The sequence below is a fragment of the Anser brachyrhynchus genome (assembly GCF_964034855.1).
Source record: "Anser brachyrhynchus genome assembly, chromosome: 1".
Classification (NCBI taxonomy): Eukaryota; Metazoa; Chordata; class Aves; order Anseriformes; family Anatidae; genus Anser; species Anser brachyrhynchus.
The window spans coordinates 183,059,657-183,348,014 of NC_137694.1; the positions used below are offsets into that span (position 1 = coordinate 183,059,657).

General features: G+C 43.3%; 5 protein-coding genes and 2 long non-coding RNA genes across 28 annotated transcripts; 3 read left to right on the plus strand and 4 right to left on the minus strand.

Moving 5' to 3' along the window:
* Window positions 1–8,808: 8,808 nt before the first annotated feature.
* Window positions 8,809–61,410, minus strand: KPNA3 (karyopherin subunit alpha 3). Its single transcript, XM_080608039.1, has 17 exons — window positions 61,227–61,410; window positions 43,398–43,442; window positions 29,849–29,938; window positions 29,606–29,635; window positions 29,469–29,521; window positions 29,288–29,383; window positions 26,840–26,925; window positions 23,766–23,852; window positions 23,204–23,373; window positions 22,022–22,066; window positions 18,825–18,956; window positions 17,532–17,660; window positions 15,627–15,731; window positions 15,420–15,491; window positions 15,137–15,299; window positions 13,970–14,064; window positions 8,809–11,385 (listed from the first exon to the last, which is right to left on the minus strand). Exons 1-17 carry the CDS (start codon window positions 61,302–61,304, stop codon window positions 11,287–11,289), a joined length of 1,575 nt encoding a protein of 524 aa, XP_080464165.1. The 5' UTR covers window positions 61,305–61,410; the 3' UTR covers window positions 8,809–11,286.
* Window positions 61,411–71,136: 9,726 nt separating this feature from the next.
* LOC308189228 (uncharacterized protein) lies at window positions 71,137–82,152 on the minus strand. Its single transcript, XM_080579022.1, has 4 exons — window positions 76,209–82,152; window positions 74,403–74,542; window positions 72,378–72,541; window positions 71,137–72,024 (listed from the first exon to the last, which is right to left on the minus strand). The coding sequence occupies exons 1-3, from the start codon at window positions 76,410–76,412 to the stop codon at window positions 72,472–72,474; spliced, it is 414 nt and encodes a 137-aa protein (XP_080435148.1). The 5' UTR covers window positions 76,413–82,152; the 3' UTR covers window positions 71,137–72,024; window positions 72,378–72,471.
* A 2,492-nt stretch (window positions 82,153–84,644) lies between these two features.
* SPRYD7 (SPRY domain containing 7) lies at window positions 84,645–94,423 on the minus strand. 2 transcript variants are annotated; one of them, XM_080579012.1, is made up of 5 exons: window positions 94,231–94,423; window positions 92,974–93,090; window positions 90,339–90,505; window positions 88,660–88,762; window positions 84,645–85,818 (listed from the first exon to the last, which is right to left on the minus strand). In XM_080579012.1, the coding sequence occupies exons 1-5, from the start codon at window positions 94,334–94,336 to the stop codon at window positions 85,781–85,783; spliced, it is 531 nt and encodes a 176-aa protein (XP_080435138.1). In that variant the 5' UTR covers window positions 94,337–94,423; the 3' UTR covers window positions 84,645–85,780. The 2 variants fall into 2 exon arrangements, with proteins under 2 accessions (XP_080435138.1, XP_080435137.1); XM_080579011.1 differs by having other exon boundaries at window positions 84,645–85,878; window positions 94,231–94,420.
* Window positions 94,424–101,377: 6,954 nt separating this feature from the next.
* On the plus strand, window positions 101,378–106,698 carry TRIM13 (tripartite motif containing 13). 3 transcript variants are annotated; one of them, XM_080578974.1, is made up of 4 exons: window positions 101,378–101,515; window positions 101,949–102,134; window positions 103,730–103,868; window positions 105,399–106,698. In XM_080578974.1, the coding sequence occupies exons 3-4, from the start codon at window positions 103,851–103,853 to the stop codon at window positions 106,629–106,631; spliced, it is 1,251 nt and encodes a 416-aa protein (XP_080435100.1). In that variant the 5' UTR covers window positions 101,378–101,515; window positions 101,949–102,134; window positions 103,730–103,850; the 3' UTR covers window positions 106,632–106,698. The 3 variants fall into 3 exon arrangements, with proteins under 3 accessions (XP_080435100.1, XP_080435101.1, XP_080435102.1); XM_080578975.1 differs by having other exon boundaries at window positions 101,477–101,700; XM_080578976.1 differs by lacking the exon at window positions 101,378–101,515 and adding an exon at window positions 101,729–101,872.
* Window positions 106,699–108,325: 1,627 nt separating this feature from the next.
* Window positions 108,326–113,277, plus strand: KCNRG (potassium channel regulator; the record flags this gene model as incomplete). The annotated part of the gene is made up of 2 exons (XM_080579009.1): window positions 108,326–108,891; window positions 110,753–113,277. The coding sequence occupies 2 exons, from the start codon at window positions 108,326–108,328 to the stop codon at window positions 111,003–111,005; spliced, it is 819 nt and encodes a 272-aa protein (XP_080435135.1). The 3' UTR covers window positions 111,006–113,277.
* LOC308189260 lies at window positions 110,051–154,400 on the minus strand. 9 transcript variants are annotated; one of them, XR_013946206.1, is made up of 5 exons: window positions 154,260–154,395; window positions 148,578–148,670; window positions 118,802–141,901; window positions 114,287–114,389; window positions 110,051–110,654 (listed from the first exon to the last, which is right to left on the minus strand). It is a non-coding gene; the product is annotated as an uncharacterized lncRNA (long non-coding RNA). The 9 variants fall into 9 exon arrangements; XR_013946205.1 differs by having other exon boundaries at window positions 114,287–141,901; window positions 154,260–154,396; XR_013946207.1 differs by lacking the exons at window positions 110,051–110,654; window positions 114,287–114,389 and having other exon boundaries at window positions 118,801–133,364; window positions 133,473–141,901; window positions 154,260–154,400.
* A 159-nt stretch (window positions 154,401–154,559) lies between these two features.
* On the plus strand, window positions 154,560–202,952 carry LOC308189235. Of its 11 annotated transcripts, none has more exons than XR_013946176.1 (11): window positions 154,560–154,896; window positions 155,729–156,242; window positions 159,523–159,597; window positions 162,189–162,259; window positions 164,679–165,102; window positions 168,334–171,269; window positions 180,600–180,686; window positions 182,464–184,482; window positions 187,763–187,880; window positions 190,992–199,411; window positions 202,315–202,952. It is a non-coding gene; the product is annotated as an uncharacterized lncRNA (long non-coding RNA). The 11 variants fall into 11 exon arrangements; XR_013946178.1 differs by having other exon boundaries at window positions 199,332–199,411; XR_013946175.1 differs by having other exon boundaries at window positions 190,992–202,952.
* Window positions 202,953–288,358: the final 85,406 nt, after the last annotated feature.

Genomic DNA, 288,358 nt, shown 5'->3' on the forward strand with positions numbered 1-288,358 from the left:
CAAAATTCTCTTAATCAAGGTTAAAGTTAAGAAGCTTAGTGGTAGACCCTACTCTACTATGAAATGAACGAAAGTGGTGGGGCAAGGAGAGCGAGAGAGGATACCATATTTTTAGGCAGCAGCAGTCAGCTGCTTTCAGGAAGGAACTTATTCAGCCCAGAATCACCAAAGAAAAATGCACAAAGAAGCCTTCTGCTGTTCATACCAGTGCATTTCATGGCTCTTAAGGAATTAACCATCCAGCTGCTTCTGGTGCTGTGATTAGCCTCACTTCGTAGGAGGCAGCAGCTGGAACACAGAGCTTATCTGAACTCATGAAGGAGCAGAACACAACGAACCACTTATAGGAAGGTCTTAATAAAAGATGTCCTTCCAAGTGAAAAAGTCACAATTTGTAGCTGTGTTAATATATAACATATAATAACTATTATATGCGGTAAAAGAGTGTTCCAGTGTTGGTCTGGCCTGAGTGATCATGCTTATGAGTACCCATAAGTTGCACTGAACTGTAAATGACCTCTATAGCAAACCTGTGTGCATGACAAGGAGAATAAATTCATGTCTTTAAATACTTTTGTATTTGTGGCTAACATAAGCAGACTGATCTGCCTTCGGCTTGGAGGTGGCCACTGTTGGCTTCTAACACGCGTTTCCCAAGCACGTGTCGTGTTCTTGACTGTCAGAACCAGATCAAGAGGTTTTTGTAAGGCAAAAACATGCACTTGTATTGAGATAGAGATGAACGAACCCAGGTTATCCGTGCAACCCAATCACCAGCGAATGGAGAGGACAAATCTTCCCAGGGGCCCATCCGGCCACGTGGAGCAGCAGGCCTGGAGGTGCAACACAAAAATTGAATTGCTGTGCCAAAAGTTACTCCTCATTCAATTTGCTGGTGTTTTGGTCATGCATCTCACATGATACCAAAGGTATTGATCATCAGGGTCTGGGATCTGCAATATATTAAACTCAGCACAGATTGAAGAGTTGTCGTGCTGCTGCTTTACTCTTAGCTGGCTCTTGGTGTGTGCATTTGACTCTCCAAAATTGTCTGCTGGTGATTAAAAAAAGGCACTGACGCCTTCCTATTCCCCCAGGACTGGTTTTTTTTTGGCCCTTTCAAGACACAAAATAGGCTGTTCTGGCAGCAAATAGAGGTAACCACGAGCCTTTGGTAGAGATTAGCAATTAAACATCAAACTAGCAAAGTGGGAAGTGGTGAAGAAGGAGTTCTCATGGCAGGGCCTGAAGCAGAAGAGGCAACATCCCAGTTACTGACAGCGTCCTCACATCCCTTGAAGGAGGAGTTTGGCACAATACTCCATCTCGTGGGGCAACATGTGACTTACTGCCCTTGCTTTCTGGAACTAGGCGTTGCTCGACTCTCAATCACATTACCCCGCTCACTCACACCCTAGTTAGAGACTGATGAAATGATGCTGGGCCATACTGTTCAAAACAGCAGCACAGATTCATTTCTAATTATCTTTTCTTCTACCCACTCTTGCCCTGTCCTAATCCAATGCTTGCACAATGGCAAGCATTAAATACTTCGAATCTGGTGGCTAAAAACCTATGGCCAGAAGAAGTGGCCAAGTAGTAGGATAGCAAGGGTTGGGAGGGACATCCACCCAAAACATGGCTTAAGGCAGGGTCAGCTCCAAAGCTAGATGTGGCTCCGAAGTTAAATCAGGTTGCTGAAGGCATGGTGAAGTGCTTTTGAGTATCTCCAAGGATGGAGGTTCAACAGACCAGCACCTTCAGAGACCTGGTACATACTGAAGTTTACAGCAACTTCAGTTAACCAAAATTCATAATTGTGCATTCATCTTCCCAATCGCCGCTCCAATGAGAAGAACCATACTGGCAAGTGTGGTGGTCAATGGCTGGTGGCCAATGGCTCCGTGTCCAGGTGGGGGCTGGTGACGAGTGGTGTCCCTCAGGGGTCTGTCCTGGGACCGGTGCTGTTTAATGTCTTTAGCAGTGACATAGACAGTGGGATCGAGTGTGCCCTCAGCAAGTCTGCAGATGACACCAAGCTGAGCGGTGCAGTCATACCCCAGCAGGAAGGGATGCCATCCAGAGGGACCTGGGCGGGCTGGAGAAGTGGGCCCACGTGAACCTGATGAGGTTCAACAAGGCCAAGTGCAAGGTGCTGAACCTGGGCAGGGGCAATCCCAGCCATGAGCACAGACTGGGAGAAGAACTCACTGAGAGCAGCCCTGAGGAGAGGGACTTGGGGTTCTGGTGGCCAAAAAGCTGGACAGGAGCCATCAGTGTGCCTGCAGCCCAGCAGGCCCATTTCACCGCAGTCTTGGTGGACATCCTGAGATCAGACAGAAAACAGGAGATTTTGTGGTGGCAGGGAGAGGGCTGGGGTCACTGCCGAGGGGCAACTTAAAGAGGGAGCAGGTAGCCCTGGGGCAAGTGAGGAGGAGCTGGAAGAAGGGAGCACAAAGGCAACAGCCCTGGGGATCGCCTTGGGGAGGAAAGGTCGATAAGAATGAAAACAGCTAAGGATAGCTGTTTTGTTTGTTTGTTTGTTTGTTTGTTTTTCTTTCCCAGATACACACAGAAGAAAAGAAGTGTGGTTTTTTTTGGAAAAGAAAAAAAAAGTTAGAAAACAGGTTGTATAATTCAGTGAAATGGCATTGATATCACTTCAATACACCGAGCAGTTGTATATTAATTTCCTCCTCTTAAATAAACCCTGAAATACTACCTATAAAGGTTCACTGCGTGTAACTCACTGAGACAAACAGGGAGCGAAACCACATGTGCCACCACCTCTTAAAAATGCTAACACCATTGCCAAGTGGTATTGAAAACCAGCCATGCAATTGCGATCACAACAAATGACAAACTACGGTTAAAAACACTTTGGCATTTACAAGGGCTAATTAATTGGCTCTCCTCTAATCTTCTTTCTGATGCTTGATCACGGCATTTAAACCATGATCGACCTCTTGTCTGATAATTGCTATGAGAAATAATTTCCCTGAAGTTCACACGACTGATGAACTATTCTTAAATTCACTTTTTTTATAACCAAACCACCGTCATGCCAGGGTCATGAAGCCACCAGTTTCCGCAGTGAGAGGACAAAGCCGTGCAGTCCCAAGCCAAGTTTCGTAATGGGGGGGAATGCCTTTGGAAAGACCCAAGGGGAGGTTTCCTCAGGAACAAAAACACCATCTCAGGGCAGGCTGGGATCCTCACGTCCCAAGCAGGAGCAGGTATAACAGTCACGGCATTGCTTTGATAGCATTTTTCTGTCATGTACCACTTTCTCCCAGCCAACAGACTGACTCAAGGGCTTGTTCTGCTCGTGGAGAAAGATACACACTTCGCAACTTGTTATTTTCATTGCCTTCAGGAGCAAACGTTGCCTATATCACAAGCTTTGTCCATGTATCAGACACTGCTGCTCTCCACGAGCTCTCTGCTTGAGCAGCACCAGGAGAAAGTAAGGGATGGATTTGCAGAGAAAACCAGGCTTGGGAAAGCAAAATGGACCTGAGGCAGAGAGCAGAAATAATGAGACCAAAGACCCTGAAAATGGAGGAGAAACCAGATGGCAAAAGCTGGTGAGAGGATGGACTTGGTCGTGGTGCTCCCCATCAGGCAATCTGCAGAAGGGGTCCCAGCACCCAGTGACTGGGAAACCCATCAGATCTCCCAAAAAGCCATTCAAGGGTGGAGGAGGAGCGCAGCACTGCGACTAGCTGGAAGTGTCCGCACAGCGTGATTCGGGGTTGAGCATTCACAAAAGCGGAGAAAGCATCGCTCCTTGGTTTGGGTGGGAGAAGGTTGGCAGGGAAGCAAAATGTGTCGGATGTTCCTGTTTCTGCAAGACAAGGTGGGACCCATCCCTGAATCAGGGAATGGATGAGGTCGGAGGACATCTGGACCAACCCTTGCTCGAGCAGCGTGCCGAGGACCATGCCAGGACCCCAGGACCATCACCAGCAAAGAGCAGGTTTGGGGCTGCCACCATGGGTCCTGAGCCTCCAGAGCTGCCCTGAAGGAGATGGGGACAACATCTGCGGTGCCACCAAGCTCTTCAAGACACCTCTGGGGGCAGTGGATGTGTCTGGGTGGCAGTGACTGTGAACATGCACCACGGCAGCAGCTATGGCAGGGCAGCTACAGCTGGTTCAGCCTCCAGTTTTCACCCTGGTGTTCTCCTTTAGAGACCTTTCTTCTCCTGTATTTTCTCCACAGGAAGAACTTGTGGTTTACCTCAATGAGATGTCGTTCTGTCTTCCATAAAGAAAACAGCCTCGATGTTTTTGTTGCTCTTTTCTGCACCCTACTGTAACCACATTAAAAAAATAAAAAAATAAAAATCGATCACTTCGCTATCTATTCCCCAAAAGCATGAGCAGAAGATAAAACCTTCTTGTTCCCTGCCATCGCAGATCTGAAGGCTCCATCAGCCACCTCCACCGCTGCACTCAGTTATTAACTCAGTTATTAACAGAAAGGCACAAATGCAGGAATATTGCAGAACAGGTCACGGCCACCAGCACTCAGACCACACCAGAGCCTTGAACGGTTGCCATCGTTTTCTTCATAGCAGATGCACGCTAATTAAATAATTGCTGTTTCATTTTCGTGGTGGAAATTCACGGAGCTCATTGCTGTCTCCTTGAAGGTGATGGGCCCCAGGAAAGAAAATACCCCCAAGGGAAGGGCATCCAAGAACATACCTGATGTGGGGTTCAGGACTGCATATATACCCACTAGTGCAAGTACTGCTATAAAAGCAACATCAACCTTTTAAAAATGAAAAAGAGATAAAGTAATAAAATAAATAATACATCCAGAAGAAAAAACGCACCCCAAAACCCTAAAACCCAAGGACAGTGCAGGAAATTTCAGCTGTGAAACAACAGCAATGAAAACAGGCTGCCTCATTGAAGTTACTGACTGAGTCAAGGAAATGAAGAAGTCCACGAGTGTTTGTTTTTGTCCCATCCTGCCTGGATTCCAGTTTATTTATACACAGTCTGTGATTTTGATTTCAATTTTTGATTTTTTGATTTTGATTTTAAGCTTTTTTTTAAAGCTTTTTTTATTTTAAGATTTTTGATTTTTTAATTCTTTTTATTTTTTTTTTCATTAGAAGCAGTGAAATAAAGCTGATTTTCAAAAGTTACAGTAATTTTTCTCTTTCCTTTGAATCGAAATGCTTGGGGCAGACAAGTCACAGACCAGCGCAGCAGGCTTTGTGTAAGAAAAATGTCTCGCTTTTCCAAATTAGCTGGAAGGAGAAGAAGGTGTTTTTCCCCTGCTGCCCTATCCCAGCTCCGTGGCAGCACCGCTCTCACCTGGGCAAATGCCCTAAACACGCAGCAGGGAACTGGGAATGAGGAGCTCACAAGCCAAGTTCAGACCACTGGTCTTATTCCCAGTGGGCATGGAGACTGATCTATTCCTTTCACCTCTGCAACCGCCTTTCATACCTTTAAAATGTAAGCCCACCTTAAGCATTATCTTCCATGGACTAAACCACTGCTTCTTTCCTAAGACGTTATACTTAAGGAGGGTTTCACAGAATCACAGAAGGGTTTGGGTTGGAAGGGACATTAAAGATCACCTGGTTCCAACCCCCTGCCATGGGCAGGGACACCTCCCACCAGACCAGGTTGCCCAAGGCCACATCCAACCCTTCCTTTCAGCTCCAAGTTTAAGAAGGCAATGGGGTAGGACATGGCTCTTGTGGGAGTTTGTTCTTTACCCAGCTGGTGAAAAAGATATTTTCCAGCAGAGCTGGCAGTGCTGTAAAGCTGGAGATGTTCCCCTGAATCTGCGCTGCTAAGCATGATGATCCCTGCAAAGTCGTAGTAAGGCTGATGAACCTTCAGGTAAGCTCCCGGGCTCTTTATAAGGTGGTGGCCCTTGGTGCTGGGGCCCTGCGTTGCACCACGGGGAGCTCCAGACCAAGGATATTATCAGCAAGTGTCCCAAGCAGGGGCTGTCCCATGGGGGAGCATGTGTCACGGACACAGGTGGCCCCCCAAATGTGCATGGAGATGCCACCAGGAGGCTTCCCTCGGTCAGGAGTCCCAGAGGAAGCTCCAAACTCTTGACTTGGCTTTTACCACCAGGCTTCTGCTGGTGGTGGTAGCCAAAGCTCAGCACCACCCTGTGCAGTGCCTCAAATGGGCAGCTTTTCACCTAAGTTACCAGTTGCCTGAGGGGAGACAAAAAAAAGCCTCCAGATCCTCAACCCTGACATTGTCACGCTTGCAGCAGTTGTCCTTGAGTAGGTGGATGGGTTTGGGGTAAGAGCAGCAAACGACAGAAACAAACCAAGGGGCTTGAGGGCTCTGAAAACACTTGGCGAGATTCCTGCACCTGTGAGCATGGGAAGCAATCCACAGGTTTATGCCAAGAAGAATCCCAGAGTTTAATAACCTTCAGTTTTGAAGCCTGTAGGATTCACATTTTCAGGTTTTTCTCTCCCATCATTAAGTGCCAAATAGCTTTCTTATTTTTCCTTTAAATTATCATCAAAAATGCAACTGGTTAAGTGAGTAGAACTCCTGGAGTATTTCAAGAGCTCAGAAGTTGACTAAAATACCAAACAGACCTAAAAGCGTGAAAACTGCAAGCAGATTTCTCCCCTTTCCATCAGTTTTTATAATACTAGCACAGACCTGGGGCTGAGTTCTCCTAAAAACTCCTTCCCAGGTACCGATACCCCTGCAAAGCTTAGCGCACGCGGACGTTTCGGTTCGTGCTGCTGTCAGTGAGGTACACCCTGAAACCACGTTGGTTTGGCAGCAGTTTCTCAGCAAGGGGTTAAGCATTTCAGCGGGGCCACGGCACGTGGAGATTACAGGTGCTGAGGGATGCAAGAACTGGAAGGCCACTTTTTTTTTTTTGGTGAAACTACACATTTTTGGGGAAACTTTGGAGATGCTTGACGTAAACTTGAGAATTTGACAAGCCCTCCAAGGACTCCCCCAAGGCACACTTCATGCCCTGAGATGTCCTGCGTGCTGCCATGCTCAAAACAACAAACCCAAGGGCGCAGAGGCTGTTCCCAGAGAACTAATTTCGAATACTCTGTTTCATGGTGACAGGGACGGGGCCAGACCTCACTGTGGTCATTCCTCCTGTAAGCTAGGGCCAGCCCTGGCAATGAGAACAGAAGGCCTTAACCCCTTATTTACAACACCGTCATATATGTAATATATATATTTACAACACCTCACTTCTCCTTCACACACAGGTAATTTATACGGGGATCATCTGGGCTGACAGATGAAGGCAGAGAGCTGTAAAGTCTAACTTTCCTTCAGTTCAAAACACAGGGATCCAAGAATCACGATATTCTTAGGAATGATATATAATGCTGTAACGTCCCTAACATTTTTTTTAAGCTCAAGTAGGAAAAAAACCCACCCTACGTTCCTCTATCAACCCGTACGCTGCTCAGGAAGGGTTTAGCATGAACCCATCTGAGAAGGAAGGTGCTGGAGATCTCCAGGCCCAGCCCAGCAGCACAGCCCAGAGCTGCCTGCTACCACTTCCGCGGACAGGACGGCATCAATGTTAAGCCAACATTGTGAAAATGGAAGCGTTTGGTCCCAGCTGCTCCAGTTCCTGACTTCTCATCTGAACAGGAGGCCACTTCCACGAGCAGTTTGCAGGGACAACGCTGAGGTGGATCTGAGCAGCTCCCATGGATGGCAACGCACACAGGGACAGCGGGGATGGACGGTGGCCATTGTGACAAAACCTTGCCTGTTGGAGCCCAGTTTTCTACTTTTTTTTCCCCCCTTTTCTTCTTGAAAAGTGCTTCCATATGGTTTGGAGTAATTTGTTGTCCTACATATGTATGAAATGAAGCATAATTGTGACACGAAAGGGAGCATTTTTTTATGCAACCAACCAGAAGGAACACAACACAACTAGGCTGCTTTGGTAGAAAAGAACAACTTGAATCACACTCAAAATCATTAACTATTAACTATCAGATTAGAATAACAAAATGGGTTGTATTTAGGGCCTGGATGGATTTTTTTTTTTTTTTAATTTGCCTGTCTGTGGATCTTCTCATTTCTGCTTTAGCAGATCAAGCGAACAAAATGAAAGTGCTTATATTTTAAAAAGTATGAGGGACATCAAGATATCCTCCAGGTTTTATTCTTTCCAAAACGTCTCCTAAAGTAAGGCATTCTTTATTCCAGTGTAGCATCTTCCAAGCCATCAAGGTAGGACCTGCTGGGACATTATCTGCTGGGCAATGCAGATCCAAATCTAACTCACCTCAGCGGAACCCCAAAGGGGTCCCCTGTCTGTCGGGGTCAGGGACGCTGCCATCCGTCCCGGCTGTGGAAAGCCATGGGGACGTCAGCCTCCTGCCTAAGGCTGGTCTTGGTGAAGACCAAGGAGCAGTGCCCACCTGATCATAAAACTCGTGTGGTATCAGCAGTTAGAGCCCAGCACTGGGACCTGGAAAACACGTTTCTGGAGCTCCCCGGTGCTGTGGTGCACCTCCACACCTTTAGCAGAAGTCACTCTTTCATACACAGTTGTGCAGAGTGGCTGCAGCCCACTTACCATGGCCTCCTGTACATGTTTGGGAAACAATTCCCTAAAATAAAACTCAGTAGTAGAACAGTACCCAACGTTTCAGAGATCACTGCGTTAGCTTACTTTATTCATTCTTGTAACATATGTCAAACTTTGATGCGGAGTTCTGCTAACTAATATCTAGTCAAAGACAAAAACCCCTAAGTCGAGATCTGTGAAGACTAAGCAGTTTCATAATTTTCAAAATAAGTTCTTGAATTTTTTATAGTATTTGATAGCAGCTTTTTATTGGTTACAAAACCTAAGCCCATATACAAAATTAGGAACACATTTAGATGCCTCTTTGAAAGAACGTTTTAGTCTATTTTAACTGATAGTTTAAAAAAATAATAAAAACAATGCAATTTTAAACACTGTTCTGAAAACGTAAAAGTGCAGCAATATACTTTGTTTCCTTTATTAACTATGAAATGGTGCAATCCCAATCAAAAGCTGATAAGGTCACAACAGAAGGAACTGAGCGAACGCTTTGTCTTGCTTTACCTCAGTTCTCCGATGTTCACTTTTAATGTAATGCATTGAGTGCAAGAAAAAGATCAAATCTTCACAGTAGTGGAAAACTGTTGTTTTAGTATCAATTTGTATATAACCTGTAGGATAGTAGTGAGTGCAGGCTGAACAGGGTAACCGTCATTCTATATGGCATATAGGGAAACTAAATTGAGTTAGAAGGGGAAATATTTGTTCACAATAACACCTGCTGGAACTCTAATTTCACAAGAACTTTGTGACCTTACCTAACTTTGACTTTTTATTGTTTAGTTTTTTAGCGAACACCACACAGTTTCAAGATCTTAGACTATAGTGTGTGAATAGGATGCAGTTACCATATGAAGCTTCAACTCAACTTTTGGGAAAAGAAAAAAGGCACAATGAACTTCAACTCAATTTTATGTGCACAAGAGTTGAAAAATCTGAGCCACCTTAAAGAGAAATTGATTCTAAAATTTATAAAACCTATAAATAATCAGAGGCCAAACCACTATATTAAAACAGATTATCTAGCAAGTAAAAATCTTGCAGTTTAAACATACGCTTGTATCAAGTTAAGATACAAGACAACTCGCTCTTTAAAGTGGCTCCACCTTGGCAGATATATATTTAATGAATGCACACCTGCTATGCGTTGTTCATCAGTGGAAAAACAGCTGATCCACAAAGCTCTGATGGCATCTGTCCTTATCTTCATCACAGTAAATACAACCCACATCCAATAACTAAATTAGTTTAGATTTTTCTATCCCTTCACATCAATGCATTGGGAAATTACACCCAGTAAACAACAGCAACAAAACCAGTTTGTGTGATAGCTTACAGAATTTCACAAGTATCGATCTTCGCTCCAGCAATACCAAAATCCCTTTGAAAATGACTGGGTCAGGCGATTTTCCAAAAGCAATGACCTCACATACCTTACGTAAAGTTATTTAATGTGCGCTGCACATCGGGTTTATGCTGAATCATGGCAGCTTCCATCCAGCCTCACACATCAACCAGTTTGCATCTTTTGTAATCACGTGAATAAGATTTGAGACTAATTTCTGAATTACTCTTCCAATACTCCAAGAATGAAGCTTTTATGACGCTTCTAAGTAGTTGCTGGTTTGTTGCCAACCACATCATCATAAGCACTGGTTACTAAGTAAAAAATAGTTTAAGACTAAATTACAGTAAACATGAAAGCTCCACAGTTTAAACCCAATATAAATCAACCATATCCAATTATCAATTTAAAACAAAATATATTGACTACTGAAAGTTGAAAGCAAGATTCTTTTTTAACTAATACATTTTTGGACAGATTTTTTTTTTTCTACAGTCTGGGATTCTTGCTTTCAGCTTAAACAGAAGTTCAAGTCCATAACAGGTTTGTAGCTCAGGTAAAATACCATGCACAGCATTTGATTACTTCAAAACAGCAGGAACACACAGGCTGAAGTGAGTGGTCAAATAGGGCTCGCTGTTCTCAAAAATTAGGTATAATGGCAAAGCTTTACCAGTCCAAATCTACAGTTCTTTCTCCAACCCTGGTTTCTGAGGCAGTTAATGAACACACATCAATTACTGATAGATGAAGTAGTTTTTTTGTTTGCTTTAAACTTAAGTGTTTAATCAATTGCCAAGTGTTTTTTTTTTTAAGTTACTTTTATTTCAGTTTCACCAATGAAATTCAATTGGCTTGCATTTTTTAATCTATTCTTCCACATAAAGTATATGAAAATATGTTTGTGGAGGAGGATGATGGAGGCTCAGAGCAAACTGGGCCCCTGTAAAGTCTTCCAAAATGTACGCATCATACCAAAGTGTCTTGATCCACAGCGCACCATTTTCCAAAGAAGCTACTTTTCCGTGGAAAGCCAATGTGCCACCACTATGGAATATTCTTAACAAAACTGCAGATTGCGGTTGTCAGCATGTGGCACCAGGAAAAAGGCAAAAAAAGGTAGTTGGGACTGTTAAAAAGAATTCTGAAACAGTTTAAGAGATCATGCATATGCATTTACAGTCCATGTGATAGTGATGTTTGGCAACTGCAAAGTGACCGATACATGGCTTGCTTTAGAAGCATCAAAACGAAGAGGCATGTGTGTCTTGGAGCCTTTTGTTTCTTCACTTGGTAGCCATCTGGTGGTGCTTCATACTGGTGTGGGACAGAGAAGCTGCACTTTTTTGAATTTAAAAATTAAATTCTTTTGTTTGAAGGTTGGCCGTTGGGTCGAAATTGTAAGTACCTCCTTGAGTGGCTTCAGGAATGAGACTGGGATCTTCATCGATCTGTGAAATAAAGCAACAAAAGTGCATCAGAGGCCAATTCCCAGCACAATCCAGCACACGTAAGCGAGATTCACAAACCTTCATCTATTTATTAAGCATTATTGCAATAAAATTAGATTAGTTTTTTCAATTCAATTCCTCAGCTTTGTTTAAAAAGATCAACACATCAGCTCTGTTCTAATACCATTGGGGGAACAGAAAATCAACATGGCTAGAGACTGCTCAGTCAAAGCTGTTGCTATTTTAGCAGTGCAATTTAATTTTCAATGCCAATTTCCAGCACTTCTTCAGTTGGCTGATCACTAGATGTAAATTCCAAAATTAGTTTTGTACTTTCTCCCATTTATTGCAACATGAAAATTTTTATTAGCAGCTGATAGAAAGACTTGTATAAAGCTTAAAAGAATAATTGGCATCTCCTATTAGGATCTGAAGGATTTAGACTAACTCATTTCAGAGCAGTTTTACGTAATTCCCGTAAGAGCAATCTGAAATATTTTTAAACCAAAAATACTTTATGAATATAGAATGCAAGGCATCTGCACCCAACTTTATCCAACTTCCTCAGGGCTGTGAGGATTTACGCGTTCACTGCCATAACTGCCTCTAGAAACCACAAGTACCAGTGGCAGTACCCTCAACCTGCACAACTTCAACCCCTACCCATCCTCCTCCAAATCACCAGCAGCACCCGTGCCCGGAACACACCGTCCCTACAATTCAGGCTGTAGCAGTCACACGCTGGTTCAAACTGTGTGTCATTTTGGAAGCACATATAAGAGCCCTTGTGGGGTCTAAAGAGGTTTCTGAGGTCTGTCATTGGAGTAGTGCAGACTTCTGAACTGACACACCTCAAGTCTTTATGTTTCTTTCTACTTTGGGCGACTTAAGGGCTAAATTGGAAGGAGGGATTAAGGCATCTGGGGACATCAACAATTCGCAGGAGGAAGACTAGGGCATGTCACTACCAAATGAAGATCTAATCTGGTTTCAGAATGCTTTGCAAATGTTTGTGAGTTGATAAATTAGCACTTCTGCCTTCTGGAGGGGTACTACAAAGTAATGTTAAAGAAGTTCTCCTATCTTTTATGAAATAAACAAGTCAGGAAGCTATCAGTGCTGGTCCTAAAGTACCTGCCAACTGCCTGTGCACTTTACAGGGCTGACTCAGCAAAGGAGCATTTGGGATTAACAATGAAGGGGTGAATATCTAGTGACCAGCAACATCTTATGAGAACACAGAAACTCAGAAGCTCCTGAAGTGACAGAAGGCAGGAATACTCCTGGGCAGTCAAGCTTAACACTACCAAGGAGGCAAACATAACCACTCTCTTCTCTCCTTCGGGCAATTTGGATTTCGTTTCAGTTTTTTTTTTTTCCTTGTTTGTTTGCATTGGTACTAAACTGACAAGGGTTCATTTTGCCACTTACAGTTACTGCCTCAAAATTTGTTTGTTGCTGTGTTTTAGTTCCAATCTGCCAATTATGGAATTTCTACAATTCCTAGTAAGTTTCAGAAACTCCAGAACACGTGCTACCAGTATAAGCAATAATTTGAAGTAAAGTCTCGCTCCCAAGTAAAGGAGGTAAATTCAGCCAATTAGGCACAGGCTAAATCACATCAGTTTATGTAAAAAGTAAATGCACAAAAGGGAGTACTAACCTCAACAGGGGTATTTTTCCACCCACACCAACCAGACTGTGCTCTTCAGTTAACTACGGAAGTCTCAGAGCCATTACGGAGATTATTAGACACTGCCCACAGAATCATTAAAAGCATAGGGAACTTTTCACAGATCTTAACTTTTGGTGACTAACCTCACAGCTGCACGATGGGACCATAAATGGAAAATTAGGAAGTCATAAAATTAGAGCTGATATCTGAAGAGTTCAATTTATGAGGCTTGTTAGCCAAAAGAACCGAAGACACAGTACTGCCAGGTTGCAGAAGTGCAAACACCCTACAAGGCCTAGAAAAGGCAACCATTATTCCTCCTCAAATTATTTGCTGAAGTGTTTCTGAGGCACTCACAAGCAGCCAGCAGCAGGAAGAGCTGGAAACCAAACTGTCAAAATGTCTACTCGGGATGCAAGAAAATATCTGATGGTCTAGCTCAATCAGCTGCAGAGAGTTTTCTGGTTTTAATGACTCTCTTCAATGCAGAATCCAGACTGAGCAATTACAGAGCTGAAATACAGTAATCTATCTGAAATTAAGGATCTGCTCCGCCACTCCTAAGACTGATGTATGAGAAAGCAAAGCAGGAGAGCCAGAGAACTGTTTTGACTCTAATCACAAGTAATTACATGTCAATGTACAGGTCAATATAACATTAGGTCAGCATCAATCAATTTGTTTAACTAAAACGAGATCACTCATCATAATGTTGCTACAGAAGTTCTTGATATTGAGAAACTCTTCAAAGACTTTCAATTAAGGGAAGGTGAACTGAAAAAGGAACAGGAAAACTGACCTCCCGGCCAACCTATTATCACAACTGGAACTGAGCAACAGTGACAACGTACATACTACGATAACAGTAACAGCACAGCACATATGCTTTTCAATCCTTAGCATACTTACATCATCACCAGAGAAATACTGATCTATGATTTCAAATGCTAGTTTATAAATGTCTTCATTCTCATGCTGTTGCAAGGCTTCAATTTTCTCTAACCCTGGATAAAAGAAAAAGGAGAAGAATTTTAAGTTTAATCTAAAGTGAGTTACTAACTACTTTGAAAAAAAAAAGAAAACAAGAAAAATCATGAGAGATTACTAAAGAAACATAATAAAAAAGATGCAGCTCAGTTTCCAAGTATTATCTACACAATAGCTATCTTTGTCTCCAAGATTTTAAAAAAAATAGTTTGTGAACCTTTGCATGCCATGGAATATCCCATTTTATGAACACAGGATAAGGGAATTTTCTCTCTTTTTAGATAAAATTCTCTGTACTTCTGTGTTTGTTTTTTCATTTTTAAATTATTTTTTAAGACTTCTGCTGTCTAACATGTAGCTTTTGTCCCAGTCATTGTGCCTTCTGCATATATGAATAAGGAAGTGGCATTATTTGTGAGTTGCATACAATTTTTAAACAATAAGGCAACAAAGTCTCATGCTAAGAGCAGCTTAAAACTATAGTCCCATTTTCAAACTGGATGTGGTATACACAAGGGAAAAGTTTTCAATACACTAAGTTCTTAAACATCCATTTAGTGCTACCTTACTCTACTATATCAACTAAAATTGTAGTCCCAAACTGGGAAAAAACAAGGAAGCCTTGAAGAAAATAGGGAGGCTTGTAGCTTGTTAATACTAAGTTTGCAATACTTTGTTAATACTGAGTAAATACTAAGACTGCAATATCCGAAAGCCTGACTCCTCATCCTGTTTCGGTCTTAATGGAATTATGATCCTCACATCTGCTTCCAAAGCAGTAATTAAAGCAAGAATTGTGTTTTACCACACAACCAACTATATGCAACAGCCAAATGAAAAGAAATACAATTCTCATTTAAGTCTAGAAATACCTAAGCTACAGAAAGCTCCTCCACTGACTGCCTCCAACATGACCATCCCCAAAACAAGCTAAACAGGAAAGTGTGTCATTTTCCTCATTGCAAAAGTCTCGATTGCTTATTTAAATAGCCCACGGTCACAAAAATGCTGTACTAAACATCAACAACGGCCAGAAGACAGAATAAAATTCAGTAAATTAATTTTTTAAAAAGCCTAAAAAGCACTTACCTCCACACTCTTCTATAATTTCAGCTATTGAGCTGGCCTCATCACCAGCCATTATCAGGATGTTTTTCAGACCATCCAGCACCACCTGTACCACTTGAGAATCCTTTACTGAGAGTAGATTGCAGAATGGCGGGATTACGTTTTGCTGTACAAGGTATTCAACCTAAATAATAGGAAAAAAATCCTTTGAACAAAGCATCCAAAATGCTTTGAACATTTTACTTCTTACAAATGGCTGCACGTACAATGTTTTCAGGACAATTTGAAATCCTACTACACATACCTGATCTTTTCTCCCACTTATTGTCAAATTGCTAATTGCCCAAGCAGCTTCCTTTTGTGTTCCAAAGTCCCCCTGAAGAATAAAATTAATAGCTCATTAAAATCCACATGGAAACATCTGTCAAGCTTATTATTAAAAATCACCGACTCCTCATGTCAGGTTTATAAAAAGACGATGACAAGTCACATAGCTGATAGTTTGACTGACCTTAGCCAGCTGGTGTATGATCATAGGGATTAGACCAGCATCTATTACAGCCTGAACTTGTTGTTGGTTTCCTGCTGTGATATTGGAAAGGAACCAAACTGCTTCCTAAAAATGGAAAAAATAAAAAAGCAAAGCACTTTTCAAAAACAGTCAACAGATAAAAAAAACAAACCGAACAAAACAACCTCAAATCCTCAACTCATACAATGACCAATCTCTAAACAGAGCCTCCGGGTTTCCTCCCCACTAGCACTTCCAGCACACAACCTTTATTGCACTGTGAAAGCCAAACATGCAGGGGATCAATACAAAACTGATATGATTAATTCACTGGGCCAGATTATTACTTACACAAGGAGTGTTTCCATTCGCTGGGAGTGATACTGACTTAAACCTTACATCCACTTTGCGCTGCTGGAATCACAGCCACATTTTAAACTTTTGATCAGTTTTGCAAAGAAAATCAGTAAAACCCCATATAAAAAGGGACTTCTGTAATATTTGACCTGACAGCTCAGCAGTAGCTTTCTGTGCTTCCAGCTCCCATTTTGTTCCTGAAACATGAAGTACAGCTTATAAAGCTCATTCGAGTTTTCCCATTAATTATCAGACAGGACAGGACTCTCAGTCCTCAGACCTTACTCAGCAGTTATCGCTTTCAGGTGGTTCCTCAGCATAGATAACATTTAATGGCAGCAACAAATTCATGGTTACAATGGGGGATACTTGTCAAGACAATTGAGAACATCTTAAAAAAGCTCTAATCTTTACTAAAACCAGACTTTAATAAGCCATCAAAGAGCCAATTACAAAGTACTGCAGAAAACAATGGGTTCCATTTTCCAGGGATGTATATCTGACTTTTATTTGCTCCTCACAACATTTATTAAAAAACTCGAAGGTGTTTATACACTCCCCTTATACAATAATAGTTCATTTCTTGGCATTCAAAAGCACTGAATCTTGGCATTTCTCGTTCTTTCCTGAGTGCTAGAAGGGCAGGCAGAAACAAATCATAGCTGTTTGAACTGTCAAAGATTAACTTCTTCAGTGCTCTTGGCAGTTGCCAGGCCCTGAAGACATAGATTCCTCACTAACAGATTTCCCCTCAGTGGTAAGCTAAAATAGGGAAATAAAGATAAACAAAGACAAAGATAAGTGTAAGATAAGTGTAAGATAAACAAAAGGCGAGAGAAACGAAAAAACTTCCTCCTCAACCAGTCCCATCTCCGCAGGGAAAGATGGCATGATGATTAACAAAAATTATTAACAAAAAACATCATCAAATACAGCTCTGGAAAAGAGGCCATTGATCACATTCTTTCCTCTAACTCTCCCTATACCACCCAGTCCTCTGCAGAAGCAAAGTTCCCTCTGCCAGAAGGAAGGAGAGGAAACCCAGGGATAGTTTTCAAAAAAGGGCAGTGGTATTCCCTACTCCCTTGAAAGCGAGGACTGACAACAGAAGAGAAAAAACTCCGCAATGAAAAAGGTGTTATTTCATCAAGCCTCTTTAATTTTGCTGAGTGGAAAAACTGGATCAATCTCACCCATCTTACTGGACTCAACCCAAAGTAACAATCCTTACATATGAAAAACCCTAATGCAAGTTCAGCAATTACTCACTGTGCAAGCAGACTGAAAAAAAGTATCACACTTAAAAGCAAAAACCATCAGTCCTCCCAAAAAGCACTGGGCATCAACACCAATGCACAGATCCCCAGTATGCCTGGTTGGCTTCAGCCCTAATTAAGCACCAGCCTCAAAGGCTGCTGCATCTTTATGCAGAATTGCTGACATCCCAGAGATAACAGCTATAAGAAATTCTTCTCTAACGTGCTACAGACTACTGTTCTACATTTTAAACAACAAGATTAAGTTAGGAAGAAGCAGATCATAATATACCTTGTTTATCTTCTCTTTTGGATGCGTCAGGAGGTTTGGGAAGTAAGACAAAACATCACAATTGAGAACAACTTGTGTCTGTTCATCAGTACCAGTTACTATGTTGCCTACTGCTCTCAGTGCTGCTGTCTGAATATCCGAAGTGGGAAGGAAAAAAAAAATTGCATGTTAAAGACGTTGCTGTTACTTATGCTAAAACAAAGATCATTTTAAAATGCCTCTACAAAAACACTTTGCGAAACACAATTTAGCACTTCAGCCTGCCAGCTACACTCTAAAAAGGGGTGCTGTTTCACCAGAACAGAAACACATACTACAGAATTTTACTCAATAGATGCACTGCAGCCCAACTCCAAAAGTGTAAAGACTAGAAAGTAAAAGGGTATTAAAACAATAAAATAATTCATTGTGTATCTGATCTGATTTACAATAAATGTATCTAGGTCTTGACTATGTCTGCCAATATTGCTTACTTTTCGATTCAGGTCTCCACTGCAGTATTAAAAAAAAAAAAGACTACTTTTATTCTTATTGACTCTTACTTGACTTTCAAAAATGTACGCTATACTCTTATGTATTAGTTATTTAGTGCTTTATAAGTGACAGAATACTGGAGGGACTTGTTTTCATCAAATGAACTGGCCTGACAAATTTCAAGACAGCCAAGTCTCATCCAAAGTCCAAACTAAACAAACATGATAAATGCGCAGACATAGAAAAAAAAACCCTTCCACATTCCAATGGTTAGTTTATAAAAATCAAGGACATATTAACTAACTTTAAGTTTCCCTTCGTTTTTGAAATTAATCAAACAAGGTCAGTTACCCTACCTTTTGTAGATAACCAGAAATTTACTCTACTAAAAGGACTAAGAATCTGCAAATATTTTAACATTCAGCAAGTCTCAAAATCATAGCTGATTTCCATGAGCTATTCAGATGCTGCAACCATACATGTGGCAACAGAAAAAAAGAGTATATATAATTTGGAAAATGTAAAACCTATTGTCATTAAGTATTCTAGGAGCACAAAAGGAATGCACCGCTGGTAATCACCCAATGGAAGTTAATGTTTAACCTGTCACTAACAAAATCAAAGAAATCTCAAAACAACTTCAATGTAATTTTAAATTACCTTTTTTCCTTAGTGTAGGTAACATTTTTGTTCAGTTTACCTACAACAAATGTAGCTATAAATGCTCGTCTCAGAACACCACTAATAAATACTTGGAAGCACATTTTTTAAAGCAAATAGGTTACAAAAGACTATTCAAAGACACTGAAGCAGACTTACTTGAACTTTAACCTCCTGATGACTCAGAAGGGGAACTAGGAAAGGTACAACTCCTGAATCAATCACCATTTGTATCTGTTCATTACCACCGTCTGTTAAGTAGGACAGAGCCCAAACGGTGTCCACAAGAATCTACAAGTTGGAAAGAACATGGTTTATAGATTGAATAGCAAGATCCGTATAGCCCAGTCTTAATTTAGCGATCAACATTCCACACATCTGGGTAAAAAAGAAGCATGCAACTCCGCTACAGGAAAAACACAAATACTATAATGCAAACTGATTTGTAGAATTTTAGATTATTAGGTACACCTATGATAACTGGGGTCATTTGTACCATGAAAATAATTTCTATGTCCTCTTTTTTTTTTTTTTTTTAACTAAACACCACGTTTTGGTGCATAAAATTACAGCACACATCACCTGACTAAAGTAAATTTTTTGGCTTGGTTTGCATTTCACAGATTGATGATCAGCTCAGGTAAGTAACTATGCTAGTAACTTTCTGAATACAATACTGAGCCAGCCTCCTGGCCCTGCCCTAATCTGTTAGATGTGCTATCTTCTGATTACAGAATACCTAAATTCCCATGGTATGTAATCCATCTATATACACTTTAACATTTCTGATCCATAGTGCGGTTTTGAAGTTAAACTGCAAACTATCCTCAACGTATCCTCTTTGGCCTTCATATCGAGATTAAAATCCACAGCAAAGAACTTCTTACACCAGCTAAAGGAGTAACAGCTATTGTAAGGTGGCAACTGTTCAAGCAAAGGGAAAAAACACAAAGGAATGATTATCATGCAGGGCACTCTTAGTATCTTAAAGAAAGTAATGACTACATCACTGACGACTCGATAAGGATGATTTGAGAGCCCTCAAAAAAAAAAAAAAAGGAAAGGTACAAAAGTTACTGTTATTTTAAAGGAAGTTTTTGAAGCAGAAACAAAGCTAGCAGAAAGAGTGGTAATATCCCATCACTTAGAGATGATGTTAGGAACTGCAGGAAAAGAAATCTGGACCCCACTGAGGGAGTCATCTGTTGAGGTATCTGGATCTCTGCATTTCTAAGTAGATGTCCACTGCAAACCAAAGCAAAGCAGTTGCTCTCTGTAATAGTAATGAAGACTAAGGCCTGAATTCATTGCACTTAAGTGAAGTGCCTAAATTAAGAGCAGAGTTAGCCTATTCTCCCTCTATATTCTGCATGCTAAGGCACCTTTTATATTCTGTGTACTAAAACACCTTTTGAATGTGGCTCTCATCCGGTTTACCACGATGAGCTTAGAGCAACAGGCTCCAAATCTAAGCATCTTAATTATATTCTGAGATCAGATGGTCTGAACTTGTGTTTGAAAGGCTTTGTAGGCAGAGCTTGTGCCCAGGCTGAGTGCTCCATGGTAAGCAAAAAGGAGCCAGTGGCCCAGCTCACTGAGACTTAAGGGAGCTTCAAATGGGAACGGCACAACTTGCACCCAAATAGCAACTTGGGAGCCAGCTTCCCCTCCCTGACAACTTAACCAAAAGAAACCTCATCTGCTATTTCCATAAAGGCACCTGCATTCTACTTTTAAAAGAGGTACCCATCCAAAATTTCCAGCTATTAGGACAGCTAAATAGTACTGAAGATGTGGGAAGGACTGTAAAGTCCTGTCCCATAGGCTGTCTCCACCCATTTCCAGGGACCAGACAGCACGGACCTAACGCTCTCCTGACACAGCCTGCTGCTGCCCTCACCCACTAACGCCACAGGGACAGCAGAACGTGCTGCAGTGGAGCCGGTATCGCAGCAGAAGCAGTGAGAGATGGTGCCTCACCAGTTTGCTGCCCCACAGCCCTGTTGGTGACGAGAGCAGCAGCCGCCAGAAGTGCTCACAGTACTGTTGGCTGACCTACCTGCATCACTGACTCATCTCCAAAGATAGGTTTGCTGCTCCAATACTCAGAGGCTGGGACCACAGTGGTACCTCCAAACTAGCACCTGACTCTCGGGATCAAAAAGATGGGCACCCTAATTGAGATCAGTCAAAACCTGGCATCACATAGTCTCATATCTAATTTAAGAAGCTCTCACATAATCATTGCTTGCAAAAAGCTTTCAAATTTGGCAGGAAAAAAGAAAAAGCCTATAGGTTAGATACATTTTGGTTTTACTACGAGTTTCCATTCAGGTTTGTCCAAATCACGAATTGCAAAGTCACCATGTGCTGTCTCCCACTCATATTACACTGGGAAAACTCTGGCAAAATCCCAAATTAAACTGTTGGCAAATATTTGTGGAGCCATGCCCACTACACCATTAAAAAAGCAGCAGAAACACCACCACCTCGTTGTGGAAACAGATAACCTAAGACATCTCCACCAACCTTATGTCCTACCCCTAGACACACCGCAAAGGTTCCATTTTTGCTTCCCTAATTTGGAGGTCACTACGGGGAGCAACAGTCCAAGACATTACAAAGTCCTGACAGGAGGAGGAGTAGAAAAGCAGCTCAGTAACCCTTAGTTATACAGATCTTGGTTCCTGAAGTCATGATGTAAGACCTCAGGAGGTAAGTCCAGATCTCTAGGACTTTACTTTGAGAATGTATGTAAAACCACGGTTCAGGAATGTGGGAAGTACTGAAGGTTTAGCATTAAAAATCTGAAGAGAAGTTGTTGAAGGTGCCACAGAACAATAGCTGATTGATATTTACTTAAATATATTTTTATATGTGATTTCTTTAGTTAAACAGGTTGCAAATTGAGGCACCCAACAGGTTGTAAAAATCCGAATTACCCACAAAATTACAGTATTTGATCCAACTAATATACAGAATTATACATATCTTTGCACACATGTATTATATATCAGCTATTCAAAATTACAAATTGGGGCAGAATTAAGTCAAGTCAATAGTAAAGATCACAATTCTAAATTTTCAGTGCTCAATTCTGCAAAATAGTATTTTTTAAAATGTAATTTCTAACGTAAATATAAGCCTTTTAGAAAAGATATTTTAGGAGTGGTGCTTGCACTTCATTTTTCATGGTCTGAATGGCTAGCTATAATAATCTTAGCATCTAATTGTCCATTTACTGCTTAAGTATATGTAAATTAACACACAAAAACAAATTAAGCACCAACAAAATCTTATAGCATTTTCTCTTAGAGAAAACAATCTAAATATTTAGAACTTTAGAAATTACTTACATTTATATCTGTATGGTAAATGAGAACACACAATGCTGGCAAAATCTGAAAAGAAGTTCATTAGTCATTAGAGTAGAATAAAATTTGCTGTGTAAACACGAATCCAAGTAGTGCAGTCACAAAACTTGAGACTCGAGACTAATGTTTGAGACTGCATTAGTACATTACTCATGTATTTCCCAGCAACTGCTCATTCCCTCCCCCAAAGTATGTATAAAAATATATTTTATTTAAAATTTGTAAAAATACAAGGAAGTAATTTATTTCAAAGACACACAGAGAGCAGACTAGACTTAGAGAAAACACAAAAACACCATAAATAAGACATCTCCCTGCTATTTATGAAAGCTTAAAGTTATTGAAAAACATAGTAAAAATTATTTACATAAAACCCTCTTTGGATTGAAATAAAATTATACATTTTTGTATTCATGTACAGAGAAAGTATATAACTGAGTAATGGCAAGACTGCTTATAACAGTGGTTTTTTTTTTTTTTAATTTGGTAAATTCTTACTTCTAAGAGTTTCTGCTTCATTTTGGAGAATACATTGGAGTTTACTCACTACCAATCTTACCCTTCCAATCTTCACACAGCTTCAAAAACCGCACCTGGGCTTTGGAATTTATCTTAAAATGAAGAGCTTTACTTACAACTGTAGTTCTAGTCAAATAACTTTACTAGATGCGCCTACTCTAAACACTGTATTTGTTCACCAGTTTAAAAAGATTTGCAGATGCTTCTCAAGTGAGGACTTGACAATGACTGCATGTTCACAACTAATCAAAACACAAACTACACTACATTCAATATATGTATTTCCTCTTACTGAAAATAATTGCGTTTGAATAATCCTATATACAGAATATATATAGAACCCTGTTTGTAGTCTTTTTTGATAAAAATATTAAATGCTGAGTACGTTAACACTTTCTAGAGTGTTAATTTTGTTGCATCCATTCTAATATATGAATAATCAATCTTCAGTTTCAGATGTTATGAGTAGTTTTGCTATAATCTCAGTAAGAAGCACCAAATTGGTCAAATTACTTCATTTAATAACTGGTAAGTGACAGAAGACAGTGGCAAAAGACATACATAAATTCATAGTATGACAATGTGAAATATCTAGCTTCTAGCCCAGAGTATAAAAAATTATCTCTCTTGTAATTCTTTATTTACCTCCTGAACTGTCTCCATAGGCGGTGGGGGGTCCTTATTCCTGCAGAGATTTACAATGACCCATGTGACGTTCCGAAGGAAGGTGATGGGAATGGAGGGATTGATGAAGGACAGAAGAGGTTTGACAACTCCCAGTGATATGACATAATCTCTACACTGAGGACCATCACCTACAGAAATGAAAATTGTTGTAAAAGAAATTACATTAAAAATGGAAAATCTTGAAATGTATGCAATGACATGTCGGGATACTGAAATTCTATGTTTCCTCACCAATAGTTTACTACTAAAAGTTTGTGTTCAATTAAATATACATACGTACGGATATGTATGTATATTTTAGGAGACACAGAATTCATCCTGTTAACATTTTGTGTAGCAAGTGGCACTACTCTTTAGAAAAAAATTGCATGTACAGATGTAATTCTTGCCACATGAAAAATTGTATTAAGCCACAGAATTCAGAGGAAACATAGTCTCACATGATAATGCCGATGTTCAAAAGTCAAATTCTAAAATGAAACACTCCCTGAATTCCAACCATTGTAAGAACAACAGTTACCTATAATATTTCCGAGAGCCCAGACAGCCTGCTCACAGACATTCTGGTGTGGTGAATGAAGTAGTCTCAAAAAGAGGGGTACTGCATCTATAGAACGAAAGGATTGGATTTGTTTTTATTGTAACATAATATGCATAATAAGTTCATTGATCCATATTAAACTTTCTCTACCACACCTTATACTAAGATACAGATTTCTCTTATGAACAGCATATAAAATTTCAGTTAAACATTTCTATAAAATCTGGAGAGGGGAAAAATAGACTCAATAACAAGCAACTATTAAACAACACTGCTCCCCACATTTAAACATTTCCCCATCTTTCTCAAAGTGCTATATAAGAGCCACAGATCTGTAGGTGCTAGGTTTAATGTCCTGGTGATTCAGATTTTCCACTTATCCAAGACAGCAATACATACCTAGCAGAAAGACATGCCTACTCATGCAAATGTGCTTCAAATCTTGACTTTAAGAAAAGAGCTTTCCTCCCAAGAGGTGGCTATAGTTAGTTTCCACATGCAGTGAAGACTTGCATCCATCTGCCATACAGTACTAAGACGAGTTTTTATTTGTTCTTATGTAACACAGGCAACATACCAGATTAAGGAAGTGCTACTGATTTTAGATTTCAGTCTTTGATGAAATAAATACATTTAAGAGATCTAAGCTACTCCCATGTGCTATTTCCCCTCAGAGAATCCGTATTCTTTGAAAGCTGGGAATTCTTACAACAGTTTTATAAATCTTTATATTATCATACTCATCCTATAGCCTTTCTAAGTAAAGTAAAATACATCAATTTGTATACTCTGGAAGAAAAGCGTATTTTTTCTTTAGATACCATAAGAACCAAAATAGCTTTAGAAATTTTACAGAATTGCAACACAATTTGTGAGCAGCTATGAATCAATATTCTGTTGATAATTTAAGATGCAATAAGGAGCCAAAACATGCTGTTATTTTTCTGGAAAAAAAAATAGAGAGAGTGATGAAGAATAAAGAGAACCTAAATTTCCTTCCCCAACCTGAATGAGTAATTCAGCAATAGCCTACAACTGACAAGTTGGGAGGGAAAGCAATATAACATTGCTTAAGAACACTTTCTTTTCTTGTCACAATTATCCTACTTCCGTTAGCTCAAGAGGAATATTCAAGCTTCCTTTTCCCAGTGATTACTGAGATCACATTTCAGCCATACATGTATTCAACATATTTCTGAGAGAGGAGGGTCAAGTATGCAGTTTATATTAGACTGCAATCCTGGTATGCTTTCAAAAGCAGGAACGAAACTATTTCATATCAGCTCTCAAGCAGGACAGTCTGAGAAAGCGTGAGTTGCACGTTATCTCATCTACTGCTCTCAAAAAATTAATTGCTTCTGCTCCAAATTGGCTCGTGCCAGACCTATTCTGTGAGTACAGGACTCTCCCTCTCTTGCTAGGCCCTCCAACTGCCATCTGTCCCTCTGGATTGCAGGAAGCCTTCTTCTTTTGGATTTAGGCTGGAGCAGCCTCCTCTGAAAGGGTCTATCACTTTGTTTCCTCAAACTGTCCCTTATCAAAAATAGAGCAGAGTTCAGAGGCGCTTAGTCACCTCCCAGTACAAGGCAGCCAGACTAAACTTCTGCCATTTTCTCTTCAGAAGCAAAACTTAGGAAATGTTTTTTGCTTCTGCAGATCATTTTATCACACTTGCTTCTTTTCAAGCATTAGCTGAACAGATTTTGGGCGGGACAAATCCCAGCCTGAACTTCGAGTAATTCTGCATCTAACAGCAAGGCTTTTAGCTGTGCACATGCATTTTTTTATTCTGATTTTAATTTTAATTTTCACATTAAGATCTTATTTCCACACTCTCTTTTCTGCAAAGCAAATACTATAAGTAGCCTTTTCATTTGGATTCATTCACCCAAAGATGATAACATTGCAACTTGAAAAAGGATGAAAAAAAATGCTTAACCGATTAACAAGCTGGGAAGGATGAAAACTTGGGAATACATTTTCAAAGACAGACATCTGTAAAGCAGAATTAGATTAAAGATGCATTTAGATTAAAGCAGAAGTGCCCAAATGATTTAATTATTTTTTTAAACAATTTCAAGATTTTTACAATTTTTAAAGGCTTTGGATTTTTACCCAAAGCTCATTTTGATAAGCGTTCTTATTCTATTGCTCCAATATAGTAACTATACAGAATCTAACTGTGAGATATTTTATAAGCCAAACATAAAAAACTGCATTTTGATTTGAAAGACAGGTTCAAATATTTACAAAAAAAAAATCAAATAACCAAGTCACCATTTTCCTACATAAGAACACTGACTATGAATAAACTAAGGCAATTTATTATATAATTACTTAGCTACAGCCTCCCATTTAATGACAAAACATTGCACTTAGCATAAAGGTGATTGTTGGAAGATAAGCATGTTGATACACAAAAGCTACATATAAAATCCAGAAAAATAAGAACAGATTGATTGAAATCAGCACACATAAATTATCTTCAATTAGCTCTAATTTTCTGTCTCTTCATAATGGAAGTGTCAGTGGCTGGTTAAATAAGAATCGAAGCCAGCACAACAAACACAGTGTGTACAGGAGAGATGAATCATATGGTCAAAGGAAAGGACGGTAATTTTCTTAACTGTGTATTTAAATGGGCAATCTTACATAACCGTGTATTTAACAACTTTAGTACGATTTACGAACATACCCTTGAGGTAGAAAGAATTACTTCCTAATGTAAGGTTTAGCTGAAGGGGAGTTAACGGTACATGATTTCAATAATCAACTCCAGAATTAGAAAGGACTAACGCTCTTGTCAAACTCATATCATCTGTCATTCTCTATCTTCTTTAAAGGGAGATTCAGTTCTGTGATCCTTAATATTAATTGTTACTGACAAACAGACCAACCTTTAAGAACAACTAGAAACTTTCGAGAAAGACCGATACATACAATTTTATAATTTTAATAGTTTTGATGACAAGTGGTATGTTATCCAAAAACCCCCTTTTTGCCTTTTACCCAAAATATCCACAACCCCCCAATAAACAAATTTTAATACTTACTAGACTGTACAACAGCTTGAGTTTGTGCAGAAGTGCCTGATGCTATGTTAGTCAATGCCCATGCAGCTTCAAATTGTAATGACGGGCTGTAATGAAATAATTTTACAGTAATAACTTGAAACAATCTTCAGATTATTTTATGGATGACTTCAGCATGAATAGCTGCGTGCACTCTCGGACTCTACATTTAAGCAGTGCCACCAAACTAAAAGTTTTTCCAAAATACTCTAAGGCTGGACATTTCAGAAGAACAGAGATGAGAGAAAAATATTAACTTTACATTCTATGTCCTTTTTTAAACTGCCAATCATTCCAACTTCGTATTAGTAAAAACTAAAAGAAATAAAAGAAAAACAAACAGTAATACTTGTTGAAGCACACACCAGCTAGTGAAGCTGACCGCTACTCTAATTAACTAATTATCTCCAGTATGAAAGATTTCAAGTACACATCATCATAAAATTTAATTATGCCTCTCTAATGTGTAACAGACACCTCTTCACATCCAACTGACCCAAAGGCATACTTAGTGAAGAAGTGCAACCGTCTTACTGCCATTAGCAGTTCTCAATAAATTAACCATGGCTGACCATAACTAATAATACACTTGTGGCCCTTCTAACATCACATCCGAGATGAAGTACAAGCAGGTACACTGGGACAAAGGCATTTTTCTGCTCCATCACAGACAGGGTAAAGATCTAGAATCAGTAATGAAAGACAGCATCATACCTGTACTACAATCAACTTACTAAATGCAGATAAAATTAGTTACAAATACTACAAAAGCTGGGGGAACGTCCAACCCAAGATGGTGTCTATCAGCTGCTGTTGTCTATGCCACCAGAAGTATAGTAAAACAGTTTGCATGAAAACTTGTTCAAACAAATGTTAAAGGTTAAAAGTTGTAAAAGCTATAAAAGACTTTACAGCTTACAGTGGTTGCAATAATAGCAAGGTGTCTAGCTTCAGGAGGAACAGAGAGTGTTTACTATTAGGTGACTCTTTTTCATTCCTGTGCTTTTTTGGTGTCTTCACCATTATGTTTTATATACAGCCATGCCACCTGTTTCCCTTAAGCTTTTCTTGTGCATTAGTTTCCAAGGCATTTTAAAGTATTACTGGGGATGGGATTGCGAAAGAAACGGAGATGAAGGCCCAAGAGGTGTAAATAAGGATTTGTAAAAACAAATAGTACCTGTAGGCAGCTATCTATAAGCCTTATGTTCTAGGATCAAACGCATTAACATTCTAGTTCTGTGTGGTCCTCAAGCACACAATGAATTTTTCTTCCCCTTGGGACCTGAGTGGCCTTGGGATAAGCTTCCAGTTACAACATGAACATCAGCTTTAATGATCTGTTACACAAAGCCTTTGCAGAATTTACCTCTACTAAATATTATATAGCAATCACTATTAAAAGGACTGCTTAAGAAAATGCTATGTTCAGTTTCAAAAGGCTTATTAAACATTTACAGAGATAAACCATACAAATACTACAAATAAAATTCAAATTAAATGAATTTTCACGGCACTGAACCGTCTACTTCTAGAGCAGATAGACATTTGTGACCCATTTTAAAATGCTACCCTGATATGAACGTTATTGCCAGCTGCCTTCTTAGTAATTGTTTTGTTAAAAAAACTAGAACGCTACTCACGCTTCATGTTTTGCAACCATCAAATTATACCCAAAATGTCAGTTTGCATTTTCTGAAGTTTCTAGCCCTTGCGGTTGCAGAAATAACCTTGAAAATGGAAATACTGTAAATACATTTATGGCTGCCCCAGACCAAAGATAGCCTAAAACATTTACTTCAGATGTATTAATCCCCGTCTATCTTAAGGGGCTCGTGGATTGCGGAATATAGCAATTTTCTGACATGACCTGAAATCCATGCAACTACACACTCAGCATTCTCATTTATTGAAACTCGTTTTCCAATGAATAATCAGAACCCAAAGCATGCTTACTGTTTTGTTCCATCACATAACGGAGCAGTGCAGAGCCAGAAAGAAGCCCACCTTGCAGTATGAATGAAAGGAGCTAGAAACTTAAGCTAATTACCTTAATGAAAGAGATGACAACTGTATTCTGGTATAGAGAACAGCCCTGTTCACAACCAAGCATATGCTCTGCCTTCACAAATATACACAGCAAGTCTGAGACACGTTTCTTAAAAACAGTTAACGGGAAAGTCTGAAATATTCAAAACCTATGAGAAATGTAGTAAAGTATCTTCCTTCACCTAGATATGCTCAAGCAAGCACTAAAAAAGAAAGTGACATTTCAGTGGCTCCTGGAGAATTAAGGATTTATTGTCATGGAATCTGATCCACGGTGTAAGATTTTGCGGTGCTGTGGATCCCTCAGTTCCACTTGCAATACCCAGAGTGTTTTGGTTTCAGTTTTTCAGTAAAGGTGAACATCTTTAAAGGTATACTTACTTATCATCTCTTTCTAGGCATTTTACCAGAATTGGTAAAATTCCTGATTTTATTAAGTCATCAATAGGTGGATTTCTGTCACTGGATAGGAGTTTTCTGTGAAATTAAATGCAAAAGTAAAATAAGTAACTCATCATGAAAAAAATGCGTAGGAAGTATATTTCTATGTCTTTATTTTTACCTTGCAGCTTGGACAGCACTCAGCTGGATCACTGGGTTGTCACTTGTGGCATTCTAAAAAAAAATGACAATAAAAACTAAAAAAAATCCACAGAACAATCAATTCTAATTAAAAATAAATAAGTAAATATAACATACCTGCAGTATAGCTTCTAGTGTTACATTTTGCTTGAAAAGAAAAATGAAATGTTTTAGTAATTTTGTTGTTGAATCATACTGTCTTTTTCAGCTTTTAATACAATCAAACTAATTTTAAAGGCTTATCAGTTTATAATTTTCCTTTCAAATAACTGCAAGACTTCCAGTGTTAAAGTAAAAACAGAATACATTGTTTTGAGACACCAAAGTTTTAAAAGTAATTTCCAGAATCAAGGTACTTACTGCTTTGAAGTCAGCATCAACATCAGAATCTTCTAAACTTTCTTCCTGGGGAACATTCCGTTTTTTCAAAAGATGTTCATCTCTTTTGTTCTATAAAGGAACAGCAAAAAATAATGACATTCAATGCTAATTAGTATAGGGTGACGATATAATGGCCCTTTTCAAAATAAAACTTCAGATAATAAAACTTTAGATAAGATCACTTTCATAAAGCCATTTATAGCTGCAACCAGAATTAACAGTATTTCAGGTGTAAGAACCTAGCAGCTTGCAAATCACAGACAGAACTACGACAATCCATGACATTTCAATGAACTAAAACTTGCAGTTTGGGTAGGAATTTTCTAACAAATTTACAATACACATAGATCTGGGTGACACTGACGTTTACACTCATAGAAGACAAATTATTTTCCAGTGAAAGATTAATTTTCAGCTAAATTCACTTTCAAGTTCCCTTGTTACATGAATTTACACCTTGTGTGTAAAGTAGCATGCGTCCTACACACTGACACCTGCACTATTTCCTGCTCACTCACATTGTTAGCCTAGTTCCTGAAGTAAAAAGCACCGTCTAGCCATAGCTCCCTTAAGGAATTAGTAGAGAAAACACTGCCTTTTCGGTGATAAAGTACCCATTTAACATTTCTACTTTGCTTAATTAGAATATCTGAGCACCTAAAACCCTAATTAAAAAAAGAAGGCAGTAAAATCAGGAGTTGTGACTGTATCCACACACACAACTTTACAAATTTAGAGTGTCTTAAAAGATTATATTTCCAAGGTGTGAAGTGCATTTTCCCAATTTTAGACTGTATTTCTTGTTTGCTATGTCTAGATGTACAATCACAGAAAGTGCAATGGAAGAAGGTGATGCAGCATGTATATCTGAACACTTTTGCTTATAAGCATATCAAGATTTCAATCTCCGATGAAGTAAAACCTTGAAAAGGTGTATTAAACAGCAATAATATCTAAAACAAATCTATTGTCTTCGCAATGAACAGCAGGCTTTTCAGTCTCCAAACAATTATCTGCTAAACAAACAGTAGTGACTATGGAGATTGTGTCATAACACGCCTTGCCTGTAAAGTATAAGAAACCCTCTAAACTGAGTCATGTTTGTTAAGAGTCTCCCCCCAGTGTTTCATTTCATCATGTGTTAGATAGACAAATAATTTCAGACCCCAAATTTCTGACTCTGTCACCGTTCAGACACTTCAAAATGAATTTAAAGCAACTTTACCAGCCTCAGTGTGAAGGGCTCCCAAGCAACATATTAAGATTTTTTCAGATACAGAACGCTAAAACAATAAACAAGCACCAAAATTAAACAGCTCTTTAATGCAGCAGAATGGATTTCACAGACTCAGCTTAGCTTCATTTTTTGTCAAGACTAAGAGCAGAAACTAAACCCTCGGGCAGCACGCAAGATCATCAAGATGAGCTACGGCAGCCTCTCCAGAGCTGTACAGCGATGCCAGAATACTCGAGCACACCCATACAGCCAAGCATTAGATGTTTGTTGTTGTCAAGTGCTTTTGGAGCGAAGGAAGATAGAAATGAGCAGGCATCGAATGCTGAGAAAAAAGCGTCACGCAGACGAGCTGTACCAGGCGGACACTGGAGGATGGATTCTCTGTGAAGACCTATGTCATATTCCTGCTGTTCTTCCACACCAACTACTTGGCACTGCCATTTTAAGCAAACACCATTCAACCCCAGTCAATCTGGCTTTGCTCAAGCTCAATTCCTTTTCCTCCTGTTTGTCTAAACCATGGCCTGTGCTTTGGCAACTGCAGGGACCAGATCCGATTTCCCCACGTGCAGCTCAGCGCTCCTGCCCAGCGCACGGCTCCTACGCTCACATCCCCCTCTGAGGAAGCAGTTCTTCCTGCCTCTGATGGACACGGCTCCTACACGAGCAGCTCTGCCTCTAGGGGAAAACAAACCAAAACTGGGAGAAGGATTGGTGCCTGATGTCTGACGTCCTGCTGTCTTCAGTCCTTCTCTTTCCACCCAGAGATAACACTGCAGATCACATCGGTCCACACTGGAGTTTGCACATGCACAAACAAATGTACAGGGAGAAAAATGTAATTATTAGGGTGCATGCGCTGGTCCAGCAGTCATTCCCTCTTTGCAGAAAAGGTGCAGCCTGAATAAATTGGGGTCTTAGTGCAGAACTGTTGCCAACTGTCTGCTGGAGCAAGCTAACTGACTCACAGTGAATCATTTACTGGGAAGGATTGAGTGTCACTAGCAGCAAACCACTGTGGTGCAAGGCAGGGTTTTCGGACCAAGTTCTCCTAAAGTATTTGGCTGGATTTTCATGCTCATAAAACTCAGGGAAAGAGCTTTACGGGGTTTTTGTAAAGTATGTTTGTTTCAAGAGCTGTTATCCATACCAATTCAACTGGTGATATTTACTGATTTCTCAGTGATTCGTTATCAGTGGCACTCAACTACGTGTTACAACACCCTGCAGTAAGACAGGTGGTCTCTACTTCTAAATTTCTGAAAAAATCCTCTTAGATGCAGCACTCTTGCAGATTCCTTGATTCAAATGATGATGAAATACCCAGAATAGCCAAGAATTTAGCAAATCTAAAATATTTTTATTGAACTTTTTGAGAAGAAAATTTCTAGTTAGGAAATGTTACATTGTCTCTTCTGTTATTTTCAAGTTTCTTATTCACAGAAGTCTCCCATCTGCTAAAAAAATAAAAGTTCAAGTCATGAATTCTCCCATATAGTGTTTTTTTTTTTTTTTTCCACACCATTGTGTTAGCAGATTCCCCCACCGTTGAATCCTCTGACCTTCAGGAAGTGAAGGTACTGTCCCCACATTTGGGGAGAGGAAAATGGCACACCGCCGTCCCACAGTGCTCCACACAAAGCATCTGTGCTGGCACAGAATGGAGGCAGCTCAGACAGCTTCAACTGAAATCCCTCCAGGATGTGGAAGGTATGAAAGAGACATTTAAAGTCAAGTTGCTTCGCTCTCATCCTAAGCACAAATTGAGAAGTAAGGGCAAAGTCTTGTCAATTGCGTTGATTTTAAACAGATCCCATCCATTTGCAACAAAGATGACCTTATTAAAATTGGTCAGAATATTATGATATCCACACACGTGTGGGCTGTATCTCCTGAGCATTACTTCCATCCTCTGTTTTTTCCTCCCAGAGCTACATTAGCTAGAAACAGTTGAAAGTGCATCGCGCGTTTTCTAGCTTGAAAGATCTAGAAGTTTTTGGATGCAAAAAGCAAAGCCATGCTGCAGCAACTGTGGCACTGATATTAATGTGTATCCCATTATAGATGCATGGGTCTCGTCGATTTATACAATTGCATTGTTCTGAGAGAGCAGTGTTCTTCATGGCTGTGCCTCTACAAGAGCGTAGCACAAAGGCTGCGGTAACCAGTTACTCCAGAAAACAAGACTGAAGGTGCATTTTGGTATCTCCTCTCTAACATCCTGAAAGATAATCCTGGAAAGTCATCCTCCACAACCACCAGGCAGTAAGTCCAGAGCATGCCAGTGGACAAAGCACTGGATTATTCCCTGTCTCTTCACTTGAAGAACTTCTGAAAGACAACCTGCCTGGAAGCGTTATTCTTTAAGATACACACTTCATGTTTATTCACAGTGAGCGAGCATCTGTGCAAATGCTGTTAGCTGACATAGTTTGCTTATAGCATCTCGAGAGACATGCACGAGTTCTCTCGAGAGACATGCACAAGTTCTGTCTGCTTGTGGCCATAAAATGGGTGGTGAACACATTTATTTTGAGTTCTTCCAATCCCCTAGATATCTTTCAGGGACTTGGACAAAGAGGGAAGAAGGGCAGGTTCTGAATGAACACATCGTTACAGAAGAACAGGAATAGAGAAGAAACTTCTCTCTCTCCTTCAAGCACCTGTCCATGCGGACGTTAATGCAGTGGGTATCTCCAGACAGTACTCCCCACCAAAATTTCATTTACCTTGAAGGGGACTCCCATGAATCCCTGAATAGCCCCTGCAGGACTGTTCTCCTAACAGCAGCAGCGTGCCTAGCTGTGAAAGACAATGGAGCTCCCCATGAACAGCTCCGCGGAGAGCAGGAATGAAAGCACCCCGCTGTGAGGTCACCAATGATGCAGACAGTCACAGAGGAATGCTATTTCGAACTCTGAACCCTCAAACACACACAATTCTAGGTTTAAATCTTTCCTATGAGGGTGGTGAGGCACTGGCACAGGTTGCCCAGAGAAGCTGTGGATGCCCCATCCCTGGAGGTGCTCAAGGCCAGGCTGGATGGGGCTTTGGGCAACCTGGTCTGGTGGCAGGTGTCCCTGCCCATGGGACTGGGGGATCTTTGAGGTCCCTTCCAACCTAAATCATTCTGTGATTCTATACAATCCTACTACGGGACCCCTGACAAAGGAAAATGGCATCAGACTAATAGGAAATCTGAACACGGTGAGACTGTAACACTGAAGAGGCTGAAAAGACTGTAAGACTGAAAAGGCTTCCATTTCTAGATGCATGATAAAGACAGCCAGAAGATACACCATAACTGAACTAACCAAGAGCCTGGTTCTCCCCTGTTCCAGCAAGTAGGTCAACAGGTCCCTAGAGAGCCTTTTATACCTGCATACACAACTACCCAATTCCTTTGGCAGCAAGAGCATGCCTAAGAGAACGATTCCTAATGTTGATGTTAACCAAAATAAGCAGGAACGAGCATGTAAGATATTCTTACCCTCCTTAACTGTCAGAGAGAACTGAACTTCCTGGGACATAACTGACCAAGTTTGATACTAGAATTTCTGTGAATGCAGGCAGCATCTTCAGGCTGTCAGTCATATGGTACGAGAGGCTCCAGAAACTATGACCTTAGCCAGGAAAAGTGAGAAAGAACAAGAATGTTCCTGTAGCTTCTCACTGTTTGCAGATGGTTGGGCTGAAAAACAACTGGCAGGAACATATATGCACTTACTGAGAAGCACTAAAAATTTCTTACTAAGGAAAGCTATTCTTACTAGCACTTCTTATAAATTCAAAGTGTCTGTGGAACCTTCCAGTCCTAAAAAGTAGCCCTTAGACTCTTTGAAACAGCTGTGTTCATTTTCAAAAATATTCGATTTCGGGCCACCTAAATCACCGAGCACTGTATACAGTAATTTCATAGACTGATCACTCCCCTGCATAAGGTGAAAGAACATGATTTGCACCTCAAAGTGATCGTAAAATGTTTGTATTTTGTCATATTGTAACAAATCTCCATTCTTTTATTGCCTATATCATATCATCAGCCTCTTCTGTAGGCTCCTATGGTGAAGCTGAAGGCAAACAAGCATATGTGGACACAGCCATTCCACTCAAGCACCGGTGAGAGATCTGTCAAAGGGAGAGGCGTCAGGCTGGAATCCCTGATGAAGGGTAAGTTCTCGCCACCAAGGAAACCAAGCAGGTCTTCTCCTTCAACGTGGAAGATTCTCAAAGGCTGCCTAAACCATGCATGTGATGTACAGTGGCGTCTGAAAGTTTATAAACAGCAGGTTAGTGCTTGTTATGAGCTTGTCAGTGTTCTGGTGGGGAACACACCACGACAGCCTACAGACGTTTCCATACAAACAAAAGGTTTGTGGACACACCTGGCCTGGCAAAATTGCCAAATAGGAACAACAGGAACTATACCATGAGTGCACTTTCTTGTCCACCATGATGATCTGTGCACAGTCCTTGATGACAGATACTCATCCTGTTCGTTTCACTGGCAGGGGGAAGGCTAAGCATCGTGACCAGTAAGTATGCAAATCCTGCAGATCCTGGTACTTCTTGTTTACCTTCTTGGATGATGGCTACAGGATTCAGAAAATGCCTATTGGCACAAATAAGTTTCTAAAGCAACATGACCTACAGAAGAAGAACCCTTCATGTCCGATGAAGAACTCCCGTTTGTTATATGGGAAAATCCTATGAAGGGTCTCACCTCTATTGAGAAGCTCCAAGGTCTAAATTGAGAAGTTACAATAAAATACTTGCCTTCAGGTAAAAAACATCTTTATCAAATGTTTATTCATGCCAGGGAAAGGCCCAGGAACTCAGCCTCTAGTAAGAAGAAACTCTTTCAGCACTGAAGTTAAGACTGCAGGGCTAGGCCAGTGGTGGAGATAGATCCAGCTTGTCTGGCCATCCCTTTTAAGTTACCCCCGCTGTGACAGAATGAGCTGGGCTACTTTTTAGGTTTCATTTAAACATAATTTCTATTTTATTTTATTTTATTTTTTAAATTTGGGGGGAGTGCCTGACAGCACCTGCCACAATAAAGGAAATTAAATGCCTACTGTCTAACTTCAGGGTGGTAAAGGGATAACCTAAAAACCTCAGTTGAATATCCTCTGAACGAGTTTTTTAGGTGGGCTATTCAGTCTGAATGGACTTCTAGTAACAGCTCTTGCATATGAGCCTGGGGAAAGACTTAATTTCTTTAATGGCTGGGAAAGGACCATTAGTTGGCTCTACTCATTGCCACAAAACTCTTTAACCCCTACGGGGATTTAAGAACATGACAAAGGAAATAAAAAAACAAACAAACAAAAAGCCTTGAGATGATGACACAGGAACACGTTCTCTGGCCATTTGGTTAGCATATAAGGAGGCTCTCCAGGAGAATACAACAAGCAGTTAGTGATCTGCTCCAGTAAAGAAAACTAGACCTACTTTTCTTCTAGCAGCTCAGTTAGGACCTTTACTACAATAAACAGGCCTTTATTAATAAACATCCTACACATCTGGATGTGCTAGTCCTAAAGGAGTCCCTCTGCAACATTTCCCTACTTAGTATCACATACAAGGCTTTTTGTCTTAAGGACAATTATCATAATGCTTCAAGATTAGGACATGAATTGGTAGTTCAGTAGACACCACTGGCAAGAAAGTCAACTTCACATCTCTTGAATTCACAATTTACATGGAAAACAGTGGACAGAGCCCCCTTCCAAAGACAGAAGATCAAGTCTGACAATAATCCAAGGATCACATCCCAGACATCTTTTCCTGGGACTTGCTTGCCTGGAGTGGTGAGTAAATCTATCCTAAAAATTCAGTTTGACCTCCCCACCCCACTCCTTTCCTGCAATAATTCCGTCTCCATCCAGACTGTGGCATAAACTATAACAAACTGTGAAAGAAACATTTATAACCAATTACAAGTTGCCTATCTGGAAAGACAGCGTGGTTTTTTTGGTCCCCAAATGACAACCAGATCTTAAGCTATAACAATAACAACAGCAGCCATGCATCCAAAACTTGACAACTTCCTACCAGAGATGATAAAGTAGAGTATCACAACAAAACTGTCTACTGCCAACAGTATTGTAAAGTTTTGAAACCCATACAAATGCTAAACAGGTCAATCTGATGGTGCTACAACCCACGGATATCAAAACAATATCCTAAATCCTTGAGGAACTAGGTCCCCTGCATCCGAAGATGGTCAGATTCCATGACTGCTTCAGATAGAATGAAGTTACAGTTCGAAGACAAAGGTTTGGTTTGAAGACAAAGGCAGTGGTTTGAAGACAAAGGCAACTTTTCTACATTTAACTTTTGCTAATTCACCTTTGTGACAACAAAGAGCAGCCACGATCTTTTTATTAGGCTAGTCCACATCTTGCTTAGAAATTATAACTAAAGACAAGCAGACACATACATGCACACCAGTGTGTGGCCCAACAGCTCCAAGCAGAGCTGCATCTTGGTAGATTCCCTGACTCGACAGGCCCCAATCTTTGCAACAGCTTGCTCTTTCTAAACTGGATTCAAGTCAGCCACCAAGGAATTTCTTCATAGCCCTTTTCAGCTGAGCATCCAGATGAACACATTGAGAATATTCTTCTCTGAGGGTGTTTTCTTTGAGGAATCACTCAAAGCAGGGTAGATGGGCAAGAATCTGCGTAACTCACACTGGCTAGAGAAGCCTCCAGAAGAACACACCGATTGTGCTTCAGTGTCCCTGCAGGGACTGTAGTTGTTCCTTGAACTGATGCCTGAAACGCGTACATTGCAATGAATGAAAAGGTATGTGTTCACACTGAACTGGACCTCATACACACCAACAACAAACAATTTGGGAACGTGGAGGTGAAAGGCAGCTTTGGCTGCAGCGACCATAAGATGGTGGAGTTCAGGGTCCTGAGGGCAGGGAGGAGGGTGAAAACCAAACTCACACCCTGGACTTCAGGAGAGCAGACTTTTGCCTCTTCGAGGATCTGCTTGGAAGAATACTGTGGGATAAAGGCCCGAAAAAGCTGGTTAATATTCAAGGATCACCTCCTCCAAGCTCAAGAGTTGTCCATCCCAACAAAGAGGAAATGCCAGGAGGCTTGCATGAATGAACAAGGAGCTCCCAGCAAAACTCAAATGCAAAAAGGAAGCATACAGAGGGTGGAAGCAAGGACGGATAACCTGGGAGGAATACAGAGACATTGTCCAAGCATCCAGGGATGGAGTTAGGAAAGCTAAAGCGCTAATGGAGCTGAATCTGGTCAGGGACGTCAAGGGCAACATGAAGGGCTTCTGTGTGCACAGCACTTCTGTGCTGTGCAGGTGACCGAGCAGTGGAAGAGGTTGCCCAGAGAGGTCACAGAGTTTCCCTCCTTGGAAATCTTCAAAAGCCACCTGGATGTGGCCTCGGGCAACCTGCTCTAAGCAGTTCTGCTTGAACACTGGGTTTGGCCCAGGTGACCTCCAGAGGTCGCTTCCAACCTCAGCTATTCTGAGGCAGGGGGGTTGAAGTAAATAGGCTCACTACTTTGCTTATGTCTACAGTAGCTCCTAAATTACCTTACAAAAGAAAGATCAGGGTGGGGACAAGTACAGCATGCCAGAGAACAGGCTAAAAAAAAAAAAGGGACATGGCCATGGCTTCTTAATCCACCCCTCATTTAGAAAATAATTGCTTTGTCATGCATCAATCTCAACTGGCTATTAGAGCCTTCATGAGCTCATGTCTATGAGCTCAGAGACAGCTGAATTTGCCAAGAAAGTAAAAAAAACCCAAATACCTTGTGAGGGACCTGGATCTTTATAGGATTCTAGTTAGCTGGCCTTAAAAGATGACAGCATCTTCTGTTTCTGCTGAGGTTAGGAGTATAACCCTTCAAATGAAGGGCAACATGAAACCCAGTGACCCTACTGACTACATTTCCCAAAACACACAAATGACCCAAGTTGAGTTTCCTCCTCACAGAAAGCCAAATGAACCAAAGAATCCCTTACAGCAGTAGACTTACTGCCTTCATTCAGGTATGCAACCTTAAACTGAATCCTAACCATTATTTCCCCACCACCACGGTTTAGATTGACACTCGACAGCTATTTAACCCGGTTAATTCCAGGGTCCCTGTTGCTAACAGAGCAGTCTTAGGGTGTTGCTGTAATGCTGACATGAAGCGATGAACTTTCTAACTCAGACTTTGCCAGGACACTACATTGAGCAGTGTCTGTACAATTCTGAATCCTGAGACAGTCTCCAGAACCAAAACTGACATCATTATCTCGTCTGCCTGGAAAGACGTGGCTACTTTTTAACTCTTAGGGCCATCGTTGTACTAACAGCACAGCCAGAGACCAAACCCATCCTTTCAAAAACGTAGTACCCCGCTGCCACAACGCACTGAGCGTTCAGCAAGGCCGATACGGAATCAGAGAAGGACACCTGACTAGGAGGAGTGTCATTTGACTGGCTCACTGTGCCAGCTCAGGCCCAGGCCAGGATTCTGCCAGACACTGCTACGTCAGAGATGGCTTCGTTTGCTCAATTCCTAAACGAATAACAAGTGCTTGGAAAAAAAAAATCTTAAAAAGGTAAAGTTGCTTTCTGAGTAAGAGCTGCAGTGTGGTATGGGAACAGTGAATAGAGCTGTGAATTATTTTTGATATGCCATGGGTTGTACGTGCACCCTGATGCCTATCATCTCAAGAAAATAAGCACCTCAGAGGAACACACACAGAAATTGTTTATTACTGTTCAAAGCGGTGATTTATTTATTCCATCTTACAAAACAGACATGTAAGCAACTCCATCAGATCCATTCATTTAATATTTATACACAAGTTGATTCAAAAGACAAGCCCGTTCCTATGCAGCCCTTCAACTGCACGGATCAAGAATACGCTCAATTTGCCTGTTTTCTTCAGAAGCCAGGTGCACACTCAACATCTGGATAGCTGGGAGTAAGAGAAGCTCTCTCTTTGTTTTGAAGAGAAGCTCTCTCTTTGTTTTGAAGAGAGACAGATGGATTGTTAAGGTCATGCCAACACAGCCATAACCCTCCCGCTGTGGTAGCAGTGTTAGTTGTATAGATGAAAACTGAAGCAGTAATACTACATATTACCCACTCTACTGCTGGAGCTCAATAAAATATATCCCCTTAAATTTCAGCCCCAGTTCTGCACCAGGAGCAATGGTCTCCTACCTGCCACAGAGTTCCCACAGCAAACCAGCTGCCCACCGGCAGCGGTTCACTTGCTGCAAATGAACGACTCGAATGCACACTGGATCTCTATTATTAACACAGACTTCTGGTGTACGCAGTGGAAGACGCTCAGCAAACACTCCAGAAGAACACAACTTCCCGCGTTTAAGAGTTCTGCAGCTGCTGTTCACTCTTGATTTACAGCCTGTCCTAAATCCAGTGCTTAGGCTTCTCTCTAAGCGTGTAACTGATCTGTGTATGTGCAGTTTTTAGTGAAAAGAAACTAGCAGCTCACGGGTTTCCTTTCTCATCTTCACTTACGTATTACTGGTACATCAACGATTCCTTCTACACAGAACAATCCACTGCCTTGTCTTCAGCACATCACCTGAATTTCATTTCGGTAACAAGTGGCTGATTTATTTTTTTTATTTTATTTATTTTACCAGGCCTACTGAAGCCACAAAATGCTACACAAGATTTTCAGACATGTTCAGCTAGTTTCTTTGATTAGGAAAATAGGAAACCATTAAAAAAATCTTTAGGTTATACATCATGCTCATGTAAGTATTTAAATATTTTCTCCAGTCATGTGGGTTCAATAATATTTCTTCAACTAATTCTTGTACTCTCAGGATGATATTGTAATGAGAGACAAGTGGTCCTGGGAGAACTCAAAAAAGCAAGTCTCTTCTTAAAAACGAGCAGAAGGCTCCCAGAAAATACTAGCAAAAGATTCTTGGTAGCTCCTACACAATCAAGTGAAAAGTAGGGACAAGATTTATCAAAAAAAAAGAAGTCAACAGAGCTTCTATCTATATAAGCTTCTATCTTCACCTTGCTTTTAGCAAGGCTTCTGGCTTCGCTTGGTTTGCAAATAATTTGGGTGGGTGTGCACTCTTAAGAAAGCCCCTGGTGATTCAACTGGCCAAATGGGAGATGCATCAAACGGAGACCCAAAACAACTTGGCCTGTATCTGGAACATTCAAAGCACACACTTCCATCAAGTCACTAAGGGAAATATTAGAAAAGACAGAGCATACAGAAAAAAATGAGGATGCCCTGAAGCATATTGGGGAACAGAACAGGAATTTAAGTCAAGAAACCGTCTGGAAAAAGCAGATGCAATTCACAAGACAAGAAGCAATCAGGTTTAAAACTTCTGCATTCACTTAGCTACACAAATAGAGCACAAACAACTACCCTTGTTCTGCAGTACTGTAGGAAGTGTCCAAAGGATGCAATGGATCACAGGCTGAGTTTGAGTCAACAACATATTCAATATAAATAGGAATACTGCGTTAAGAATCGCCTTTCACTGTCCTCAGTATCACATGAACCTCAGCTGAGGCCTGTTTTGGGCATCACACTTCCAGAAAGATCTCATTTGAACCTGATGAGTAGCAACAAGTCAGATCTAGGAAACAGAACATTCCAGGAACGAGCGAACAATTGAATTTGTCTCAACATGACAGAACTTAAGGGGACAGTGTCAGTCCTCAAATATACTGAAGGTACCCAAAGGTGAAGAAAGTTTACTTCTCTTTACATGTATAGTCCAAAAGTTGTTTAGCTTGTGGACGCTTCCCCCAGCCTTTAAGGTGCCCAGAAAGGCTGTTGGAAATGTCTTATAAATGACAAGGGTGCAACAAGTCCTGTATTGAGACACAGCGCTGAACTAGATGACTTATTGTCACAATCTTCCCAGCTGTATTAGAATTTACCCAATATAACCAAAGTCTGACCCTAAAATTAACTCCCTCTACAGTACAGAAGCAGTAATTTCCAGAAAGCAAAACACGGTAACTGTGGTGGTATCACAGTGAGAGGCAGCTAAACTACCACATCACTCTCTCACTCCCCCCCCTCAAAGGAACAGGGGGAGAAAACGCAATGAAAGTGGGCTCAAGGGTTGAGACAAGGACAGGGAGATCGTTCAACAATTATCGTCACAGGCAAAACAGAATCAGTACAGGGAGATTAATAAAATTTATTGCCTATTACTAACAGACTAGAACAGTGAGAAACTAAAAGCAAACTAAAAACAGCTTCCCCCCATCCACTCTCTTCTACCTCCAGTGGCACATGGCAACAGGGAATGGGGCTGCGGTCAGTCCCTGACGCTTCGTCTCCGCCACTCCTTCACAGTCACTCCCTGCCCCTGCTCCACGCGGGGTCCCTCCCACGGGATTCTGGCACCCCCAGGCCCCTGCTCCTGCGTGGGCTCCTCTCCACGGGCTGCAGCTCCGGCCCGGGGCCTGCTCCTGCGGGGGCTCTCCATGGGCCGCAGCCTCCTCCAGGCCACATCCACCTGCTCCACCGGGGGCTCCTCCACGGGCTGCAGCGTGGAGATCTGCTCCGTGTGGGACCCATGGGCTGCAGGGGGACAGCCTGCTCCACCAGGGGCCTCTCCACAGGCCGCAGGGGAACTGCTGCTGCGTGCCTGGGGCACCTCCTGCTGCACTGACCTGGGGGGCTGCAGGGCTGGGTCTCACTCCTCTCTCCTCCAACTGCCATTGCACAGCAGGGTCCCCCCCCACCCCCGTCTTAAATGTGCTCCCACAGAAGCACAAGCAGCATCACTCACTGGATCAGCTCTGGCCTGCAGCATGGCCCTTTTGGAGCCAGCTCTGATCTGACATGGGGCAGCTGCTGGGTTCTTCTCACAGAGGCCACCCCTGCAGCCCCTCCACTACCAACATCTTAGCACATAAGCCCAATATAAGAACTTCCACACCTTCTAAGTGCTAAAATTCTCCCCTTTCCCATTCATAAACCTTAAACATTCAAACAGCTAACAGCCTCACAATAAGATGAGAATTGGTACAGAAACTGAACGTGGTTTATTCCCAAGCCATACCCTGGAGTAAAGCGGTACTCTTGTTTTGCTGCGCTGAGCCTAATGAGTGACAGAGTAAACCTAACATTAGAAACCACAATTTGTAATCTACAAATATACAAATTCTCTATTTAAGTTTGGGGCTAGACAACAAACCTTATGGCAAATTATTTAGCAAAGACACCAGAGCATTTTAAGCAAAGAAAAGTAACATAGCTGACAAAGAAAAGCAGACTCACCTTCCGCAATTCAATCGTAACTTCATTTCTGTGTCTTCTCATAGTCTGTAAATAAAAAATAACAGATTTACATATAAAGAGTTTTGTTTTGGAATCAGTTGTTTCTAGGTCAAAAGTGCAGTTATTCACCAAAAGAGAAGTAAAACTGCGTGCATAATTTACAGCTCAATCTTTCCTAGCAAGATGCATGAGTTGTTTTAGGTTCTTTGTTTGTTTGTTTTTTTAAAAAAAAGATTCCATGCCTCACAGAAGGCTTTGTTACAAACCACAATCAGTATCCCAGAGGCAGAAAACATTTACTTCCCCACGGTTTCACTGGGATGACTCTCCTGAGGTTTGTGTGTGCACACCAAGAGACGCGCTAAGTACAGGTTTAGACAGCCCCATATTCGCATATGACCACATGCCCAACCCACACACAGAACCTATGCCGACTATCTGGCCACAATCAACCACGAAGAATGTCTAAGAAGATGGCTGAGCTCAATCCAAACAAGATAGATTAGGCTTGTAGCAAAAGGAGACAAAGCAGTACAATGGCGCGGTGTCCACTTTGAATCTATAGCTTAAACAGTGTAAAGGAAAACCAACCCATAAACATCTCAACTCCTCAAAGATATCGGGCACTCAGATGTATTCCCTTCAATACAGTTATCACCCCTCTTAGCTAAAAGAGATCAGAAGATTCAGAAAGAACAATTTTTGCCTACTGAAATCAATTTCCCTAGGTCCATTTTCAGTGGACATACCATCGGAATGCAATTCAGAAGAAAATCAGGACTGGGTGACTACTGGCAGCCTAGAAAGATCACCCACACTAACTAAAACTAGCCTTTTAAAAGGCTTTCTATGTTCCATCCTTGCCGCTGACCTTCACTGCTACTATCATTTGCTTTTGAGTTGGGGCAAATCACTTCCCAAAGTGAAGAAGTATCAGTGAAAAGAAGCAGTACAAAGAAACCACCACTACTCCCCCATCAGCCAGCTAAGAAAATACCAAAGATCCTAAAGCTCCGATTTGGGTAAATGAAACGAGCAGACTTCATTCACACCATGAATCTGTATGGGACGTGGATTCAGTGCATAGAATATAACCTTGGCTTCACTGTTCTTAGCCAGTTTGCATAGCAGGATCCATTTAATTAGCTTAGGCTGGCTAAACCAGAAGGAAGGCTTGTCTTCCCGTTTGGTGCTTGATTAACCAACCCACTCAGGTACACACAGACACTTTGCATTTTACATCCACAAAGAAGAGAGATGCTACTTTAAACAAGGCAGGTCCTCGTTACAGGAATAGGACACTAGCACTGCAACACCTACCAGAAGCACACCGTCCTCCCTCACTCATCATTTTGCTAAATCATTTGATCCTTGCGACCACCCGAGTGCTGCAGAAGCTCAGTATGCCAGGACCGGGTTGCTGAGGTACGGGAAGGAACTGGGCAGGTAAGAAATGGACAGAAGGTGAAGAACCTGTAAAGTCACTGCACACAACTAGCTTGGCCAGTCATTCAAGTTCTAAGTAGTATTAGAATTTTATATTTGAATTATCTTAATAACTAAGTCAAATGTAAGGGCACTGAATAGCCTAAAACAATTTTCAATACTTCTTCCCCGCAATAACTTAGCACTTCAATGACAAATGCAGTTAGACAAGTTTGTCTCAGATTTCTGCTATAAAAGCTCCTCTTCAGGATCGTTCTGAATGTGCTGGACACCAAAAATCCCCAGGAGACCTCCCACTAGCAAATCTTTTATTCCTACTTACCTTAAATTTTAAGGCATATCCCATCACAAGACAAATCCGTTAACCTGAGTGTTCTTTAGGATTCCCCCCCAGCCAGATCCAGTATTCTCAGTGCCAGATTATGAAATCTCAGAGATCTAATAGATGCAAAGCAAAACTTAAGTTTCAGATTTGCTCTCTGCAACTACCTGAAAGGAAGGTGTGGGGAGCTGGGGGTCGGCCTCTTCTCACAGGTAACCAGTGACAGGACTAGAGGGAATGGCCTCAAGCTGCCCCAGGGGAGGTTCAGGTTGGAAATGAGGAGACATTTCTTCCCAGAAAGAGCAGTCAGGCACTGGGACGGGTTGCCCAGGGAGGTGGTGGAGTCACCGTCCCTGGGGGTGTTCAAGGAAAGGTTGGACGTGGTGCTTAGGGACATGGTTTAGTGGGTGACACTGGTGGGGGGGGGGGTGGTTGGACCAGATGATCTTGGAGGTCTTTTCCAACCTTAGTGATTCTGTGATTCTGTGAATTTACTCCTCCATTAAATCTATGTGATAATACTCCAGAATATTTTCTATTGAGCAGAAAAAAATCAGACCAAATTTCAAACTCTGTTGGGGGACAACTATGACATTTGTCACCTACCATTCTAGAAGCAAAAGAAATTGAAGAAAAACTATATGCTGCGTTCAGCAGCTTAACATTTGTTTTAGAAAAGACAAACAGAGTGCAGTCCCAGGCAAGTATTACTATTCATTTCATGAATTTACTGTAAAACCTCTTCGAACAATACTTTGACTGAAGATGGTTACTCGGAGTCAACCCTCCACAAAAGCTCTACTGGGAATACCCTAAGCTTCTTTCTGAAGGCAAATAATTCACTCAGCTTTTCAGTCAGTGTTTTGCTTCATGCTCCCATTATTTCAGCCCCACTGATCCTATCCTATTACAATTCTGTCTCTATTTTTCTTTACTAGTTGTTTCTTTTATCAAACTGCTCTTCAAAACATTTGACTACTCCATTATGGTTTTACATTTGATGTGCAGGAAGCCTCCCATCTTCTCCTCGTTTAGAGCACCACCACTCTTTAGAAAGATTCTTCAAAGAGCCTCTCAACTTTGTGCACTTTTTCTTAGTAGCCGCATACATTTTCTGAGCTTTCATGTGTGTCTTAAATCAATGCCTGCACTACCTGAGTTTTATCCTTTTACCTGTTCTTTTGTATTTCCCTTTAAACTTCTTGTACGTAGTTTCTCTTTCAAAGCAGCTCTGCTACATTTTCTTTCTTTCCTTCCTTCCTCCTTTAAAAGGCAGCACACGCACCACTGGCTCCAGAGCTGCTTCTCCATTCACAGAGCAAGCAGGCTGATAACCGGCGATATCGCCCAGCCTCAGCTTCACGAATGGGCTCCCACTCTCGGAGGTTCCTGTTGACCCTGCATCTTTAAAAATTCAGCATGTTGGGGTCACCGGGACCATCCAAGACTCGTTAGTGCAGCATTAGGGCTACGGTCCATCCTACACGTATGTGGGACTGAAGTTCCCAAAGAGATTCCATTTCATTTGTTAGTTTTATGCCTGCTATTTAATTAGGATTTGTTTAAACTGTTCCCCATCTTGGTTTTTTCCCTCTTTTCCACAGGAGGTGACAACGATCCCAGTAGCGATGGGACTACCCCATTACAGGCCTCTGAACACCTGCTATTTGGCTACCCTTGCCTTGCAAGACCTTACTCTTAAGACCAAAAACGTGTTGCACCCTCATCTGATGACAGGGAATGCAGGTAACATATAGCACCATGCTATACAGCAGACTCTCCTGCTGGGCTTTTGCAAGCTTTGTTTTCCAATTTGCAGATTGATAAATGTACCTTGTAATCTTATCTATTTTTATTTTATTCCCCCAACACAGACTTAAGTGATCCAGCAATTTTTTTGGCATTTCTTAAAAAATAGGTATTTAAAGCTTGCGTTTCAGATGAATCATTTCAGAAACACAGCAGGTTATCAGCATCTTCCTACAGCCCCAGAAGGAAACACAGCATAACCCAACCGCACAAAGAAGCTGTCTTGGGAACTGGTGCTAGCCCTCCTTTAAGGAAGCACTAGCACCGTGAGCAGAACACCATGCTCTCATACCACCTGCAAGCCCCAGCACGCATGGAGGTAGTACGTGCTATCTGAAAGAGATTTATACTGTAATAGCTTAAACATTTTCCCCAGCTGAAACAGTGAGTAGAGACAAAATTATCCTGCATCCTAGCCCCGTGGATTCATTACCAGCTTTCAGGCTGGGAGGACAGCCATCTGCTAAAATCTCTCTAGGCGGTATTAGCTGAAGCCTAGCGAGATGTTGGATGTAATACCGCGTGTGACATCCACAGCATCCAGCTAGTCATTTCTGAGCTCAATGTGCTCAAACATGTAACTTCATGTCACGCTGAAGCGGCGTATCCCAAAACTACCCCAAGACAAACCTGAACCGTTCCACTGATTAAAAGCCAGGCTCTAAATCTCAGAAAGGGAAAACTCTGCATAAGCACAACCCTACAAAACACAAGCTGATGTAAGCTTATTCCTACAGAATCTAAACTAAATCTACCCCACTCCTAAGCACAGGGGTATTAACGCACCATTTTCAAGGTACAAAATGATTGAAAAAAATTAAGTCAAACGTAGATGGTTACCTGTATTTCTAATGTCAAGTTCCTTGATATTTTATCTTATAAAATAATCCAGAAAAACAAAAAGTCTACTAGATGCTGTTAGGTAAGTTACTGTTCTCACTTCCACCCTGTATTTCTGAATACTCTTCCAAAGGCAGATGCAAAGTGTTACATGCCAGCAGTCTCCCCCTGACATCTTCCACTTCAAAGAGAAATAACCTCCAGATCCAAAGGACCAAAACCGAAATTGATTTCAGATGGCAGCAAACAAAGTCACTGTGCACATTAGGGCTGCTGTGTTAAAGACTGCCACTGCACCTCCTCCTAACTGAATGCAAATATTTCAGAGCTGCTTTTTAGGCTCTTCCATCCTTGTCATAATGGTCAGAAAGAGATGAGAAGTCAAACCTAACAAACTGAGGAACCTTATTTCAGGCTGATACAGGACACAACAATGCTAAGCTGACAGAAGATCAAAATTTGTTAAGAGATCAAGCCTTGAAACTAAAGCAGTTTACAGAAATCCGTGCCCAAAAACAAGGCTTCAGAGAATGCTACTGTTCCTGCAAAACAGTTTGATACCCTTTAATGGGCAGAAGCTACAGAAAACAACTATTCTCACCAGATCAGTGTTTCAACTCCGGTATCTCTCCTCCAACAAGAGGATGACAAGCAACCTCAAAGCTTAACATCAGAGACACCTACGGGGAAGGAAAATTTCTCCCAATTCTTCAGCTGATAGATGGTCTATGACGACAAACCGAACGTGGAACTCCTGATACCAGGACGCAATGGCTGAAGATAATCCTACGAATTTCTGACTTGTCATCGTAATAGCAACCCTTGCCAACAACGCATTTAAGGAAGCATTTTTAAGTGACTGAACACTTGGGACCCTCTGGCTCAGCCATATGTACTAAACTAGCCCTGCTTGTGAAACGCTGTACAAAGGTGCACAGGATGCTCACTACACGTTAAAGAGCAAGTATCGCTGCTGCAACACCACCTCTTGATGCCTTTATGATGGCCCATCCACACTCATGTAGCAAAGAAACAAAAAAAGTACTTCAAAGTTTTGGACAGCATTTAGATTAAGCTTCTAAGGGGAGAATTAAGTCTCTTAAGTGTGCTTCTTTGGCCTCTTGGGCCTTTGCTCTAACTCAGTAAAAGTTAACTGCACAATAAATTAAACTACTTGAAAAGGCAACTCATGGCTTCTGTAAACCAAAGGAAAAAATCAAGAAATCCAGCAACTAATCATTTCTTTTAGTCTAATGTATATCAGAACAAATTAATAAGTTTTCCAAATCCCTATGTAGCAAATATGTAACGTGGTGTGTTTCTCCTGAAAATAATACACACATGTGACACTCCTACCAAAGTTATACGAGAAGAAAACTCCGGCTAATTCAAAAGGACAAAACCATCTGAGACACAGCAGTCATAAGTGGAAGGGCTATTAGGAGAGCAGTAGTGGACGTAAAACTTTGGTACTGTTTTATGCAAGTTAGATTTCAACACGCAATGACATACTGGGAATAGTCTTCGGGTTTCCATCAACAACATACATCCTCTTTACATTAAAAAAAATCAAACTGCCATGGTAAATGGTATAAACTTTAAACTTTTTAACCATTTTTAGCTATAACTATCATGTCAGAGGGGAGATTAAAGCGCAGCCATCATTTAGTGACTCAAAATCTCCCTACCAGTGTAACAACGAGATCTGGAGCTGTGTGGTACTCCCCCAGACCAGCCACCTCGTTAAGTGGGATACCTGAGGAGTGACATCTTTTAATCAGCGCACTTACACACCACGTGCATTGCAACAGGAGTGAGGCCAGAAAAACTCACAGATGGAGAGCAGGACACAGATGTTTTAGGCAAGCCAGAGCAGCAATCCTGCCAGCTAGCCCACTAGCAGCTAGCTGCCTGCTCCTGCTCTCCAGCAGGTTTCAGTATCCCTGCTAGTCCTGGAACAGAGGAGCCAGCTTCATCTGGACAAGACAAACACCACTCACCAATATCAATTTTGGCAATTCTGTGGACACAAAACATATTTTCAGGAACTTTGATAAGACGTGCATTTAGTTACTTTTGAACTTTCAGCCATTAAGTGGAGACGAGGGAAGAAATTCATTGACTGACTCTAATTTCTCAGGGTCTACAAACTTCATTAAAAGATAACTGTTCATTTAAATTCTTTACTTCTGCTCTTGCCTCTCACCATGAAAGGAACCAGTCTCAGAAAACCAGAATATAAATGCTGACGGGCAAGAGCTCCCCTGAATGCATAGCTGGGAGAGTAAGGTAGCTTGATTAAGCATACAGGGCACCAGAAAAGCTTAGTATTTGCAAGTCAATTCCAATCTGCTTCCACCTGCCTAACTGAAGAAAAACTGGCCCACTTCCAACAGCTGGACTGGATTTAACTAATACCTCCCCCCTTGCATACGAGCATACCCTAGAGCATAGTTTTAAATAGTTTACAAGGTAGCTATGGGTGCAGTACAGTGAGAGGAGGTGTTTGCACTGATGAAGTTAAACACTGTGCTTCCCCAGAATTTTTACTAGCCTTTTTTACCCCCTTATTCCTTCTCCGACACCTTTTAGCAAGCATGAAATACTGCGATGCACATGAAAATGCAAAAGCCCCACGGGCTGGGCTGGTTCTGGTCAGAAGACAAAAAAATTCAAATATTTGTTTGTATACAGCCTTTGAGATGACTAAGGTTGGCAGCTGCCTATCTTTGGTTAACATTAGAAGTTAAACGTTCTGTATTTGCATAGGAATATCATTTGTTGGTGCGTTCAAAGTTGAGGCTTAGCCTGATGATATTGTTTTACTCACTCTGTTAGAGCTGGCTTCAGCCAAACGAAATGTCACGCAAAGAGACACTGATAGAAGGTGATGCTGCTGTTCTCCTTGTTCACATTTTCAAAGCACACAGAGCCTACTCCAAGAACTGCAAGCAAAATTAATACCCTTAATCAAAGTTTTGGGATGATTAAGCCAAAATTTCGGGATAGCATCACGGTGGTGTGAATGCAAGTACTTCAAACTGGAAGAACTGAAACCAACGATGATGTGGACACTGATCCCCCTATTTCTTTCGGACACGTGAAAAGATTTGCTATCCATGCCAAACTAAACCAAACGTATAGTCAGAATTAAGCCTCCCTGCTAGGTTTATTCCTTTAGGTACGAGCAGCATGGATAATTGGCTAACCTCACGCTCCCACACCCAGTGCATAATGAAAGCAGACTTCTTCCTCACACCCAGTCGTGAGATTTAACTAATTACCGAGTACTCCTATAAACCTCCAAATTATTCTTTGAAGAAAAAGTGATTTTTTTCCGCAGTCAAATAGACTACAACATTAGCACATCGCCACCTCTGGCTTTGTTATCACAGCTCCTATTAAATTAAGGCCACCCAGCTGGTTAGAAATGCAGGCAGGGTGCGTAGATTCCACAACACGAGCACCAGCTCCACCAAAGCAACCAAATAAGACAACGTACCTGCACACTGACCTGAGACTCCAAGAGTTTTATTTCATTTGATGGCTGTTGTGCCCTAAAGGTATTTGTTCCTCTTAGGAAAACATTATATTACTTTGCTGAAAGTATTAGAACTTAGTTCAGATTCTCTGTGCACTGCAGAATCTTACAAGAATAAAGATTCCTTTTGGCTAGGAACTTTTAATGCAGTACTAGGGACATCAGGAGCAGAGTGCAGTGATTGTGCTACTCTATTTGATGCCACAGTCTGTTTTGTTTGGGACTCACAAAGGCCATTGAGGAGAAACTACTACTTTTTCAGTTGGAGCTACCACACTAGTTTATTTTATATTTTTACTCCCCACTTTGGGGCCTCTAAAATGAATACCAGCTGCTTTTTGTTAGCCAGTCTGGGGCAAGATAATTCACGTAGCTGAACCTGGACAGTCTCAGCAAACTGAATGCATCAGATACCCACTGACTCTTTCACTTAGCGATGGGCAATGACTCACTGAAGTCGGACACGCATGCCAATATGAAAAGCCACAAGCCTCCAATTATTGTTGCTCACGGTGTTGAGTCACCTGAAAGCCCTACGGAAGCAGACAAAGCTGCCCATCCATGTTATCTGCTTCTACTGCTCCAAGTGATCTTGGCAGAAAAGCGGTTGCCAAGTTTATTTTTTAACCACCTGTGTTATAAGGAAGCTCTTCAAGGTCCTGATACCCCCTCTTTGCATTTGTTTAAGCTGTGTACTGAGCTACGACCAAAGCAGTGAGCACTCCTGTTTTAATTTCCATACACCAATTACCTGGTTTACAAGTACAGATGTATCAGCGTTCTCAGGAGACCGGACCCAAAGCAATTTAGCTGGCTGCATTCAGCACAAATTGCACTGATATTGAAGGACACGAAGCAGCCTGGAATACAATCAACATTATCTGGTGTTTTAATACAGCGTAAAAGAAGAGCTGGAATTCTCTATCCAACATCACCACGCACGTATAGATTTCCAGTCTCTGCTGCGGTGTGAATCAGGCTCATTATACCTAGCAAAAAGTTTCACAGCATTTCCATTCAGATGGAAATCTTAACGCCGCTCATCACACCTCTTCTGACATCAGAGGAAGATTTAATGCAGCCACACGGGCTCCACCTAAGTCCAGCTGAAGTTTCCAGGTAACCCCAAGCTAACTCATCGCTGCACAATGGTTGTTTGCTCAGGCCAACAGGATCACCAGCTAATTCGCAGCAGTAATTTTGTCCTGCGGTCCTACCGGGAAAAGCAATCTGTCCACACAGCGTTCCAAGGGACTGGGGCAACGTCTCGCTTTGACAAGCCTCACTTCACAAAGGGCCAGCCTTGAGGAACATAACTGGAGTTCTGACGTTCATGTTACAGCCCAAAAGAAGCTGCTGATCTGCAGGATACCTGTAGCAAGCATTTTGTCTTTTCCTGTATTTTTTTTTTTTTTTGGAAACAGAAGGGCATGCTGAATGAAGTTTAACTCTGACAAGTTGTCCCTTCTCTCTTTGATTTTCACAATGGTGGCAGGTCTGCCTTATCCGGACACCTTATATACATACACCTGGAACACTGGGTGATCAAGATAGGCTAATTACAAGTGATTCCTATTCAAATTTTTTAAAAATTTAGAAGACTAAGGCTTCTGGACACACTAAATACATCCAAGGATTCAAAACATTGGTACAGGTTTAGGTTACAGGAATCTGCTCTTGCCAGCATACAAATTCCCATTCAGTTGTGCAAACACTGAAGATATTTATGATTTCCTTGTGTTGCAAGAACCATGTATCAGATGCCTTAGAGCCTCCCGGAACCAGAAGCACACCCTCTCCTTGAAGCAAAGCATCCGTGCTGCCCTGCTCTCTCCCCACACGACCCCAGCTCTGCCCTCCCCTGGAATTTCTAAGGAAGTCATCATTGTAGGTGACTACTTTCAATAACCAGTTACAAAATGAAGTATTTGGTCAGAAAGGCCTCACAGATTTCTGTGGCAACTGTCACAGAAGACAGGACATTCTTAAGCTTGTCCAATATTTATACTAGTTTCCCCTTTCCCCTCCTTTAAACGAAAAAAAAAAAAAACAAGCACACAGAATAACTCTCCCCAACTCCCTCCCTCTTTAAGCTAGAATGTGGCAGACGCCTTTCTGGGGCTGGTCTGTAACCCAGACACTGAATTTGCGACTTATTTTCTTACATCCCTTCCAGAAGCATCAGTTCAGGCTAAGGACAACAACCTAGATGTCTCGTAACAGAACGAACAGCTACCAGGCCAAATACCAGCCCGACACCTTCTTGTACAATCCATGTTTGAACAATGACACTCCCTCTCCAGACACTTAAACAGTCTTCAGCTGTGATATCAAAGTACCTCACACGATACATTTATAAGCATCCTCCCTGTGAAATGAGGGAAAAAAGTCCAATTATTCTCATCTATAAAATGGGAAACAATAATTGCAATTTGCATACATTTACAAGGTGCCATGAAAAAAAAAACAACAGGTCCCTAGAGAGCTAGACTGTATTCAACCATCCTAAGTTTTTTTGGTCTACTGTTACATGACTCAAATTAAATGTTTGTTTTTTTTCCCCCCCTATTTTTGAAAGACATAATCAAAAGGCACAAAAAAAAATTAAATGTGCAAGCTGCCTAATTAAATCTACGAAGAGATCATTCTGCTCAAGATGCAAGAGAAAACAGACCCAGCTGACAAGCCTGGAAGAAAATGGAGCACTGGGAGCCGGAAAATACACTCCAGCAACATCCCACGATCCTTTAGGAACCCTATCAGCAGCCCCTCCAAATGTAATCATTGCAGTGTCACGAACTCTAGATGCTTCTACCTCACTTTTTTCACGTGACATGAACCTGAATTCATGTTTCTCCTGCCTGAAGGTTCTCTCCTTGAGGTGCCTGCAGTTTACCCTTCCATAAAAAGGGCACCAGCTAGCCCTAAGAAGTCAGACCACCAGAAGTGGCCTGGTTCTGATGGACTTGTGTCAGAGCCCCTTAAACACCTCTGCTTGCCTGGAAGGGTGTTCTCCACAATTGCTCGTTCCATGTTATGAACTCTTCGCACTGACAGCCTATGTTCTCCTTGACTCCTGGCTGGGACCTTTCTCAGCCTTCTCCTTGACTCCTGGCTGGGACCTCACTTCAGGATTTGCTCTTGGTGTGGAGAGCAGTCTCTACCTGGCCACAAGTCAGATTTTCGATGCAGAGAAATCACCACCTCTGACTTTGCATCCATTTGGTTGCGAGCATGCAAAGAAGCAAGAGACTCTGATGCCAAAAACCCACATACAGTGACGGTGTTTGCTGGTTACGGTGACCTTGGCTCACCTGGGAGGGAACTACAACATCTCCACGTAATTCCATCGATACTGGGACTTAGATTGCAGCTGCCTAGGAGAAGGCAAGGACTAGATCATGCTGAGAACTGCAAACCTGCGATCTCACGCTACACCCAGCCAGGAATCCCTTACTGCATCCCCAAAAAACAGGCACAAGGTGCCCTAACACCTTGTCTGACCACCTTATCCTCATGCAAATGAGCTTTGACTGGGTTCTGCACCAGCAAGTTTGCAGTGGGGCTTGATTGCTCATTGAAATACACCTCCATCAAGGCTAACAAGTCAAACTATGAGGAAGCCATTTCTCCGAGCTGATTTTGCAAATCACCTCTTCCATCACTGCCTCCGAAGTCCATTTGTTACTGAACTTGACAATTACCAAGGTTAAAAACGCAGAAGAGACCCTGAGCTGTTCACAGGCACTACAGAGTATGAGGGAAATGAGTAATGCGGCAGTAGGTGGCTGAATGGGGAAGGATACTCATTTTGCCTCTAGTTCTGCAGCCATCCATGCAGCACACACTCCTATTTTGTGCTTGCTGTACTTTATTAAACACACACACCAAATCAAGCTCAAAACCGACGGTAACATTTGCTTAACCTGAGAGAGGAGACGAGTGCCAGTTGACCCAGAAGAAAGGGCACAGAACTTCCTCAGCAGATTCAATGGCATCAGCCTGACAGCGAAGGGATAAGCACCCGACATCAAGCACCACCCCACGCACACGGCGTGCTTTCTCCCTCCACGCCAACCACACTTTGAGCCGCCACTTGTCTTCTCCTGGACGTGACAGGCCAGCGCAGGAAGCTAAGGGAGCAGATCAGAAGAAACGTGAAGAGCTTTGCACCTAGCCCACCCCATTGCACTGCCGGTTCTGGGGCAGGACCAGCTTCTTGGAAGAAACTGGCTCTGACTACCAACGTCAGGGTCTGTGAAACAGAATGCAAAGCCCACAGCTTCTGCTCTTACAGAAGTATCTAGGAATAAATACCAGCCCAGCATCAGTATTACACAGTGCCAGGTATTTTAGAAGTAATAGCCTGTATTCTTGGAAAATACATAGGCTTTACAGTTTTTTGCATCTCAAGTCAGTTTACTTGGCAATTTCTTTACATGTCCCATCAGCTTCAGCCACCTTGTTGCCTCTTCAGGCCGTAATTTCATACACTAGGTGCCTAATTCCACTTCCAACCTCACAATAAATGCAAATCTGATCGCTCGGTTGTAGCTGGTACATCCTCCTAAACACTGCCTCTTCAAATAATGAAGTTTTAGATGAAAAAAAAAAGCCTGGATTTGTGCTAGAACTGCACAAACATTATGAAAATCTCAAACAACTTATGTAAGAATAGTTAGAGAGCTCTTAGAACTAGTATGACAGTTATGTTGCTCCTGACAGTTTACACGTTAATAACCTACCCTTTAATAGGAGAGGTTTTAGGGATAGTAGAACAACAGCTATAGTTGCTAGACATACTAAAGAATGAAAAAAAAAAGAAAACAACCTGTAATTACAGAAGATTACCTAAATCTTGGCATATTTCTACAGCAACTAACAATGTCATAGAATCACAACATATCCCAAGTTGGGAGGGACCCACAAGGATCATCAAGTCCGACTCCTGGGTCCCCACAAGATCACCCCAAAAAAAAATTAAAAAAATCAGACAATACAGCAAGCACAGATCCCAATCAGCTTACAAAGATTACGTTCATCAAAAGACGCCATCTCCAAATTGCTTTCTTCACAGGTTGAAATAAACAATGTCCTCCCAAGGTATCTGTGTCTTTGAACATTTTACAGCAATGCATACAGTTGATCTGGAATTTCACAAGGAAAACATAAGACAGTATACCTAAGTGAACTTAAGTGTTTTTTTCTGCCACGAGTGACAAACTTTTGACAGCACTGTACTTTTTACTTGCAGACTAACTAAAGTTTACAAAATTCTGCAGCAACAGCAAGCAAGGAGGCTTCTCACATGCACCTCTTATTTCCTACTCAAGTAATTCTTTCCAAGGTGCAGACATGGACACCTGCATTCTCCCAAGGGTATGCTGGCCTGAAAGGTTAATAAAGAAGCTGCAGGACAGCTCAGAAGCTCTGCACGAGAGTATTAGATCTTACCTTAAATGTGGTTCCCAGCAGGAAGCTACCTGATACCTGTGTTTTCACTTTGACTGCTGAGCTTCACTGAGCCAGCAAGGCTATTAAGACAGCAGGCCCACGGTCACCTAAACCAACCTAAATCAGCTGGTCCAGCCCTATTCCCTCCCAACCCTTCTTTTGCCAGCATTAGATCCTGTGCCAGCAGAGGGAAAAGCAGAAAGCTGACCAACCTGTAAAAGTGAGCTCCGGAAAGAACCCGGGTTGATGCAAAATAGCTGGGAGTAAATATACTGAAGATGCCCGAGCTGATGACAGAGATCCGGGCTAAGCCCAGTGTCTTCCTCTGCCTCATATAGGATCAGGAGGCTGAAGGTAAAGAGTAAGAATGGATGCTGCAAAGTCCCCAGGCCAAAGGTGATATAGACCAAAAGGTGATAGAGCTGGCCCCAAAAAACTGTAACTGGGGAGAAGACATCAGTGGTCATGACCTCAGTAATTTAAAATCAAATATAGCACTGGGAGGTGGAAGATGACAGGGTAGCTATGCCTCCTTTTGGTAAATAGCCTTTAACACATTTCAGGAGGTTCACGCTACAGATCAAACAACAAAAGTTCAAGATACCAAATGTCTGTATTATTTTGCCTTGCGATTAGAGGCATGACAAACATAGAAAAAGGAAATTTTAATCCCAGTCATTAAAAAGTTTTTACAAGTAGTTATTTAGGCTATAATGTACTAGCTCTTCAGTTGCTGCCTCTTTTTTACAGGAGTACAGGGAACTTTACTTTTGATCCAGTATGCATTTTGCTAATTACATGATCACAGTCTCACTGTACCACACAAAAAATAACAGTAAGTCATACAGACAGTCCTACAAATAAGAGCATCTCAGTTTATCTAGAATTTTTCCTCAGTTTTAGCCAACGATGCTGACTGATCCCGATAAAAAGAAATGTGCTGAATTGTTTATCTATCAACTTAAACACCATGACAGGGAGCCAACAGATTGGTGCCTGCTATTTGTCATACAGAACAAGTAACAAGTTTCTGGTCCAGGAAGTCAGAAGAGTAAAAAGCTGCAGGAAGGACGTTACCAGGTAAAGAATGAAGCTGAAGAACTGCAAACAAAAAAAAAAAATCAGAAGGCTGAAGTTTGGTTTTATAAAAGCTAGGTTATCTTGGATGTAATTATAAACAAATAAAGCCAGCAGTTACAAGGGGTATTACAAATTAAGCGATTGCAAACTGTTCAATCTTTTCCTGCAAAGCCTCAATTGTATTGGAATAATCAGCGCTGTACATTTAGAAAAACACCCACTGACACTTGAGGCTACATGCCTGTGATCAACGCAGGAAGGCTTTCTCACCATCCATGGGACAATTTTAAAAGCCCCTTCTTATCTCTGGAGAAAATAAAATTGAGAAGGCTGTAAGGAGAAACTGCTGTGACAGTCGTTGGTCCAAACGAAGCCGCTTGGCTCCTCAGCGCCCAGCTCTGCTGGTTCAGGTTAGCTCTGACTGCTGCTAATCACATCTCAGGGCCTATAAAAACAGAAGAGTCTCGCTAATAAAAGCGAGAACGCAAGCTAATATTAAGTGACTAATGCTTTGTTTCTGGCATTTGATTTTGCTTGGAGATAAACGCCTTTAGTATTAATGCTTCAAAACCAGAATTCCAGCTCTACATGCACAACTCTACCTCATTAACACAAGAAGGCAACTAAAAGGTGAGAAACTTCCACCCAAACCTCAAACTCAGAGAAGCAGAGTGGGCCTGTGCAGGTCAAGGAGTCTGCGCGCACCTGCCCAGCAGATCCTTCTCTTCGGTCCTAGAAAAGGAGCCCAGAGAGAAGTGGCACGGGGTACGAAGGTCTGTCTTAACGTGAAACCAGTGCTTACTAATCCTTTGTTTCCCTTACGGTTGCATTAACGAAACGCAAAGATGATCGTGGCCTAGCAAACCCAGTAATAAAATATGAGTTAACTACAAATTAAAGGAGTGTTTTGGTCTGCCATAATAGTCTGTACCCAGAGGGGATCAATAACAACTCATCAGTATTTATTAGAAGCCAAAGGAAGACTACTAAGGTACTCTTAAAACGCATTCAAGGCTGATGAGTTCAAAGGCAGGGACTGTCTCCAGGCAGAAGGTGACTCAAACAACACTTTTCAAACCGAACCGGAGAGCACACGGCCTTGAATATTTGAGATTTTCCGAAGGATATAATCTAGATACCAGACCATGATTTATTACTCCGTCGTTCTAACCACTTTTTTCCTCATTGGTGGAATCTGACAAAAAGCATAGATGCAGATCAGCAACAGCACTTCTCATCTTGGTTTTCAGAGTACAAGAAAATTGGAGGCAGGATCTTTATGTAACACTCCTTATTGAAGCACAGGCACTGAAACAAGCGTATTTTATTGCTGACAGTTGAGAATTATGTACAATACTTGATTTAGGAAAGAACTGTTTGGTGGAGAACTGATAATTTTCACTAAATACAGACACATTGTCAGACTGCGTAGTAGTACCTCAAGAGAAGCACAGCAAGTAATGGCAATTACGTGGTCCTGCTGGGCTCCTTCATTCTCTGCTATAAACTTAGCTTACCCGGTTTTACTTCTAGGTACCCAAGTTACATAAAGTTTACTTCGCAGAACACTCTGAACTTTTGAATAAGTACCATGATTAGAAAAAAAAAGCCAAAAAGGAGGTATGGTAAAAAATTTCACACGTGACTTGTGTTGGGAAACATGAAAGACACTGGTTCACTTAAAGGCCTGTGAAAGATGAGAAATGCACCTAAATTCAATTAGCATACCTGCACAAGTGTACAACTTTTACTCACTCCTGAGTTTCACCTGTTTGGTGCCCCCAGAAGACAGGTGCTTCTTTGATTTTAATGCTTTTTCAAAAGCATGGGTGAAAGCTTCGGTTCTGGCACCGTTAACGTGGTTATCTGGCAAAGTCTTAGGCTCAGCTACAAAAGGAAGTCAGTCAGCATACTGGAAGATAACCCTAGAGGATATACTTCTCCGTAACAGCAAATACCCTATTCCAAAATAATTACTCCACTTCAGGAGGAACTGTTCTCCTGAGAGCTAAGGTACCTTAGCCGGTCTGGTCTAACTAATTCCAGAGGAGCTTAGGCAGTCGATTCTCCTCCTCCCCCCCACAGAGGCGGATATTTAATTCCCCTAGTCTTGGGCATGCTATAACATAAGCAAGCACGGGTGACAGATCAGTTCACACTAGGCATGAGCATACCTAACCTTTCCCTGTTTAGAGCTCCGATGGATTCAGGCCAGTGGCTGGGAAAGCGGCAACAAAGCCAGCAAGCAACACGGGGAGATGAGACAAGGACAAAATGAATGAGGAGCAGCAGCAGGAAGAGCCTCGCTGGATAAGAAGGGGAAAAAGAAACCCACCACGCCTCCTCCTACCCTGAAAAGCAACCGCTTAAAGGAAAGATGGGTAATTTTTAGCGGCTTGCTAGCGTTTACTAATGTTAGCCAGGAGTGTTGAAGTTAACGCGCTCCTCGCAGACAATATTATCCGTGAGAAAGACCCGCTGTCACTAAGTTAAGCAAAAATTAAGAACAGTTTACATGGTGAATGTCATCTTAAAGGCACTGCCGCTGCCAAGGCTGACCCGCATAGAACCGTCTCCACCCAAACAATAGCAGCGGAGGTGTGAATTCTGCTCAGACACGAAATGTGCTTTCGGAGGGCTAAAGCCCCGGCCGGACCGATGACAGAGGTGCGTTTCGGCGATCGTGTCGCGGTGGGCTACCAGCAGCGAGGCGAGCACCCTGAGGAGAACCCGGCAGTTACCTGACACGCGTTTCGGCTCCCCGTTCCCGCGAACCCTCACCAGGCTTGGAGTGGGATTCCAGCACAACCCTTACACACCCCTTTTTTTTCCGTTTCTCACCCCCCCAAAAAAAAAAACAACCATAAGGTGAGGGGTTTTCCCCCTGGCTTCGATGGGGGCTGGCACCGAGGACGCCCCCCTTGGAGGCCGTTGGGGGCGAGGGGGGCCGGAGGGGGCCAGTGGGTGAGAGGGGACCCCCGTGGGCGAAGGGGGCCCCCCGATGCCCCCCCAGCCCGGCGTTTTGGGGCGAGGCAGCGCGTAACCCCCCCGAATATTGCCAGACGAAGCCCGAGGGCCGGCTGCAGGCGGCGCAGCGGCCCTCAGCGGGGCCCGGGGGCGGCCCCCCCCCGGCGGCGGCCCCATTGTGCTCCTCTCCAGCCCCCGGGGGCCGCCGCCCTCATGACGGAGGAGAACAAACCGCCGCCGGCCTTCCCACCCCCCCACCCCCCCTCACCCGGCCTTCCTCCTCCTCCTCCTCCTCCTCAGCCGCGGCGGGAAGGAGGAGGGCGAGGAGGAGGAGGGAGGCCAGGCCGCGGCCACCGCCGCTGCCGCCCACCTCCACGTCGCGGCCCTTGTTCTTGAAGCTCTTGATGCGGTGGTTCTCCAGCCCGGCGGCGGCGGCGTTGTCGGTCATGGCGGCGGCGGCGGCTCTGAGGCGGCTCCGGCAGCGGCGGCGGCGGCGGCGGCGGCTCCGGCTCGCGCGAGGGGCGGGGGACGCGCCGTGACGAGAACGCGCGCGCGGTGGTGGGAGGGGAGGGGACGGCACGGGAGCGGGGGGGGGGGGGGACGGCACGGGCGCGCGCGCCGTTGCCTAGCGACCGCGAGAGCGGCGGGCGCGGCTCGGCCAATGGCGGCGCGGCTCTGCCGCTTCGCCCCGCCCCGCCCAGCTCGGGCTGAGGAGAGGCTGCGCTACCCGCGGGGCGCGGGGCATGGTGGGAGGTGTAGTTCTTCGCCCCCCCTCCCCCCCCCCCCCTCCCCCGAGGGCGGCGGCCTCGCACGTGGAGCGGGAGGAGCCGTTGGTCCCGGCCTGTCAGGGAGCGGCCGTGGCGTTCGCCCTCTCCACGGGGGCTCCCCTGGTGTCTGAGGGGGGCCGCGCGCCCGCTGTGACCAAAAGATCCCCCCCCATAGCCGTCAAAATTACTTCAGCCCCCAGGCCGCCGTGAAACACTATTTCTGAGGAATAAAACCCAAAAAAACTGTCCCCCCCCAAAAAAAAATACCCCAAAATGTGTCATGTTCACACCTAGCCCGCCTGACACCACCTCACGGTCTGCGACATACCCTTACAGACCCCATTTTCAGAGAGTCCCCCTCTAATCACTCAGCTCCTTAATCCCCCAGCCCTTCTTCACATCACCGAAATGGCGGTGACCTGTAGCTGCCTGCTCTTCTATAGCGAGGCTTGCAGCCTGCTGCAGAGGAATAAAGTCTGAAAGACTCGTGCTTCGTCACCGTCTTTCAGCTGTGTGCCAAATGTGTGTATCTAAGGGACCGGTGTAGCATTTCCATCACTTCCATCCCTCCTGTATCCACGCAGTTTTGGCTCCCGACACACGTCCCTCTGTGCGTTTTCCTGACTTTTTTTTACCTGGGAGTGCTTCATCACCACTGCTAGCAATGGAAGAGAAGAAGGAGCCCAGAGCAGGCAAAGCCCATGCGGCACAAGCAGTGTGACGGCATTTGTCAAGACGGCTCATGTCAGAGGCGGCGTCTGGGCCCGACGCTTGCAGTTTTGAAGGGGAACTGGATCCAGCTGCCCAGCTGTCCTCGGCAGAGCTGCCGAAGCAGATTCAGTAGCTGAGAGCTTTGCTTTACCCGCCAAGAAAGGTGGCTGCAGCTGCCAGCTGTGGCTTACTCAGACCCGCTCGGACATCAGAGCAACGCCGGCTCGGTCGCTGCCAGACGGGGTGTTGCAGTTATCCTCTTCAGGAGTTGCTGGCCATTGCCACGAACAAAGGAGCTTTGTTCAGTATAACCTATGAGGTAACATGGAAAACTTACAAATAAGAAATGGAAAGCGCCCAGACTGCAACAACTCAATTTACCGATCCATAAATCTATAGCCGTTCCACCAGATAGATAAAATTTATAGATGCAATCGTGGCAATGTCTTTTCTATCCCATTTCTTCTTCCTCATGGTATAAGCCTATCAGAGTGTCTGTAGTGCGTTTGATTCCTCTTAGTAGACCCTCAGGTATTGAATGCCTCTTAGACAGAGCTACATGGTAGTTTGATCAGTTTTATTGCCTGAATAAAGTGGTGCTCATGACTATATAATTAAACTTGCATGTACTCAGAGAGAAAACATTTTGATGTAGTTAAGCAAGTACTACTTTTTGGCACTGTAATTAACAGATACTACCAGTACTTTGCTACTTGGGAAACTGAGTGAACCCTGTGGTTCAGGGTAGCCATGGGTAGCCAGGGTAGCCTCACCACATGAGCTTCATATTAACATGTTCCTGGCCACCAAGACCTGAAATGTACATGTCAAGCCCTCAAGCACACTCATAGGATTTACTGGCCTTGAGCTGCCCCCTCCCACTCCTTTTCAGCCCCCCGGGGCCATCAGTCCCTGCCCCAGCAGTGCTGCAGCAGGGCTGGTCTCCAGCTCCACCACAGCCCTGCCTGGCCACGGGCCCTGAGGTAGGCTGATGTCCAGGGCAGGGCTGAAATGGGGCTCCTGGGCCACTGGAAGAGGTGAAGGGGAAGAAGGGAGGCTGGTTGTGGCCAGCAAGGTCTGTGAGTACCTTCAGTGCCTCAACAATATAAATTTTGTCACTTAAGAGGCATGGGGAGGAAAAATCTTTCATAACAATTCAGAGATGAGGGACTGTAACAGCTCTTTGGGTATCCCATGGCTGAACAGAGTCGAGCTGTGTTTGTTTCTGGGACAATCTGTTGGTTTCAGCTAAACAAATTGACCCAGCTGGCAATACTGCCATATTTTGGAAATCACCTCAAGAACGCAGTGTCAAGAGGCTGCTTACTCCTGTGGTAGCTAGTCACTTGCTCTTTTGCTGTCTGTAATCTTGCCTATATCTGCCAGTCAATATAGTTGCAAGAAAACCAGCATGTGAAAGAAATGTGATGAACCTGAGTCACGCTCTTGCCGGCTGTCCCTGCAAGAAAGCTCGGGGAGATTTAGGTGCGGTGATTTAAGATGCGACCTGTTGCCAGTCCCACCCTGCTAGTGGCTGTCAGAAGGCAGGAGGGGTGAATAAAACATGTGTCAGCTCCCCATTCTCTCTATTCACAGTCACAGGTAGCTGAAGCCAAGACCCACAGCGTGAAGGAGGTGTGGGTGCCTCCTGTTGCTCCCAGCAGAAGAGGGGGGCAGCTGGCAAGGTGGTGTGGTCTCAAACTGCTGCTGCTGAATTGGCTGTCAAAAACAGTCCATAAAATCGTGCCACTTCTAATCACAGAAAGGTGCAAGGACTGTTAATTAAGTCTCCAAGATCACCTAAACCACTCATCAGTCTCATGTCCTGCTCACCCATCCCAAAATGGGATGCCTAAGCATCTCTGGCTTGGGTTTCAAGACTGCTGTGACAACATAAGACCATTGGCACAGTGGAGCAGGAGGGAGCTTTTCTCTATAAAATATGCTGCTTTTCAAGTGCTCCCTAATTCCCAGCAGATGTTAACTTTTGGGGCTTGCTTTCCCTTGTCTGATAGAGGGAGGCTATTAATGCATGTTTGCAGTACTTACTGTCACTGAAGTCAAATTTTGTCTTCATAGGGAAAGTTATGTTCTTACCTCATGGTGACTAAGGCTTAGTAATGAACATGAAGTAAATCCTGGTAAAGACTCAAGCTTTGTTAAAGGCTGCCATGAAACACTGTGGATGCTACGAGTCAACATGCCTGAAGGAGAGGCGAGAGATCCAACAAAGAGAAACCCATGGAAAGTGGCTGTGTACAAAGATACACGCCCAGGTCAGGAAACCCCTCATCTGAAAACGAACCTGGGGAAGTGTTGGGGGAAGCATCAACTTTTTTTCTTGTTCTAATGCTTTTCTGATGGACACGAGGAGGAAATCTGTGCCAGGACAGTCCCAGAGGGTTGGCTTTGCTGCTGGGAGAAGTTGCTTCTGGGGGCCATACGAAGAAATGGCAGAGGAGCTGGCATGAGGCTGGCTTTGGAAGAATCAGTGAGCAGCCCAGGGGTTGGGTTTATGCAGGCCTTGGTATCTGCAGATCAGGAACAGGAGCGCCGATGGGACAGCTGGCTTTTACACCAGCATTTCCAGAAGCTGGGGGACATTTCTAGTGGAGGAGGAACCGTAACACCCCCAGTTATTCACAGCCCCCCTGGGTTCAGTCTAAGAGCCAGATTGCTGCCTCAGCATCTTTGTCTACACTTTTGCAGGACAATTAGGGGAAGTTCCTCCTGGGACAGAGTATCACTTTCATCCTCCACTATTCTCACAAGAAACCCCAGAGTTTCCTCATTTTATGCTGTTTCCCACTGCCAGTGAGCAGCTCAGTAAGAGAAGGTGGACCAGGGCCAGGGGTGACAGCAAGGTGGACGTGGGGTGGGGGCTTTGTGGGCTTTGTGAACAAGGGCCCTCTCTCGTGGTACACAAACAAGAAGAGCTGGTCGGGTGACAGTAGCCAGGGCCAGCCAAAAGCCCAGATCACCAGACAAGACTGTAGTGGTGAGTCCCAACTCAAGTCAGGGTCCACACTGGTGAGTTATAGGGCCAGGTATGGCCGCAGCTGCATTGTAGCTCAGGCAGAGACCAAGGGCCAGAGCCCTGCTTAAAAGCAGCTCCAGAGAGAAGGGCAGCGAGTCCCCGCCAAGGCCCCTCACAGCTTGCTTTTTGATTCAAGGACAGCCAGCTGGGCTGCCAGAGCTGGCCCTGGGCCCAGCCAGCCCCAGGAGGAGGAGGACGTCCTTGGTGCCTGGGCACATACCTGGAGGTGAAGATGTCCCCTTCTCCTGACATCTGAGCTTCAGGCTGCTGCAGAACCAGAGGGGGCACTGAGGCTTATTCCAGGGCCTGGCCAGCCCTCCCAAATTTAAGGCAGTTAATAATCAGCAGCCTGTGCCATTCTACCCACAGCTTTGACGTGAGCAAAGCTTCTGAGATATAGCTTGCAGAGCCATGGGTCCATCACCCTCCTGGAGCATGGCATTAGGATGCAGGCAATAGGAGGCTGGGCTGTACCACGATGGGTTCGCTTTTTTTTTTCTGGTGGAAACAGCTCTGAGAGGTCTCCTCCAGGGCCCAAACCCTCCAGCACAGGCAGCCTGGGGATGCCAGGCCCCAGCACCAAAAAGAGCCAGGAAATTCCTGACAGGGACTGAACTGTGCCTGAAGGAGACGGCAAAGGGATTCTGTTTACAGGAAAGGTCCCTGAGGACCTGGGAGTGACTGTCTGCAGGATGGCTCTCTTAATTTATATTTCAAAGTGGATAATTTAATTGGCATAATTGGGAGTTTGCTTTCTTCTCTTCATTACAGATGTGCAGAATATGGCAGCACAGTCAGCGAGAGGGAAGTGTGTCTGGAAGGGAGATAACTGCAGAAGAGCTCTAAAACAAAGTAAATAATGTCGTCATATTTGGGAAACTTTATCTGCGGGGTACTGAAGACTTCCTTTAAATGCGCTGGTCGCGGGGTATGGGGCACCACATTCCTCACCCTCTGGAGCAGGAGAGGTTTGGTTCTGCTTCATGGCAAAGAGGAAGCCTGGCTGCCTCTGGAGCTCCTGGACTCCGAGTCAGCCAGCATGGGAAGACCCACAGCTTGCTCCCACCGGTGGCTGCTGCTCCCCTTGACCAAAAACCGCTGCTCGGTGACAAGGGGACCTGGATGGGTGGGGGAGAGCGGGTAGAGGTTAACATTTCAGCCCGTAAGCTCCGGCATGAAGAAGATCCACCTGCTACAAACCAGACAGCCTTGTCCTGAAGACTGAATGAGCTTGAGGCAATCCCCCACGGCTCTACCTCACCGTACAAACCATGATGCTCAGTTTCAGATTTTGGCACGTGTCAACAGTATACTTTTTCTCCTAAACACAGCCTCTGAGAGCTACAGGACTTGCTACCTGCACTGCAAGAAATAGGCTTTTTTTATTATTATTTTATTTTTAATCAGAAATATCTCAGAGTGGAATTGCAGTGACACCAAAGCAGTTTTCAGCGCTCACGTCATCGAAGGTTATCAAGAGCCTTCAAGTGGATTTGATGTGATTTCACTAAGTCAGATTAAGAACTTTTCCTATAAGCAAAGGCAATTTCAGGTGAATAATTACTGCAGACAAGACAAGGGTTTACTGGGGTGGCTCAGGAGGCTTCTGCTCCCCTTGGTGCCAGCAACACAACACGTATTTCCCTGTTGCATGCGCGTTGTGCAGGCCGTGCCTCCCGCGCCCTCCCAGATCAGGCTGTTCCTGTCCCTGGTTAATGCAGCTCTGATTACAGCATCCTAAGAAAGGCGGATTTTCTTTCGTGCTCTCATATCCAAGTATTAACCTGCCCTGACATCGCTTCATTTGTGAGAGCTGAGATCAGTTCCCTGCAGAGGTTACACCCAAGTGTACGACAGAAGTGGAGGCAGATTCCCGTAGCTTCTGTTCTGCAAAACAAGCCTTAGCTTCTGCTCAGATATATATTATATATATGTAAGCATATCTCACAGAGAATATCACAGATGCAGTGCTGTGGGATGCTGGAACAAGGCACACTTCCCTTTGTGTGCCTTAATGGGAGAAAATTGAAGCGTAGTTATATTTCTGCTATCAACACGTACCACTAGAGCTGGCTATTGCCACCATGTCCCATTCATTGGAGGAGAGGTTCTACATATTTAAAGCCTGCAAATAATTATACACTTGGTACTGTGCTGTTACAAACAACGTGTAATATTATTGTCTCAGTAACTTCCATTTGTAAGAAGTCAGCAGAGCAGCAAGCCCCCAAGCTTACACGTTGAAACGTTTTGCCGTTTTCACGTGATTATTGGCAGAAATGGCAAATTTATTTTAAAACCTCTCGTGATCTGCTCTCAAGATCTATTTGGATCTTCAGTCCCCATGGCAATAGCGTCCTAAGTTCTGAAAATAACAATGTGCACAGCTATTTTGACTGAAGGAACCAGACGACACACGCGCATAAGGCTAAGCAGATGGGTACGTGCTTTCAGCGAGAGAGTTTCGTTTCAGTCATGAAGGTAAACAGCTATTTTCCGGGCACACAGAGAGATCTGCTCTACTTGGCCAGACGTGTCAAGCGAGAGAGCTCTATTTTTACATTGTCACTTTTTAAAGTAGGCCGGCATTCATCCTTTTGAATGGCTTTCTAATGATATCAAATGTGTTTCATGCACTGTGAACCCATTTGGCATTGCTCTTCTCAGCAAAATACCACTGAGATGGTGACAGAGAAGGCGAGAGGCAGGGAAGTGGATCCTGGCCTCATTTTCTATGTTTACGTATTCCCCCTTTGGACTGAAGCCATTAATCACGACGGGAAGCCTTCTGGGTTGCTTTGGTTAGGGGCAGGAGTTTGTTTTCACCTTTGATGCTGCTGCCTCAAATGTTTGAAGATAATGGACGATGATGCAAAAATCACCTACACGGGACGTTTCTTTGCTCACAGCTCTCTCTGCCTTTCTGATGAACCTTGACTTCACCCCAAGAATGGATGGACCTTATCTGCAGGGCACCACATGGACCTCATCTCCTGGTCACCTGGAGCCCATCCCTGCGTGATCCCCAGTGCAGGAGCATCAGGGCTGCTGGGCACGTGGTCTCCTTGGAAGATGGACACCGTTTGCCGTCGGCACTCGCTGGCTGGCACTCAGCTGCTCCCGTCCTCCCCCAGGGAGATGTGAGGAGGGTGCTGAGACAGGTGGAGCTGCACAAAGATTGGGTCACAGGATCTGTAGCTGGTGGAAAGCTTTGACTCCAAAGGTCGCTTTTGGGGAAAGATAAAAAATAAAAATAGAGAAACAGAAGGGAAAGGAAAACTCTCCCCAGTGGTCAGCTGGGAAGAGAAGGGACAGGAGGTCCCCAGAGGAGCATCCTCTGCTGGGCATCCTCCACTGGTGCCCCAACCACAACAAATTTCCCATAGTAACCATAATTCTTTTTTCCATGTATGTATATCTTGAGCACATATATATACAGTTTGAGCATATCTATATGCTCAAATCCCTCTTGATAGTTCCTGCTCACAAGGCTGTTGGCACTGCTGGGAGCACACGTTGATGGGGGCAGGCGTGGCACGCTGGTTGCCTGCGAAGCTTTGTGCGTGCGTTTTGTGGGGTCCCCCACTGTGAGCCAAGAGCAGCAGCCAAGGAATAGGAAAAGAGGGGATAAAGAAAGGGTGATTCCCGCACCGGTGGTGATCACTTCTCGTGAGAGCCCGTTGTAACAGCACCGTCAGGGCTTGCAGGTGCACGGCTGCGAGAATAACGCAAGAATTACATGGAGCATCCATCTGCAGCCCAGAGGCACCGCTACAGCTGACCCTGTTCCTGTCCCCAGCATCATCGGATGGATAGCATCACCCCAGGCAAGGGGCAAGGCAAGAAAATAAAAGAAAGGAAAAAAAAAAGGGAGCGAAAAAAAGGGAAGGGAAGGGAAGGGAAGGGAAGGGAAGGGAAGGGAAGGGAAGGGAAGGGAAGGGAAGGGAAGGGAAGGGAAGGGAAGGGAAGGGAAGGGAAGGGAAGGGAAGGGAAGGGAAGGGAAGGGAAGGGAAGGGAAGGGAAGGGAAGGGAAGGGAAGGGAAGGGAAGGGAAGGGAAGGGAAGGGAAGGGAAGGGAAGGGAAGGGAAGGGAAGGGCAAAAGAAAATGAATAAGGAGGGTTGCAATTCCTACTTCACTTCGTGTCTCGAGCTGCAGTGGATTTAAAGTACAACCTCAAACAGCATGAGTGTTGGCAATGCTGTATCGAAGCTGACGCATGATGATGACAACACAACATGAATGAAAAATGTGGATGTGGAGTAACTGAGAGGGGAGGGAGCTTTCTCCAAATATTTGCTCACGGATCGTTTTGTGATGATTCAACATAGTTGATGTAAAATCTGGCTGAGTTGAACCAGGTGTGAGCCAGCCTGGTGTGGGTACACAATATAGCTGAAAGTGATATTTAATACCAATTTATTTGGTCAGGAGGGGCGGTGAGAGGCAGGAGGAATGGGCACAGACCAGTAACTTGTTTATCTTCCACGGCCACGAGCGGGACGCGGGAAGGCTGCAGGCAGGGCTCAATGCCTGGCCTTCCAGCATCGCCCCTCCAGCCACAAAGCCGGTGGTGAGCCAGGTCAGGGACCTGATCCAAGGTAAAAAGAGAAGGCTAGATGTCTATATTATTCCTCTTCCCAGGCTATTTTTCATGCTCTGAGCCAGCTAATAAACCAGAGGCCACCAGGACCTCCCAGAAGCCCTCCAGCAAAACTGCAGCAACGCGACTCGGTACTTCCTGCCCTGCCAAGGTAAATATAAGCAGGGAGGAAAACCAACAGCAGCGAAACCAAAAGCCCTGCGAAGCTTCTTCATCAGTTTGGAACAACCAAAAGTGGTAGGGGCGTGGTTTGGAGGCAGTCCCAGATGAGTGACCCTTAGAAAGACCCCGGGCTCCTCACTCTGCGCATCGCTGTGGCCACCGTCAGTGCTCTGGTGCCCCAGATGTTATATACATAATATACATAAATATACATAAACATATGTGTGTGTATGTATATCTGAAGTTGTACAGAGGATACTGAGTGAATCCTTGCTCCATCAGTGTAAAAGGAGTTAGAGCATCCCTGTGTTTGAAGAGATAGCGGTGCTCCAGGCTGCAAAAGATAACTGTGCTTTTCAATTTAAGCTCACAGCTATGACAGCAGCGCAGGGGGTCCCCCTGCTCTGAGCGCACCCAACCTGCGCTGACTGATGGCTGTTGTATTCAAAACCTCCTGGGCTGCTGTGGGGAAAGTGCCAGAATAAACATCTCCGCTCCCTCCAGAGATGCAAAAGACTGAGATGCATTTAGGTGCAAATACCTGGTTTGATAACTAACACGTCTGGGTTTTCGTTTGGGCTCTTGCTAGGTGCTGCTGGTGGTTTGATAATAATTGCGGTTACTGTTTTGGATGGTATCAAGCGCTGGGAACATATGTGGGGATGCTGAAGCCAGAGGGGAAATCCTTGCAGGTTGCGAGGGGTGAAGGAGCCACCCGCCGTCCGCCTTCCCTTCGCATTTAACTTCTTCATCTAGCAGTTAAGCCGGAGATGATAAGATTTCTATGCAGATCATTAGAAACCCATATGGGTAGGGAGTGAGTGAAATATGAACACATTTTGTAAATCTAGTAGAAACGCAATTCAGGAAGACAAATGGAGCTATTAAAACTTCATATCTTAGATATATCTGACCAATATACACATGTTATTCGGAGCTGTAGTTTTGGGAAGTTACTTATATAACATTAAAATAGCAATAAATCCCTCAGAGCGATCGTTATTTAGCACCCACGTTTCACTTTATTCCCCAAAAGGATGCTGAGAAGCGAAACAAAGAATTAGAGGGCAGATGCCTTTCACAAGCTCTCCTTAATTGCTGCCCAGGTCGCGTTTCTGGTGGCTCACTAGTAGGGGAGCTCTGCAAAGGCCACTCAGAGCCATGGAAGATATCATGGTGATGGGCGTGCGAAACACCAGCAGTCCCAGAACAGTGGTCCCAAATTTCAGTCCAAAGCAGCCTATCACAGTGGTGACATCCCAGGGTGCCAGCCCTGTCCATGGCACAAGGAATCGGCTTTGTAACCCACTTTGAGAAGCCAAAGAGCAGGGAAGGGACCTAGAGCAGATGCCTACTGCTAACAAAGCAGGACCACGAGCTGGATGGCCTCAGACCTAGGCGGGCCACCTTCCCTGGTGCCACCAACCCTTGCTGTCCTCTCAGCAGACCCCCCACACGCTTTCCATTCTCACCCACGGTATTTCGCTTGCAGCGTTCATGCCCTGACTGTACAAATCTCTCCTTGGGCAGCAGGAGAGTAGCAAAGGGGAGAACCAGCTGACTGAAGAACCCGGTAAAGGCTAGGTGATTAGTTTTCCAATCACCGTTTTCTGTCTTTAGATGTAGACACAAGTCCTGTAAAGTGCACTGGCGGCCGGTTCTGCTGCACTTGGGTTTCTTCACAACCAGTTTAGCTCGACTGCATTTTTTTGGGCCTCTCTGTTGGGCCCTGACAGCAGATTTCACCATGGCTTGTACTTCTTTGCTAGGCTCTCCGCAGGCGTAGCATGGGGCATTGCCGGTGCCGGCAGCGCCGTCCTTTCTGCCTTCACACGCGTTGTCCCCGCTTCCCGTGATGTGCAGGAGCTGCGTGCCGGCAGCCAGCAAGCCCTGGGGAGAAAGTAGGGAGATCAAAGATTAAATCGTCTCCCTTAGCCGTCGCACACCAGCCTGCCAGGCAGCGAGCGTGGGTGCGACACGCTGTGCCTATTACCTTCAGCCTCTCAGCACAGACACGCATAATCCGGGGACGACGACTGATTCCACATCCCAGACCCAACAGAGAAGCACATATAAACCATGAAATTACTTGCCATGAATCACGGATTCATTACTTTAAGGAGGCGACAGCGTCCTTGAGAAGTGCTGAGGGATGCTAGTCACCCTCTTAAAATCGTTCGTGGGTCTTGGTGCAACGCAGGAGGCAAAGGTGAAAGGAACAGCACGCAGCAACAGTTGCTGACCTGTATGCCAAGTGGTTTCACAACGCCGTGGCTGTTTTGGTGTCCTGGATGTCTCCTGGTGACTGACACAGTAAACTGCTGACAGCGTCGGAGTTTAGGCAAGCTTACAGGGAGCAAACTGGAGCATGATGGTGGTTTCTGGTGCACGGCAAAGACCAGTGGGTCTGGGAAAGAAGATGGGGGAAAAACACTGCGTTTTTGTGCCTCTTCTGGGTGAAAAAAAAAATCAGTTTTACCATATTTCGAGTTTTATCTCCCCAAACAAAGAATGAGATTGGCAACTTTATGCCATCTCAGAGAGGAGAGGAGAAGGAGAGAAGAGGGAGAGGGGATGGGACGGGACAGGTGGAAGAGAACAGAACAGTTTTGTTGGAAGAGCTTCAAAGGTCATCTACTGCAACTACTCGACCTCTTCAGAGCTAACTAAAAGTTAAAGCATATCAATGAGAGCATTGTCCAAATGCCTCTTGAGCACTGACAGACATCAAGCACCTCTGCATCCTACGCTGAGAACTGCCTTCAGCTGCCAGGGAGGAGGTTTTGGGGAAGCCCTGGCTTTTTGGGCACGCTCCTGATAACCCTGACACATGGTGTGGGCATCTAGCAGCATGCTGGGGACGTGGGACCGGCCACCTACGGGGTGTCCAAGGGTGATGGGGTGACTCGTGATGGCCAAAGGGCACTGTGGTGGCCTGCTGGAAAGAGAGATGATGCTCAGAGCCCGAGTCCAACAGGGAAATGTGGATACCCTGGGCTGATGTGCTGAGTCAGGTCAGCTACAGCACTGCACTTCATTGTTTTTTTTGCAGGTATCAGGAGCATCCCCAGGGTGTGCAGGGCTCTGGATTTCACACCCAGAGCCGTCCTTCCCTGCAGTGAGACACCGGGACAGACAGTGGCAGGTTCATCCCTTGCAGGAGCTGGGACTGCACAAATAGTTCAGGATGGTGAGAGCCGAAGGCAGACGGCACCACCCTTGCCAAAGAAACCATGCCGGGCCCCTGCTTCAGCAACGCCATGTGCAGCAAGGTGAGCCAAGGCATTTCATCCCAGGAAAAGCTTCTTGTCCAGCCTGGGTGATTTAGCATCAGTCAGCACCAGAGTGTTTGATTTAACACACATTTTCTATTTTACTTTGCATATTTTTGAAATAACCAGCTAGGAAGCTATTTGTATCCTTTTCACATCCTAATTGCAGGAACAATGCTTTTACACTGATATGTGTAATTTAACCTGTTAGCTCATTCCTTCCAAATACTGGCTTTCCATGAAGCGAAAGGAGTATCAAGACAAACAGCAAAAAGTCTGAGGGGCGAATATTTACACTGCCATTTGCCACGTGTTACTCACCATCGTGATGGCAATCTCATAAAGCTCTTATTCAAGCCTGTTTTCCTGCTTTTTAGCACCAGATTTGCCTGTTTTGTGACAGGACACCCCCCAGCCTGCAGACTTGTGGTGCAGATTACGGGGCTCAAGCGTGTAGAAGACCCTTGGCTCATTTTCCTGCCTGATGCTCTTGCCCAGGAGAATGTCAAGATCTTGCTCCTCTCAAATCTCCATCTTCCATCGAGGTGCTGGAGGTAACTGGGACTGGCTTTGGGGACAGGGCAAGAGAGGGAAGAGGTCTGGGAGGATCTGCCACAGGGCCGGGGCCGATGAGACGCAGGTAATGATGATCCTGAGGGTGCACGTCCTTCACAGAATCACAGAATCATCTAGGTTGGAAGAGACCTCCAAAATCACCAAGTCCAACCTCTGATCTAACACTGACAAGTCCTCCACTAAACCATATCACTGAGCTCTACATCTAAACGTCTTTTAAAGACCTCCGGGGATGGTGACTCAACCACTTCCCTGGGCAGCCCCTTCCAATGCCTAACAACCCTTTCAGTAAAGAAGTTCTTCCTAATATCCAACCTAAACCTCCCCTGGTGCAACTTTCGCCCATTCCCCCTCATCCTGTCACCAGGCACGTGGGAGAACAGACCAACCCCCACCTCGCTACAGCCTCCTTTAAGGTACCTGTAGAGAGCGATAAGGTCGCCCCTGAGCCTCCTCTTCTCCAGGCTGAACAATCCCAGCTCCCTCAGCTGCTCCTCGTAAGACTTGTTCTTCCTGCCATCCCTTCTTCTTCGTGTGGTGGCATCAGCAGGCTGCCACCGCTGTGTGAGTTAACGCCAGAGTTCGGGCTTTCCTTCCACAATTGTTGTGTACTGGGGGGTTAATGCTACAAAACTCAGCTACGAAATTGTTATGTACTGGGGAGTTAATGCTCTAAAACTCGGCTACGGATGGTGCATAGGAATTTCAGAAAATATGGAAATGAACTCAAAAATTCACAAGTTACAAAGACGAGAAAATTAGGAGGGGGTGAATCCGCATTCAGTGAAGATAAGACACTTGTTAGCATTTCATTATGACTTTCCTCTTCTGGAGGGCTTACAGACATAAGACACCCTTGTTAGTATAGCTGCATGCTTCAGAAAAAACAGAAATTGCAAAATGCAGCTATTTTGGTGCTGCCATTTTCCTCTCTCACTCTATTTAGGGGGCTCATTTGCCTGTATTAATGCTAGCAGCTTTAGGGCTGGGCCAGCACATCCAGCTGCACTTTCAAGGCTCAGACCGAGGATAAAAACCCTTCCTAGGTTCCTGAGCTTATTTTCGGGTCTCACAGCTCAGCATTTTTGCTGATTTAAAACAGGTCCCCAGGTGAACACTGCCAGGTGGCTGGCTGCCACGCCACACTTTGGACCAGGTCCCATAGGGATCCTGCAGCACCTGAGGTGGCTTCTCAGTGGAAAGCACCTTTTGGGATGCTCCTCACCAAGGTCCTGCTCCAGAGGGGGATTTAGTGGCTGCTGCGAGCTCAGCCAGCAGCTCCCAAGCCCCAGTCTGGAGCTGTGAGCCCCAAACCACGAGGTTTCCTTTCCATCCCTCCTCATGGCTTCAGCACATCCCCCTCGAGAAGGTGTGGGGAGCCCTTTAGGATCCCCTGGGTACGGGTTGGGTCATCCCGCATGTCCCATCCTGGGGCAGCCTCCAGGCACCAAAGAGTGGGGTGAAGAGAGGAGGCACCTTCTCCTCTCACATAAACTCTACAGTTGTATATAGAGATTTATATAATCAATATAAATTTTCTTTACACCTACGCATTGTAAATGTAAGATGTGTTTATCACAGATCGGATGAGGTTGGAAGGAACATCCGGAGGTCATCTCCAACCTCCTGCTCGAGCAGGGCCGCCTAGAGCAGGTTGCCCAGGACCACACCTTTTATATCACATTTTATATTTTACATTACATTTTATATTTTACACACCCAGCAGCTCTGAGACCCCACGATGACAGCACATTTCCTTGCTGTGCATTCCTCTCACTGTGGTGGAAAGGGTCCGGCCGTGTGAAGCACCCACCTGTGGAGTGCAGCACGCAGAGAGGCATAACGAGACCCAGCTCCTGTCGGTTCAACCCACCCCAGGGGAAGCTCCGAATTCCTCCTGGAAACCTAATTTGGAGGTTTCAATAGGAGCACTGAAGAGGATTTGTGGAAGGTGATGGGGCCAGACAGAAAAAGGGTGAGGGAGGCCCCGGGGGCAGTTTTCAGCACACCAGGGCTCGGGCAGGGATGGGATTTCTGATGGATGCAACTCATCAGCAGGAGGGTGCTTCAAGCGTGGAGGCACCATGGGAGAAAGGAGGAGATGCTGGGATGGAGGACGTGCAGGGTTTTGGGTCTACCTTTCACCCCCAGAACTGAAGAGGCTGCTTCCTGTGACATTCGGGAAGCCAGATTCCCATCCAGGTTTGTTCATAAGTTATTTCTTACCTGGCTCCGAGCCTGGATGATGATTTCAGGGCAGGAGGTAACTGTGTTGAAGTCCCCGTGTCCACCCCATCCTCTGGCCAGCAACGGCTGTGCTCTCAGCAGGAAAAGCTGATGGGGCCGAGCATCCCCTCTGCTGCCCACATCCGTGGGAGAGAGCCCTTGGCTGCCCGGCTGGTGCTGGTCCCGCTCCTGCGAGGTTTCCATCCGTCTGATGGAAATTTGTCCGTGCAGAGCTGCTCAGGAGGGCTTTGCCATGCTAGCAGGGAGCGAACAGTTGTTTCCCCTGCCAGCGAGTTCTCAGATGCCCACATATCCCCGCGCCTTCCCCTAAAACAAGCTTTTGCAAAGAAGCTGAAGCGGTGCTATGCAGTTACCAGAGACGGCTTCTCTCGTGTAGCTAACCTGAGAGAAAAGAGCCAGATGAAGTCACGCATCGCTAACGCGCTCCGGCTTAGTCACCGGGGAGGGCAACGAGCACGGCAGACTTATTCGGGATAAAACCAGCATCGGGTACAGCGGGATTATGAAACAATGGGGACTGATGGAGAGCCGCGCGGAGCAGAAGCCTCCCTGAATGGGCGTTTGAATGAGCCCTGATGATAATCGCTGCCTGCACGGCCCCGCAGCTCGCTTCAGTGCCGTGCCCGCACGTGCCAATCGCCCCGCTTAAAGAGAGCGCTCCCATCCGCACGGCAATATTTTCTGTCACTTTTGGCTGTTTGCTCTGCTCTTGAAGCCGCTTGCTGCCTACGAAGGCTGCTGGAGTTTTGCATTTACACCTTGCCTGGCATCTGCCGCTGCCCGACTTCCATCCCGTCTCTCCCGCTGGTTCTGCCCCGCTGCACTTCCCCGTGGTTAAACCGTCAGTGCTGCAAGTTGTGTCATGCCCTTGATGTCCAGAAAGGAGCGGGGAGCTCAATCCCAGCTGCTTTTGTGCAGGGTAGCTCCTAGGTGTGAATTAGCAACCGCAAGGCTGTATTCCCTCCGAGGTGGCCCTCGTTGCCATCTGACGGTGCGTGTGCCCTCTCCCCTGGGCTCTGTGTTGCAGAGGGCTTTAGAAAGGTTTTTGTGGGGCTCATCTAAAAAAGATGCTGTGAAGGCCTCTCTCTCCCAAAACAACACATTCCCCAGAACACTAGGTACTCATGCTTATCACTTAGTGTGGGTATTTCACATCCCACCAAAGCCTGCCGATATCAGTTCCACTGCCACGCTCCGGAGGTATTGACAAAGCAGTTACCAAGATTAGAAAAATTCATTAAAATATAGTGGAAAAAAACCAGGCATGCTTCTTGCAAACGCAAATAGCATTGCTAGCAGCTGTTTTGCCAGGTCTCAGGACCTACCTGACAGCAGACAGGCTTGCTATTTGTTTCCTGTGAATCAGTGGAGAAAGACTATTCCCTTTCCTGGACCCAGAAATCATTACCACGGTGAACTCCCCCCTGAGCGACTCTTCCTTGCTGCTGGACTAAAAATGCTCGACAAAGCTGAACTCTGTTATCCCGTGCAGCCTCAGCAGTCATACTGTACTGAAAGAAAAAACAAAACAAGACAAAACAAGGTTTTGGTTGCAAGTTTGACCAGCTTTCAGCTAGAACTCGTGAATGTCTTTAAAAGGATGTGATTGCACCCACATTTGAGTTCCTCTATTTTGCCTTCTTTTTGTTTTGTTTTCACTTGTGCACTGAAAAACAGAGGATATTTGTCAGTGAGGGAGAAATGTTTCTACATGGCTTAAGGACAGACGGATGCAGTAGGTGTCCTGCTGTGGTCACGGTGCAATGCTGCTTGCCCCCACCCCTTTTAAACATGAAAGATGTGGCCGTATCGCTGCCTGGAGCTGGAGCTGGAGGTAGGAACATTTTACTTTCTGAAAAGACTGAAAAGGAATAAAAAAAAAAACAAAGCTCTTCAATTGTAGGACCTTGCTCAAAATGCATTAGAAGAGGAGTTACCTAAACTAACAATAGCTCTCTGACACGAATGGGCAGCCTAGAATTATCCTGAACCACGCGGCTCAGCAAATGGCTCTGGGATTGTGCAGCTTCTCCTCTCAGGCACTGCAGCCCTGTCTGAACGCAGAAGTTATTTCCTTTCTGTTCCTCGCAGGCTGTACAACTCCTGTGCCTCCTTCTCTCCTCTCCAAGCGTGGAAGCAGATATTCTGGCCAAAAGGCATTAGCAGCGTAATTTATGTCCATCAAAAGGAGGGAAATAACCTATTATGCCAATGCACCTGTGCACACCACCCTGATTTACACCACAGCGTGTGTTTTGGAGGAAAACTCCATGCCTCTCCCAACCCCTTGAGTCTTCCCAGAAACCTTGAGCCTCCTGCACACATGCTACATGCCCTCCTCACCTGTTGTCCAGAAGTGGGGATCAAAACCTCAATTTACTGTGCCACACCAAGTAGCTTTTTTCCAAATACTCCCTTGGGAACGGGTCACAGACTGAGTTAATTCTTCCGGAAAGCTGCACGGGTCACAAGCTGACCGCTGCTGCTTTGGGGTGGAAGTGTGGTGAAGCCTCCTGTATGTTGCCTGCACTATTTAAGTATTTGTACGCTGGCTCTGCACTTGTGATTTTTGGCCACCAAACGGGTAACGAGGCTCTGCTTCACCTGGCAGAGACTCAGGCCACCTACCCGCAGGACAATCCGTTGACCACCAGGCTCCTGGCTGCTCCTGGATGGAAATGCTCTCCCTTCTCCTCAGCTTCAGTTTGGAAGCTTCAGAGTCCCTGGATAAAGAGGAACGTGGCTCTGTGCTCCTGAGAGTACTGTTCTTGTCTGGAGGTGACTTTGGTGTCGCAGGTTTCATGCTGAGAATTGTTTTGTGATTTACACTACACCCGTGTTGGATAATCACCAGGTATTACGCAGAATATAGTGCGCTGAGCTGAGCAGACTTCTGGCTTCACCTAACGTGGGCATTTTATTATTAAAGTGTCCTCTTCGTGGCATTTGAAACAACACGGGACAGCTACTGGTACTTAAAAGGAGGCTTAGAGCAATTCTGGATGCCCTGAGCCACCCTCAGGCATCGTGTCCCAAGGGAGAGCCGCCAGTGCTCTGGGTGAGAGGTACAGGAGTGACTTGGAGAAGCATATGCCAATCCTGCCCTGCTGGCAATCTGATACGAGGGCTGGGTTTTGCACGATTTATGTGCTGCCATCAAGGTGAACAAGCCAATGAGTGTGTTTGAAATTCTGTGCGCCATTCAACACTGCTAGGAGCAGCAGCCTGGGGAAGGGGGAAGGACCAAGCAGCGCCTCGTGGCACCGTCCGAGCCCCTTACGCAACGAACGCCGTTCTGCGATGCGTTTTAGGCTGCTTGCAAGTTAACAGCACTTGGGGCAGCTGTGCTGAGACATCGGGACTCCTCAGAGGATAGAGACCAGGACACCAGGTGAAAGCAGCGTGACAAAGGAAGGCATCGAGCTATCTAGAGAAACACATTGGCTGTAGTTTCTGGAGCACATGGGCTCAAAGAAGTGGAACCTGGCTGCAGGCCAGCGCGACTTGCGACTCTGCACGAGGACGAGATCACGCAGACCACGAGAGGAACTGGGCAGCCAGCAGGGCAGCGTAGCTCGCCCTAGTGCAAAATGTCTCCAGGCTCTGGGGAGTCAAAATCACCCAGTAATTTGCCAATCAGGCTAACGAGAGCAGCTGCAGATCCTTTCATGTCAACGCAACAGGGCTTGCACTGGTATAAATCATGCGTGTCGCTACGTCTAGAGGCAGGAAAATAAGGAAGGAAGAGAAACAAAGGGCAGAAACAGAGATGGCCCTAAAAGGGAACTTACTTTCTTACAGAGCAATCCTGAGGGCAACAACAAGGCACTAAACAATACAGCACGGCCGGGTATCTCGTTGCTGCGCTAGGTCGGGGTCTGCCTTCCCCCACAGCCCTGCGCTGGGACAGATACAGAACTGGACAGACTGGGGGGATCTGGCCTTTGCCCCAGGGTGAATCTGAAATCCACGTCTCTTTGGGCGAAGATGAAGAGTGAGAGAAAAGAAATACCTTGATCCCCATCCTACAGAGAAGGGACAGCAGCGGCAGTAAGGTGACCTGCACAACGGGACGGCTTTATCGGTACGGGCAGAGCAGCGTGCTGGCCTCTAAAGCTCGCCTGGTAAGGACAGAGCTATTTCTGTAACACCGGATTAATTTATTTATTTCAGCAGAGCGACACCCTCCTGAGGGCAGCGAGCAGCTACGAGCAGTGCTTCTGACAGTTCGAGACTCACCAGCCCAGAGCTCCTTCCCACCTGCGCTAGCTGGGGATGCCAGCCCACTCATGCGGCCCTGCGAGGAAAAGCTTCAGGAAAACGTGGGGCTACACCGGCAAAAACGTCCATCCATCCATCCATCGCTGCTGCTCGCGCTGGCCGAGGAAATGATTCACGTAGCATCAGCGGAGCTCTTGTGCTGCACGACACGCATCTCCCGCAGGGGCTTTAGCCGGCAGGATTATGTCCACCTTCGCTTTTTGAATAGGGACAAAGTTTCCCAGAATTTAGGAACTGACAACATGCGACAAAAAAAATGGCCGTCTTATTACTTGTGGGGAAAATGGGCCTTCGGAGCAGGTAGAAAAGATGATAAATTAGATGAGAAGCCAAGAAAAATCAGCCCAATCCTCTCCTAAAGCAATCTGTGGCAAAATAGACACTCAAAGATTATTAGACGGCCCTCCCTTCACCGTCACATCTGAAGGTGTGTTCACACCCCCTACTCCGTGAGCCTGATTTAGGAGTTCTAACTACTACATTCAGATGAGAGTGATTCAGACTGCTCCGACTCGATTTCTCAGACAATGGAGAGAGGGAGTTGTGGCAGGCGTTAGCATACAAGCAGCCTGAACGCGGCCCCAGCTGCCTCACGCTCCCCAGGTTTGTTCTCCTGACATCCTGCTGGAGGAGGAGGGGCTATTCCCATCCCACAGACAGGAGATGACTTTGTCCAGAGCATGCTACCATGAAACAAGCCCCTTCCACCAGCTTATCTCTATCGTGCCAGAGTTTACTTTGGCTGAAGACTACATTTTTCCAAGACAAAATCCTCACCAAACTACTGAAATCGTTATTCAGTGTAGTACCTTTTTACTTACGAAAAGGTCATAAGCCATCTTATGCCGAGTGCAGATATTTTAGGGCAGAAGGGAGTTTAGATTTCTCAACAATGGGGATTTTAACATGCACTGCTTGCCAATGAAATGAGCACATCCAAGAAAAATGACTCAAGTCTTCATGTTTCTTGAAGCTAGGGACTGTCTTGTCTCTTAAATTTGCCAGTTTTTTCCATGGATGTGACTTGGCTTCTATTTTTGCTCTCCTTGTATTATCTTGAATTAGATTGCATGCACAAGGCAAACTAAATACATACACAAAGATATTTTTTTTTCTTGACGGGTTCTGGAAGTAGGTAGAACTGGCATTAAGTTTATTTGTGCACATCTCTTCACACTGAATATCTTCCATTTTAGCAGATGTCTCCTCACAAGAACATTTTTTTTTCGATCTCATTTAATCCCCAGCCCACCTCTTGACTACAGCAAAGGAAATTCCAGTGCCTAAGCTATTCCTCTTCCCCAGAAGTGTCAGACGTTTGTTCCCTGTGGGGAGATAAAGAGCTCTTCTGCTGACTCATCTGTGCAGCCAGATCAGGTAGGCTTCCTTGGGTCCAACACAGGGCTAGAAAAGGGTCTAAGAAAAGCTAAAATGTCTGGATGGAAAAGAAAAAGGAAAAAAAAAAAAGCTCTCAAACAAGCCAGCTCAGGAAGGAACTGGTCCTACCAACTGTTTGTTCTTGCAAATACTCTATTTGTAAACATCCACCATCCAAGCAACCAAGATTTCTGCCACTGTACATCCGAGAGCTCTCCCGAACCCCTTCAGTTTTTGTGTGGAAATCCAGATCTAAGATGTCAGTAACTTGAAAAGCACTTTATTTGGGAATTAGGGACAAAACAGTGAAAGGATCATTTGGCACTGAGATTTGTTCAAAATCTTTAGCAGCAGTCCTGCAAATACTGTATAGTTTTGGACATATTTACATAACCAGGTCCCTCACTACAGCAAGAGGTGATAGTTAACCCAATTTCCAAAGCCTTCCGAAACGTCGTAGCTCGGGAGCCTTAGCCGTGGACCTTAAATCCTGGAGTGACAAAGACGCATAGGCACCCATTTCACTGATTCACCTTGGGAAACCTTATCTCAGCCACGAGCCTGAGCAGTTCTCAGTATACAAATCAACATCAGCACAACACAAACTGGTAACAGAGCTGAGCGAGTACTGCAAAAGCAATCAACGAGCTCACTCATATGTGGTTAAGGCGTTCTTGTTAATGACTAGGAGTCAATTCCTCTTATTTTTGCATACCTCTATATGCATGGCCTTCCATTCCCAAGAAAGCCTGCAGAAAGGAAAAAAAAACAAAACCACAGCATGAATACTCCTAGAAGTCTGTCTTCACATGAACGTTTGCACCTGCATGGATGTACAGCGACCTCCGAGCGCCCTTGGTAGGCCTGGGAGCAGAAAAGCTCTCCGTGAGATTTCAGAGACCCAACGCACATCACAAAGCTTCTCTCAGCAGTGTTTATGTTGCGGTATCCTGACACGACTCTTTTGTCTAAGCGTGCACAAGCTTAGTAAAAAACACTCCCCCACACCTCATTTATGTCTATTTACCACAGAATTAGGGGTTATACTAACCAAATGAATTACTCATTGCAAAGAGCTTTTTTTTTTTTCAGATCCAGTATTACCCAATACAATCTGACATGTCACTTTTGAACCCTCCTCTTTTCAGGCAATCCTGAAAAGGTATTTCTGGCTTTACAGTATCTAATTAGGATTTTAGGCTCCTTGGAATAGTATTACCAGGCTGCATCTATCCTGGAGCACCATAAACAGTTCCAGCGTTATCAGAGTAACAACTCTACTGATCTATATGCAACCCGTATCACGTGCCCTGTCAGTTCAATTTATTTATGGATACACAAAGTCTGGTTCAGACTTCCTATCTTGCTGCCACTGTACGATCTCAAGAGGACTCATAAAATCTACAGTATTAGTTAATACAAAGTTTTGCACTCTGATAGCGTGTCCAAATTGTAACATTCAGAGATTAAGAAAACATTTAGGTACAAACAATTAGTGGAAATACCTCGACAATTTCACTGGGAAGCATGATTCATTCTTATTAAAATGAATTTTGCTACTAGGAAATATATTGTTAAATCTTTAACTGAAAGTGACATCAGAGTGAAGCTTTCAGAAATATTTACTGCACCTCATTTCTCTGGGCAAAGCTGGGGCTGGGAACGCAGTACGCTGGTTTTGTTGCCAGACGTTTAAATGACACGCTGAGATACAGGTTAATTCATTTGCTCTTTCTGTAGCTTCTTACCTGTGCAATGGAGTTAACTGCACCCTTGCTTCTCTTATGGGCTATCTCCACAATATTTATTTCCAGGTGAAACCCGTGGTGTCTTTCCATTTCGATAAGTGGATGGTAATAATCTTTTATTCATCCCCCTTACCTTAGACAGTTTCCCTGCGACACCAATTATAGAACAAGAAGTTTTCCAGTGTTCAGACAAGAGGTGTACTTACACTGTGCAGTTTTACAAATGCGTCTGACTCTGTTTACGATGAGAAATGAGCAACTTGCAGCTGTAAAAACAGGCTCCTCTAATATTTTTGGTGATTTTAGCAACTATTTTGAATATTTTGTATTTATCAGAATGTTCTCCATTTCAAACCTTTGACTTTGAAGAAGACAGCCCTCTCTGCACCTTCAAGGAGAATGAGAATTCTCTCACCAAGTCTATGTTAAGCTCAAGATAGCAGCTTTTACTGTTAAATATTCTTAAACAGATCAGGCTTCAAAATAAGTTGTTTGCTGGATACACTTAGATGAAGTGATAAAAACTTCTTTAAATATTTCCTCCTTTCCCCAGGAACACAAGAAACTTAATTCCACATGAAGCACTTTCATCTCAGTAGTCTTTGATGGCAAAGAAACACTGTTGAAGGCATTGTTCAAAGATACCAAAAGGAAAAAGAGGGACACCTTCCCCCTCCTTTTATATTTAAAAAACAAAACCGCATAATAAGCATTCCAAGTTTGAAAAGCTGAAAAATTTGATTACAGAAACATTCCTATCAAATAGCAGAGCAAAATCACCTCAAGGACGAATGTTTTGTATAATCTTCAAATATAAGATGCACAGCAGAGCAGATTTCAAGGGGAACCAAAACTGCACCACTCCAAGTCTCCCTGGTTTATACCATGCTGAAAAGGGCATCCCGTCCTTTCAGGCTGAAAAGTTCCATGCTCTTACATGATAGAAAGGCGAAACCGAAGGAAAACGTGGTCCGCTCAGAATGCAAAGAAAGATGCAGAAAACCATACGTTGAAAGGCTTTGAGAAAGCTGTATTTGAAAATTTCAGAATCAGATCATTTCTAAAAAATATTTAAATAAATTATTCCTTTATGCAACTGCATCAACCCAGGAAAAGTCAAAAACAAAAACCAAACATCCAATACGAAGATTTTCTTTACAATAAAAGTTCTTCCAGGAAGTATATTAAATACATGACAACAGAGGAAAAAAAAAGCATCTCAATTTATACTTATGGGCATCACATTTTAGAACAATGTCTTAGCCATTAATCATTTATAAATGATTCACAGAGAAATTAAATAAGATATTCCGTAAAAGAATAATCTGATTTACAGTGTAGATGTAAGGCTTCACCGTAACATCTCATACCCTTCACCCGTCTCTCTGCATACCCAAGCTGAGCAATCTGTACTGAACTCTGCTACCAGAGCGACACAGAGCCATGGTCCTCAAAAAACACAGGTGGCGTTCAGGTTTGCTTTGTTAAGGTTCAACAAAATAGCGTCTGAAGTATTACTACACAGTAACCTATTATCCATCGCAGTCAAAGGAAATGAAAAGCTAGGAGAAATACACATTTGCCATTTTAAGACAGAGGGAATGGATTAAACGACACCTTGCGGAGGCAAGAGAAGCCTAGCTGCTAGTTATGCCATCGTATCGTTAGTCATCGTGCACAACCAGGACACCGCAACTCCTAATCACAGACTAGAAATACAGTACTTCCTTTTAACAAGGTATATAGCTTCCGTCTGAAAAAGCTGGGAAAAAGATCATGAGAACTATCAGTCTCCATAGCTATCATATTTATAAGAACTACCGGCTTTACAGAGCTCCAGTTCATCCAAAATACTGAATTGAATGCTGATGTCAATGATATTCCTTAGTTACTTTAGGCATCGAGTACAGATCAGAAAAAAACTGGCCCAAAACATTGATTTTTCAACCACAAAACATTGCCAGAAATCTAGTATTTGCAACACAATTATCTGGTGTTGCAGTTAACATATTAATTCCGCAGACAACAGTCACAAGTACTTACTAAAAATACGGATATGTTTCCTAAAGGTAACGTGAAGCTTTATTTAAGATGACAAAGCTTTTTCTTAACAGTGCAGGGTGCAAATTTTCAGTACGAAGACATTCAGAAGATTTGCTGCTCGAAGAGGATCTTCTCAAACCCTGGGGGAGGCGTATGATAAAATTCACTGAACTGACAATCCAGAATGGCACTGTCATCAACTGCAGGAAAGAATTAAACATAAGAAATTAGAGAAGAAACACTTGCAGCTTCATCCTCTATTACACCACCTTCCTAGATTATATTTGCCATGCTTATAACATGAGGAATATTCTACAACGTCCGTTACCTACACATAGGAGAATTAAATGAAACTTCTCCAACAAATTTGCTAAAGCCCTATACGCATACCCAAGGAGAGCAAGTCACCTCTCTGTGCTGGTATTTACTTTAGTCAGCAGCAGTCCTTGCTGAACCCAAAGAGTACGCTACCTCTGAGTTCACGTTAGCAGGGCTTCAGACAATTCCATTCAAATTTTCTACTCTATTTTTCTGTAAATCTGTAGACTAAGGACGCTACTCGATGCATACTGCAAGGCTGTCACCTCCACAGCTGCATATTTTTTCTGCCCGCTTCCTATTTTGCTGGAGTTTTACAGGGTTTCAGCTGCCTGCAATCACTTTTCTGGAGGTTACCAAGATCTCCAATGTCTGTAGTGGTTGGTGTCAGACCATCTGTTCTAAGATGTAATACGAAGAGAGCTTCCTTGACTGCCTCTTTAAGTTGGAAATTAATGCTTTTTACAACACCATTCTCAGTTTTGGACCTCTGCATAAACTGCAGGGCACATGTTATTAACCTTCAGCACAAAAAAAAGATACTACTGAGGATTGTCACAGAAAATCTTTCATGTACCATATAAGCAAACAGAAACGCCCAGCTGGACAGAAAAGCTCTCTTTCAAAGATAACTTTCTCCAAATAAACCAGGTATATTAGATCAAAATAGGGGAGATTCATCTCCATAGTTTGGTTTGAAATTTAAGTATCTCAGAACCAAGGTAGGAAAAAACTCTTATCAGTACATTTATACAGTCCTGTAGCATTTATGCAGAGTCTGCATCGCACTTATGCAAAGATGCCTCAAGTACAGCAGCTGTGGGGAGCAACCTTCAAGTTCACTTTCCTGTTTTACACACCTGATAGAGTAGGTGAACACAGTATCAAGTTTCTTTTAAAAAGATATCCATAGTTCTACTCTGAATTCTGGAAAGGGAAATGCTTAAGAAACTCTCTTCACTGTGTTCAGATCCTTTCCCATGACTAGAAGTGCACATTAAAAAAAGGACGTTTGTATTTAAAATGTGTACCAGTGTAAGTGCCACGCAAAATCAATTTGGAGGCTTCAGTTGTTACAGCAGTATGTAAGAAACACTATAGTTATTGTGAAATTTTGTCCACTTGTAGAAGAGGATAATAAGAACCTGGCAAAAAAAGGCTGCTGAATTCCCCTGGCACAGAACTCTAAGTCAGAAAAAAGATGATTTCTAATAGGCTAACAAGTTACCGAATGTTTTCTAAAAACAACCTGCTTTCTCTAACACCATTTCCAAAATAAAGGGAAGATGCAAGAATCAGCTATCACACCGTAACTCTTCTCCCACTGCCCGCCAAGCTTTTCACACGAGGAGAGCCGGCAGTGCTGCGGGGCAGCTACTGGCTGCCACAGCACTTCAGCAGCGCCATCATGTGGCTTACAAACACATCACAAAATGACTGCATTTCCACTCCTAATACCTCGGAAAGGTGGAAGTCTAAATTTATAGACTTCAAAGGCTCTGCAGCATATCTAAGAGTATTTGCTTCCTGCTCATAAAATGCAGTATTACGAATGTGTCAGGATATAAATGGGAACATGCCAACAGTTCGTTGGGAACCAACCGTGAAATGAAATAATTATCCACATCATATAGCTAATGATATCTCAAGAGCTAAATGAGCTTGGGGGAGGATACTACTTAGACAAGACTCTCACGTGGGAACAAAGATAAAGTGGAGAAGGCTGGAGGTGCAATGCTGGGAATCCAATGAGCAGTGATCGTTTGCTGTAAGTTATACGACAACCCAGAGTGCAGCACAGGTTATGTGCTGAACGAGGGGAAGCGCTGCCTTTCAGATGAGATGTTAAACAGCCTTCTGACTACTTGGGAACTACAAAAACACCACCAAGTTCTGGAAGGGTAAATTGTTAACACACGCCTTGGCCAAATTCCAGCTCCCGTAATTCATAAATTCTTTCTTAAACCGCCTATGAGGGGATTAACTGGACGTGGTATTGGTTTCTTGTTCAAAATCGCTCTGTTGTATTGATAGGTGATGGCAAGAGCAGCTACCACACCTCACCCACCAGTTGCTGCATTTCAGAAATGGCCATCACCTTGGTACTGCAGCAAAGAGTGGGCCCACCAGGCAGCAGGCAGCTGTACTGGCACGACAGGGGAGTTATTGCTTCCGTAAGAGAATACAAATGGCAATTCAGTATCTATTCATATTTAACACTGAATACATTTACAAAGTGTGAAATTAATGGGCATAAATGCCAAGCTGCAGAGATAAACTAGATTAGCCCACATGTCCATACTAGGTTGAATTTGTTGTTTTTCTTTCTTTCGTCTGCTTCATGTTTTTTTTTTTACCCAGCAGCTTTTAGACTAACTGCAGGAACTTCCCAGCTTGTTGGATGTGGATACTTTGCCAGCAGTCAGTAAGCAGTGCTGTTTTTTTCTAGCTATTAAACGGCATTAAAAAATTAAGTGAAAATATACCTTTGTATTTTCCTAGCTTTGTGTTTCCAAGCAGTTCTTCGTTGTAATTGCCAAAACAAATGATTGAGGTGTGACTGGAAAGATGTGTGCTCCATCCAAGTGAGAAGAATCCACAAGACAGACTTGGTGCAAAAATATTGTCCATACTATGAAACAGTTTGAAAATCTCCTACTTACCATAGACCACTGGATAGACAGTCCCTCGGATTCCTGACGCTGGACAATGCATGTTCTTCCCATTTAAATATACATTTAGTTCTACATGGTCATATGTAATGCCCTACAAAGCACAGAAAATTAAAAACAAAACAAAACAAAAAAACCACCATCAACAAGTTTATACACACAACATTGCTACTTAATTCAGCTTTTTCAGCCACAGGCAGATTTTAACACCATTATGCAAACCACAGCATTCTAGAAAACTTCACTTGAAATAGTTCAGCACAGGACTGGAAGTTAATAAATGATCAGAAACATTTGTATTTTCAAATACTTGGGATTCCTTAATGCTCATTCAATTTAGATGCAATCAGTACTGTACACGTCTTACTAAGGCCAGTTTACAAAAGACATTTCTAGACTATTCCTCACCATGGCACAGAATCACAAAATTTCCAATGAATATTAAGCAGTTCGCAGTCTTCGTTTTTGTACCTTCCCATGGAAATGAGTTTCCTAAATAACGACGCTATGAATTCAGTTTATTTGACCAGCACTTCACACACATCGTTACAAACATGCTGACCAGAGAGCAGAAAGCAAACACTCATGAGGTAATAAATCACTTATTTGTTAGACAAGGGATTTTTTTTCCTGACTGTTTTGGTATGGCTGAGCGTGGCACTTTGTGTTGTCGTTCACTGCCTCAGAATCTATTTTCATGACAGAACACAATAAACTGACATTTATGAAAACTGGGGAGTTACCAAAGTAACACATCAGCTACATTTTTGTGACTGAAGTCGTTTGAAACTACATTGCTTGACCAAACCCTGAAACAGACTGCAACCCTCCAATAAAACAACTTCAGAAGGGGATTAAAAGAATAACGTAGTGTCTGAGGTAAAGGGTGGAGGAGTCAGCTTTAGCTGTTTAGGGCTTCTAGGGATGAATTTTCTAACCATTGCTATACAGAAGCAAGGTTACCCAGCAAGAAAAGTAGCAGTGATAAATGGTCTAAATGTCATTGCTCCCATGAGTTTTCGAAAATAAATCTCTAACAGGAAATTGAGAAAACGACAGTAATGAACTGGAACCCTTTGAATGCCAAGCCATAAAGATATTTTGGAAACAGTGAGGTACAAAACCTTAGGATTCTCACTTTGCTCTCATTCTTCAATTGTCTTCCCACTTGGTATCTCTCCCCTTCCCTACAAAAGTTTGGCTAAAAATACAATCCACCAGTCAGCCAGGCCCTCTCTCTGCTCTCTTCTAATTATTAACCAGTCAGCTGTGGGATCTAGAGTTCAGCTGGGCACGGAGGCAGGCCACGTAACACATTCCAGCGCGTTATTTGTTCAGGAAAGTCCCATCTCAAACAGTGCAGGACCCTTCTGACGGAGTCATCAGCCAGCTGGATACAGCAGCCGGGCTGCGACACAGCAGGAGAGGCCACCTTTCAAACCCTGGTAAGACCTGTCCCCCACTCAGGATCACACGGATGCTCAGAACAAAGTCCACTTATCTCCAGGCTGCTGATCCATTCAAACACAACAGGAGTTTACATCAGCACTTTCCAAACTGGGAGACGACAATAATTTGATTGGAAACGGTCGGTCTGACCACACAGCAGCTGTAAATAAAGAGAAATCTGGGAACAGCTGGAAAAGATGCAGCAGCTTTACGAAACTCACCACCACATCGCCCTCCTGTGGCAAGTTGTTTGCTGGTAGCCTGTTTTTCTCCTCGTTGTTATAATAGAGAGCTCCATCATTCCTCATTACCAGACTATGGACGTCTCGACCCAGTGGAATTTGATTCAAGTTTGCTTTCTGGGTTGCAACTCCAATACCCCAAATCCCTAAAACATGACATTAACACGATAAGAAAAAAAAAAGAATATATATATATATATACACATAATTTTGACTACCTGACTGAAGCAGGATAGTATAAAGAATATAACATGTTCTTAACTAGTGCCATGGAGGTACTACCAGTAAATATCTATTGGAAATACCAACAGTCACAAAAGATTGAAGATCTATCAGTATGTATCTTGAAAATAAGGATCCAGAGAATTCTAACCACTTAGCTTAACTTTTCCTCCTAAAAAATACTAGAAAACAACTCGGAGAATCTAGGAAGATGTAAAAAATAAATCCAACTAGCATGGGTTTGTGAACAACAAATCTAGTTGAAACTATGCAATTTCCTTTTTCATCTGGTTAGACCAGCCCTAGGGAAAAAGGAGAAATGGTAAACACGATAGATATTGATTTGGTAACATTTCTGATCCTCATACGACATTCGAACACTCAAATGAGGAAAGCGTAGTCAAGGTGAAGTTACAGCAAGGCGAGTGCACAACTGGTTAGGAAACTGTATTCGGAGACTACTCATCAGTAGCCCTCTGTCAAATCAAAAAGATGACGTGAGTGGGGTTTCAGACTTTGCAGTGAATGCCCAAGGTCAGATGCTATTCCGTATGCACATTAATGACTTAAATAACATGACAATTTGCTTGTTAAACATGCTGCCAATATCAACCTGACAGGAGTGCAAGCTCTTCAGAGGCCAATTTTTAAATAATCCCAACAAATTGGTTAAGAGGTCTGAAATACGGAGCAAGCATTTCCTTTTTCTGAATTACAAAGAACAGCAGGTAAGCAGGAATAAGTAGCAAAAATATAGTAGTGTCTTGGCAGCCAGTTCAAAGAATATAATTTGAGGGTTATCATAGAACACATGCCGTATTTGAGTGTGTCGTACTGTCATGAAATACTTCTGGATGTATGGCATGTATAAATGAAACATATTGCATATAAAGTACACAAAGGACATCCACTGCTGCTGCAGCTGGAGCACGGCATCCATTTAAAGCATCACCCCTCACGACAAATCAGGTCAATTAGAGAAAGTCTAGAAGAAACAAGAAAACCAGTCAAAAAAATGTAAAAACATTGCCTATAAGTAGACAATGAAAAAAACTGGGGCTCTTTAATCTTCAGAAGACTAAAACAAAGCAAAAATATAACTAAATTAATTTCAGAAGACAAAATTGCAGAACAATTTATTCTCATATTTACAAATCCAGAGTGAAAACAAAATTCAGATTGGGCTTTGTAAAGCTTCCCAATAGTCAGGCTAAATGACCCCTGGTAGACTGCGCAGGGACACTTCTGTGAATTGAAGTTTTAAGCTAAGCTATCTATAACTCTCCTGCCCTGGGACACAGGACAAGATGAAGCCGGGCTCAGAGAAGAGTTTATTTCCTGTGTTTCTGAAGTGTAACAACGCAGATACTGTACTTGTGTGAATGATGACAATACGTGAACAACAGCTGCAGTTGAGTTGATACTCCCCCTCAACAGAAAGGATACTAAAACTGCCAGATTAAGAGTGAGCTGGGGTTTATATGTAGTTTAAAACCAAACTGGTTTAAAAACAAATGGTTTGAGTGTGAGGTGTTTTAGATAGATTCATGTTCACAGTGCCAGCACCCCAAACCAAGTGAGTGCAAACAATCCCTACCCAAAAAGCACTGGGTTCAAGCTCCAGTATTGTGAAGCCTGTCTCTGGACAAACACTTCTCTCCTTTCTTCTCTCTGCTCTTTGAGAAAGAACAGCCCCATCTTTAATATCTGATGTTTTTAAAAATACAGTCTGATTTTTAATATTATAATACTGGTAAGTCTGGAGTGCCCTCTGTACTAGTTGAAGCAGACTGTATTAGTAAAAGTACAATGTTTCCAAATTTCATTCACTTTCTGCTACCTTGCATTGCAAAACCGTACAAAACAAATGAACAGGGTGCTGAAAGGCTCCTCTTGATAAAGCAGTGTTGAAAAAGTGCTACACATTAGATTTGGAGTGCAAAGCATAGCACAAGGAATGTTACTATTGCTCAAGCACAGTACATCTTAATAGCAAATCAAGGTAGACAAATAGCCAGAAACATTGCTGGATAAACTGCACTATTAAAAAGCTAACACTTCATGGCCAGTGTTTTATGTGGTCATAAATGTGTATTTACCAAAACACATTTCTAAAATGTTAACAAAACACATGCATATAATAGCATACAAAATAATATGGTGTTTTAGGATTTGCACTTACCATTCTTTTCAATATTGCAGAGCCACAATTAAAGATAAGAATAAGAAAAAATTTCATTTTACAGAATGACAACCTATAAGAGCCTCCAATATTCACAAAGTTCAAGGATGCAATTTGAAAGATGCATGTGCTCGGCATTTGAGATACGACCGACAGCAAGCAATCTGACATACCTTCCACGTTTAAAGTTGTACATTTTTGCTGACTAACCTGTGGACTGGATTTTAAACTCAAAATAGCTCTTGTTCTGATGCAAAGGTGCATTGGCTAGGCAGCCTCCTGTGCCGCATATTCTCCTGCCGTTTTTAACAATGACAACATCTGTTCCTGCAAGAAGAAAACAAAACACAGAACTTCAAAACATTTTCAGAAGTCTGGAAGCAGCCCTTAAAAGCCCTAGACATGGAGAACAATTTTTGTTCTTTCAGCCCCAAGTAAGAGCTTCATTAGTCCAAGAGAATTACGATGACGGGTCACGCTTTGAAGTAAGAAACGGGAGGCTGTTTATAGGCTGGTTCATCTTTCAAGTAGGGTTTATTTATTTAAAACCTATACGCTGCTCTAATTTCATCTCTTGGGCTTTAAGGCACCATGCTGATTACAGCCTTTGCTCAGCCACATCAGAGGCATAACTTACAATTTAGTCAGAAGGGCTCGCTGTGAGGAGGACCTAAGCCCCGTACTCGGTCTCTATAGACTGGAGAAAAACATTCTGCAGTGAGAAGGAAAGGCACATCAAGTAGAAACATGTGATGGACTTGCGAGGCGTTCAGGTATTCTCAGGTGAAGTCCTTTTGTTAGAAACATGCCTGCCAGTATGGAGAGGGGAAAAAAAAGAAACGTAATCCTGCTAGGTTCTCTTTCTCTGGCAGAAGACTTCACCTATAGGTACCGTTGGCACAGCCATGAATATGGTAGACTCCCCAGGTCCAAAACAGGCCAGGAAATCGCGCTGGAAAGCAGCCAGGCTGCTTTCCTCCTCACTGAGCTGTGGATGAAGGGCTGCCTCCTCGATGGAGCCTGGGCACGGCTTGGTGTGAAGATCACCTCAAGAAGAGCTTCAGGCAAGGCTGCAAACGGTTCTGCTCCTTCCCTGAAGCCAAGGAAGGTGACCGCACACCCGCTCACATCATCTGCCTCAACTGAACCTAACTCAAACCTCTTTTTATTATTTTTATTTTTATTTTTTTCGGCTTCCTCTGCAAACTCTTTCGATGCGAATCCCTTCGCATCCCTTGGCGGTGGGCTGCATTCCCAGGCACCTGCTGCCAAGCGCCGACCCCTCCCCGCGCCCTTCCACCACAACCCACGCCACAAAGCAAGGCGAGAGCCCCCTGAGGCCTCCCCCTCACCGCCTCATGCACGGCGACCCCAAAACGACAGCTTTTCCCCCCAAAATAACTCTCGCGGTGACACCTCCCGGCCCCGGGAGCCGCCTCCCCGAGGCTGAGGGGCAGCCGCGCTCACCCATGCGCTGCGTGTCGAGCTGCACCGCCGGCATCTCCTTCAGCGGGATGTGGCCGGCGCCGCCATCCCGGCACCAGCGGAGGCAGCAGAAGGCGGAGGCGGCCATGGCTTGGCCGGGCCGGGCCGAGCCGAGCCGGGCCGGGCCGGGCCGAAGCGCGCAGCCGCCGCCGAGCCGCGAGATGGCGGCGGGTCGCGGCGCCCCCTGGCGGGCGGGAGGTGGCGGCGGGCGGGCGCGACATGGCGGGGCGCTGAGGGGAGCGCGGGGAGCCCGGCCCTCGGGGAGAGGCCTCGCAGCGGGCCGGGGGCTGGCAGCCGGGCAGGCTGGGCTCGGCTCTGCCTCCCCTGTGCCTCCCCTGCAGTGAGGGGTGATAATGCGACAGTGGGAGCCCGCCCGGACCCCGCTTTGCTCCCTTCACCCCGCTTCCCGCTCGGATTTTCTGTCAGAGAAACCTCCGGCAAATGTCGTGCCTGCTGGTCCACAACGCTCTGCCGACATCAAAATACATGTGTTTAAAGGCATATTTATCTCCAATTTGAGATGAAATTGGTCCCCGTGGTTTTCAGCTGCCATCTCATTTTGCTACATTTCACCTAGAAAGCTCCCTTAACGTTTTCCTGCAGTATGCACCTAATGTAACCCATGTGGTACAACATCATCCGTCTTGGGGGCTTACGCGGGTGTTCACATCCTTTGTTAAAGGAAAGCTTCACGGCAAGAAATATCTTATTGGTCTGGATGGGCTGTATCAGTCACACTTACCCCTTCGCTTGAAACATGAGGTGAAATGCTGCCTTCCTCAAAATTGTGCCTAAAACCAATCTGATTTTAAGAGCAGCTTTAAAATATGCTTCCTTTCTTTTATTGGACTTACTGTTACAGCCCATAAACATTTGGGGTCAAGAGCTGACTTCCTTAAAATATGCCAAATGGGATTATTCTTGGACTTCTAAGAAGTAAATATTAGGTGGAAACTGATGTTTATTCATTTCGTATGTAGGGCATCGTCATTCTCATTGGTAGCTCGTTGTTCACATAATTAGTCCCATTTAAGTCACTGCGGGATTTTTATTGTCTGTCGCACACTGCGGGTTTGTTACAGTAAATGCTAAATGACAAATGTTAATATATTATATATATAAAAAAAAGACTTAGGAAGAGACGCAACCTCCAGATGACTTCCTATCCTATTTCTTCTCTGTGCCCCAATAATCTCCTTTCTTCCCCAGAATGACCACTGGGGAAACAAGCACATCTTGCCAAAGCTGTCAGACTAAAGGGGAACAAGGCTTTTGGGGGGCGGTTGCTGGTACTTTCCCACTCCAATGCTTTCTTACTGGAGATCCTGGTTTCACCAGTCCCCAGACAGCAGCAGCTGTGGCGCTGGGTGTCCCCCAGAGCCAGCACCAAGCCCAGTGCTGGTGACAGCTCAGTGTCACGGCAGGGTGCATGGTAAAGCTGCCAAGCCCCACCTGGGAAAAGCAACAGGGGACAAGGCTGTTCAGGTGGAAAAAGGGAATGTCAGCTGGTAATAAATACAACTTTTTTGTATGCCTCTTGTGGAGGAGGAGGTGAGAAATGGCAGCAAGATAGTACCATATCTGTAATTTTTTCTTGACAGCCTGTTTAGAGCATATTTGAACAGCAAGATTTCACAAAATTTGTACAATGCCCAAGCAGCTGCCCCAAGGAAATGGAGATCTGGGCTCCAGCATTCACATGTATAACTGTGGTTGGCAATGAAGGGTTAATTCAGCGTCTGCTGAATTTCTTGAATGTGCATTTCTTTCGCTGGGGAGGCCAAGTATTTAGGGCCCTCCCACACTGGAAGCAAAATTATGCTCAGCATGCCTAAACATGCTTGTTGCTCACAGGGTTTTAGCTTTTTTTTTTTTCCCTTGAACAGTAGCAGCAGAGACATTTTGTCTGGGAACCATGTTAGAAGAACAGGAAAAAGAACAGAAAAGAAGACCAGGTCTCATCCATTTCACAAACATGGGAGCGCTGGAGATTGTGCTGGAAGAGAAGGGTGGTCATAGACTTGTTTTGTTCCCTTGCTCTGAGTTTCATTCACAAAACACAACTGTCTCTCATTAGCCCTGCAAAATAGATCCACAGGCTGCAAATACGTCTCGGTAAGGTTCCCTGATGTCACCAAATTCGCAGGAGAGAGGGGAACTATGTATCACCCGTTGTTACAGCATGTAATACAACATCACCAATTAGTCTCAGCACGATAATTCCTCTTCATCAGAGCCTTGCTAGGGAAAAACACTGGGAATTGCTCCTCCACTGCCACAAGCATTTTGGAGGCATTTCCACCTGTGAAAATGAATTAAAGAAGCAAAAAAAAAAAGTTATTAAATGTGCTGGAATAGATGTAGTAACATCTTCGTGGGGCTTGCACAGAAGTAAATGATGGCGCAGGACTGGAAAATCAAGGTTTGTTTACTGAAAGCAGTCCTTCCACTCACAGGGTCAGGCCTGTGGTTTGGAAGATGATACAGACAAGGTCTCAGATGAAAAACAGGTTGTGCTCTTACTCTTCAAATCTTCGTTATAACGTGTTCTGGGGAGGATTTACTTTCTGTAGGAAGTCTCCTACTTCATGCAGTTAATCTGACACTCGCCAAGTCATAGCAGAAATTGTGTATGAAAATTAATTTTGTTCCCAGTTGTTCTGTTTACTTTGGAGGTCACTTCCCCTTTCCTTTCTATGCCGTAGAAGCAGAACCGATCAGGGCAGGGCTTTGATCTATAGGCAATCACAAACCTCATTAAAACCGACAGGCAGGCTGGCCAGGCTTCATTCAGGAAGGAGCAATTAAGCGCTTTTATGGCGTAAGATAGCGACAAACTAGAAACCGCTGCCCAGGGCACCGGGCTGCACAGCCAGGCACTGAGATGAGCTAATTCGTATGAGCAAGCACTAATTTGGGGAAAGTCAGAGTTCTCCGGGGACCGCTTGCGAGCACGGCAGCAAGAGCGCAGATTGGTTGCAGCTGTGTTTGCCTGCATGCATGTCAGGGAGCGGAAACACCACGCGAGAGCCAGCAGACAGTGGGAGAAGCAGTGGTGCATGGCCCTGAGAAAAAGCCAAGGGACAGCTTCTTCTGGGCAAGCATCCTGGCGAGAGCAGCAGACTTGGACCGCCGCGCCGTATTCCCTCCCATTTGCTTCCTCTGCGTGCAAGGAAACGGGACGTGGCTGTACATTCTTTGTAAATAAATAGGATTACACCAAGGAGATAACTGAATTCACCACCACGTTTTCCTCCTAACGGGGAAATCTGGCGACAAGCTGAATATTAGTTAACCGTGCGGGTCAAAGTTCCGCATGGAAAACTAGGGAACTTTTTGGCACTGCTAAAATAGTCATCAGAGACCCTGCAGACACCGAGGCAGTCTCTGAAATTCAGACCTCAAAACTGCAGTCGATCATTTCAGCTGCTGATGATCCTTCACGGATTTTTAATGGCTACTATCTCTACAATGCATATGAAAAGTAGTTTTTATGGAATGATAACAAGAAACTGCTTTCTCTGATCTCTCCTTTGGAGTGTTTAATACAGCCCAGATGTATCTGTTGAAAAAGAAGTGTGGTCAGATGCAATGTAGTTGTGCGACGTTTATACACGGCTAAGGTGTTTGATACACAGCGCTGCTCTGAATAGTTTATTCATGTTGTCTCACAGTGTCTTCTTACTGAGCTGTATTGGCATCGCCTCTCTGGCAGGTTTATTTCCATATTTAGGTCCCGACAGCAGCCACACAGCACATCTCAGGTTGCCTCTCTCCATTTGAGGATATGCTCACATGAATACAGCAGCGTGCTTCGAGAAGTTATCATCCTAAAGCTGGACCTGATTCTGGGAGTGCTCCAGCACCTCTGCAACGGGCCGTGAAGCCTGAACCTCCTTCAGTGGGAAATAAAGGTAGACCTGGAGCCCAGGATAAGTCTGGGAAATACCCTCAGCTCTTTTCTTCACTGTTTCACCCTTGGAGACAAGTGCAATCGGACAAGTCTTTGGTAGCATGGCTTTGGAAAAGCTTTACTGATGGAGAAGACAAACCTGAGGAAAAAGAAAAAAAAAACCAAACAACTGCTACTTTTAACTCCTGCTGCTTTTATCCATCAGTTTTGTGATAGATATCTTCTCCAGCACAGCACAGAGGGTGGCTGAGGCCTGCAATAAGCAGCTGGTGTGGCCAAAGGGCAAGACTCTGTTACTTTTGGCAGCGATGCCAGCAAGAGCTGGCTGGAAGCATTTGGGAAATTATGGCTGGGGGGGAGGCACTTCTGTTTTATGTTGACACGTGTGCAGGCTGCCACTGGAACAGGCCCTCTCTCTAGCTCCCTTATGCTGGCATTAATGTTTGTTTGGCTGCGGGATCAGCTGGGTGAGGAGATTGATCCTGCTGAAAACCTTTTTTTTTTTAAACTGGATTAGCTTTCGGCTCCGTTGGCAAGCGGGCCTAACCTAACATGTGGCCGCATGGATGTCAGAGCCAGCAGAGAGAAGGCATCAGGAAAGCAAAACTAAGGGAAGGGAAAGGGATGGGGCTCTCTTTTGTCAGTAGCAAAGTTGGCTTAACTCTCTGTCAATCCGCCTCTCAGGGCGAAAGTACCTGTTACAGCTTGAGTCAGCTTAATGGCTTGCATCCGCAGAGAGGAAAAATCCTTATTCCTGTTTTCCTCCCTCCTCTTACGTTAGGTCTGGTGATTGTCTAATCGTGTTCTGAACTGGTTCAGCTCGTTGAATCAGCAGGAAACGAACCCAGGCACAGAAAAGGGAATAGCGTTCCGCTGGCATAGCGGGTTGAATCACCTCGGGAAAGTGTCTGTGAAGCGTGGTGGAGCTGGTACGAGCAAGGCGAGTAGCAGCAGGGAGCTGTCAGGCTGCTGGCTGAGCCACACCACACAGCTTCAGTCTCAGAAATCGCCCCTCACAATGCTTAACACAAGAACCGTGGTCTAGGTCCTCTCTGGAGCTGAAAGATGCCAATAGCTGCTGCTGCCCCTTTGCCTTACAACAAATAGGGATGTTTGTCTTGTGAAGCTGGTAGTTGTCACTATTTTATAATACCTCACAAATTAGGCTGGATATAAGGAAGAAATTCTTCACTCAGAGGGTGGTGATGCAGTGGAATGGGTTGCCCAGAGAAGCTGTGGTTGCCCCATCCCTGGAGGTGTTCAAAGTCACTTTGGATGGGACTTTGAGCAGCCAGATCTAGTGAAAGATGGGTTGGACTAGTTGTTCTTTAAGGGGCACTTCCAACCCAAACCATCCTCGGGCTCTATGATTTTGAATCCTCCCATTTATCCTAACACTTCCCTTCTAGCTGAAACTCTTCTTTAAACCTGGATTTCCCTTGGGTTTGTTTCCTTATTCGTTAAGAAAATACTGCTGCAGATCTATTAAAGCTCTTTTTCATCAGCTAGAACTTTCCTCTGAAACTTCAGCAAATGGCCTCTGATGCTGCTTCAGGAAAACACTCTGTGCTCTCAGCTGTGAGAATGCAGGCTCATAAGCAACCTGCCTTTGAAAAAAAGCTGCATTAACAATGAAGGGATTACAGAGTAGAGGAGGATGGACTACATTTGTGCAAAACAACTGGTTGTGTGCAGTTTCCTGACCTGTATTATATATTTTGCATATGTAATAGAAATAATCACTCAGACAGAAGTAATAAAGTGCCCCAAGTATGTTTGATGATGCTGAGGACAGCCATGGTACACTTGAACACAGAAATCCCGTGACTGCTTAGGAAATGATACTGTGGCTGCTGTGTTTGTCCTGAGGTTTAACCTTTCAGCTCTGAAAGAAGCCCAGGAAAGGAAGGACAAAAAATTTTTGGATGGTCCAGATGAAGAGGAGATACCTAGGCAAGCCGGTCTGCGCTCTTATGCCCATACAACTCTCTCCTTGTTTATAAGGAGACAGAGAAGGACAGGAAAATGAGCCAAAAGAATTAATAGAGAATAAAATATACTCTAAAAATACATCAGGAAAAAAAAAGTTGTACAACAATTTTACAATGATTAGGGAATCTAAAATGCCAAGAATGACATCTTGTTGTTAATATCTTTAATCAATATATTCAAAAGAAGATGAGTAAAAGTAGGATTTTTTTAGTATAAGGATGGCAGTTAGGAAAGCATAGACATGGGAAACTTGGAAAACGTAAATGCACAGGCATTGGGATATTACTTGAAATCAATCTGGGTAGCTGGGGAATGGATTTAAATATCAGTTTTCAGAAACTACCTGGAACTGCTTGCTTTTAAAAATCACAAAGAAGGTGCCAAACAATCAAGAAATAAATGGGCCATTCAAGTGCACCTAAAAGTCTTGGCTGCTGTTGTGTGGCACCTCTATCTTCTGGAACCATTCTCCAATAAATAATGGATGAAATGGCCAAGTGTGCGAGCACTCTGAAGAGGATGTTTGAAGATACCCACCACTGGTCAAACCATTCCCAACGAGTCTAGCTGAGAGGGCAGAGAAAGAGGTCTGGGAATCAGTGCAGGAGGAAAGATGCGAGCTCTTCCTCTTCTGGCCACGGTAAATAGGGGAATCACAGCTTCTGTGTGTTATTGAACAGCTTTTAAAATCCAGATTCCTAAAAAAAAAATGGAAAAGAGATGTCAGATCACTGGGGGAGCTTTGTTTGATAGAAGTATGGTCCAGCCTGCAAACTCCACCTGTGTGAGTAGTCCTGGACGCGAACAGGGCCATGTGCCCGACGAGTGATCTGACTGGGGTGGACAAATGATGTGTGAGGGAATGACACGAATGCAGGGAGCAGAATACCTCAGTCTGGGCACAGAGCTTCACGAAACCATTTGGGCTTCAATGGCGACTGACGGGACTGCAAAAGGATGCGGACCAGGGCGGTTCTCCCCGGCCCTGGAGCTTCGTGATGCTACACGTATGTGAGGGACCCTCCAGCTGGAAGGGTTGTGGAGCCCCAGGACATCCAGGACCGCGTCCCCACCGCGTTTTGGAGCGCATAAAGCCACCCGGCTGTGGTTTAGCACCCAGCAGGTGATTCAGCAGCATCCCCCCCCAGGCAGCACTCCCAGCCACGCCACCCCCCTCACACCCACGTTCCCATTTACCAACCCTAACAGCGGGGCCGCCTCTCCCACACCCCCTGACCCCTTTTCTCCTCACGGCCCTGCCTCGCCGAGCACACCCCGGGCCCTGCCCGCCCCTCGGCGTTGCGGGGAGAGGAGGGGCGTGCGGCGGCGGGGCCGGGGCATGGCGGCCGGGGGGCCGCTGAGGTGAGCCGGGAGCGGGGCTGGGGGCCGCGGTGCCCGCCCGTGAGGCGATGGCGACCGCCCGCTGCCCGCCTTTCCTTCCCCCCCCCCCCCCCCCCCCCTCCCCTCCCACCCCCGGGGCCGGCGGCTGGGAGGCGGCCCGCGACCATTTTCTGTGGCGCCGCTGCCATTTCGGGAGGGCCCCGAGGGTGAGGAGCGGCCGGGGGGCGGCCATTTGTGCCGCCCTGCGTGTGGGGCTGCGGGAGGGGGCGGCCCCCGTGGGGTTTCTCGGCTCTCCTCACACGGAGAGCTCCGCGGTCTGGGGACGGGACCCCCTGGGTGCTGGGGGGACTGGTGGGCTGCCCTTCCGTCGTGCCAGCGGTGGGTTTGTCAGGCCCTCCTGAGGAAACAGCGCTCGCCCTGACTAAAATTACCCATTTATTTATTTATTTTACAGGCCTTTCCAGCTTTCTGAAAGCTGAACGGCTTTGGATCTGCCTGGCGCTCCTGGGAAGAAGAAGAAGAAACGCTTTGGCTGTGAAATAATCGATATTCGAAGCGTGGCCGCTTGCTTCAGCTCCTTCTTGGCCGCCTGGACGCCGGGTGGACGTGGAGGTCGGCTGTGCCGCGTGTTTTAGCCCCGGTGCGTGGTCAGGTCGCGGTTCCTCTCCGTGGGGTGAGCGGGATTAAGATTATTGCTGCCCAAAGGAGGAGCTCCCACCTCCCTTCCTCCCGTCTTTATCTCGTGGGACCCTTGTTTGGGGTTGGTTGAACACGCTGACCTGACAGAAGGCTGGTGAAGTAGCTGATAGGAGGCCCTGACAAGGTCTGGGGCCCCTTGCGAAGGAAAGGGGACAAGACCCATCCTCACTACTTCAAATGCTTGTGGAAATACAGCCTGACTTGGTCACGTTTTACCTAGAGCACTTACATGTCACTGAAGGAAACTTGTAACTGAAGAAAGTTCTCTTTCTGTTTCTGTTTTCTTTAAAGTTTGGAGAAATTTTGGTTTTGCTTTCTGCCTGCTAGCTGGTAAACCCAACTGTGCTGAGACGTATGCTAGATGAATTTGTTTTTGGAGTGCAGTAAAAAGCTACACTGCTTGTTTTCGCAGTTATGGTTGGATTTGTTTTGCCGTTCGTCTGAATGGTAGAACCGTGGCAGTTGCTCTTTCTTTCAGGTGGGTGACATCTGCTGGGTTTGTACCCAGAGAGACCTTCTGTAGCTCAGGTGAAGAAAGAAACCATTGTGCCTTTTGGTCTGTGTGCTGCAGGTGGCGAACTCTAGTTCCTTATGCACCTGTGTGAGAAGTCACACAGAGCTTCCCAACAGAGAAGTGGTGGTGTTGCTGGGTTTTAAGCTGTACTTACTCGCGCAAATACCGGGTTGCTGATACAAAGGGATGTTTGGGTACAAAGGGACGTTTCAGTCCACAGGCAGTTTATTCTCTGAAATTAGCCTCCTAAAGAAGATGGAAGTTCAGCTCTCCAAACCAGTCCTACGAGTTTTCAGGGTTTTCAGTTTGCTCTCCTTACTGTTGCTGTAAGAGATTTTTTTTTTTTTTAAAGTAAGCTCGTAGCCTTGCCAATTTCCTTTTCTTTTTCATTATTATTTTTTTTAAATCCTAAGCTTTTAATGCTATCATACAGTGTTTTTGCAGTTCACTTGCATTTATAAAGTGTAATTATTTAATTGGATAAGCGGGCCTGGAATGCACCAAGACAGTTTTATTTGGATCAGGAAACCTTTTTGTATACGCTTTTGTATTTATAGGAGCTTGAAAGTCTTCAATGTTTGTCCTGCATTTTTGATGGGACACGTTGTAGTAAGCGTTTTCTGCAGTGGTTTGCAGTGCGTGCTGTCAGGCATACAAAGCTTCTTTTCCTGTTCCCTAACTAAGAAGCAAACTCCTCCCTGGTAAAGGAGGTGGACCGGGGCAAATGTTTTCTGCACTGTGGATTTCCAGTTACTAGAAGATAGAGAACTGTCATTTTCATTTGGCAATTATTATCCTTTTAATGCATGAGCAAAACTGATCTTTGTGCTGCTACCCTGGCTAAAAGCTACGAGTCCAAGTTGGAAAGACAGAACCGTTCATAAAGAGGATTCAGGCGTTTAGGGGCAAAATCAGCCGCTTCCCTTCATCCTATTGTTTTTACCATTAGGAAGAGGAGGCAAGAGAGAAACCTTGTGTATGCCAGCATTAAGAGGTGTTTCAAAATTACTTTCTTTTTACAGAAAATGAAGTTTCTGCGTGGGATCTGTGGCTTTAAAGGAAACCCTTGGCGGCACATGGAGTGATTAGACCTTTTTCTCCAGGGCTTTTTCCCTGGCTTTAACGGGTGCCTTCTTCTGCCTGATGACCTTAGTCCTCAGGGTGAGTAGAGAACCTGGCAAACTTTTCAAACTTTGCTTATCCAAACACAGGGAATCCCCCTCCTCCTCGGTGCTGGAGGAGCACGGGAGTTTGCTTACACCTCTCAGGAACGTGAGGTCTCACCGTGGCTGTATCTGTCCTCTCGTGGAGGAAACTCAGCGTTGACCTTGCCTTTCTTCCCTGTAGCTATCTGCGCTTTCCTAGGATCAGTGGTACGCTATTGCTCTTCTTGTCCTGTGCAGCATGGATCTACCTTTGCAGCTCTTCTCTTGGCTCCCTTTCTTTGCTGCTTTATATTTCGTAGAGGGGACAGGAACCTTAGTAATAACACCAAAACTACTTAAAAGAGCTCATTCATATTCTTTGCTTGTTACGGGACTACTTGGAAGCTCTTTTTTTGTGATAAATCTTCTAATTTATAAAAGGAATTTTATCATATATTTTAAAACATAGTATGGAATGACTACACAAGGGAAGCATCTTTTTAATTACAGTTCCAAACTAAGCATTTGAGAGTTTTGGCAAATACAAGCTGTCACCGTGTTTGGTCTTTATAAATTACGTGTTTTCTAGAGCACGCTGTAATTACAAGCTGCCTGCACCTGAGAACTTGGCTTTGGTTAGAGGCACTGGGAGAGCAGTGGGATGTGTCCTTTCATTGAGACTTCCCATTGCAAAGGAATGCATGGTTAAATCCTTTTTCAGTAAGTCCTGCCCACGAAAAGAAGTTGCTGAGGCATTAATGCTGTGAGAATGGAACTGGAAATAGAGATCGCGGATGAATAAAATAGTTAAGAGTTTCGTTTCGCTATGAGTTATCAAGGATTATGGGCAGCTGTTCTTTGAAGTACGCTAACTCTGTGCCGAATAGCTCAACGATAACATACTCGCCTCGTTACTTACAAATATTGCGGGAGAAAATTAAGTTTTTACATGATCAGTGACTCACCTTTGTCTTCACATGTAGAGAAAAGAGCCATGTGCTCTGTAGCTAAAGATCTTCTGAAGCTTTGCTTTCTCAGTCACCTTTAATATTGCCTTGAAGTAGCGGTGCACGGTGTTTGAAACTGAGCTTTGGGTGAGTTGAGCAAGTGGAGGTAATCAAATCTTAGCAGGGCATATCTGCTGTGGAAGTCCAGTTTCTGGGTATTGCAGTGAAGGGAGATGTAAGCCTCGAGTTACTAGGACATGAGTTATTTTCATTTGACGCGGAAAGCCCTCGCTGGGTTTGGCAAGCCTTCTTTTTCCAGCGTTTCTGTTTGTCAGAAAATGGTTCTGCCTGGAAACCAAGCCGTTCTTGTGCCTGCCATCTGGTGGCCAGATACCACGGCTAATTTAGTCTGCAGAGTATCTTGAGTCTGGGCCTGGGCTGGTTGTGAGAACCCAGCCGAGGGTCTGTCTAAATCACACCTGAGGAAAAAAAGTAGATCCTTTTCTCACCGAGCCACGCCTCAGATTATTTTTTGCCTGGTTCCAGGGAGGAGAAATGCATTCCAAAAGTTCTGTTACCATCTTTATTTTCTTTCCTAGGATACGATGGAGCTCCTAGAGGAAGATCTCACCTGTCCCATTTGCTGCAGCCTGTTTGATGATCCTCGTGTCCTGCCCTGTTCACACAACTTCTGCAGAAAGTGTCTGGAAGGCATACTCGAGGGAAACGTGCGGAACGTGCTGTGGAGGCCGTCCCCTTTCAAGTGCCCCACGTGCCGGAAGGAAACTCCTGTGACGGGGGTCAACAGCTTACAGGTCAACTATTCCCTGAAAGGCATCGTGGAGAAGTACAACAAAATCAAAGTCGCTCCCAAAATGCCCGTGTGCAAAGTGCACAGCGGGCAGCCCCTCAACATTTTTTGCCGGACGGACATGCAGCTGATCTGCGGGGTTTGCGCCACCCGCGGCGACCATACGAAGCACGCGTTCTGTTCCATCGAGGAAGCTTACTCCCAGGAGAAGCGGGCTTTCGAAACCCTCTTCCAGGGCTTTGAGACGTGGCGGTGCAGGGACGCGCTCTCCCGCCTGGATACTTTAGAAACCAGTAAGCGCAAAGCCCTGCAGATGCTGACCAAAGATTCCGACAAGGTGAAAGAGTTCTTCGAGAAGCTGCAGCACACGCTGGAGCAGAAGCGGAACGAGATTCTCTCCGACTTCGAGACCATGAAGCTCGCGGTGATGCAGGCCTATGACCCGGAGATCAATAAACTGAACACCATCCTGCAGGAGCAGCGGATGGCTTTCAACATCGCGGAGGCTTTCAAGGACGTGTCCGAGCCCATTATTTTTCTGCAGCAGATGCAGGAGTTCAGGGAAAAAATCAAGGTGCTCAAAGAAACCCCGTTACCGTGTTCCAACGTGGACGTCAGCCCTACGATGAAGAGCTTCGATACCAGCCAGTGGAACGGGATAAAACTGGTTGATGTGGACAAACTGTCCTTGCCTCAGGAAAACACCACCCTGAAACTGAAGATTCCCTCAGTCTTTTCGCGCAGGTTTATAGCAACCTCTCTTATTTGCTTGCTTCTTCTTGCTGTCACCAGAATGTCCTTTGTGGAGTCTGTCGTTGACAATCTCCAGTGCTGGAAGTCTCAGTTCTTTACGATTAGCTTATCTTATTTGGCAGATACAGTGGAGATAGCAGATCATGCCGTCTTTTACTGGGAACAGATGACAGATGGAGCTTCACTTCTGAGGGAAAAGTGTAAAAACTATACGTTGGTGGTACTGGATAACGTTGCGCAGTTTGTGTGCAAATATAAACTGTTGTGAAGCCCCTACTGAAATGTAAGAAGTAAAAGAGATCTGGTGAAGAAAACATAAAGCTTTGTAAAATTAATTGTGCTTTTTTTTAAAGACTTCCGATGAAAACACTCAAAACGTTTTGATTCAAAATGTTCGGTAGTGATTCAAAATGTTTCAGTAACGTTCGTGCAGTTTGAGCACTGCTGAGCTGGAAGGTGAAGGGGAGCTTTGGAAAACACATTGATTCAGGATTCTTGTTGCAGGTGATGAGGGGGATAATTCCTCGTTTTAAATCATTTTCCTTACCGAAACATAGGGCCGAGCTATGTGCTTAGTGTGATGGTAATGTGTTTGTAGAACCAGAGATTGTGTACCCTTTGATAAGAAGCGTTCCTCCCTGAAGGGCACAGTTAATTTTAACGTATTTTTTCCTGACGGGGAGGTGGTTTGGAAACAGGCAGAGCAGTTCTGATGGAGAAGCGGAGCGCTGTGCTGGGAGGCGCCCTGCAAAGCACAGGGCGCGTAGCTCCCACCCTGGAAACACTTTCTACCTGAGTATGTTTCTACTGGTACTCACTGAAATACGTACCCGTATATATGCGTACGGGTATGTATACATACAGGTCTATATATTTTTGTGTCTAACCAAAAGCTGAGTATCCTGCGTACTCAGATTACTGTAGGTAATGGCTGTTGTTTACATGTACTATACAAAAACCTATCTCCAGGGCAAGCATCTTGAATAAATTCTAGGGGTAAAGAGAAACCAGCCGAGGCTGCTGCGAGAAGAACAAGCTGCGTGCTCGCAGTTTACTTTTCCGGCGTGAAATTGTCGGGGGGGGCGGGGGGGCGAGCTGTCTTGGTAGATCCGTGTTTCTTTAAAGCCACAATTCCTTAAAAAGTGTCTTCAAAGCAAACAGCTCGGCGTGGTGAGAGGCAGGCCTGTGGTCGGCAGGCCTGTGTTCTAGCCCCGCAAAGGTGGCAGCAGATCCTCTGCTCTCCTCTCTGTCGATCCAGCTTGTAATTGCAAGAGCCAGGAAACTGTGTGTAACGCCATGGGAGCGTGGGTGTCGGTGCTTGGAAGGGCTTTAGCCCTGGAACGTGTTATAGGCTCTCCTACTGTTACTGGGTTGTCGTGCACCTTGTTTCAGGAATTAATTGAACTTTCTGAGTGCGTCGGCTTGGCTGTAGGATAACGCAGATTTCAAGTGAGCTGTAAGCTTGAGTTCCCCCAAGTGCCCTTCTCTAAGAGCATACGATACCGAAATATATTGCCTGAAGTACATCCAGCCTCTTTTTGCAGTGGTCCTCTGAACAGCAAGAGGTAGAACGAAAACATGTTGTCAATGTTTCCAGAAAACAAACGTAATGGGTGCCATACTGCGGGGGTATTCCTCGGCCTCCGTCAAGATTTAATCTGTTGCGACGGTCAATTCGCTGTCTTCCAGTAGTCCTTGCAAGCGGCTCATTTCAAAAATAAAACGCTAAATTCCAAGAATCAAAGTCTCCAAGCAACCGAGCCCTGCAAACAAAACTATTGTACACGGTATTTACAGCTTTGTTGCCTGGGAAGCCTGTCGCTGCTCCACACCTCGCTCCAAACACTCGCAGGAAGCGGCGAATGCTTCGTGCAGCTGCAGATGGCTCGCAGTTTAGGAAAGATCCAGCCACAGACGTGGAGAGCAGAGCGTCATAATAATTCTTGACGGGCTGAGACGGCAATGAGCAGTCGGGAGGTGGTCGCTCTGAGCGTGGGAGGTGTGAGATTTGTAACCCGGGCGTCCACCTTGCGGCAGTTCCCCGAGTCCAGGTTAGCACGGATGTTGAGCGAAGACGACCAGGAATTTAAGCTGGTGAACGGGGAGTTTTTTGTGGACAGGGACGGAACTTTGTTTAGTTACATCCTGGACTTTCTGAGGACTCTGCAGGTCTCTCTGCCTGCTGATTTTTCGGACTTCGAGAGGCTGCGCAGAGAAGCAGAGTTCTATGAGCTCTACCCTCTGGCTGACCTTCTGGGCCAGGAACACCTGCTGAAGCCAAGGCCGGAGATCCTGGAGGTGCGTTTCTTCCTCCAGGAGACGCAGGCTTTTTTCCGCGTCTTTGGTTCCTGCAGCACCACCGTGGAGAGGCTGGCTGACCAGATCACCGTGTTTTTGGGGCAGAGCTGGAGCAGCCCTTTTCCTTCTCAGAAACCACTCGTTCCACTTCCCTCAGAAAGACCTTCTCATCACGACCTGGTTTTTCAGTGTGGAACTGAATACGCCGCCAGTGACCAGTTTGTGGCCAGGTACTCTCCGTAGTGTGACTTCTCAGTGTGGAGATGTCTTCAGGACTTCTAGTCCACGAAGTACACGCTCTTTTAAAGAAACTATTGGACAAATGTCTGAGAGAAATGAAAAAAAAATCCATCTTTCTGTACTTTATATTTCTCCAGTTCTGAAGTGCCCAGTTGAATTTCTGTTACACTGATTTGCCTGTTCTTAAAAATGTTCCTGACTTTTAAAAATCCTGTTCTCGATGTATGTTTTTTCTGTTCTGTTGGGTCTTTCTCTCTCCTTTCCTCTGTGCTCTCGCTGCTAGGCTCTAGGATTTCGTGGCATCGGTGACCTCCTAGAAAACTTGAAAAACACAGAGCGAAATGAGAGAAAGGAAACAAAATCAGGAGCGAGGTGCAGGAGAAAGCTGAAATCCACTGGCTCATGGCCCCCTAGACTTTCATATCAAAAAAAGAATGGCTAAACAGGGTTGAAAACACCGGTGGAACTGCGATGGTAATTCAGGGGCTGGAAAGCTTTTGTAGAGCCTTTTAACCGCGGGGAGGGAGAAGGGGGAGATCATTAGCTGTGTGCTGCACAGTGGGTTTTCTTTGAAATCAGAGCCAGGTTCGGTTTTTATTAAGACTGCTCTAAATCAGCGAGTTTTGGGATAGCAGTACCGTATTCTAATGACAACTTATAGTTTTTAAACAAGCTCTTGCTGGATGTCTCCATCATATGGAGACACGTTCTTACTGTATAAGAAAACGTAACCTCATTTGTCCTCTGCGACTGTTAGAACATCTGGAACTTTATGGAAATTTCACTGAAATCGTTCCAAAAGGGTTATTCTCTCTGAATATCTGAATTAACACTGCAGTCCTTTGATTACTGAGTTTATCTTCCTTCCTTTTAGCTTTCTGTAGCTTTTCTGAGCGAGTGGAGGGAAGAGAGAGCTACTTTGCATTTGTGAAGCAACACGTCTTTATGTGCCAGACCTTAATTTTGTAATTTTTGAAATGATTTTGCTTGACTAACAGTTGGCTGAGTAGGTTCCGACAACTTGAAGAGTGGGAAAAATATTCCCGATTCTTTCCTTTATTTCTTCAGAGTTAGTGAAACTTTTCCTTTGCAGACTGGTGGACGAGCGTACCTTGATTAGTGAAACAAGAAAACTTTGATTACGCAGCCTGCTGAATTTCTGTTGACTTATTCTCTGTGGTGAAATGGATTCTTTTGCCCTTTTTTTTTTTTGTGCTTTCCATGCCTGTTTGGTGTAATTCCCTGTGGACTGTGGAACAGTTTCACCCGTCAGCTTACGTGTTTTGTAATAGTATTTTTACACGACTGCTGTTCCTTGAAGTGTCTGGGTAGGTTCTTAAGCTGTACTTTATATCAATTAAAGTTCTTTGAGGCGACGTGGATATGATTTTCGTACTTGTCACCACACGGCCTGCTGTACAAGGTAACTTTGCAATAAATGTCACTGTTTGTAAGAGAGATTCTGTGTGCTTTTGGGACGAGCGTGGCTTCGTTGTCCTTCCCGTCGCTTACTCCTACCTGAAAGCTGCTGCAGCTTTAGAGCACGGCACTCTCCTTTTCAAGGCAGTAAGTTGTGATGTGGGGGTGAGAGAGCAGTGCTTATTCCCTGGTATGGTACAAGCTGAGAAACACCGTTCTTACGATGAGGGAAAGAGTTGAATTGTCCTCAAAGGACGGAAAAGAGACCCGGAACCTTGCTGCTGGAGGTCTGTGTGACTGTGCTGAGCTGCACCACCTGAGGACCTGGTTTGTTCTTAAAAAAAAAAAAAAAAATTGATTAAATCCTTCAAGTGTTCAATCCTCTAAAGTGTTCTGTAACTGCTCTTTACAATTTATTTTTTCTTATTTTAGGTATGTTTCCATAAAGCCTGACAATAGGAAGCTGATTAATGGTGTTAATGTGCTGGGTCTGCTGGTTGACACCTTACTCAAAGACGGATTTCGCCTCGTAAGCACCAGGACAGTTTCCAGTGAGGAAAAAGTCGAATGTTACAGCTTTGAAAGGCTGAAGAGGCCAGCAGGCCTCGCCGTCACGGTGAGCCAAACCCCAGGGAGCTCTGGGACAGCGCAGGCAAAGAGAAGCCACACGCAGAAGGGGAAATAAAGCCTTTTCCTGTAATCTTTTGAAGGTGGAAGAGGGGTGTGTCAGCACCAGTGGCCTTTTTTGTTTGCTTGTTTGAAACTGCAGCTATTGAGGGAAGTAACAAACAAACAATTTTTTTTTTTTTTAAAAAGTATTTGGAAAAAAATTGTCTTCCTGCCTTTGACTGCTCCACCCTCTTCAATTCTAAATAAACGAGCCACAGATTCAATACTGTTTTTGTGGACCAGATTCCAGTATTTTCAAGGGCTGCTTTTGTTTTTCTCTGTGGCTAACATTTATGTTAGGACTCACAGAAAAATCAGCCCCTCCTTCTAGAAACTAATTTTTGTTCTGTGCTAAAATGTAAGTAGACTTCAGATGTGAGAATACACGGAGGAATAAACAACGTGACCCGACTCTCCTCTGAGCAGTTTGGAGAAGTGGCTGGAGGAGCAGTGCGAACCGGAACGGTCGGATGCTGCTTCTGCTTTCGGGAGAGGACCTCCACGGATTCTCCTGCGCTTAGCTGAAAGCAACAGCGTGGCAAGATCACAAGTTGTGTTGCTGTGTGACTCAAGACATGAGAACGTGGCTTTGTGAAGCCACCACTAGTGTTCATGGAGTAATAATGTGTTACTGTCTCTTGCAAAATACTCCTCTGTCCTCTTCCCCTCATCTGAAGCCACTGAGCTGCTCTTTGGCGCTGAGAATTAAGCGATAAAGGTCTGCAGAAAACACTTGGGAAGCAAACAAAGGGTCAGTTTTCAGAGCTTTAACTGTAAGAAGAATAAAAATATGATAACAGTCCTTCAGATGGAAGAGTTGGTAAAATTTTTAGCAAAATTAAAGCATCTTTTTAATGCTTGCTAAATACGAAATGTATTTAGGAGGAAGGCTGGGCAGAAGTTGCTTTAAAAGCCATGGGGATGTTAACCCTGGATGATGCTTTGTAAAGATGCCCAAATTATCTCAGGTTCCAGGCAAGTTAATGAAGCTTTGTAAATTAAGAAACTTTCATCCTGCCTCCTGCAGGAAAAAAATCATGGCAACATCAAGTATTCATTATTTGAAGCTGACTTTTGTTTTTGTTGATAAAACAGCATCTTTCCATCAGCCTCTTTGGCTGACTAATTAGATCTGGCTTACAATGAGCTTTAAAATGTGAATTTATTTGCAGCACTTAAGAATGAGAGTGGTGGGGATCACCCTCCTGTTCCTTGCCTGTAGGATTTTCAATGAAATGGATCATTCCAGACTGCTGATGCCACTATTGGACATCCGTTTTAGTTTGCTGCTACAATAAAGCATTTTAGCTCGACACAAATTCGAGAGTTTGCTGGCAACAATTAGGTTCTCTTTGCTTCTTTTAGAGCTTCCTAGCGGGGAAATAACGTGATTATGGTACTATGTCTCCTAAGCAGCTTACAGGTTATATACATTATGATGTTCCACATTATATAATGTGGAACAACAGCCTGGATGCCTTCAGTTCAAACTGGATTAATTTTTTTTGGTCAATGTGTTAAAGTGTTGAGCACAGCCCTTTTGTTAGGCCTCTGTTTATTGTATTTACTTCCTCCTAACTACAGTTGCGACAGTGGAACAAGGAACCAGCCCCTTCCAAACTTGCAGGACTGCTTCCACGTGATTTCGGCTTGCCCCGAGGCCCCAGGCCAGCTGGGTTTGCAGACTCTGGATGGTTCTGCCCTGCTGGGAAGGTCTGCGTCAGGAGCCACACAATGGTGGACTTTGTGGTTGGCCTATTGAAGGCAGATTTAGGGTGGCACAGCAGACAGGCGGTGTGGGACGACTGCCCCGGCAGGGTGCTGTACAAAAACAACACTCCTTGTTTTCGAAGCAGTTGGTTCGTTTTGAGGTACACGTACTGACTTTCCAGAAAAGTTCCCGTTCCTCAAATCGAAATAGAACCAAAACCAATAATTATGAGTATTGAATGAGTCACTAACTGTGAATATTAGTGAGGAGACTTACCAATAATAGCAAGAAGAAGACAAAAGTGACAACTTTGTATGGCAAAGAGAAAACTAATGGACTTGAAACTGTATTTAAGCATCATGATATAAATGATGGCTGACAGCAACACTGTAACTACATGAGAACTGTTTTAGAACCCTCTGTAGTAACAAAGTTAGGCTATTTCACCTACTGTAGAAGTAGAGTTTATTTTCACTGCTGTAGCAGCCATTTTGCAAACTGAGTTTGGACTCCTTTAAAATGAAGTGAAAGAAAATTTGAAATACTTACATTTGGATTAAAAAAAAGCTTTAACCTATGTCATTACTCATGCTCCATGGTTCTGCCTAAATGAATACTTAATACAAGCATTTCACAGAACCACAGCAGGGCAGAGGCTGTCAGGGAGCTCTGGAGGCCCCCGGCCCCAAGCCCCGCTCCAGCAGGGTGCCCAGGACCCTGTCCAGGCGCCTTGTGCCGCTCTCCCAGGAGGAGACCCCACAGCCTCTCTGGGCAGCCTGGGCCAGTGCTCAGCCGCCCGCCCAGCACACAAGTGCTGCCTGGTGCTCAGAGGGAGCCTCCTGCCTGCCCCTCGGTGCCCACTGCCCCTGGCCTGGCGCTGGGCACCCCTGAAAAGAGCCTGGCTGCGGCCTCTTTGCCCCCTGCCTGCGGGGATTCACAGCCCTGGGTGAGATCCCCCTGAGCCTCCTCTTCTCCAGGCTGGGCAGTCCCAGCTCTCCCGGCCTCTGCTCGCAGGAGAGGTGCTCCAGGCCCTTCCTCACCTGGGTGGCCCTATATGGACTGTCCCACCAACACTGAGCAGAGGGGAAGCATCACCTCTCTCGACCTCCTGGTGATGCTTTGCCAAATGCAGCCCAGGACAGCATCAGCCTCCTTGGCAGCAAGGGCTCTTTAGTGCAGGGCTCTGCACTTCTCCGTGTTGGCCTTCAGGAGGTCCCTGTCAGCCTGTTTCTCCAGCCTGTCAACGTCCCTCAGGATGGCAGCTGCGGCCCTCTGGTGAGTCTGCCACTCCCACCAGTTTTGTGTCACCTTCAGACCTGCTGAGGGCACGCTTGGCCCCATCAGCCAGGTTGTTAAGGAAGCTGCTAAACAGGGCTGGACCCAGTATTGACCCCTGGGGCTCACTGATACTTATTGGCCTCCAGTGAGACCGATCACCACCCCCGGGCTTGGTCATTTCAGTGACACAGCTTAAAATGGGTTAATTTTTATTGAGCAAAAACACCGTTCTTTGACCCTAATACTCTGACAGTGGAAAAATACACCAGTGAAAGTTCCCGTCCTGTAAGGAACCGTGCATACTTTACCTCGACCTGGTGTGAGCACGTGCGGTGGGACTGCGCGCATTTTTGAAGTGAAGCCCATGGCAGCCAGTAGGTTTGGATTCCCACGTTGTTCTGTCATTTTTTCCTGGAAATGAGCGGAGAAGTATCACCTCTGTCACTTGCGCTCCTTGTTTCTTTTTCTTTTTAAACCGGTACTTGCTTAAGTAAGTTTGAGAGCATGTGTGTGTATGTGAATAACCCAACAGAAATTTGGTGGAAGTGCCTGAGTGCATGTTGTCCTGCAGGATACCCACAGGACAACCAGGACTTTAATTGGAGACGGTTTGGTGTTAAGCTGGTTCCTCGAAGGAAAGCACCTGCCTGGACTTCTCTGCATAGAAAGTGGAGGCAGCAATGGCAGAGCTACAGGTGTAGCTTCAAGCTACAACCAAATGGGGGTTGTCACAGAGGAAGGGGTGAAAGTGTGTTTGTTTATAAAAATAACGATTTACTAGAAGGATCTTCAGCTGGTCTGGGCTACTGCCCGCCACCTTGCAGGATCACGTATGTTAGTGGCGCTGAACCAGAACGACAGTTCTCCTGCGCCCTTTTGGGAGGGGTATGCATCGTATCCCAAGGCACTGAGGCAGACAGAAGGAAGCAGTGGCTGAAGTTTCTCCTGTTCCTTTCTTTCGGAGGTCCCAAACAGGCGTTTATGAAGTGGAGAGCAGGCTGTAGAGTATGGTCAGTGGAGTAGTTCCCATCGGTGCATTCCCACAGAAGACACTGGCTGTACAAGAGGTGAATTTGGCTGATGGGCCTCCAGATGAGCTGTGAGTGATTTTAAAAGCCTTCCGGTCAGAACTAGTTAGGTATTAAACTGAAAGCTTTCACACAAATCTTCGCAGGCACGATACGATCTCTGCTGGACTAGGTGTGACTTGCAGGTGACTTGGTCATGCTTTTACAGACAGAATGAGGAGCTGTGATCACTAACATCTTGCTCTATTTCTGATTAAATAGGAATGGGATTTTGAAACATTTAGACATTTTTTCCAACAAAGTTGGAATTTGTAATCATTGGCTTGATTCACTTCTTCAAGTCATTGCCTGCTTTCTCAAGAGAATTCCTCTTCCCCAGGAGGGTACAAAATTTGCTGATTACAGTAAACTTAGTTCTGTATTTGCCTTTTTGTTATTTCTCAGATTCTGCAAAAATGTGCAAATTGCTCCAGTGCTGGAGATGCTGGAAGTTGACTGCGGTAGCGCTGGGGCACCACGAGCCAGTTGGTCCTCCAGCTCACTTCTGGACGTGCAAGGCACAGTGAGCTCTCCTCTGATTATAACACGCAAGCGTACTCCCACAACAGAAAGGCTGCTAGAGGGAAAGGAACTAAAAGGTACAATAATGCAGCCATTGTGTCCGTCAAGCACTTAAAGTTTATGTGACAGAAGTGGATTTTCTAAAACTAGGTGATTGCTTGCTGCTAGATTTGTTAAAGGCTGATGATTCAGAAAGACAGCACCTCATTTGTCTTATAGAATCATGGAGTCATTTGGGTTGGAGAAGACCTTCAAGATCATCAAGTCCAACCACCAACCTGATGGTAGCTACCGAGTCCCATCACTAAACCAAGTCCCTTAGTGCTATGTCCACACATCTCAAGTACCTCCAGGGCTGGGGACTCCACCACTTCCCTGGGCAGCCCGTTCCAATGCTTGGCTGCCCTCTCCATGAAGAAATTCTTCCTCATGTCCAATCTGAACATCCCTGGAATGACTTGAGACCATTGACGCAACTTGAGACTGTTTGGAACAACTTGAAACCGTCTTGTATTTTCTTTCTTATTTTAATAATTTTTCCTTCCTTTATAGTTGGATTTTATCCTGTATTTCTTTATTCAGTGTTGGAAAGTTCCCTCTTGTTCTCGTTATCTCTTCTGTGGACATGTCCTTTGTTTACCACCTGAACTGTTCATGGATCTATTGGTAGCAGCAAGAGGAGAGTCCAGCATGAAACACCTTCCTGTTCTTTGTGTCGTGTTGTCTCCCCTGTCCCATAGAGATTCTTTGGGTATTGATTTCAACATGGTAATTCTTGAGGGGCTACACTCCGTCAGGAAGTATAGTCGCTACACTACATTCTTGTACATCTGCTGTCAGTGCTCCTAATACTGTATAATCAATTAAGAATAGATGTCTAAGTAAACCTATTGTGATTGATACTGTGTTAAGACTTAAAAAAGAACAATCTTTCAGCTTGGGCTTTGTACTGTGAAGTGTTCTCCTTTACTAAATAATTCGAAAACATTTCTCATTTCCCTGTGTAGTTGAATCTCGTGACTTGAAGACTCCACCCAAAGATGCAGTATATGAGGAATTCGTAGCCATAGAGCAAAGAATGATGCCAGAATAATTGCATCCTGTCTTGTGTGCAAACAGGGGTTGTAAATTCTCTTCTGACTTTTCGGGAGCTTCTCTCCACAGTGGGCTGCTCCCCCTTTTTACCTACTTTGGCTAATATCCAGTTGTAATGTTCACAAATTACCCAGTTAACCTGAGCGGAGCAAGGCCAATGGGCTTTTTTCTGTCTCTGGAAGGGATAAGGCTAACGTATATCCAATGCATAATCTGGGTGATACTCGGTTTTGATCCATAGCTGAATTCAGTGCCAGAAAGCAGCCAAAGTGGATTAGAAGTCCTGTTTGAGATCACAACAGAGCGTTCGTAACTTTGAATAATTCAAAAAAAAAAAAGTTTGTTCCCAGATTGCTGGAAAGTGTTATTGAATATTCATTGGGAAACAAGCTGGGAACTATCCAAGAGGAGGAGGGAGACTCATTGCCTCTTGCTCCTTCCCTGTGATTTGTGCTGAACCCTTGCCAGGCTTTAACTTTACAAGGTTTATTTTTATTGATTTTCAACAATAAACAGTGGGAGTATCTACAATAAAAGATTTACAGTGCATCACGAGGAAATACAACTCCCTACCAAATATTATATTGATCTATTCCCAGATGCTACTGAAAAACATATAAAAGCCCAAATCAAGCCCAGTGATGGAGAACTTCCTCTCTCTAGTGACAGATGCATATGACTGTTATGTCTTCAGAAAACAATAAAAGGGAAGGGAGTGACTCTGCTTCTTTGACCGTATCTTCAACAGCCCAGTTAAATCTGTCAACTCAATGTAATCCACATAAATAAAGAATTGAGAACCAAGGGAACTGCTAGTGCGTCTGAAGATTCCCACTCTTTGAAGCTCCATCTCCTGCTGCAGTCAGGCCCTAATTAGTCACAGAAGGCCTCGTTGTGACGAGTAAATGGATGGACCAACAATGATTTGAATAGTCTGGAACTGGCTGGAGATATGCCTGGAGCCCAGAATACTCTCAGATGGGTGGGTGGGATATAAATCACCAGTCATCGCACAAAACACAAACAAATCTGACTTCTATTTGAAAAATGGGGGAATGGCAGCGTTCTAGACTGTAGTGTAGTTTCTGCTGAAATAACCCCCTGAAGTTTTATCTGCAAGTGTGATCTGACGTGTAAATTTCCCCAAGAATTCTTACTCCGTTTCTACTCCATTTCCCCTCTGACGCAACGGTTCAATAATTGGTGGCTTCTTTCTGGTCAGAAGGATGATGAATGTCGCCCTACAGGCTGGAAACAGTAATGTGTACAAATCTGCTTTGGAGAATGAATTTAGTGCTTTGCTTTCTAAGCAAGTTTCTGCTACAACAGTCAGCTGAGTGCTTGCTGAAACTGTTAAGAATTAAACATTGCAACATTGTTCCACCCTGATTCTAAGCAGGAAAAAAAGGCAATAGCTTGGAAACATCAAGTCTGGGGTTTTACTGGTAACTCTGGAGTTGGGAACTCAATTTTCTTTAAGTTTCAAAGGCAGTTTGCAGCTTTCATTGAGGGCCTTCTGAGAAGACTGGTCTATGCTTCCCCCCCAGTGATAACTAAACTGTAATAAAATTAATTGCAGACAAACCATTTCATTTACAACGCTGCATTCAATCATAAACAGCACACAACACATGTTGAGCCTTCCATCTTTAATCTTTGCATCTTTTTGCAATCGCTTCAGCTTGCTCCTAGGCCTGGCCAGTGGTGGAACAGAGGAACAGGTCATGTTCTAGAGGTGGGCTGAAACCCACAGAAGAAAGCAAGCCCACTTATTTTCCCCTTTGAGAGGAGTAAAGGGATAACATATGGCTGGAGAGGGTCAGTGCCTTTGTAGGACCAGACACAACTTGTTGAATCCAAGGGAGGACAGTTAACAGCTGTCAAATTTTAACAACATCAGATACAGAAGAGCAAAAGATGTGATGGGGTGAATAAATGGGTGGATGATAGCTGCTACAGGAACTTGGAAGAAGCACAGAATGACATCTATACATTATGATGACAATCTAGACATTAGTGAGACTTTAGGAACATTTTTTTTTTCCTCCCAGTTTGTTAGGTAGGTAGATCTGTAGAACATCTGACACCATATTTTGCATATCTGAAGAACAACATTTCTCTCTCAGGTCAGTTCTGTACCTGCACTAGGAGGCGAACCATTAGAGGATCCAAACATTAGGTGGGTTAATCATCTTGGTATCTCACATCTGGAAGCAGAAGCTGAGCTTTTGCTAGCTGCATAGACAAGTGCTGAAGATACCAGCGCTGCCTTGGCAGCACAGGGGTTGTAAGCCTCCACCGGACTGGACACCTCCTCTTGGTAGCCTTTACTTCAATTCCACTTGCAGCATAGAAAGCAGTAACACTGTCAGCAAATTCCTAAATGGGGAATTAATAGTGAATAAATCCTCTATCAATTTTCCATAAATTAGAAATGCATTCTCTTCCAGAGCAGACTTTTACTTTCCTTTTCCCCCCTTTGTGAATAGGTCCTTAAGCCATATAATCTTTGTTTGGTACCTGTGATTGTCCAAAACCATCTTCTGAAAATGGCTCAGTGTACTGTGGATCCCTGGGAGACACCGATGGCTTAATGATTAATATGGCCACATTGTCAAGACAAGAATGTAAATGAGAAGTCATAACTGTGTGACCCTGGATGTAACAGATCCTTCTCCCATCTTTGGTTAGGTAAAGCAAAACCTGCAAACTGTTGCCTGTCACTATTCAGTAAGAGCTTTCCTTGACAACTGAAATATGACAATGCAATCCAGAGCTAACTGCTTCTCATATGGAGTCCTGAAACCTGTACAGATAGATGTAGAAAAGGATGGACAGAAGATCGACTTTTCGCTAGACTCAGCTTTCATTTCAGAGACTTTCTGCAGAACCTTGACTGGGAATTGCACTTTCAGGTAGAGGGACACTTGTGCAACTTCTCCATTGGGTATAGCATATCCTGTATGCTGTACCACAGCACTCTGTTGTGTTCAGCTATTGAAAGCTTGACACACTCTCACTGAACTTCTGAGATATGCTTGAGTTTGAATAGGAAGGTCTAACATCACAGGAAGTTGCACAAGATAAAGCTATTGGAAAATAGTCTGCTATGGCTTCGATAATCTATATTCTGAGGAAGGATCAGTACTGACATCTGCTCACAGCACCAAGATATAACCACGAGTGGAAGACAGGCACAGGACTTCATACCCACAGCATTTAGGATGCAGAGATGTGGTTTTGTTCTGGAACAAGTGATGACAAGAGCACTGGTCTTGCACAGGAGGCTACAACTCTCACTACAAAGATCGCATAGCTCCTTCAAGCTGGGTGGATAGCAGTGTGGAAATAAGTGTTCTGAAAGCTCAAAGCAAGGCGTTTAACCTGGTTTTGAAAAACTACTAGCTGAAAATATTAGTCTGATCTTCCAGATGTACGTATTTGCATCTCATGAGATCCAGGACAGGCCAAAGTGAATGCTGTATTGGAACCGAATCATTAACTCAACACCTTTTTCCCCTCCCTTTTTAAAAGATCGAGGGATTTCTCTTCTCTTTCATAGGCAAAGGGATGCTACTAATTATCTATATTAAAATGCCCTGGAAGAGAATAGAGTCAATGAGTAACTAAAATAGACCATGCAAGCCCGTCTCTCTGATGCCTGGCACTAACCTGTTAACAAAACCACTTCAGTGGTTGAAAGGAAGAAGGTGGAACTTCAAAACTTCCAGATCAAAGAGTCAGACGCTCTGCCATGTTGATGAAAGATGCAGGTGAACCACTAAACACGAGGAAGAGGTTTTTTTTTTTCATTTTTTTTTTTCCTCTTGAAATCTTGTGTTGCTTTGCTGGAAGGCATGTAGGTCTGGGCAGTTAGAAAGCCTGTGCTGTGATGCCTGTTCTTGGGAACTGGTATTTACTCTCAGGGACCTAAGAATAGCGTGCAGGACCTAGTCTATACTAAACAGATCACAAAACATTTAATAGCTGCTTGTAATTCAAAAAGCCCATAAAGAAGTTGTCTTTTTATAAAGAGGTCTGTCTCTGGGAAAGTAATTGCTATAAACGGTCTCTACTGCACCAGATCTAAAATTCCTCCCCAGGTGCCTGTGGCAATTCTTAACCCCACTTTAAATTATTGATTGCACCTATTAATTAACAATACCCTATTGGGCTTGCATGCTTGGGTAGTTTGGTACCCTCTCTTATAGGAGGGTAGCTCTTTCTGCAGCAGATACAGAAGTTACAGAACTTCTTCCTTCACCCCATGTCACTTTTTGCTGTTATCGGACTGCCTTACTTCCAGTGAAGGCTGTCCCGAGACCATATTCTGGTCTGACCACACTTAGAGATGTTTCTGGTATTTGGTGAAACTCTTCTGCCAACTGGATCTTTGAAGACTCTGTAGGTAATGAGTCAGGAGCTGCCATGTGGTGAGAAACAGACAATGAAGTGTGGACACAGACAACTGAATCTGTCCATGTGGTATTTGGTGACACAGCAAGAACAGGCATTCTTTGAAGGCTAAAGTTAAATATCACAGAATGGCTTGAGTTGGAAGCAACCTCAAAAGATCATCTAGTTCCAACCCCCCTTGCCGCAGGCAGGGACGCCACCCACTAGATCAGATGGCCCAGGACCTAATCTAAATGTCCAGATGGTACCTCAAGGGCCTCTGCCATTTAATAACTCCTCATGAGCATACAGAGGTGCTGAAAAATGCAGTAAGTCCCTGTCTCTATCAGTAACCCTACTGTTACGGTTACAGAATGAACCACAGCTGATGACTTTATCTAGTGTAGAATGTGCAGCTAAAGAGAACCCTACAGAAGGATCCTCCTGTTCTCCTCTGATTCTTACTGAGCACAGGAATATTTCCTATAGAATTAGTCCTACAGGATGTTGGAGACTTACAGGAACTTATCTCTCAGTACCAGCAGATTAGAGAATGGTTCAGTCACTACTGAAAGCTGGACATCCGCAGAGGCTTGTAAGGGCCAATTCTAAGCCTGATTTGATAATGGACTGCTGAATTGCTCCATCAGCTTCCAGCTGAAGGATCCAAAGGTGACTCAACTTCATCAAAATTAATTCCATTATCACTGCCACTGGCGATTTCTACTTAAGCAACAAAACTGGTAAAGGATCCAGGGACTGCAGACCACATACGATGAAATACCTAAGGTAGCTCCAAGACTGCATCATAGAACAGCCCGCTGTTCCCAGGTTTGAGCTTTGTACAATGAGAAAATTAGGATCTGCTTTGCAAATGTTCTGCTCCTCGTCACCCTCTATTCAAGGTCTAGCTGTGTTAGGAGACACACTGACAGCCTAGGGCAAGAAGTGGAAGAAGCAAAAGGGTTCTGGTCTTTCTCAGTGTCTCTGCTCAAGCAAACTAGAACCAGAGACAAGGTGCCTCTATCACTTGTGACACTTTGGGGCAAGATGTTCTGCTTGCTCAGCCTTCTTAAGAGATTCAGGTAATGCTCATCAAACCAAGTAAATGGTATCTTACATGGACAGCCTGAACACATTACACAGGAACTTTCTGAATATTCTGAATGTACTCATTCACGGGTTACATCTTGATATGAAATTCCTCCTGGGCTAAAACAGTTCCTCCAACAGAAAAACAACAGAAATGCTACAATTTCCAAAACTAAAACCAATCTTAGCAGCTAAACATCAATAAATTAGTGAATAACAGATGACTACCTGATATATCACAGGCTAATGAAAAGCTCTATTGATAGTCACCGGCAGTCTGGAGAACTATGGGATGGAGGAATGAACACTGCTCTTCCACAGAGCTGTTGCTTCCACGTGTACTGTAGAACAACATGCTCCTGTACCTGTATAGGATGAAGAAAGGAACAACAAATATAATATGATTTGTTTTTAATATAGAGGGTGATGAAGAAATTCCCATCCCAAGGGCATGCTTTATGTGGAAATGAGAGTGGTTTCACTAGGCCTAGAAGTCTCAAAGGAAGAGTCTATTGGCAGCTTGAAAAACTCAAGCACTATAAATCACCAGGAACCGATGCTGTTCTCACAAGAACTCTGAAATCAATGTAAAAATTAGAGACACAGATAAGAATGTCGTTACCTTTAAAAATACCCACTGCTCTAGACTGGATATCTGCTCATACCTAAACACTTAGAGAAAAAGGTACAGCTTTAGAGGAAACTGACTGACAAATACTTCCATAGATTAAGGCAGCACCTTTCAAAAGCTACTTACTTTAAGCCTGAAGAAGCATAAAACATTGGGATCACACCACCACAGCTTTGACAAGTACACTGTATGTTTTAAGCTACTAGAATTGCTTGAAAGAAATACAAGTTACACAGATGCTCCAAGAGCCTTGAGGGATTCTTCAAGTTTAATCATAATTTGGAAATTAAATAACCAACACCACCTCAGAGGAGGAAAAATGTTGTAATTTTTCTGACCAGAATAAGCTGTTTAAATCTTCCACCCAGAACAGGCTCCTGTCAATCCCTAGTTTGGGAGGTTGTCAGAAATAAAAAAAAATTGATGGTAGAGTGAAGAGGCGAATCATTGCTGGCAGTTAAAGTAAGTCAAACTGGTAAGGTTCTTTACCTGTTATTTCCCCTCTTGAGCTGCTGTATAGAAACCAAGAACATAAAAGCTTAAGTACATCTTTACTGGTGCTCTCTCTAGCAATGTAAAAAACTTTGGCATAACAGATGTCTGTGATCCAATTCATAAATACTCAGCTATCTCAGTGTTCATCTTTGGAAACATAAGGTACTCCTTTAACATGGTTTAATGGGGACTATAATTTATTGTATGCTCTTTTTACTATTACTTCAGGAAACATCTTAGGAAGAGAATATGGAACTTGCAAAGAACTGCACAGTTAGTCCAATAAAAGCAAATTCAAGTACCCTTTGAAATCCTACCTGCAGCTTGCTTTCATCTGGTAATGGTAATAATTATCGCTGCCAACAACCTTTGAACAAAACTGTTTTGTGACTTCTATGCTTTTTTGCACATATCATCGATTTAACAAGAAAGATGGGGAACATCTGTGGACTTCTCCCAAGCACTTTTCCAGAAGCTAAAGGCATGAACATGAGTCTCCCCCCAGGCTTGTGAAGAACCCAAAACCCGCGTTCTCTGTTTCTCTGGTGAGTCCCTTGGCCTCGAAACCACTTCAACCAATTTCTTAGGAGTCTTCTGATGGATTTTAGCAGGTCACATCAATTTTTAAAGCAGCTCACTGGACTTAGTGACCTTTGGCCTGTCCCTGTCTTTCCCATTCCTCCTCTTCAATCACATCATGTATTACCACCCTCGGTTGTTTTTGTCAACTGTTTTATCTGATTACAGTTAATCTTTCAATGTGTACCAAAGAGGAGAGAGAGAGAGAGAGAGAGAGTCGTTGAACACTTCGGCTTTATCAGCATCATGTTAGTCTTCTGTCCTATGCTGTAGTAGACTAATTCTCACACGGGACTCTCTACTACTGTTACAGAAAATAATTTTTAGCCACAAATCCAATTCTTCAAGTGAAGACAATTTTTTTTTTTTAATAACATTAGCCACATCTGATACAGAAAGAAATCATCTGTGTTGTCTAACTTAGAGCAGAAGATTCTGTGCCTTTGAGACAGTTCTTCCTGGAAACTTTCCTCAGGTCACCCATTACCCTGGGAAATCTCCTCAGGTCACCCTGTTCTACCATAAACTGTGCCTTTTAAGCATGGATACACCATTAAATTCCAGACGGTCACTGCTTGCTTACAGACATATAATTCCTATTATCCCACTGTCACAGGGATGTACAGTGAGCATTACAAGGCAGGTTTTAGATTTCTTTCATGGGCAGTTGATACCTAGTACGGCACGTCCTTCAGCTTTCCCATATTTTAGGCACTTACTTCTTCTAAAGAACAAGGCTTTTTGGTGTTGTGACACAGGAAAACACAAATGGGAAGTAACCAGCTGGTTGCACAGGTAGCAGCTTAAGCCACATACAAAAGAAGAGACTGAAATAAAGCAAGCATGAATAACTAAAACACAAGCCTCCTGGTAAAACTGTACCTGGTTAAACTGCAGAAGCTCTCAGACAGATCTAAAAGAGTCGCAGTCATTAAATAAGGCTGGAGCCTCTATCTTATTAGTTCACCAACAGGTTTTTTAAAACCTAACTTTGCAAACCATTACCTGCATTCTTAATAGAAGTTAATCTAAATACTTTGCATCAGACAGGCTGTGAACATGATAAAGTATGCTAGTCTTAAGTTTTGATCACAAGGACAAAGTACCAGTCTACATTTTCACTGCAGCTCTCTAAAAATAGGTTTCTACAAAAACATCCAGAAACTAAACACAGATACTCTGATACTCTCTATAACCAAGCTTTAGCATTTATCTTATTCAGAAAAGGGATAAAGCTCAAAGTTGGTTTTTTTTTTTTAAAATACGCACTTTTTGTCTCTTCCCATTTTCATTATTTGAGATATGGGATTCAAAGAATAGCTTCAGTGCACTGAATTGTTGAATTTGATCACAATTCATTTCTGGAGCCTCCACAACAGAACACTACAGCCAACAGGGGGCTGTCTGGCTACATGATGTTGTTAAATCTTCCGCGAAATCCTTTTTCTGACCATACAACCTACCACTCAGGCAAGCCCACTTTCTAAATGACCTGTGATAGCTAGTTCTAACAGACTTTATGACTCCCAGACTGTAGCTCTTTTCCATCTTTGGATGACACTACTGGAAATTTCTTGCTCTTATGTCTGAAGTTTCATTATATATGCACATATATATAAATATATAGGGTTTTTTTTTTACTTATATGTCTGAAAATAACATCGTTTATAGGGGAAGTGGGAGACTCACATCGATAACAGGAAAGGTATCACAGCCATTTCCATGTACTAAGAAGCAAAGTCTACATGAGCACTCGTGTTAGTTTTTATGTGTAGAGTGTAGATATCAGTCTTCTGTTGAAGGAAACAAGTAGAAAAGGATATTGTTAGCCCCTTTGACATTGCTTCTGGGACTCGCCCCCCAAATATACTTCTCCTCATTCCCAGGTGAACCTACAGATAGTACAGATAGATCTAGGAAAGAGCTACTCTGCAGTGAAGACTTGCAAATACTTCCTAGAAGACTAAGGACAGTAAGTCAACAAGCAGAAGTATACTTAGCAAATTTTTCATTATCACTTGTACTGTGATAAGTAATAGCAATGTGTGCTAACAGATGATGTAGACCACTATGCTGGGCAATTTTTACTATATTAAGTGTTTTTTAGTTCTACAAGTTGAATATTTCTTCCATATCTAAATTTAAGGCTCATTAGGTAGTAAATCAAACTATTTTGTAGCAACACAGTTTCAAAGTCAACAGGTACAGCTTCAGGTAGTAAACCAGGAATGTTTTCAAATCCCATGTTTCTAAGTTAACAGAAGTACAGGAAAATAAAGTGGTAGTTGGCAAACAGAGATAGAGATGTTCTTTTCCCTGAAAGCATGTCAAAGGTACTGAAATACCACACTTGGATGTAACTTCCTCAAAAAAAAGAATTTGATTCTACTTTTCTGACAGTTGCTTTGGAACAGCTCTTCCTTTCTCAGCACTGTAACAGAGATGGCACCCTATGCACAAATTAAGATGACTCAGACTCCTATGGCCATTTTGCATGATCTACTTCTGGCATTTCTGTTATGGTACTAAGATCTTAACAGCCATTAAGTTCCACGAAGTTCTGCATTCAGTGTTGAAAGGCCTATAGAAGAATAACATCCTTGAAAAGCTCTCCTTGGCCTGTATAGCAGGGTTTCTTTAAAGAACATAAACTTGTGTTACTCAAGACAGAGCAGGAAGGAACAAGTTAATTCTGAAGGTTCGTTACTTTTCCAATAGATCATATGAATATTTGTTTTCTTTGTTCAAACAGTCTCCTCCCAGTTATTATTAAAGTACACAGTGAACATGGACACTCATACTAACACCTACGAGGACAAAAGACAAACTTCATTTTTTTCCCCAGATCCTGTCCTTTTGCATAACTCTGAAAGCAGTTATTCTTTTAATTTTTACACTGCATCTATTTATATTTATCTCTTGTACTGCACCTAGAAGACTCAGACCAGACTTTCTGTAAGCTCCTTTGAAGGATTTGAAGAGCAGATAGGCAAAGTCTGTAGAAGTGTCAAGAAAAGAAGATTACAGCCCTGAGTATTTTTTACATTGGTTGAAGTAATAGAAATGAACTTCTCCAGACTGTCGTTCTCAAGGGAGTGGGGGGAACTTCTCCTTGGTGCCAGCACTGCTGCTCACAGATGAGGCACACTCAGCTGGCTGAGCTTACCAAAATCTAACCCAAAGCTACTCGGTGAAACCACCATGGAAACATCAGAGCCAGGCTAATACTGAGGGAAACAGGAAGACTGTCAGCCCTGAACTTGTCTTGCTTCAGATTCAAAGAACTATAGTCATATTATTGTTGACTACTCTAGCTGGTCCAATAATGTAATTCCTGGAGCTGCTTCTTTGCCTGGTCCATCCCGTGATCCATCCATAGCTAAAAAAAAAGCAGAGAAAAGACATCATGGCTATATTATTCCTATCTCTTAACAGAAGCTAAGTCAGTCAGCATTTAGCTAGTCAGCACTGTATACTTAAGACTGAAACTGAACACATGCTACTATAATCAATCTTAATTTCAGAAATTCTGTATACAGGGATCAAATTTCATATTAAGAAACAGAAGCAATATTAGGTAAGTTTCATTTGGTTTATTAACACAGGACTATTACAAGCAAGTCAAATTTTGAAAAGTAGAGCCATACCCGAGAGCTATTTAATAACTTCCAATAGAAATAAGCTGTTTAGAGTGAAGAAAGTACTGACCAAGTGATACTAGCTCCTTCACAGAAAGAGATGAGCAACACCACTCGTGCCACTGCATTTTTTCCATTATTTTTTCCTCATTTCTAACTGTAGGTAAATGTTTTCTGATACAAACTTAAAACTGCCAGCTTCGAAACTCAGATCTTAACATGTACTCCAGACATTGATTTTTTTTCTCTAAATAAGTTTTAAACTTTGTTTGTTCATTTGTTTTAAAGAATCGCTGCTTTGAGTTAAACTGTGGTAAAATAGTAGCACACCACTTCAGATTTATTGCTATAAATCTTGTGACTTTTACGATAGGAGGTGGTAACGAGGAACATGAAGGGAGTCTAAACATTTCACTGATTATTGCTACTACTGCTACTCAACCGGGAGAGACTTCCCCAAACCACGGTATCTTGTTGAGTATTAAGGAAAAACAAAGATTTTCAGTTCTCTATATCTGAATATTAAATACAGAACCCTTCTCATCCACTCAAGTCTGCAGTACCAAGAAAACTGCTTTTGAAATTTGAAGAACAATGGTCTGTAGAAGTCCTGAATACACGAGTGTAAGTAACTTGGCATTTTTAATGAAGTGCTGTTTAATACTGTGCCTAAGAACTTAAGTGTTACAATTTAACTAGTTCATTCTTTCTGCAATACATATCTTTACAGGTAAATTTATTGTATAACATGCCAAAATTCAGACACGAACGTTACCCTCAATATATAAGGGATCTTGTAGAATACTGACAGCATTATTTGTGAAATTATATTCCAAAAACGGGATGAACAAATGTTCAGTTATACCTATACATGCAAAATGAACCAGTGACAAGATAGGACACAAATCAGAATACTCTGAAGTATACAGGAAGGGACAAACAGACCATGAACCAACATGGAAATTCTGTTTGTCAGCTTGAACTGGTAAGAAGGAAGTGTACATTACTCACCTCTTCAGATCAAAATTAATAAATGCCATAGAAAATTCTATGAGGAAATGCATCACTGTAGCATAGCCACTGAACGAAACTTTGTAGTAACAATAAAAAACACACAAAATCAGCCCTTCAAGTGCCTATTATCTCTATTTTAAATGTGATATGGAGATATAGAAACTATAATAGTACCCAACGGTTTGAGGTATCACAAGTAATATATTTAGGAGACTGCAAACAGACATAACATTACATGACATTTTAATTCAAGTTACAACTTTTAAACAGCTCAGCTGCAACATGAACAGCCAGTATCTCCATCAGACATAAGGAGCTTAAAGCCTCTTAAAGCTACCTCTGAAGTGAGGAAGACAAGTACTATGAAATCAGTGTCCTAGTAACTTGTTTAGCATCACACAGAAATAAAAGCAGAAAAATAAACATCACATCCAGTTCCTAGGATTTCTCATTTGACATAGCCATGAAGACACGATTTCCTCTACTTGCAGACATCGGTCCATTCCCCACAGAATTTTCTACCTATTTCTGCAGCACCTGTAGCAGCATCGAGCTTCTAACTTGCACAGCCCACAAGCTCCTTGCCCGACTCAGCACCATACCAGGCCAGTCCTTTCATTAGACTGGATATTCCCTATGATCATGAAGATTGCTTCACAGTAGACTAACACAAGGGGGCAAATTAAGATTGCAGAATCTTAAAATCAGGAATTACATAAATCCTCAGTGTTTCATTTTGCAATCCACATATTCTTTTTAGTTTTCACAGTTAAGTTATTAGTGGGTTTCTTTCCTTCTCAAAAGCATTTCCTCCTTTGAATTCCGTTTCCCCTATTAGTTGAAACATTTTATTTACGTCCACAAAGGGCCACAAGGATAGTCAAATAACTAAAGCATCTTTTATATGAGGTGGTGAGAGCTGGGACCCTTCAACCTAGAGAAGAAAAGGCTCAGGGTTTGTGTGTGGGGGGGTTGGTTATCAGTTTATAAATGCCTGCTGATGGGGTGAAGGAGAGAAGAATCAGGTTCTGCTAAGTAGTGCCCAGTGACAGGACAGGAGGCAACAGGCACAAAGCAAACTGCAGGAAATTAATCTGAACAGGATAGGTTGTAAAGTCTCCATCCTTGAAGATATTAAAAGCCTGACTGGATGCAGCCCTGAGAAACCTGCTCTACCTGACCCTGCTTAGACTAGATGACCTCCAGAGACCCGTCTAACCTCAACTACTCTCTGACTTCCGGGATTCTTGTTCAGGACCAAAGTTTGCAAAGTAGGCAAGAGCAGTAATAAAGTTGCCCTCTTCTGCATGGGACAGGATGAGAGGGAAATGAAGTTGGCAGCGATTTCACAGCAAAAGCTGCTACTTAAGTCAGAAGGCAGTGCAGACTTAAGTGCTAAGCATTCTAGTTAACGTTAGGAACAATCTGAGGTGCAAGCCCCTTTCCCCAAGCCCGACTTAACACTTTCTTTGCAGGATCAGGCAGGACCCCTTCTATCAGGCTGCTGCTTCTTCCACCTTCAAGAAGCAACCCCCATATCTTTACCCAACCTGTACCAATCTTCCCAATTTTCCAGTTATCAGATTATCTCCTTCTCCTACCAGTTCCCAGCTCCAGTCTTTCAATGCTGGATTTTCAGACACGCTCCTTTGACCAGTTGTCTACACTTACACAGCAACTAGTCTGTTTAATTTCAAGCAGGCCTATCTTTTATTGCCCTTATATACGAGTTAAGCATCTTTTCCCCCTAGAGATCCTAAGCCTCGCACAAAAATAAGCACTTGAACTGAAGACAGTGAGCCTTCTTTTCTTAAATCAGGTAAATCCATAGGACCCCAGAGCTGCAAATGCAGGAGAGTTCCAGTCTGCCATAGGCTACAGCATGCCCATACAGGTAATTCTCTGGAAAATATAATTGCAAATATTTAAAGCAACTATGAACTCTGCAAGAACTGTGACATTCTTTTCAAAGGTTTAGGAGCTGAATAATATCGGTAGGCCTTCACAAGCACTTGAAGTCATACACTTGATAGTAAATCCAAACTGGAACTTTCATTCCTCATTTGAGTATTTGCAGAACCAGAGCTCAAACTGCTTTTTCATCACCTCACTTAACTGTTACAAGCCACAACAGACACCAAACAAAGCAGTCCAACCTCTCATTGCTGCTGCTTCACTCTTCCATCCGCTGCCTTGTGCCAGTGCAGGGGTTTGCATGGTGAACAGAAGGAAGCAGTCCATTTCACCACATGACAATCCCATGCAAATAGACTTACTTGTTGCATGCTCCAAGATCTTTCTGATTGCCTTTTTAGATTTGCATCTACTCCCAGAAGCCCCAGAGAGAAAGCCCAGATACATTAAAATACTGGATCCACAGGAGCAACAGGATGGATGGCTCTCTGCAAGCAGCACAGTCTGCAGTGTGCTAACAGAATCAGCAACCTTTAAAGGGAAGGGAATACTGGAACAATATCATCTTTATTCTTTTATAACCCCAGAGTATGGCCTTTCCAAGAGTTTCTGAATTTACAGATGCTGAAATATACATGCAGGTCTTTAACACTGCAGTTAGAGATAAGCAAATATAGTGCTACTTAAAGAAGCCTCAGTGATGAAGCTACCAAACTTCAAGCCAGATAGCAGAATTTGAGTAGTCAACCTCATTTTGTCCACTTACCTCAAGAGACCTGTAGCAGGTAAATGGGCACGCAGAAGCATGGTTATTTTATGAAAAGATATGGGCTATGTAATACTGGATAGCTTCACTATTGAAAAACGCTCAGGGATCTGAATTAAATAGGGTATTTTAGTCAACAGTCATTTTACCATTTCAAATCTACAGCAAATGCAGGGGGAAAAAAATAACTGATTTTCAACTAGTACATACACCAGACTGAAATTCTGTATGGTAAAATAACGCAGATTTATGAATTATAGCTTGGATTCGCGTTCATCTACATCATGTCTGTACCTGCGCAACAGCACCAGCAGCAGGCCTCTGAAGCCTGAAGTCAAAACAAATCCCCAGTGCAGTTAATCTATTTTGTTCTCCATTTAAAACATCTATATGATGGATAAACTTAAAGTTGTAAGACATTTATTTCAAGAAGGCATATGTATTTCAATGCTAAAATATACCAGGGCTAATAAAATAAGATTTGCAAGTGATACTGAGTCATGATAGTGAAGAAAATAAAATCTTAAAAGGAAACACACTTTCAGATCTTGACTGTATCTAAAATTAGTGACATTTACATAACCATTAGTCTACGTTTGACTCACCACACAGTTCTTGCGTGCAGCTTTTAAAAGGAAAGGAACCCAAGTAATTTCCATTCTCACTGCAGCAATATCAATCATCTCAATTCATTGAGATTCCCCTACAAAAGAAACATGGTAGTGGAAGATGAGAAAAGGATTAGTAAATTCACAGCCTGTTATACAGCTTAAACTTCTAACCCTAAAACTGTTACCTGTATGTAGTTTAAGAAATAAATTTAGAAAAGAATGCCTGATTTAAGATATGAAATGAAGATCTGAATAAATTCTGTTAGTAATTTTGGAAGGCACTTCTGCTTTGTGTGCTCACTTTGCTGAAAACGTGACAAAACATTTCCCAGTTTCCATCCACTAAGAGAAAGTGGAAGGTTAATATAGCTTTGAGTTTTAATAAAGATATATTGACATTTAAAGTGACAGAGTTTATATAGTAATATATAAATATATACAAAAACACACTTACCAAAGCACTGCTAGACAGGTGTAGGTTGAGCTGACTCCTTTATTATATGCAGCTTTCATGTAAAGCAAAGCATTCAAGATTACATATGCACCTATTCTACATTTACCTTCAGATATTCTGAGTTCCTCTATACTGTTAGTGAACAGATGAAAATACAAACAGCCAAGAAAAAACAATCAACATATAAACAACAGCGCTTCAGAAAAAAATACGTCAAACATCCTCTCTCATGACTCACATGCAGAAGTGGCTAGCCTTACTTCAGCAGCACAGTTAATACTGGAGATATTTACAGTCTTAACACCAATATTTACGTGCTGCTAGAGTATGACAGACATCAGCATCACAAGATTGACTAATTCCTAAGTTATATTTCTGTTCGGGATGATGAAATCCTTGTATTTTTGAGGCAGCACAATATGGCCTGCACCTTTTCAAAACCCACAAACCATTATGTGCTGCTACGTTATGCCAAGGTGTCTACTGTACTTCAAGGAAATAGAAACACATGCTGAAACCTTAATGTAGAACTTACTGAACACCAGTTTTTGGGTATTGACATGAGTAGCATAAACTACAAAGTGTTTATAAAACATTTGTTAATTGCTAAGGTGTTTACTTACAGTGCAGCTCTAGACTTTATTGTCAAGTGTGCATAATACCTTAACAGGACACGAACCAGAAACAGGACAACTGCATCTGATTTGAGGGACTAAAGATTATGCAGATATTTACTTAAAAAAAACACAACAAAATTCCACCACCACACACTTGGTTATTTTCTCATCCGACTTTCGGTCATCTGGAAACCCCTGATGTGAAACACAGCTTTCATCTGTAAGGGAATAAGAGCCAATTTCAAAACAAGCTTCTGTCAAGTACTGTATCAGTCCCTCAAGCCGTTTGTTACCTTTTATAGGTTACCTTTTCCACTGTCTCTGAGCAGAGGGGTTTACAACTGTTTATTATGTCATTCTGGACGAAAAATCAGATTGTTAGCAGGAACAGTAGCTTGTAGCAGTCCATATGCCTCCAGCCTAAAACTGACCAGGCCCCTTCATTTGAAGATGTAGGTGAGAGACTTGGACTTCACATCTCCCGTGCATCTTTTTTCTTACACAAAAAATAGCAGTATTTTAAATGTGTACAGTACTTTTACTGGTTCCTTAGATAACACAACTGACATTTTTATAATGAATTATTAGGAGAAAAGCTACTTACATAGACCAGATCCAAGTGTCCCTTCCCAGAGTAAGGAGTTTTCTAGTCAGTTCAAAGAATAAAATAATTTTCTTAAATTAACAGGGCTATCTTGAAGAACAAAACAGTTTGGCAGACCACAAATGGGGAAAGTTTGTGGAGTTTTCCTCTTCTTCTTTCCTGTGTTTGCTCTTACAATAATACTGCAGGATGGTCTCTGCTAGAAGGGTCTGTTGGTAAAGAAGTGTCAATTAAAACAAGATTTAAAACAAGATTTGCCAGTGTAAGTATACAGGAACCTGCAGCAACACAAGTTTTTATACAGCTATCTAGCTACTAATACTTTAAAGACTGCATAAAGGAGTCACTTTCAGTACATTTTATATGTGCACAACTATATCTACACTTATTTTTCTCTTCTTAATACTTAACTTTTTGGTTTTATTTTTAAATTAGACAGCTATAACAGGCAAGCTAAATTATATAGGCCCAATTTACCCAGTACCTTGGTGAAATGAAACCTGAATACAAAGGCAAAACAAACCTAACTGCTAAGGTATGCTGTGACAGCCTTCCCCCCAAAGAAGCTATGCTGGGCATAATCCAAAGGGTAAAGAAAAACATCCAGTGTATGTATGTGTACACACACACACAGTATGGAAAATGAAGATAAGAAAAGCATGGATGCAAGCAAAAATGCTAGTCAGCAATAAGATTTGTTCACAGTTCTCTGGAAAAAGATTATGAAAGATGTTCTCCAACAAGAGCAAGTACTGCCTCTTACTTGTAGATTTACCTGAAAATATCAAAGAGAAATGATTTAAATAAGACAGCTGCAACACTTAATACCTTTGGAAGAATTCTCACTTATATGCCCAGACCAAATTCTTAATTTGTAAGCTATGTGTGCTTAACTAGACACTGTTGTTTCAATTTCCTAGTTGTTTTTAGTTTTCTAGCTTAAGCACGGAGGGTTTTGTTTTTTTTTTTTTCCCCTGCTTTATAAGCAATTCCTCTAAAATTAAACTACATGCACTATTAAAAAAAGACTTGGCAAAGTTATTAATGCTATCTTCCACAGTAAGTACATTAGTAGGAGAACTTGCAGGTAATTTCCCCTCCTCCCCAAACATGAACAGAAAACCTCACATGCATTACAGGACTGTATTTTTTTTGTTTTCTTTTAACTTATACTAGCAAAAATACCCCCAAACAAAAAGTAAATTAAAAAAAAAAAAAACATGACTATATTTTCTACTTTCCTATTAAAAATATGCTTCTGCTCCTTACAGAGAAAACAGATTAAAATTGAAGACCTCATATGTGAGAGAAAGGGTTGAAGAACAGGAAAAGGATGAAAGGAGGAAAACTAAGATAAAACACATACAGATAACTAAGCCAGATATCTAGTGAAATACGGGAGTGTCTGCACAAAGCTTTGAACCTCTGCGCTCTTGGTCATAAAGCTTACACAGCCATACCATCGAGTGTTTCTCCTATCTCTTTGTGTCCTAAGTTGCTGGGGGGTGGCAGGGAAATTACTGGGGAGACCCTCAATAACAGCCAGGAAATGTGCATACAGCCAGCTCCATTAGATCCCAAGTCCTTCAACGCGAGAGCTCCGCTGAGGAAGATGGAAGAGCTCTGAAGCAGAAGTTCATTTCCACAGAAGCAGGCTCTCTGCGCTGCATATACACAAAAGTCAGGAACGCTGATAGAAAAGCAATTAAACTGCTTCAAAATAAATAAAAAGGGGTGTAGGGGGGAAGGAGCTTTTCCTTGGTTTCACTGTTTCTTAGTTGATTTATTAAAGGACAGCCTAGTATAAAATACCACGTTGAGCTTTTATTAGTTTAACATTAAGAGTTTATGACAATATCAAGCCCAGCGCATTTTCTTTCTGATCTCATGAAAAACAATTACAAGTGAATTTCCAGCTACTATAACTACCAATACGCTCCTTTAATTCTATATAACATTATATTCAAAGCAATCTGACAGTTCGGTGATTTGGAATAAAACAAACCAAGGCCTTTCTCTTAAGTAGTGTATCATCTCACATGTCCAAGACTGTGACACAAGCTTAAACATTTACTTTGGGCATTGTGCTCATATACCACCACCACCCTCCTGATATTTCTTGGCCAACACACCTTCCACTTGGGTAGTGTTATACACCACTTACACACAACCATATTCCTTTGTTTGGGTTACTTGCTCATTAAAGCAAAGCAACACAGATCCACTCTGAAAGCGCAGCTATTGCTTCACCATGACCCTTTCCCAACCCCGTTTCAGTTTAAATCTAGAAATCTGAAGCTGAAAGAAACTGAAAGGCTCTTAAGAGTTCCTCAGCCTAAAGCATGACATTGTTTTTCCACCAGTGCTACCCCCCCAGCACAGTCATCACAACGTACACCTCCGTATCTGAGTTTTCTCCAGTTTAGCCTCTTTAGCTGAAACTGCAGTAAGGCAGGGTTTGCACTGGGAGGCAGGGATGGCACAGCATGAAGTGGGGCGGTTCTGACAAGCATCCTGTGCAACTTACTCTTCGAACAAGGCGTTTTGCAGTGATAGCTTTTTTTCCCCGAACTGCAGGCAAATTTGCAAAGCTCTCCTCCTTTCAGGGCTCACGATTCAGTGCCACTAATACCGCATTCTCTACAAACAAACACACTGACAGTTACTGTTTGCTGCAAATACATATTTTTTACTAAACTAAATCTGGGCTACCAGTGCTCCTTCCTCTCTTTCACTACTCTGTGAAAAGGACAAAATTCAGGAGATACTCTCACCACAGTATTAAGAAACCTAAACATTTCTATTCTTAAGCATCAAAACTGTAAAAACCTAAAAGCATATGTAGCTGAGCCTTGATAATGCACTGTTTACTTTTTTCCCCCCACCAGCTTAAACAATAGTAGTTTCACTTTTTGTCATATGCTTACTCAGTGCTGTAATATTTGTGCTGCAGACACACAGGATTTTCTAACTTTTGCTCATTCTTAAAACTTGCATTTTAAAATAAGTGTGGGTTAAATATTCTATTATCCTTCTCTTTTGGTTGCTTTTGCTAAGGAGCCCTCTTTACCCCTAATAATTAATGTCAGCAGCCTTTAAGTGACATGCATATTGTAAAAAGGAAAGATTCAATAGAAATATCACTTTGAAGTTTTAGCTTAAAGATAAGTGTACTTTTGGCTACTACTGCATTGTTATTTGGTTCATGTACTACATGATGTTCAGTCAGTACACTCAACTTAATTGAGGCTACTTTGTGGTCACAGAAAAAAAAAGAATGAAGAAAATAAGCTCTACACCTTGATTGCTTTTCTCCTGAAATAACACTAAGGTTTTGAACTCAAATTTAAGCATTGACCTAGCATTTTTTAAGGATTATTATTAAATGACTGTAATCAAGCAATAAATTAGCACCACTTCACCCCAAAGAGGGGCAGTCAGTCAGGATCAAGCTTACAAACACTCTCCATGTATAAATCTTCCCCTACCTTCTACCAAGCAGCTAAATATTTCTAAGACTATAATAAATTTGTATTAAAGAGTCACAACGCTTTGAGTAATCCTCTGAACAAAAGGCTGAATATTTGAACAGAGATAACAAGCACTGCTCCACAGTTTTGTTTGTAAATTATGGGTAAGGCCAAGCACACAAACTTTGACAAAAAAAAGGGGATTATCTGTTAACTGTTTCATGATCATGTCAACAATTTTCCCCCACAAAATTATAGTAAAAAACAGGCAACAGAAATCTTTCCAGTGTAAAATATTACTAGTGAAATTTAAGCAGATAACTGCTGATTACAGAAATTTACTGCTACTAAATTTGGAGAATCTACATCATGTGTCCAGCCATCTCTCCAAGGACCATGAACAAACACATTTAGACTATCTGGAGAACTACTGCATAAGATAAACATAAAATAACAAAGCCAGCTAAAAATAAAAACCAGTAACTAAAGCATTAAGAAAGTCTGAAGTTTAAAAATACATGGAAATTTGGAAATACAGTTATGGTCTATCAGCATCAAATTCAGTTCTACATCCTTTTTCCTTCATCTCAGTACTCCAAGCACAGCTTATACTAGCCTGACTTGCATGTTCTGTTGTATGAGGTGCACTCTTCCTTCATTGCAGTCATGAAAACAGAAAGGAAATAAAAAAAGTTATTTGGTAGCGCAATATTAAAGCTTCTATAGAAATAACGGATACAAGCAAAATGCAGTGGACTTATGTGGAAGGCAAGAAACCAAAAGGTAGTTAGATCTGACTTGAGAAATCAGTACAGGACTTCAAACAGTATAACCTGCTAGCTAAAAAAGGGAAGCTGACAGAAATATTATGAAAAGTATGCACTGATAACGTACAAACATATATTTTAGTATTGAGTAGCTTAAAACCAAAATTGAGTAAGACTAACTCCTCACACTTCTTTTCCCAGCTTCTAAAAAGTGTTTTGTCAGATGTTGATGCATTAAATGTACTACTATATGATACATTTTAAAGCAAACTGGTAAAGTCTGACAAACTTTGGGTCCTAGAGTTTGTAAAAGTTGTATTTCAGAAAAGCTTTCCAGACCCCTCTTTATTGTACTAGTATAGCTTGCACTCAACTTTTAAAAATCTGTCTTCCCTGCACCTTAGGCATGCACACTAGAAGAAAACTGTGTGAACACTTCCAATTTGTACCAGCACTCTTTCTGCTTCAAAGGACACATACAAAATTAAGACAATATTTTCTATGTTCTAGGAAGTAACCTTTATTTTATGACAGCAGTTTTTAAAAATCCCTTCCCCCCCCCCCCAACTTTAATCACAAAAATATCAATACTCAGTCTGGTGCATCTACCAAAAAAGAAAGGAGCTATCTTGAAATACAACTTCAATTCCTATGTGTCTTTTAAAAAGGTTTCATAACATCTTTTCAGATGAAAAATAAAATCAATATACTTATTTTTTTTCCAAATTCTCCAATAAAAATGTATTGTTAGATTATTGCTTAGGTCATTATACCGTTACCTCCAGAAAAGATTATCCTATTGTTACAGTTCAAGTTCATAAAACCTACTAAACAGAATTATTGCTGGTGAAGGAGAAAACAGAAGAATCCCTCCCTAAATAACAAAACACACAGAGCACAAACACACTTATAATGGAAAGTTACTAAGACAGGGAAACAGGTTCTCAAATATATTACATTCCTCCTAGCTCTTCCTAAAAAAAAGGAATAGGCTAAAAGGATAAAAATTCAGAACATCTAAGCAAGCTCTAAGGTTTCTGTACTTTTCATTCATTTCTAGCCTTCTTAAAGAATTAAGAAAATTAACTTTTCCTTTCTTCCTCCCAAATTCACAGAAGACTTGCTCTTTTAGCCCAAGAAAGCAGTCACAGGCCTAGAGTAAAATTTTATGCTCTTCTAAGCTGGCACCAAGTCTTTTATGAAAGAAAGGCAGGCGAGTATTGCTTTTTAAGTATTCTAACTCCAAAACGTACATCAAAGCTTTTCTTGTCCTCAACAGAATGCTTAATGCTCAAGGAGCATTTTGCAGGAACCCTGGTGGTAAGGGCACAGGATCAGTTTCCAAAGTACTGCTGGGAAAGTGGAAAATGCATTAGTCGGTATTAGCCAGGCTGCCCTCCTACCTGCTATCCTATCTGAAATTGGTAAATAACAATAAATCATAAGATGGCAATATAGCGTTATGCACGTAAATATATTTAAAATATGCCTTGATATGCAAGTAATATTACTTGCAGTAGACAGAATTACACATATTTTTAATTCTGTTGCATCTTAGGATTGCATGGAACTATAATAATATAACTAAAGACCAAAAAGAGGCCTATAGTTCCGAATGCAACCCCACTTGTAGAGGGCTAAATTTGCCGTACGTCTGCTTCAGAAGATTTAGGGTCAGAGTGACAATGCTGTAAAATAAGGGTCAAAGCACAAAAAAAACCCAAGGCCACAGAACAAAGAGCTTTTCGTGTCCTGAAAGAAGTTGCTTTTTGTGCGCCTGCCTTTTGGCTCAGACAGTAAATTTGTCTTTTCTTCTGTATCTTGACATCATCACTACATGACTTCTATGAAATGCCAGACAACTGTATGACTTATGAAAGGTAACACTGAACTGTTAGAAGAAATTGACTCAACGGTTAATGGAATCCTTTAGTTAACGGCAGAGGAACACCTCCTGGTAACTGCTATAATTTTTCCAATCCTTAGCTGTATTTCTACAACTTCGTTATTTAGGCAGTTACTTGAGCAGAACTTTTAGGGGTCCCCTTAATGCCTTTGGGGTGCAGACTCCTGGTCATACTATCTACTTAGATTGTTTAGTCAATGGTAGCTGAAGAAACAAGCAGAAGCAGCAGCTCAGATAGAAGACTTTCATTCCCCACTCCCTCATCCCTATTCATAGGGAAGATATCCATCTACACACACACACACGTGTATATATACTCCCATCTAAAAGACATTTAGATGTTACCCACTCCCCCACTAGGGAGACAACTCACAGAACTGAGCTAACGCACAGGAACACGGTGCTTTCTAAGGCTGACACACTGTTAAACATGAAATTGATTTTTACAGGTAGGAGAATGAGATTCACTTAGGATACACCTTTTCAAAGCAACAAGTTTTTGCTAAATAAAAGGAACTTTATCCACTACAAAAAAAAAAAGAGGATGCTGGGTGCCTCTTAAGGCTTTATATTAAGCTAGATTTTCAATATTTCACTAACAAGCTTAAAGTAAAACCATGCTGAATTAACCAGAAGTTAATATATCAAGAAAAAAAATGTAAAATCCAATACCTAAAAGCACAGTAGCAGTCAAGAAATCTTAATTGTATTATCAGTCCTATCAAAATGCCTAATAAATTTCCATAAAAAGACACGAATATCTTAACAATTAGCATTTGACCCCCCCCCCTTTGTCACCCCCCCAGCTTATTTTTTAAAATAAAAGGCTAGTTGATAGTACATTCTCTGAGGAAATGCCAGTATTGAGAGAACTCTTCCTCATATCCCAAACCTTATATGAAAAAATCTGAATTATCACAAAATTGCTGCCCTATTTTTTTTTAGCAGGTCTAAAACACAACATTTTGAAAATCAGATCTTCCTTACTTGATGTTAAGTATTTTCCCTTTCAGAACTGAAGCCTTTTGCTCACAAATTCACTACACATACATTTTTTTTTAATCTTACTAGCTTACTTAAAAGCTGGAACTGGAGATTGAGATATATAGGATTGAATTAAAAAAAAACACAACAACTTACCTTTTGCCTGTGGAGATCTATAATAGTTTGTTAGAAATCCAGCAAAAGAGAATATTTTCAAAACGAAGCAGATTCCTTTGCTTTTATTCTGCATTAAGCTATAAGATACCTGATCCCTATTTTAAAAATAGCATTTAAGAACATTATTTGTTTTCCTTTCTTCCTAAAAAATTAATACAGTTGAAAAATACCTTACAGGAAAAGCCTAGTGTCACATACGAAAGGCCTACTCCAATCATCCTACACTTTCTGAAGGAAATGATTACTCTTCATCTCTCAAGAAGCACTGGTGCGAGTATACCAATTTTCCTTGTGGTGAATAGCAACCCACAAGTTGAGGAACTGATGCAAACTGGCAGATTTCCCCTTCTAATTCTGAGTCATATGCGTCATCTTTTTGTCAAAAGCTGGGAAGAAAAAGAATCTCTCCTCCAGCCTGCCACATGAAACCACCTGCTTAAAGACAGAACAGAACAATATTGCAATATTGGTCTGCACATTGCTTATACTTACACATTTGTTCTTGCCTTGCTCAAATAAGTAAAATTCTGAAGACAGCCTTAAGTTCTGTTGATAAGTGAACATTTATCTCTTTGATTTAGGGCCAAATAAAATCAAACTAGTAAAAGGAAAAAAATAAAAAACAGTCATTTTGACACAAATAGGTAGTGTCTTACCTTCAGAAGACTAGGAATTCAGCTCCTTAAAAGCTTACATGTATGCTTGGTTTAATCACTTGAATATTCAGCCAAATTTTGTATAAAAATTCATATTCTCAAAAATCAAGAGTTCATATGTATGGTTAGGATCTCTTCTATCACTGAACCTGATTATCAGCTAATTCCTTACTGCTCCCCCCCCACTAAAACAAAAGCCTCCTCTAAGACCCAGAGACGCTAACCACAGAAGTGTTCAGCTGTCTTCCTTTTTTTGTTTGTTGCATTTTGCAAGTTATAAAGGAGAAAAGCAAAACAAAGCAAAACCTGTTTTCTTCTGTCACAGTTTCATCAAGGTCAGTCACTGTGGGACTATACATCGTGCGATGACACAATCTCTCTTCCAAAGGCTCCAGCTCTGATTAAGGTTGGGTACATCATTGCCAGCAGATTACATATTTTCAAATTGCACTGGAGTTGCTGACCAGACCTGCAGAGACAGGGGTAAATTACTGTAACAATGCACTGCAGTATTTCTACCCATTTGTAGCACTGCCAAAATGTTTTGTATACATTAAAAAAGGCAGTAAAAGCCTGAATAAGTTTTAGATAGCTATAGTAAACTGTGCAAGAAAACAAAGATAACAATTCTTGAAAACGGGTACAGAATGGAGGAGTGACCATGCCATTTTAACCTCAGATCAGCCCTTTTATATGTAAGTGTATATAAAATAATGTGTAACTATATAGAAAGACAAACACACAAGCTTATAAAATACCCTTGGTGTTGAAATCTGTACCGTGGCACTTGCAAGCATTCACATAGCTGGATGCATACATTTCAGTATAACAAGGGAATCTGCATTGCTAAAATAAGAATTCTTGAGTGCATTTCAAGCACCATGACATCACCATTTGCACTACAGGTTACTATTTACAAGCGTTTGAGATGGTCTGTGGATCTATAACGAACGTCGCAAGCTGTGAAAACTAGAATTTATTATGTAATGCACTGTTATGTAAATTGTTTAAATCATGCACAATATACACAGATGATCACTCCTCCACAGTTAAATACTAAATACAGCACTTGATTGCTCATCTTACTTCAACCAAGTTTTTGCATTTGATAGGTTTTGCTTGATAAAATTACACACACAAAGTACCCGTCTGATGCCTTATACTTTTTTAAAATTGAAATCAGTTTATACTTTTTAATTCACATAACTCAGCGGTATTTTATAAGGGCTCTCCTGGCTATTGGTATTATTGTACACTTGTTAATATTTGTTAAAAAAACATGATTTCTTAGCTACTAGCACATTTCAGCAAATCCAGAATATTTTCTTTGATACTTGAAAATAAAAGACATTTAAGTTTCAGTGCAATGTTACTTTACCTCCCCAAAGCATTTTTCACAGAAGATCTAAAGGGTTTAGTGTAGCACATAAGAGCACATTTAAAAGAGAAAAAAAAGACCACAAATTGTGTCTTGTAACAGTGGCAAGAGCAAACGAGATGAGAAACCGTCAAACAGGCTCCTTAACTTTTAATTCAGCAAAGCATTAGCAACTGGTTTAAGTTCCTTCTCATTCAGTGGAGCACTCCAAGAGATCTAAGTTTTATTTAGCTTGCTTTTCATATCCAGTAAAAAAGATTCGGGAGTGTAATCACCAAGGCCAGCTTCTGTCTGGGGAGGGGACCCACAGAAAGTCCCCCCAGGTTCCCTCTTTTTCAATACAGGGCCACAGGCAGGCCTGAAGTGCTCTGGGGTGGACTCTTGCTTTGAATTGCCCTCTAGTGTTAGCCTATATGAATTCCTACCTCAGTGACAAGTTCTGTTCAGGTTTTTACATAATGGAAAGTGGGTCACCAACCTAAGTTATATTAATCCAAAAAGAAAACCTTAAAAAAATTGAAAGGCATTTTGGAGGATCATTTTCATGTCAGAAGACCATGAGATTGACAACCAGAGTACTACACACCAAACATGCAAGTCTGCATTCCTAAATAGAAGAAAAAAAAATCAAGGACAATAAGTTTAAGAGAACTTATGAACATTCTTGTATTTTACATTTCCATTAATTTCTTATGCAGTTTCACAAAATATCAGCTTCTGAAACAAACACACGGTATTCACAGCCAGATTCACTGTAATTACAGTGACATAGCTAGAATCAAAACTTTCATGAAAATTGAAGAGTTACTGGTGTAAAAACAGAACACAGCCTACGAGCACTAATATTCAGGAGGAATTACTCTCACTGCCGATTCAAGAATCTCCTAGTTACACTCTAAACCTGGATGCAAAACAGTCACTGTGCAAATGCAAATCCAGATTTTAAACCTGGCAATTCCAGAAAGAGAAGTCCAAGCATTTTCTTCTGTTTCAAACCATGTTTTATCTTCTCTTGTATTCAGATGCAATGAATTTAGGACAAAGTATGGAAAATGTATTCTTGGTAACCCTTGCATATCAGATAGAGATGGACATAAATTAAGATCAACAGAGGATCCTTTGCTTAAAAAAAATAAAAAAATACTGTCATACAGAAGTACAGCCCCTGAAGTAACAGCCATTCTGCCTGAGAACTGAAACACACTCAGAGTCCGGTTATAAAACAGATGAAGGAAAATACACCTTTCCCTGCTGCTTGTGTAACTGCTGTGCTTCTCACTAAAAGCATCATTCTCCCTTCTCCTGAGAAGTCGAGGAAAATCTTCTAGATCTGGGGAGCCTGGGGGCAGCAGAGCAAGTACCTAAGCAGAAGCCCATTGTTTTTGAGAAGGGGTTTGTCTGCCTGTGCAAGATACTGTTGGTACTGTCAGACATGTCAGGGAACCCTGCTCTGCAACAGACTTCTCAGCCTGTCTATAAATACACTTTCTCCTAAGAGCAGTTACAATGTTTCACAACAGAATCCTCCTTTTCAAATTCCTCATCCCAATTAAAATATGTTATAGCTTCTCGCAGGGGGGAAGCAAAGTGTTTGCAGAATAACTCAAGTGATAACATCCTTAAGACCACAGGATCTGCACATTCTACCAAGAAAAAAAAAATGCCCTGAAAGAATACAGAAATTCTAAATCCAAGGTTTTTATTTCTCAGATCCACTGAAATTCCTGTCTTCCCCCAAATTTTCAATAAATTTAAGTGACTTATAGCTATTTTGAAGTAGGAAATTATCAGTTAGAGTTGGGAAGATCATACATTTCTTAAAAATATGATAATTTTCAACATCAGTAAGTTAACTTTGATATTAACACTTAAATCCATATTTTTCTAGAAAAAAATACACCCCATATCAACTTAGAAGTGGATAGATAAAATTATGATTTATTTTTTTTTGCTCAAAGGCATCAAAAACACACCAAAAACAGAGGACAGAAGAAATAAAAAGCAAACTCTTAAAATTTAGTGGATTAATGGGAAGGTGTAAATATTCTGGAGATATTTGCACACTACCAAGATTTTTAGATGTTGCACAAATTAAAAAATACAGGTACTGCTATCTCTTCATTTAAACTCATCTTAGTAACATATTTTACTAAAAGCAATAATTTTCCTCAAAATATTGCTGTAAAAACTTTGAATAATATTACCAAAAAAAATCCCCCCCCCCCCAGAAAAAAATCTCCCTCCAACAGGCTTGCAAATAAAAATCTACTGTGAATATCTATGTATTTAAAATAAATTCAAACTTGACAAAGCTAAAGACAGTGGCTTATTTGAAAACACTACTGAATCAGCAATCACATCTTTATACATGCTCTTTTTCATGTTAGTTCATGTTAGTTTGTGAGCAGCAGCCCAAAACAAGGTGGATTAACAACCATCAATACAGAAGTTGAACATTTATGAAAACTGGAATTATGTTTTTCACTCTCCCCTACCCACAGCTTAAATGCGTGGGTTTACACAAACCTCTGCTTTGCTTTTGTTGAAATAAATAAATAAATAAAAAGGGGCAATACCCTACTTTTGTGCCTGCCTTTGGCTTTGAGTGAGAAGCACGAGCATTTAAATATGCCAATTAGCATGTTTTAACTATTTTTCCTGAAGAATTTGTATATAATTTGTTATTCTTTTTCAATTGCTTTGCAAGATCACTTCACCAACAGACAAGGAAAAATGAGGTGTAAGTACACCACTCTTAAATCCTTGCTGTACAGCTGTTTCATTAAATGTCTAGTCTAATAATAAAAATTAATGCTTATTTAAATCTAATAGTACACAAAACTCCATTTTAAAATACCGTTAGGGCTGGATCTAGTTAAAACTAACAAAATCCAGAAAATTCAGTTCTTTCAGATTTCAAAATTTAAACCAGCCATGCCTAAGATAGCACAGGGTTTGCAAACAATGGCTGATTTTACATGTGCTGTAACAACTGGGCATGGGTTGCATTTATAGCTACATCTCTCTTTCAGGAATATTATTTAAGTTGCCTCTGAAAAGCAACAGAAGCCCTTCAGGAAAGCACAGATGAGCTAACAGAGTTATCTGCAACAAGTCTTTCAGAGGAGCAGTAAGTGTGCATTGTTAGCTATCAAATTCTGATTTAGTCAATGAGGTCTGTAGAGCCTCAAGTGTGCACCTATATTACGAACAGTAAAAGTGGCCATGAAAAAGTTACCCCTGAGAAGCACTCCAGCAGAGAAGCCTGTACATTTTTATCTTTTCAGCCTCATTACAATTAGATATTGCAAAACAGTTGACGAAGTCAAGCATACAATTTGCAATAGCCACACCAACAATTTTTTAAGGGGCCAGCACTGCAGCCCTTATTTCAGGCTCAACTTCCAACAAAATCGCTAGTTTTGGTAAATAAAAACTGCAACAGCAGGAGCCAGGGGTAAGAAATTAAAACACACCCCACAAGCCTTGAAAGTTTCACCTACTCTGTGGGGCATGACACAGCCAGGCTGCCTAGTTCTAGAACAAACAGGCTGCCTAGCTCTAGAACAAAATTAATTAGGCCAAATTTCAGCATAAAAGTGCTCTAGAGCCAATCAACACTTGAAAAGTGGCTTCTTATGGCAACTGACAACTGCAGCACTCTCGAGAGAGATTTCAGCCTGTAAACGAGTAAGATAATAATTGCATTACTGCAAAACTCTCCTCTTTGGTCTTTTTAAAAGTGATTTAACTTGTCTCAAAGTTCTGAATACTTTAATATATTTTATTAATTAAAAAAAAATTAAAGTTTGGATCTAAGGACAAACATGGTTCTGCAAATCCTTATTTGTGGAAGTGAGGCACTAGGACTACTTGTGTATTTAAAAGTTTTCAGAATTAGGCCCTAAATTTAAAAATCCTTTGATTTACAGTTGTGAACCATACATTATATTTTTTTTTTTGCTGAATAAGAACCTATGAGAAATACTCTGAACTTGTGTCAGCCCAAGGAACACTCCATCAAACTTTCACCTTTTAAATATGTCACAAGGGAGCCGTAGATACCTTTGCCTTGCAATATAATCCTGATTTTCATTAACAAGAATGTAATTGCTTTTGTACAGAAAAAAAGGAACAAAAAGAATGAACAAATTCAAAGAGGTGTTTTGTGAAATCCTTATATTCTTAAGAGAACCAGAAAAAAAAACAACCAGACCCACATGCAGTATACTCAGAGCAGAGTTTCTGGACAGACTGTAAAATATTTATTTATTTGGGAGCATATTAGACATGTTACCCAAACACTGACAGCATTAATAAAAATAGTTTTATTGCGACTGTTAAGCACAGAAAGGGGAAAAAATTAAAATTTACCTATTCACTAATCACGAATTGCAAAGTTTACATAAACTTCTGTTTCACTTGTTTTCCTCTAGATCCCTATACTTTCTGTATTCAAGGTTTTGTTTCTTAACTGATAATTTTCTGTAGGTGGTCTTAACTACCCATAAAATCATAATATATTTTTCATATAGTGAAAACTAGACTCAGAATGTGTCTGCCTCGATTACTTCTATGACAGGAGGTGTATAAATGGTAGAAGCCAGCAGTTCTTAGGTTATATTAGACATTAGTTACAACACTGAGGAAAGATGAAATTTACACTTCAATTGATTTGCTTGGTAAAAATTAGCAGTTACCAGGATAATCTCAAATTTTGTTTTTTAAAACTTCTCCTATTTTATGACACAATTACTTCCTGCAAAAAAAAAGTGTTCTTAAAGACAGACAGATTTGATTAAGGATAAAAACTGGATTCCAGCTGAAAGCTGGAATTGCTAAAGTCACGACATGTTCATAAAATTTGTTGCACTGTAATATATTTTGCTGAAGATAAAGTTTTACAGTTTTTACTGCTCCATTTAATATTTAAACAAATTTACTCAATCCAAGAACAGTTACTATTTTAATTTCAATTGTTTATATAAATGGTTAGTTAAGATTATTCATATACAAATAGATAGGTTATGATTACTCTGAATGGATTTCTCAGTTTCAGCCAAATTAGTACCTTTAGTGCAAAGCAGGACTTGCAATATGAGTGTCGCCAGTCCATATTTATTATTCTTAAATATTCAGTGTTTTACTATATGAAAATCTACTTACTGACAAATACATACATTAAATTAATTTTCTGACTATGCTGCCACAGGTAGAGGCCTCTGAAGACCACTTTTTCTTGTTTCCTACTTTTTAGCTTGTCAAGTAGCTAGGTTTTTTAATATATGTAAAAATAAATTTTGTACACCACATTGAAATGCAGTCAGCTAGCTCTGTTCTTTTCTTTAGCACACCCTCCCAACAAAAAAAATTTAGTTACTTAAAAATAAACACTATATGCTCTATACTTTGTTTTCAGATTAGCAACATTTCAGTTAGAGTAATTCCCAAGACAAGAATTTGAGGGCAATATTATATAGAGAATTTATATAACTTCTATGATCAAGGCTGTTGTGAACTCAGCTTTTTGTACATATTTTGGCCACTTCATTTCCTCCCGAGGACAGCTTGTGTGAATACTTTTCCTTAGTCTCTTAAAATTTTACAGAAGGAGTGTAAAGAAGAATTATTTTACCAAACAAAAAAATCTTGAACAAACCCAGAAGAACTGGCCTATTTTGAATAATCCAAAAAAGTTACATTTACTATATGTATTTTTTTAAATAAAGAACACATGTAATAAGAGAAATGTTAATATAATATATACCATGCTCATGCTCCATCAACCTTCCAGAAAGAGTTTTTCAATCACAGGACTAAGCCGTTCTCCAAAATCAGCTCTCTATTGAAAGGTCGAAACCTGCAATAAAAATGTCATGTATTATAACATATTTCCAACACCCACAGTTTCATGGTTGATCCCCAAACATAGATGTAGGTCATCAGGTTGACCCTCGCATTGTCTATGTTACAGGAAATCCTAATTTTAAAAATACTCTTTTTTTTTTCCTAAAACCAAACTGACTTGATTAGGAACACCTGTGATATGCCTCTTTATTATCAGAAGCCTCTTGAAACAAATCAGATTAGCATGCTCTGCTTTCATTCTTCCTGCAGCATTTTAAGATGAAAGTAAGAGGAACAAAAAAAAAAAAGGGGGGGGAGGAGGGGGAGAACCCCTCCTAATCTCTCCCTCCACCCTCAAACGAGCAAACAGGTAAGTACAAACTACTTAAAGGATGTGTACTTACTACTGTCACGCTTCCCAAAATATTCTACAGACTATTAAGTATTTAACTTATAGTGTTTTCTTTAAGGAGCTTTAATTTCTACTCTTCAAGGCAGTACCCATTACTGCCTTTATTAAAATGTAGCTGTACAAATACTGGTTTCTTTAAAACACTTGATGGAAATAGTGGAGACATAAAATGTAATAAAAGTAGTAAAAATAAAAAAAATAAAGTTTACACCACCCCCCCTTCCAAAAAAAAAAAAGGCCATGAGAGTAATCAGGTAAGAACAAAGTAAAATTTGATATAGGCAGCAACTATATCCAAATATCTACTGGAGAAAACTGCGCATTCACACAGCCAATTTCTTAAATTTATTTGGACTTTTTTCACTGTAGATACCATGACAAGACACATCCAGTGCCTAATAAACGAGCAGCAGATGCCTAGATCAGGTCACCTGCTTCCAAATATTTCGGTAATTTTGCTCTTTACTGCTTAATCATATTCTAAAAAATAGTAAAAAAAATCTCCACTGCTATGGAGCTCAAACAAGCACCCTGCTTTAATAAGAAAAAGGAATTTTCTTTATTTTCATGTATATCACACCTCATCTGCTGCACCTCTTGTTTTTTTAGAAAAAAAGTTTTTGTCTTTAAGCCAAAAACACAAAAAATGCTTCTCAAAAGTTCCCCCCACGCTTATATTGAGATTTAACATTCTGAAAGATAATATTGAAACCAAACTTACAGAAAACCGTCTAATATGAAAATATAAGGTTCAGCTCTAATCCTTGTGTAATTCTCTTTTTCTCAGTCGAGACTTTAAAGTGAGTTTCAGCTCACTCGAAATAAAATAATTAATTGCAACTAGATTTGATGTTGAAAAGTTTATTAATAATCTATTTACTGTTGATACACTCATTGCAGTTTCTGAAAACAAACTGAATAGGGGGAAAAAAACCCCGTGACTATTTCTAACAGTGGTTTCCTTTAGACATTAATAACGATCACTGAAAGTCACTGCTATTTTTCAGTTTTGAGCAACATAACAGTATCATCTTCAGTTTTAGAAGACATCCTGGGAAACTTCTAACAAAATAAAAGCTAAATGTACATGCTTTACATTTTCTCCTGTTCTGTATGTGGTAATAAACGTGTGTCTGCGTGTGTGCGAGGTCATCCCTACACACTGGCAACTGCTCACTACCGAGATATGAAGAAGTGTTTAGAATTATACAAAGTAATGAAGCTTCGTGCTCTCTGTACAGATAACCTTTTCTTTTCTTTTTAAAAGATATGCTAAAATATTGTTAGATGTTCAATATTAAAGGAAAAAACTGTCAAACTGAGAATTAGCTGCATTAGAGCACAAGTTCTGCTTTCCCCTCGAATGTTCAGGCAAGCCTGCTGGAAGTTCTCACCCAGCAGCACACGAACCTAAGATCAAACCTATTCTGCTGTTAGGGTGCCACCGACAGACACATCCCAAAAGGTTCTTACACCAGAATTGAAGTGCTTTGAAAACTTGCAGCGAAGGGTTAAAAAAATTCAGTACAGACACTGCCTGACACCCTATTAAACATGGGCAGAGATTTTTCTACCTAGCTCCATCTAACCATTTCTGAAATCGCCCAACCTCCAAAATTGAGTTATTTTTCCACCAACTAGATCCCTTTTTAAGCCTATCTAGCTTGTTGTGTATTAACGCATCAGTTACCTAAAAATTCTGCAGGGCTCCTGCCAATAATTCACAAAATAAATAAATAAAATCGCAAAGCAACAATTTCACTGAGTTAAAAAGTTATTGGAAATCTCTGCCTACACATCTCCACCCTGTGTGATGCCCCCTTCATATTTATGGGGCACATCATAATTGTTCCTACCTTAAAAGTACATTACTAGTTCTATTAAAAAATGAGATGTCTGTGTGAGAAGAGTCACAGAAAACTATGTACAAAAGTAATTTGGGCAGCCTGTTCAAACAAAATTTTCCCAAGTATTACTGATAACAGAAATACCATAATTTTTGATATCAGGTCCCGGTGTTAGATGTTGAGTGTTCAGAATCCGTAATAATACACACACACCCCCCGCATCTGTGGAAAAGTCGGGTGTGTGTACACAAAGTTATTTTTCTTGTTAAAAAATATCATAAAAATATATTTCTGCTTCTACACAGAAGCCTCCAATTTCGTTCCCCATTTCTTTCGCAGACAGAAAAAGCAAGCTCAAGATGCATTTTACCTGTGACAATTTGTACTAAATGTGAATTACTGCAATGACTAGCACCGGGCCTGAGGTATGGGTGGATGACTGAACCTCCGACCCAGAGGATCTGCAGCATACTTGTAAAATAGAGTGCTAACCTCCCCTGTTGTCCTTTACACATTCAGTAGTTCACTGCAAATAAAAATCCCTAAGTTCCTGCAACAGAAATGCTGTTATGGGACTACTTTCGTGTAAGGAAAGGTAGCCTGCTTGTACGTAGATAAAAGTGCCACAGGAAAGTGGTGATACACCTGTTAGGATGGCTTCTGACACTCGAGATGGATGAGATGTGCACCTTCCCTACAGTGCTCAACAGGCAGGGTGTATGGAGACAGGTAGGGTGTTTGCAGCTCCACTTGTACTTTGCTGCAGAATTGGACTCATTACTGCGAGGATAATTAAGGAAATGAAGACTACAATTTAGGAGCAAATCCCCTTCCATGGCATTATATTTTGGATGGAGTAGTAAGAAGTCCAGAATTCCAGAAGCTAAAAGGGAAAAAAAAATCCAAAAAAAATAGAAAAATTCCCCCGTACACCTTGTAACCGCATAGTCTGCCTTTAAAATGTTACTACAATAGGTTTCCTACGAAATACTACCCCAAGACACACAAAAGTCACAGACACAACTCATACTTTCAAATTACCGGCATATCTGAAAATTAAAAATCTCAAAGTTATTCCAAGCTTCGGGAGATCTGTACCTATAAACACAAAGGGTATCTCTTGGAAACTTTCAGTACAACTTGGTGATTTTTTTTTTGTTCCGGGTCGATTTTTTTTTCCTTTAAAAAAATATTGAAAAAAATAGAAAAAAATAAAAAATAAGAGAACAACTGAAGCTTATTTGGAGTTTTTTCCCTCAGAATCCAGATAAAGGGTCAGACAAAAAAAATTAAAAAAATTAAAAAAAAATAATGTATAGGTAGTACATGGTATACCGAAGAAATATTCTATTAGGCACAGATCTTTAACTTTCACTTAGCGATATAATGTAAATACATACGTTTAGATCTTTAAGTTAATTTGATATTTCCTCCGAATGTAACTTTTGCAGGGCCAAGTAATCCCTGTTAATGTTTGACATTTTAACTAAGGTGAAAAATGCAAGCAGCTCTACAAGGGTCTATTCAACCTACGTGATTTTTTCCCCAAAATATCTCAAAACAAGGAGTACATCAAATATAAGAAAGGAAAAGCTACTTCACATACACTATAGATTGATACTAGATTGCTTGCTGCTTTCATTTTAGCCACACCCACCTTTATGTAATTATAAAATGTGGGAATGGTGCAGCTGAGAAATAAAAAAGCTAGAAAGAGCAATTGTTTGATCCGGCCAAGTATGTATTAGGCAGAGATTTTAATTAAAATGAAAATAGGCACAAACTGCACGCTAGCGAACACGGCTGTCAAACGGCGGGGGGAAAAATGCATACGCACCTGTACGACACCGAATTAGAGCTTTTTCTCTAAATAAGCCATGAGGCAAGACAGTTATTTCCTTGAAAGTGAAAGTCAGTGCCTGGGAGTGTGCTTGCACCGCTGAATAGTGCAAATCTGCTCAACCCCTGATCATTTCCAAGTGTCCACAGGCAGAATGAAACAGCTCTGTGCACATTCCCATGCTAACTGCTCAAAACGTTTCTCGAAGCACTCTGAAAGTAGCGACGCGAGCCTCCAGAAATAAGTGCTAAATTTCCAGGGGCTCTTACTAGTATCGCGATTTCGGAGGTTAAGCTGCGTTTTTCTAGTTATCGGGGCACGACGGTACAAATTGTAGGGAGCGAACGGAGCAGCTACTCCTAGGGAAATTAAAAAAAAAAAAAGGGAAAAAAAAGGGGCTGGAAAAGCGCAATTTGTGTACTGGATTCAAAAAAGCAAGGCACGGCAACTCGGCGGCGGCAGAGCCTCCTCCTCCGACTATTGTATTTCTGCGTGACACGGGGGGGGGGGACGGACGGACGGAGGGGGGGGGGAAATAAATAAAAAAATACCTTGAATCGCGATCCAGTTGCCATGCTGGAAAGGCTAAAACTTCTGCATTTCGCTTTAAGGCTCCGGGCTCTCCCCTCGCCGAGCACACAGCGGGCTTTTGTACGGCCCCGCTGCACCCCGGCTCCCCTCCTACGCCCCGCCGTTAACTCGTTGCTCCCGGCGGGGAGCTGGGGGGGGGGGGTGGTGAAGGAACCGAGGGGGGGGGGGACACACGGAGCCGAGCATCCTGCGCTGGAGGATGAGGGGAAAAAAAAATAAAGGGGGAAGGGGAGGCGGGTGGGGGCATCGCCCCGAGGTGAAAAGGGCCGGGGCGGCCCCAAAACGGAGGAGGGAGAAGGGAAAGGGGGGGGGGGGGGGTGTTGGAAGCGGTGGCCCTGAGGGGGTTAAGCGGCTCCGGAGGGACGGCGACAGACAGGGTGACAGGGCCCGGGGGTGGCTGCCGTGTGTCGTTCCCCCCCCTCGCGAGGAGGGCAGGGAAGGCGGCGCGACAGGCGCTCATGTCGCGACACGGGTTCAAGGAGGTGGGGGGGGGGGGGGAGCGCGCTCGGACGGAGGGGTTAATCTGCTGGCACGGAAACGGGCGGAGGGAAGGAAAAGCACGGCGAAGGTTGTCCTTTTATATATATCTATATTTAAGGGGGGAGAAATAGAGCGGAGGGGCATTAATCCGGGTTACGAAAACACAAGGGGGGTGGGGGGGAAGAAAGGCGAGGCGGGGATGCCCCGAAATAATTTCCACAGAGGGGAAGGAAGGGGGGGGGGGGGAGCCTGTCACCTCCTGTCACGACACGGCGGGGCCGGCCCCGCGCCCCGCACCTCACAGCCCCTTCTCCCCGGGGCTGAAGGAGCCGACCCGTGAGGGGGCTGCCCGTGACGGGGTGGCTGTGAGGGGGGGGTCCCTCAACCCCAAGCCGCGCCCGGTCCCCCCCCCCCCCCGCCCCCGGCTCTTACCGCCCGTAGCGGAGGCTCCGGCTCCGAATCCGCGGCGGCGAGGAGGAAAAGAGGGGAGAAGGGACGGAGGAGAAGGGGGTGTTTGAGGTAAGGCTGGAGGAGAGAGGGGAGGAGGAGGGGGGGGAAGGAGGAGAGAGAGGCGGCGGCGAGCGGCCCCGCGGCAGCGCCGCGCTGGGGCACCACTCGAAAATGGCGCCGAAAGAGCAGGGCTCTTCATTCAAATTCGTTAGGGCCAGCCCCGCCGCCCCGGGGCATGCCGGGAACGGCGGCGGCGGTGGGGGGGGGGGAGCGGGGGGTTCGGGGGCGGGGGGGGGGGTGGAAGCGCGGCTGGGGCTGAGGCAGCGCCGCGGACACGGCGCTCGCTGTCAGTGCCGCCCCTCCCCGCCCCCCCCCCCCCCCCTTCCCTCTCGCTCCCCCCCCCCCCCCCCCCCCCCGCCCCGCTCGCAGCCCGCGCGCGCTCCCCGCCCTCCCCGCCAGCGCGCGCTCCCGACCCAACCGCCGCTGATGGGGGGGGGGGGGGGGGGGGGGGAGGGAAATGTCACCCGAGGTGGGTGAGGGACGGGACGGACCGACCGACGGGCGGATGGACGGACGGACGGACGGACGGACAGACGGAGCGGCCCGCCGGCTTGTCAAGGTAAAGGGGGTGGGGGGGGGGGGGGCAGCGCGTTTTGGGGGGCGGCAGCGGGAGGGAATAGGGACCCCCCCCCCCCCCCTCCAACCCCGGCTCCTCAGGGGAGCCCCGCACCCCCCTCAGGGCTCCCCTCAGGGCTCCGAGCGCCCACGCGGCGCGGGTTCGATCCCGCCTCACACCCCCCCGAGAAAAAAAAAAAAAAACCACTAAAACCCAACAAACCACCCCCAAAAAAAAAACCCAAACCTCCCCTCAGCTCCCCTCAACCCCCATCAACCGCCTCAGCCCCTCGTCACCCCCTCAGCCCTCTCATCGCCCCTTCAGCCGCCTCAGCCCCTCATCACCCCCTCAGCCCCCTCAGCCCATCCCGGCTGAGGGAGGGCGGGCTGCCCGCCGCCGCACCGCGTCGGGAGCCCCCAAAACCGAGGAGAACCGCCCCAGAAACACACATTTACACCGGGGAATCGCGACGGAGCGGCGGTTCTCCCCCCCCCCCCCCCCCCCCCCACCTCCCAGCCGCCGGCCGTTTCGCAGCGCTGGGAGGAAAAAACGGCAAACTTTCATTTTGTCGCCGCGCCCCCCCCGGCGGCTCGGGGCGGCGGGAGGTACCTGCTGGCTCGGCAGCCGCCTCTGCCCCCCTGCCCCTCACGGGGAGAGCGGCCCCGGGCAGCGCTCGGCCCCCGTCTGCACTTGACTTGGGGCTGAGGAGGGAGCCTTCCCCCCTGCCAGCTCCCCTCAGGCCGCAGCGAGCCCGAGCGCATCGGGGCGAGCGGCTCCTCGCTGCTCCTGACGCCGTTTTGTTGTGTTTTATTTTATTTTTTTTTTTCCCTCCCAGGCTCGCTTAAAAAGGAGAAAAGGAAAAGCGGTGGAAAAAAATCAAAAAGCAGAGCCCCCCCTCTCCGTCCCCCCCCCCCCCCCCCCCGGACCCGCACGCTGTTGTTGTTGCCGCCGCGGCTCGGGGAGGATTTTCGAAAGTGAGCGAAGCTGAGGAGCTGCTGCCTTCCCCACCGGCTCTGAAAATCTTCCCCTCACGTATCCTGGTCCTGCACAGCCCTACTGGACTCCTTGCAGCCGAGTGTCAGCAGGCCTGAGCTTCCCTGGGATCCCACCGCCTGCTTCCAGAGCTGCATCCACGAAAATATCAGCAAATTTCGTAGGGAGAGCCAATCTCTCTCTCTCTCCCCCTCTCTTTTTTTTTTTTTTTTAACCAACTGACACAGTTGGAGAGAACAGCAAGCTTTTGGGCTCACAGAGCTTAGACCATCATGGCTACGAAAACTAAACTGCTAGTCAGAAAAAAAACACGTAATTCTGGAACTCCTTAGTGAAAAAGCAGTGCAGAACAACGTGTAAGTAATCACATAGCGAGTATTATGCATTTATGTCGGATATTTTCCTTGCATTTCAAGCTCAGGATCATTCAAGAAACTAATTCCTGTTTTTTTAAGCGAGTTCTCAGGGAAAATTAGCCAGATGAAAAACTCGAAATCCATAAAATCTTTTTCTTTAAAAGGGAGAAAATATAAGTGGTTTGCAGTATTTTTACATTTTCACTCTTATTTTATTAAAATTATTGTGAGTGAAATTTTCAAAAAGTGTACTTTTGGACGGAAAAGAATGATAGCAAATGTCTCTTATTTTTTCTTTTTTTTTTCTTTTTTTTTCTGAAGGTTATGTGCCTGTGAAATTAGAATTTTGTAGTAGAAATAGCAATGACAGCAATAAAGAAAAATATAAAATTATGATGTTGCTTACAACTGCTCCTCTGTACTTAGATTATGTATAGTTTTGCCCTAAAGTAATTCTGGCTATTATTTTTCACCCATTTTTTCCAACTGTAATATAGAAATCAGATATAGCAGATACTATGTCATTCTGTTTAACGGGACAGGGTATTCTCTTATATGAATCACACTATTGTCCTTTTGGATGGCTTTTCTGAGGTCTCCTTCCGATTTTTAATGAAAGTGAAATTTTTACATCCCCTAATATCTAATACTCGCTCTCAGATTCCACACTTAACGCGCACAGGCCCCAATCCTGTACAGGCTGAGAAGCATTTCGTTATGTGTAAGCACACCGAGTGGCTCTGTTCCTTCTTATGCTCTTGTGTTTCAGACTTAAGCTGATAGCTGTATTACACAATCATTATTCTCAGTATTACTTAGGACTGCACAAAACATAAACCTAATGCAACAGGCTCGATTTACATCTTCCATTTGTATCTCTGGGACGTGAGTTAAATCCTGCGCAATTACAATAATTTGGGGGTCGGGACGGTTAAGTATTTCACTGAGTATCAGGAGAAGTAAGAAAGGCAGTCGCTCTAGTCTAATAATCCATGCAGTACGAGGTGGGTATTGCATTCTCTGGCTGTAGCATCTGGGAGAGGATCAGCAGTGTGTTTCCTCAGTGACTAGCGAAGCCAAAAAGTCACAGCAGGAACACAGCTGAGGACAGAAGGGAGAGGAAAGGGATTTTGAGCCTCACCAAAATGATGTCAATTCTTTAGGTCAGATTTCCATTCCAGATAACTTGGGCTCATCAGAAGGGTGGAAGTCTGATTGGCTGTGGTAGCGGATACGAGGTAAAGCTGCAGCCTCTCTCCTGGACTCCTTTTCTTACACAGTTCTCGTCACAGCACTACCTGCACACCTTCTAGTAGTGCCAGTCCCCTGTTAGAGATGCCTCTCCTCAGAGAGTGTCATTATATTCTCGGAGAATCTCCCACTACTGTAACATGTGACGTTACCAGCATTTGTCATATTATCTGTTCTCTTGTTGCCAGGGGAAGGAGCGTGTGCAGCTGAATGTTTTGAGTTTATTTCATCTGTCTTTTTTTCCGTATACGTGTTGTGTATTTATGTTAGTGAGGCAAGGTCAAAGTAATGTGCTTTGTTCTTCAAGCGAAAATGTGGTTGGGATTCTGATGGCCCTTAGCTCCTAGGCATATTCATTCCCTAGACTTGCACCAGCCCCCGAGAATGTTCTGTCTCTAAAAATGTTAGCTTTTCTCCCCTAGTTGTGCAAGTTGTCTTGTGTCAGGAGAGAAACTGTTGACAACGGGATGCAGTCTAGAGGCCTAGGCATTCATTTAGGAGCCCTGGATTTAGGCCCTGGAGGATCTGGGGACCCTGAATCTCTAATTTAAAATTCTAAAGAAAATGAGTATTGAGTGGAAGAGAAGGACTTGTAATAACCTCCACTGCTGAGATGACATCCCCTCTGGCTTCCTCTGCTTGGGAGTTTGCTGTATGCAGCTGACTTGATGTTTGGGTATACCGAATTGCCTAGGTCCAGCTGAGAGGTGGCAAAACCAAAGCGAGATACGCATCTGCCAAAATGGCACAGAAGCTCCTAGCTAGCCGGGGATGATTAGAAAGCTGGAGGCTGTCTTCTGACTCAGGCACGCATTACTTTACAAATTACCTTGCTATGTGTTTTTAAGATTTATTTTACAGCCGTGCGGATTAGAGGCATTTGTTGTAATGAAAACTGGCGTTGTGTCATTACTATGTAACATTTCAGCTAGATGCTTTGGTCTGCCTGGGTACTTGCCTGTTATTCCCCCTGGTCCAGTTCCTACGTGAGCAGGACCAAATGGAGGGCGCCAAGATACACCCACACGTAGCAATTATAACAATGTTTTCAAGAATTGCACATCTACAGATTATTTTGGTCTTGATATGGCATATGTGCATGCAGCCAGTGGGAATTCCAACATTTTTTATATTTATTTCTCTAATTTAAGCCCTGCCTTGCTCTTGGTGCTTATCCAGCCTTCTTTGCTAGATCCCTGTTAGGGATTCATCTAGGCCTCCCTTCAGACCTCTTCTGAAAATTTGATAGCAGTTGAAGTTTAAGGTTTCGGTTTAATAATCTAGTAACTGTAGTTGAACATCCTCTTTCATTTATGAGTTTTCGGCTTCCTTCTGTAGTCATTCGGCCTCCGATTTGCCCTGACAAACACAGGATTTGGAATTCATTACTTTAGTCGTTGCAGTGTGCGAGCAGTGATGGAGGTTGTAATTTAGCAAGGACCGAAGTGTACACCATTTGTTATCGCATGGTCGTTAGGCTGCAGTGGCAGTGAAAACAAATTCTGAACTCACCAATTCAGACCTGATCTAGGGATACTTCTCTTGGCAGAATGGACTGCAAAAAGGATGTGCTGGATTAGGACATGCATCTGCTTTATTGATTTTCCTATAAATAGATAGATGAAAAAGGAAACCTTTTTTTTTTTTTTAACTATTATTTTTTTTTTACTGTAGACTACCTGATTTTTCAATAGCCAAATTTCAATCTATTTTTTTTTCAGTGTCTGAAATGCTCAGCATAACATAAAGAGTAACGGTACAGCCAAAAAGTTGGATTTACCATATTTTCATTCAGACCTGATGATACTGACTCTGACACAGCTGTAGGCCTAACTCATGATCATGAACACATCCCTGAGGATTTAAGAAAGATTTGTTATTAAACTTAGGTTCTGTGGTGAAGTTTTGCTAAAATGGCCTAACTGTAACTTCTAAATATTGTCATTTTTCAATGGATTTGTATGGTTGCGAAGAGTGCTGGGTTGTAACCTGTGAAAACTGAAGCCCGTTCTTTATGGATTAATTGCAGCAGAGCAGTTGCCAAGTGATCTTCTCCGCAGCACCCACAAACTTCAGCCTTGAACTGAAGAGGACTCATCAAATGGTGAGAAAATAGTGTGGTTATCGTGACTATGAAGTTATTGAGGGGATGCCCTATTGTTTTCTTCTCCCTAGCATCAATTCTGTTATTTAACTGGTATTAAAGTTAGATTTTTTTTGTAGGGTAATTGCTGGGATCATAACTTAATTTCTCATCTTCCCCGCAGTACATCAGTTGTTACTTTCTCAAGCTTTATTATCTTCTTGGCTGTCCTTGACTTTTCAAAATAATGGTTAGTTATACACTGAATTTATTAGCTAATTTCTTTATTACTTGCTTTAGCCTTAGTCCTGTGCACGTGCTGAACTCTGCCCACATGAGTGTTTCTATCAGCAGCACTAGTCGGTGGGGTAAAACTCAGATAATGTGGAATTGTTTGAAAGATTGAAGCTTAAACTTCATAGATACGTATGCCTGCATTTAAACGAAGTGCTATTGAAATTAATGCAGGAGTGAGGGATCTGGTAATGCTTTAGCTAGCACTAATTTGTTTGCTTTTATGCTGTTCAATTCATTTCTTTTAAGATGGCTTGATGTAAGTTGTTCATTTGCTTCCCTAGTTTCCTAATTTCTGGGAAATTTTGAAATCTGAGCTTCAAAACATTTATAAAATTTTAGTAATGCTCGCGATTCTCATAAAAAGAGCAACACATTATTTAACCATTTTATGAAAAGGGGGCTGAATCTATTGAGGAACTAATTCTATCTCCAACTTACTGCCTTAGTCAGGTCTGTAATCTTACTCTAGCTACCTACCTACATTAAGTTGTGATTCTTACATGTATGGATTTATTAAACATGCATCTGAAAAACAGGGAGTTCCCTTTTTTACAGCTGTAGGTGAAGGACGGAGTATTAGTGGCAGGAGCGTATGTGCGAATATCCTTGCTGAGTGTTGGTACTGGCTTCGTGGTCAGTCAGCGAGATGACAGCTTAAAGTAACGCTGCACAGATCGATCCGTAGCTTAGCAGATGGATCACAATGACCAGAAGTTCACAGGATGCTGAGAGATGTCCCAGAACTTTGTTGGCTCACTGTGTTGAACTGAGTGGCTCGGTTTCTGTTTTCTTTTAGTAACTGTGTTGTAGAGTAAGGAGTAAAAGGGACAGAACCCTAGTAGCGGCTTATCATTTCCACATTTCCTCCTACGTTTATGGTCGTTACCATAGAGATTGGAATACTGGGTCTTAATCCTCTCCCAGCTATTTACCAGAGTGGGTTTGGAAGTGCAAGTGTGTTTAGTAGGCAGAAGAGATGGTGAGCCCTGTGTGCCTGTAGCTGAACGACACCCTGCGTTAAGAATTACTTTAGTACTGTCATCAACCACTGACCGAATTTAACCTTTGCCAGAGTTATTTACCATCTCATGTATTAAAAATAAGATTTAATACTTCAGCCAAAAAGAAGCAGTAGTTTTCAGGCAGAGTGCATTGAGATATAACCCAGAGGTCATTTATTTTTAATACAGATTCAACCGTCTGTTTCTTTTTTCTTTCTCAGCTACTTTTCCTTTAGTTTTCTTTTTGAGGCCTGGTTCTCAAATTAACTTTAAGCACTTAATTATTTACACTCTGCTTCATGAAACAATTAATCTCGTACTTCAGTCACGATACTCGCATGAGTGTAGCTGGTGAGAGAATCCACATTAGTCCCTTGCGTCTTGTACTTGAGTTTGCCTATCTGATAACCAATAGGCTGGAGCCAGACGAGCGCCAAAGTGTGAGTCAGCATGTAAGCAGGGTAAGGAGTTGGGGCTCAGATCTGAATGCATGCTTGATACTACAGCCGTAGTGAATGATTACAAGATGATTTATTAATATTATTTTTTTTTAATTTAAGCACTTCTTCAGTTGTTTAGCTGAGCAGAGTTTAGATCCTCCATATGCTTAAAGTTAAACGGTTAAAGCTAAGTCTATTAAAAATTTTCTTAAAGCATATTTGGAGTTTATGTAATTCTCTTCCTTCAATAGAAGTCAAATGGTTTTGAAAATCCTATTCTCATTGCTCTGCTAAGATGATAATTTTGTTTCTAGTATTCCACCCTTTTTTGTTAAATTACTTTAATTTCCCTGGCTATTCCTGTTCACATTGTCTCCTTCTAACCTTTCCTCTGATGTCCAGTTTTCTGTTAACTTTTCTGCACTGATTATTCTTTGTCTCTCTTCCTTTTATTGGAGTTTTGGAGAGGTTATTACACTCTTTCAGTTTCTTTCCTTCTTTCATCAGTTCCTGGAATCCATCAGCAAATAAAACCCTCTGATTTCAACTATGCCTTTTTTGCTGAGAAACACAAGTCAAAATTCAATGCTAGAGCAATAGAAAGGCTATGAAGAGCACAGTGGATGCCACTTTTAAGGAAGGGAACTGGGACCTGCTTATTATTAAAAATAATTCTCTAAATTGGGATAATTAGGATCTGAATCCAGATAGTAGCATCGGGATGTTAGGGTGATTCTTTAAATAACCTTTATGCTTATTCTATATATATTAACAAAAGAAAAAAAGTCAAGGTACACTGAATAGATTCATTGATTCTTTAAACTTAATGTCACCATTCAGTTACTGAGCTATTTATCACTGAACTTTTCTTAAGCCTTGGGAGATACAGAATGGAACTGGAAGAGAAGCAGGGGTCTACATGAAGGGCAGTCCACTGGAGTCTTGGTGAGTTCAAAAAATATGGATAAAATTTTATTCCTGTTAAATTTTCACCTTTATGAAGTGACATATACTTAGGGTCCTGTGCACAGTGGCAAAACAAAGACAGTTTTATTGAAACAGTCTCTACATTCTCTGGATTCATTTATACTATCATCGTGTAAAAATCTGGGTTCAGTTATAGCAGAGTTTGTGGTGTGACTCCTGAATGAAAACAGTAAAGACATAAAATTCATTAGTTATTTTCACAATGATTATGCTACAGTGTTTACATGCCCAGTTTCTGAACAAAACAAGCTATATAGGATTCTGTTTTCTCCTCATAATTTTTGAATCCAGCGCTTAATTTCAGCTGCATTTGATCCAGGGATAGAGGTTACAAAGTCAAGTTTCTGCAGTTTAAGTTACAGTTCTTAGCAGATGGGATTAGAGAAAAGACTCAAATTTGTGCCCCCAGGATAGAAAAAGCTGCAGCTCGGACTTAGAAATTTTCTGTTCTGTTCAACCTGTTAACTTTGTAGAATCACAGAATGGTTTGGGTAGGAAGGGACCTTAAAGATCACCTCATTCCAGCCCCCCTGCCATGGGCAGGGACGCCTCCCACTAGACCAGATTGCCCAAAGCCCCATCCAGCCTGGCCTTGAACTTGCCACTTAGCCTCCTTATTTAGTCTGACAGTCGGGGCATGTGTTTCTTAAACCCAGCCGCAATGTGGGTTGCTCTCGGTAGTGAGAACTTGGTGTTTTGCGAAGGAATTTAGGGCAACTACTTAGAAGGGAGTGGGAAACCAACCAGGGTAGTGTCAGCTTGGGACTGCTGCACAGGCGTGCTGGGGACATGTACAGGCCTGTCTAAGTAACTAGACTTCATTACTTTTCCAAGCTTCATGGTCATGGCACCTAGAGAACCGATTGTCATGAGAGATACGGTCTGTCCCCTCTTCTCAGTCAGTGAGAAATTGGCGGATGACACCTGCCAGAGGTACTGGTTCACTCACTTTGCAGGCTTAGGTGGGCAGCACTAACTTGACTGGTGTCTGATACTTCTAAATCTTCTGTGTAACATTAGATCAGGGTTAAGATACAACACTTTTTAAACAGGGCTGGAGTACTGATCTTCAGACACAGTTGAATTTCTCATAGTAACAGTCATGTGTATAAAACGTACATTTTAAAAGCAGTAAAATGAGGAAAAAAACCCACTTCAAATTCACTAATTTGTAAGACAACTGCCTTGAAATGTGTTGTAACATCTGAAATGTACATTTCAATTGTCCTCCTGCCCAGTTGAAAACCATCAGCCTGGCAGGGAACAAAAACAGTGATACTCTTCACCATTTTCTGTTTATTTACAAGTTTGTTGTTTGACAAAATCACAGCCAGTAAGAGAACAACTGGTCGTTCAGAAACAAAAAAGGAAGAAAAGAAAAAATGACTGCATTCCATCTGTATGGAACTTCTGGTTCCTCTGTTAGATTCTCAAATCTTTCATTTGTTTCTAGTTTTGTGTTTATTTATTTATTTATTTTGAAAAGTATTGTTGTTTCTCTAACTGTATCTATATTAAAGGAACGAAGAAATGTCTTCTGCTTGATTCTAAGATCTAGTGGTTGTTCTTTGGTCCTTTATCACCAGTACTCTTGCATAGTGTCACCAGTTAAATATTATTTCATAGAACCCATAGCTAACCTGTTTGTAAATGGTTTATAATACAGAAAAGCGTTGTAACTTCCTTTCAAAGATCAACATAGATGCGTGTTTAATAAGAACAGCAAGGTCAGATAATAAATGTTAAGTTTTGTGTGAACAGTGAAGATGTGGTATATATTTAATGTTACATTTGTTCTTCTTGTTTTAAATAATGTTCATTAAGAGCTTAAATTTATGAAATAATTATTGTTGATTTTCATAAGGATTTTTATTTTTTAAAAGCTCACTTTTAGTCTAAAAGTAACCGCTATTTATCATGTATTTTCAAAGACCTTGGTCTCGTGTGCTACTATATGTGGCCCGATATTTTCATGATCATGAAGACCTCAATAAACTCACAGGCCTATGCTGTCTCCCCAAAATGTATGTTGTGGGACAGATTTTAAGCAGGCTTAAGCACTATAAAACAACTGGCATTGTAGACCAAAGGAACTAGGATAACTAGTTTTTGCAGAATAATAATTAAAAATACATCTAAATGTATATTTCAAATGTGTATCATTAAAAGTTCCCATGATGTGCTGTCACTACATGTAAAACCCATAAGCAATTTTAAGTCAACATTCTGTAAAAAGGGAACTAAAGATTCCTATAAATAACACGCAACTTAAAGATGTATGGAACTCCTTTATTATGTGCTAAATGCTGTAGTAAAACAGGCTATCAGAAGCTTTGCTGCATGTTACTAATTCTTTTTTCTCCCAATATTTTTGCAGGTGTGTGGAGGAATGGGTCCTGTTCTCGCTGTTGTCACTCCCACATAGGTGGACTCTGTAACTGATTATGTGCGGGTAGGGCCCTATTGAAATTAAGGAGATTCTGCAATAGCGCAGGGTTCTGTTTGTGAAAGTTCAGTTGCAAGATCAGGACCCTACTGTGACTTCTTACTGTGAATTCTGTCACTGTATCATTGCTTGTGCTGGAACCTGCCTTTTGGGATAATGTAAGTCCTGCTTTTCCCCCAAATGTACTTTAGACATGAAATAATCATGAAAACGTTCCTAATTAGAAAATAAATATCATTTACATGCATTCTTTTAATTATGTTTTTTTGGCAGTACCAAATAATATATTCCTCAAAACTTCTTAATGGCACTGAGGCTTTGTGGATAGTTGGTCACATGATGAGAAAATTCAGCTGTAAGTACACTGAAATGATTGAATTTTTCAATAGCTAGTTTTTACTGATGTTGACAAACTAATAATGATAAAAAGGTTAACCGAGAGGTTTGACGTATGTGTGACTTCAGTTCTTTTTTGAAAATACATAGAATACATCCATTAGGGATTTCATTATTCTTGTGTAATTCACCATGTGAACCTGGAGTCCTTCTGTACTGCTGCTAGGTAGGGAGTTCTAATTTGTTTGTTTTCGTTGTTTTCAGAATAGCATGTTGCTGACTTGCTCTGTATTTTCACCCATAAACTTCTTGAAATTTATAGATCTATAAAAACTGTTTATACCACCAGTATTTGTGTAGATATTACAAACAGATTTACTAACATAATTGTCTTGCTGAGTTGAACATTGAAATGTTAATAAATATACACTTATACTCGTGTCAATGGAACTTGGTTAAATTAAACTAAACTGATCTGGCATTTTGAACAGCAATGTGATCGTGCATGCTGATTAACTATAGTCTTCTTAGGCAGGAACTACATATTTTATTGTAACTAAGTACATTGTGCTTAATCAATAATAATTACCCATATTGTATGTCAGTGGATTCACCCAAAATAACTATAAATATGCTTGGATTGAGGAGGAAGTTCTTTTCCTGTAGCTATGGGTACAGTCATTGCTACGACTCCTATTTTTATATCCTAATGAACAAAAACTACATGTAGGTGTTTTGCCTGTGGAACACAAGTGGCATTATAAACTCCATGCCCTTTTTTTATGATGGTGTGTTTCCCTTCTGGTGTTCAAATACATTTTTTTTTTTGAATGTGGGACTTAATATTTAAAAAATAGAAGAACTGGAATTGTTATGGAATTTATGAGGTGTAACTGAGGTGTTAAGATGTAGAGGAGTTGTATGTAAGGATAGTTAGAGATTCTTCACTATGGAGCAAAGATACAGACAATAATTGGTGAGTAAAGATTAAGGAGGGCAGGATTTCTTATTTTTTGCTTGGCACAAGAGCAGCGTGAAATGAATGGAATTTGAAGAGAGAGCAAGACCAAAGAAGAAATCGTAAACTCAGATCAAAAGCAGACTAGAGAGCCTGATCAGCAAAAGCAAAACAAAAACAACCAACCAAACAGAGAAATGGATGGCAAAAATATGCCTGAAGGGAGAACTTAAACACATAGCTCCTGGTATTTCTCGTTGCACTGAATGTATGTTAAGTTTAAGTTACATATCTATTTAGTTTAAAACTTCCAGTAAATGTTTTTCTCTGCATTTTTTTTCCTGTTGGAGGGGACTATGCAGGCTTTGAAGAAGAGTTAGTGACTAGTTCTGAATTATCTGTATAAACTGATGTAGATATATAATATTTGAGATGACAGTAGCAACTAAGAACAGAGGAGAATGGGTTATGTGTGTTAAAATATGGCTGGTGCTAAGCAGAAGACAATTTCTTGTTCAAACTCATAATTTATACCATCCTGAAGCAAGCTCAAAACACAATTCCATTATTTTCTTTATAGGATGGCAAATTTTAAATTTCCAGTTTAAAAGCTTAACGGTGCTTCTTTTGAGATTTCTGAATATAAAATGAAATGGAGATTTTTTTCAATATGAAACTAAATCATGATTTGAGAACATTGGGTGTTTCTCATAACAATGAAAACGTTGAACGTTTCATTTTACATCAAAACTCTTGATCAGCATACATTGTGTTTACAGTGATTTACTGTTTCTAGCTTTTAATCCTGTATGCTGTATTTATTCTTACTCGCACTCAGTTGGGTAGAAGAAAGAAAAGGAGAGGGAGATGAGGTGATTGTAAAATAACCCAACCTCCTATGTTCCCTCACCACACTAGATTAATAAAGTACCTCAGAATAGATCTAGTTTCAGAAGAGAAAAAGAAACAAGGTTACATGATAGTGAGTGGGGTATGAAAAATCCCCTGGATATTTCATATGCCTCCATTTTTTTCACTCATCGCTGCGGAGGGCAGCTCAACTACATCTGACTGCATCTCCTTCTTGAGACAGCAACTTCCCTGGGCTTTGAGGGAGATAAAGTAGGGGCACGGCTCTATTCTGCCTGTGGTAATGCTGCTACAAAATGTTATTCAGAAGAAAAGGAACTCTAAATTGTCTCCTGCTGTAACCAGCTTTCCACTACTCACTGCTGCTAAACCCCATGGTTGAGCACCTGATCTGCTCGTTTCTTTGGTTCGACCCATGCGGTGATGTCCTAAATGAGTAAAACTAGGAGAAGAGCACGAAAGCAGTCACCAAAAGAAGCTGTTGATGTTGGTGCAATGTAGAGAGTAAGCTTTTGCTACATGGCCACACATTGTGCAGGTTTGGGAATACTTCAAGAGCTGGAAATACCAAACCAGAGTAAATTTCCCTCAGTGGCAAACTGAGATGATAGCCCTGGTTCTGTACAATAAAAAGGAAGAGGAAAGGAATGTGCCTGAACATTCAGCATGTTAGCTGTTGTAAGTTTAAGTTGTAAGATCCTTTTCTCTGCTGCTGTTTGCTTGGCTTGTATCACCACTGTCCTGTCTTTGAGCTGGATGTAGCATGTTTTTGTTTGTTGAATGAGGCACCCGTCATCTTACAACATCATGAACATTGTTTTTCTTCAACTCTTGAAAGTCAAAACACGGTAGCAGAGGTAGCTGTAATAACTTAGCAATAAATGCGACCTGAAAGAATTTTCTCGTTTCACAGTATAGGAAAAACAATGTTTAATGTGTCACTTCATATACCTCCTCCCATCTTCCTTCCCACTCTTAAGCAGATCTAATGCATGAAAATTTTCTTCAGTAGTGTTCTTGGTTCTTTATATTCAGTTACAACTATTGGTCTTCTGTTAGTAATTTTTTCATATTTAAGTTGAGGTCCTCACAAAACCTCTGTGAATGACACCATCATGCTGTCGTTTGTTTTAAGTCATCAAATTTAGGCTAAATCTGAGTTTTGGAAACCTTTTTCCAACACTTTAAGGATGCTCCTTCTTCTCTGTCGGACGATTGCGTTTTTCATTCAGGTTTTCCATGGATCGTATCTTTATTGGAAAAATCTTTTTCTTTTGCCTTGACAAATGCAGTCTTGGAATGCTCGTTACCTGTTCAAAGTGCTACTGTACATATCAGTTTCCAAACTTACACCTTTGGCTTTTTAAACTTCCTCCTTCAATTTAAAACAATAAAGATAAGCTATCTGTCTTTGTTTTCAAGGCCCATCAAGACTACTTCTACCTGATACCTCTCCTTCAGTATCAAGAGGTTGACTCTGATTTTGATCAACATATGATACCAGCTTCCATCAGTTGCTTGTTAAGGTTTCACACCACACCGGATACTTTCTCCTCAGCTGCCTCTCATGTGTTGGTTGACTCCTTCATAAACAGAACTGTTCGCCCTCTTCCTTTAAATATCTTCTTAAAAGTTTTATGCACTGTGAAGCTTAAAGCAATCTGACGCTTATCACAGTAATACTTTGTCGTTGCCTTTGTACTTTGCAATAATCTCTGTTGTCTCTTTACATAGAAATCAAGCACACTCTTTTTGTTGTACGCTTATTCATGGCCCAGCATAACGAGAAGTGGATCCAGGGTGAGGCCTCCTAAGATTTGTGGTAATACAAATAAATAATAATGAATGCTCATTGGATACTGCAGTGTAGCTGTTGGATCCTGCTGTGCCTTGTGTCACATCATATTTAATGCAGAAAAAAGGTGCTACAAAGAGAAGCCTCACAAAAGGGAAAGAAGTAAGTCACAGTGAACAGATGAAATGCTAGCCCCCAGGGGCCTTCTCAGCTGTCAGACCCAAGTCAATAGCTACTGGCATTGCGTCCAGAAAGCATCCCTCATTCCTCTCCGTCTTCTCCACAAACTCTCCCTCCTCACAGAAGGAAATTAATGTGAATGTTACAAAGTTCTCCGGTGTGTACAAAAGCTTAAAGGACTTCACATACTTCCATAGCGTCCTTCTGCTCCTTAGTGCATTCCGTTCCTGACACAGCATCTCTTGGTACCGAAGTCTTGAATAAGTACAAGCTGTTGTTCAGGCCATCCTGTTGGTCAGTCCTTTTTCAAATGCCACCTGGTTCTCTGTTGAGAAGGAACCTGCGCTAGTTTTGATTTGGTATCTAGGTACATTGCTACCTCATACTGCTCTGTTTCCCTGGTACCTTGAAGATCATGATTCTTCAGAAGAGCGGTAAGCATGAAATGCATCAGGAATTCCTCAGGTATGTCGCCCTCTTTCTGGAAGTGGGTCTGCATGCGTCCCTTTCCTTTCTTTCCGAGGGACACTGAAATATCAGTGCATAGGTGGCACAGAAATGATGGAACGTTAGTCTCCCTGATGCAGAGACAACGGATTGGTCTGTGCAATAAATAGGATAAACTACAAAACATAATTACAAATGTTTCCGTATCTGAATAGGAGAAGCCTGGTAAGAGCTGTAAACTACTTATGGGATGGAGACAGTGACTGTGAAATACTGGGGGAAACTAGAGAAGCTATGCAGCCTAAAACCTTGATCATAATGAGAGATCTTGGTTATCAATGTATGGACTGGATAGCCTTAACATTAGGCCGTCATGCATAAGCTGTGTTTTTAGGCACCATCAAGAATTACTTTTTGAGCAAACCAGCTAGAGAATGCAGAAGAGTGAGGACAGCCCTTGGTTTAGTCTAGATTAGTACACAGGACTTAGTTGACGAAGTAACTATAGAAGAACCATTCAGCAGTGATATGTCATACCAAACTGAAGCGTGTCGTATTTGTAGGAGAGAGTAAGAGTAAAAGAAATCCAGTAGTGTGTAAAAAAGAGGAATTGCATACAAATGAAGAAATAATTCAAGTAAAAATTAAAAGAGACCATGAGAGGCACAGAGACTTTGTTTTCTGATTCTAACCAAATTGAACAAGAATTCTCCATCACAGCAGAACAGTAGAGGAGGTTACTAGAACTAAATAGATGTTTTTCCAAAAATGAAATCTGAACATCAAAGAAGAAAAGAGCACGATTCTGGCAAGTTAATTGTAGAACTATTGTAAGGCAGGACAAAAAGATTTTGAAGAGCAGCAGGCTAAATTCATAAAAGAAAAAAAAATTTGACAAGCGTAAATTCTACAGATAAAGGAATTCTGCTAGCAGGGTGGCAAGTTCAATAGACAATCAAGGGACAAAGAGAATATTTAAAGGCATAGCCATTGCAGAAAGAAACAAATGAACTCTTTGCATCGGCAGGGTTTACTCCAGGGAGATTATGGACACCCCCACATAACAGTAATTCATTATAAGGAATATTTCAGATTTGAAATATCAATAAAAGATTTTTGAACAACTTGATTGAATAAGCATTAACGGATTGCCAGATAGCATATCATTCATTCAGTAGTCCTAGAGAAACTGAGAAACGAAATTGGTCATCTGTGCATTGTGTTGTATAATCCATCACTTAAATTGGACTTGATAACAGAGGGATGGAACGTAGCTAACGTGACACCAGGTTTAAAAGGGCTCTAGGGACGATCGCGGACTAATATACTAATAAGTCTGACTACCCTGACAGGCAAAATGCCAGTGAATATGATAAAGAATGTAATTAATAGGAACGTGGATGGGTATAATGGGCAACTATCATCTTGGCTTTCGTACGAGGTAGTTTTGTCTTACAGCTTTGCTAGTTATTTGAAGGAGTCAACACAAATATGGAAAAGGGTCACCCAAAAATCTTTAAAAAAGTCTGACACCGAAGAATGTTAACGCAGTGATTCTTTGTGGGTTACTAAATGGGTACAAGATAAGGAAGACTGTAGCAATTAATCAGCAATTTTAACAGTGCCGCCTCCCAAAGACTGGTACTGACACCTTTGCTGGTCCACCTGTTCTTAAATGGCCTGAAAAAGCGCAGTGATAAAGCTCAGAGATGATAAAAGGGAACTATTCAGTTGGAGCCAGACCTGATGTTGACCCTTGAAGAGTCGGAGAAGGATCTCACAGCAGGAGCTGAGGAGAGGCCACGTATCCGTCAGCAGGGAGGGGCAGCACCCCACGAGCTGTGAGCTCAGCGGGCTGTGAGCAGCGCTGCCATTCAGCAAGGCAGGGACTTGTAGCTGCTCTTTCTAACCACAACAGGGCCTGCAAGCTGAAGAGGTGAGATGCTTCCCTATTTCTCAGGGTTTCACAGCCCCAGCTGAGCTTAAAATACAGACTTTGATCCCACAGTTCCTGCCTGTCACAGTGGTGGAGCAGCACTGTTAAGCTGATAGGTAGTTACCTCGCTGCTGTGAAAAGCCGTGGTTCTCAAGCCATTTTACTGCTATTTGCATGAATTTTTACCAGCTCCTGCTAATTTTTTGAAATCTTTCTGGGCGGAATTCATGCTAGCAAAAACTGGCAAAATGATATTTGAAACAGAGAAGTCATGCTGGCGTGCTGGGCAATTCTGAGCATTGATGGGAACTGTACGCAACATAGAAATGAATGAGGAAGGTATGGCATAGCTCTTGTGCAGGGCCAGTAAATGAATCGATTCTTCAATATGGCAAAATGTTGACCGAGGAGTAGGTAACATGAGAAGGGTTTCTAATATATGGAAATGTTTAGTAGGGGACTCTTAACTCCTTGTTTCTTAGAATAGAATAACGATTAGCCTTTGGTCACAGTTGTATGTAACTTAGGTGACCTTTAAGATGGCAGAAGGCTGCTTATCACCAATGTCATCTGCCATAGTTTTGTGAATGCATCTTTTTACATGCACAAATCCCAGCTGTTACTGGTCTTGAAAACTCCACTTATCTTGGACCAGCTGGGGCCAAAATCCAACCTGTGCAAAATTATAGCTTTTCTGTAAATAAAAGTCTGTTGGTGATAAGTTTTCAAACATGAATCAAATGCAAACTTGTCCCATTTTCCTAAATCTGCAGATTTATTTATTTATTTATTTATCAACCCTCTGCTTCTCTTTGTTCCTTTATCTGGCAGTAGTAATGTTATGGATGGCCAGATCGGTTTTACTTGTTTTGTTTGCAAACCCGTGGGCAAGGGAGAATGCCAGTTTGCTACTACAGAAAGCTAAAAGCAATAGCAGGCCCTAAATTTAATCTCGTGTGGAAATCAGATAAAGTAGCAGAAATGTTTCACACAGCAAGCAGAAGGTTTGGACAGAGGGAGGAAGTAGAGGAAGCATTGTACCTTTGAAATGGCTGGAATGGTTTCCAAGCTGTGGGCCACAAACCCCTCATGGGCTACAAGGCTATGGTAGGCTGAACAGCTCTTTGGCTAAACCACATTTAATGGTGTTTAAAATAGTGTTTTCAATTAAAAGTTTGATCAGATGGATGTGTGCTGGTTTGTGAAAAACGTTAGGGGCTGACAACAATCTGTTGTTCCAGACATTTGGGATCCACTGCTCAGGAGTGTACAAAAAGGTAGAGAGCTCGCCCCCCCTACTCCTCCAGCCTCAGATAGGCTGTCAGCAACAGCAAGAGGTTCCCAGAAGGGAGCCAGGAAGAGCAGTCTGGCAGCATTAACCCCTCTGTCCCGACCACATCCTCCCCAGGAACTCGTAACAGAATTGTTTTGTTAGTCATTGCATTGTCCTTGAGTATCACTAATTGTCTTTGCTGCCTCTCTTTTCATATACGCACACAACTAGTAGATGTAGTTTCCTGACAAGTGAGTATTGGGTCCCCGTCAGACAAAGATTAGACTGCTCAGCTTCATCAGATGAAAATATATCTGTCTTTGAATGCATATCTGATTTCTCATTGTCAGAAATTCTTACATTTTCTTTCAGTATTAACAGACATAAACTTTCCTTATGAGCATTAACATGTCTTAGTACAATATCTGCTCATTACTCTAAAAAAATCCCATTTCTATTTGATCAAACTCTTTTAATTTACCTAAATTCCCTGAATGGTGATTTTACATTGCAGAAATCTTCCTTGTCCTCGCATCAGGCCTCCTATTACTTTTATTGTTTTTCTATTGAAAATTTTCCAGAATTGTAAGGTATTAGCAGTGCTTTTAGTTGCCCTTGACACAGGTTACTCCCCGTTGTCCTGAGTACCAGGTCAGCACATCCATAAATAATTTGCAGAGATCGTGGCTTTTCCAACGCATTGTTCATCTTTGTTAGCAACTACGGTGGTGTTGAATTGAGAAATGCCAAATTATAAACCTTATTCAAATGATATAAATTTGTTTTTCTGAAGAAATTTGTTGTCTAATGTAAAATTAGACCGTAGCTTATGTATTTTACAAAATTTAAACAAAACACTGGAAACAAGTTATTGACAATCATGTTCTAAAAGGAATTAGTTTGGCAGGGTAGCATGCTCTTTGTAACCTTTTTTGTTCCGTATTTCTTATTTGTGTGATACTTATATGGGAAATGAGGGGTTTTGTGTATGCTTTATGTTATTATTATTCTATTACTGTTGCTAAATATCTGTTGCTGCTATGACTGAAGTTGTCCTTCAGTGTTCTGAGTCCTGTAGTACGTATGGTTGATTTGTCTTGTTCAGATGCTCAGGGTTAAGGGGGATACGAGGTCAGGAAGAAATCTTTGCCTTGTATGTGAAAGGAACGTATAAGGGAGGAGAGAGTTTTTCTTCTGCCATAGCGTGGAAAAAGGTTATTTCCTGGTGCCATCTGGGGGTTGCTGTGCCTATAAGCCAGGGATATGGGTACGTGGTGAGGGGGACATGTGGGTAGGACTGGGGATCAGTGTATGGGAGTAAGGAGCTGGGGACAGGGGTCAGGATGGGGCTTCTGTGGGGATTGGAGCGGTCACAGTTGGGTAGGTGTGTTGGGGTCGGCTGAAAGTCACTTTACCCAGAACATGGCAACATCTCTCTCTGCCTCTGCGTTGCTCCACGCTTTCCCCATCTGTTCCCTCCCTGTGTTTCTGGAACCCCAGCTTCTTGTCCAGTTTCTGCACGTTGCGCTGTTACATGAAAACCCTACTTTCCTGTGTGCTCTAGGAACAATTTTACACACGCAAGCACAAAAGGTCCCACGAATCCCTCCCACCTGAAGCTTCTCTTCAGTCTTGCTATTCTTTCTTCTCCCTCCTGCCTACGGGGTTCTGCTCTGCAGGTGCAGACAGGTAACAGGTGGGGGCTGGGTGCAACATAATGCCTCTCCTTCACAACACAATTTGCATCTTCTCCAAGTAGGACATAGCCCACCCATAATTTGAAATCTGCCGATCAAAGATTAATTCTTTAATTCCTTTTCCCCCTTTTCATGTAGTAATCATTAAAAGGTGACCTTTTTTTTTTTTTTCTTTTTCCTCCACATGTTGAAATAATTTCTTCACAGTCTTACAAAGAAGCAGAAAAGTTTTGGATTTCTAGACCCCGGTCCCTTCTGATTTGCAATTCCCTCTGATTTATGACCTTCTTAAAAAACCTAGTGGATGATTCTACCTGCTGGTCTAAAGCTAAAGCCTTCTGACAGGATGCTTCCTTTTTTAATTACTTTTTTGCAGACCACTTAAAAGATGTTTAGGAAGTCTAAAGAGTCTGCAGAAAGATTGAGAGCCACTGTCTTAGGGGATTCCCTTAAACGCATTTTTTTAAAATGCATTTTTTTAACACAGACATTTCATAAGTCTTAAGCTTTTATTTATGATTTTTATAAGTCCTAAGCTTTTCCTTCTTAATATATGATTACATACTTTTGTCTATAGCAAGCCAGAAGCATGGTTTCTGTACAAGTTTCCAATTCAGTAATTAATTAATATGCCTTGTAGCACCTGACAATACAAATAGGTTATGTAGCAAGATCACCATAATAATAAAATAAAGAATACGTTTTTGTTGTCGTTAGAGGGTATGTTTTTGTGGAAAACTATTTTGGTATTTCTTTCTTGGATGGATTTTTATAGTGGCCACTCTTTCTGTTAGTTGGTATTCATTCCTAAAAATTGGCTCCACTCTTGTTGCTTGTCATATGTCGTTTTACCTTTAAAGACTGCAGGAGTTCATGACTACTGGGAGGTAACACCTTGAAGTCTTGGCACTATCCTCTACAAAGTAGCTGTTATACTGAGCTGACTTTCTATTATCCTGTAGGTGAAACACCAAGTGTTGATACTATCTGTGAAACCATATTTAATATAATGGCTATTACGTTGCTTTAAAAAAGAAATCTCACAAAGATAGATTTTGTGGTTAGAAGAGCTGGCCTCTGAAAATGCGTGTCATGGATACAGGTAATAATTTTTGCTTGTGAATTGTTACAGGAGAAAAAAGTATTTACATTTGTGTTCAACACACTAGTCTTTTTTAGCTGTTTTTATCTCAAATATCTTACCACTTACTGGTTATAAAGTATTTAATGACATGAATCATTGCATTTGTTGAAGTATTCAGTGCATCATTTAAAATGGCTACTAAAGCAGAGAGGTGGAGATTCAATCCTCCTAACAGCTAAGCATAAAAATAACATATCAGAGATAATAATACGGTTCCAGATCAGTAAAAATCATTGTTATGTTTTGCTGTATGAGCAGAGCTCTCCACAGAATGGTAATCTCATTCTGTTTTATCAGATTACAGTCACCTAAATAGATGTTTATTTCTAAACTTTATCCTGGTGATTTTGTGACTGTGTTCAGAAGTGGGAGAATACAAATACTAGAATTTTAAGTCATTCCTCCTCAGCCATGCTAAACGCTTGCAGGGCTTGGTATCCCACCCGAGGACTGGATCCATATAGTCCTTTTAAGTTTTGGAATTTCAGGAAATGTGCAGGTGAGTAGGGAAAAGCAAATATGGAAGGAAAAAAAAATCAAGTGGAGAGAAGGAAATTTTCCTTCCTTTACAGAAGGGAGGGAAATATGAATAACAATATAATGAGCATAGGAGAAATAACAGGATGAAAAGGGAGGAGTCAGGTAAGTGTTTACACTACTGTTTTCTATTTAGTGCTCAGACTTGTGCTTTATGCTTGCACGGAAAACAGGTTGAAGCTTCTGCGTTCTGACTAACTGCTGTGTTGTGCTGAACTTTACTCTCTACATTTTTGTTTTAGCGTGGTTGCTTCTGAGGAAGGCTTTAAATTGACTTTGTGGGGCAACTTGATTCACAAAATGCATTATCCCGGTAGAAAATAACAACTCCCTCCAAGCTCTGTCTTCCTCTGCTAGCTCTCTCAAACAATGTGGGAAGTGACAATGATAAAAAAAAAGCCATTTTTTGGGATGTATTTTTCTGTTGTTAATTCCAGTCACCAGCGTTGGGGCAGGGGAGAGGCAGGCTGTGACACTGAACAGTGGCAAAAATTCTTTGCAAAACCTAGTTGCACTAATGCTGAAAATGACAATTGGCCTCAATTTTCAAGTTTTTTTGTGATGTTCTTGTCCATATCATGCTTGGGATCCTTCATTGTAGATAGAATGTGCAGAGCTAGTACTTTTTATCCTGTCCTCAAAGAACAATATGAAGTATAAAGGATTTTCCAAATCAAGAGCTTTATCCATCTTTACATCAGCTTATCAGAACTTAAATGGAAAATGAGACTGAATGAGAAGCTGTATTAAAATACAAACTCTTAACTGCTAATTAGTCATTATTCAGCTGGACTAAGCAACGTCAATTCATAAGCAAATGTAGGTGTAGAACAATAGACTACTTACGTTGGCTTTCATTACAGGTTAGACATCAGCAGACGGATTTCATCCATAATCTGTAATGAAATGAAAGAAATTAGGAAGATGGCGAAAAAGGCTGAACTCAGTAATTTGTTCATTTATGTGTTTGGTTGCTGCATGTTTCCCTTGAGTATATACGGTAACACGGAGGAGTAAATGTTTAGGGAAAGTATGTAGGTTTTTTACAGTAAGCAATTAACTAATATTTATATAGCGAGTATAAGTGGTCTTCATGAGTTGCCATGCTAAAAAATATGTTTAAATACAGAGATAAGGACCTCCTAATTTCTTAGATTTGGTTGGTGGTACACATGAAACACCTTGACTGTCCAGCTGAGCAACACCTGAGTGTAGCTGAGCCCTGAGCTGATGTACAGCAAGCAGAGTAGCATCCCTGCAAAACTGCCTGGCAGAAAGGGTGACAATGGGTGGAGCCTTTCCGGCGCCAATTCAGAATTAATTACTGGAGTGGTAACATCTGCTTCTTGGAAGGTAGAACAGCTCTGTATTAATTTCTGCTAATGGAGAGATAAATACAGGGCTGCATAGGAGCTATGCTGTAAATTGCTGCGTGATAGGATTCCCTTTCCTGTGCAGTGTCTGTGTCATTGTACAAGAGAATCGGTGTAGCAGTCTTTAAAGGCACCCACTGAAGATAAGAAGACAAAAAAACTGACGTAGCTGTACTCTATGTTCATTCAAAAAGGAAATTGAAATGAAAAGCAGAGTACTTTTAGAAGTGCTAAATATGAGACTGCATGCTGTATATTTAGCCCTTACCGTTATGTTGTTCTGCATTAGTGCTCTACTGTTTACTGTTAAAAGAAGGCAGTGATTCTTTATCTGAGGTAAACTCTTCAGTGCAAAATCACATTTCAAGTGGGTTAATAATGAGATTTTAAAGATGTCTTTTTAATTTCATTGTAACTGATAATTCTGTGTTGTCTTCATAATATAGCAGGCAGGACCAGGGTGACTGTGTCCTGATAAAATCATTAAAAAACATTGTGTGTGACCATTAGGTGCATAGATCTCCAGTGAGATATGAATCGCACAGTCCCAGGATTATGTCTCAGACTTTCTGTACTAAAAAAATAAAAAGTGCACATGGTGAACTGTCCCATTGGAGTGTATTGCCAACTCCTCAGATCAGTGCCCAGGAGGAAGCTACCTTTCCCATCCCCTTCTCTGATTATTTATGCTTTGCTAGTGCAGTCTGTAAGATCAGAGTCTTGTTTTTGCATCTGGGTTGGCAGTCTGGTGAAGGTGGTATTAAGAGGTTATCCCTGCAGACTTGCTCCACGCTGAAGCTCCTGCATGCAGATAGGACTATATACAAATATTAAAACCAGCCTGTTGCCCATGACTCCTGTATTTAGTTATAGTTCTTTTAAAGTAACCATTATAATGTAAGCATTCTATGTGTAAACATAGGTTTTCAACATTTTTTTCAAAACAGTATTTACTGTGTTTAGTGGCAAATTACTGAAATATCAGAAGTGTCAATTTAATTATCAGATGTGATATTTCCTCAATCAGATCTTCGTGTTGGGAATATAGAATCCCAGTCATGCTGAGCTTTGATTTTTACTTAGGGCAGATGAACTTAGAGCCCCAGTAGTACATGCTTAGGCCTAATAGGAAAACAAACTTTCTTTTGACTGGGTCAGATTATTTTGTGTGGGATTAATATAGTAAACATGAATAATGTTCAGTAATAAAAATACTAATGTGGCACAAACCTACTGCATGTTCTATGCAGATGAAAGTCATTAGTATATTTTCTTTGTTCAGAGCAAATGAAGTTGAAAATGTGTTGTCTCTCATATCATTTTAATCCAAATGTTGTTTTCTGTAAGAGCTCAGTGCTGCTAGGTTCAGAAATACCTAGTGAATTTTGAGAAATTCATTTCAAATACGTGGTTCAGAGTCTGAGAGATAAACCTTAGGATGGGATGAATCGCCCTCTGGAGGTGCCCGTTTCAGTCTACTGACTTCACAGGGATCCTGCTTTGAACCGACTAGCTCAAACTGAAAGTGAAGTGAGTGGACTGTCACCTTAGGAGAGGAATAGCAGCATTTCCTACCATACTAGGTCTTTTCTGTAGACATTTCTTTTTGCTAAGAATATCTGCTTATTCCTCACCTTTATTTGTCAGTGTTCTTCTTGTACCATTTATAAAACGAGTGAATACAATTGTTAGCTACTATTTCCTGTGCTTTTTCTGTTTTTTTCCCCTGTCCTTTTTTATCTTATTATCTTCTCTTTCCCTTTCCCCCCTTTTTTCTTCTCTTACTTTTTAGCTACTATCTCTTCTGAAGCTTTTCATTTGCTACCTCTCTGACCATCCTGCCTCCCATGTGGACAGCATTGTCCTAACTTCTGATCTGGAAGACTGCTGACCATTTCCTTTGACGCTGGTATCAGTATTTTCTGTGAGAGACACAGAAGAAGAATATGGCACTCCTGTGATTTTATTTTATTCATGGTTTTGAATAGTCAAGAAGTATTGTTCTTCTGCTTGCAGATAAAGTGTGCTGGTTTCCTAATGAACTTGTAATTTAAAGATGTTTGTAGAAATGTAAGATCAAATGTGAAGAATATAAAATCCACATTAAAGTCATTTAAGTGTAACAAAATACAGCATTAGTCTTTGTTTTTAAAAATGGAGACCTACATGGCTCGCTTGCAAAACAAATGGGATATATTTTGAAAGTTGTGGAATGGTAAATTTTGACTTATTAAAAGGTAAAATTATTTTGCTCCTCCCTATGGTAATAGTTTCTTGATTCATACCTATTGTTAACAGTCTCTCCTTCTATTAAGTTTGTTTCTTTCTCTGTTTTCTCTTGGTTTTTGGTTCCTTTTATTAGCTTAAGTTTCCTGTTCCTTTTTGCACTGGACTTTCCTAACTCTCTTGGTTCAATACCAATCCATTTTTCTCTCAAGTTTACATTCATTTGCCTAAAATATTGCCTTAGCATAATCATGTATATTCAAGGATATATTTGCTTATAAACACTGAACAGATCTGCTGTTTCAGGACTTCCAGTAAATCAGATAAAAAACAACAGCTCAGTGAGAGCATTTTACGTTTTTTATGCCACGCATGCCTTCATAGGATCAGAGTACCTTGCCTTCTACCTCAATGGAATAATAATTATGGATAGTCATAAACATTCCTGTTAAAATGCAGACTCAAGGTACTTCTTCAATATAGGATTGCTAACTTGAAAAGATCATTTGAATAACAGCAAACATACTGCATTCAAAAATGGTATGGCAGAAGTTTTTAGATTTTATTTGCAGGTAGATTAAAGAGAAATGCTAGTGGAAAAAGTGCTTTACTGTCAGTAATGTAAGCAGTTAAAGTGAAAAAGACAACTAGAAGCTGTATATCCATAAAATCAGGGTTTGTTTGTTTTTTCAAATCATGCTTTGTTATAGCAGGAATCTTTATTAAAAGTTAATGTTTTCTGAGGGGAAGATACCTGCATATTTTGTTATCTTTACTAAATGTGCTTTGCCCAATCTGAATTCCTTGGATTTGAGATAGTACAGTAAAAGGAATGCTAAGTACATGATAAAACAAATAGTGATGTTTGGAACTTTTTTGTTTAGATATGTACAATATGATTTGAAGCCTCTTCTGATACTTAAGAGTAGCTTACAGGAATAATAATACTAACTTACTACAAAATTATTGCAGGTGTGGCTGAGAATTTCATTTGTGATGCCCAAAAGTTTTTAACAAATGTAGTTTTAAGCAGAATATTGCATAATTCTGAGTCCATTAAAAACGAACCCTTTTTGCCAGATTCGTTTTCTGAGCATGAGGATGACAGTATATACAAGAAGTAGAAAGCAGAGGAAAAATGGACTCTTCAAAGCAGTGATATGGATGGTGAGTCCTTGTGTTGTACAGTAGTAGCAGTAAGTTTTTTATTAGAATGAATCGACTGCAGTTAGTTTTATAGAAAAAGAACCATGTGAAAATTATACATGGAGTGAGGAAAAAAGATTGTTAAAAAACATGTCAACTCTATTAGGATTTTCTGGGGTATATCCTCAAATGGTATAAATTGGTATGTGCACAGTTAAATCATCACTGCCTACTGAAATTGTGTCCTTACTGAAGTTTTGTCCTTTTTATTAACTATATAATACAATAACAGAGGCTGAAATAGTCTGTTACTTAATACTTGTATTAATTTTACAGCAGAATGATTATGGAATAAGGTCTTATAATGAGAAATAATAGAGGTTTAATTTATTTTCTTAATTATATAGTATAATATTTATTATTTTTAGATGGAAACACATCAAACTGACCTGAATTAGCACAGGAGAATCAACTTTGGTTATGAGAGTACTGTATTGGTATCACTTGTTAGGTTACAAAACCATTTCTTGTTTAATAGTACTATTATCCTAAAATTTAGGGTTGTAAATTGAAGATAAAATTATTTTTACATTCAAGTTTATGCATTTTTGCTTTGCAGTTTTTGGGTGATTATGTCTCCGTTAAAATAACCACTTAAAATGTCTATCTCTGTAATATATGAAGAATAGTGAGGGAAGCATAGCTGGAAATGCTAACAAAGTAGGAATAATTTTTCAGCAAATAAATATATGTAGCCATAAGGAAACACTTGCAAGAGAAGAATAAAGTTGAGTGAATATTGCTACATTGAGATGTGAAAACATACATCATCGAGAAAGTCCTGCAGGAAATAATCATGCGAAATTAGATATTTCTGTTCGTAAACACAGCTTAGGTACATGTGGTCTTGAGAGGAGCAGTGCCACAACCAATTCCATGAAATGCTTTGTGACTGCATTGCAAACAAGTCTGGCTAAGACGTAAATAGAATATAACTACCTGTTTCTATATAAGGAAGCTAAGGTGAGGGAAGCATAATTTATAAAAACAACCACCCAGCATCCAGATCCTACAATTCACATGGCTGGCTTGTGCAGAAATAATTTCACAAATGAAAATGGAAGATGCAATATCCATGAAGCTGGTGATGAAGGTTTATTTCGTGTGACTTTCTCTAGGATTATGAGGAAGGATGCTGCTATGTATATGAAAACAAGTGTGTGGAAAGCTTCAAAGAGGAATTTGAATTACATGCAAGAAATGTTTCAAAATAGGCTACAGGAGGATATTTCTGTTTAGTACTTAAACCAACCAGAAGAATTAATGATACTTTAGTCCTGGATCTGATCGTGATCAGGAAAAAAAAAATCTAAAATGAAGATCTTATGAATGTAGAATACTTTTGCTTTAATAGAGAGACCAGAAAAACAGTAATCACTGAAAATCACTGACAGAAAGCTGAAGAGTTTGAAAAGTCGTATCAGAAACTGGTTCGGCAATAATGTTGCAATAAAATAAGAGTAAGATAACCCTGAAAATAAGTGTTTAGTGAAGTCAAATACAAAATAATAAAGTAAGAGCTCAGAAGAAGGAACTGGGAATAGGAGTTTTAAGCTTGCTATCAGGCAAAGATAAAAAAAAAACAAAAAACTTGGACTATGTGATGCTATCTGAGAAAGCCTAATTACCTGCTTAATTAGGATAGTTTTGCTAATATAATCTTAAAATATATATAATAAAGGAGAAACACTAGAAATCAGGTTTTTTTCAACCTGTAATTTTTTGCTGTTTCTAATAGAGTAACACTGAATAAAGGAAAATCTGAGACCCCTGTCTTCAAATCAGATCATACCCTTGAAAAGGTAGTTGAAGAGACAGCAAACAAAACCGGCAACTGAAAATCCAGAAAAGTGTCTGAAAATATTAAGGGCCCAGATTCTGTGCTCCTGTTTTGCCCGTGGAGGCAGCGCAAAGTTGCCAGGATCCGTTCCCGCTGACAAGGCTGAGAGTTCCCCCGCTGCGGAGAAGTCGCAGCCAGCCTGAAGCTGATCTACGCCTCTCCCATGCCAGCAGCTCTCGTCCTCGGCACACGTTCGGGAACAGGGGCATAAGAAAGTACGCCAAGTCTCTAGCGATTTTCAGCTGCCTTTATTTTCTTAGGTGGCATCTGTGCTAGAAAAGAAAAGCGGCCACAGCCCAGTCACAAGTCGGTAGCACGTTACAGCTCGTATTCACATGGCTAACCCTTCTGCCCTCCCGAAGGTAGGGGGGCGATTGTTCTTAGCGCCAACTAAAAACAGTCCCTAACCCACATCTAACCCTGGTCCCACATCTTGCTGTGCCTTAACCTGAGTGCTCCTTGGCCTGGGCCCTCTTTAACAGGGAGTGTGGTGACAAGGGACAAAGAGTAATGGCATTAAGCTAAGAGGGAAGATTTAGACTAGATGTTAGAAGGAAATTCTTCACTATGAGGGAGGTGAGGCCCTGGCACAGGTTGCCCAGAGAAGCTGTGGTTCCCCCCTCCCTGGAGGTGTTCAAGGCCAGGCTGGATGGGGCTTTGGGCAACCTGGGCAGGGACACCTCCCACCAGACCATGGCAGGGGGTTGGAACTGGGTGATCTTTAAGGTCCCTTCCAACCCAAACCATTCTATGATTCACTCTGTGATTCATACCAAAGAGCATGCTAACTGTTAAATGCCATGGATTATCACATGGTAGAGCTCAAGCGTGTCCCTGGGCCCTGTTTAACCCAGTAATACAGATGTAACCTTATGAACCACATCCAGTTGGCAATAATTACAACTGGACTAGCCTGCTCCAAATTAAAATTGTAATGGCTTGAAAACGAATAATCTACAGTTATCCATCAGACTACTGTTGTTTCTACTTGAACAGAAATGTCAATGAATGTAAATTCTGATGTAATCTGTGACTTAAGGAAAGGAAGCGTGGAAAATCAGAAAATAAATCAGTAAATTAAGAAAGTCAGAGGAGGACAGCAAAAGGTAAAGCAATGCTTAACTAATGTGGAAGTGTTTTTAAATGGAAACTGGAAAGCTGGGTAAATGCATGAATATTCTTTTCACATAAGCACATAAGTGAATATTAATTTTTCAAGCATTCACGTAAGTGAATATTCTTTTCACAAATTCTTTTACAATAAAGAAGTTAGTGTGTGACCATTTGGGTAAAGAGTTTTGGTTCATTACTAAAAAGCAGTTTGGGTTCTACCTCTGCGGACCTCCTTGTAGGATAAAAGCCTGGCACATAATGCATTTGGTTATGATATTTTATTCTGAGACTTTTGAGAAGGACCTGATGCTGAAGTGGGCATACTTCAGAATAGTGACCTCATCCTGCACATGATGCAATAAGTTCTTTACTGAATATTTATACAGATTTCAGAAAGGGATATGCAATAATATCTTGGGATTAATATAATCTCTGTATTACTTGGAGAGTTTTCCAGTATGTGATGTAATTACTATTAGGTTCCAGGTCGTATTTTGACCCAGTGAGGTCACCAGTTGTTTTCGTTATTGTTTCTGATTTTACAGGTTGTGGAGAGCTATGTGCAGGATACACAGAAGGGGAAATAAAATTACATTCACAGGCTACTTTAAGACCTGGGATTAACTGCTTAACTTTGAAGACAGGAAAAAAGAAAGGAAAATGTGGCAAATCGGACAATATCAGAACATGAGCTGTTAGCATTCAGTTGAATATTGTCATTTAAGTTGCTCAGATGTAGAGAGAGGAAATAAACTGTGCAAATATGAGCTATATGCAGATTCTGAAAGGGCGTCAGCTCCTCTGGTGAGTGCTGAGGATCTCTACTTTCTATTTTAGTTTGCAAAGTAAATTCTTGAAATATCTATCCAAAGTACGGTAAACTCAAGAAAGGTATCAGAATGCCATTGGGTTTATGAGAAGAAAGCTGTCCCTCTTAATTTTTGTGTTACATTTGAAAATACATAAAATTAAAGCACTAACGAGTTCTAGAGCTGTATTATAACATGCTGTTATAACCACGCCTATAATGCTCAAGGCATTTCGGTATGGAGTGTCACAGGCAGTTCAAAAGAGAACAGCTAAATGCAAAACAAGGTAACCAACTGTGAAAACTTGCTAAATTTACTAAATGTATGTAATCCACAAACAAAGTGATTTTGGTTGGTTAAAGATTTTGTATATATAATACTGACTAAATTCGGTCAGTATATGAGGGACATAAATGAATGAGGCACAAGTTTAGGACGCTGTAGATCAAAGGAAAATGTCCAGAAGTTAAGAAGGAAAGTCAGGAGTAGGTGTTTGGAAACAATTTAATAGGAAACAATTCTTACTGTAACAGTGGGAAGCAAACAGCCCATGATAACAGCTATTCAGCAATAAATTTGTCTATAGATTAAATGTAATAATTTGTTTGAAGAAGCAGTCCTGAAGAAATGCAGGACTTGCCTGCAGCTTTTTGAAGGAACGAACTGGCCTTTTCTGGCTTTACTGCATTGCCATCACCTGGATGTGCAACATGACAGGAACTTTGTTGGGAAAAAGCACCTCTACAATGTGAATGCATAACTCTGTACCCATGACTTGCTCTGGCTTCAGTAGAGTTCTGTTCTTGCAAACAGTAGAAATTACATGTTTGAAAAGGCAAGAGAATATCGATGTAAATTATAAGAAAGTAGAATTGCATACACATAGATGGAGAAAAAAAGCAAAGCAAACGTCACATTTATTACATATCTGGCTGAAAAAAATTGTTCTTTCTTACACTGACCTTGTAATTTTGAAATGCAAATACTTTATATAAAATTCTAATATTGCGATCCCCTCAAGTGCAGTTTTAGAAAATAGCATGAAACAAACAAAATATTTGAAGTTGTCCACTTCTTTCTGAACGCGTTACATACTCTGAACCTAATGTCTCAACTGCCGGAACTAACAGTTCCTGTTTTGAGGAAAAAAGTCATTTTACGACTTCTCTGAAAAGAGATAGGGGAAAATATTACAGCAACTAGCACAGGTAAGACTGTCTGCTGGAGAAGTGTTCATACACTGCTTCTGTGCTCACTGTGAATACGTTCTGTGCCCATCACTCACTCCTGCTTAAATCGTCACTTGCTGGGGGGTGCCTCTCTTTTTTTCCCAGAGAAGTGAGGGGACATTATTTTGGGGAGCTGCTAAGCTGGAATATGGGTAGGAGGAGGCAACTACATCAGAAATTGATTGAAGAGCAGAGGAATTGTAAGCAGGCTTTTCCTGAGATGAGGAATGGGTGGCTCTGAGCAGGGAGCTCTTGAGCTCTTCGTCATCGAGAGCACACCTAGGTACCACGGGATGGGGATCTTTGGCAGACGGGTAGGTTAATTAGGTTACAAAGAGCAACTACTAAATTTCAGGATTTCATTATGAAACTACCCTATGAATAGACTATATGAATATTAAAAAGCAAAACCAAACCGTAGAAACCACTTCTTAGAAGAACTTTCATATGTGACTGTGGTATAGTTGCATAGTCTGTGCAAGTGAAGTAGAGCAAAGAAGCAGAAAATCTGGGCTAGATGTTATAAACCGCTGCCCAGTTTTCCACTTTTTTCTTTCTTTCCGAGGAAATAATTTGGAGATTCCTGGGATAAACTAGCTTTGGTTAAAAAAAAGTAAAGAGGCTAGATTCTCTAAAGGCAGGCAGCTGGAAATAAATGTGAAGAAAGACAGCCACTGCAGCATTTAAAGCACTTTGATCTGTTATCTTACATCCTTTGTTTTATTTTACTTGGTCCAGAATATTTCGGCTTTATTCAGACAAAACTCATATTGAAAACAGTGCGGAATGTGACATGTGTTTACCACGAACTAATAATCGTGTAATCATCAAAAGGGACTCCAGTGCACATTTTAGCTAGCAGCATTTTTCTACCTCCAATTCAGAAGGCGTTAGTATCTGTTTGCAGACAGAGAGAGAGACGGGCTTTGAGTCAAACCTTCCTTCTGTTTATGCCTGATTCTCAAAGAAAACGATATTTATGCCTGCCTGCTCATTTAGTAAGAATATTACAATTCTTGTTTTAGCTGTTAAACCTAAAAATACAAGTTGTGTTGCTAAACAGAAAGCACACAAAATTCCTATTTTAACCAGTACTTGGAAGGGAAGGGAAAAAAAAAGAGAGAACAAGTGAATTACTCTACATTCAAAGAAAATTAAGTGCCATTACTGATTTCCAAAATAGTTACTGAAGAAATGGACAGATTCATTTTGTTTCAGTGGTCCACAAGACCTGCTGTTCTAGAGCACTACAAAATTCCAAGTGACATTGGTAGTATCTAGTTTTACAGATGAAGCAACACTGAAGAACACTCAGGCAAAATGGCCAGGAAAAAAAAAAGAAAAAAAGCCAGTGAATAAAACTGTTTTATCTCTGTGTTAAAATAATACGTAGAAAAGGCAAATGATTTTGATGCCCAGGTAAAAGTGAATCCATAGGAGAGCACACGAGTGAAAAGGATTTTGGAAAGCGAGATTTATAAGGCAGGTTTTGAAAGAGCTGTGTTTGTTTAGTCTACAGAAGGGAGAGCTGAGGGGAAAATAAAATAATCTGACATCTAAAGATTATTGTGAAGAAGACAGTCATCAATTGTCTTTTGTACCCGGTTGTGGAAGGACAAGAAAAGATTATCTTAATTTACAGAGAGGAACAGGCTACATATTTTTTAAATACTTCTAAGTACAAGGACAGTTAAAGACTGGAATTGGGCTATCTAGAGATGCTGGAGCATCTTCCTCACTGGCAATTTAGAACACATTAAACAACAAGTTCCTGCCATCACAGTGCTCTTGCATCTATCTTCTTTCCTAATTCTGTTGGCTCCACTCAACACAATAAATAAAATGGAATTCAAAGAAGTAATTTGAAAAATAAATTCTGGAATGTGGAGATGAAATTGGATAGCCTGAACACATGATAAATCGTCAAAAATGCAGGTATCTTTTTTTGTCAATAGATGTATTCTTGTATTTTGTATGCCTTTTTTATATTTTAATGTTCACCGGTTTCAACTTTGAAGTTCAAATGCATATGATTTTTATTTACAGATCATGGGCAAGGAGAAAACATTTTACCTATTCACGCAAGCAGTGCTATGACCCTGCTTACACTCCTTAATCGTCTGGACAGGAAGCTTGGCTTCTGGTTCAACCACATGCTCTTCAGGTATGTATTGCTTTGTTGATATTATGGGGAAATATTCTGCATTCAAAACATACGTAGTTTCTTTTAAGTCATATATAGATAACTAGAGTGTATTATTTGACAGAAAATCTGAGAAAGTCCTAAGCAAAACCAGAACTTTGATGATCAATTTTACTTTCTGTGGTTAACAGCCTATTTTTACTGTGATAAGTAAAGCCTGTTAGTAATAAAAATGAAACCTAGTATCTGTGCTGTCATAATGGAACCCTAAAGTGAAATTAGTTAGTGATATTAGAAAGTATCACTTGTATTTGTGCTCCAAACCTCAAGTTATTTTATTTTCCTGTACTCAAAAACAACATTAAAGAATATGTATGGTTCATGTTACCAGCATTCATGGCCTTGATTATAACAGGAATCATTCATATATATGCTGTCGGTAGAGCATAAAATATGTGACATAAAAGAGCAAGGATATTGAAGGAATGAATATCATTTGCCTATTCAGAGTGCTGACAGAATTCAGTCTACTCAGAATACTGACTAGCATGTCTGTTCTTTCTAAGAAATTCAATTTGAAGGAAAATGAGAAAAACATTTCATTATATTTATTACTGTGATAAATACTAAAAACACAGATCTGGTAGCTGCTTAAGGACTTATGTGTTCATCTCATACAATAGCTAGTTAAAGTCTTCAGATTAAAATGTTTATTTTCCAGTGATAGTTCTTCTATTTGGTCTGCAAGGGGAGAGGCTATGAGCATTTGAAAACGGGCATTTTTTTGTACCTTCTTCCTTCAAATTGTGTTAGAAATGTTTCAATTATTAGAAGCAGCTGTATGAAAAACGTGAATAGTACACAGAGACTCAAGTGACTTCTGCTCAGTCAAGATTTAAGTAAGAAAGTTAAAAAGAGAGGAAGATTTAAGTAAGAAAGTAAGAGAAGTAGCCCCCCTTCACTTTTGCAGATCTGTCTTGTTATCTTGATATAGAACCAAGGGGCTTCGGTATAACTTTCCTGTTTCATATGACACATAAATCATCTAGATTTACTTGCCTTTGGTTTATTTATCTATTTTTTTTTTAAGTAAGACACATCTACGTATGTTATTTGAGAATTAACTTAGAAGGAGGACTTCAAAGTCTTCAAACCTTTATAATAAAAGCCAATCCAGAAAAAGATTGTTATCAATTCGATGTAGTTAATTTGGGGAGTCTTATTTACCAACAGTAATTGATGGCATTTTAAGTTCGTTTGCTACAGGCAAAGTAACCGTATGTTAAAATTCCCACAGAAGTGTGGAACAAGCATATGAATCACAAACCTTTGCCATCTTTATATTAATATAGTTTAGAAGAAAAACAGTTTTCCTCAGAGAAGCTGTTGGAGGAACATGTCTAGCAAATAACCTCAGAATGTTTAACTCACACTTTTTACAAGGAAAGGAAAATAAAATTTCTGGATAGAACTAAAATACTGCTTTATAAACGGCTCTGAAAGTTGAGTGACTTGACTTCTCATTAAAATCCAAGAAGTAGCTTGTTGTCCAAGATGTTTCATGAGGAGAGAATAGTGGTTCTAAATTGTGAGATGCTTTAATGAATAAAACAAACTGAGAAAAATGCAGAACTGCTAAGTCTCCTTTTATTTACAGTTGAAATCTAAGCTAGCCTGCTTTTACTTGTCAGAACTTGCTCTTCAACATGGCTATTAATTCAATAAAATTAGTAACTGAACATTCACATTTATAGTTTGAAGTTATAAAATATGAACTCTATTTTCTGCATTCCCATTTAATATTTTATTGATCAGTTAATCCTTTTTTTTCTGACTTAAGAAAATATTTACTTAACCAGAGTGGATTTATTAGGAAGAAAAATTTAGTTTCCCTGCATGTCTTCAGAGGCCCAATGCAGCTATTATGGAAATCAACTCCCAGAAAGGGTCTATTGTCTATTTTCGATAGTATGATACTGAGAAAAATGTACGGCTAAGAGTATAGAAAGCTCTAACCTCCGTTTTCAAAGGTGCCAAATAATTTGTCATTTGATAATTTTGAAAAATTTTCTTAAGGCTTTCTTAAGATTAAATAAGGACATTCAGAAACAGTAAGAATAATTAAGGAGCAGTTAGGGAGAAGAAGAATATATGCAGTTTGATTGAGTGAGGTAAACAACCACAGACAATTAAACTGGAATGATGTAATAGTATTTAAGTTAGCAGGAGAACATATAATTGGAATGCGTGTGATAGAACTGGGAAAACATGATGTGCAGTCATTCTGAGTTAAGCTATCTTAACCAATTTAATAATGTTTTAAAGAGATGCTAATCCCCTATTTAGCATGATTGAAATCAGACTGGACGAAGTGCTAGAAACTTCAGAAAGACAATCCTATGGTTGGGTAGAGGTTGGAAACTATAATCATTGGCATTTAAAAGTTCAGGAGTTCTTCTGGCCAGTTTTGAGGAATAAGTAAGAGAGGGTCAGAATTAAGAAAACCTTTTCTCTGGAGTATTAGAGATTGTGTTTGTATGTAGTTTTGGGCTCCCCAGAGTAATATTGTGATACACAGGACCAGTATAAAGAGAAGGATGCTCTCTTAATGCAGTTTGTGCGTGTGTTAATTTGTACAGCCCAGCTTTCCATCTAAGTTTGCCCAAGCACAGAAAGTTATTTTAATTGCCCAATTTTTATAAAGTGCATGAATAACTCATCTGCTTTTGGCCCCTTCTTTGAGTGCTTAAGTAGACAGATTTCATTGGTGGTGTGTATGCGCCCTGTGAGTACAAGGCCAAATTATTTGGACAAGCAGAGTCTATTAGATGCTATCAGTGGACTGCTACTTGAAGCACCCTCGTGTTCTATATCCTCGGGGCATTAAATAGCGGTGTGAGTACAAACATTCATGATTTCGTTATTTCCATCCTACCACAAAGATGGAAATGGTGCAGTATATGTGCTGTGTGATTCTTTTAACTTTACATGTAATACTACAATTAATTTCATGCAGTAAATTAGGTCTACCTAAGGACATTAAGAAATATGGTTTCAATTAACATACTAGATATATCTCTTTCTATAGGGATAAGAGAGTTGAAAGTTACTGGGGTTTAATGTTTTCCCTAGCATGATTCTTCAGGACCTGTTTATGACAGCGCTGTTACTGGAGAGGTACATGACCCACCATAACATTTCCTTTTTCCAAGAGGAAACGTACAGTGGAGGAAGGAAAAAAAAAAACCAACACGGTTTGTTTCTAAATTCCATGAGTAAAGCTCCAGTTATGCTTTAAGACAGTGTCTCTCACTAAGTGTCCTACAAGCTGTGATTCTGGGCTCCTGGGACACATCTGTTGCCACGGTCCGCTCGTACTGACAGGGAAGTCTGACGGAAGCAGGAGAGGCGTGTTTCCAAGCACGAGCTGCTGCCCCTGCACGTAGCAAGGGATAAAAGATTCACCAGCAATACGGTGCGTCTTTGATTCCTGTGTTTTAAGTCCAGGGCCTGAAAAGACCTATTCTAGTGCTTGGATGCTCCCCGCAGGGACCTCGATAGACACTGGCTTTGTGCTGAGTGCCGTACGTATTTAGAGCCCTGGCGGTGGTGATCACCTTTGTAACTTCTGTGCCATCTGACTCGTAGTGCTGAGTGACTCCTGCCTTTTCTCTTACTCTCTAACAAGTTATCCAGCCTATCAGAAACAATAAACACCAGAAATAGATTCCCTTTTACGACTGATTGCAGAAGCAAACATACCACCGCGGATCAGCGACATAACCTGCTGTGCCTCCAGCTTTCTTTACAGGAAGGGTGAAGGGGCTGGCCGTCCAGCGTGAGCCATCAGTGCCTCGGCACTTTCATTTGCTGTTTCAAATTCAGGCTGGAGTAGTATCCATAATCTCCTAACCAACCGCTAATCCTCAGGGATTTTGAACTGTCAGCCTGCAAGATGTCTGGTTTTTTACGTAGGGGTCCGTGCAGCAGATTCCTAATAGGAACACTGGACTGCTCTGCGGAGTGCTACCCTTCACGAGTCTTTCTCGTGAACCAAGGGGCATTTTTCTGTTGTTTTGGTGTTCCACGTGCCTCCTCCCCCAAAAGCAGTTGTCATCGCAGCCTGCCTCAGAAGATAAAGAGCTGAAGCACTGTGCCACCACAGATGATTGATTCTTTCACACAGGTCTGAAACTGTAGGATCTGTAGTTCTCAGACTTAAAAAAAAAAAAGCAGCACCACTGATTTGAAACACTTGGTTATGGGGTTGCTGTCACACACCATGTTATCAAGAGCTTTCTGCTTCCCAGAGGAGAGATCCTAGATGGTGACAGGTCAATTAAATCCACTTCTAAGTCATCTGTTAAGATCAGTGAAAACATCTCAGCATTTATAGTCTCTCGCCGGACATTCGGCACTTTGTCTGCGTTCTGACTGAAGCCGCAGCCCTGCCTGACACGTGCCACATCAGATGGCTACGGTACACAAAGAGGTCTTCTTCTCGTGAAACTTTGGACAAACCAATCACAGATACTCAGTACGGGGTCGTCTTCGTGAGTCGCATCTTGGGTGTGCCAAGGGTTGGGGTGACAGACAGGTCTATTCAGAGAGGGGGGTTTGCTCATATTCAAAACCTCTGTGATGCTCGAGGGATGCTTGGACTCTGTAAACATCTCTGAGTCAGGACCCTCTGCCTTGAACAAAAAGTACGCTTGGTTTTGTTTTTCAGGGACTTGCCAAACAAATGCGGATAATCAAAGTGATAATTAATTATGTTTTGTCAACAAGCCAGCAAGGGGCAAGACCATCCTCAGGAGCTTTCCTATGACGTATGGCTCTGATTTAAGCCAAGCAGAACCAGGCAATGGTTAGGGTAAGAGCTGGTAACGTTAGAGGCTCTGAACCTTTCTAACCTTCAGCACATCGTAGCAGGGAGCCAACAGCAGTGACCGGTCTTCCATAGTTACCTTTATCAAATGGGGACTCCTAAACGAGCTCTTGTTCGTACCAGACAAGAGCAGGTGCCCCGTTCTAGCAAGAGGGGTACTGACAGTTCCTGGAACAATGTTCTTTTTACCTGCCTAGGAGCACGAGCTGTGGATGCCTTTTCCTTTCACCTGTCTTTGGGTCATGTGAACCTTTCAGTGCTATTTCTTTACCCGCTTAGCCAAACATATTCTTCGGAAATAAAATCAGATCCTGTGGCCGAACCCAGTCTGATTGTAGCCGAGACTGGGTGTTGCCTAGGTGAAACCTAGTGACAAACTATTTTGCAACACTACAGATTATTTTGTAATCCACAAAGACTTTGTAATCCACACTTTAACTAGAGTTGCAAACCCAAAGGGAAAGACTTTCTGCAGAGTACCCTAGCATCTTCAGCATCTCCCTTAACCTCTTGTTTCAGTCATACCAGCCTGTCTAAGAGATTTGACACTGACTGGAGTCTGCATAATTTCTCTCAGAGTTCACCTAAGAGTTCATTTTTCTGCAGTAGCTGCCTATCTTCCTCGGTACCAGGACGCAATATACCTTACCTTGCAGTAAAAGGCTCTGTTTGTATTTTTACCTAAGAATGGAAACGGGTCTCACCTATCCATCTTACAATTTTTTACTAATAAAAACTGGGCTTTCCTGTCTGCTCGAGAAATATTCCTGCGCCTTGTTAAACCGTAGCAGGGAAAATGGGAGTGTACTCTACGGGCTGTGAATCTCCTACTGAAATACTGGGAAACTCTCACAAGCTTCTGCTGTTTTAATTGTTATGTCAGCTGTGCCTGTTTAAGGTCTACTGCCAAACTCGAGAAACAATGCCCCGCTCCTTTAGAGGAAGCTTGAACTACTTTATCTTCTTCTTTTTTTTTTTTTAACTTCGGTTTTCAGCTGAAGTTTACGTCGATTCCTTGAGCTTTAATTCTTAGCGAGCAATTTTCTGAGAATGGGGCTGGTTTCTGTCGATTGGCAATTTTTCTTCTCTTCATTTCCACTCCCTACTATCCTTTTAGATTCTGCTCGCAGAAAGACCAGCAGGGTTTTAAGAGCACAATATGCATGACTGCGTCTTTTCCTCTAATGCATCTTCCCTAACAGTGGGAAAGAGTGGCTCTCTCCGAATGTGCTCAGCTGAGCTTCCAGTTCCCTGGGATCTTGGAAGGAGTTCTGTGCAATAGCAGCTTCAGCATCTGCCACGGAGAGCGGGTAAGCTGGTGCCTGATCGGTAGAGCTAAGAAGAAATAGATTTCCAGCACAGAGGCAACGGCTTCTACTTCAGAGGCTTTAATTACAGCACCCCTCGAACATTTCTTCAAAATAGCAATATTTTTTTTTTTAAGGTGACGCATGAAAAAGGATGGACGGGGATCAGCTTTTTGCATTCTCAATACAAAAATGAGGATACATCAAATGAAGCTGGCAGTAGGCAGGTTCACAGAAAATATACTCATGGATCCTTTGCCTAAAGATGTCTAGATGAAAGAAGTCCACACAGATCCATGGAGACACTGCAGAAAACCTTGGTAGAGGGACCTAGTGAAGCCAAACAGTATCAGGCTCAGGAACCCCCCCCGAGCTAAGAAAAACTGAGTCGTGGGACCCACGGGCAATATGCGATGTGCTTGTCCTGGTCCTGCTGTTTGCTAGGACAGCACCTGGGTGAGACCTGGCCTCTGTCTGCTGCTGGGAATAGGATAACGGGCCTGGCCTGAACCAGCCTGACCTCTCTTACATTCTCAAGTAAGGTCTATTTATGAATCACTGTCTACCAGCCCAGTCTATGCAATAGTGAAACAAACACTTTCAGGACCTTTCCTTCTTTACATTCAACCAGCTAGAGCCAACCTGAGGCAGTCCTCGTCCTCCCTGTTACTGCAGCGTCAGCTTTGCTAACTGCACGGTCTGTGGTGTTTCAGAGATTTTATATGTTAATAAAATGTCTCTTCCTCATCTCTTTTTCCTCGCTTGATCACGCCTTTACCTAAACCAAACTTTCTTCCTCTTTATCTCCGTAGAAACTTGTTGCTACCACTGTAATTTTGACTAGTGTTTTTTCTTGTTCCTTATGCTTGCCTTCAGATTCTCTCTACTACAGAGAGGAAGTCTTTGAGCCCATCAAAGAAAAGAGCAAGAAAATCCCTAGAAAATCCATGGGATAGTGTTGTTCCCATCACAGTAACTTGGGAGGAGGAATTTCATTCTGATTTTTATTAAACTGAATCCACAGCTCTGTACTGCCAAACCTGTACGTTATGTTTCAGAACTGAACAGGCCAGGACCACAGTTTTCGGACATTATCAGAAATAATTTTCTTCCTTTCCACTTGGGAAGTTGTCCTGCTGCTAGGTTTGTCCTCCACAGACACGTAGGAAGGACAAGGAAATTCAATGGGAAGTCTCTAAATTTAGCAGGGATGAAGGTCAGCATTGCTTATGTTCAGTTCCCTGGTTACTTTAGGTTCTTTCCAATTTTCAGTCGACAGGCATAGGTGAATGCAGCCAGAGCTTAAAGGGTAACGGAGCAGGAAGGGATGGAGGAGCAGGGGAGGATCTGGAGCCCTTCACAGCATCCTTTCACCCTCTGCCTCCTGGCGCTGGTAAATCCGCACTTGAACAGCCAGTGCTTTACTGAAAAATAAAATAAAAAGCCTCTCCTGTTTGGCTTTACTTTTAACACCTCAGGTGTTGAGCAAATTAAGGCAAACCTCTGTGCCAGGGCTCTGTCTCTTTAACTTTATGTGTACACCAGCAGGCACAGTAGGAACCCATTCTGTTTTGAACACCCGATAGCATAAATGGCTGATAATTCAGAAAGGAAGGAATCCACGTTTTCTATTACTTCTCTGGCCTCCCGGAATTATTAATCTAAGTTTAATGAGTTCTATATGTGTACTTTATTTTGTTTAAATGGAATGTTTCTCTTTTAACAAGACCACTTAAAATTAAATTCGAAAGTAGGGCAGCCTGTATTAATGTTAAATTTATTAGAATATTTTAAAATAACACAATAAAAATCCCATGCAACACGTTTTTTGATGCCAAAGTTTGAGAGAAAGTCAAACCACCGAAAGGGTGGGAGTCGCTGGCAGAGCACATGGAGCTATAACCTATGCTGAAGTTGCTTCTGATATAGTTTTTTTTCCCTTTTAATGTACTCGTTTACTTTATATTAATGACTAATACTTTCAAAATTGAAAAACCCACGGAGGGATGAAAAAACAGGCAATTTCCTTTTTTTTTTTTTCTTTTTCTGCTGGAGTCCATGAGTGAAAATGGCAGGAGGATGAGATGTACTAGTTCCAAAGTCCTGCAGGTCGTGCTGACCAGAAACAATCGCTTAAGTTCACCAACTAGCAGCGATTAGGCCTTGTTGAATAAATCAGTTTTCAGTGCACTGTGTTCTGATAAATGTATTCTTTTTCCTTACATGTTATGTGCATCTGAGGTTATTTCATTTAACTGATAAAAAATGAAGTGCTCTTCTGCTACATTTTAATTGAATTCCACTCTCCATCTACACGGAGTTTATGAATTGTAATTGGAAGACTGAATCATCCAGTAAAGAAAATCCATTAAAATTTCTATCATAAAATGTAAAAATTAAGGAGCAGAGGTTAGCTATGGAGATGATTAAGTAAAAATTGTATGGCTACGCAATAACAACTTGGATGGCAAGAAGACTCCTGTTTTGCGAAGTGGCTATGTTTTGTTGAATAAAGGCCTTTAAAATGAAAATAAAATAATGCAAACGTAAAGCTGTATCAAAACAGCCTGAACGAGGCAGGGTCTTTCTGTTTTAAAAGGCAGTTAGAAGTGGCAATTTCACTCAGAGACACGACCCAGCGCCCTGAGAGCTGCCACCGGGCCCCCCGAGCCCCAACCGGACCCAGCCCGCGGCGGAAAGCCCTGGTTCATCATCAGCCGGCCCCGAGCCCCCTCTGCCCAGCGCAGGCCCTCGCTCGTCTTGGAACAAAACCCAAGCAGCTGCTGCTTATATAAACCGTGGTGGTGCAGCAGCAGCACCCATCGCCTCTGCCTCTGCCTCCCGGGGCTCTTCGGTGCCGGCAGCAGGAGAAACGGGCGCCGGCAGCTCGCAAAGGGGAGCAAGCGGGGCAGCAGAGCCACCGGGACCCGCCTGGGGATAAGGTGGAAGACGGCCCGAGGTTAGACGACCCCGACTGCCAAGCGTGTTGCCTTGACGAATCGCAATTGCTTGACAATTGCTCCAGGCTTGGAAAACATCGCGTTATCGTGTCGGTGCTGTATGCACTGATAGAGATTGTTTTCCTTGTACGCACTGGGTATTTCTGACTCGGCTAGTGATGTGTGAAAACATAGATAAGTTCAGGCTGGAGGTCTCAAACTTGAAAGTCAGAGGCTTGAAAGGGTCTCCTTTTTGAATTCCTCCTTTTGGCTAGCGGATGTCTGACTTTAACTCAAGAATCAGTCGATGTCCAGCATCTACAGTGGTCTTTGAAATGCTTTTTTTTTTTTTTGAATGGTGTCTTTGTTAGAGCTGGAGAAGTTTCACTGGACAAATATCACAGTTTTGTGCTCAATGAATGCTTTTGTATGAATTATCTCCTTGCATAGGTTTCAGCATTATGGCTGTTGGATACATTAAAGACTAGCAGTGGAGCAGTCGACACTCCCAGCTCAGTATTTAAGGCAAATGCAGAAGCTCAGCGTTGATTACATATTTTATACGCTGTAAGAACTTAATTTTTTTGGTCTGGACTGTAACAGAACTTCCTTTTGAACCGCTGTCTGCAGTTACTGTTTCTTCCCCTTTCAGCAAAAGTTTTAGTGATAATATAAACATCAGTCTCTTTCAGTTGAAGGTTTTGTTTTCCACGAAATAAAATGCTCCTTTTTCTGCAAAGCAGCCGAGGCTCTCCCTGAAATAACCTTATCTTCCTACATCTTTCCTTGTATTTTAACACGTCTGCTTAAGTATTACGAAACTTCTCGGTACAAGAAGGGATGTAGAAAGACATGAAAAATAATGGGATTTTTTAATATATTAGTAAAAAAAAAAAAAGGAAGGGGGAGGCAGCATGCAATGTATGGCACTCATATGGGCTCGTATGACCTCAGGGGCACAGAGAGGTAGGATCCCTGTGATTTGCAAGATAACCTGTGGGCTTTGATTCTTTCATCTACACAGCATTAGAAAGTAGGCTAACAGTCTTGATGAAGACTTTGGTCATCAGCTTAGCATTTTCCATGAACCTTCTTATCTTCCCCTCTGTTTTCAATTGCCTCTTGCCTATTTCCAGCAGCCTCTCCCTCCAAAATCACTTTCTTGCATGAGAAAAGGACAGGTTGGCTACTACTTGTAAATTTGCCAACCTGTCAATATTTCAGTTCTTGCTTTCAAACGAGATGTCTGCCAGTCTGTATGCTAAGATCACTTATTATTCACAGCTACAATAAGGATACCTGGATCCAATATACAGCTCTTTATCTAGAGAGCTCAACAGCTTTTTAAAGCCTTGAGTGAGACTTTGTTCCTTTTAAAAGTCGCAGAGCTCAGGTAGAAGTGGCTAAGGCAAGGTTAAACTGTTTGTACCCTCTCACACTCTTGGTCTGCTTGACAGACACTACCACAATTACACAGCTCCCCTAGCCTGGGTGCCTTTTCGCAGCCCAGAATCTCTGCAGTGCTTCGTGCTGAATCTCCTACCACTCCCCAAAACCTTTCCTTATTCCAACATATGGGAGGCTTATGGCTTCCTTCCCCAATTCCTGTAGGAGGATCCTTCCCTAGGTGAGATACAAGGGGCTTGGTGCCCTTTCCTAGTCAGGTCTTTGGATCCCAATCATCCTGATTTTCAAGTCCTTTTTGTGGAGATGTGTTACAGCCTGAGAACTCCTTTCAGGGAGATCTTCCCAGCTGGATGAGCTTTGTAGGCACTGTTAACTAGGCATCTTGCCTCTGGAACAATGACTTTTGTATTTTGAAAAAAACAAATGCACAAGCAAACATAGTCTTGCGAAATACTTGTTTCAGGTCTTAGGTTAATTTAGATTTTTCCTTGTGGGTCCCTTCCGACTTGGATATTCTATGATTTTTCCTAACCTTAATATATGTAACTTTGGAGCATCCTTTATGCATTATTTTGTCTCTTAGGTTCAGTCCTAGGACAGTTTTAATTGTCTTTATCTTTGAATCAAAAAGCCACCGGTGAAATTCAGAGACAGGGACAGGGACAGAATTACAACCCTAGCCTTAGCTCCCATTCCAGACCTTTCCCCAAACACAATCCATCTTCTACCTTGCTACAGATTTAACATCAGCTGTATGATGTAACTTGAAATGTCTGCAGGAACAGTAACAAGCAATCTGCACTCAGGTGGCGGGGTGACAGAGACAGCAGGGATATTTTTCAATGTGTTAACCAACTAGTGTCTTTAAGCATGTTCACGAAATTATGCTAAGTCACTTGATTTTGTTTTTTTTTTTCTCATATATTTACAGGTCGACTTTGCCTGTAGCACTGAGTGTATGGTTTTTATGACTAGCGTCAAACTTGAAGCTTTCAAAGCCATGTGTCAAAGGTAAGTTAGATCAATAATCTTTTTATTTGTATACATCACTAAAAATATTGTACATTTGCAGGGGAATTTACAGGGGAATTGAGGGCTCAGCTCTGTTGATAAGGCACGGTCCTGAGTGAAGGGTGTTGTGAAGCAGCGTGCGTCCCTACAGCGAGCTCTCCAATATACTGAGGAAGCATGCATACTGCACCAGCTTCTAAAATAGTGCAGCCTGATCCCTTCTGTACAGCTCAAGGGGTGGGGGTGAGGAGCGAAGGTGAAGGAATAGTAGCCCAGATCCTCCTTCCCATTTGGGGTCCGGTTTGCTCTGTCGAGTGAAGAGAGCGTTAACTGCGTACGGACGTGAATCAGAAAGGAGCCTTTGCTCTCACCCTTCACAGTTCCTGTGGCACAGGCCAGGTTTAATCTAGTCTGTGTTAGGAGAAACCGAGTACACGTACAGGGTTATAATGAGCTTCCTCCTCGTTTTCATTTTCCCTCGCTGGTATGTAAATCATTGCTCTAATGCTTGTAAGGGATAAAAATCTGTAGGAGTTACGAAACTGAAGTGATTGCACTAATGCGGAGGTCCTGAAGACTGTTAGTCTTCAGTGTTTATCTCGCCGTTTAGCATTATAAAGCTAAAATGAGCTAAGCTCCAAATCAAAAGAGACTATCTCATATTTCTCTAACCAACAAGTGCAGAAAAAAAAATGTCAAGTAAGTTACTAAACAAACCTTTACAAACAAGGACAGACAATATGCAAGTCAGAAAAGTGGTTTACTGGAGTTTCACTTGTGGGTAGCGATTTAGAAGTTATCCAGGTATAGTAGTTCATAGATTTAACTTGGAAAGACTACCAAAATTAATATTTAGTCAGTAGTTGTGACAGCCAGTCAGTACACTGTCATACAGTAGGATCTTTGTGAAATTTATTATTTTATAAGAAAGGATGTTCAGGCACATACCACATTCAGCCAGAAACAAGATTATTAAGAGCCCTGAAAAAGTACAGTTGTTTCGATATTCTGCCTTGCCAGCTAGTGTCACCTAGTATTCAGCACATTTATTTTCTAATTGTTCATGCAGTCTAAAGTGTGTATTTCCCATCTGATGAACCACTTCTGATTTCTTAATTTGCATTAATCTTATTTATGTGAGATATATTTGTAGCTCTCACATATGCTGAGAGTACATTTTCGGTCTGTGCTAGGTGTCTCTTTTGTACACATTAAGCACACATTTTAAAGTAATGCCCCGCTTGGCTAATACCATTTATGCATATAGAGTATTAAGAACATCAACTGTACATAGAGAAAATATTCATCAAAACCACTAAAATACTTTAAAAATTTCTGAAAAAAATATATTACTTTTTATGAAGCATTAATGCCAAACTTGAAAACTGCCCTTTTAGACATCCCTCGGTATAACTAAAAGGTAAGAGCAGAACCCAGAAGCGGTGTCAGGAGAAGCAACTGGTGAAAACGATACTTCTAATTTCCAGCTACTAGAAATGAAAGCTACATAAAGATTTCTCCAAGAATGCTATCAGTCTTCAGCTAGGAGGGTCACGCCATCCCTGTCTAGCTGCTGGAAGGAAGGGAGAGTTTTCTTTCCCCCTTTCCAGAAAACAACAGTTACTATAAAAGGATAGCTAGATCTGTGCTGCTTTCTTTCTGTGCCTCAGGCTCCATGTTTTAAAACTTTTCCTCTCCCACCGTGTCTTGCCCATCGAGAATAACCACTGCACTTCCCCGCTGCTAATAGTTCTGTCATATGGCAGCAACAATATACAGCGGACGTTTCTGCTCGTTTAGGACCGGGTTACAGGCTTCTGAAAAGCAGTAAGTGGACTTGCAGCCTTGTTAGCTATGCATGGCTGCTGCTTGTTAAAGTGCTACTGTGCAAAAAGGCAGCGACGCTGGAAGTGCCTGCCTGCCGAACCAGGAAGACCGCGCTGTCCGTATCGGTCCCGTTTCCAAGTGTGAGCTCAGGACACCCTTTATGGCTGAGAAATGTGGTTTACGTTTTAAACGAAAGCTTTGGCAATTCCTAGCCGAGGCCTTTAGGGTCAGCAGGGAGAACTGCTCGTTATCACTAGGAATATCATGAGACCGTGTTTTTTAACACAGCTGGGGGACGGAGGACAGAATTATGTTTTTAAAAGAAAAACCATCAGATACCACCACATGGTGCAGCCAGAGCGGTCCCAAATGTAACGCTGGAGCAGAAGGTGACCGAGAATCTTTCTCAAGTGTGAGAAGGGAAAGGGATGATCGGTCAGATAATCATATGCTAAAGTACTCATGTCTGTAATTCAGGCAATCTAAAGCAAAACAGACTTAGATCCATTAGTGATCCACAAGCTATATTTTCTATAAGACCAGAAAAACATTATCTTGATCTTGCACACCTGAAAAGCACTGGTATTGGAAGGTAACATTACGTAAAAGTACACACTGGGTGTACTTAGGCACTGCTTTCGACCTCCCGGTGAATTAAGGTAGTTTCACTTTTCTGTGTACCCTACTAATCCGGCTCTCGTTTCCGATGCTTTTTGATAGTTAAAACAGCAGGGGCTGGTAACGCGAGGAGATGGGGCTGGGTGTGTGTGCACATACACGCGGACCTCCTTCCACTCATGGCTTCATTTAGGGCATACGTATAACACAGGGAAAATACGCTCCTGTTGTGTTTGCTGAGCGCTAATCCCTTTACACGTGGGATATTGAATTGAGATTTGTTTGTCTCTGGGAGCGCGACAGGTCTGCAGAGCCTGATGCACAGGCCTGCGTTTCAGAGCCGAGCGGATTCGGGGTGCACACAGGCTCAGCTCGCGGTGGCCGAGCTTGGCCGTGCTCCCCGCACCCCTATCCCTAAGCCACGTCCCTTTCCAACCACTTTTCCAAAATCCCGACAGCTCCCAGCGCGGCACGGCCAGGGAGCCCTCCCGCAGCCAGCTGCGGCCCCCGGCCAGCCCCCCGCTGGCTTACGCGGACACCGAGCCCCTCGGGGAGCAGCCAGCAGATTCCTCGCGTCCCGGTGTCAGGACCCGCGACCCCGCTGGGAAAGCCAGCTGTGGCAGCTCCTCGCCCTCAGGACGAGAGGGGGGCTCATCGCCATCTCTGTCCCCCCCTCCCCGGCCCCGCTCTTTTATGATGGGTTGTTTTCCTCCTGCGTGAACGCGAGGGCCGGCAGGGTGCTTCCAGAGCGCGCATTTGTTCCCTTGCGGAGTTTGGCGAAAACAAAACGAGCGTGTTTTGCCCCATTAATTATGGATAATGGAAAAAGTGTAAGTATCTACACGGTTAAAGCAGCGAGCGCGCCATCGCTGACGGTGCCGCCAGGGCTGTGTCCGCAGGGTGCTCCGGGAAGGCAGACGCGCCCGGGTGTTCCCGGTGGGATACTCTATCCCACCGGGAGAGCTGTGTGCCAGGGAGACCTCAAAATGTGTGTATCCTATAAACAGGGAGACCTATAAATGTGGGTATCCTACAAAGGGGGAGAGCTGTGAATGTATGTATCCTAGAAAGGGGGAGAGCTGTAGAGATGTATATATCCTATAAAGGGGGAGAGACCAGTAAACATGAACATTATGCAAAGGGGAAGACCTGTAAGTGTATATATCCTACAAAGGGGGAAAGCTGTAAAGATGTATATCCTACAAAGGGGGAGACCTGTTAGCATATATATCCTACGAAGGGGGAGACCAGTAAGGATATATATCCTACAAAGGGGGAGACCAGCAAAGATGAATATTCTGCAAAGGGGGAGACCTGTAAGTGTATATGTCCTATAAAGGGGGAGAGCTGTAAAGATGTATATCCTACAGAGGGGGAGACCTGTAAGCATATATATCCTACAGAGGTGAAGAGACCGGTAAGGATGTATATCCTATAAAGGGGGAGAGGTGTAAAGACGTATATCCTACAAAGGGAAAGACCTGTAAGGATATATATCCTACAAAGGGGGAGAAGTGTAAAGATGTGTATCTTACAAAGGGGGAGAGGTGGTAAAGATGTATGTTCTCCAAAGGGGAGACCTGTAAGCGTTTATATCCTACAAAGGGGGAGAGCTGTAAGCGTATATATGCAGTGAAGGGGTAGACCCGTAAAGATGTATATTCTACAAAGGGGTAGACTTGTAAGTGTACATATTCTACGAAGGGGGAGAGGTGTAGAGATGTGTACCCTACAAAGGGGTAGACCTGTAAGCGTAGGTACCCTACAAAGGGGGAGACCCGTAAAGACAAATATCCTACAAAAAGGGGGACACCCGTGACCGCCGCCTCAGCAGCCCGCCTCGGCCCCCCGCTAACTTTCGGGGCAGCGGAGCTCGGGGCTCGGCTCGGGCAGGAGACCGGGACTGGAGCAGGGGAACGGGCCGGGACCCGCCGCCCGCCGGGGGCCGCCCTCACGGGGCCGCCCTCAGGGACCCCCCCCACGGGCCCCCTCCTCTGAGGGGACGTTGGGGGGGGGGGGGGGGGGAGGGCTGAGGGAGGTGGGCGGGGCGCCAACGGAAGGGCCGGCGGGGCCTTGGCGGGCAGCCCCGGGCGGCGGGGCCGCGCGCGGTTGGCCAGGCGGGCTGTCACTCAGCCGACGTCACAATACGGCTGCGTGAGCACTGTAAACACTCGGCGGCGCGCTCGCGGGTGCCGCGGGGGCGCGCCTCTCCCCCCCCCCCCCCCCCCGACAGTAGGGACCCGGCGAGGGGGGGGGGCGGGGGGGCGCGGGGAAGGGGGGGGGGGGAGGCGCGCCCCCGCGCTTTCCCCCCCCCCTACCCGCGTGCACGCGGAGGCAGCATCCCCCATAGGGATGATGTAATTCCCCCCTGCCCCTGCCCGCACCGATCCCGCCGCCGCTCGGGACACGCGCGACCCCCCCACTCCCCGATTTTTTTTTTTGGGGGGGGAAGCACACAGACGACACGGACCCCCCCCCCCCCCCCGTGCGCGCACACGCCGGGGAGCGCGAACAAGCGGCCCCCCAAATTCCCTCCCCGCTCCGCAGCGCGCTGCCCCCGCCCGCAGCCTGCCCGCCCCGCGCACCCCCTCCCCAAATGTGACCCCCCCCCGCCCTCCTCATCCCCCCCCCCCCGCACCCCCAAAAAAACCCCAAACCCACCCCACGGCCACGCGTGTCCCCGGCACTTACTGTCACGAACTGGGGGTGTGGGGGGGGGGGCGGCAGGGACGGGACCCCCCCCCCGCTGCCGGTGCCCAGCGCTTCGCAGCGAGGAAAAATGATAATGATAATATATATATATAAAAAAACAAATCCTAAGGAGAATAAGAACCCCGCAGCTCTCAGCTCCCAGTAGCGGGGGGGGGAGGGAGGCTCCGGCTTTTAACCGGAGGGAAAAAAAAATAGAAAAAAAAAATCAAAATATCCACCCACCCGCCCGCCCCCCCTCCACCTTCTTCTTCTTCTCCTCTCTCTCCCCCCCCCCCCCCCCCCCCCGGTTGCCTTTTTTGTGCCGTTTCAGCAAAGCTGCGAGGAAGTTGCTCCTTTTGTTCCACTATTTATAGATTGCGTCAACGTTGCGAAAAGGGGAAGGCGGAGCGGTGGCACTTACTCCTCGCCGGGGGGGGGACACACACGCACACACACCCGGCACACACACACAGGCGTGACCCCGGGCTCCCCCCGGGCAGAGCCACGCTGCCTCCTCCTCCTCCTCCTCTTCCTCGTCCTCCTCCTCCTCCCGGCACGGCCCCGCCCCGCTCCCCCCCCCCCCCCATTTTTCTTTTTTGGCTCTTTTTTTTTTTTTTTTCCCTCTCCCCCCCCCCCCAGGCTGGGGGAGGCGGCGCAGGAGGGAAAAACCTGTTGCGGCCTCGGAGGGGGGAGGCCGGGGAGCGGCCCTCGCAGGTGCACCCGGCTCCTTCCTCCCGGCTGAAGGGGAAGGGGGGGCCGGGAGGGGGGGGGGTTCACATGGGGCCGGGGGGGGGGGGGGGACACGGACAGAAGAGGCTGGTCGCCCCTGTGAGGCGCCTCGGGGAGCCCGAGGTGGCGGCGAGGCTGAACAAAAGGGGAAAAAAAAAAAAAATAAGAAGAAGAAAAGTGCAAACGCCAGGCCGGGGCCCTGCACCCGAGGCCGCGGGGTCCCCCCCAAACGCCCCCGGCCCACGCAGGACCGGGGCCGTGGGTCGGAGGCCGCGGAAAGCTCGGAGGGGGAGAGTTTTGGGGGGGAGCCGCTTTCGGGGTCTCCTTTTCGCCATCCGCCTCCCCGACCCCCTTCTCTCCCCGCCTCCTCCGTCCCACTCGCGGCGGGCACGGCTCCCCGTGGAGCCCCGGGGGTGGTTTTATTTGATTTTTTGATTTTTTTTTCCCCTGCCCTGCTCCGGTTTAAAAAGGAAAGAAAAAAAAAAAAAACAAAACCCAAAACGTGTAAGAACGAAAATCGCCTCAGGTGGGAGGCGGCCGGGGCTCGGCGCCGCTCGCCAGACGGCTCCGCTTTTTTTTTTGGGGGGGGGGGGGGGAAGGGGGCGAAGGGGAGCTTCCCCACGGCCCCGCGTGGAAATAAAGCAAGGGAGCGGCCCGTGGCGCGGGGCTGGGGCCGGCCGAGGCCGGGCTGCGTGAGTAAAACCTCGTGGGGAGCGCCCGGAGCCGAGCCGGGGCAGAGGCAGGGCTGGAGCCGAGACCCAGGCGGGACGGGGGGCACGGGGGGGCCGCCAAGGGGTGGTGCGAGGGGGCTGGGGGCGCTGCGGGGAAGGGGGCTCCGTGCGGCTTAGGGAACCGAGGGGAAGTCGGCAGGACCTTTTCTGGGGAGGCGGCCCCGTCCCCTATCCCCATCCCCTCCTCATCGCCATCCCCTATCCCCATCCCCTATCCCCTATCCCCATCCCCTATCCCCATCCCAATCCCATATCCCTGTTCCCAATCCCCTATCCCCATCCCCATCCCCTATCCCCATCCCCTGTTCCCCATCCCAATCCCATATCCCTGTTCCCAATCCCCTATCCCCATCCCTCCTCCGGTTTCTCCTCTCCCCGGCAGCCGCCGCGTCCCGGCCGTTTCGTTTCTGCCGTCGGGAGCGCCGCCGGCTCCTTTTCTTTCCTCTTTTTTCCTTTCTTTTTTTCCCCTTTTTTTCCTTTTTTTTTTTTTTTTTTTTTCCCAGCGGCTCGCCTGCCCTCCCGGGGAAAGCAAGCGGGTGGCTTTACCACAAGGTGTTTTTTTTTCTTTTCTTTTCTTTTTCTCGCTTTTCCCCCAAGTTTTTAAAGAGCAGCCGAAGGGATCGGCTGCCTCCCGCCCCAGGCAGTGGGGTGCTTTGTAGGGCTGCGCTCCTTGCGGGCTGCTCTCCTCGCACGGCCAGCGGCGCTCCGAGCTCCCTGCAACCTGCCGAGGGGCTGGGCGGCTCGAAGCGGGGAAGGAAGGGGGCGAAGTGACCCCAAACTTTGTGCCTTTGGGGGGGGGGGGGGCACAGGCGCTCTCTGCTGTGAGACGGGGATTTTTTTTTTAAAAAAATTCTCCCATCCAACTTTTAGGGTTTTAGCGGCTCAGCGCGTTTCCAAGCGGGATGGGGAGATCGAATGCAATCCCCCAAACGCTTTTTTCATATAAAATATATGAAATAAAACCCTTAACAGCCGGCGCTTGGTCGGATCCTGCTTACTAACAACTTTCCCGAGACGGCCAGAGCTCAGCCTGCCTTCGGAGGGAAGCGGGGAGGATTTGGGGCAGCACCGGGGCTGCGGGTTTTTGGGGTCGGGACGGCAATTCCTGGGTCCCGAGCGCCTTATCCAGCGCACGCTTTGCCTTACGGAGCTGCTGGCAGCCGGAGCCGGGGGGATCCCCGCTGGGTCACCACGTGGAGGAAAAAAAATGCTCGATTTTGTCAAAAAAAAAAAAACAACCCTAAAAATAATAAATAAAAAATCCCCCGTCCCTCCCCGGGGTGGCACGGAGAGACAGCGGTGCGAACTGAGCTCCCAAGCTGCGGGGAGAAGGCAACGCGGGGACGGGTTTTGGGGGTGGGAAATAGTGGAAACAATTAAAAATAATTAAAAATAATAAAAATAAATTTTTAAAAAAGCTAACCGAGCAGGAGAGGGGGGTGAGGGAAGGGCTCTGGTGCCGGGCTCGCCGTGCCCGCACCTCCAGCGGCCGGGGGCGGCTGGGGACACGGTTTTGCCTTGGGGTTTTTGCTTGCCCGGTGCCGGGGGGGTCCCGGAGCACCCCCGGTCGCCACCGGCCTCCCAGATCCCGGCCGGGGCCCCGGAGTCCCGGGCTGGGAGCGCTCCCGAAACGGGCTCAGAAAGCCGGATTTCGGGAAAAACCGCGCAGGGAGCAAACCGGTTCCGCGCGTCCAAGCGGAGCCGGACCCGCGGCAAACCCGAGTCACCTCCAGGCAGATTTTAGGGCTTTTTATTATTCCTCTTTTTTTTTAATTATTATTATTATTTTTTAAAATCATTTCGCTCTGGAAACCCGCCGCGCCGTGATTCCAGCATCGTTATTCCGGGCTCCGTTGCCTGCCCCCGGAGTGCGCGGCCAGCTCGCAAAAGACTTTTGCAAAAGTTTTTTTTTGTTGTTCTTTTTTTTGCTCGTCCCGACGGATCCCTGCGAGGTTTTAGGATCCCCCCCCCCCTTGCTCCCCCAAATCGCCTCGCTTTTGGCCAGCACAGCGGCTCGCGCCGGGGCTGCGCAAACGGACCGCGGCTTTTCGGGGTGTTGCAGAGGCTGAGCGAAAATCCCGGGACGGTAAGAGCCAAAAAACTGGGTGCCGGCCAAGGGCAAAATCGTTATTTTTAATTGAGGTGGTGTTTTATTTATTTATTTATTTATTTATTTATTTATTTATTTTCTCCTTTCCCGGTGTAGCTGGAAAGTGTCAGCCGCAGCCTCGGTGCTGCTGCGTAAGTTAGCGGAGGCTTTTTAAAACGTGGGAGGATGCGTACGGCAAACAGCGACAAACCCTACAGAAATGCAAGAACCTGGGCTTGGAGGGAGGTTTCCCAGCGACGACTTGTTATTTTTTTCCTGATTCTTTTTTCTTTCCCTTTCTTTCATTTTCTTTCTTTTCCTTTTTCCTTCTTTTCCTTTTTCCTTCTTTTCCTTTTTCCTTCTTTTTCTCTGTCTTTCTTCATCCTTTCTTTTTCTTTCTTTCTTTTCTTTCTTATTTCTTCTCATTATTTTTCCTACGACTATTTTTCCTCTAAACCCCCCGTTCCTGCCGAGCAGCCGCAGGAGCAGGGGGCTCCGCTTTTGGGGTGCCCCCGGCGGCCCCGAGCCGGGCACGGTTGCGGGGAGCGGAGCGGGGCAGGGGGGCCGCGGGCACCCCGCTCCTCCCCGTTCCCCGCCGGGAACCTGCTCTCCCCTTTTCGTTCCCCAGCCCCAAAACCTTCCCGGCGACGAGAACCAAATCTGCCCGTCCCGACGGGCTCGAGGTCCGGGGCACCCCCCCCGGCGGCAGGTTTCCCAGCGCCCCGTTTTAGGACGTTTTGTCCCACCGAGATGGCCCCGACCCTATAATTTCGGGCGTCCCCACTGCCGCCCCCGGTGGCACCGGGGCTGCCCGGTTCGTGTCTCGCCCAACTTGGCGTAGATTTGGGTGTGAGCTGAGGTAGGCTGAGCGCTGCAGATGGCCGCGTTTATCCTCCTGTTAGGGCACAACCTAAACTCGGCGGGTTTCAATCCCGTCATTAAAAAACAAAACAAAACAAAACAAAAAACCACCAAATGCAAATCCTCGTCGTCCCAGGCGTCTGCCGGGACTTTTCTTTCTGCCGGCACACGGGGAGTTGTTTGACACACGGAAAGGAGCGACGGATTCCCTCCTTTGAGCAGGAGGTCAAACGATGCAATTAAGAAACAAAAAAAAAAAACATAAAAGAACTAACAAAAAAACCAACAACCAACCCAAACAAACAAACAAACAAACAAACAAACCCCAAACGCAGCCAACTCCGGAGAGTCACAAGAGGCTGGAATATCTCCGGGAAAACAAAAAAAGGGGGGAAAAAAGGGAAAAAAAAAAAGACAACGAACAATTGCTTTTCCAAGGGTTTGGGGTTCGACCCGGTTGCGTCCTTGTGCGGGGAGGGGAGGGGGGGCCCGGGGGGCCGCATCCTGCTCCCGGTGCTGTGAGCGGGGCTCGGGGCCGGGAGCAGGGGGCTGCCACCGGGGCCGTTCGGGGGCTCGGGGGTCGGGAGGGCGAGGGGGTGCCGCGGCGCCTCGGGGCTTCCCCAAAGGAAACTTTGTGGTGCCTTGGGAGGAGGTGGGCAGCCGGGGACAGCGAGCGGAGTAACGCCTGGATGCCTGGAAAGCGAGAAAAAGACGGGAAAAAAAAAACCACAAAACGATCAACCGAAAAAAAACCACCCTAAAACCAAAACTTTTAGGGGCTGGCACTCGCTTCGGGTCGTTCTCACCCCTCTCCATCCCAAAGCGCCACGCGCGGCGTTTGGGGCCGTTTCGGCAGCCCTTCGTGCTCGCTGCCCGGCTCCCGGGGGGGCCGCGCTCAGCCCCCAGCCCTGCCGTGCCCGCTGTCCCCGTGTCCCCTCGTGTCCCCCCCGGGGCAGCCTTCCTCGCCCCTCGGTGTCCCCCGGGTCCCCCCCGGGTCCCCCCCGGGTCCCCATCGCGCCCCCCGACGGCGCTCCCCTGCGCCGGGCGGGACGAGCGGCTGGGCGAAGTCGCAACGGCTTTCAAGTTAATTAGGGCTTCTCGGTATTTTATTATTATTATTTTTTTTAATTGTTTCTCTGCACCAGCCTCTTATCTTTCTCTCGCAGGCAGCCGGAGCGGTGAAAGCTGTGCCCCCCCCGCCTCCAGGCTGCAGCCACCGGGTGCCTCTCCAGCTGCTGCTGCGGGTCAGTATTTGGTCGCCTCTGTGTCCCCTCCCCGGCTTTTCTCGCTCGTGTCCCCTCGGCGGTGGCCCTGGGATGTCCCCGGGCACGGCGACACCCGCAGCGAGGGTGGCACTCGCCGGGTGTGGGGCCGCGGGGGGACACCGAGGGGGAAGGTGGCACCCGCAGGGGGGCTGTGGAGGGGCAGGGACAGAGCTGGGGACGGGCTGGGACGGTGCTTGGGCACTGCCGGGACAGCTGGGACGATTTAGGGTTGTTCTGGGACGATTTAGGGTTGTTCTGGGACAATTTAGGGTTGTTCTGGGACAATTTAGGGTTATGCTGGGAAAGTGAAGGGACAATTTAGGGTTGTGCTGGGGCAGTTGGGACAGGGTTAGGAAGGTTCTGGGACAATCTTGGCACGGTTTAGGACAACGCTGGGACAGGCTGGGAGCCCAGGGGGATTGAGCCCCCATCCCCAGTCCTGGTGCTCAGCGTCTTGGGGGAAGGGGAAGGGAAGGGGAAAGAGAAGGGGAAAGGAGAAAGGGAAGGGGGAAGAGAAAGGGGAAGAGAAAGGGAAGAGAAACGGGGAGGGAAGGGGAAGAAGAAGAGGAAGAGAAAGGGGAAGGAAAAAGGGAAGGGGTAAGGAAAGGGGAAGGGAAAGGGGAAGGGACCCGTCTGAGGGCTGGCTGCAGGCAGCCACCGCCTCCAACTTGTGCTCTCTGCCTGCGGGATGTCCGCCTCTCTCTGTCTCCTGGATGTAAAAATCAATATTTTGCCTCGAGCTCGAAGATGCGGCTGGTGGCATCAACCCCTCCTGGTTTCTCTACAAGTGCACCGAGTGCACCCTGTGGCTTCCTCCCTTTTTATGTTGTTTTTAAGCCTTTACCCTGCCCTGGGTCAGCTGCCGGCAGGCAGCGCAGCAGCCCCTTCCTCTGCCCCGCAGTGCTGCGGGCACACCTCGGCCTGGTAGCTGGAAAAGTGAGGGCAAAGGACGAAAATCAAAAGTGCCTGAAACTGCCTGAAACTCCTGTTTTTTTTGGGGGGGGGAAACAATCATCAGAAAACCAATCCCCAACCACCCCTATGCTCACATGCCAGCAGCGGCCCTTCAGAGCTCCAGAGCTCCGGGAGTGTGAGAGGGGGACAACGGCTCCCGGAGAATAATTCAGACTTATCACACAAAATCATATCAAAAATATCACTATTCATCTATTTAACTTGAAAATCACACTCAGAAAGGCTCCGAGAAGTTGTTTTCGTCATTACTTTTGCTTAGAGGTATTAAATGCAGTTTATCCTTGGCCATATGCTTGTGGACCAAATTCATTAAAGACGTGTATGCTGTACAATCCCGCAGAGCAACTCTAATCACCAGTGAATTTTATTTGACTTGGCAATGTAACGGTGGCGATTTGACTCATTGGGATGTAAATGAAGAGTGAATAGAGAAAAAGTGTTTCTCTGCATACATCTGAATTTACATTTCCTCATTTTAATAGATTAATTACTGTTACTTCTCCGCCTCAAATTAATAACTGCTCCAGGGGGGATTTGGAGAGGAGTAACCATGAGCATTAGTGTACTAAAGGTCTAATGCACAGAGAAACTTGGTTCAGTATCTCTGATATACATCTGCATAAGAGAAATGAAAGTGGTTTGACTAATGAAGCGTTTGTGGGGAGCCTTGTGATGTGTCGACGTGGTGGTGCTGCTCCTGCTCAAGCGCCAGCTCCTGCCAGCAGTGCCCAGCGCTTACGCATGGTGTGAGGTACCACTTTTTAACACTTTTTATCAGCTCTTACACCCTGTTCTTGTTTGTATCTTGCCTGCTTGGCTTGTAAGATCATTTCCTGGGAGTCCAGAAGCTGTCTGACTCACTACAGTGATTCTGTCCATTTACCTATGGTGACTGTGGGGAGCTGTAGTGTGCTTACAATATGCGGTCCTCATGGTATAGCCCAATGACCTAAGGATATAAGCAAGACAGCTAAAAATTATCAAATGTTATATGAAGAGGAAGTCTCCTTTGTTATTAAAAGCATGCCTGTGTAGAACGCTATTCAGAAAGGATTTGCTCATGGCAAAGTAGCTACCTTGTTTTAGTAATGCAGCTTGCCTTGTTTTGCAGCTCGTGTGAGTGGCTGGACTACATGTGATGCTACAAAAGTCATAACTCAGTTAACACAATCTACACATCTTCGTCTGGTTTTATCCTGCTTTCCATATGTACTACACAACTGTTCCTAGTAGGCATCAGCTGTCTCTGATACAGATTTCAGGAAACAGACCAGGAACACCTAATTCAGAAAGTTCAGAAACGTTCCCTAAGTTTACCACATCAGACTCTCACCCCTCTGAGAGCATCTTGAATTATTTGCTGCTTGAGTACCTCATTTGGCTCTGTAGGCCCAGATCCCCTAATGTTATGTGGGATCCTTGGGCATCAGACTCCTGTTTAGCTATTACCCTTAAAGGTAAATATCCAAGTACCTTTAGATGTTGGGCCTCATTCTTTTTTGTTTCCCTTAGGTATTAGATTAGAGATGTCTCATTGCAAATAGCAACGTGTGTTTACTAGAAAGTAAATGGACAAGAATATCCTGCTTCATTGTATTCAAAATAGTTGTTTTCCTTACATCTATTCCTTTACTTCTAAATTTGAATGGCTACTGCAGGAGCAGGTACAGCATCTAACATCCCAGCATCCCAGGAAAATCGGCCCCTTGCCCAGCTCAGACCAAGTTTGGGTGAGGAAAGGGGCCTTGTGTTGTCTCCCAGAGCTCAACAGTTCAATTGAGGGCCTTCTATGAGGCAGGAAGCAATCTGCACAGGAGCCTTCCCGTAACGATGGACGTGTTCCCAGGAGCTCCAACTGAGGAATTATTATTCATCGTACTCTGTTGAAACTTGTTTTATCATGCAGAAGGCAATTACATGAGTTAGCTTAAAATATATAGATTATTGCTATCCCGTGGCTATATGCACTAACTGTATTTGCTGACTGAAGAAACAAGACAAGGCTAATGTGCAGAATTATGTTTTTTAACTTTCTATCTATGTTCTCCTACCAGAACTGGTTTCTAGAATACACATGTGCACTTGCCATGTTACTACAGAGGTTGTCCTCTGTGAAAGTTTTGTAGGCTTGTGCACCTTGTGATTGTCTCTGCTCCTGCTTTTTGGAGCCCTGGATCTCCGAGGAAGGAAAATAGGCATGTCACGTGAAACCCCCCTAAAGTTTGTACTTGATATTTTAACTTCCCTTTGCAAGGCAGCTGCTGCATTTGCACGTGTGGGAATCTGGTGAGCCATACAATTTTAGGCTGGGGATTTCTATTCACTAGGGATTAGCTGAACTGTTTTCCTAAATCAGTCACCAGATCTGGATTCCAAATTAACAAAGTGGTACTGAGCATTAGTGTAGGCTCTAGGTAGCAGCTTTGCAAATTTATTCAATGAAAGCATTATAAAGGCAGGCTGTCTAACTGCCTTAGCTTTAGTGCAGTGAACTCTGAGAACCAGCGGACTTACTGAATTTGTAACAACTAAAAAGCTCAGGTTCATTCAACTCCAAGGATGCTGAATGAGCAATGCTGGTCTTTGTACAATTCCTCTAAACGTAACTACTCAAAAAGTTTAGGAGATGCAGAAGGACTGCATCCTGGAAAATAGTGTTAGAAGGGAGCTCGGAGATCGTTGAGCCTCTCCCTGTGCCCCGTTGACCCCCTATCCCTTTGTCTTGCTGGACAGACGTTTGCCTAGCCTGTTCCTAAAGACGTCCAGGAACGGAGATTTCCCATCACATCCCTGTGCAATCAATGCCAATGTTTAACCATCCCTCATGTCAGAAGGCTTTTCTTGGCACGTTTTCCGTGATCTTCTCTAGACTAAACCACACCGGTCCTTTTTTTTCATAGGGGTCCCGTTTTTTTGACCTCTGACCATTCTTACCTCCCCTTTCTGAACTCTGTCCAATCTTTCTTTTGCCGTGTCCCAAACTAGACTCAGCATTCCAGCTAAGACCTTACCACTGCTGAGCGAGCAGACAGCTCAAGTCTCCGAAAGACTGTCTTACTCTATGTATCCCACTATCGGGTCTGCCTTTTCTTGCAGCAACAGCACAGTTGTTTATACCCTGGCTGTGCTCCCCTTTGCTACTTTTCTACAGAACCAATTCTTGCCTAGCTTGTATTTGTACACTGTGAAGGTGCAGAACTTTGTGTATCTCCCTAATAATTCACCACCTATTTTTAAGACTGTTTCTCCAGTTTGTCAAAATAATCTGAGTTTCGGTCCTATCTTCCAGTGAGCTGGCAAGCTCTATTAGCTTGGAATTACCTGCTCTAGTGAGTAAGTATATTTTATCTTCCATCGTCCAGGCTGTTAATGGAAATATTGAGAAATCCCAAACTTAGTCTGTACACCCTTCCATGTCAATAATTCACTGTTGGTAAATGCTTCCAGTGACTGACTTCCCAGCCAGTCTGTACTCATCACATACCAGTTTCCTCTAAACTGTGTTCTCTGTCTTGGGTAGAAGAATAATACATGTCAATGTTGATAACAGTCAAGATATGACACCTTCTGCTTCTCCCATCTGTTATCCTGTTGCAGAAGGAAACTAGATTAGTATGTCACCACCTAGTCTCATCCAAAATAGGCTATCTACACATAATTCAAGACTTTATAAGGCCTGCAGCAGCAATTGCTGAACTATGGCCTCAAGTGAAGACACTGCCTATGAGTGGAGGCATCAGCCTGGCTGAAATCGTATTGGAGAAGCAGGGCTCACGAGCTGAAGAACATCTGGCAAAGCTTTTGTGGTGTCACAGCGTGGGCAGTGGTACCTCCAGAAATGTGAAACAGTCATTAACTTGATCATCCGTGGCAGGGCATGCCAAGATGAAACAACTATTAGGCTGATGGAAAAGTTGGTGGGCATTAATATAACTTCTCTTCAGAGGTGTACAGTGTGACTCTTCGTGTCACATTGCACTTCTTTATAGTCAGAGGAGAGAAATACATAGTTTGAGTATGTAACTCGTAATCTGATTTAGAGAGGAATTGCACCCAGAAATACCCTTTTGTGTACAGTGTGATCTGACAGGTCAGATGGAGACACCTCTGTTTTAGATGTCTAAAGTTAGTTTAGATGTCTAAAGCAATTTTTGTGTCAGGTGCACAAAGTCCACATGTCACACAAGTCACTTCTGGTCTCTGTCAATTATTATGAAAAGAGGGGCAAAACCTCCACAATGGGACTACCCCATCAGTTTGAATTTTAGGAGAGTCTGATGTCAACAAGGCACTATGGAAATGTGCAGTACCCAGACATCTCCTATTATAACCTCATATACAAGGATGGGCTTCTTGTCTGATGGATATATCGCTTCTCTCATAACTGCTGTCATTTCTCTTGTTGCCTAGTTAAGAATTGTGGGTTTACATAGAGCCCCTCCTAGCCCTGAATAAATCTTAAGGGAAAAATAAAGCGTTATGGCTTGTATTAGGGAGCTCCTATTAAGAAACTACCACTGTTGGAGTTCTTGGCATCAAAAACTCATCTCTGTGAGACAGGGAGGTTAATCTCAATAGATTTCTAATGCAGATATACTAAATAGTATTAAACACTTGGGCAGACAACACATACAGAATTTAAATCCAATTATATAATACTTATATATAATATAGCATATAGCATATTGTACATAGTATATACTATACTATATATACACTATACACTATAATATATACAATGTAATATAATAGTTTAGAACAGTTTACTTCACTTGGTTGATCTGGATTAATTTTCTTGAAGTGCCTTGATAAGACAAATCCTGAGCACGTTTCTGACAGAACTAGAAGACAGAGCTAACCTGTCTGTGCTGTGGATGTGGATGATGTCCCCGATTTTGCTCCAGCCGACGGTGCCTGCCCTGGGTCTGCTGGCTTATGTGTTGCTGTTTGAGGGGTTATAGAAGCCAAAACCAGCGCTGGAGTTCTGTTGTAATCTGATAGATCTGATGACCTTGTTAATTTCTAAGGTCACAGATATTAAATCCTGGTGGCATGTGTGACTTCTCTTTTAGGCTCGTTATATGAAAAGCCAATGTGCTAACCAATAATTTTGAAGAGGATTTTCCCAAGACTCATAGGAGAGGCATTGTGTGTATACAAGTATAGCAGTCTGCGTGTCATGAGTGACACCATTTACACTGGATTTTTCCCCAAAGTGCTACGAGACAGATAAGAATGTCTGATATGAAATTGAACTGGAAAATGAACTGAATTCTAAAATTTGGTAAAAACTCTTAAGGAATAGATAACAGTGAGATGATAATTTCTTGCAGCAAGGCAGGTGAAGCCCACACAAATGCAAAAGAACACTTGGCTTTAAAATGTGAATTGCCATGTTTATACTTCTCCTCCTCCTGAACATTGCTTTGCTGGAAGGCTCCGTAAGGTTGCCATAGGACACCACAGAAATAGTGGCGATATGCTTGGGCCTTCTAAAACAAGTTACAAGGTATTTTTTCAACCCCGAGCTGGAGTCATTGAAATTTAATGCCAGAAAATTGCCTTAATTCAGTGCAAATGATTGGCATGGTTTCTGAGAAGGTACATGGTCTTAACAGTTATGTTAGAAGATTAAGAAGCTGCAGTTTTCATGGTGATCTCCCAGCCCATCTGTTTCAAAAAGATCAAAGAATGAAGTCATACTTCTGGGTCTGTGTTAACATCATGCTACAGGGAAGGCATTGAAGAAAAGGAAAGTGATCTTTACATATGGCAGAGATGCTGCTGCTTCATTTGTTCATGTTTGGAAGTTTTCTTTGTTATCTTTGTTTCAGAGAGCTTGAAGACAGCTTAAAAAGATGCAAAACCACTGCATGAAATCACATGCATTGTTCTGTATCAGTGTTTGCTATGAAGTATGCATGCAATTACTGTGCTGGTTAATTGATATGGCTGCAAATACAAGTCTGAATTTTATACAGTAAATGACAAAATTGCTCAGTTTGCATGTACAGATTCAACAATAATATTGATGTGTGTGTTTACATACATGTCTTTTTTTAATTTGCAAGTGGTCATCTATTTTTAAAATGTGGCCATTTAAAAGAATGTTTTTGTCTTAAGAATAGGTAAGTACTACTGGCTGGTGTTATTTAGAAGAATGAGATAAGTCAGGGTGTTCTAAGTCTGGATATGCCACACTTGTAGTCAAAGGCAAGTGATATTTTTGTTTCTGTGTCTCTAAGATGGGCCATTATCACAGAATTATAGAAACCAGTGCTGGAGCAGATCTGAGGTCATCTACTCCTTCCCTCTGAACAAGGCAGAATGAAATATACCTGTGTTCTCCTTAACAGATATTTGACTCATATACTATCTAATACCTACAGGAAGGGAGATCTGAGAACCTCTCGAGGTGGTTTACTCCAGTGCTAAGTCATTTTAGAAAACTCTTTTTTGACATGTACAATTTAGGTGAACAAGCCTGCACTGTAACCCGAATCTCTTCTGTTGCAGATTAAGCCCATTGCTGTCTCTTCTCTCTCCTGACTTGAAATGGCTCGAGAATAACTTATTTTTCTTGACTTCCAGCCTTTCTGACAACTTTAGTTTTATTCCACATCTTTCCTGATGTGTGGTGCCCAAAACTGTACACAATACAACCTGTGTCAAACAGAATGGAAACATTCCTTAATATGACTTGTAAGGTGTACTTCCCATCGTGTATCCTAGCACTACGATTTCTTTTTTTAATAACAACATGACATTGGTGGTTAATCTTCAGATTATTCTGCTACAATCCTTTTTTTTTTTTTCATAACTGCTGCTTTGCCTATCATCCCTCAATCCCCGTGTATTGCCTAAATGTAGAGCTTTATTCTCATCTCAGTAGAGTTTCCCCCTTTGTTTTCAGACCACTTCTCCATTTTGTTAAGATCATTTAGATCATTACTGAGCTGTCCTGGAATATTCACCTAAGTGCCAGTGAAAGCTGTGAAGCCTGGGAGAGATTTTCAGTGTTTGCCTTTGAGGTAACTGTAGGTGTCCACGTGTGAGTTAGGTGTCTAAGTGCCCTCTGCAGTCAGAATGAACAGATCATTCATTGTACCCTTCATCATTAATTAATGTTAATTCAGTGTAAACGTATCAAATGAGAGCTGTAGGCCTGCTCTAGCTTGGAAGGCCAATTGAAATAACATAATAAATGTGTCTGAGAAAGGCATTACAACAATTTTCTAGCTTGTGCAGTAGGAACTGGAAGTAGGAGCCTCAATTACGCCTTCCTTTCTCATCTCTTTGTTCACATGGAACAGCTCTGCCTCTCACCTGCCTACTCCTTGTTTTTCCTTATGAAAATATTATGGAGGAATCTTGTTACAAAGCAAGATAAAAAGCTTATTTTTCTCCGAGCCTGTTAAAACACAGAGCATATACCTGCTCTGCATAGGATTCCATCCATGGGTGGAAAGCAGCCCCCACTTCTGCAGATCTCTGCCTTTTGGTTCCTTGGCAAAGAAGTAGATCAGCCCCCGTGTTGTATTAGTCAGGGATAGTTTGTTACTACCGTACTTCATACTTGCTGTATTTTGTTATGCTAAGTGTGTCTATGTGTTTGCTACCAAATAAATAAAATAGCGGTTAATATGTATGCAATTTCTTTTAATGGTCAGCTTTATGAATTTCCCAGGCTTCAAGCTATAGGTTAATGAAACACGACATGGTGGCCACAATCGATGTTTTACTCTTGAGAAATAGGCCAGAATCCTCCCAAATGTGAAGCTTATCCTTTATTATGAATGTCCAAAGAAGACTTGGAAGTCAAAATTGTAAATCTTTGTAATGTAAGTCTTTGACTGTGATGATAATATCACCTCATAGGTGGGTCTGCGTCTTAAAGCACTGCTGTTTTCTGCTTCCAAAATGCAGATATCTAGGGTGAGATTCTTCTAATCTAGATGTAGATGTCTGCAGTATGGATATCTGCACCAAAGTGTGTCACCTTAGGTAATGTCTATAGTCAATGGGGAGGAGTAGGTAATTCTGGGGAATTATTAATCTGACCTGGTTTTGACATTTCCTTTATGACAAGAACCACTTGCTAGAAGTCTCTACAATGACTAAGTGAATTTTACCTCTAGTGTCCTGTTAATGGGAGGGCTGAAGTTGGGGTCCAAAAGAGGCCACCCACTGCCCTCAGCTGCCTCCATGACCAGTGTTTCCAGGAGACCAGTGCAGTAGCAGCAATCAGCTGTCACCAAAGCCCACAGATGAAGGGAGGCCAGCTCTTAGCTAGCCTTTTCAGTCCCCCTCACTGATACCAACCAAACAAGGAAAGGCCACAAAGCTCAGAGGCAGACTGAGCCGGTGCATGGCAGCTGGCACTGCAACAGGCAACGGAGGCTGAACTCTCAGGAGCAAAATCCCAACTAATTTTTGTTTTTAGATCTTCACTATCTTTCCAGTCACTGGTAAAAGTGTCTTCAAGGAAAATAATGTCTCAATATTTTTGTCTGATTCTATATTGGCATTTCTTTCCTCTGCCTCTCATGGCGTTGGTGTTCTCAGATGATATTTCTGGACTAGATTCTCTCTAAAAATGCAAAGAAATACGTATATTTCTAGGGAGAAAGTCCTCACCTTGACTTTCTGCTTGGCTACAGGAAGTGCTTTTCATCATAGGTTGCAGTGAGGAGCTACAGTCCAGACAATCCTTCTGGTGTCTTTGTTGTCAGGAGAAAAATGATCTATCAAAGCCCATTTAGTGGGAACTTCACTCAGACACTTACGAGTGCTGATTCTTCATTATTTTCTCATTATGTGGTTCTTAGGTTTCTAAAGGTCTTGACATACATTCTCTACCAATAAGAAAAAATCCCTCCTCATGAGATTTAAGCATGTTACTTTTATCTTTAATGGAGCCATGTTTGAGCTGCTGTCATCACGTTCACTAAATCATCTGTCAATGAAATCCACATTTTTAGTAGCCATTACCTCAGCTCACGGATAAATAAAGTCCTAGCTTTTATGTCTAATCCTCCATATTATTTTCAGGTGGATAGGGTGACTCTGAGGCAACATCTTAAATGTATTGTAAAGGTGGTTTCAGATTTCTTATTAATCGGTATATCCACTTACCAATATTTTTTTCCCAAGACCCAGTTCACCGGTAGGAAGATCAAAATGTTGATCGTCCTTGAATGTTAGGAGGCCATTAATATATTACTTGAGCTAGACAAAGCTCTTCTGCAAATCTGTGATGCTCTTTGGTCTCAAACAGCCTTTGTTGTACAGGAATGAGTCGAAAAAGATCTAGCAGCGGCTTCAAATGCATTCAGAATGAGTTAGCAGGCTGCATCAGAGCCACCTTTGATGTTACGAGATTAGATCCACCAGCCCTTATCAAGGCATATGCAACTAAAGCACAAGGTGCTGCCACAGCACATGCTGGCTGAATTCCAGGAGCTGAGGGCTGTGGGGACACCACACGACCACTGATACTCACACTTCTGAAGCAGTACTGCTGGTGGTAGCACAAAGGCTTCACGCTGCAGAAGGACACCGATTCTTCAGTCTTTGTTGCAATGAATAGTAAGCATTTACTGGTGTGACTGCACTCCTAACGAAACACCTGGAAAGGGTTTTGGAACAGGCTGCCCAGGGAGGTTATGGAGTCTCCTTCTCTGGAGATATTCAAGGCCTGTTTGGACGCCTCCCTGGGCAGCCTGCTCTGAGGAACCTGCCTTGGCAGGGGGGTTGGACCCGATGATCTCTTGAGGTCCCTTCCAACCCCTACAATTCTGTGATTCTGTGATTCTGTTTCACAGGTAGCAGAACTTGAAGAAAGAAGAGTAGTTACCTTCACCACTGTAATTCTTCGACGTGCTCTTTGTACGCAGCTCCCACTGCTGGCCCCTCGTTCCCCCAGGTCGTGTGGACTGAGGGCTGCTGAAGAGCTGGGCGGTGATCTGTTTGCACGCTGGAGGGAGGAAAAGCAGAGGTGAGCAGGTTATGCACACACCTTGTGGTGGACACATAGCAACGTTAGGAACACTCGAATTCTTGTGCAGAAGAGACCTATCAATTTACAGCAGGTTGTACCTGCATAGAGCACCCTGAAGTGTTATAGCTATGAGTTTAGTAAACCTCTTCATTGTTCTTTCTACAACACCTCACGTGAAAGACGTTGCTATACCTTTGCCAGGTATTCCTCATTATTATTATTAGCAGCAAAGAACATATGGTTGCTAGTACTGTTAATGGGAGTCGTGAGTTTTTGCATAGGAATTAGACCTCATTAGAAACCAGGATTTGTTTTGTGCGCTGCTAAATTTTCTTTATTAAACCCACTGGTCTATAGCAAGATTACATGCCAACCCACAGAAGTCCTTCAGAGTTGTTATTTTAAATTTATGTCAATGAACAGTATATTCCAAAGCCTTTCAAATGTATACGCATGTGCATTATATACGTATATACTATATATGCATATATGTGTATAAGTAGTGACAAAGCAAGTAGTTTAATATGTTTTATGGGTCCAGCCTGGAGTTCTGCATGCATGAACTTGTGTGTGGTCAAGGAGGCTTGCATATTTTTGAACTCTAAGTTGGCCTAATAAAAGATATCAGACTACAGTGCTTGCTTTGTCAGCCCTGTTTTCCTGGTTCAAAATGACTTGCAAGATTAATTTTCAATTTCTAACATAAAAAAATGAGAAAAAGAAGTGTTTACTTACTGCAAGGAGTTGATTCCCTGTTAATGACCCCGAAGGAGGCTTGTACACAAGGTAAGGATTGTTGCCAATTTGATGTATATTCATGTTACAGAATATGAAAATGTGAAGTTACACCATCTTGAGGATTTTGTTTTTATAAGTAGGATTGGTTAAAAAAAACCTTTAAGTAATCATACCATGCGTTTGATGGTGGAAATTAGTATGAATGTTTCTGGCAGAGGAACGATGTGATGTGGTTATGCATTTCTGTTTTCACTGCCTGCTCAATATTGGCCTTTTACAAATACAGATTACCATGTCGATGGAAGGAATTTACAGCTTTGGCCCCCTTGTCTCACTCTGCGTTACAGCACCTTTTTTGTACTTTATGTTATACATCCCCCCAACTGTATTTTTCTGACAGAAAAAGGAAATGTCTGTGGACTGAGACCCTGACAGCTCGTGAGCTTTACTATTTAATTGGATGAAATGAGTATTATTTCCCACTTACCTTGATTTCCTGCAGGGTAAAAATCTCGCTCTCTTGAAATCAGCAGCAAACTTTCTGCTGAGTGCAACAGGATGGAGAGTTCACTGGCAATTCCTAACCAGCTAGAGAAGTCCCATATTGGAAGTCCAGAAAGAAATACCTTAATAATAACCATGGTAGAGAAAACACTTCTAAAAAAGTATATTTAGAGCTGTCAAATAAAATCCACAATTAAAATCTGAGCTGAATACAAAAGCTACGCATATGATATGTTTAATATTATTCGTTTTGGGGCCTCATGGCCCAAATAGTTCAAGCTGCAAGATCCGTTTGTGTTCTGTGGGCTGTTAAACTGCATCCCTTACTTACCTCATCTTGTGGGCAAGGAGCTGCTTGCTCTGACTTCATGGAATCGCAGCTGTATTTGTGGAGTGCTCTCGTCCTTTGGCACTCCTTCCCCTGTACATTAACAGGCTTTGAATGCACCAGCGTTTTCCCTGGAAGCAAACTTCAAAATTTGTCTTTAATCCTGATGCAATGCATATTCAGAATTTTTTCTTTTCCTGAAGTTTAGTTCCAGGGGAAAGCGTACTTGCCTGGTGCTCCCACCAGCCAGCTGCGGTTCATAGCAATAATTAACAGTAAGATACTGCAGCAGAAAGAGGGAGCAGGGAAATGCAGCCCAGCAGTTTCAGTTATGTGGTTCTGTTCGTGTCGACGGATTCCAAAGTGCTTAACAAACAATATTGCAGGCAGGACGGGCAGCTCTGCCCACGAGGAAGTTTTCCTAATGCTTCCTGCTATAAGATTCTGTTCTCAGTTGTTCAGAGCTTTGCTGAACTCATATTTGGGTCAAATATATTTACTTCGGATGTCATTCTGTAGGATTTTTTTTTTATTTTTTGAGTATCAGCCAAAGCGATTGAACTATTTATAAGAAGGTGTCCGGTAAATTTTTTTTTTCTTTTTCTGCTTTTAAAAAAAAAAGAGTCTGGCCCCTGTGTTTTAAAAGGTTTTAGAGCAAAGATAGACCTTTCTCAGCTTTTGAATCAGGCATGTGCCTTTTGCCATCCTCACAAAGCTTTTCAAATTTGGTCAACTGTTTCAAGACGTGGAAAAAACACAGTTACCAAATATTCCATAGAGATTTACTAAAGCCTAACAGCAAATATTTCCAGAGATTTCATCTTCTCCGCCTCGCACAGCTCCTTCCCGTGTTCAGACTTTCCATACACTGTCTTCACAGAATGACTGGGCAGTCGCTAGCTGGGTGCACCGGAGGCCAGACCAGAGGTGACCTCTGCAGTATTGTCCCTGGTCATTACTTGGAGCTGCAGCGAAGCTTCGTTTAGCCCTTTGGACCTGGAAGGAAACTCAGAGCTCCCAGTTTTTATAATTCGTGTGCTCTTGGCCAACCTTCATTGTAGTTTTTCTTTACTGCTAGCCTGAATGCATGTAGAGAGTAGCCAACCTCAATAAGGCCCTGAGAGACCAAACCTAATGTTGAAATTAGCCCTTCTGTGCTTGGTGGGTCGGACCACATGGCCTTCTGAGGTCCTTTCCAACCTCCCTTAGTCCACGGTTCTGTGATTCTTTGCCATCAGTTTCTGTGTCAGTCAGCGTGGACCTGAGAGCACCATCCAGCTGGCCCTCAACAAAACCCAGTTGATGGATCTCTGTGGGTATGATGCCACATAGTGGAAATAGTCTTTATTAGTTTGTTTTTAACACCAAGTATATGCAAGACACCACATTAAGATGATATTAAAGTTACAAGGACAAGTATCCTAAAATTAAGAATAAGAGAATGATCTCTGCAGCCTCAGTATGCTCCCAACACGTGTTTGCATTGTAACACTGACTTTAGTTTTGTGTTTTGTGATTGCACTGTGTCTTTTCTCGTGTGGCTTTGGCCATATATTTAGCATGGATCTGCTCTGGATGTGAACCAGCACTGAGCAGAACTGGTGGATGGCAACTGCAGAACCCTAGCTCACTTGTTGAGAAGGTGCAAGGTTTTTCCTGAATGAATCATCGCATGGTAGAAAAAGAAAACAAGGTCTCCTGATTAAGGTGGTTGAATTCTGCCCTGGGGAGCTGGACAGTATTCCTGCCTCTTCTACCATGCTCCCGTGCCGTAATGGGCAAACATTTCCCATGTGGTTATTAATTGCCAAAAGAGCCTTTCTGCTTGTGCCCGAAGTGTCTGGAACAAGATGATTGTGCAAATGTCATCCATCAATCACTGCTCTTTGTTTGGTTATGTCATGTATTGTGTTCCATTTAATAGAGCCTTCATCAAGTCAGTTCAGGTAATTATTAGCTCCTTATATCTATTTATCATCTAATGTTCACCTTCTATTTATATTTACACATTATCCTTATAAATATTTATAAACACTTATTTGGCAATGAACTAGGCAAAGTATCTCGAAAATCTCTGAAATTCGTGGAAATGTTCAGGCAGCATATGAGATTGTTTTTCAAACCTCAGCAGGCTTAATTAGATCCTGCAGTTCATTCATTTTCACTGAAGTCAATTGGAGTTTTACATGTGGAAAGTCTGCGAGATCAAAAATTATGCCCAATGGGCACATAGTTCTATAGGAGAAAACGTCAGCTCTGGATGGTAGTGTTTCTGACTTCTCATCGGTTAGACTCTCTTTCTCAATTAGCTTTTCTTGTAATTCTATGTGAGTGGTTTTGAAAGGGTTCCTGGAAAAAAAATTGCTGCGTATACTGTACATGTTTTCATTTACAGATCACTGAAATGGATAGACAGATAAATAAATAGATAGGGTTTTCTGAGCTCGTGAAACATGTCACATAGCATAAAACCCTCTTCTCAGTCTGTTTTGTCAAATATGTCAAATGATATTTTTGAAATTATATTTTTGGAATGTATTTTCAGCATTTCTTATTGCTGTTCTTGATCTATGCCCCCTTGTTTGACAGTCCCTTAATCTGTTCGATATAAACTGAATGAATAGCAGCATTTAAAAATATGGCTTCAGGGACTCCTTAGGAGGTTTCTTTGTAAGTGTACATTTACTAGTTCATCTGTAAATTTATTTTATGAGGTGTTTAAACCTCAAGAAAACTGAAAAGCATAATATTAATGCCTGGTTTACATCTACTGAAGTCAATGGGAACTTTCCAATTGACTTTAATGGTAGCCTATGTCCTCTAATTATGAAAGTGGCAGGGATGATATACAAAAAACCACAAGGAGAGTTTTCTGTTTCATCATACCCTATTTTGTTTGCAGATGCATAAGCAAAGTACAATGTGGTTTGTTCTTGGATTAAACAATTCAGCGTTTTGGACCTAATCCTGAACCACGTCGCTACTTTAGGTAGTGTTTTGCTTCTCAGAAGATCACGGACTACTCATTCTCTGTGTGGCTCACAGAGGTGACAGGGTAGGAAATCCAGCCAACTTTTCAAAAGGCTGTTGCAAATGATGCTTTTGGTTTTGATCATACATCTACCCCATGGTATGAGCAATGGAAGAAGTTGATGAAGCAGTTTTCTTTCTAATTGTCTTGTGTTTTTTTTTCATGTGATCAATTTTGACAGGGTTCCTGGAAATGCACATAATATCTGTAGTGTGTATGTACATGTTTTCCCTTAAGGTTCACTGAAGTGTAGTAAAAAGTTTCCATCACGCTATTGTAATCCCAAGGCATCATTTTCGTACTGTGTTAGTGAAAGTGAGCGAGAGTACGCCGCAAGAAAAAAAGACTTGCAGAATTAAAGCTTTCTTTTTTTTTTTTTTTTCTGTTGGTGTAACAAGCACAGCGGTCTGAACAGGCTTGATCTGGTAAGCAATTTGTAGCAGTAAATAATGCTAGACAAAAATTCCCACAAACTTCTTGTTGAATCTGCTTCAGAGGTATTACTCATTTGGTGGCTGAAATGCTGGTCTTGCTTCACATTTTTAATGCTTGTGAAAGATTTACATATTTTGGTGGTAACTGGAGATGCCAGCGCGCTGCAGAGAAGAACTCGTCCAAACTTTTCTGATGAGGCTGTGCTCAGCTGGAAAGCACCACTTTGGTGGGGCAGAAATGCTGTCCTGAGGTGCAGCAGCTCCACTGAAACCCTGAGGGAGCCGAGCAGGGCAGCCAGGTCTCCACTGGGCAAGTCTCCGGGATGCTCTGACCAGGGGTGTAGTGGTAGATAGCAGAGTGGGCGAACTCTTCTCTTAAGGTGGATAAAGTCTACACCACCAGCAGGAATAAATGCTGTTTCTCACCCTGCCTTAGCATAGCCAGCTCCCTCTTTGTCCTTGCAGCAGGCTAGCAGCTCTGTAGCCTCCTCCTCCTAGGCTGGTGGAGCCTCAAACCTTCCAGGTTCTCCTCCCCAAGGCTCCCAATTCCTCAGGCTTGCTGCTCCTTCAGGGTACCCAGCTCTGAGGCTTCCCCATTCCCAGGCAGCTGCTTTTTTGAGGTACCCTATGGCAGCCAGGTGTCCAGCAGCTCTGGGGTTTGTGCTGTCAAGTGATGCCTGTGCTTTGGGAATGAGCTGGAAATTTCATATACTGGCTTTCTGATAAAAACAAAGTTTGTCACAAATTGTCCCCCAGAAACAAACAAACAAAACCAAAAAATCAAACAGATTTGTTGCTGGCCTAACACCGAACTTGTCTACGTCAAAATGCCTTGGGGAAAAGATAGTTAAAAGAGAACCCGTAGGGATCATTCCAGATGGATGCTGTAGCCTTCACTGCATCCTTATCATCTACACACAAACAGAGATCTGTTTAGTATAATTTGAGAAATAAATACAACTGAAAATAATATCTTTCTTGGAAACTTAAACTTCCTAGGTGTATCCTGGAGGAAAATGTGCAGAAGTCAGGCCCTACTTCTCAAGGTAGAGCCCATGTGCCTATAAACACAGTAGGTAAAATACGTCTTCACCAAATGACTTCTCAATAGATCCTATTTAGACCTCATTTTGATGAGCACCGTGGCTGTTATAGAAGACTAAGCATAAAAGTAACTTTGAAACAAATAAAAGAATAAACAGAAGCAGGACTATAGTTAGGTTTCCTAATTTTGAAGAGGAAAATTTTGATAAACTACATGAATTTGTGGATGATGCTAAATTGGGAGGAGCAGTTGATTCTTTTGAGGGAAAAGAGGCCTTGCAGAGACATCTTGAAAAATTAGAGGGCTGGGCAATATGAAATTTAAGAACAAGTGCTGGATTCTGTGCCTGGGACGGGGCAACCCTCACTATACATACAGATTGGGGGACAGGAGGCTGGAGAGCAGCCCCGCAGAAAGGGATCCGTGCATTTTGGTCAATGGCAAGCTGAACGCGAGCCAGCAGCGTGCCCTGGCAGCCAGGAGGGCCAACCGTACCCTGGGGTGCATCAGGCCCAGCACTGCCAGCAGGTGAGGGAAGGGATTGTCCCGCTCTGCTCTGCGCTGTGTGGCCTCGCCTCCAGCACTGTGTGCAGCTCTGGGTGCCACGGTGTAAGGAGGGCATAAAGCTATCAGTGCCCAAAGGAGCGGCTGAGGCCCCTTGGTTTGTTCAGCCCAGAGCAGAGCAGGCTGAGGGGAGGCCTCATGGCGGCCTGCAGCTCCCTCACGAGGGGAGCGGAGGGGCAGGCGCTGAGCTCTGCTCTCTGGGGACAGCGACAGGACCCGAGGGAACGGCATGGAGCTGGGACAGGGGAGGGTCGGGCTGGGGGTTAGGGAAAGGTTCTGCACCCAGAGGGTGGTCGGGCACTGGGACAGGAGTTCAAGAAGCTTTTGGACAACGCTCTCAGACACATAGTCTGATTTTTGGGTGGTCCTGTGTGGAGCCAGGAGTTGGACTCAATGATCCTTGTGGGTCCCTTCCAACTCAGGATATTCTATGGTTCTATGATTTTACATTAATTAGTTGTTGAAGTCATCCGGATTGAGGAGCCAAGGAGTTGAAATGTGGAGGAGGTGTTGATTTTTTTGTGTCTCAGGTGTAAAAACTATCTAGAACTTGTATCCCAAATAAAGCAGCAAAATAGTAAGGAAGGGCACCCTATTTAATGTGATGGGTAATCATCACTGAAAGGATGTCTGTAGGTAGTGCAAGGACAGAAGGAAAAGAGGGATCAGCAAAGAAAGTTGTGAGTCAGAAGGCAGAATATATAGGAATAAAGTAAGAGCCAATGAAAGGAGCCTGAAAGAAATAGAAAAAAGTCCTCCATCTAAAATAAATGAAGGAAAGAGCAAGGCTCCTCTGCAGTGGAGGCAGAGGCAAAATGAAATATAATCTATGCTGGGTGTCTGAGCTAAAATTATAAGGAACTAGCAACAGAACAAAGAAGAGTAAAGTCCAGGGAGTGGGATAGCTGTTGTTCTGGAATTCAGACAGAATAGGTGTATGAAAACATATACTTAAATATCTCATAAAGGAGAAAAGGGACCATGTGACAAGAGCACTGCTTCTCTGTATAAGAAAGGAAGAGAGAGTCACCAGGACAAGAGCAGGTCTGTTAACCTGGAACAAAGCTCAAGGGTACAAAGCTTTGAAACAGGTCCTGAAGGAAAGAAATGTGTATCTAGTAAATAGAATAAAAAGAATGTATTAATTAATTTTGAAAACAAAACAACAAACAAAACACCATGAACATGGTATGCAAGTGGAGAATTTGCTGTGGTACAGCAAAATATTTGATTCTTTTTTTTTTTCTCTGAGAAGAAGGAAGAGAAGTAGGGAAGTAGAAAGGGGGAAGTGGGGAGGAAAGACGCGTGAGGTTACAATTCTCTAATAAAGTTTACCTGCAGCTAGTTTGGGTGAAGTAGATATACTTTTTTTTTTTTTCTCCATGGACTGCCATTACATCCTGCAGTGTTTAGTGGTCCTGTGCAGACTCAGAAAGCACACACAGTGTGGATTATCTTGTGTTTTGCTCTTAACAGAATTTAAAGTGTATGATGTTTCTGCTGGAAGTGTACATTTTTAGATGGAGAATCAATAGCTGTCATTGTGGTGTTCAGGGTAGGATTGTAAAATGACAACTCAGATGAACAAAAATGGAGTAGTAGGGGAAAAATTGCAGTAAAAAAGAGAAATTAAAAAATATGCAATGGTCTGGAGCCTTCTTACTTCTTCCATGCAAGGGAAATTTTGTGGTTCTGGATCTGTACTGTGTTTTGGGGTCAAACTCCAGCCTAGTACTACCCATTCCTAAGGAGCGTGGGAAGGGAAGAGTGCTACAGAGCAGGGAGGCTGCCCCAGTTTCAAATCTGTGCCTTTCAGACCTCTTCAGGTCAGTGTTAGGTAAGTGACATTCAGAAAACTTAATTTACCTAGCATTCATCCTCCTGGGACAAGTATTGGTCACTGAGAAATGATGAGAGTGCTTAAAAACCTCGTAGCTGCATTGCTGAGACCCAAACACAGTTTCTGCCCAGTGAGGTGGGCCAGGTCTGTGGCAATCATGCGTATCTCACAACCTGGTGAGCAAGGCATTGATGGTAGAAGTTAAGAATGTCCTAGGCGGAATAAAAAGAATGGGATGTGAAAGTAATCCCAACGCTAAGGTTATTCCAAACAATGTGACTTCAATAAGCAGAGCTGAGAGAGCGGAAAAAATTGGCTAAATTCAGAGCTCTCATCCTTGTGCAGAGGCTTATTTGAATTCCAGGCTGTTTCTATAACATGCATACATTTCATTCACCATGTGTGGCATTAAAAAGCTGGAAAGCCTTGTGATTTGGGGTCAGCAGTAACCTGAGCTCAAAAGTAAAGCTGACCTCTAACAAGACAAGCGGTGCCATCACTTTGGGATAGGGAATGTCTTTTTGCTGGATTGTGGCTCAGAAATGAGACAGTCACAGTCAATTGTCGATGATGTGTCTCCTTGAGCTAAGCAGAAGCAGCCAGCAAACCTTCGGTAAAGCTCCTTGGGCTCCAGCAGCAAAAAGCAGGAACATATTTGCACGAGCATCTTTTCTGCAGTTTCCTCTCTGCTTTCCAGCTTGCTCAGACCTTGTGGGGATGGCCAGGCTATCACAGGTTTGGGGACTATATCAGTCCTTCTGCTTCCAGCCTGCTCCTATGCTCAGCAAAGTGCTTAACCTGGGCTAGAGTCTCACTCTGAAGGCAGGGGATGTAATGGGGCTTTTCATGATGGCGTTGCTCTGCTAAGGAGGCACAGAACAACAAACGGAAGTTATGATAGTCACTTTTGGTAGTCATAATTATATGCATGATAAGCAGGGACTCTGTAAACAGAAGTATGTGCAACCATATGTTGGACATAATGAATTTGTAAGGAATATATCTAAAGAAACTCTCCGGTTCTAAGCTATCCGTTGAAGCAAACAACCTCGTGTCTTACTTTAATCAGTGAATTTACAGCACCGTACCCCCTTTTTCATGTGTTTGCATTTACCAATGTTATCTTCTTCTCACAGATGGAAGAACTGGAGGAACAGGGATGTGAAGTTGTCTGCTCAGAGCTATATAAGAGGCCAGCGACAAATCCAGGAATAGAAGCTAAGTTGCAGTCTAATATGCTAATCAACGAGGAATTTTGCCTTCTGATACTGCAATGAGGTATACCATAACATTATCTGTATATTAATAATTTACCCAAGAGGAACACCCTTGAATGTGTATGCTGCCTATACTCTTCTTGTAAATAAATCAAAAGAATTATTTGAATTCTAATTCTGAATTGAATTTCTAACACTTTTCTTTTTACTAGACATTTTTTTCACAAATATTTCTTCATAAATCATGCTCAAAACATACAGTTCTCAAAATCTAATTTAGTGTAATGGCCACAAGCTACTGTCCCAAAATATCCCTGTGTAGCTTTAATAATTCAGATTTCTAGGTTTTTCAGAGTCCAACTTTAGCATTTTCTTCAGGGTCTTGAGCATCTACGCTTCAGCTTGCCTTTACAGAAAACTTTGGGTAGTTAGCATCTCAGAAAAAGGAAATACAGTTGTGTATTCCCAGCGAGGATGTTCTTAGCATTGGAAATCACTTTGGGAAATATTGCAGTAAATATGCTGGAAGCATCAAAAGCTCAAGTCTGGATCCAGTTTAGCTGGAGGCTTCTCCTGTAGACTGAGACAACAGAAGTGCCGAGGGTATGGAAACCCATTACAGATCCTAATGCTGCCTGGTGTATTTGGAGTATTTGTCACAGTTTTGGCAAAGGCACAACTTGCTTTCTGTCCCTCCTAGCTATGTCCTCCCATACCGGGTGAGGGACATGTACACAATGCTTCTCTTTGAGATGCTAATCTTTTGGGGTGTTAAGCACCAATAATAGAGCCAGCAGCTGGTTTTGCTTGCACTGGAGGGTTTGAAGCAGCACAGCAGCTTTTTGCATAGGATAGGAAGGGTTTTCTTCTGGCTTTCATATCAATTTGACATATCCATGCTGTGGGCTTCCCAAAATAGTTCTAGACTCTAGCACTGAAACACCATTCTCAGAGTCTGTCGGAGGTAGCTGGTAACTTGGTGATTTAATAAGAGCGAATATTAAATCAGAATGGAAAATTATATTGCTTATACAACATGCTCCTTATAGTATCTTTGCATTTCCAAATCTTTATTATCAACAGTTTGGCTGGCATCAGTGACGAGCTTGCTCAAAGACTATGGTCAGGTTAGCTGCTACCGAACCTACAATGTATCTGTAATTCATCCATGCTTCTCCCACCAGCAGGTGTCATTCTGGAAAAAGGAAAATATTGTAAATCCCAGAACTGGAGAATTTGGCTGTGACAAAGAAGAAAAAAAAAGTTCACTTAAAATACAGCTTTTGAAGGATACTTTAAATAAAAACCAAGACAAAGTTGGCTGGTCTGCATGAAGCACAGCCTATCAGAATATTTTCTCAGAATCTTTGCACTGTGTAATCCTGCCATGTAACAAACAAAGGGCAGAGGATGAGTAAGGCAAACCAATGCCCAGTTAAAGCTGTCTTCTGCCTTCTGCTGTTCTCTCTGGCATCTTCACCACTGTGTACTCACCCCCCATGACTATAAAAACGGTGATAATCATCAATTTTTATGATGGGCTTTGGGCTGTAGATCCCCCCAAAGACATGCACAATTAAGGCGATGAATTCAGATCTCATTTACTTCGAGGAAAGCTTGAAGTAATCTCATTGAAGTAACTGAAATCAGCAGACTTACTTGGGATTTAGTCTGAAGTAACCGCAAGTAGTATTTCACTTTCTACTTTATAAATAAATCTTGAGCAGAAAATATTCACATAATCATTTTAATGTCTGTTGTAATACTTATGTCATCCCTTAAGTGTTCATCTGGCTATTAGCTGCAGCCTCCTCTAATATGAAGAGATTATTTTTGATTTCTGAAAATCACGCTGAGAAAGCTGTGCCTGAGCTATGAAGAACCAAGATTCTTCTGGTTTGTTGCTGGGTACTTGTGACCTACTGAATCTGATCTTCTGTCTGTTAAAACCAAACTTGCCATGAAATCCACGCAGTAGGTGTGTTGCCCACCCTATATCCCAATGGAGGTTTGTTCCAACCCGTGACAGTTCTGATGATTATAAATAGTTTTCTGTCTTTCAGCCTAAATTTCATAGAACCATGGAATGGTTCAGGTTGGAAGGGACTTTAAGGACCATCCAGTCCCACCCCCCTGCCATGGGCAGGGACACCTCCCACCAGACCAGGTTGCCCAAAGCCCCATCCAGCCTGGCCTTGAGCACCTCCAGGGATGGGGCAGCCACAGCTTCTCTGGGCAACCTGTGCCAGGGCCTCACCACCCTCTGAGTGAAGAATTTCTTCCTAATATCTAATCTAAACCTATCCTCATTTAGTTTAAAGCTGTTACCCCTTGTCCTATTGCTACATTCCCTGACACAGAGTCCCTCCCCAGCTTTCCTGTAGGCCTCTTTAGGTTCTGGGAGGAATTTATTCAGGAGGAAGAGAAGAGTACAAGCTCCAAGACTTGGCTGTGAGGAACACATTAAGATGGGAATTAATTTAATGTTTTTAGAATTTGTAATTACAATGAAGTGATATGAAATAATTGTGGTGTAGGCAGCCATTTCTTTTTCAATAAGTTATTTAAATACAAATGTCACAATGCTTTTCTTGTGAACAGTATCAAACACTTGGTTGCTGAATTATAAAAAATAGTATGTAAACTTAGAATCAAAAACTTTAGAATAGTTAAAAGCAGTAGACTTGGGCTTACATGGAGCCTGTATTAGTGTTTTCTGACTTCTTGAGTATTTAACTAAAAATGTAGCAGTCTTCTATAATTTGAATTAAAAAAGTAAAAAATTGTGAATTTGACTAGTTCATTATGCACTTTATTTTCATGGAACCTAGGTGATGAGCAGTGATTGTCTACAACTGTTTTCTATATAGTAAAGTATGGGATTTAGTCTGCATATCAAAGCAAAATTATATCTTTGGAGTCTTTACAGTGAATTTTTCATGTTTTTAGTTAAGTGATCATATCATATTTATTATTATTATTATTATTATTTTTACTTTATGCTTTATTTTATTAATTTTGGAAGAAATTCATGTGCCTAGACATAGCCCTCCTGTGTCATTTTGGAGCCCTTGGGGAGTCCCAGCTGGTCTCTTGCTGATGGTTCAAAAGTGAGGGTCTCCTGTAGGCCCCACATTGTCTCTGCCACCCCAGTGCAGATGCCCTGGATACTCCAGGTTGTTCCAGAGAGCATTGGGTATGTTCTTGTAGGTATCTGAATTTCTCCTTTAGATACGGCCGTAGAAAACCACCATAAAAAATAATATGACCCTACAAAGGCTTAACAAAATTAAAGATGGCACAGCTGTGAAAGTAATTCCATCCAAGGTGTTTTATTCAAGTTTAACAAGGCATAGAGGCAGGAAAGTAATTCCGTATCTAGCAAGTAGAAGGTTATTGTGTTTAACAGGATACCATCAAGAGTCTGCTTTGAATTATGGTGGTTGAGCTGAACCTGTGCACGAGTAGGGAGCCGCTGATACTTCGGGTGTGGACCAAAGCGGGCAAGAAGAGAGGCTGCAAGAACTGTGTGCTTGGGGCAATGAATGCTTAATCTTTCCCTTCTAGATAATGCATCCAGGTCCTGGCTAAGAAAATGAGGTTTTCCATCAGGAACGTTGCGGTCTGATGTTCAAAACTTGTCGTGCGTCTGGTAAAAGTGAGCATAATTCTTCAGTTTTGTGCATGATGCAGCAAGCTAATTTCACTGAAGAAAGTGGTAACTTCAGGTACCGGGGCACTCAGCTACAGGGAATTAGAGAAATACAAGCAGTAATTACAAACCTATGTTAATCAGGTCCATTTTTGATGGTCTACTGAATAGGAGGGAAGTTAAAAACCTTGAATATATTAGTTAGTGTAGTTATATAGGAATTGTACAATGCTGGGTTGAGTGTTACTGAAATGTTCTTTTAGAACAAGAACAATTTGTTTTTTGTATAACCTATAAAAAGTATATATTGCATAAGTATAAAATATATAACTGATCTTATAATAAAACTAAAGCTATTGGAAGGTAGCAAATTCTGGATAGAATTCACCACAGACACTAATTAGCGTTGTATAGACAGAGAAGACTTTCCGATGAGCTGTTTTTTATGAGACATTACCATTACATTCAACAGGAATTTGGACTATATTTTTAGAAGTTTAAAACATTGAATTATTACAGAAAAAGGCATGGTGCAGGGTGACTTACAAAGCAATCAGAAAATCTGATTTAATAATGTACAACATTAATTTTGTTGTTTGTGAATGAAGCAGAAGAATTCTTCTTGTTTAGTATATTAATTTATTTTTAAATCTGTATCAACCTTTTTCAGGATGAACCCCCAAGGCATGGCTGCAGTGGCTGTGTGAAACAAGAAACAGATACCCTTTTTGTGTCACTCGTTTCACTGATCACCAGGACTCTGAGCCAGGGTGAAGGTGGAGGAAGACTCCTACAGAGAACCAGGAACGGTTTGTCCTTTTAGAAGGGAGTAATGGCATTTTTAAAGTTTTTACCAAATACCAGGACATGTGATAAAATTTTATGGTTGAGAATTAATCAAAAGACCATGAAATAGGATAGAATGCACATTACAGAAAGCCTTGGAGAGCTAAAACCTAAGCACCCTGAAATCTGTGACCAAGTCCACAGGACACCTCTTGAGTTATTGCAACCACCTCCAATGACTGCTATTTTTTATATAATTTACCAGCCCCAGTAAACTCCCCCAGACAGACTGGGAAAAGATATTCCTTCTATCAATTTCAGTCCAGAGGAAGACTCCAGATGTATTCTGGGTAGTGAAATATTTGGTTCATGGAATTAGCTACAGAACTCAGATCTGAAAAAAAACAAGCAGTGTAAATTTGCACCTTGGAGGTGGTACATGTTTTGGAAAGGATGGTTCCAAAGATAATGTGCCTGTATCTAAACTCTGTTACCTGCAACATACAGATTTACAGTTTTATCTGTATTAAATAACACATCTGTGTGCTGAAACATGAAATGTATAATTAAAATAATGACTGTAACTATAGACCTATGTAAATATTTTCTAGATCATATGTGTAAATATTAAAGAACTTGTTTAATTTCTAGGGATTACAGACAACACTTTAAAATTTTACACAGTCCCCCCCTCATGAGTTTTTTATATAATTACCAGTTAAGAGATAATCCATCTATTTGCTTTTTAAAATATTTGCAGTTGTGTTAAATTTTACTGAGGAGCAATTTAGTTTTCTTGTTGTTTGAACAAGAAGTCCCCGAGTATTTGTCCCAAATACCAATATTTTCACTCTGCTGGCAGCTGTATATTTGTGGTCACCCTTTGGCAATGTATGTGAAGAATGCATACAGTGGCAGTGCCTCTTCAAGAGAGTACCAGGAGGAAAATTGTATGTGGTCAACCCACACGTAATTTGTTCTCCTTAGTGGAGGTCTCACATGTAGAGCACTTAAATGACACTTTTTGTTTCTGGATAAGATGAAGGTAACTGATAGAAACCATTCAAAAGCCTCTTGGGCTGTTGCTTACGTTCCCTGAAATGGGCTAAAGAGAACAGCTCTTTGGAGGCACAGCTTTACATTGAACATATGCAGGGCTGTGTCATTATTAATTCTGCAAATGTGTTTACAATGGTTAGGTAAAATATTTAGTTACTATTTAAATATTTTGATGTATTATAGCTCATACCCGAATTTCAGATGTCTACTGCACTTAACATTTCCAATTTAAATAACCGGTTTCATTAAGGTTTTTAGTGATACAAATTAATAACAAAAGGCAGTTAATGCAGAGTACGGTTATGAAACCAACATACATGTGGTTTAAATTTAAAGAATTAAATGTTAGCATTTCCCTATAGAGAAAGGTTATTTGGGCAATGGTGTACTGACATTATCACCACCCACGGAGAAGGGGACCTGTTGATCCTATTGGTTAAGCAGAAATTCAAAAACGGAAGAAATGTCGGTCTAGAGGGTTTGCTTGGTGTGAGTGAATCACACAGGAAAAATGCTGATACCTAGAGTAGCTGCAGTGACCTTCTTTGATGGTTAGAAAGAGAAATAATCACACAGGATTTTTTGTCAAAGTTAGAAGGTTTAGATTGCTTGCTGGCTAAAATCGGCCTTGGTTATTAATATAGTGGAAAGTTAAATGATGAGCATGGAAATATGATAATAAGTGCTGTTGTAAATGAGACAGAAATGATTTTCTGTGGCTGGTAAGAATGGTAATCCAATGGGTTAACCATTGGGCTGGTGGGCTGCTAAGAAAATAAATGTGCAAAGTGGGTAAAATAAAGGATAAAAGTATGTTTATGTAGGCGTTTCTTCAAAGCTTCTTCAGTAAGGTGTTTCTGGACACTCTGCTGTACTGCTTTGGACAAGTCATGTCTGTTAAAATAAAAGTAAGCAAACAGCTTTTGTTTTAGCAATAAATACCGCTAGCTGTACCTCTGGATTTCTGCCTTTGCGTTTTTATTATAATTTTAGTGGGCCTAGCTAGAAACCAATCTATTAGAGAGAGCAATTACTAATTTGGCACTATTTAATATTAGTTTAATCCAACAATGATGTTTTCACCTATTATTCCTGGAAGAAAATGCATGAAGTTGTGTGGTTTGGGGTAGTTTTGTGCGGATATGGGACCGCACAGAGAAGGCAGGTCTCAGCACCAGTGCACGTAAGGAAAGCTTGTCTCTGACCCTCAGGCTGACAGCTTGAAAATGGTCCAGGTTGAAACCCAGGCTGCCAGTACTCTGCACTCTGGCGTTTGAAAATTTCTGGGCGAGACTTAGTTTCAATCTGAAGAGTCAAAATAAAGTGGTTTACACTCAGTTTTGCTTTGTTTGAAGCTAAAACTCAAAGCAAAACTCCTGGTGTATAGATCTGTACGTGGCAGAACATAAGAAAGTGATCCCGAGAGCTCTGCAAACTGAGCAAGCTAGTTTCACTTAGCTCTCAAAATAATCCCCATTTTGCAAGTTCACTTTTCAATTGCACATGTGCGAGATGTCAAAAATGAGCTGGTTTCGCTACCCCAGGGGTAGTGCAGCTCCAAAGCATCACTCAGTCAGAGGAAGGTCTCGTGTGCTCACTCTCTGTTTCAGCTGATACTTTGGATGTCTGTCAAGAGATGAAAGTTTCTGTGTCCCAGGCTGGTTACGTTTAGCTTTTGTTCATCTGTAAGACAAGGGATTTGGGGTAAGGCCCAAATCCCAGTCCGTATGTTTTCATATCCAGCTCTAAACTTGTTTCCTAAATCTCTGGTAATGCTCTAAATGGCACCCAGTCCTCAAACGGCAGGAGTCACTTACTTCACCTCTGGGAGGTCATCCAAGGATTCACGTATGTTAAGTTGAAGGCCTGATGTTGCAGAGATGCTGAACATCTGCTGCTCTCCCTAGCTAGCATGGGAGCTGCAGGTACTCAGGCCGTTGTCAACGTCAGATCTTCGTTCCCTAGGCACTCTTATTCAAAAGGAAGCAATGAGCAACCCTCCGGTCTGCTTTATTGTTTTGTAAAAATGTGGTGCAACTGGCTGGAAGCAAACCTATGAGCTGCACCCAGACAGCGACACTTCTAGCAGAGCATTGCTGAGCTTGGGAGCTCGTTCTGCTCGGGGTGCCTCTGTTTACTCATCAGCTGATCCACTTCTTTCCTCGGTTTCCAAAAAATACTGAGAGACTGCCCTCCTTAGCTTCTAAAATGACCACTGATGGAAAGGCGAGGTCTCGGCAGTAGTGAGGCTGAGTCAGCTTCTAGATGCAGATCTCAGACTCTGGCAGCTCTGTTAAGAAGGAAGGACTAGAGCGATGTTCAAAAGAAATGTAGTATCAGATCATCAGTGATCTCCGGTGCATATATTTTGCTCATTCAGGAAGCAGAAGTCAAATTCTCATGGCAAGCCAGGACACAGTAAAAATTCAGAGTGCCGGGGAACTGGATGAACTTGAAGATTTAAGGATATCTGGAAATACAGTTCGCAAGCTGGGTTACATGAGGATTATATTGTGAGTGGAATTTACAATATAATGGCTCACCTCTGCACAAGAGTGAGTTTTGTCATGTGTGAGCATACGTTAAAGGAAAAACCATTGGGCTGCTGGTGGAAAGCAAATATTATGTGGCTCTGAATCTCACTTGGTATTTTAAACCATAGGAGTTTCAGATTTGAGTCACAGTAACTTGTGAGTAAGATATATATATATATATATATGTACAGAGAGCTTGCAAGCTGTAAGCAAGGCTTCTGCCTTGGGGTTATTTTCACCTCAAATTGCACATTTGGTCCTCTGTTCTTGTAAATCATTGTAGCCTCAATTCAGATTTAGAAGTCAGGTGAGATGCTTCCAAACTTTCAGAAGAAATCGGATCCAGAAACTTTTACAGTCTTCTATTTTCTTCTCTGTTTGGCCACTTTGGTGTCCAGAAGCTCTGGTCCATCTGACATGTTACACTTTTCTCACTCCTCTGCTTCTCTGCACGGCTTCCTGAACAGAGCTGACATCAAGATTCATCTAACTTCTAATTTCCCCCTTCAGAGCTTTCAGCGGCATTGAATCTTTCAGCAGGAGCAGAAACTTTCTTAGCACTGCTCAGAGAGCACCCTCAACCCAGGATCTTCATTGGAACACCCCTCTAGTCAGAGCAAGAGCTGGAGAAGACGGCACATGAGAGTCATCTCATGTGGGGAAAAGTCACTTTTCTTTTTTTTAATTCAGCACTTTGACTTAAAACATCTAGAGGAGCTATGCAAGGAGTTGCTTGTTGAACAGAAGACTGAAAGGTAGGATTAGAGGCTCTGCTTAAGAGAAAATCTGTCTCAGCCTAGAGAACAATCCCACCACAAAATAAAATTAACTTTAAAAGTAATGAGATTTTCCACTGTTAACTTAATAGCAGCAAACCACATGTTCTAAACAATGTTTTAATTTTTTTTTTGTATAAGGACTCGTTTTTAGTAACAAACCCCAGACTATTAGCCCTGCCATTTTTTCCACTGCTGGAGGAAAACGTGGACTCTTGCTGAGTTATACGGTGAGTATCAGAGATATTTGAATCTGCCACCAATAAAAAGGCCTCTAAGAATGCTAGCATGGAGGAACCAGTTCAAGGTAGAGGAAATGGAAAAATGGTAAAAAGAAGAAACATCTCTTTGGATCTTTAGCTCTGTTATTTTTTAGATTATATTTCTTCTGGGCTCCCAAAATCTTCAGTAACAAACAAGTTTTCTTTTAAAAAGTATTAAGTTATCAAAACATTTGCCAGGTCCTAATATTAAATCCTAGCAGTCAGCAATGTTTAAGTTCAGCCATATCATTTTGCTGAGTAAGTCATGCTAAAACTTAAAGTTTTCCCCTCAAAATGATCTTTCCAAATGAGATTGATATTGTGAGAAAAAAAGAAAAAAGAGAAAAACGCCTTCATCATAAGGAATTATGGAATTAATTTTCTTTATACACTGTGTTTGCACAGGACATTTTTGTTAACTCTTAATAAAAATACCATTCAGCTGCTACTTTCATTGTTTTTATCCTGGGACCAATACAACATTGTCATTATTGGATATAAAGTGCTGTAAAAACAAATCTAATTTGTTAAGTTTATTTTGATAAGAAATAAATATAAAGGTAGTGCATAGTTTGTGTAGTGCTGCTATCATAGGACTCCTGGGTATAATTTATATAAAGAAAATAAAAAAGCATACATAACTTTCTAGTTGATTTCCTTTAACAGGGCTAATTGAAAACAGTTTCTGTTATTTAAAAGTAATTTATTTTAAATATACTTTTTAAAACAAAGTTCTTATTGATATCCATTTTAAGTATAATATTATCTCAGTGTGGGATACAAGTAAAAGGTCAAATCTTGTAGGAGTATTTTCTGTATGACTCAGTTCTGATCACAGATAAACTTATCAGGGAAACCAAATTAGTTAACCTTTTCAGTACCAAAAGCTTGTTTTAACAGGCCACAACTGTTTCTTTCACAAATGCAGCACTTCAAAGTTCATGCTTTTGTTCTGAAACATGAAAAAAGAGTGTGCTAATTTCCCTTTTCTCTATCTGATAACAGGCAAAGGCCGGTGATTTTTAATATGAAATTAGACTAGTTGAGATCCAGTATGTGGGCACACAAAGCGATAAAGTATTGATTTTTCATCAAGGGTTGTTATGCAACAAAAATGCATGATTTTTTACTTCTATGATGCCTTCAATTTATGGACGTTGTTAAAGAATATGTTTTTTCTTGTCCAGTAGCACAATCCTTCTGTACAGGTCTGATTACTGGAGAGCTGAAACATGCTTTATAAGCAAAATGGCTGCATGGGCACACCTAAAGGAACCTGCCTCTTTCCGTATTTCTTGGTAGGTGCTTCAACTCTTGCCCAGTCAACCCGCTTGTTACATTTCTCAGAAGTCTCTTCAGCTCTGCTTCTTTCCTATTTCCATTGTGGCAATGCCAACAGTTCGATGGCTTGGGTTGCTCCAAAACATTCAGTTGAACTCAATACCAAAACCTGCTCTTCTCTCTTAAAGCCAAATCTGGGGCCATTGAAAGGTTTTTATGGACTTCAGATTTTGCACCACGCTCACGTCTGAGAGAAACCCTCCCAGATGTTAACGAGCCCGTGGCATTCATGAGCTTCGTGGCGTTTGTGCTGTCTCACCGCTACCAGCACGATTTAATGTGGTCTTTGGGGGACAGTTTGACTCACTGAGGGCTGTGCCTGCAGACTCACTTCTGCCACCTCTACTCATTTTGCATCGTATTTACTCTCGCTGACGTGCATGGAGAAGTTGTACTCCAGGGGATTAAAAGCGGCAAAGCCCTTCCCCAGACAGCTCCTTGAGAGGTACGTCTCAGACACTATCTGGTGGAGAACTCTTGAGTTGCAGATATTAGCGATATTTCTCCTATTCAGTGATGTTGATGCATTAAGAAAATTCAAGGGTAAAGATATCTAGAAATCTGGTTTTGAAGGTCAAAGCACATGCAGCACTAGCTGAGCTGTAGGAGCGTATTGGTTGTGCACAGCAAAAAGTCAAAACACAAGGCTGTGAGACATGTCCCAGGCTGAACTAGAATGTGCTCGGGGTGGAAATTTTGTCAGCTGTAGTCATACGCAGTGAAACATTCGTCTCATGTTGGCAGTGGCAATGAACTATTTTTTTTTTCTTCCATAATTTACAAAAGATGACCAAGTAGGTAGTTAAAACATTTCAATTCTTCCATGAATGGAATAATTTTACACAGTATTTTCTCAGCAGAAAAATAAGTGGCACTTGGGGAACTATTTTGTCATTCTCACTAAATGTAATTTCATCCAAACAGGCAAAACAATGCAATTATCTGCACATACATGGGCAGTGAAGATAATGTTTTATTCCACGAACAGGAGATGGTTCCTTTGGAAAACTTGCTGGGTCACTTTTAATTATTAAAAGAGCAAATTCATGGTTTCCTCACAGAGCAGTCACGCTGTACAGTATTTTCTTTTTTGTTCTATTTAAATTTAGACTGATTAATCAGACTTCCTGGCAGTGGTTATATGAGGAGGATGACTGAGAATTTAGTAGGTGAGTTAATTCTCATTTTTACTATGTCTCAAGAGCCACCCACTTTCCCTTCCCATGACTCGACACCAACAAGCCTTTACAAGTTTTGCAGAGCGACACCAACGTGGTGACCTCCTGCACCCCTCCATCATTTACCCTGGTTTTGCTGCTCGCACTTTGACACATTTCTCACTTTTAGCTCCTCTCACCAGCCCCGCACTCGGGTCACCTCCACACATGCCTGGTGCCAGTGGCTGGGTGGCCGCAGACTCAGTGGGTTGAAGCCCTGAGGTCCCCAGCAAAACCCCACCTCCAGCCCAGTACCCTGGACATGGACATGGTCTTCATGTCCATCAGGGATGGCTCAAACATTGTGTCTTCTGGAGCCCCACGGGCTTGTTTAATGGGTGAGCATTATGAGATGATGAGAAGGAGGGAGAGTCCAGATGTTTCATGGCACCTTTTGACAGATATTTTCAACAATTGTCTTTGTGTTGGAGAAGCACATAAACCCTTTGTGATAAATCTTTCTGGTGCACCTCACAGTTTTACTGTAAGCTCTCCAATATTTCTACTCCTAAAAAACCCTTCTCATTGGTCTGGGCTTTCTAAATTAAGCACCGCCAAAATGTGGTGGTGCTAAAGGGCCATATATCCCCACCACCGCCCTGGGTCATGGGTGTTCGACGTGCCCAGTGCTGCGCTCTCATCCTGCTTGGGGAGACAGCTTCCAGGATTCAGCACTCAAAATGGAAGAACTTGAAAGCCTAGCAGTGCTATCAAGTGCTAAAATGATCAAATACCATCAAGAGTTGTAGGGAGAGGTGAAAGTTTGGAGCTGGAGAGAGGTTATCTTTTTATTTTTCTTAACTATATATAAGATACTACCTCTTTCCACAAATATCACCACACTTACAGCCCTCGACTATCTTGGTTGCAACAACAGTGAACATACCTCCATTTCTTTTCCATTTCAAGCCCTCTAAACTGCGCATGAATGCAATGAGGTGCATCACAGAATTACAGAGTGGATGAGGTTGGAAGGCACATCCGGAGATCATCTAGTCCAACCCCTATGCCAAGCAGGGTCACCTACAGCACGTTGTGCAGGATGGCATCCAGGTGGGTTTCGAGTATCTCCAGAGAAGGAGACTCCACAGCCTCTCTGGGCAACCTGTCCCAGTGCTCCATCACCCTCACAGTAAAGAAGCACCCCCTCATATTCAGCCAGAACCTCGTGGGCTTTAGTTTGTGCCCGTTGCCTCTCATCCTCTTGCTGGGCTCAGCTGAAAAGAGACCGGCTCCATCTTCTCGACACCCTCCCCTCAGGTATTTATACACATTGATGAGATTAGTGAATGAAGTCCTTACACGTGATAAATCGGTGACAATCTCTTTTCTCTCCTATGTTCTCACCAGACTCTGACCTTTTACAGATACGCAGTCAGATGTTGCTTCTACCAAATGTATTGCTGCAAAAACTGGAGCATCTCTCACTGACAGCCTCTTTGACTGAAGTGGTAAACAATTGCTTGAGGGTTTCTGCCTCCCTGGCTCCTGAGCACAGATGTCCATTATTAGCGATTATGGACCTTAAACCTTCCCACAATTACAGTTCTGCAAATAGGAAGTGATAGCGAGACACAATTGCTAAGCATGGTCCTGTCGTGTTTGTGGGTTATGTGGTCTTCTCTAAATGTTGAGTAAACACAGTGTCCCACCACAGTTGATTTTTCCCTGCAATATATTATCTTTAATAAAGCCAAAGCTGTGCAGTTTGCCCATTGCCCTCCCACTGCATTTTTATGTTCTGAGAACAAAAATTCAACTTCTTTTTTTTCTTTTTTTTGGACTGGTGGAGACAATATATATGCTTTTAACATGCTCTCTGTCTTGCTATCCAGCTGCAGAAAGTCCTCCAGTGTGCAAGCCCAGAAGATGTGTTTATGTGTCTGGTCATCTCTGGAATGCGTGGCTGCAAAGCGAAAGGCTGGGAAACTCTTGTGGGGTGGGACGGCTGCGCTGGCGGTGACCTGCCAGCCCCGACAGACGCATTTCTGACTGTGGAGAAGGAAATCTGGTGCCGAGGGGCTTTGGCATGCCCGAGGGATGCCCTGTGCCACCCCACAAGTCAAAAAGCTCATCGGGCACTGCGATGCGTCGGGAGGAGAGGTCCACGGTGCAGCATCCAGACTGTTGGGACTCTTCGTGTGCTTCCTCCACGGGCTTCGAGGTGATGGGGTTTTGGGGTCAAGGTGGACCTTGCATCTCCTGGTGGTTGCTCGAGCCCTTCAGCGCCTCGCAGCCGGCACCCAGTGTTTTGCAGGATGGGGTTTCCGCCGGCTGAAGAGGAAAAAAATCCCAATCGCGCAGGGCTTCTGCGTGTGCAAAAGGTCTGCTAGAGAACTGCCGAAGCTAAACTGATCACACATGTCCTTCAGCTTAGGAGAGGGGAGCTCTAAGTGAGAGCATGTGTGCTCCGAGTCCCGGGCTGAGAAAATGTCAGTCTCAGGCGCTTGGGAAGTTCATATTGATACAAACAGGGAGGCTCCCTGCTGCCCACAGATTTCCCACATAAAAGTCCTACTGGTAGCCGTGGGAACTTCGCAGCAGCCACGCTGTGGCTAAAGTCACCGCTCTGAAAATGCAGTGAAATTAGTGTTCATAAAAGTGAAAAACACGCCACAAGAATGAAGACGTTCTGATTCACAGCCATGGAAATTACATGAGCTCTGGCATAGAAAAAAGCTGCATTTTGCTGTTATCCTGGCGTCAGAAAGGGATTGCTGGTGAATTTAAAAAAAAAGACACTTTGAGCAAAAAATCTTTGCCTTTTTTGCAAATGATTTTTTTTTTCCACCAAAACACAAAAAAGCCAAGCTGTGTCCATTATGCCCTGTGGAAAGGGCAGATCCTGCGCTGCACAGTGGCCTCTAGTGAAGCTGAGCAGTTTGCTCCAGAACCTGTGAAATAATTTCCAGCAGCTGGTTTGTTACTAATTTCAGTTCTGCCTTTCGGTCTGACCGTCACCTCCCCCAGCCTATGCCACTCGCGCCGTATATTTTTAAGGAAAACAAAAAAGAAAAACACGGCAGGATATGATGGGGCAGTGGGTTTGTTCTGGTGTGAATTGAACATGAAGCTGGGATCCAGAGTAAAAGGTAATGCTAGCAGTAAATCAGCTCTTATGGTTTAACAGTATTATTTAATACTATTTGAAGTTCCTTTTTTTGACCTTTTCTGCTGTAAGCAGAGGGGATGGCGATGTCAGCTGTGACTCTTGCTTGTAGGCTTTGGATTTGCGCATTGTGTCTCTGTTCCCTGTACAGGGACTCACCCTCAGACAGGCTCCCTTCACCCTCACTGATGTTTTTGCTTGCGCCACAAGGATTTGGAGCACCCGCTCTGTAGTCAAAGCATCTGGCGGGATCTGTGCCCCAGTGACCTTGTTTCCCCTGATTTTCCAAAAAGGCTCACGGAAACACAGCAGGGCAGAGGCTGTCAGGGAGCTCTGGAGGCCCCTGGCCCCAAACCCTGCTCCAGCAGGGCCCCCCAGCGCAGGGTGCCCAGGACCCCGTCCAGGCGCCTTGTGCCGCTCTCCCAGGAGGAGACCCCACAGCCTCTCTGGGCAGCCTGGGCCAGTGCTCAGCCGCCCGCCCAGCACACAAGTGCTGCCTGGTGCTCAGAGGGAGCCTCCTGCCTGCCCCTTGGTGCCCACTGCCCCTGGCCTGGCGCTGGGCACCCCTGAAAAGAGCCTGGCTGCGGCCTCTTTGCACCCTCCCAAGCCCTCCCAAAGATGCCACCGATGAGCAGCACCTCCTCATGCTCCTCACTGGGTTTCCTCCACCACCACCCCATCCTCGCTGAACCCCCTCTGCCGTGCTGGCTGGGCAGCCAGCACCTTCCCACCCCCACCCCCCACGCCCACAGCTCATTACAGCAGCAACCTTAAAAATACAACAGGAAATGATTTCAATAGGGGATGTGGTAGTTGACAGAGAAAAGTGGAGTAGGGCTGAACTGCTGCCGTGCTTTCATGCGAGTACGGGGCCCTGCAGAAGAGCTGCAGGGAGCGTTTGTGCAGATCTTCGTGTGGCAGAAGGACCCACGCTGGGTCTGGCTGCGGATTCTGCCAAGACCTGTTGCAGTGGCCACCCTCGCTGCTGGGGTCTGGACGCAACGTGGCAGCGTTTGGCTGGGGACACCCGGCCCTGGCATGTTATCAGCACAGGACACCTTGATAACCCCTCCACATCAACCTCACAACTGCTTCCTGCATCAGCTGCCTCTGGGTACCTCTGCTTTGATGGGGAAATAATTCACTTGCCCACCAGATTCCAGTGCTAGATACAGTTGGGTCTGATGCCCAAACAAAACACCTACCAAACCCGCTATTTCTTCTGTGAAGAACTTTTAACATCCGATTGAATTACTGAATGGGGAGTCTTTGGGTGCCCTGCTCCTGCATGTCACTGAGAACTCCTCATCCTCTTCATCTTCTGCTGGGGGACCAGCTGGGAGGAAAAAAGGGTCTGGTTTCACCCTCTCAGGGTAAAAGAGGCTCCTGGGCCTCAGAAAGCTGAGCGTTTTCCGTGAGCCACTGCCGTGGGCTTGGAAATGGGCTTTCAGTCTGCTTCCGCCAGCTCCGTATTTATAGTGAGCGTTTATTTCTCTCACCAGCTGGTGAAGTGTTTTTTCCTGTAGCATGCAAATGCTTGGGACAGAGGTCCAAATCCTTCTCTGCCTTCAAGCACAAGCACACCATATCTGGGTCAGGAAGTCCCTGACCTGCAAATCATTGGAGGCTGACAGGGTATATCATGGCACTTTTATTATAGGCTTGCCCTAGTCTCGTACTCTTCCCTAGGCATCTGCTATTGCCAGCACTAGAGACAGGATATTGGGCTAGAGGGACCTCTGCTCTGACCTATGGACGGTTTTATGGTCTTTGGTCTTTATCTGCAGCCTCCAGAGGCTAATAAAGATTTTGTGAATATAAAGAATTCATTGTGATCCAAGCAGAAGTCAGGAGCATAGGAGGGCCCCGAAAGAGCCCAGCGCTGCCGGGGAGCAGAGGTCTGATAAGAGAAGTGGGTGTCTGGCAAGTGCTGATGAAACAACTTCCAAAGTCTATCACTGCTAGATAGATGGTCCTCTGTGAGCAATGAAAATAACTGTTCCTGGACACTTCTTAACACACGCTTCTCCGTACAGTGTACGATTTAATAATTTCATAAGCGTTCGTCATTCGCTGTTATCTAAGCGGAGCACGAAATCACAAGGTTGTGCACGGGCATCGGGCTGGCTGAGACACATGGTGCTTGTGCTGCCACTGGAGATGAGCTCTGAGATATCTCCAGTGCACCAGGAAACGCCAAGGGGGGGTTGAGGCGGCAGAAAAACGCCTGCTGAGACTCCTCTCAGGTCTGTTTTCTCTCCCACCTGCCCCCCTCCTCTCTGAGGGAGCAAGCAGGACAGAAATCCCTTGTATAAATCACTTTCCCCGTACCAGTGGGCTTTTAAAAGACATTTTTGCATGTGGCAGGGCAGCCTCGCAGCGGAGGAAGGACCTCGGTCAGCCAGCGGGTTCAGCCAGCAACGCGGCCGGTGGATCCAGCCCACGGTCACCTGGTGGCACCGACCGTGCCATGGACGTGGCACCGGGCTGGGGATACTGAGCGGGGCTGCTAGACCCTCACCTCTCTGGTTTGGTGGGACACCAGGTGGTAAGGACAGCTTGCCTGACCACCTCCAACCCGTGCCTGCCCCTCTTTGGGGCTTCTGACAGGAGAAGATGGGCAAATTTGTTCCCATGGGTGACGTGAAAAACCAATAAAATCAGACAAGGATTTTTTTAACTTTTTTTGCTTAGTTTTCCACCTTCCTCTCCTTCTTTCTGGCCTAGAAAAATTCCCTTTTCTAGCAAGAAGTCCCATTCTCTTTTTCATCAGATGCTGCTGCGTGTTTTAGGGCTATGGTTTCCATGGTCTGCGCTGAAGCTGCTTCACCTTCACTAGCTTCACTGCGATCCCCGCGCCTTGCCCTGGAGCTGCAGTATTGACAGTAGTGATGAGGATGCTATTTTAAAAGCCAGGCTCTACATTCATGTTTTGCCTACTCCCGAAATAGTCCTGAAGACTCAGATTTCTGGGTGCCACCTCACATGCATGGGAGGACGACAGCCCTGCCTCTGCAGCTGGAGCACATCGCTAGCACGGAAAATGCAGCAGAGCTCGTGCAGCCACACCACGAAGGAAAACAGGGCATGGCTTGCACAGTTGCCGTGTGCCTGGGCACTGCACAGCTTTAAAAAAAAATAATCTAGCATTTTAATCAGAATGAGCAAAGTGCATGGTCCTGCTCAAAAACCTAAGTGAGACATTAAAGCTCAAGCCAGTCTGTTTCAAGTCATTCAAGTGCCAATGCAACACACAGCTGAAAAAAAAAAACCACTTAGTGTGGAAAAATACTCCCTTCTCACAGGGGTGATTGAAATGTGGATCCTGCTAAGAAACTTCAAAACAGCCAAGAAGCAAACCCACAACAACGTGTGGAGGGCATCAGCCTAGAAAGGTAAAAATACCTAAACTCAAGCAAGTACTCTTAAAACTGTTACAGGTGTCTGTGCACACATCTCCCTTGCCTCATGTGTGGGTACCCTCGTTACTCATTCAGTGAGGGAGGCAACCATCACTGTAAGGCAATCAAAGAAGAGACTTCAGCTGGATTTAGGTGTTACTGACACCTATGCTGGTGGAAGCTGGCTGCTTTCTACAGAGGTGGCCAAAAGCTTCCCTCCTCTCATGGGCTGGTGAGGCTGGAAATGAAAACTTCTGAAATATTTGGGACTGCTCAGCCTGGAGAAGAGGAGGCTCAGGGGGATCTCACCCAGGGCTGTGAATCCCCGCAGGCAGGGGGCAAAGAGGCCGCAGCCAGGCTCTTTTCAGGGGTGCCCAGCGCCAGGCCAGGGGCAGTGGGCACCGAGGGGCAGGCAGGAGGCTCCCTCTGAGCACCAGGCAGCACTTGTGTGCTGGGCGGGCGGCTGAGCACTGGCCCAGGCTGCCCAGAGAGGCTGTGGGGTCTCCTCCTGGGAGAGCGGCACAAGGCGCCTGGACGGGGTCCTGGGCACCCTGCGCTGGGGGGCCCTGCTGGAGCGGGGCTTGGGGCCAGGGGCCTCCAGAGCTCCCTGACAGCCTCAGCCGTGGTGGGGACCAGGGGTGCGGGCAGCAGCCCCGCTCTCAGGGGGTGCCCGGGGACCGGCTCTCTCCCGGCCGGCTGGCAGCAGAGCGGGGCGCTTCCCGCGGTGTCCAGGACAGCTGTGGCGCACACAGACAGCCTCCCACCCACCCACCCACAATGTCTGCAATGCGCACAGCTGCTGCCTGGCTGCCTTACAAAGGTGCCTGCGCAGCAGCACATGGGCCGTCTGCGCCGCGGGCTCCGAGCCGCGCTCGGGCTATATTTTACAAGTCGGTTTTCGGCCCTGCTTGCAAGCACAGGCACGCTTTTATGGCATCTAGAGCATTTCGCCAAATGATTCGGTAGTACGCTACTGACCAGACAGTGCCTTTCCAGATTTAGATTAGCAGGGGAAAACAGCAAGTGGTAGGTTCAAGAGCGGGTCAGTGGATACGTTACACCCGAGCTCCTCCGCCGAGCATGGGAGCGCTCGGGCTCCCTCGGGACCAATACTGTGAGCCGTGCTCAACAGAGATGGCCTAAGGTGTTTGCTTTTATGATTACCAGTGCCATTCGCGCTGGGGAAATGCTGTTATCACGTTGTAAACATCGTTTTTAATATCGCAGAATCTTTGCAGTTGGTGTTTGGGCTTCAAAGGAGAGCGCGCTGTGCTCGTTTTGCTCTCAAGCAGCGTTTTAGCAGGAGGTTTTCAGGGAGGAAAAGTAGGGTACAGAGGTGGGAGAATATTCCAGATTTGCTGAGGGACTTGCTCTTAAATATGTATTAATGCCAACGAGTCCAGTTTGGAGGAGGGAGACAAGGAAAGCTGTAACCCAGACTGTGAAAACCAAAATCGGTGCTGATGGCTGCACTGTGGATCCAGGTGAAAACCCAAACACCGCACCAAAACACTGCCACACAGCATGGACAGCAGCGTTTAAATAGCCCATCTGTAACAAAACCTGAATTTACAAACAACAGAAACCAGCACACTGTCCCAGCACATAGCCACCACCTGAGTTTTGGTGGAAGAGTCTTTCCTGATGATCTGAAAAATGAAAAAAAAAAAAAAAAAAGGCAGATCCCGATAATAACCTTCAGTGATCGCAGCCTGGCTTCGAAGGCTGCAAGATTTTTAGATTTAGTTCTGTTTGGTTAAACTTCAGGGTGCTTTTTGCAGGGAAATATTCCCCTTTCATACAGACCGAGGCTGCACGAGCCCCCTCTCCCCTTCTCCCAACACAAATCGTGATCACCGAGCTGACAGCTCCGAGATCAGGACAGAGAGCTGCTTACCCTCGCCTTGCCGTAAGAAATAAAGCGCTTTGTCTCACCCTTGCTGTGCTGAGCTGCTCGTGCAGGCGCTGCGTGTTTGCTGAGTAAGATCTGGCCCGCGTAGGAGTAAGTCATTAATAACGTGCCCGCAGTTACGCTTCAGCTCGCTCAGGGCTCTCCCACATTTTTGTAAGCAATGGTATTTTTAATACTGTCGTGCCCGTAAGGGTTGCTAAAAGTGGCTTTGGGGAACGCGGTCCCTGTCCTTGGGCACATCTGGCGATGCCAGAGCCACCTCTGCCCAGGGATGCTGAAGGCGACGGGTGGGGATCATGCCTGACCCAGTGGTGGGGATATCACACGTGGCACCTGGGGCACTCACCTGCCTTTACTAGGTGGTAAATTAGATTTTATTTGAAATTTATTTATTTATTTATCTATTTATTTATTTAGTCAGAGCAGTGCAGTGTCTAGGCCAGAAAGGGAGACGACTGCAAAGGTGAGGTGTCAGCAGCTGTCAAGCTTGAGGCTCTAACACACCCCTTTGGGCAGGTTTGCTTTGCTGTGGCAGTTAAAAACACGATAAAACACCTGCACACCAGCACTGCTAGAGTGATGATGCTTAGTTGTGGGATCTCCTCCTGGGAGAGCATCACAAGGCTCCTGGACGGGGTCCTGGGCACCCTGCTCTTGGGGGACCCTGCTGGAGCAGGGCTTGGGGCTGGTGACCTCCAGAGCTCCCTTCTGACCTCAGCCGTTCTGTGAGTCTGTGGTATTTTCAGTGCTGGTACCTTTTTCCCTTCACACCAGTCCAAATCCCAAATTCCTGCCATTGCTCTTACTCAGACAAACCTCCCACGGACCTATTCCTGTCTGGGCCAGAACTGACCCAAACCTTTACGTTTTGACCCAGAATGTACAAAACAACACCAAAAATAAAGGTTCACCGAGCTACACCCCTTTTATTTAACCTAGTTTCTGTATGACACAGGCACATCTGACCACGTGGAGCAAGTAGGACAGATGCTGCTCGATCAGAAGACATTTGCGCCATATCCATGCACATCCAGTCCCTTGCTCCCAGGATCAAGCTGTGCCGAGACAGGAGGGAGGGAGCAGGGCAAAAGGAAATGTTTAGGTTTGCCCTTTCTGAAATGGGTGGCTGGATCCAGCGGATCTCAGGAGAGAAAGCTGTACCTGATGAATTTTCCCACCTTAATGTGCTCTACAGCTAGCAAAGGGGGACCACGGACATTGGGGTACATCACTAGGGTGCACGGCTTCGCAGAAGGCCACCCCGAGGAGAGAAAGGGAAGGGCTGGCACTGCGGGGGGCAGGTGTCACAGGGCCTGCAGCTGCAGCTGTGATTGCAAGCAGCCTTATTTTGAATATGAAAACTCTGAGCTGGGAGGCACACGGGCTGGCTGAAAGGGGGAAGGAAGAGGAGGAAGGCCCACGCTGGGCGTACTCAAAGGAGTGGAGCTGGGTTGGTATCTCATCATCCGAGCGTGGCCAGCAAGAGCCAAGAGCCTCCCCGCCGCCTTCCCTGCTGCAGCGCTCGGGATGCTGCTTTAAAAATCTGGGCAGCCCAAGAAAAAGTCACACAAAAATGCCTGCCGGTATAAATGGGTGCATTGAGACAAATGCCTCCTGTCCAAAATCAACAGGAGCAGACAGAGCTGGTTGTCTGTATTTCTGCATAGTATGGTCTTCCTGTGCCCCCTGTTTGCTGCTTGGGCTTCAGTGAGAATTTGAAGAGAAGAACATCCATTCCAGAAGGTCCAACCTTTAAACTTATCATATAGCAACACTTTTCCTATTCCGTAGTTTTTAAACATTTGCTCTAACATTTTGGTCTGCCCCATCATTTTAGGTTAGTTGTTGGGCTATTAAATAAGGACTGAACCCACGACTGACAGAGTTCCCAAATCTCTGCAGCGGCAATGGGATAAAGAACGATAGAAAGTTGGCTCAAAACAGCCAGGAACATAAACTTCTTTCAGTCAGGACTTCATGTCTTTGTAAACTATTCTTCATTTCTGTTTTTAGAAAATTTGCAGCCTTATCCTCAAAACATGCATACTTAAAGGAGGAGATCTGTTGCCTTTAAGAGGGTAACATGCCTGAAAGTGGCAAAATCTGCCATAAAGTATACACCAGTGATAATTACTGTTAAAAATATGCAAGGAACTTAAAGTACGTATTTTAACCTCATTAAATACTACAATTCATTCATTTTTGCTTAAATACTCCATTACATTGATACGTAAATATTAAATAGTAAATCTGATGTTTACTGCTACTACTTATTACTATGAGTTTTATGTCTGGTTCTGTTATTAGTACAAGGTCTATTTTCGGTGAAAATTCTTCAAATGTGAAAACATGACTAAAACACAGTAAACTGCAAGTAAAGCAACCACATTTGAAAGAATGCAAAGAAGTGCTTTGGCAAATTGTTATCTTTACAGTGGTATCTTTGCTCTATATATTTACACAAATACACAGAAAGATATTGTATATTAATTACACAGGAAAATCTTACTCATCTCTGTAGAAAAACAGGATAGAGATTTCACATGTGGCTCAGCTCTAGGACGATGTGATATTTGTGTCTGTGCTGTTTTCAAGATGCAATTTATCTAACACTGGAAAAGGGTATGGTTTGGGTGACTAAACTCTGGAGTGATGCTGAATGATAAAAGTGCTACGGGGAATTTTTGGGGCGTCTAAAAGACAACGTTTAAGACTCTGTAGGTGTAAAAAAAACCCAAAAGACATTTTTCTGGTGGTAGTACAAAAAGCTTACTGACATTTTATGACACAGACTAACCTCCCCCCACACCTTCAACCCCCCTTGCAAAACGCAGCTGCCTGAAAACTGAAGGCAAGCTCGCTCACACGCAGGCATTGCTTTGGTTTGTCTCACCCCTCTTTGAGAGGTTTGCTGTACGTTTAGTGTCCTCAACCTGCTCAAGCTGTAGCACACACAGGCATGACTGACGAGAAGGGCAGGCACACGAACCCCAGAGCTCATATGGGATATGCACCACTAGTTATTTGCAAAACACACAGCCCTGCAGGCGTTTGAGAGCTGGGACAAACCCTGCACTGGCTGCAATAGCTGGGGAGGGGAAGCCCTGCTGATCCCATCCCACCATGGGGACCGTCCTGGGTGAGGGATGGCTCCTCGGCTGCAGGAGCCTGCTGAGCTGAGTGGCTTTTGGGAAAGACCTGCCAAGGAAGGGCAGCTTGAGCTAAGGAAGCTCCAGCACTTAGAAGCCCGGTGTGGAAATGAAGGTCAGTGGGTTGGTGGGGATGCCTACGGGAGCAGCACTCTGCAGGAGAGATTCGCATCAGGAGAAGCACATTCGGCATGACACTGATGGATGGGTCTGGATGGTGATGGATGGGTCTGGGTGGTCTTCGTCACCTGCAGGTGGGCTGCTTCCTCTCCATGGGTGCTAAAGAGAGCAGTGGAGCACTGTGTTATGGGGACACTGTTGTTAATGCAGAAGTTTGAGCTCTCTCTCAGATCCAGAATCCCTGGCACCCCCATCCACCCTGCCAGCTGCATGCTGCAGGTCTCTGTGAAGCGTGGGGGACCCTGGGCTCCCTCCTGGGCTGCCCAGGTGCAGCTCGGGGTCCTGCACAGTGGGGAAACTCTGGGCAGGATTCACCCCATCCAACTCGTGGGCCAGCTTGTGGGGAGAAAAATGTATCTGTGGAGGTTCATTTGGGTCTTAAAGGCACTATTGAAGTTTCTCTCTGCAAGAGCCTTTTGGTTTTGGCTCAAGAGAGAGCCTGGCATGAGCAGGGCTTGCTGCTCTTACCTCCCCAGTGTCATCGGGTTGAAATGTCAATTTTGACCCAAGCTGCCAATGCCTATGGGTGTGTAGACTGACAGTCAGTGGCCGCAGGTCTTGGCAGAGGTAAGTACTCCCAGGTCTGCTCCTCCTCTTGCGGCATAGCCCCAGGTGGGACATTTGCCCTGTCCCATCTCTACCTACCACTGTTTCAGGGCTTTTCCTCCTGGGAAATGGGGAAATCCTGGTGCCCGTTAGCTTAAGGAGCACAAAGATGTCTTGTTTTCCGTGGTACAAGGTCTGGCTTTCCTTCCCTCTGATGCTGGACCTTCATTTCAGGTCATCAGAGCAGAAACATGATTGCTGCTGCTCTTTCTGGAGTCCCAGGTCTGTGTTGACAACTTTCCCCAAAAAGCTTTACTGCCTTCTCTTGCAGTCCCAGCCCTGGACTACATGGCAATTCCAGCTGTGAATGTTTTTGGAAAAATAGCTTGGCTCCAGCACAGTAAATAAAGGCTTGAAAAGTCAATGGTCCTCTTTCCATCCCCCCGGCTCTTTGAAAGCACCTCAGAAACAACAACAACAAAGAACAATTATTATTGAATCTCAAGATTTATTGAACCAAAAGGTACAACTTAGGGGATCTGACCCATGAATTTTGAATGACTAGAGATGGCATTACTATAAATTCAGGGCAAATTGTCTGCATCACAAAGCCAGAGGAGGTCTTCAGAGAGAGGAAGAATTAAGAGCTATGTCACAGAAGCAGAAAGCCATGGAGAATTCCCAGGGCTGAATTTCAGTTTCCAATGGCTAATCTTGCTCAAACTTTGTCCCCAGACCAGAATAAGGGCACTTTAGGAGTCTAACAGACGCCATCCTGGCTGCAGTGGGCTTAGTGCTTTTTCTTCTTTATGTTAAAACCTCACTGAGGTTGCCTGCCAGGTGTGGGTGGCAAAGCTCTCAGATACTGATTTTCAGTCTGCCCGTCTTTAAAGCAAAAACTCCTTTCATGTCACCAGGCACTGTATCAGAGCCCACAGTGGCTTGCAGGGTATTTCTGCGCATCATCGCAATGAAGACAATAGAACATCCTGTGAAGTAACAGCCTCAGCAAAACACCACAAGAGAAAATTGTGAAAAACACAGTTCTCTGTTCCTTTTTTACACAGGCTTCTGGTTAGAAGCAGAGACATACTGGATCTGAAATCGCTTTCTCTTGTGATTTGGCTTCTTTTTAAGCCTCAAACCATTTAAAGCTCCACTCCTCTCCCTCAAACCCTGTTGAAGCTTGATGTGGGAGAACGTAGGCTTTTTTCCTACTGCTTTCAGTCACTGTCTGACATATTCTGAATGTGCCTTGATGTGTCCGCTGCTTTTAATATTGCTGGCTAACACAAAGCACTCGATTTGTTCCTTCTTACTGACACACATAATTTGTATTTCCGTAGAGAAATATTGCTCTATTTTTCAGGGAGCTTACATGGGAGAGCAATGTAGAAAGCTCCATAGAGTCATTGTTTGGTGCTTAGTCATTCAGTTTTCCTAAGGCATTATATTCCTATAGACTTGGGCGTCTTGCATGCGAAAGATTATATTAATAGACCTTTATGCATGCAAGCAGAAGGCTTGTTCTTATAGTTGCTGCTTTGAAGTTGATGGAAACTGTATTTATTCTCCTAAATTTGTTAGTGCCTGTTTTCAGCGCGCTCTGGGACACTGCGCTGTGGGAAGTTTAACCTCAGGAATGGGAGTTGGTATTGAGGTGCTGCAGCCTGCAGGAAGAAGATGATGTTTTTTGCCATTTTTCTGGGAGAGGCATCATGCCCACACCAGGCTAGGAACAGACTTTCTACCAATGTACAGCTCCTAAGCATTTTCAAGCACATGCAACATCCTTTGTTGCTCCCTGGCCTAAGTCCACGTCCAGCCTTGCTATATTTGTAGTTTATTGCATCTCCCTCAAAGCTGGCTGAACTCTGCTGGTGGGTGAAATGATTCCTTTAACGTCTTCTGAGTTTATGGCTGCAGCAACTTCATATTAATATTTTTTGTGATTGTTAATGCTTTATGAAGGGAATGATCTGCTAGCAGCTCAGGGTAGGAATTGGCCAGCTACATTGCTCACTTGTACAGACCTTTGGTGGGGTATCAGCATGAAAACAGGAAACAATGTGGGAAATATTAATAAAACTTGACAACAACAGCTCAGAAAGGTGTTTGATCCACCGTTTAAGTGTACATAACTATTACAGGATGAGGAAACAGGAAATACGCTGAGGGGAGGAGATGAGAACAGAGAACTGTAAAAAGAATAAAACGACTGAACTGAAAAAATTCCAAGTCACCCATTCTGAAGTCAGCTGAGCACACAGCTCCTTACCTAGGTGTTATGCTGTGAACCACAAGGAGCTGGCATTGAGATCCTTCAGTAATAAATTTCATTGAAGCATTGAATATGAGACCAGGTTAATGCCAAAAAGAAGAAAAAAAAAGTTATTTCCAGGCAAGGGTTTTAAAATTTTCAAACAAATCAGCTTTCTGTGGTTCCAGTTTCTTCAGAATCTGCACTTGCCCACAGCCTCAAATAGATGAGATGCCATTGTGCTAATCCTATTCAGAAGGGATATTAACATCTCATGATCACTTTTTTCTATCCTCGGATCCCCCGCACACCACCCCACATTCTTTCATAAGTAACTGAGTCAGAAAAAAAAAAATCCCCTCTTTTTTTTCCTGATGTGTTTTATTGCAGTAGGTTCTCTGCCTTCTTCTCATTGAAGTTTGCATGATTAGTTCCCTGGTAACCCACTCTGGTGTTACTGAATGGAGTCTAGCAAATGTGTAAATTTCAAAGAACTGCTCAAGGAAAAAAAGTGTGTAATGATTTGGATATAAGAACAGCAAAACCCTTCCTTTGTGTCACCTTTCATTAACAGCATTCAAAACATTTTAAACGCTTGAAGTCATGAGTCACAGTTCATAGACAAAGAAACTGGGCTCGAGAGTTGAGGATGTTTGATTTTTAGTAAAGTAATTGTGGAGTTCAGGTCTGCTGAGTTTTGGCCTCATTCCCTCTTTGTTGGATGATACCATTTCCTGTGACAAATACACTGGAAAGAACCATTGTCTAATGTGCAGGACACCCACTATCTTCCTTAAAATGTCCTTTGGACCTTTGCAAACAGGGAACAGTAGCTACAGCTACTTCTTGCCAGCCATAGGCCTGCACAAGACAATGAGGCTTCGCGTCTTTGAGATGGGGCAGAAAGGAGACTCCCCTGAGGCAGGAAGGCAAGGAAAGAGGCACCATCCCAGGAGCCATGAACAAATACCAAAAAGCAAGAGCTGCATTGGCCTTTCTTCATGCCATAGAAGCAAGGGAGGTTGCTAGCATTTTCTGGTGTTTAGAGGCTTGTGTAGGATTTATCTGCCCAGCTTCGTTGTTCTTCTCACTGATAGTCATGTCAAAGACAAGCCAGATACATCACCCTGTGCTGGTTTTACCCAGTTGGGCAGCTGTGAAACTCAAAACAAACTAAAACCACCTTCGCCCCATCCACTGTTTTCTACATCCTCCTCCCCACGAGTGACACAGGGGAACGGGGAATGGGGGCTGCGGTCAGTCTATATAGCACTTCGTCTCCGCCGCTCCTTCACGGTCACTCTCTGCCCCTGCTCCCCGTGGGGTCCCTCCCACGGGATGCCGTCCTTCCCGAACTGAGCCCGCGGGGGCTGCCCACAGGCAGCAGCTCTTCAAGAACTGCTCCCACATGGCTCCGTACCACGGGGTCCATCCCCCAGGAGCAAACTGCTCCAGCACGGGTCCCCCACGGGCGGCAGCTCCCCCCAGACCCCCTGCTCCTGCGTGGGCTCCTCTCCACGGGCTGCAGCTCCGGCCCGGGGCCTGCTCCTGCGGGGGCTCTCCATGGGCCGCAGCCTCCTCCAGGCCACATCCACCTGCTCCACCGGGGGCTCCTCCACGGGCTGCAGCGTGGAGATCTGCTCCGTGTGGGACCCATGGGCTGCAGGGGGACAGCCTGCTCCACCAGGGGCCTCTCCACAGGCCGCAGGGGAACTGCTGCTGCCTGCCTGGGGCACCTCCTGCCCTCCTGCTGCACTGACCTGGGGGCTGCAGGGCTCGTTCTTGCTCCTCACTCTCCCAGCTGCTGTTGCACAGCAGGTTTTCTTCTCCCTTTCCTAAATCTGCTCTCACAGAGGTGTAAATAACATTGCTTATTGGCTCTGCCCTGCCCAGGCGGGTCCCTTTGTAGGTGGCTGAAACTAGCCCTCACCCAACATGGGGCAGGTTTTGGGTTCTTCTCACAGAGGCCACGCCTGCAGGCCCCTCTACCAAAACCTTGCCACATAAACCCCATACACACCCTGAGTGCTATCTCGGTTTCTGCGCACCCACTGCAAAGGGTATCAGGCTTGGGTTTCAGTGTTTATCTTCTGATTTTCTATGGGAACACTCTTACCCTTTGTCTCTCCCCTTGAGGAAGAGGCTGGAGGTGTGTGGGGGCTTCCCTGCATGCAGAGCTGCCCCATGATACAACAGCCTGTTCCCCGCCGCTGTTGGTTTAAAGTAATGCACTGCCTACTGCTAGTTTGGCAGACACAGCGGGGCTCTGGCACAAGGTGGCTGCCTTTGATCTCTAATATGGACTGCACTTCTCTAAGGAAGGTGAGTAGATGGATGTGTTGTCACTACATGGCAGCTCAGACATGACGTGTAGCCTCCACGGCTTGGACACTTTCATGTATGTTTCTCCTTCCTTGTGATTTTCATCTTTTGGCTTTATGGGCAATGGACAGTCCTGGCTCTGTTTAAGAAGCTGACCCTGCAAATTGCATGTGCTCTGCTGTGCAGTTTCATGCAGACAACCCCTTTTGGAGACAGCATACTGCTTATTGGTACAGCTATGACAGCCAAACACATAAATATTTAACCAAGCAACAAATAAAACTGCTCCTGCAAGACTTGCTAAATATCATAATGGGGTTATTTGTTGCTTTCTAAAATGATATGCACACACACACACCGTTATACCTGTCCTTCATCCAATGTTGAAGGTTTGCCCTGTTAAAAATGCAAAAGCCTATTGCTTTTAGTCTTTAAAAAGTCCCTCCCCTAAGTCCATTCCATGGACTTCCTCCAAAATGCTTTCATGTCCTCCTGTGTCAGACAGTATTGTGAACTGCCAAGTTTACTCATAAGTGGAGTGAAATATCACCTGCATGTTGGCTTTTCATGCTAGAGATAGTGTGGCTGGTGATGAGCTCCCTTTTCTTCATCTCCCAAAAGCAGGAAAGGTAATACACGGTCAGCTATTACAAAATAGGCTTTTTATAGAGGGTGATTTCTCTATGCCATGGTACTGTGTGTGTTTGATTCTTCTTTGGGTAGTGATATTGAGAACAAAGTAATGTCTTGGTGGGTAGAATGCTACGGTGCCCTTCTTCAGGACTAGCTGTAAGCATGAAAGCACTTTCCCTACGCTTCCTTTTGAAAGGCTAAAAAAAAAGCAACATCCATTTTGACTAGTGAGTCACTTTCTGCCTCCTTGGTCCAACTCATGGCCTACCTCACTTGTTCCACCATAGGCTCTTCTGCTGAGCCTTTCCCTCACTCTGGACCTGGGCAGGTGGCAGGTGGCATTTGCGGTAACCTTGGGGAGGCAGTAGGAGCTGACAAATGTGCCTAACAGGTTGTCTCCTCATGAGATTTTAGGGGGAAGCCTTGTTTGTTGGTGCAGGAAAAGAAAGAAGAGCCAAGTGCAAAGAGGGCTACACGTCAGCAGTGTGGTTGAGGTGGTCACTGGTGCAAGAGGATTAATTGTCATGGAGATTATAACAAGGAGTGAGGTGTGAAGAGGAAAGTGCAGAATATTTTAAAGCGTTGGACATCCTGTGGTGACCACTCAGGGGTTAGCTTTCTGAAGGCAGCAGGATATGGCAGTGCATTTGGTCTCTGTGTCTGATGCTTCTTGTGGTGCCTCTCAATGAGGCTTGGCTGGGGTCAGCTCCTGAGGAGTTCTGCACACCACTGACCCTTTCTCTTCTCTGTGGCCATGGGAGGGGACAACACTTTCCAGTGGGCACAACCCTCCCCTGTACAGGGGCATAATGAGAGATATTTGGACTTCTGTGGTTATATGGGATGGGAAAGTGCCACAATGAACTAAAATTGTGATGCATATGAGATACAGAGTGAAGTGATTCCTTCCGGTTGTCCTTGGTCCTCCCTTTTTGTCTTGGTGCTCTGAAACTCTTTGCCTCCTGTCCTTGGATAGAAAACCATGGTGGAGGTTAGCAGCATCAGGGACACCGTGTGCTGCTTTACTTGTGGACAGAGAGATTGACTACTTTGGGTTAAAAAACAAACCCAAACCCCACTAAACAAAACCGTGAAAAACACTTAATATAAATTGGATTTCTTTGAGTGGAAGCAATAAATGTTAGGTTAGAGGTACCATTTGTGAACACTTTCTTCTCTTTGTTCATCTATTCATTAAATTTGCAGTGCACATAAATGAATCCAGTGAGAGCTGGTAAAGGTGGGAGTAGGTGACCAGTTGACAGAGATAACATAAAAATCTTGGAAGAGACGGACAACCTGTAAAGCTTTCAGGGACACAGACCAGGTTTGTGGAGGTACAGAAGGTAGCTCATGTCACAGCCTATTGCCAGCATCAGCTCAAGAGATGGCAATGGAATATATTTATATATTTTCCAATAGTGTGCAAGGCCTTACAGGCAAAAAAAAAAAAAAAAGAAAAAAAAAGATAAAAGCCAACCCCATGACACAACACAAAGTACAAACTGCTGCCTAATGTAGGACTTGACCTTAACAGTCACCTTTCATAATGAAAACCTCATTGCAATGAAACCTCGGCTGTCTTGGCCTGGTGGAAACCAGAGGCAACGTATCGCTGTAGTGAGGTGACACAGGGAGCAGATTGGAGTCACATCCCAATTTTAAGGCAGTCCATCCCTGCACTGGTTGTTGGTGTTCAAACACAGAGTGCAAGAAGGGACAAGGTTCATGATAAGCCTATGAGAACCCCTATTTAAGTGTGACATTCCTCAGGCTAGAGAATAGCCACAGAAGCAGCCTTCTCAGGGGCTTTTCTCTTTATATAGGAGCAAACTGGGAGCACCTGGCAGTGCCTCCTCAGGTGCCCGTTGCCTTCCCTAGTGCACGGACAATTTTTCACCTTTCTTTCAGAGCCACCACTGCCTGAGCTGCGCTGTCAGGGGTGGCAGCGTGTCACCTTGCCCTGGTGGCCTGCTGTGAGATGATGACTCTTGGTGCCTGTGAAGAAATGGGTCACCGTGGTTAACCACTCCTTTAGGTGCAGATGATTCTTCCTGAGCTTATATGTATTGATCGACTCTTTCACATCAACAGGACGGCTCGTAGGAGGGCAAGACGTGCTGGCTTCAGTCATTGAAACTTCTGACAAAAATCTCTCACCAGGAAGATCTGTGGGCGTAGGGGTGAGAAGTTGCTATGAGGTATCAACCTGTAGAACTACATGGCCACTTGACAGCCCAGCAAAAGATGGGGCTCAAAAAGCGCCCTGTCCCTTATAGGGCACGTTTTGGTGGTGGTGATGGTGGTGGGAAACAACTCTGGGAAAAATAAGTAAATATTTTTGAGATGAGGTTTCACTACCAAACCTTTTCAGGAGCTGCAGGAGTCTCCCGTGCTGCCTCATGTCATGCTGAACCATGTGTTTTTACCAGAAAAACAAAACAGCCAGCACCCACAGGCTCTGTAAGCAAGCCCGAATGGTGTAAGGCATTTCTGGTAACTGAGCTTCAGCAACTCATGTCCCCTGAGACAACAGAAAATACTTGGCAAACAGGAAAATAGGAGGCCCTGGGAGGTGCAACCACCCTGACAAAGCTCCAGACAGTCAGGGGACAAGAGGGGAGGTGGCAATAAATCAGGGCATGGTCGCCATCATCAAGCCACTTTGAGAGGCTCTGTAGGTAACGCTGCCAACATGGAGATAGGAAAGAAAGCCCTGGTGACAGCAGCCTGAAGGCTTCCTGTTACAGACCACCGAGGTGACTATCAGACCTCATTGCACTCAGCCAAAGATGCCAGCTGCTGACACTTCTGGAAAATGACAATTGGCTGTCACACACAATGCAGAATTTTTGGAATAACAGCAAAGGGGGGTGTCATTGTAGGGACATAACAAAAATATTTCCGGGGTGTTTATTCAAGAGAAGTGTTAATGTTACTGCACAAGATTTGTGGTTGCCTTTTATGAAATCACCTTTGAGTATTCAGTACAAGCTGGGAGCATTGCTTGTACAATGTAAAAATGGGGGAAGTAGGTTTGCTTTATGTAGGTCTTTCTCAGCCACTGTATTAATCTTGCAAAAACCCCATAGACATAGATGCTCCCGCTATCTGGTACTAGAATAAGGGCACTTTAAAGTTTTGTTTTGATGCTTATGAACTGCAGTAATTGAATTGTGAAATACTCTAAAGATTTAGGAAGTCCTAATGGGAACAGGCACTGTACATTTTGTCCTTTTGTAAAAACAAAATATTTTTTCCTGTTTTTCCTGGAATTAAAGCACTATTTCGAACTGCTACAGGCATTCAGTTGTTTCTACGTGATGAGTAGCTTGCACCCCTGGATCAGGAGCTCAGGTCTCTGGGACAAGTTGCTGAAATGTCATCAATATCTGTGCAAAAAACGTGGATTTATGAAACTGGGAATTGATTGATAAAATTCCTTACACTGGTGGCATGCCTGAGGGCTCTGCCAATACGCGGCATTTATGATGCTGAAGGGTCATAAATGAGATACATAGAAAAACATCACAAGATAGCTGTATTTTTGAATGCTTGCTAGAGAGTATTCATTCAGCTTGCCTGGCTGGGTTGTATTATGCTTTTGCCAGGCATTGCATCTCTCCCAAATTAAGGTCAAGACCTGGTCATTAAAGTTCAGTAATTTCCTACGGAGGTAGGATGTCACCATCTAATGCATTCAGGTCTGCTCCTGAACATTTTTTTTTCTGAACCTGTGTTTTTCTCATGCTATTTAGTAAACACAGTGCTTTAAATTCCCATGCCAGTGCATCTCATAAACATGCATGCACATGCAGTCAATGGCTTCGTGATGCACAAAAAAGGTGTCAGGATCACCTATTCAGTGTTTCATGCATTCAGCTCTACAGAGGAACTCTGGGGAGACCAGCCCTCTAATTTTGATGTGCAAGTTAGGTTTATAAAGTGGGAACATTTTCCTTGCAGCAGGTTCAGGACAGGAGAGCTCAGCGCATCCGGACCCACCGCAGCCTCGTGCAGCCAGCCAGCAGTCAGCTCTAGGGCTTGCAGGTGTCTGTCGCAGGATATCTGTACAGTGTTAGCTTCACAGTTTATTAGCTTGGGAATAGGTAGTTTGTCCTGATATGTTCTGTATTATCTATAGTGTTATTGTTTGGGTTCCTATATAACACCCTCCATAGCGATTCTGGAAGAAAAGCAGTGGTGAGATAGTAAATGAAAACGTGGGAAACTCACCTTTTTTGACGTGCACGGGAAATGGGTGAAGTCAGCATGCAGAAATGATGAGTGGGTGAACTATACTCACCTCCATCCGTGCTCCACCGCCGAGCGGGGTGTTGCTGTGCAACTGGAAGCGATGAAGGGACGGGGGCTCCTCCGAGAGTGAAGAAAAGGCTGCAGAAAACTTGTGGCCGGACCCCTGCCCTAGCACCAGAGCATCTTCCCACAGTTCAGGCAGCAGTGTGAAGAACATCTGCTGCAGACTTCGTCTCACGCCCTCTCCCCGAGGGGAGAAGTGTGTGCAGTGGAGTGTGCTGTTTTGCTGGGGAGGAGGGTGGCTGCGGATGGTAGATGTGGTGCAAGTGCGTTTGTCTTAGAGAGGGAAAGAGCCAAGACATGAGCTTGCTGGTGCAGATGGAGGTGATGTGAGCGGTGATGGTGTCCAGGCTCTGGGAAGGCCCTGCCACAGCTGTGGGAAAGTTCAGGATCCATCCCAGACAAACTCCAACCTCCTCCTACGGCACCCTCTGAAGATGCTGAGGCCACTGCCTGCTTGGGACACTGTTGGATGCCATTCCCACCACCCAACTGTCCTTGTGGAGAAGCACAACTCTCTTGGGCCAAGACGTGTCTGCACAGTAGGTATCCTTAAGTAGCCTGAGCCATGGACTGTAGACATCCCAGTTCTGAAGGGAAAGTGGTGAGTCCCACCAGAGCCTCCCTGTCTAATCTGTATGTAATCTCCCTCCTCCCAAACACTCAGTGGTTTACCTTTTCTCCTTGCAAAAGAGTGAAATAAAGTCATTTTTGGAGTTCATACGACTTAAATTCCGGTTATTTTTCAAGTTTTCTGCTTGTAATCAAAAGAGAATTTTGCTGTGTAACCATTTCCTATGAAATAGTGGCTGGGCATTTGGTTGTCATATGGCTGTGCTGTATAATTATAGAACATGTTATGGTTTGATGGATGAAGTCATTAAGAGCATAGTAATTAGTACCAGCCTGCTACTTTGAACTGCTGTGTGGTGTCACATATTCCTTGCAGTGAATTACATCTGTGCACACACTGAATACAGCTTTCTAACCATCTGATGCCTCAGGCTTACATATTGTTACGCCGTATCCATCCAGAACATTTTTCATTCATTTTTAAAAATACACACACATCAAACCAGACAGCAGTCTGTAGCTTCCTACCTCCTAGAAAATACACTTTTTTTTTTTTGAAAGGAAAACTCTAAAAGGAGAGTTGAGAGGCTTATCGTGATGTCTGACACGGATTTGGCACAGGAAATGAAATCTTGCAGCAGAAAGGTAAAGCACTCTGCTGCCATGTGTGGGACCCCATGCCAGAAGTGATCCTGGTTTTCTGCTTTTTGGTTCAGCAGCCTCTGAAGGGCAGAAAACCGTGTGCAGCCTTTTACCTTTGAGATGATCTGAATGTTGGGGCTTCAGTAGTGGTCTATATAGAAATCCTGGTCACAGAGTGACAGCACGGCTGAGGCTGTCAGGGAGCTCTGGAGGCCCCCAGCCCCAAGCCCCGCTCCAGCAGGGCCCCCCAGCGCAGGGTGCCCAGGACCCCATCCAGGCGCCTTGTGCCGCTCTCCCAGGAGGAGACCCCGCAGCCTCTCTGGGCAGCCTGGGCCAGCGCTCAGCCGCCCGCCCAGCACACAAGTGCTGCCTGGTGCTCAGAGGGAGCCTCCTGCCTGCCCCTCGGTGCCCACTGCCCCTGGCCTGGCGCTGGGCACCCCTGAAAAGAGCCTGGCTGCGGCCTCTTTGCCCCCTGCCTGCGGGGATTCACAGCCCTGGGTGAGATCCCCCTGAGCCTCCTCTTCTCCAGGCTGAGCAGTCCCAGCTCTCCCGGCCTCTGCTCACAGGAGAGGTGCTCCAGGCCCTTCCTCACCTGGGCGGCCCTTTGCAGGCCCCACTTCCTACCCCTCTCTCACCCCAAGCCCCTGGAGGTGACTTGGGATGATCTCTCCTGTAAGCAGATCTGTTTCTCTCCCCTCCTCTGCCCCACCACAATTCACCTCAGGCAAGTCAGTGCTACCGGGAACCCTGGTGGGACAAATATAAGTGCTGCACTGCATTAAATGGTGCAGATGTGCCCTTGGATGTGGCAGGTAAAAGGATGATTTTTTTTTCTTTTTCCTCCTCCACCTGCACCATATTCCTCTCTGGAAAATCTCAATAGGTGTGAAAAACCAAAATGTGATGAACTTCAGATGCAAATGACAACTCTGCTTTCCAGCATAGGTTATCGATGCTTCATGGCAATTAATGTGCTAATAAATATACAGTACTGGGGCTATGGTGTCTCACTTTTCTGTTAGGGGCTGGGCACCTCAGCTATGCCTCATCTTGCAGGGTGTGTCAGCTTCTCCTTATGTACAAAGTCACCCTGCACTGGGGAAAAGGTAGTTTAAAATAGGGAAGGCCAGCTCAGAGAGGATAATATTCAAACTACGCTGAGTTTCAACTGGATTTGGACCAAAAACACTAAAACACTTTGGGTTTAAGGATTTTTTTTTTTCTTTTTAATGAAAAGTTGAAATTTTGTCTGGGAAACAATCGCTTTTAGAGGAAAAATAGAACTGAACAACCACAACTAAAAATTCCATTTCCTGCTGAAAAAGTATCCAGCAAGAATTGCACTTAATCCTGCAAATAAGAAGCCTTTGCTGGCAAAAAGAGGACATATGAAAGGAAAAAAAAAAAAACGCTTGCAAAAAATACACTGGGGAGTATTGGTTTGACGGTCATATATAATGGTTGCATCAGTCCCAGGCTTCCATTCTCTGATCCATCTTTGCAAGGGGCAAAGCTGCTTGCTTCAGAAATTGCTGCTATGGCTTGCACCCGTTTTTAAAGCTCGCTTGTGGGGGTGGCAGGAGGAGAAATGACCTTTGTGTCGTGGCAGTCGTTTTGTCTGTCACCCCTTTTCTCAGTTTGGTGAGCTATTTCTTCAGCTTCTTCATTCCTTTCCAATGCGGTATCGCCCCGCAGACAGCACCGAACTGTGCTGTACATAGAGCAGTGCCCTTGAGGCCTATCTGCCCCGTGCGCGTTTTGTTATCATCTGCCAAACTATCTGGCTGCCAGTTGCCACAGGAAGCTTTTAGAGGATAAACCACTTGCGTATACACGCTGTTCCCACGGGTGCAAACAGGCACAACGAAAATGTCTCCTGTCCATCCTCTTCGTGCTACCTCGCCGAACGTGCTGGGGTGTGTGGTGGTGTCTGTCCACGTCGTGCTCACCTCCAGCACCGCTACTGAGCTGCCCTCTGCCAAAGCTCCTGTCCGAGCTGACTGACAGAGCCTTCCTGGTACAGCGAGGTGGATTTTCGGAGGGACTTCAACCCTGAGTTCTGTGGGATGAAGGATGAGGTGACGATAATGGGTCTGTTTTGTAATACAGCGTGAGGTGATAGAGAGATGTCTCGTGTGAGGGATAGGCCTGTGCCACCGGGACTTCTCCACACCACAGGGTGAGCGCTTTGGGGCAGTGCTCCTCCGTGAAGACATGGGATTCACCTTAAGTCCACATCCGAGCTTCCTTTGCAGTCAGTGGAGGGGAACTGGTGCTTCTGGGTCAGTGCCTCCCATCCTGCTGTAGCTCAGGTGGGATTTTCACAGCATCTCAGCTCCTTGCCTTGTGTGAAAAAAAAAAAAGTGTTTTCTCCTTTCAAGCAGCTGACCCCTCCACGCCAAAACTAGTCATTGTTATCCCCAGAGTCCCTCTCACCACCAGGCTGGAGGATTGGCATGCTGGAACTAATTAATTAATTAAGGCATTGGCTTTAAAAGTAAGATAATCTTCCTGGTTTCCTCTGGGCGCAGGTTAAGACATGACTCCCTTTCTCCAAAGTGACTGATGGCACCATCCATGTTAGATGTGCCTGCTATGGACTGCCTCATTCCCGCATTGGTTTCTGTGGGTGTTTTCCACCCCCCCGAAAGGCACTATGGTGTCAAAAACCAGGTATCCACAAGCTGGAGCACCTCCTACACTAGGCTAGCAGGCTGCTTTGAAGCCCTTGCACTAAAGATTAAAGGGAAGAGCAAAGATCTTCGTTTGCTTTTTGAAATGCAGTTGTTGCCTGTTAAAGTCTGTCCTGGCCTATGCTTTACGTGATACCTCGGCCTGCTCAGCATCAGCCCTCAAAGCGGAGCAGTGTACAGGCCCGAGTGCTGTTTGTTTTTTCTCTCCTCACTGCGGCCAGTGAACTGATGCCATGCAGGCAGATGCTGGCTGCAGGATGTTGTCTACGGATGGGCAAAGCAGCCCTGGGGATGGCTGGGGGATAGGCAACTGCTTTTTGTGCTCAGCGGAGGGCTCTGAGCTCGCACCTGACCCCCCACCGGGACCCTCTCGGCCGAGCTTCTGGCCCTACGCACCTACTCTGCTGGATCTGTTATCAGGCCCAACTTTATAGCTGTGACTTATATAGCTTGTGGCTTAAACCATATGGTCATTCTTTTATGTAGTATTTCTGCTTGCTTATTTTTAATTTTCCCACACCCACTGCATTTATTGTTGGCTGCTTTCCCAGCACCTTTCCTCCAGAGAGGGAGTTACATAAATAGATCTCTGTAGGCTTTAGGAGGCAGATGCTGATGGATAGATCTTCCCAGATAGACTGCAGAGCAGAGCGAAAAGCACATCACCTACGTACCTGCGCACACAGCCCAGCAGCTTGATCGAGACGACAGTGCCACCGTGTTGACAGTGCCAACAAGGGGCCAGCGACAAACCCCGCGTTTCAGCTGCTGTGTCTTATTAAATGGTGTCCTGCTTTGAGTGATTAGTCTGTCTGCAATCACTGAGAATGAATGTAGGGCTCAGGGGGAATTAGGAATAATTGAGGAAATTAAAATCTGCATAATGTTTGCATTTTCCTCTTCATATGCCTTTTATAATGATTTAATATTTATGTACCCAGTATCTGAAAACATGTGGTTGATTTGTTTTCTTCACTTAATTTGCTACTGAAACATTTAATTACATTTAAGACTAAATGCACTAATATATTTGTTTTGTATGGTTCAGTAAAATTTACTAGTTGCTCTACAGGAGTCTTGTCCTGCTTCCTTGCACATCCAGGACTCCTCTTTGTTTTGGGACAGTCTGTAGTAAGAACAGTGACAGTAGCACTGTCTCTACAGGCTTAGCAGCTTGGTTTTAGCGAGGCTTCTTTGTAGTTAAATGTGTTTTAATCAGAGTTAATAAAACTAAAATCAAGGTAAGGGTCCCTCTAGAGGAAAACTGGGAAAAAATTGTCTCTGCAGCTGAACTCCTGAGGAAACAGGCATGTTTTCTGGAAAGGGGGAAGGCACTGGTAGTTTGAGCTAGGGTCTGGAGGTCATTTTGCAGGGCGTGCTGGGACAGGTAGCAGGAGGAAGAACCTCCAAAATGTGTCTTTGCTGCAGCAGCTGGCAGCTCTGCCCAGGCAGTGCCAGGCTCCCCAGGGAGCATGGTGGTGGGACTGGACACCAGCACCCAGCTCTTTGTCAGGAAGGGAGGACGTATGGTCTTGTGTGGAGTGGTGTAAAAGGAGAGTGTGTGCCCCAGCTATTGGGCTTGGGGCGTGCAGAAATAGGTGAGAGAAGCTAATACAGCTCGTAGCTGGTGGCTTTGGCTCCAGTGCTCTGAAAGTCCCTGGTGGTGCAGCTGATGGCCCTGGCTATTCCACCTGGTCCTTGGTGGGACAGCCCCATGCCAGTGACCCCAGGGACTGCACAGAAACCACTGCTGGGCCACTCTGCTGCCCTGTGAGCTATGCCCACAGTACTGGGGACTGTTGGGGTGGCCAGCTCATCTCCCGGCATGTATCAGTACAGCCACAGGCAGCTAATAGCACAAAATGACCCTTAATCAAATCCCAGGCATGGATATTTCCAAATTGGAAGAGGTCTGTGTCTGGTCTGAACTTTCCAGCTTATGCTGCTTCCTACAAAACACAGGGTGCTGGTTTCCCTGGTGGGGCTGCAAAGACCATCCTTCCTCAGTGTGGGGGAAAGAGCCACAAGCAACTGGAATCCAAATTTCACCCTTGAGCCCCCAAAGGCATGGGGAGCCTGTGGAAAAGGGCTGACACCTCCAAAGAATGGAGCAAAGCACCCCAAGTTTTTACAACCTCTCTGCTTCCCCTCCCTGGAGACTGGGGAGCTCATCACTGATGCTTCTAGTACAGGGGCCAGGGGGTCATTAACACCACCCACAACAGGAACAGAGCTGAGGGTCTGGTGATAATGGGATGTTGCTGCTGGGGGAGAGATATAGAACCTTGGACTTCATCTATGAAATGCCCCAGTTCACCTTTGAGACACTGAATATCAAAGGGAAAAAAGCCAATCCGTCTATGTAATATCCTCACTGGGAGACTGGAGTATTTCCCCCAGTTGGGAGGGGAGCTGCACCAGCGGCGAAGCTTCTCTCTGTGCTTCAAAGCAGCTTTCTGAGTGTGTGAGAAGCCCGCCTGGGTGTGCATCCTTCCTGCCTGCCTTTATGGTGCAGCTTGGAGACGTGCCATGTTCATTAGCTTTTGGCCAAGGGAACCGCTCCATGTGCAAAGAGGAAAATTCCCCAGGGAATCCACTGTGTAAACCACTGTCTGGGAGATAAGACTGGACCTCAAAGAAGAAATTGATCTTCTCAGACCATATTATGTCTACATGTCTGACAGCAGACGGGCGCTGAGACCAGGAAGAGCCGTGCGCAGGAGGTTTTCATCAGGCGGAGAATTCCGTGGGCAGATAGAGCAAGTTGGCTAACGAGATAAAGGCGCGAGAGTGCAAGGAGCTGGAGAAGCAGAGCAACAGGGGATGGGAGGCATGAGGCTGGACGAGGGTGCTGAGAAAGAGGGGATTTCTGGTACACGCTGGGTCTGCAGTGCTAGGCTTCCCGAGAGAATACTCCCAAATAACACCATCTTCGTGGAAAAAATATTGTGGGTTGGGTGCTGGCGAGCCACACACAAGGAACATATTATGCTCCAGAAAAATGTGCTCTCCAAGGGACTGATTAGAGCTTTAATGGGACCTGTCACATGCACAGTTCTTCCCCAAAATGTTAGAATCAGTCTGACTGGTTGTGGATGTCTCCTTTGGAGTCTGCTCCTGTTGGATGTTGAAGTGGTGCACGTTTCATGCAGCAAGGAGAAAACTTGTTTGCCACTAGCCTTTAAGCAGTTAATCTTGGAGAGGGTGTTAGTGTAACTTACTAAATCCTCCCTCTTTATGGTTCATCCTTCCAACACTTTCTGTGTGTAAAAATTGCTCTGCTTAATCCTCTATGGGATCACATCTTCTGTTTCTCAAAATCCCCCTCTGTTGCGCTCAGCTATAAAAACACTCATCCCTCTCCATACCTCACTTCCCACAAACACACACACACTTTTCAAAACCAGTGGCCCATGAAACTCATCCTGAAATTGTAAGAATAGGCTGCAGGGTTTTTAAATTTATTTATTTTTGCTTTCTTTTACGCCAACTGCTGTATCAAGCTGGATTGGCTTTACACTGGTAGAACGGAGCTGTTTACAGGCGGTGTCCCCGATGGCACTGGTATAACGCACAACTCTGCATGTGATAATGCAAAGTTTTGTTAACACATTGCATCTGCTTCAGCCTCTTATTTGCTTTGCCTCCATAGGACTGGGGGTTTAAAAAGCAAGCCACTTTCTTATAGCAACCTAGAGAGGCTCCAAGGACAGTCGTGAAGATCTGCTGGCTGGGAAGGTGTTACAATGCTGAGAAGAATCTCATTTTAATCTATTACCTCTTGACCTGCTTAGCCTTCTAACTACAGAAAATGGTTCTTCCAAGCCCCGATAAGTAGCACAACCTTTCCAGTTATGAGGGAAACCTGGACCTAGGTTAGAGAAAGGGGAAAGTGTGGGTGGAAACTAAAATCTTTGGATCATATTTAGACCAATATTCTGCTTTCTGTTTCATTTTTTCTTTTGGGGTTTTGTCGCCATAACTCATCAGGAAGCTACTTGCAGGATTTGGATTTTGCCACTGGTTTTTGGGCAGTGAGATGAAGAGGATAGGAAATGCCTTTTTTTTTTTTTCTTTCTTTTTCCCTTTCTGCCCCTCCGTAACTCACCTGATGTTCAGAGAGGAGCAAATCAAGGAACAAGCTCAGTTTTCATGGAGCTGGACATAACTCCACGTCAGTGGAAAGAACTGCGCTATCTTATAGCAGGAGAAGAGCCCTTGGGAGCCCTCACGGTAACAGGGGCCTGGAAGGAAAGCTTGAGTCACTCAGCCCCGTCTCCTCCCGCTGCCGTCACCACATCACGCAGACCTTTCACACGCCGATCGCCTTCCATCGTAAAAGTAGATAGCGCTCGTGCCCCTGTTTCTCATATTAAGTGGCTCCTTGAGAGCCTCGGTTTTGAAGGTAGGGAGAGTACAAGTTCCACTGCGTTAATGCCAGAGAGGTTTTTGTAAAGGAAAATTCCCGTATGGCTGGGCTCTCTTAACTGGATGGCAACACTCCGAGGTTTTATGATCCATTGGACAACACAACGCATATAAGCAGGGTAGGTGATGTATGTGCACCTCAGCATCCAAGGAGATCAGGAGAACAGGTTTAAATTATGTTTTACAGATGGCATGGATAGAAGTGTGGCCTTCAGACCCCTTGCAGGCTTGAAGACGTGGAATCTGAGTTAAGTTACTGAGGCATGACTAAGTTTTGGTCACGCTGGAAATATTCCACTCTTTGGTAACCACATCAGAAAAAAAAAGGAGCTCTGAAGTCCCCAGTGGATGGGATCCCGAAAGTGAATGCAACCACCTAACGGGGCTTGAATGCAGTCAGTTAAACTATTTTTTAATGCTATCCCAAATGTTAGTGTGAATGAGACCTTAATTGCAACACTTCAATTCCAGGCATATTTTGTTGTTCCTGAAGGCTCTATTTTTATACAAATATGTAAGTGAAAATTTGAAAGCAAACTGCTCTGCTTTGCTCTGCTGATGTGTTTGCAACTTGATGGGTATGACATGTGTGATGTGGATGCTGTTTTTGTCTTTGTTCCAGGGCTAAAAAAGAGCAATTAAATCTATTTAAATGATCATATTTAAGGCAGGTTTGCTTGATGAGAATTGCTGCAGGAAATTTTGCAAAGCAGCAAAGAGCTGAAGCTGAGAAATAAGGTGATGCCCCAGAAGAGTCTTGGAAGGCAATGCACTGGGATGGTTCCCTCCGATGCAAATGCTGTGTTGACACTGTTCAGGGGAGTTGGTGCAGTGCATTTTGCACCGAGCAGGCATGGCTTTCTTAGACTTAGGTTTGCATTTGAATCAATATTAAAACTTGGTGCTCAAGAGGGCTAAGATAGATTGAGATAACAGTAGTAACGTGATTTCTTATATTGGCAGCAAGTCAACCACAAACTCGAGATTTGTTCTGAGTAACAGTTGCTATTACCTTACCCCAGAAATAATGTGAGAATTCTTCCATAACCAGAAAATAGGCACAGTGCATCGTTAGCCACAATGTCAGCCAAAAACCCGAGCACAGTTTTACGGCCTGATATTTAAAGCAAATGGGTAACAGACTGAAACTCCCAGTATGCCTGTCAAAAAGAGCAAATTATTTACTCCTTAGGTAGTTTTAAAATGTAAACAGATATGCTATAATGCAAGACGAATTTGCAAAGAAAATAGAGAGCGCTGTATTTAGATCAGAGGCCACACTATCTGCTGGTGTAAACACTGGTGTTGCTCCCACTTACAAACGAGCATGCGTCAGAACTGCGACTTGGAAACAAATACTCTGTCTGAAGCTCTCACTGTGCTTAGTCTTTCTTGGTTTTTCTTCTCCCTGCCCCTCTAGCTTTTGTTACCCTTCTAGCTGTGGCAGCTCCCTCAGCGACGATGGTGAGACAAGGTGGATGCCGTGCTTCTTGCAGGAGCCGGTACCCTGTGCATAAACTGAGATAATGTGTGGGTTTATTTTCCACTGCGTGGGGATATTTGGATATCCAGTGCTCTAGGCAAGGGCTGCCCATGACCAGAGTTGTTTGGGAGAGGTGGGAAAGTCCTGGTTGTTTATGTCCTTAGTGAGGGAGGAATGCTTTGGGGTAAGGAGGAGCCCCTTCTGCTCCTTGCCTGTGCACGCATAATGTTTTGTTGAGGTCCTCGTGGTCTCTTTGACTTTCCTACTGTTGTACAGGCTGCCTTTGCCTGGTGCAATGGGTTACTTCCAAGGGGTTGCCTGATGGCTGCTGCTGTAGCAGGGCACCCAGGGCAGCAGTTCCTCCTCTTTCCAGGAGAGGGTAGAGGCATGCACACACGCACAAACACACACACACACAGAGCTCATTTAACAGCAAAATGCGCATATTTTTTCTTACTCTTTCCTTAATTTTTTTTTCCATATCTATTTTCAACTGCTGTAGCATTAAGAAAAAAAAAAGTCTTAAAAAAGAAATAAGGATGATTTACTGGAGGGAGGTAGCATGAGTGGGTGAACTCTCTTGGTGTTGAAAAATGCATAGACAAAAGACTTTCAAATGAGATAGTTTGGTGATTTAAGGACTTACCCGCACCTGAGAGTCTGTCATGATGCACTTTCTGAACAAAAGGCAATTTTCAACCTTTCTGAAAGTCAGGCCTGTTGAGATGTTTCACATTTGGACATGCAAATTGAGTAATTTAGAAACAGTAGTTGCAGAAGCCTGTGCTGGTTCACCTCCCCCCGCCCTCCAGTTCTGCAGAATTTCTATTTTGGAAAATTGTTGCTATACATATGTATTTGTTATTTGCGCATTGGCAAGAAATCGCTACAGTTTTCCCCACGGCAAATTTGTTGATATAATTTCTGGAGAGGAACTTACAACCCCTTGTGTAGCTGCGCTGATCCCTGGTTCTAGGTCCAGACCTGTTTGTGTAAGTTAATGAAAAGGGAATATGGCAAAGATGAGTGTCTCTTCTCTCCCTAAAGCTTCAGGCTGGTTATGGACTTGACCCCTGCAGTTTTCTCCTTTAAACCTTTCCCATGTACCTATTGTGTTTTGCAGGATCACCCGAAATGAGCCCACTGATATCACCACACCAACTTGCTTCAGACAGTCTTCTTCATTACCCTTTCTTACTGGTACCGAGTGTGACTTGTCACCTGGTACCAGCAGTTGGCATCGTGTCATCAGGGAATGAAACAGTCTGAATCAACTGCAGCACTTGCATGCCATCCTGAAGAAGCCTATCAAGCACTTGCAAGAGTGAATGTTTGCAAGAACAAAGCTATCTTCCCTCCTCCCCAAACCAAGAAGCGAATGCCAGATGCAGCGGTGTACCTAGTGTTCTGCTTGATAGAGCAGGTGCACATCTGTTTCTTGGCTTGGTTTGCCCAGGTCAAAAATCTCCTTGCTGGCGGTGGCTGACCAGCTCAAATACCTCTGCAATTTAAAAAGAGATTTTATTTTACTCTGTGAAGTTTCAATTATTTAATGTTTTCAATCTCCTCTAAGAGTTCAGATTTATCTTTTTTTTTTTTTTTTTTCTGGTTGTTTCATTAATCTGCCATAACTGTTGCTAAAAGCCATACATTAGCTTTCTTCATATACCTAAGTACTCTTGGCTATATGTGAAGAGCCCAGTCACTTTGAAGTGGGTTTGGTGGGAGAAGATTATGCCTTTTATTGTGGTTTCCTTTAATGTAGTCCCATTGTGCATTATAATGGTGCGGAACAAGCAGCATGACCTTTCCAGCAGTTGCTGCAGAACAGAGCAACCGAGAGGCATTATACACAGATGTCCATTGCCCAGACAGCAAGGAGTGACTTAATTTCTTCATGTAATGGACCCGCTGATTACATTTAACAAAAATATAGAATCAAAGAGTGACAAGAGATAAAATAAGAACCTTGTGTCGCTTTCTTTGAAATAGCTCGATGTCTCCAGGCGCTGGGCTGGAAGCAGAGCTGAGTCAAGGGAGTTGAGCCAGTGTAGGAGGGAGTGCTGACTCTGCTTTCAAAAGGTGGAGGAGTTGCTGTTTTTAGCATGTGTGGAGGCCTGAGACATTTTTGCTTTTTTGGCTTAGTTAGCCAGAATTGTTCCATGCTCACTCCCCCCACCTCAGCAAGTGCAGATGCTTCTGCACAGGGCCCGTGAGGGGGATGTGCTTTCAAAGCCTAGGTCAGGTCCCTGGCCTGCCTCTCGTGTATTTTTGGAGGCAGAAGAGATTTGTTGACAAGGGTGACCTAACACCGGAGCGTTTTTTGCTGCCACCATTTTAGCGTCACTGAAAAAAGGGCTCCTGGCTGAGGAGCTGCACCTCCTGCAGAGCATCGTGTGACCATGCCCTGAGGTATACTCCAGTCAAACTTCAAACCTTGGAAAAACACGGGGAAAGGAGAGACGAGGACGTGAATGCAGCCTTCTTTGGAGATAAGAAATTTGTATGTGGTGCCTGGGGTCACCAGCAGCATGAACGTGGTGATCTTCTGGTCCTTCCCCGCCACGGGTACTCACACTGTTTGTCACCGCTGCCGATGGCTGCTAGCAGAGGTATGAGAGTTAAACAGCAAAGGTATCGCACGTCAGGTCAGGGACGTGCCGACAGAAATGTAAAAGCTTGCAAAACGATTACCTGAAATTTGACTGGCTTTCTCCCATGCTCAGAAGTCTCCAAGTTTCAGGAGTAGTAAAACTGATCAACAAAGAAAGAAAAAAAAAAAAGTAAGGAGAGTTTTTAATGGAAAGACTGGCAAAGCCAGGGCTAAACTATTTTCACTGGGAGACCATTTGAGCATTTCAATCTTCTCTGCCAAAGTTTGTTAAACTATTTTGCTTATTAACTCTTTTGTAATCCCTGCCTTAACTATGCCTGAAATTTTAATGTTAAACCACTAAATCCACTTTACAACCAGAGATTATAATGTCAAAGAGGATGGATTTGTGAGTTTAAGCACTGACCCTTGAAAGACGAGACGTGAAACATATTTGCTTCCTTTGAGACCGTTCCCTTGTCCTGCGGGAATTGCTGGGGGCAGGACTGAGCCTCTGCTGGAACATGCAAAGCCCACCAGAGCATGGAGGTGCCACCAGTGTGCTGGCTGCAGCGATTTGCTGACCCCAAAGCCCAGGCTCTGCTGCAGCAGCTGTGAGCATTTTGCTGCTGTGCTCCTGAACTTCCATCCTGAGCAGTTCTTGCGAAGGAGTAAAGGGCACTGCATGTGATTTCTGTGTATCTGAGGTGTTCGTGTAGAGGTCTACAGCAAGACTGAGAACACAAACCAAAAGAAGAGTAGCACACTTGCACGCAAAATCAGAGCTGAGAGAGGAGGGTACTGAGCTGGATTCAGAAAAGACTCGGAGAAAGCTACTAACTTGTGGCTGGAGATGAAGAATGAACTAGTTAGAGCAAGCATGGGCTACAGAGAAAATTAAAGCAATCACCATTAGTCATTTATTAGTATAGGAGAGGCGTCTTGTGGGAAGCGAGCTACAGCTGCTACATAGGCTAGGTGGTTTGATTCACTTAAAATCTTTCGGTTTCTACTAAAAATGAGTAATACCAGTAATTGACAAGCATTATGCCACGGCATTCGCATGACTTTTGAATAGCAATCAAGTTAATTTTAATCTTAACTGCTTACTTCTCCTTCGTGCGTTACTAAATGCAGCAGCCACTGGCACCACCTCTTCCTCGCTCCCTCGAACAGGGAAAGTGAGAGAAATGGAGGAAGATTTAAGCATTGCAAGCAGTGATTCATTCTCGGGCTGCACAACCTGCCAAATGATCTCTAGAGTGGCACTGCTGTTTGGACTGGAAGCCGTTTTCCTCCCTCCCTGCCCCCCAAGCTAGAGGGAAGGAAACTGATACTCATGGCAGGCAACCAGGATGGCTCGGACGAGTACTGGAGAAGTGAAGGAAACTAAATATGGGACCCAGGGTCTGGAAAACACGCCAGGACAAAAAAAGGATAAAAATACAGTAATAACAAAGGGGGAGGAAATAAAAAATAACCAAAAGAGATTCCGTTACCAAAAATCAATCCCTGGGATGAAGTGCTCATTAAAGGCCTAATCTCACCTTCCCAATGCAGAGGCTGGGTTCGTAAGGGACTGCTAGAGGCTGAGCAGCCATTCTTCTGAGGGAAATCAAAGGAAGGGGTTTGGAGAGGATTTTTTTCCTTTTTTCTTTTTTTTTTTGTTCTGAATAAAGGTTTCCAAATCTCAGAGAACTGCAGGAAAAAGATTAAGTGCTAGATTAAGCCAACCTGGCCATGGAAATTAATGGTTAAAATACCTCCTCATTTGCAGGAGTCAGGGGAGCATGTCATCCTAACCCCACTTCAGAGTCAGCAAGAATCCATTTCAACCCGTCCTCGGATCATATTGGCAATTACACCCTGCTAATTTATGCAATTCATTAGCGTTCTAGGGCCAAATGGTGCAGCTGACAGTTCTCAGTGGGTTGTCAAGTCCTGGCTGCTTCGCCAAGGTGCTGCCAAGGAGCTACACCCTTTGGACATTCTTCTGGAAGCATGAGTAGATATCAGGGCAATCATTTTTAGTGTCTTCCCAAATGCCAGTACCAGCTCCCGCTTTGTCTCTAACACAGAAATTTTGCAGGGTAAGTCTGGGCAACTCTACTTTTCTACATTTTGATTTTATTTATCATATGACTCATTAGAAAAATGAAAGCTTTGCATTTCCTTTGTCTTCTGTACTGAATATCCTTGTAAGATTTCAGTGATGACATTGCTTTGAGGGACCCAGTCCCAACAGACTCCACAGGGAGCTCCAACCCTCACTGATGTGTGACCTCAACAGGCTGCTCCTTTTGTCTATCCAAAACTGTATTTTTCATGTCTATGTTAATATTCTTTTTAAAACTGAGCTTGTATGTACCGCTTCCTGGTTCTGGTTATGGCAATAAGTTTCGGCATCGCTGCTGCATGCCCAAGTAAACCAGACTTGCCTCAGCGTGTCATGGAGATGTTGTTTGGTTTTAATCCATTGGTGGCTTTGTTGATTAAGATAAAGGCCTTGATTAGGCACTGGCAAAGATCTGAGGGCTGTGGAGGCCCTGGAGCTTCAGCTTAAACTGCTCTCAAAGCCTGAATCACTTGGGAATCTGACTACTTTTTTCCATGCTAGCATGAGTTTTTAGAGCTGGTAGACAACTGTTGCCATATTGGTTAAATGCTGGGCCTCTAAGAATAATAGCCCCCCCCCACATGAGTAGGATGTGAATGCCCCTCACAGCTCGGAGTTAATTCTCTGATGGTTGAGTAAACCATAAGAAGAATGGAGGTAATGAAATAAATGGAACCCAATTTCAGTCTTTTGGAAGGGGATTTTCAGTTTCACGTAGGTAATATTTGGTACAAATGCAAGGGTCATCTAGGAGACTGGATTTTCCTTGCAAAAATGGGCACGACTTCTACAGCTGTCAATTTCTACAGTCTCCGCAGTTCTTCTTGCTGAAGAGAGAGAAACATTCATCAGACGGACTCAAAGAGATAGAGGTCACAGTGTATTAAAAGCGCATTAAGAGGTCTTTGCAGCTCTTGCAAAATCAATTGCTCCCATTAGGCAATGCTGGAGCTCAGGTCACCATGCGTGCTGACCCTCCTTGGTTCAGATGATGTACTCTTCCCTTCGACCATCTTCCCTGAGGAGCAGATGCTCTTGTGCTGGTAGTTTTCATCTTCTCTAGTCGAGGTGTGACCCTGTGTCTTCTGCACTGTAGGACCTGTCTATAGGCAGACTTTTTTTCTGTGCTTTTCTGTGGGACCTTTGCCTCAAAAATATTACAGAACTAATTTTTGCATGGGAGAAATTGAAGCCTTCCTGAAACTATCTTATATACAGAGAACTGGCCCAAGACAAATTTAAGGTCAAAACCATCCAATAATTGAGTATCCTGCCTTGAAATGTGTAGGGAAGGGTGCAGCCCAGCAGTAGAGACATATCCACCAGTATGGCTGTCTGCAGTTGAACTCCTTGCCTTGTAATTCTGCACTGCCACTCCTGTCTGTAGGTGTCTGTCTCATGCCAAAGGATTGTGCATGGTAAGACAGACATAAAACTGCTCTTTTTCCTCCACTGATTATAGGCGGAGTGTAGATAGAGGTCTTAGTGTTATGTAGCATGAATATATTCAGGCATGTTTCTGCTGGCTTCATTAGCATTTTTGTGTGCTTAATATTTCAGACCTCTGATTACTAAGCTGAACATGCAGGGAAAAAAAAAAAGGCACAAGTGATTAATGAACTGGAGTGACAAGTTTGGTTTCATTAATTTGACATTGCACGGAAAACCTGCTGCAGCAGCAGGGGTAGATTCAGTTCTTTAAAGTAGCACTCAACAGCCTGAGCTGTGAGACCAGCTTTTCTCTCCCTGCCGCCTGAAGTTGAAAAGGGTTTAACCTAAATTTCATAGAAAGATGGGGCCAGCCTCTAAAGCTATACACCAGACACTAGCCTGTTTCTGGTTTACCGTTTCTGATCACTATTAATAAAATACAGAAATAAATGCACAAAGGAGGGGTGCATCTTCAGGTGTTAACTGAGCTGGTCCTCATAGAGGTAGGCTGTGAAGCTCTGGGTGGGGTGTACATGACTCACAGCATGAACTTTGGTTTAGAGAAATCAGAATTTGCCTCAGTAAGAAATCAGTAAAAATTAAGCAAGGTCTTAGAGATTTGGTTAACAAATCAGACAAGTTCTGGAAATGCTCCACGCCTGTTGCAGTCTAAATGTAAGGTAGTGGCTGGTGTGGTTCTTGTATTTTCCTTTGATTGTTGGGTGCTTTAGGATGGTTCCTAATGCAAGAAGGGCCCAGGAAGCTCCAGGTGATCTGCTGTCCACGCCGAGCAGATTTGCTCAGGCTAATTCCTGCTTTGCCAGCTCATTCTGGAATTGGACAGGCAACCTAAGTAAACTTGTTATTGCCCATCAAAACAAGTAGTTCCCAATCAAAATCTTACCAGCGTAATAACCCTTTGTCTCAATTGCACCTTAACACATAATGTATTTTATTTGGGTCATATTGCAGACACTGATGTACAAAGAATAAAAGTCCACATTGATTTTTTTTCACATTTCACTTTACTGTACAAGATCATAATACATAACAATCAGTGATTACTGCCCAGCTAAGCAGTTTAGCTCCAGAAGTCAATGCAGCAGCGAAGGTGGGATATTATAAAAGATTTTCACATAGCTGCATTGCACAGTGGTACTCCTTTTTAATTATTGTATTTGAATACATCAAACAGGACACATACAAATCTGAATATGCACTCTCCATTGCATACATCTTTTACGCATATGGGAGGTGTATACTAAATGCCAAGGAAGCACATAATCAAATGTGAATTTAATTATTACCAGTGAGAACCAAAGTGTGTCAATGAACAGAGGTATAAAACAAGGTAATTATGAGAAAAGCCAGAATCCATTACAACATAAGTTCTCAGGGAACATATTTTACTGTACAAAGTGGAAGCAGAAACGAGGGAAACAGAATCATTACCTATGTGGCTTCAGGAGATAAATCATCAGTAAATATTATTTTAAGCAACACCGCAGTTAACGCAGAACAATTTCACATTTGTAGATAATTTACAACTCAGCAACATTCTGTCAACATTTCCTCATATGCATGGCTTGATTCAACTTAGTGAAAGACACCTCCCATCAGAGCTGAAATGTCTCTGAGGTTTTAATGATTTTCCACATGGAAAGGGCATAGTTGGTAGTGAATATGTTCTGTTTTTCCAGTATGCCCAAATTAAGTAATTCATGAATATAGTGTCAAGGAATATAATTACTGTAAGGCAAGAATGCAAATCTAAAAGGAAAACAAAGTTCAGTGATGCTTTGCTTCTTCAACAGATGGATTTTTAGACACCCTTAGAGCAGACAGCATATAAGAGAACAAAATGTTAGACTCTTGTTTTTGTTGGCTGTGAATAAATTCATCTTGGGATACATGGTTTAAATATGACCTGATGTAATTCCCATTCTCCTACTACTAGCTGCTATCTGCTGAGCCAATTTCAACTTCAGCTCAGTTTGTTCTGAGTAAAGACTGCAGACAGACTCTCGTCTTCATTTGTTCTGTCCAATTCAGGATGCAAGGCACTCCTGGACACAGAATATAGGGTGTTTTTCATTTTTGTAGTGTGTGACTCAGTTTCAGTGTATGAAATTACTCTCTGCTAATGTATTATGTTAGAATTGACTCATCCATATCAGAGGTGCAAAGTCCTTGAGTAATTTACCAATTGTGTTAGATTTTAGAAAACGCATACTATTCCTTCTTGTTTTTTGCTTAAATTTGTATAGGAGGTTTTGTTCTCATCAATAAATCATACACACAGACAACTGAAGCTTACATTTTAGATGTAATTAAGTCACTGAAAAAATACAGCAGCTTGCAAACTTCAGCAGCCAAGGAAACCCTTTTAGCCTGTTTGTTACCCACAATTTAAACCTGTGGGTAATTATAAAACACTCAATAATTACACAGCATTAAGGGCCAGATTTTTCTAAGGGACTCAGAGTCCACAATCAGTTGCAGGTTTTCAGAACTGCCCAGCTTGTGTTAAAGCACCAGAGTGAGTAGGTGAATCCACATGCTGATTTCTGAGCTCTTCCTATCATGTGGATGTGCCTTTTCTTTGCCCCTTCCTGGCAGTGAGCCCTTGAAAACCTGCCTGTGTTCTAGGAAGAAGAAGACAAAATGAACACAAAATCCAGCATAAGCTTCATATTAGTGACTTGTCTATATGTGACCCCACAAAGTAGCTCCCATTTCCAAGTCAGAGACATCGAACAGAGATACAAATACCTGGGACTTCCAACCGGCTTCTTCCTTTTAACGTGATAACCTTTGTGAAGTGGTACACATAAATCAATATTTTCCCCTTTGGAGGGAATATGTGGTTAGAGTTCGGGCCTTCATTAGCTTTTTGGCCATCTCCCCTTGTCATTTGTGAAAGGGCCACCTCAGTTGTCCCAGCTCTCCCGTGGATTTACAGGGAACCCGTGTTTCAGAAACAAGTTGATAACCTTTGCACTGGCATGGAAGGCTGAACTTTTATTACAGGATTGTTAAGATAACATCAGCTCGGAATATATGTTGTAGCTGCTTGAGGGTTTAAATGGAAACAAAGCTCTGCCTGTCTGCCCTGCTACCTGCACCTTGGCGGTGGCCGATGCTGGGCAGCTCTCACACAACCATTTGGTTGCTTCCCTGTTTTGAGGCAGAAGAAGTGCACTCAGCTTTGCTGCTGCTGTCTTATCTAAGGAATCTATATACTACTTAACCCCAATAAAAAAGACCAAAACCAAAACACAACTGTGTTGTGTGAGCTCTGCAGGGAGCATCAGCATTCCAGATCAGGGGCCATCAGGCCTGTGATCAGATCGTAGGGTGCAGAGAAAACTGCATTTTTATAACAAGCTATACCATAAACAAAGGAAAAGGCTGTCTGAAACCATCTGAACTTTTTCTTAGATGATGTGGCGTTTCTAAAATTAAGATATTAGGTGAAAGACCTTCAACTGGCGTGATGACAGTCCTAAAAGGAAGAGTGCTAGGTGTGGCTTCCACCTACCTTGCCATATAGACCTAATAATCACCCTGTTTTATAAGTCTCAAGGAGCAGTTGCCTTCTTCTAATAAAGTCTTCTTTAGATAAAAAACCTGAACAGAAGAGTGGATAGACAATAGGCATACATACATTTTTTGGTCTGTGTGCGAGCCAGATGCTGTACAAAGACCCCATAAACTGATATCCAGAAGCCTTTAGTTTTCTTTCTTCTAAATAAGTGTAGCAGGACAAAATATGATAACAATACACACTGGAATGTTTATTTTAAGACAGATAACTGCTCTGAAACCCCCTCGCCTAGTTCAGTGCACTGGAACATCCCTGTGGCTTAACCTCCTGTCAATGTGAGCCTGAGCAGGGTGAAGAATGCCTCTTGACTTTCCCAGGTGAACTCCTCAGAGGAAATTTGGAGTGCACAGTTTGCTCAAACTCCTTTTTTCCTCTTCAGGCTTATTAATTATTTCAAGTTGATGCACGAGATCAGGACTGGGCTGGATTCTTTCCTGGACATCTGCCTTAAATGAGTGCTGTGCATCGTGTAGATCCCAACAGATCATGTATCACTGAATGTTCCCCTCATGTCCTGTATACCCCCAAATCACTGCCAACAATGGGTATTCCCACCCTATGGAAAATACAGAGATTTGGAATGAAAGCAGGAGTGGAAAGCGAAAGGCTGAAGCACATATGCTGGGCTTTGCTCTGCCTCCCTCACTTAGGTTTTAATCAGCCAAAACCCCTACTGAGTCAGCAAGATTTTCACTTCCAAAAGAGCTGCGTGAAAACGGAGGGAGGACTTCAGGCAGATCCAGTACAATAGCTGAAAATCAACACGACACAGTAAGAAGAAAGGAGATAAGCAGAGAACACAGATTAAGAAAAGCATTTTCCCTAGACAGTGTCCAATATCAAGCTGCTCCTCTGAAGAGGGAGTGTAATGGGTAATGTTATTAGTGTGATGTGGCATGAGGCATCTAACAAAAATATCCTAGAGCTTCCTTTTTATGTTTTGGAGATGTTAGGAGATTTTGAATTACAGGTAAGGAATGGCGTGTGTTAATGTCAGTCCTCCACTACTTACATCTGGATTTAAAGTCAAGGTTATCTGCTTTTTTCACTTTTTTCTCTCCAGGACAGTAGTAAACTCCTTTACAAAGCCATTTTGTTCATATCCCATGTTTTGTTTGTGCACAATAGTATCAGTAATATCAGGATATGTTTAGATAAAAGATCTATTAAATAGACTGGTTTGCAGGTTTTGGAGGTTTATCTCAGCAGATAATACTCCAGTAGATTTTTCTAGTGGCTCTCATTAGTTGGCTGTGTCTTATCTAATCAGACTCTGAAGCCAATCAATACAGAAACTTGCCAATCAGTGCTGAAGTATTTCATGTGGTTATATTCCTGAGGCTCACAGGAAAAAAAGGGAAAGGCGCTTAAAAGTACTTTTTGTTTTGTTCTGGATAAATGCTGTTCTGAACAAATGGTTACTGGATCCCTGCTAGCTTTTCTGGCACTGCTTGATGCATTAGGCTGTAAATGTCTCTGTTTCTCCTGAGGTGGGATTCTTGTCTGCTTTTCAGAGGAGGCTTCAGTACTTTGTAGCAGTGCTTTTACTCAGCCTACCTAACTGGGCTTGCTACCCATGCTTCTTCTTGTGGAGGGTCCTGGACTGGTGATACTTATAGAGAGTCAAATTACTTAACACCAAATCCTTGCTTTTTCAATGGTGTAGTTTGCAAGCAGTTGGAATGAAATGTTTTAAAACAACAGGATATCAACCTATGTATCATATCGAAGGGAGTTTCTTTTCTTGGTGTTGGGGAAGCAGGCAAAAACTCTTCACACGTGTCTGTCTCGGTTGGCTTTACCTGCACCACCTCCCAAAAGCCGTCCTTTGGCTGTTCTCCACTGCTTGTCTTTGGTCCTGGTTCTTGGCATTGCTTCTAGGAGCTCTCCAGAGGGAGAGTATTCAGAGCAAAAAATGTGATCATTGTCTCTTCTTAGCATATCCAAAATGAGTACAAGAGATGGTGGAAGTTCATCTTGACCCACTCATCCTTTAGCTTATAGCCCCTGATATATATCACAGCAGTGTGTGCATGTAGAAAACATCTCAGGTAATGAGACAGTAATAACACAGCGCTATAAGGTCTGCCTTTCTGTCACAGGTGCTTAGTTGTCATCATTTTGTTTGTTTCCATAAGGATATCAGGCATGGAGACTAACACCAGCCAAGAATGATGGCTTTAAGAGAGTTGGACTGACACAGGCTCTGGTGAATCATCTGGAGGGTGTCTAACCATGGAAGAAGTGTCCAGGATCTGATGTTTTCCATGTATTTTTCCAGCCTGTCATGAGTTTGCCTCTTCCAAGGATGCTGACTCATCTCTGACCCTGCAAGGTGCTGAATTTGGTCATCTGACCAATCCAGACCTCATCCTTGATGGGACACGAGGCCATGGAGACACTGGTGTAAAGTGCTGAGATGTGCCCTGGAGCCCCTTGTTACAGTGCAACGCTGTGCATTTATCTCCTCTGTTTGCTTGGCCTGAGTCTAGAACTTGGAAATTCCAGCTTCCTGAAATTGCTCTGACTTCTCAGACTACACCTGTTTTTTTTCATAAATGAAAGCAAAAGCCATCTGTGTCTCTTGCTGCTGCTGCAGGTGTCCACAGCTATGTTACAATTCTGATATGACTTTTTTTTTTTTCCTGTGAAAGCTAAATGAGGAGTGTAAAATGTTCCTGATTTAGTTTCTGTGATGAAAACCATGAAGTATTTCAAGCACTTTCAAGCACAGTGAATGAGAAAAAGGTAAAACCTGTGGGGCATGTGAGATTACCTAACTGTTTCAACAGGGTGGGACAGTGGTAGCAGGTTCAGAAGGGAAGGTACAAATTCACACCTAAGTGATATACGTCTGGTCCTGGCTGGGGGCTATAACTGGGGTATATAAGAAAACTCACCCTACTCCTAGAAGCATATGAGCTGTGGTTGGTATGTCTCTGACCATCCCAGTTAATCGATGCATGTATGTAGAGGGAAAATGTGCAAGCAGAAGATGGCTCTAAGGGCAAGTTTGGTCTATTTTGGGGAGCACTGCCTGAGTGTACCCTGGTGTCCCTTTGGTAAAGGAGCAATTTGGCACATGGTCGAGCCCAGAGGTACATCATTGTTAGGTTGTGGAGATAACTGGGGGATAGGGTTTGAGCACAAAACTGTGAGCGGGGCAGCAACCCACACATACCCATGGAATGGTACTCAGGGAAGAAGACACTGCTGGAGAACACTTCTGCAGAAAGTGTGGCTTCAAAATGTGCTATGAAAACAAAATTCAGGTAGGAGATAAAGCCAGGGGACAATTTCAGGCACCTGAGGCTCACTCCAAAAGACAGATGCATATAACTAAAAAATACAGACGAATCCTTGGCATACATTGTATCTACAATACACACTATAAATACAATATCTCTGATTCTGTTTTCTCTTTTTTTCTTATACAAATGACATATGATTGCCATCGAGTTCAGTTCTGGAATAAACCCTGTGCAACCAGGATGAGAATCTGTCCTGTTTTACATCTGAACTTCTAAGCTGCAGACTTATTGGATGTGTGTTAGGACTGAAGTCCCACATATAAATAGTTACTGTATTTGCTTTCCTACTTTATTACAGCTGCAAAAGTGAGCCATAATGATTTTTATAGTACATGATAGTATTTGTCAGCTACAGGACAGAATGAACTCACACAATAACAACTGGCTCAGCCTCAAAGTGATAAACATGTCAAGATAATGGCAATCATTTTTCCCCTAAACATGAGAATACAACACAATTTAAACCTCTTTTTCTTTCTTATTTTTTTTCTTTTTCTTTTCTTTCCTTCCCCCCCCCCCTTTTTCCCCTGCATTTTCATATTCCTATAATCAATCACTGACCATAACTGCTTTATTATGACTACAGACACAAAGGATCAAATTTTTATGGCCTGGTCTTAGTTTTCCATTTGTAATTTGCCAGCACAAATAATTGCTCAGTTTAGGTCATTTGAGTACCTGATTACCCCCACAAATCAGGTAATTAGACATCTACACTGTATGCTGACATAACTGAGAGAATAAACTAGTTCACAAAACTTGGCACATGTAAAGATGAAAGTCATACTTCATGCCAGAGCGAAAATTTTGCTTTGCTGGTTTATTGTTATGATGTCCCCAGAGACTATATGAAGAAAAAAAAAATTGAAAACATTTGCTTAAAACATACAGTTTCTTTCAAGACTCTGTCTACAGGCTGACCTAGAAGTTAGGGGTTGTTGTCCTCAAGCAGGTGGCAGGTAAAGGCTGTCTAGTTAAAATTCTGGATAGAATTCTGCAGAAACTTTCATCAAAAATTCTGAAAGAAAAATGGCTGTTAAAGAAAAAGAGGGGAGATCCAGAGTAATCTTGATTGAAAGATAGGAAAAAGAGGAAAAGGAAGAAGTTATTAATTTACACAATGGAG

What these genes read in the sequence shown, in the direction of transcription:
- KPNA3 (XM_080608039.1), bottom strand. Translation starts at nt 61,304, where the DNA reads ATGACCGACAACGCCGCCGCCGCCGGGCTGGAGAACCACCGCATCAAG. An exon ending in TTGATGCTGACTTCAAAGCA is followed by an intron (nt 29,636 to 29,848) that starts GTAAGTACCTTG and finishes TTTCTTTTCAAG; the next exon opens with CAAAATGTAACACTAGAAGC. An exon ending in ATCAGGAGGTTAAAGTTCAA is followed by an intron (nt 17,661 to 18,824) that starts GTAAGTCTGCTT and finishes TCGGATATTCAG; the next exon opens with ACAGCAGCACTGAGAGCAGT.
- LOC308189228 (XM_080579022.1), bottom strand. Translation starts at nt 76,412, where the DNA reads ATGGAAACCTCGCAGGAGCGGGACCAGCACCAGCCGGGCAGCCAAGGG. An exon ending in TCATCCAGGCTCGGAGCCAG is followed by an intron (nt 74,543 to 76,208) that starts GTAAGAAATAAC and finishes TAACTCACACAG; the next exon opens with CGGTGGCAGCCTGCTGATGC. An exon ending in GACCTTATCGCTCTCTACAG is followed by an intron (nt 72,542 to 74,402) that starts GTACCTTAAAGG and finishes CTTCTTTCCCAG; the next exon opens with ACCCACTGGTCTTTGCCGTG.
- SPRYD7 (XM_080579011.1), bottom strand. Translation starts at nt 94,336, where the DNA reads ATGGCCGCCTCCGCCTTCTGCTGCCTCCGCTGGTGCCGGGATGGCGGC. An exon ending in GCTCGACACGCAGCGCATGG is followed by an intron (nt 93,091 to 94,230) that starts GTGAGCGCGGCT and finishes TTCTTCTTGCAG; the next exon opens with GAACAGATGTTGTCATTGTT. An exon ending in CACAGGAGGGCGATGTGGTG is followed by an intron (nt 88,763 to 90,338) that starts GTGAGTTTCGTA and finishes TGTGCTTTGTAG; the next exon opens with GGCATTACATATGACCATGT.